At 41.1% G+C, this 288,358-nt stretch overlaps 3 protein-coding genes across 5 annotated transcripts; 2 read left to right on the top strand and 1 right to left on the bottom strand.

The window, feature by feature from the left end:
- The first annotated feature begins 80,120 nt into the window (after positions 1–80,120).
- PLEKHG7 (pleckstrin homology and RhoGEF domain containing G7) lies at positions 80,121–117,138 on the top strand. The gene is made up of 17 exons (XM_072883357.1): positions 80,121–80,250; positions 82,028–82,771; positions 83,955–83,974; positions 89,392–89,519; positions 90,903–90,943; positions 92,883–92,978; positions 94,145–94,294; positions 96,273–96,368; positions 98,626–98,721; positions 100,022–100,135; positions 101,858–102,032; positions 104,010–104,125; positions 105,186–105,279; positions 108,670–108,749; positions 110,117–110,276; positions 114,207–114,304; positions 117,031–117,138. The coding sequence occupies exons 2-17, from the start codon at positions 82,067–82,069 to the stop codon at positions 117,136–117,138; spliced, it is 2,277 nt and encodes a 758-aa protein (XP_072739458.1). The 5' UTR covers positions 80,121–80,250; positions 82,028–82,066.
- Positions 117,139–118,429: 1,291 nt separating this feature from the next.
- On the bottom strand, positions 118,430–196,960 carry EEA1 (early endosome antigen 1). Of its 3 annotated transcripts, XM_072865190.1 has the most exons (30): positions 196,631–196,960; positions 187,770–187,862; positions 184,730–184,852; positions 173,443–173,570; positions 169,474–169,528; positions 169,277–169,342; positions 168,398–168,437; positions 167,446–167,553; positions 167,238–167,359; positions 165,436–165,591; positions 160,353–160,469; positions 155,168–155,506; positions 150,682–150,831; positions 149,556–149,675; positions 149,128–149,331; positions 148,326–148,526; positions 146,756–146,869; positions 145,325–145,480; positions 143,256–143,395; positions 142,315–142,645; positions 140,718–140,819; positions 139,078–139,272; positions 138,031–138,213; positions 131,608–131,793; positions 131,026–131,157; positions 128,990–129,175; positions 128,444–128,682; positions 126,858–126,978; positions 126,420–126,518; positions 118,430–125,345 (listed from the first exon to the last, which is right to left on the bottom strand). In XM_072865190.1, the coding sequence occupies exons 1-30, from the start codon at positions 196,652–196,654 to the stop codon at positions 125,223–125,225; spliced, it is 4,353 nt and encodes a 1,450-aa protein (XP_072721291.1). In that variant the 5' UTR covers positions 196,655–196,960; the 3' UTR covers positions 118,430–125,222. The 3 variants fall into 3 exon arrangements, with proteins under 3 accessions (XP_072721291.1, XP_072721308.1, XP_072721300.1); XM_072865199.1 differs by lacking the exon at positions 184,730–184,852 and having other exon boundaries at positions 118,431–125,345; positions 196,631–196,956; XM_072865207.1 differs by lacking the exons at positions 169,474–169,528; positions 173,443–173,570; positions 184,730–184,852; positions 187,770–187,862; positions 196,631–196,960 and having other exon boundaries at positions 169,204–169,294.
- On the top strand, positions 190,582–218,254 carry LOC140650461 (uncharacterized). Its single transcript, XM_072859144.1, has 6 exons — positions 190,582–190,663; positions 196,068–196,910; positions 198,449–198,516; positions 202,467–202,517; positions 210,485–210,580; positions 217,454–218,254. Exons 1-5 carry the CDS (start codon positions 190,582–190,584, stop codon positions 210,491–210,493), a joined length of 1,053 nt encoding a protein of 350 aa, XP_072715245.1. The 3' UTR covers positions 210,494–210,580; positions 217,454–218,254.
- The last annotated feature ends 70,104 nt before the right edge of the window (positions 218,255–288,358 follow it).

A 288,358-nucleotide genomic window follows, 5' to 3' on the forward strand; every position in this document is an offset into this window, starting at 1 on the left:
AGTGAAGCCAGCAAAAGTCTTACAACTAGTTTATTTGCTCTGGGCATTGTATATACAATGACATAGGTTATGTCGCTCCTACGCTGAAGTAATAGGGATGTGAATGACAGCAGCTAGACAACCAATGATGACGACCAGTACTGGCAATACTTCCCAGCTCTGTGTCGAGACCTCAGGGAAAGTAGTGCTGATCTCCCTGTTGACTGTCCTGGGATGTGAGAACGAGGAAGCAAAGGATGTTCATTGTAGCCTTTTACTGTTGACCTGGAATCAGTTTGCCAGCTGTTAATTATAAGCCAGTCAGCTTGCACAAACAGAGTAATATCTAGGCAGATGCCTCTCATTGCCCACCTGCTGGAAGACCTGTCTCATTGTTGGCAGATGTGACACAACACTAGGAGGTGACATGGCCAAGCCAAGCAACAGGGGTGCCCCTCAGCCAGGGCAGCACGCACACCACTCCAGGGAAGTCTGAAAAGTTGCTCCAGAGCTTGCAAATAACACTTCAGAAAAGCACTGTTGCTTGAACATACATGTCTTTAGTTTAAAAATAATAGACTGAATTAAATAAATAGACTCTACAGTGAATGCAGCAGAAGGGGTAGGTATGTATGCATTTGCCCTTCAGACAAACTTTGTCTGAAGTTTTGGACACAAGTGTTATTTCTTTTAAGCTCAGGCGTAACAGGACCGTTATTTGCATCATCACCGTGAAATAGCAAGGAGACCCAGGAAGGACACAGCCAAGAGCAGAAAGGGAAAGGGAAGTGACATATAATGAGACAATGATTCAAAATCTGTGCAGAGGCTAGCAACCAGAGCTTGAAATTAATCATAAAACAAAAATAAGACTTTGAAGTGGTGAATGTGATCTGAAAAAGTAATGGATTGTTAAGACACAGAAGTATGATGCGGATACAGTGAATGTCAAAGGACAGCTTGGTACCATGTATAGCATGGAACATAGCTCATTTTTCTGTTTTGTTGGTCTGCTTCCTCACAAATAAACTCTAGAAATTTATGCTAAGGCAAATAGCTCCAGCTCCAGGAGAATAATTTCCTGACTTCTGCACAAGAGTTCATTACTCAACAGGTGACAAAAATGGAAAAAAAAACCAACCATAAAGCCCTTTCAGCAATAGAATGCTACTTATAAGAAGAGCTATACCGTTTTCAGAAATTAGGAAGAAGTAGGACAAAACAAATCTTTCTGCATATTTTGTAAGGGAGTTTTGAAAATGTATCTTGGAGCACTCTAACAAAAACTCTTAGAAACGTGCCAACATGATGGCTTTTAATAATGAAACGAAAAGCTAATTCAACTGATTTCTTACAGTGCAAAATAGAAAACTTGCTAACAATTTATTATCAGGAGCTTTACTTCTATTGCTTCTTTTAATGTAAATTGCTGAGTTGTTTAAACAATCTACCTCACAATCTTTAAGGAGTTTAGTTCACAAACTCACATACAATTGTCCTACTGATTTAACACCTAACTGACTTCAGAACATGATCTAAAATCGTTGACACTTGATTTCCTCTTTTTATTCTGTCTTTTTCTAAAGCAATACATACATACAGGCAGTTCTGTGTGTCACTGAACAACCATATTTAACATCTTTCATCCTGGTGTTCATCTTAGCATATTATCATTACTTTGGAAGTATGCATGGTTTTACAACAGAAGATACCGTATTGTAAAGTATTCCTAATACACATACATATAAAAACAATTTCTTTAGCCAGGAGAGTTTTTTTTTAAATGTAAATTCTTTCTCAGTACATGATGAAAAGGAATAAGCAGACAGAGTTTGGATCAGGGAATCTAGATTTACCCTCCACTATTTTCCTATATATAGCAATAGATTCTAGTGGACAAATAAGACTGTCAAGTAATATCTCCTTTTACAGGCTACTGTAAAGCATAAATCTGTGTGCTTTAAAACACACATGATCTTACAGTGTATTTAAAAGATGATTTAAGAAATTCTCTTTCTTGTCCCTTAAATTTTTGGTGCCGAAATACATACACACAATTCTGCTTTCAGATACTGCTGAGAAATGCCAAACAAAGAAATTTTACAAGCTTAAATAGAATAAACTAAAGCCAAGGTACTGTACCTAAGTTTGTTTTAAGGAGGGTAGATAAACTGTGTCTTTGGCATTCACTTAGGTTGAAGGATGGCAAACCTCTTGTTTATGATGCAAAGTACTAGGCTGATTTGTCCAGCACAAATAAAAACTGAAAATTCAGCAAAGTCCTTCCTCAGCAAAGAGGAAGGAACATGATAAATGAAGAAAGCACCCCAGTCATACATAAGGGAGTCTGTGCTTAACCCCCTGCCATTCTCTTGTGCACAGGCAGTATTTGCAGTTTCAGCCATATTCAATAGTAAACTCTACCTATTCTGTATATCAATGACACAAGGCAGCTGAGAACTTGGCTTAACTAATGAATCTGGTCTCCATCAAAATGTATTATTTCAAATGTAATCAGATAGGGCTCCGAAAGTACAGTCTGATATTTAGACCCCGATATTTAAGTCTGCAGATGTCTGCTAATCCTCTAAGCAATGGAGCATCATAATAGTCAAGGCAGGTGCTCATTTCTGTTGCTCACACATGTCCTAGGACATCTAAGACATCCACACAGGTTGGCAGATGTGGCACAGAGCCTGTAGGAGATCCATCTCTTTCTGAAGCCCCAGCAGGTTATCCCAGGGCACCTCCACTGTACCAAATGCTTGTGTGTGTAGGCAACTGGATCATGCCTGTAGACAAAAGAGCCAGTAAAGCTAAAGAGCTACTCAGGTCACAAGCCAGGGGAGCTCAGTTCAGCTGTGAGACCCACGTCTTTCTAGGTCAGCCGCTGAAGGCTGGGTTGGATTCCCTACTACATCTCCAAAAACTCCAAAACTATGATTAGGCATCCAAATTGAGCCTTAGGTCTATCTTAGGCTGGGAAGAATCACTTTCTAGGCTCTTCTGGCTGCATTGAGCCAATTTCTATTGACTGTAGAGGGAGCCTATACACCTGTCATGCACGCAGACACTTTCCTGTAGACAGCAAATTTGGGTTTGATCCTGAGTTGGATCCCATCCTTTAAAACCGGTGAGGAACAGACACAGCAATCAAACTCTTCCCTTGTAGCAACTCACTATTGTTAATACCTGAGAAAACAGAGGCAATGAATAGATCATCCAGAGATTTAATTTGAAAGAGAGAGCAAATTTTAGTGTAAGGTATGAAGGTGGAACCAATGCATCCCAGGGTGTTGGATTAGATATAAGTCTGGGGCAGTGTTACATAGTTGAGGAGTAGAACATTTCCCAATACCCAGGCAAAATGCTTATATTCCATTCTCGCATCTGCTGGAGAGGATTTGAACCTATATTTTTTACTTCCGGGATACTGTCCTAAGAATCAAGCCATCACGTGTGCTGTTCTTCCTCTTTCCTCCCAGAGTCACTGCTTTTTGTATGGATGCATTAAATGTTTACTGATCCTAAGAGTAAGAGAAGAATTACATTTAACAGTGCTTGGGGCACTCAGTTAGCAAATGAAAGACCTCTGCTCCAGTTCCTGTGCTGTATCAAGTGGAAAACAGCTTTGAACTTAACTTAGTAGACAGAGAGCAGAAACTTTTGGTTTGGTTTGATTTTTTTTTTAATGGGTATCAGATTTATAGATAACACAAATCGGTTTGATTGAAACTGCAGACAGCACATTATGAGTGTGACCTATTCATCCTCATTTTGACCTGCTGTTTTTTCAAATGCATTTGGCTTAGCTCAGTTACCATGAAAAAGCAGTGGAAGTAGAATTAGGAGAAAAGTCAAATAAAATTCTCTACTGGCTGCTGACAGCTGTGTAGTCAACAGGGAGTACTATATGTTAGTGAGATCTCCCATATAAAGGCTCAATTCACACATGGAGTGAAGTATAAAACATATTTTTAAAAGTTCCTTTTAAGCCAGCAAGAAGGTAGTCTCATCAGACCAGTATCTTAATTTAAGACATCACACACGAAATGATGTGCTGCCCACAAACATGAGTTATTCTCATACAAGTGAGAGCCTTCCACCAGAAAACTGTCCTTATACTTCCTATATTCAGTGGATGCCAAGAGTAGTACATTTGTCCTTCAGGAGGAACTATTGAAAACTATTGAGAAGCTTTTGAAAAGCTTCAGAAGGAGATATTGGAAAGCACTGCAAAAGGGATGTTTTCAGTGTCACCGAAAACTGACTTAGTTCTTGTTTCCTTGTTCTCCTGGTTGAACAATGAATATTCGGCAATGTGTAGGGAAAGAGAGTAAAGATGCAGATCAAGTGCTGGGTGGAAATCCCAGGAACAGATCTCAAATGAATAGCTCCTGAAGTTATAGTACTATTGACAAAGATGCACTCTACTATATTTGTAATAAACATTTCCATCAGTCACTTTGTCAGATACTGAAAGGAAATGAAAAAGCAAATACTGTGCAGCTTGCAGACTACTTGACGGCAGATAGGAATTTTGTATTTTTGGTTTGATGATGGGTGGATCTTTTGAAAAAGTATGACTGGTCATGTTTCCCAAAAATGAACAAGAAACATTTGCTAAAATACAGGGCTATATGCTACAAAACTCCTGGGCTCTGTCACCAAGTCCATTAGGAGTTAGGAGTAATTTTCCTGGACACTGTTGGATTGTTCTTGGAATTTATTAGTTCCCGATGAACATTTACATATTGATGTATGATGCATTGAAGATGTCAAGTGTCATTGCATAGCATTCTTGCAAACGAGATTGCCCATTACCCTGGCTTGTTGATGAAGGCTTGCAGCACAGTTTGTAAGGGCTTTGCCCCCAGTTTTATCCTATTACAGTATGAGTGAGTTCTCTAATTAGAATCCTCTTTCTTTAATTGAACTTAATTGTGACAGCAGTTGCTGCGATGATCTATAGAGCTGTGCAAAGTTGAGGATACTGATTACACTTTTGGCTTTTTAGCAAAGAGTCCAGATGAAGTTGTTTTTACTGCAGAAAAGGAAGAAAAATAAAGAAATCCAGCCTTTGAAATAAGAAAGAAACATTCAACATTTCAAGGTCAAGTGCATATGTGGGAAGCCAGTGAAGGTTCTGCTTTTCATGCCTGTTGGCCCCTTTTATGAAATTACTGCTTTGCATTTGCCCTCTCCTTTTGATGTCTTCCCCTCGATGTTTTGGCTGAAAGCAGGAAGTAGAGCAGTGGGTGAAAGCTCACACACACAGGGAAAAAAATGTTAAAACATTTTCCATGGTCAGAGGGGGTTGGGGTTTGCACAGAGAACAGAGACATGTTTAATTTAAAATGTGGTGAATCTAAAAGCAGTTGTGCCCACCTCTAGGCGTAACCAAAACAGAGCAGGCACATTAAGTTCAGTTCCACTGAAAACACAGACCAAGCACAAAATGGAAAAGGGCAACAGAGGATGGTGAGGGCTTCAAGTGATTTGGAGAGAAAATTCCACAGGAAAGTATTAGTGTGAACATAAGCCAGCTGTGTTACTGAATGATGGGAGGCAGGTCGTCTGTGTGCTCAACTTTTTATATGTTTTCTTGTAACAGCCAAGCATTCTGTTCAGGCAATATTCACAGTTTTCAGAGCCACTTGTAAGGCTGCAGATTTTCAGTGAAACACCATTAAAGCAATGCGGTTCTCGCTTTGCAGTAAGCACGGCTGTTCTTTGTTTCTTGTTTGCTTGCACTGTATGTCTCTGTTGCAGTTTCATATTATTTTAATTTTTATAGATTCTGATTGACCACAAGACTTATGAAATGTGGCTGGAACTGAGGTTCAACTTGTTTTGATACCTCAAATCCCCTTGATGCTCAACAGGCCTGCAGAAACTCCTACAAGAGTCATCTTTTGAGTAAAAATACTGCCCAGCGGCCCACAGATACTGTCCAGACTCCATCCTCCTCTCTCTTCCATTTACAACACTTAGCATGTACAAAGACCAGAAACCAGACACATTCCCCCCAGCTAGAATCGCCTTTTCCAAAGAGAAATCGCTGGCTTTGATGGCATTGCCTTCAGTTTCCCTATCACCTTCCCTCTGCTGCCTGATAAAGAGAAAGGTTCAGCCGTAGGCTGATAAACACCTGAGAACATAGAGAAATCTCATAATTTGGGAATGTCAGGCCTTCAGCTGTGGTAAATTAGTGCACACACTTGCTTCAGTCATGATCTGTCCTGCTCAACAGCCGTGAGCCTGGGGTGCTATGGCTCACTTTGTGGTATTTACACAGACAGAAAAGGTATGACCTGTCCTAGTTTAAGCTCACCTATGAACATGGCACTGTATGTTTCCACACTAGGTGGATACTGTGGTAATCAGAGCCTGAGTAGAAAAAAAAAAAACAAAACCAAACCACTGTGCGGCTGCAAACCTGCTTTCTGTTACAACCTCTTGTTTTCAGGTGCTTGTATCCATGACAAACAGCTGCCCATGGGGCTGAGTTTTTCCAGACAAAGTCACTGTTCAAAAGGTAAGCAGTTATTTTCAAAACTAGGCACAAAAACATTGCAGAATTATTATCTGGGAGGTGAGAGGAGTTGTAAATACCCCTTTCTCACAATAAAAAATTATCATCTGGTCTCCCTTTGACTAATTCTATAGCTGAGCTGGCTGATGTTTGGCACTCGGTATGTTTAGCTTATACATACTTAAGCCCCTCAACTGTACCTCAGGAAGGCTAAGGTACACTTTGAAAAGAAATATTTATCGACTGTATACTGGCAACAGCAAGAACATAGATACCAAGAGAAGACCTCTGAAAAAGCGGCAGGCATGGTACTCTGATAAGTATGCTCCTGGTGTAGCTACCCAGTCCATACTGGGACACAAACCAGTGACCACCAGTGACCACCAGTGAGCATTTGGCAGTGCCTGACAACACCAAAGTCCAAGCCTGTGCATGTATTGGATTGGGACTGGAGCAAAACTGGTAGAAATGAATATGCATATGGAACTACGATGCTGACCAAAGCCTGCAGAACGCTTTTAGTTTCTCATATATGTGATGCTACATGGCACTACATGTGCCATGATTCTTATATGAGTCCTCAGGCACCAGCGGACATGCTGTAAGGCTCACACGGCTGGTTTAAGTTAGAAGGTCAGTCTGTGAACTGCAGAGGTTAAGGGAGAGGCACCCCTCGGCTGGGGCACCCTCTGCCACAGAGATGGTAACCCCCAGCAAAATAGTGGGCAGGCACTCCCAAGGGTCAAGACATGCTCAGGCACTCCAGCAGGGTTTGCACTGGTTGTTTTAAGGTACACCCACAGGTACGGTACACAATATTTCACCGATTATTGTTAAATGAAATGTCAAAACACCTTTGACGACACAGTGGCGGGGATAAAAAAAGCAACAGAAAATGAATATGGGCCCAGAAGAGCTCTCAGTAGCTGGGAGGTACATGCAAGGCAGCTCATTCAGCTCCCAAGTTTGAGAGGAATAGTTCAACCAGCATCCAGGAACAATTGTGTGTGTTTGTGCGTATGTGTGTGTGCATGTAGCGTTATAAGCTGACACATGAAACCCACATTTTTCTCTTTAATATCATGTAATCAACTTCCCACTCTAAAAGTTACAGGATGTTGCGTGTGCATGCCAGTGAAGAAGCATATCTATTCATGCATGTAGGCTGGAGCGCATGCATGCTGGAAATGCTAAAGAATTGCTAAGGATCTGACAAGTTTAGGAAACTTTAACTGACCTAATTAGGTACGATACCACCCCCCCTTCCCTGCTCCTTTTTTATTTCTTTCCCAAGGAGACATCACCTCAGGGAAACTTCTCTGATTAATAAGTTCTCCCAACTTCAGAGATACAGAGATTGTATTTCCAGCTGAAAGCCTGAGTTACTAGGGAGGCTGGAACTGAAACTTGTTTCAGCCTGTGTGTGCCATGGGCCAAGCTCTGTTTTGATTTGGTACAGGGTAAAGAGATTCCTATCAGAGTGCCCCATATAAACATCCAAAAAAGATCACATTTCTAACCCCACAGCAAGGAGAAGATGTAATTTTCCATGATTCTCTTATGGGTTAAAAAAGTCAATAAAAGTGTTACAAAATGTTCAGTTCAGTTCAAAAATAACTACTAGCTATACATTAAGCAATCCTCCAAATACATGATAACTTCTGGGAATGTCAACCAAAGAGTGTACAGACTGGTTAGTAAATTGCCTCTGTGTCAAAAATACCGTGTGTTTGTTGAGCAAGGTCATTACAGTAGTTCAAAACTTGTGGTTGGCAGCAGCATGCTGGATGTTGCTGAGTCTGCAATTTTGTGGCAATACAAATATCAACAGACTGGCCAAGTAGCGCAGAGTCAGTTTTTGTAACTGAGCACTGCAGGATATGTTAAAGACTCTGATTTATTAGAAAATTCATCAACAGTTGAGTTAGGATTTCCCCATATAGCCTTTTGAAGTGCAAATGTGAATAAAATTACACTACATTGCAAAACCAATGTTTTATCCAAGGCTTTGCATGTGATTTTGATTTAAAAATGCACAAGTCTGAACACATTCTTTGGAATGTTTGTTTGTTTTTTCCAGATGGAGATACACTCAGATCCAAGTACATCAAAAGATAAAGTAGCTTCGCTGAAGTTTCTCCAGGGAAAAGACCTAGTAATTCCAACTATTGAGAGAAACTGGTAATTAACATGAGATGAGGTGTATTTGGCAGCAGCAAAGTACATTTCTGGCCCTCTGTCATATCTGTATATCTCACAGTCGTTGGTGAACTTTATTACTACAACAGTCTTATGAAGAACGGCCTTATTTTTCTAGCACAGTGTGTATTTTATGTGTATAGGAACTGATAAAAAGATCTCAAAAATTAGTTTTGGGGGTGGTGAAGGAAATCAACATCTTCTAATGGTTAATTCTGTGTGCAGAAAAGAATAGAATCTGCTCAATTACTTATTGTGAACTATTCACCCAGCTGTAGCTAAACAGCAGTAAAAATATCAGAAATCTTACATCTAGCCAGGAAGCATGACAGGAGTATTTTCTAACATCTCCACCCTTTGCTTCCTTGATCCTCTGGAAAAATCCTGAAGACTTTTTTAAGAGGATGTAGAATTAAACAGTGTTTTCTCTATAATCTAGCTATAACTGTCTATAAAATTATTTAAAATGAAAAAATATACTTTAGGTAAATGTCATTTCTATTGTAATCTTCTGAAGTTTCTGTAGAATCCTATTAGCTTCCATTCTATTTTGATTTTTCCACAGAAGTGTGCCCAGCCCCAAATAAAAAACACCCCTATTTCCATAAAATGTATGTTCCTGAAATTCATAACCGCAACATCCCTGTCTCGCCCAAGCAGCAGTCAAATGACTAATATCCTTTCCTTTCAGTTCCTTACTCCACTGGCTGCCTGTTCCAGATTTCTTAACCACCCAAGCTTATTTTACGAGGTTCTCAAATGAACAGGTACCCTGAGAAACGTTTTGTGCAAGAGAAAGTCTAAGTGCAGTATGCCTTGCCATGTGCTCTTCAACGTGAGCTTTTGAAGGCTTGAGGAGTGTCAGGGAAGGGATGAAGGGCAGGCGAGAGGCAGGAGGGAGTCTCTGCATGCTGCTGACAGAGCTGGTAAGGATGTCAGTCCCGCGCACGGGACCCACACTTACAGCAACAATGTACCATTGTCTATTCAGCTTGGATCATTTAGCTTACTAAGTAAAACTGCCAGACAAGATTTGTTGGGTTTTTTTCCGCCAGCATGTAGAGGATAGCTCTGTCCTCGCAGAACCACAAATAGTACCACCCAAGGACGATGCTGAGGAAATATGATATATAGGAAGAAAAAACAGAATGCTTCAAGGATTTTAATTTGGGGCTGAGACATGTTTCAGGAGTATGAATTACCGCTTAGTTAAGAGGGAGCAGGAAACAGAGAGCAATAGTTGAAACAAAAATGTCATTCTAACTTCGCTATTAGTTTACGGGTTTGAGGGGGTTGGGTTTTTTTTTTCCTTTTTAAAAGCTAAACATGAAAGTTGTTCTTCAAACAGTCAGCCATCTGGCCCTTACTGGATTTTAATGCAGCTCCTGAAATCTGATCTGAATTCATACAGCCAATAGTGTCCTTTGAAGTTAGCAAGCACATAAACACAAAAGCTTTATCAGTAGGGCCATTCATACGGCAGTAAGTGATTGTAGAGTAAATTCATCCAGCCACAGCTTGTCCCAGCACAAAAACCATTCCCAACAAAGCATCTAATTTTGAAGATGGGATCCCACTCCCTGAGCACACACAGTCTCCAGTTGCTCATGTGATGTGTCAGGCACTAAATAGGAACAAGAGTGGGATTGAACCCATGACCTCTAGGACAAGCTGCGGGGCTGTTACACAGGCGTCTGTGGCCTGAGTCACTCACTGATTCTATAGCCACAACAGTGCGCTGAAGCTTTAAAAAGATCTAAAAACAAGGTTCCTGTTGTGTCATTCCATAGCTACGCAGTGCCAAAGAGCCTGGCAGGGTCTGCTTCACAGAATGGCGCAGGTCAAACTGATCTGTGGTCTGTAATTTTAGCCCTCTGCCCAGCACAACATAGCAACAGCCTCTTCTAGATGGCTTTTCTTGAGACCTCCTACCCACAACTTCCTTCCTACAGCCCAAATTAACAACAGTTTCTATCAACATCAACATAGTTCAGAATGTCTACATAATAATATAGAGTAATACAGAGCACTATAGAACAATATAGAATGTCAAGAAGTGTCCAATTAATCCCTAGGGTGTCCTACACCACCAGGAAAACCTGCAGGTTTTCCCTAAGTCATCAGGACGTTGTTAGGCCGCGGGATGTCCCTCCGCTCTGCTTGCCTCATCTCCCAGCTCCCATTTAGCCTGTCAGGATTATCGCCTGCCAGAGACATTATCAGATGAAGCAATTAGCTCAACATCCTTATTTCCATCCCCATCTCCATTTTTTCAGCTATACCTCCACCTCTGGAGATGTCACCGTGTAAAGAATAGAGTCACAACTTCATTAAACCGCAAAGTCAATTAGATACCTGCTGTCTGAGAACAATATTTCCTATCATGGCCAGGCATGGCACAATTTATATGAAATTGTGGCAGCTTCAGGACCACATCATGTTGGGTTTTCATACAACTCTGTTTGTCTTTCTGTATAATTGCAATTCCCCAGCAATTGCAATACAAGTTTCTAACGTGGCAGGCATTCTTATCTTTAGGTTTCTCCTGAAAAATTGTCAGCAGGTGATAACTCATGATTCATTAGTGCTGTTCTGCAGTTTTGCTGTTCCCATCTCAAATCACAGTCTGATTCAGCAATCTTCTTCTATGAGGCACTTTATTATTTTGATAATATTTTCCAACTGCTTGATGGGAAATAACAGAAACTAGTGGTTACTCATCTAAAACTGGATTTCCTTCCAAATTACCTAAACTCAATCTCATGTCAGACATGGACTTTTCCTGAAAACTCTGTCTAGCTACCTAAAATTGGCATGGCAATACTTCTTCTTAATAGTATCTCAGAAAATTGGGAACAGTTTAGGACAACTACAACATTCATTTTATCTCTAGCTAACAAACAAATTGGTAATTATTTTTTTCAATAGATCAATAGTTCCTTTGCCAACAAAAAGGCCCCTTTGCTTTATTTGGACTATATTTCTGTCATAGACAGCATATAAATAGTTTCCAGGCTCTCACTGTAATTTTGAAACCAATATAAAATATATCCAGCCCTGCACATGGCTTTTTCCTATTATTAAATTATTTTCATATGGCACGTTAACGTATTTTTCTGTCGCACATTGGGAATTACAAGACGCACAAAAGAGGAAGTCATGTCTAGGATTAACATGCAAGCAATCAAAAGATCTGGGAATACACTGACCTGGGTAGTTTTTTCAGGAAGAACTTTGTCTCAATGGCATCTCATATAATCATTTGTCTGAGACTTGAAGGGCAATTTATAAACTTGACATGGTCAAAATATAACTCAGGATTTTCCCCAAGGCACTTTGATACATTTATCTGCTGAAACCAAGTCTCTCTCATGTTCGTATTTAGTCCATAGTTGAAAAACACCTAACCTCTGTATCCATGGAAGAGGCTTACCAGACCCTTTTGGCAAAGACAAAAGGGGCTTGTAGACATTTTTAGCTAAAGTAGACCTCTTACCAAAACAAATAAACAAAAAGTGACATTTTCACATCTGTGGCTTTAGGCCCAAGCAAAAAACTTGCCTTTTTTTGTTGGGGGGTTGGGGGGCAGGCGGTTGGCAACAGCTCTTTCAGAGCAATGCACCGGTAGTCTCCTTTGAGTTGTCCAGGGACAAGTTCTTCTTTTTATTATCATTCCTTATTGTCCCCTTTCTGTAAAGTCTTGAACGCACTCCTTCAGTTTCTCAAAACCTACCCACTGAAGAACTATGCCCCACATTGATTAGATACCTTTGCACAATAGTGCTTTCAGGTCACTGATTTGGGCAACTGGATTAGGCATAAATATTCCCATATTCTGCTCAAAAGAACTGTTATGTCCCTTCCTGTCTGCTGGGGCAAGTATGAGGTGCTAGCTTCAGCTTCACAGTGATATGGTTGTACTCTGTGGTATGTTAATTTTTCTTCTAGGTACCTTATTTTTGCTACAGAGAATGTACATTTTTGTTTGTCTAGGTTTAGTCCAGCCAATCTGGTTCTTTCCAGAGCTGCTCAGAGCTTCTGGTCATGCTCTTCCACTATTTTTTCATCGATCAAAATCTCTCTTTAGACCATCAAGACTAGTTGCATTTTCTACTGAAACAACCCAAGTGCCTAAGCCAACCCAAACAGGAGCTTGAGGAACCTGTGCCTCCCCAAAGGGGTGCTGAATGTGAAAACCCTCTGCTCTGTTTCCCTCATGGCACCTGCCGGCACGCTCCTGGTGCATCAAGCATATGAAAATATTTAGTATCAGCCATTTCAGAAAAAATCTTTTCCTTTGTAGGCAGAGGTAAAATGTTCTCTTTCTTATGTATTTGTTTAAGTATTTGATCCTATAAATAAGCAGCTGTTTCCATCTTCCCGTCCCGCAGTTATCTCTTCATTGAAGATACACCCAGAAATTTCAGACACTGGTGAAGTACAGACCATGTGGATAAATGTTTCTCCTTCTACTCTCTATTCCATCACAAATACTTAACTGTACAAAGAACTGCCTTTAAGGACTGGAACTTATGGAGCCTAGTCACCCTGCTCTTACCTCCCAGGTGTTTTTCATTAGCCAATACTCTTACAATATTGGAGTCTCCCTACACTACTTTGCAAATTTTCTTCCTTGCAAAAGCCAACCCTCACACATACTCCTCACAACATCTTGACCTTGCCATTGATCATCATTAAATAAAGTCTGTTCTGTTTGGAAGGAGTAATGTCAAGTATTACAGCTATCTTCTCCTCCCACCAAGGACCTGTTGGAGTAAGAGAAAGAGGTGAAGTCCAAACATAGGGACCCACAGATGCTTCTGAGCTGTTGGCTGCAGCCAAGTATCGACTTCATTTTAGGTGAAGTCCAAATGTGCACCCAGCTGTCCCCTGTCTCCCGCATTGCCAGCACTCTGGTTTCTCAGGAAGGCAACCTGGACACATGTGCTGAGCGTATCTGTACGTGTACCACACGTGTCTGTGTGGTATTGCCTTAAGGGAGACAGGTGCTCTTGAATTAGGGCTGCAAGAGCATTGAGATATCGACCGTACGGCTCTCCTCCCAAAGGACATGTCTTCCCCCAGCAACATGACTCCACAGCCACTCATGTGAGGTCCTACGTCTGCGGGCCAGAGCAGCCTTGAGGTGCACTGAGTGAGGCAAGGAGGGAGAGTTGTCTGCCAGCCCCACAGCTCGCAGGCTGGTGGCAGCAGCCTTTTGCCTGCATTTTCCACAATAAAACTGGGACATAAGATACTTCTGCTCAGGTCCTCTTGGCTCTTTTTTTACATTCACTGACATTACAGGGAGCCAGAGCCCAAGCTGTGGATTTGCACCAAGTGAGCCAGAGACTTCTATGTGGGGATGCAAGATAGTTTATGGTATTTCTGGATTTTGACAGAAGGCTCAGCTGTTATACAAGCGCAGCCAATATTTCTCAGATGTTGGCCCTCCAGGCCATGCAATATATCCTGACCTGTGCTTGTGGGGAGTTCAGCATGAGAAGGGTCTCTGTGTGAGCCAAGGCTTCAGGACAGTACCATAACAAACACAGAAACAGAAAGCGATCATGGTGCGTTAAGGCATTTTCCTCACCTCTGCAAGAAATGTGTGCTTTGTGATGGTAAAAATCAATTGTTACAAGATTAGAAACAGGATAGTTGCCCATGGAGCTGGGTGAGCCGTTATTGTGCAAGGGGTGGGGAGAAAGGAGCAGTCGCCGCTCCTTTTTCCAGTTAGGCAGAGGACTTTGCATTCAGCATGCCTCCCTGGTCATTTATAAAAGCTTTGTGTAAACAGAACCAACAGATTTTCTGATAACCTCCCCCAAAAATTATTTCTTCCTTTTCTGCATTTGTTATAAGGATGTATGCTCTCCCCTGAGCAATTCATATTACCAAGAAATAAAATAAGTTTATTGGGTATGTAAAACTTTCTAAAGAAGAAATACCCATCAAGCCCAGCCACAGTTCTGGCCACTGGTACATGACAAATTCTTCTCTTCTGCCTTGAAAGCCCTTTATATTTGTGTGAATTTCCAAAGGCAGGCTGTGAATAATGTCAGACAGTGAAGCCAGGTACAGAGTTTTCTTCTCTGAGATAATTCAGAGTGGGTCTTATCATTGCAAGTGTATTTTTGCCGATTACTGTGTTTCAGTCTCTAGGCAAGGGCATGGCCAAAGCTCAGTCACTCCAGCAGCTCCCCAGAGAACGCCATAAACAAAACACTTGCTGGAGATGGCCCATAGTGTTGGCAGAACAAGCAGAAATGAAAGCAGACAACTACCACTATTTCATCTGCTTTGTCTTTCCCTCTGTTAAGTGTTCGTGGGGTGTGTGCATACATGCACGCTAGCGTGTGTGGGCATTTAGAGGCCCCTTGTGAGCAGGGGGACACAGCCAGCTGCTTTCACATGGGCCACTGGGGTGTCCACGCCATGACCAGCTCCCCCGAGCAGGAAGGCAGGAGAAGTCAGCGAGCCCACAACTTGGGCACTCCCGCCCTGGGGCCGCAGCTTGCCTACAAATGGGGCCAGACTCACTGGTAGGTTTCCTATTTCATAAACTCTGGGTTTTGTTTCCTGTTGTTCATCGGCCAGCAGTGCCCAGGACCAGGACAGCCTCACAGAAGGCAAGCCCATGTGTAAACATTCACCAGCAATTAGTTCAGAGGTGGGTTGACATCAACTACAAACACCTTGATTCCTTACCATGTATTATTATGGACTTAACACCATCAGTCCTTATTGATGCATGTGACCAAAGTAGGACTCAACAGTGCAGTCTGAAACTGCCTACCAAGGAGACCGTCTCAGTATTGCGCTTGGGAGATGCTTATTTGCGGATTCCTGGGAACGCAGGAACGTCCTTGATCTGGCACAGGACCCACTCGCACAGACCACCCAGGCCATGCAGGAGGGTTTGAGGGTAGCAGTGTAACACAGCAGAAGGTAGCACTTGTTTCTTCCCTAGCAAAGTTCAACATTAGACCCACGCTAAAAAGGCTGGTTTTCTAGCTGGGTCATTGCAGTCATGTTCCTCTTATAAGCACTCTTTTCTCTAGAAGGGGCATACTAGCTCACTCGTACAATAACACCTAATTGCAGAGTCCTGTCATCATCTTTTCCTGAATAACTAATTGGAAGGTATTTGTCACAATTCCTTTCACCAGGATTCAGAGGTGAGGGGTAAGAAAGAGCAAAGTCAGTCGTGCCATAAACCAATGCAAATATATTAGGTGGTAGAGAAGACTGTGAGGAAAATTTGACAAGAGCGACCAGACCTTCCAAACTGAACAGTCAAAACACAAACATATACACTGGTGTTAAAATGCAAGTGCCTCACAATCTTGTGTAACGGCTATTATAGCTGCTACAGATATAAGGACATAAGACTTTGATGAAGACTTGTAAATGACCTGCAATAGTGCCTTAAAATTCAGACTCAAGTCTGCAGGCCCATGAAGCTGTTTACAGATTTTAAATGGCCTTCTGAAAAATCAGTTCTGATGAATGCTGTGATACTTGTGACTGAAACACAAACAAGGTATTTCAAAGATTTTTGGAACACCCTAATGTTGCCAGTATGCCATGTAACTTCATTTTTGAGATAATATTGATCTTTCAGTCTATACTTATGGCATTAGAAATGGAATTTATATGTGATGGAAAGGCTTTGCTGTTGACTTCTTCTCTGACTAAAAATCTAGTCAACACATATTTCAGGAAAATCCTGAACAAATGACAGATAGAGTCTGCTGTGCTTGATACCTATTGCCACTATTAATCAAGACTGTGTATTCTTCTAGACAAGCAGTACAAATGATATAAGAAGCATACATGGCAATGAAGAGGTAGCTGTAAAAAGCCATGTCTGATTGCAAAAGCAGAATAACTCCAAGTATTCTGTGTTCCTGTAGGAGACTAACACCTCCCAGATTTTGGACAGCTTTGGATTCCAGTACCCGGGTATAACACATTCATTTTGATCCTCTAATTGCACATTTTCCCCAGTGGCTGTGTTAGCCTACGATAGCTTTCTTTTCCTGTTTATAAGGATATGTTTTCAGACTCCATTGTGAATTTATCAGTAGGAGTTACTAATTTTCAATACTGCTTAACGTGAAAGGCTTTCCCTTCTCATGTCCTTTCAACACAGTTGTACTTTTTGCCAAATGAAGCACAGCTATGACCCAACTTATAGCTCTAGGTAGTTTTTGTGTTATTACGGCACTCTTCCAAGAACACACAGGCTCATAAGTTTATATGGAATGTGTTTCCTCACGTTAGCATGCAACTGTGTTGTTAGAATAATGTCATTTCTGCACTTTTTTTTTGTGCTCTCACATTTACATTGGAGATGTTTCAAACTTCTCCTGCAAGGAGGTGTTCTTCAGTGTTCCTTTCCAATCCTTCACCAAATATACAGAACTGTGAATGGTGTATTTCCAGTTGTGTAGTCTATTGTTGGGTTTTGTAAAGTAGTTGCATTGTTAGAAGAAAGCTTCTGTCTGTGATTTCAGTCTAACAACAGCTGAGATGTATCTGGGTTGTGGATGCCTTGTGTCTGAGTGTGTTTAACAGGTCATCACTTTTTTCGATGTCTGGTAAGTTGGACATGTACAATAAGCAGATACAGGTGGTTACATTAGCTACTCTAAGGCATTTAGAAAGGGTCATCATCTTTGATTCAGCCTGGTGCCCAGTTCCTTGCATGTGCTGATCTTTCTCACTCTCTCTATCCCAAGTAAACTGTATTACAAGTAATACCTACTCCACCTTACATAAAGCTATTTAGTGAACATGCAGTTCTAGAATGAGAAAGACATGGTTTGGGTTTGTTGTGGGTTTTTTACAAAATTTTTGTGATTGATCTTTTATTTAATAATGGCGGAGGCCAGAGAGTACTGATCACCTCTGAGCAACTGAAATGCGAGCCGAACATATTGTAGGCCACAGAACCAACAAGTTAAAAACATATTCCCTCAAATGGCTATGTAAATTTTCATTAAACTCTATCTTTTTCCATTCCTCTACCAAAAAAAGGAAATAGAATAATAATCAGTTATTGCCACACTGCACTAATTGTATTAGCTGAAAGAAACCACAGTATGTTAGATGCCTTCAGAGACCTGGTCTGAAAGAAGCCTAACAGATGAATTGATGCTTCCTATTAAGCATATAGAAAATTTAATTGTTGCCTTGCCAAGTGCTTATACTGACTAATCACTAAACTGTAATTTACCTGTTTTGTTATTATCTTGAATTTGCCAGATTAGAGTTCAATTTTGTCAAACAGTCTAAACCTAATGTTCCAGTCTAAACCTAATGTTTTCTAACCCAAGGACCTATGTTAAGATGAAAAGATGCAGAGCAGGCGTCATTACAACTTCTCTTCACATTCTTCATCTCCAGTTCATCACAAGCTGTCAAAAAGATGAACCTTGTTTTTATTTCAGGAAACTGGCAAACTAATTGCCAGATATTTATGATCTATATGGATACAAATCTTTATGAAATATAGTTGCAGCTTGGAAGGTTCTCTGTTTATGGTTGATTTAGAGTGCATAGTTAATGTCTAATTATTTCATTGTGCCTTTTGCCAGGGTATGAATAATTCATGATCCTTCTTTAACAAAACCAAGAACAGGTTGATTCATGATCTTGATCCGCAGCCAGAATTATGAAAAGCACATGAATATTGGAACAGTTCAGGATTTGGAAAGAAGGGAGGAAGACCAGGCTTCACATTCTATCTAGATTATCCACATCAGCATCCACAGGTTATATAGTAAGAGCTATGCTGAGTAAGAGGTGGAAAAAATATGCAACTTATTACTTGCAAAACACTGCTGAAACTTGACCATTTAGGCATTCCATCAGCCTCGTGACCTGGCCACCGTCTATCTTCATGGTACCATTGCTCAGGTGTTGACTGTGGACTCATTTTAGTTGGTGAGTCAGAAAGGTGACCATGATCGAGGAGACAATGTCTAGAAGATAAATTTATTGCTCACATTGCACCCTCTACTGTCTAACTCCTGTAACAGCTCTGGGCAAAGTCTCTTAACTCCTTGTTGGTCTGCATTACAGTGAACAGAGAAGTAATCCAAGGAAAAAATGCTAAAGTAAAGGAAAAGACCACGTAGGTAACAAGCAAATCTGCATGAGAAATGAGGGACTACATCAAATGGCTGAATGCTGAATTGTTAAGCCCAAACCTTTAATCCTGACTGCATTACAACTCTGAGTTGAATGGGAGATCCTCTTTAATGAAGTCAGCAGGACACTGCTTGTAGAACGTTGGCCACAGGATTAGGAAGGCCATCTGCCTGCCTTGACCATTAGATATATTTGAGGTTCATATACTAAAAGTCCATCAAAGTGTCAAAGCAGCTCTGTGGAGTACAAGGGTCCTTAATTAGACATGGCATCTCACTGACTATCACAGGCAAAAAACATCAAGTTGCCAGGTTAGGAAGATGGGTATAACCACTGGAATGGGCTGGAGAGTAGCCAGTTTGCTACCTTACGTTACAGCCCAGCCAGGAGCACCCTGTGATAGAGTATATCATTGCCCCACAATGTCCTGTTAAACACCCTGTCAACGTGTCGACCAGCCGCTGTCAGGCTTTCCTATGTTCCACCACTGCGTGTTACTGAATACAGCCCCCATCCTAAAAAAGCTCAGCCTGCTTCTAAATTCCTATGCAAAAAGAGTTACTGATGACCCAAGAGACAGAGGACTTCCCACTTACCCAAAGCTAGCTTACTGGGTAGACCCCAAAGGGGAATCTAGAGAGTTATACTAAAATTTGGACCCTGATCTCAAGCATCTGAAGATATGCTACACAATCCAGAGAAAAATCCATCTCTAGAGAGGTGAGTCTGCCCACCCTCACTGATATGTGTAAGACAGGTGTAAGACCTTGCTGGTATCTGCTGTTCTTTACTGACTAGAGGGAACCTAGATAATAAGTTTAGACTAGATGCTTAACTTCTAGGCAGTCCACCTGGGTAAGAATTAATCCTACCCATAAGGCCCTACCCTGCAAGGCTTACAATCCAAAGGGACATGCTAGCACAAGCATGTCATAAGGAGAAAAGGCACCAGAAAAAGAATGGAAGAAAGATGGATCTGTATACAATTATGTTACTTACAGATGTAGCTGATAAAAACAGATAAAATAGCTAATAAAAACAGATAAAATATGAGAGTCCATGGTGATAATGGTAATTACTCAGTATCACGAGAGAAAGAGGCATTTCAATCTTTACTTCAATTAAAAGAAGAAAAAGAAAAAAAACAACCATTACCAAAGATTCTTCTGATCCCGCTTGAATTAGTGTAAATATGGCACTATTCTATACATGCCAATGGAGAAAAGCAGATATTTACTGGAGTGGGAGAACATAGCTTTTAATTTCAATCTCTGGACAACATTACAGAGGACTCGGCACTCCCAGCACTTCCAGAGCAGTGCTGAGGAGGTTATCAGAAGACAGTGGGTGGCAGCCTACATAATCCTGTTTGCTACTGTGCCCTGTCAGCTTTCCACAAGAAAGGGCTTAAAATAGGAGCTGATTCAGGTTTTCTTTTATTGCAGACAGACATAGTAAATAAAACCAAAAGTTTGGCCCTCTTGGAAACCGAGCAAATGGCAGATCTGTCGCAGTTATTTCAGAAGTGTATCTCAGGAGAGCTGTTAGTTTTGCATCCTGCTCTGCTGTTGCTCAGGGATACTGTGGTCATAGGGACCAGTGAAGGAACAATTTCCTTCAGCTGCACTCTGAGGGAGAAGACATGAAATTCCATTAAATACCAGCTCTTCATTAAAACTTGAGACACCAGTGTCCATTACACTGTAAGGAGCAGTTTATCCCACTTTCTTTTTTAAACCCTCAGTATGATCTTCTTTCCTTTTAAGCATTTAGGGGCAGGTGGGGGGCGGGTGGAAGTATTGTAACACCTAAGCAAGGTGTCATTGTTTAGGATGGTTGTCAGCTGAGATTTTTTAAAGCAAAGACCTGTCTCTCAAGAGACTTAGCAAGAGTGAGAGGCTTTAAAAAGCAGTCTGCACAAAGCACCAGACAGCATGGAGCGGAGACAATTCTGCTGTGCTTGGACTTGACAAGCAACCTTTTTGCTCTTTGACTTTTGTTATTTTAGGACGGTAATCTGCTACTCTCAGACCGCTGTCCTTGGCAGACTGAAACACAGCCAACACATGGATATCCTTGCTTATAACTGAAACACAGGGTAGGAATGAAAACTCAGAGCCTAGATTAGGTGGAGCCCACTGCAAAAAATATCCCCTTCTCTCATATTATCCCCTCTGCTTCACAGCATTTGGCATCAGCCTCAGCCTTTCTTGATTGTTTGTGAATGCTGAATGTGTTAAAGATAAGGGAGAGCTCACAGTCAGTTAATGGTATCTGAAATGTTTTTCTTTCCTGTTGGAAAAAGGTTAAACTTTGACTTAGAAACAGCTACATAGAGTTCTTGTCTCGGTAAGAGCTTCTAAGGTGGCTACAAATGGCTCTTCTTTAGCATGGTTCATGCCAGTCAAAAGGTAGTGCAAATAGACATTTGACAGGAAAGTCATGGATTGCAAATGTCAGGTGAATAAAATACAAGTGTGCCGGTAATCTGTTCACTTAGGTACCACAATATCTAATGCAAACTGACATTAAAAAAACCCAGCAATCTAAAAGAGAATGCAGTTTACATGTATGGATAGGACGTCTTCTAACAAAGCAGGTAGTTCATGCCTTCCCCAGGAAAGCATTCACCCCACATGTGTGGTATCTTTTACAATGAGCTTCAAGATAGGCACGAAATCCAATTTGCCAGCTGTCCTGACAGGAATGGACTTGAGACAAGGCATTGGTTGCCTGCATGTATTGCAATGGCATCTCCTGTCTGAGCTTGTGCAGATTATATTGTCCAGGAGCCCCACTAATACCCACTAAAGGATCAGAAGGGATTTGTACATAGTCAGAATCTGTGAAGAAACGGGGGTGTTTGGGGCTGCTCTCAGGAATACGCCTGCCAGCCGAGGCACAGCAGCCCTGGGTGCCACAGGCAAATCCAGAGAAGGCCACAGCAAAATTCAGAGCTTAAACCCTGGCTGACTTACTGCATGAAAAGGACACATATCTACACTGGTTTCACCAAGGCTGGGTTTATATGTTAGGAAGGGCTCTATATCATGGAATCAAATGGCTTTTTTTTGTAGTGAAAATTCAACAAGTTCAGTAAGTACCATCATCACAAAGCATAAAAATAAATTATTCTCCTCAAACTGCATCGCTTAGTAAATCAGCACAGCAGAGCCCAGAAACAAAACGAGTGTTGTTTCAGTAGAGCGAAGTGACAGGGCCAACAGCAGATGCATTTCTTGGCACTGAGCGCTGCAAATTTTGTAAGCAGCAGGGATGAACCTGTTTCACCAAAGATTAAGTCTACACAAAAGCATTGCATTCAGCATTGGGAAAGAGGCTCATCTATTGTCCTGGCAAGCAGCACCAAAGATACAGTACCCTGGAGACAAAATGTGAGGCTAGTTGGAAACACACTTGCCAACCTGAAAAGAAAGAGAGGCAGCACAATGGTAACTAGTGAAGAAACAGCTGGGCATGGTGGCACCAGGCTGTGTCTTTCAACCCATGTTATCAACACTTGTTCATATAGCCAGCATGTTGTGAAGAAGCGCTTGTCACCTTCCATTTGGTCACAGAGAGACGAATAGGGCCCAGTGTCAAAGGAGGCAGGTTAGGGGCTTTGATTTGTTTTCTTTTAATACTCAACAATATCGGAAAGGGTATAGTTAAATGGTAAGGCTGGCCATGTGCAAATTTATATCACAGTAGTGACTTATTGCTGACATTTGAAATGACAAGAAGACTCAAGGAGATTTTGGAAAAACGCAGGCCATCATCAGCACACTTTGTAAGAAACATACTTCTAACACTTCACACTCATGCCAAATTCAAGGGCAAGAAAGTGTGGCTGTTGGCCAGTTCCAATGTACAACATCCATAATATGGATAGTGGTCAATCCCATCCAGTTCAAAATTTCACCCTATGGAAAATCTGGTGCCTAGCATCAATTCCTTCACCCTTTTTAATCTCCTTTTCAGCATTTATGGCAGAAGCTCACTTCTGCAGCTGTATTGAGAAAAACAAATCAGCTATAAAATGTTCCATTGTATGAGTTACGTGCAAGTTTCAAGCTAATGGAAAAATGTGAATACTTTTGTGAAAAATTTGGATGCCTCTGCTCCAAGTTATCGGAGAAAAAAAATGCTCATAATCTTTCTTTCCCCTGTTTGGATTCCCCTCAAAAAGAATCTAAGAAAGTCCTCTTAATGGCAGTGGATGAAAAGCCATTGCAATGGCCAATGGCTTTTTTTAAAAGCTTTAATTTTTTTCTTTAAAAAGTGCTCCTAAGGCACACACTATTTTAATGATCACAGCAAATTGTAACCTTTTAAATACGCTTCCTCGAACTTTTTCCTAGGAGGAAATCAGGACTGTAAATGATCCAAGGATAATAACTCATTACAACAGAGGCTGGCTGCTGGGCAAGTGAGTAGCTGGACTGTCAAGAGTTTGCTTGTTTTCCAGAAGACCTGTGTTGAAATGAAGCTGTGTCCATGGACCATATCAGCGCTGTGGGACCAGTATTCTCAAATAGCAAACACATGAGGTGGAATTTCTGACCCATTCTGATTTTGACTCATCGTTTCAGATGCAGTGTATTCAAGAGCCACCCAAACTTTCATCCCCTAGAACAGTACCTTCTACATCCTGCACCCCAGGGAAGCTGCTTCCCTGTGCTGCTGCCCAATTCTTGAGCCACATGGCACAGCAAATATAACTAGAGTAAACCAGGATCTGTGCCAGCAGCTTGTGAGCATGCAAGGAGTTGGTCTACTCATACAAAGAGCTGACATAGCCAGACTTCAGTGCAAGGGCCTCTTCTCCACCCCAGAGGTTAATAGAGACTATGAAGGCAGAGAAAGCTGTCTTACACATAGATGACTGGTTGCTTTTTGTTAGGACTCAGTAGTTTTAGGGTTTCCTTACTACTCTGAATAAAAATAGCTGATTACAGGGCATGCTGCAAGGTTCAGTCCTTCTCCTATACTCTCAAAAAATTTTAAATAAACAAAAATTATTACAGAAATGAGGTAGCTCTAGCATTTAGTTTGCCAGTCTTGAAGCCACTGGAGAATACTACCGCACATTCTCTGTTTTCTTATTTTGGAATGTATCCATTTCATCATGACCCACAAAAACTATTGCAAGGCACACATCTCCTGTCACACCCCTTTGATGTGGAAATATGCATTACTGAAATGTTCCAAGGTTAGAAGTAAATTACTCTAGTTCACAAGGCTGAAGTAGCTCCATCCAAATTTACGTCTTACAAAAACAAAGCAAGCCCACTTCCAAAAAAAAATTCCTGGTCATCCTGAAGATGTATCTATACATAAATTTCAGATAATTCCCCTCCAATGCCCTAAGAAGACTAGCTGAGTCCTTTCTTTCATTTAAGCTTTAAACGGTGATACAATTAGTTTTTTTCCAGTGTCCAGTGGGTATTTTTGCCTGGTCTAAGAGGGAATTTTTTTCAGTGCCTTTTCAGGGAAGTAGCAGCAACTAGTCCTGTTAAACTGAAGGTCAGATAATGTGTTCAATATGGTCATTTTCCAGTGGTTTCAAGTCAACCCTCATATATATAGATAAACACCTATAAAACTGCTTCTTTGTACAGTAGGCCTGTGAGGTCACTGCTAGAAAGAGAGAACAAAGTTTTTTCTAACATACCATAAAAATAAAAAGGAAAATAAAACCGAGAGAAGCTCTTAATGATGAGCTTTTTAATGAAAACTTTCAGTAAAAGAAAAGTATCTTATAACATTTCTTCTGAATATAATGAAACCTAGTCAATAGTTTTGGAAAGAAGATGCTACATATATACTTTTTTTTTTAACATCAAAAATCTCTGTGACAGGTAGAGAGGGATACCCTATGACCCATGTATTGCAGCAAACTGGATACTGGGTAAGTTTCCTAACTGTCCAAACTGACTACAAGAAAATGGAGTGGTATAAGAGCTACAGCCCCTTCCACCCTGCTTTCTCCTGAGTCAGGATCCAGCCTAGACACTGATTCCTGAGTGTCAATCCCTGATCCATGCCTTCAGCTAGGGCCCATTCCTGGTTGATATTGTGAGAAAGGTGCTGGGAGCTGTGCCGAGGGCAAGGCATGTGCAGGACTACTGTGAGCTGCTGGCTTCTACAAGAGCGAGTGGTTCATGCATCTGGTCCCACCTGAGGGAGCCAACCCTGGATCTCATGCCTGCTCACTTTATTTCTTCTATACGGTGCAGACAGAGCTGAGCTGTTATCCACATGACCAACAACTATGCTAAATTCTCTGTGGTGGGGAGACAAAGTCTGGATCTGGTAAGTGATCTGCACCTCAACTCATGGTGACTTGCCTGTGCTCCATGAGATGTCAGCACCAAGGCTTCAGCACTCTGGAGCCTAATGGGCACACTGCAGCCAGGCACAGTCCCAGACCTACTGCCCCACTACAGGATCAGCTTTTCCTGCCCACTCCTTGTTCCAAGTTTTTTCGGAAAGTTTAATTAGTCTAAATAGTTAATCAATAGATGGCCACTTCACACAGTTGCCAAACAGGTCACTCAGTACTGCACCCATAGCTTCATGTTACCTGTGTGTTATCAATATGTATTTGCCACCGAAGGTCTAAAAATTACCCCATCAGCCAACCCAGTGCTTGTTAGAGAAACCCAGCTCATGGACAATGCAATCCAAATGCTCACTCATTTAGGGTATGTCCACTGTGCTAAATACAGCAGGGTCTGGTAAAGAGCTGTACTTCCTTCGGCATCTCTGTGTCCGCATCACAGACCAGAGATCAGGCCAAGCACAAGTGAAGGAGCCAATCCATTCCCAAATGCGTTGAAGTACAAGCCTCATCACAAAGAAACTCTCAAAGTCCTGGGGATGGGTTATCTATAGACTTTAAAAGTATGAAAGCACCTCAAGAGATTTATCCTAGCTGGCATTGTATGGAAAAATGCAAGGATTATTGTCTTGCTAGTTTATAATATCTCATCCTTTTACATTAGGCTTAATTTCTAAGGGCACGTGGTGCTGTTGTAAGACTAGGAGTGGGCATTAGACACATAAGAATAACTTCTCCCACTCCCACTCTCAGATGTTTTTAATTAGTTTCAGGGAGCCCTTCAATCCAGTACCCACATCCACCCCCTCCCAGGGTGTCATAGGTCACACCTTTACCTTTCACTTCACTGACAGATATTAATCAAACAGACTTAGAGCAGACATTTGAGTAAAGAGAGTGGATTTTTAGCTGGCAATAAAGATTTTAACTTGGGTACTTCAATGTATTGAGACAGAAATCTTTCAGCCTTACTCACCAGCCAAAATCTTCCTGTATTAAAGACCCTGTAAGATGATCTTGCTATAGGTGAAATATGCCTGTGTATCAGGAAACGCACAGAGGCTGAAGAGGGAATAGGAATAGAGATTTTCTTTTAATGTTTCTTTACAAAAGTTGGTTTCATTCTTTTCTCTCTAATGTTTTTTCCAAGAACACTTTTTTCAGTGACATATTCATTTGAGATGGCTAATAGGTACATCTAATTGGAAATTTTTCTCACAGTCATTACTGGGAAGTTTCTATTTCCTCTTGAAATATTGCTTATTTCTTTCATTTTCTAAGATTATTTCATACTGAGAAACAGCAGGAAAAACAATCAGGAAATGGTAGAGATATCTTACTAATATCTTAAGACAAATTAGATGAATTGCAAGGTTTTACTTAGTGTTAAAAATATTTCAGCCACACTTAAGAAAACAGTATATAAAGTTTCATCAAATAAAAAGAGTATCATACATGTACTTAATATTTTGTTTTTCTTGTTGAGGTTAGCAAATATGCATAAATACAAACACTTGCTGCTAATCAGCCCTTTTTCCCCTCACTGATCCACATCTGATATTAACAATGCTATGCATTTTTCAGCCAAAGTGCTCAAAGCATTTCATAAAAGCATTAACAATCATTATCCTTATTTTACAGACAGTGTCACAGAGGCAGTGCAACGTTTGCAAAATTACTCTATAAATCTGTTGCAGAGTCAAGAGCAGAACCCACACCTCTTTGATCCCATCTCCCTGTCCCAGTCATTTTTTTCACCATGAAAGAGGAAGACAGTGATGATATACGAAGCTTCACCAAAGAAATCAAAGATCACCTCACCCACACTCTGTGCGTAACAGATCTTCTCCTACACACCCCAAGAACAGCAAAACAAAGGTGAGTTAACTTTGTTAAAGGGGAAAAAAAATGCCTCTGAACATCATGGTGCTGAGGTTTGTGTACAGTTGCATATGCAAAGGCTGATCTCAGAGGTGGCCGCCCAAGGCTAATTAGAATTGGAGGCATTTATAATTATAGCATTTTCTAATTATAGAAAGGATAGCACTTCCACTTACGCACAAATGCATGGCTAATTGTTCAGTGATGATGGGAAGGAAAAGAAATAAAAGTACTATGACTATTTAATGAGGTTTCTGAAAATGTATTACATTATTTAAAGTGTATTTCAGTGCAACTAAATCTTGTTAAATTGCCGCTCTTCCCTGCACTGTTCATATTGGGGAAGCATGTGGCCTTGGGCTGAGCGCTGGCCATGCTGGAGGCTGGATGGTGGCCTAAGCTCTTGCCCACATGGAAGCAGGTGATGAGAAGCTGTGGACTGATGTCTTTATGAAAGGCTCAATGCTTATGATAGGCATCATGCTATCTAAGGCAGACAGGAATGAAGAAAAGGGGTGCCTGCACATGTAGGTGTGAGTCCCAGCAGAATTTTGTTTCTCCTGATGGAGAAGTTGCTCTCCTTTGAGGAGATGAACAGCAAGAAGCACCCAGTGCCTTGGAGACGTGCAGCAGCCACCCTGGAAGAGCTGCTGTGCCTTCCAGCAAATGCAGGAGCACTGCAGTTCAGGAGCCTTGGTCTTGCCAGCAGGGAAACTCCGTTCATCAGAGATACACAACCTCACACACTGCCTCCGTGCTCTTGCACCAGCCGGCGTGTCAGTGGGATTGTTACTTGTTTCATAACCAGGTGTTAACTAAGGGCTCAGCTGTCTACCTGGACACATAGGCTGGCATCAAAGCCATTGATGGCCGTAAGTCTGTTGCCATTCAGAGCAGCTGAGCATTAGTCCCCAAGTATTTTTATCTAGAAAAATCAATTGCTTGTGCCTGTACCCACTGCCAAAAGCACACTTTGAAACCACCATCAACCCTGACAGGGACAGAGACTGGGAGTGGGGACAGAGACATCAAGATCTGAGAGCAACAGACAGGGAGAAGTAGAAAGGAGCCAGCTACCAAGAGCTTAAGCAGCACAGCTCCCAAGGGGCAATCGCATCAGAAAGGAGCAGAGCTCTGCCGAACCAGTTTTAGCTGCGGAGCTGGGACCCAGCTGTGCTGTTAACAGCTAGCTCTGCTAAAGCAGACCTCAGCAGCCTCAGCACAGCCCTCTCCATCACTCCTTTGCACTTCAGAAATGCAGAATGTGCTGAAAGCTTCTTTCCCTGAGACTTTTCCTCTGGCACGATATCAGTGAACTGGCGTCTCATCTAGACATTAACACCCCGAGTGGGCAGTGATGAGGGAAGAGAGAGCCAAGATGTTGCTGTTAAGGAATAACTTTTCCATGTAATACATGTAGAGCAGGAAGTTTCCATGACACTGAATATTATCAGAAATGATGCTTGATCATCCTTAGCTGGAAAATTCTTTCTAGCTATATCTGAGTGGTCTTGTGTTAACAGAGATATAAGACACCAGGCCCAACCTTCATTTGTTAAAAAATGCACAGGCAAGCAGCGGAATGGCTAGCAATACCTTACAATGGAAAATACAGAAATATAACACAAATTGGTTTACATTTTTCCAGGCTGGGTTAATGGAAAAAGTTATCGCTTGACTGTTTACATTCATCAAGATAAATTTACACAGGTTTTATTTAGGCTATAAGATCCAGCTGGGACATATTTGCTCATTTCAGAAACAGTCATTCCGTTTGCAAGACAAAGGAAAAGGCTGAGGTTTGAACTGACCCCCCTCTCCACAAGGAAAGCAGTACAAAAAAAATCCCACAACCATGTTAAGCTCCTGTGTAGAAAAGATTCATATGTTAGCATTAGGCTTAGCGCTCTTGAGGGGTTTTTCAAAGTAGCCTGGAACATATGATTCCATATGCTTTGTTTAAAAGAATTTTCTTTTAAAAATCCTGCAAGATACTAATTCCTTTTGGCATCTGAAATACAGCTCATGAGGACTGCTTGGTTGCTTGTGAAAAAAACACTTGTTTAGAGGCAAATCAGAGGTCTGACTCTTTTGAAAGGAGGGTATTAAGACACCTTGCACAGGATATGCTACAAGGCATTTTTAAAAGAAGTGGCTGGTTTCTTCCAACCTGGGCAGGCGGCAGACAGAATTTCCTTTGTTTTTAATAGATTTTAAACTAACCCTATTGTTTAGGGAAGGACTGTGAGCTACCAAATGCCTGAGCAATATTATGTCTTGTCTGTGCTACACCATCTGCCTTTGCAAAGCTGCTGCAATATTAGAAGTTTTCCTGTATGGCATTTCATGTTTTATGTATGCTGTGATATCTTTTCATAGTATTAACTTAAATATTTCAATACTGTCTCCAGGCTTAGAGAAAAATTCTCCCCCTCCCCCCACTTCCCATCAACAGACATTATTATGTTCACTGGAATTCAGTAATTCTAGCAGGGAGTAGGGGCTTCCTATAGTCCACTTGTAGGGCTTTTTCCTGAGAGTGTATATAGAATATAGCTTTACATTTCAGACAGACCAATGGACATAACTAAATTTCCAGTGCCTTGCTGGCTGACAGATGGCAGGACAGACACTCTCTCTCATCAGGCGTCTCCCATGTGTCTCATGGGGTGAGGGAAAAATGGGCAGAAATAAAAGATTTGTCATGGAAATGCAAATAATAGTTGTAAATCAACAGAAAGAGCAGAGATATGAAGTCACATAAAACTCTAAGAGTGACAAAGTCAGATTAACTAGGCAAACTCCAGAAAATCTTCCAGTTCACTGAATTTTACTGAATAAGGAATATAGGGACTGGAATGCTAAATGTATCCATAGTTAACTTAAAATCAGAAGTGATCATGAAATATGGTACTAGGTACAGCCTGCCTCTACCAAACCCCAGACTACACATCTAGGACAACAGAAATATGCTCTAAGGCGGAAAAAATGACTTTCTTTCCCCATTCTGACAGGGATAAGTCAGAAACTCAACAGTTTTAAACTTTAGTTGAACAAATGGAGACTTAAATGATGCTTAGCTATGGCTCAAGAAAAATTACGAATTTTTCACAGATAGCTGTAACTTGCATGAGTGCTTGAGAACACATACAGTGAGTCTGAGGTTGATCTCCATACATATTTGAACACCTAAGAGCCACCAGAAGGTGCCTCAGGACAAGCTAGCAGTTTGATTTCCAAATTAAACTGTCCTTCTTGAACAGTTTCCTCTATTTGGCCATCAAGAGAGTCCTAAAAAGTCCTATTAGAGTGAAGAGGAACCTTGACTAGGAGACTGCCCACATCAACGTACATCGTCCAAATAACTTGGAATCAGACCACAGTTTCTCCTTCAGAGTGTTCCTCTAGATATGCAGAGGCCTTGGAAAGGTCAGGGTTAGCACTAAACTCTTCCTTATTCTTACTACCAAGGACTGCATAGGCCAAGCTTCTGAAACACCTTCCTCAGGAAAACAAAAACAAACCCTTCTCTTTGTCTTAACTTTCCACCCTATGTATTACAGGTGGCAGACAGGCTTGGCAAGAGGAATGCTTTTAGGGGCTGGTGGACACAGAATGACAAACCTAAGAGACCACAAAAAAGATAAACAAGCCAATGTAATTTCAATATGCCATCAAATATCATCTCTAACATACAGTAAAAATTAAACTCCACAGAAATTTGTGGGACTATCTAGAGCTATGCATTAACTAACTTTCTGACACATATCATATTTTTCATTTTTTATTACTTGGCATAATCATTTCTAATGAATTAAGTTGCCTGGCTTGGTGAAGGTAGAATGTAAGTCATTGACTTCAGTAATTGTTATAGTACTTACCCCAGTACTGAGATCAATAGAAAAATTATTTTGAGCAAATGATAATAAAAATGTATATTTTTAGAGCTCTGCAGTTCAACATGTTAATACTTTCTGTATTGCTCTTAATATTAGGCTGGCATTTCAGAGGCAACTATGGGGTTTTTTTTCATTTCTCAAGGCAGTAATCCAATTCCACAGGAGATGTAATTATCTACACCAAAGGGATGTAGATTATTACACATGAGAAATCAGTGTGAAGGGATGGCTAGTCCAGCAGGATTTTTTTTTAATTGAGAAGTTATAAAGGTCATAGGCACTGCAATCTGATGGAGACCAGCTTTCTTTTGTAGGTTTGCCTTCACATTCGCCTTTTGAACTTGAAATAGAATATTTTTTCCATGGAGAGGAAAGGTAGCTATTCTGCACGCTTTTCCATTAATGAGGAGCTGCTCTGTATGAACAATTAAACCAAAAATAAATAAAGCCTATTTCTATCTGGGAGCACAATCAAGTCAAACACCAAACACATAGTCAAAACAATGGTCTTTGAAGGCTGGCATAACTCCAGAAAAAATTAAAAAGCAAAGGATGTTCAGTTTTGAAATGTGTTGAACAAAGTAGAAAATAAAAAACTCTTGAATTCACATAACAGATTTGTTTGTTGTGATCTGAACTTTTTCAACCTCAACTCAAAAGTAAAGATTTGTTGGAAATAGAGTGATGGCACAAGGGAGTTACAAAGAAGCAACTGAGAGGTGTCACTGACATTGTTCAGAAAAATGTTTCCAGTTATCAGGAATTAACAGAGTGGAAAAAATAAATATGATCATCTGAAATCACTCAAGCTTCCATGTTTACTATTCATGGTAAAGCTTAGAGAGCATATTATGTATACAGAGGAACTGATTTCTCTGTTACTGCACAATAACCAAAACAAAACCTAGCGACTGAGAAAGGAAGAGGAAAAGAGGAAAAAAATGTCCTTTTTTTAACAAAGGAATATTTTAAAACCATTAATCATTCCTTTAGATCCAAGAATCCCAAAGTTAAGGAAGAATGGGCTCCTGTATATCTAAAAAGCAGTTTCAGAATTTGTTGTACTCCTCTTATTAAATTCCTCTCCCGGTAGATCTTCCAAGAGTTCATGTGAATTCCAGCTGCAAAACAGCTGCCCATGAACAGCTAAATGGCCAGGCATGGCTGGTTGTATATGCCCTGTTTGGTTCTTTCTCCACTAGGGTGGAAACAGAAAGGAAGTTTAGCAAAGGACACAGCTAAGTCTGTGGATACTATACAGCTTAACATGTCAAGTTCAAGTTTACTAATGTTCCCCCAACACACAGCTTGAGTTTTCATTTTCAGTTACGTAAGGATAATGACAGGTTTCTGTTTGAAGAAGAGTTTGACCTGTGAGATGCTCAAGGAAATTCCTAGCCTGAAGAACTTACCAAGTGACAACATCTTTCAGATCGCCAGCACTTCAATGCTAATGTTATGAAGGTCTCTGTTGAGATATCATACATGAGATAGTGTTACAGATAACATGCAACCATTGGCTGACATATGACTAATCTGCAAAGTTGTAACAGTTTTTAGTCACATTAGAGGCACCACCAAATTTTACTCAAATTCTGATTAAGTTTGCAAAACACTGTCACTCTGGAATATTATTACCTGCTAAGGGAGGATGTACACTGCAATATATTGAAAGAAATAAGCTCTCGGTTGTCAATTTTAGTAGTTGCCCTAGCAGACACTGGAAAGGTGACAACTGAAATTTACTACACACCAATAATTACATATGTAAATTCCTGGGATATTTGAAAATACTTTTTACCTCTTTTTGAGCTCCTGTGTGACTGAAAACCTAAAACCCGACACTTGGATCATATAGGAGACAGAGTAGCAAACCCAGATACCAGGGCAAGAGACTGAAAAGCTGTAATAATTTTGCAAATAGAATTGTATATTAGATTTAGATTTCTGAACATCCATCTATTCACTGCCTTATCTAAGTTTCCCTTAACCAACTTATCTTTCCTCTGTTCTCTCCACTTTACCAATATCACCATATTTTCCCAGTGCGGACTTCCTTGGGAACTTCTTAAGCAGCATGGCATGCACACATAAATAGGAATAAAATGGACTCTGAATATTTAATGAATGTGTCTCTGGGTATGGTGGGATACAAATTTAAATCGAGAGAGCTACCCTGCAGAGCTTGCACTGTGCTTGGCCACTGCCCACCTCTCACTGCACAGTAACCCACACTGTTGCCCACAAGCTCAGTTGCTTCTTCTGGAAGTTTTACGAGTTTTCTGAGGATTAAATCTTTTATCAGCTAAAGATTAACTTTTAAGGAAAAGTATCATGAGAAAATTCCTCTAGTAAGAGCTTCAGGATTTCTCAGGAACTTCATGACTAAACTCTGTAAAAAGTCAGAAGTCTTTGTAGTGCAATAGTTTAGTGGTCTGTTATGACATTATTTTGTTAATTAAAAATACACCCATTGCTGTTGGCCACCATAAATGAAACCTTGTGTTGTAATCTACCTGCTGATAAAATGACTTACACTGTCTGCTTCCATCCTTCAGTGTGGTGGCCAGATGCCTTTGCAATGCAGCTAGCAGAAGTACTGTGTACTACCTGTATACTACCTCCTCTTGTAGCTCCACACAACGGGGCTTTGAGACTGAGCAAGCATAGGATGTGGGAAATGGCTTGCCTGTGAAGAGGTGTTTCAACTGTGTTGCAACAGGAGATCAACAATGGAAGTACTGTTCTGAGCCATGTCAGGATTTGTGGAAATCTGTATTCCCTCAACCTCAAATCATACATTGCTTTATAGAACTGCAAAGGTAGATCATTCTGTCCTGGTGGTGTGAGCAAGGGGAAAAGCTGACACTCCAGCTAGAGAACATGTTAAACAGCACTGGGTGATAAACAACAGTGGGCTTATATTTACATTGAGGAGCAGAAGATGCATACTAGAGATGGCCTTGATTTTTCATTTCCTTGAGGCCAAGTGCAAAACTCAAGGCAAACTTCTAGATTGGGTCCCAAGAAACTATACTTTGTCCTTGAACTCAGTGGTGTTACTGAGTTCAGTAACAGGAGTGAACAGACACATTTCTTTGCTTAGTGTAGATCTATATAACTTGCCACTCCTGTCCTGCAGCAAATGCCCAGAGGAAGATGAGGTTCTTTCATTATTTTAGAGAAGAGAGACTGTGGTCTGCATAAAATAATATTGCTGATTGATCCAAGCTTATATTAAGATTTTAAGCATCTGGGAGTACTACATGTGCATGTAAACAGAAGATGCTCTGCACATGTGCAGTGCTTCAGGCTCTCTCCTCTGCATGTGATATCAAATCTCTGGTATACACACAAGTGCGCAGTTGTGAGACACATCTGCAGTAGATCTGATACTTCTGGCATCCAGCTCTTGAGGCTCTCTTTATACAAGGAACTTAGGGAAAGGGTCTGTGGACCCTCTCCTCCAGCAGTGTTTGGACATTTCATCACTGCTCCCAGCACAGCTCTTTTATGCTACCAGAGACCCCTCCGCTGCCTGAAATGGACTATAAAATAAGGGCAGCACTGCTGGGAAAGCACTCTGCCTGACTGCTTAGGGCTTTAATTTTAGGTCCTAATTTTCAAATTGTACAGCTTGTAGTTCTTTAGGCAAAACACACCTGAAGAGCCTGTTGACTTGGACAACTCCTTGCCTACACTGCAGTTTCCCAGCCTAGCTAGCCTGCTCAGAGCACAGCAAATTCATGCTGCTCCTGGGTGCTTCCAGCCCAGGGAAACCTGGGCATGGGGCAATGATGTCAGCAGGAGAGAGTCTGTGCCTGCTCAGTTTACGTCATTCGGGAAGGTAAGACAAGCAAAGATCTCTCCATCAGCATGCAGTCACCTGCACCGGGAAACTACCAACTGCCTCAAGTGTCCAAGACTTAGTGTTGACTGGGGGTCATTTTACCTGCCTTAGCTTCTGCATAATCTGCCATTCTCTGCTTGTTTAGACTGTAAACTACTCTGAGCAGGGAATTTCTCCTACTGAAAATGTAATAGGGTATAAGATGAGGACTTTGGTTTCACCCAAAAGGTATCAGCTTTAAAGTTATAAGGGCTACGTAAGTTACAGAGTACAGGCTATATGAACACACACATGTGTATAAGTGTGTGCATATATAGATATTTATACATGCATAAACACAGATTTGTACATACACATATAATATATTTACACATATATTTTGACACGACATACGTACACAATAAGAAATTTTACTTAGATTGAGACATCTAAATCTAGACTTATCACACCTGACTCCCTTCATGAGAAAAGAGGAGAAATAAGAAATGTTCCAGCACTAAATGCCATCCAGCAGCATTACACTGTGGACTGTTTTATGCTAATACCATATTTCAAAAACTGAAGCAGTCTGGAGAGAGGAAAGGTAGACTGCAATGAATTATATTCCATTTGTAACAAAAACTGAAACAGCCTCAAGACTTTTCACTCACGACGTTGCATCTTCACTGTATCTGCTCAATTTCAAAATTCATCACAACAGACTGTCACTAACACTATATAGGGCTATTGGTTCAATATTCCCATAAGAGGTAATAATTTCGCACATGCTGGAGATATTAATGTAAAAATACTTTCTACATAAAAAAGAGCTGTGTGCATTTGACTTCAAAGAGTAAAAACAGTCAGAAAATGAGGTTTTGTCTTAGTTTCTTTATCAGTGTGTATGTATCAGTAAAGGAGACTTGCTTAGCTGCATTACCAACAAAGGATGTTTCTAAGAAGCCTTGAACTAGAGGTTTCCGCTGGGAGGAGTTCAGGGCTTGGAGAATTGCTCTCAGATGCAAAGAAGCTCTGAGGAAATCTGATTTGCAAATGTTCATGGGGGAGAGCATGGGAGGGAGGAAAGAGAGAAAAATAACTTTGGCGATCAGGGAAAAGATTCTTTTAGCTAATATTTCTGCCAAAAGGGACTCCTGTTCTACTTGCTAACACTCCCTTTAGTGAAAAGGACCCTGTCACATTTTCTTAAAATCTAAAGTAAGCAAGGTTCACGCCAGAAAGATCTGTATGCACAGGAAAGGTAAATTTCTTTCCCTGATACAAGTCACAGTGTGAACTCTTTTTCCGGTTTTATAGGGCTTTCTTTGGTTATTAATTCCTTCCTGCCCTGAAGAACATAAGATGCTCTTATTCTGGACTAGTGGCCCTGAGGAAGCTAAATGCAGTGGTTTACCATGTTGGTAGTCCCCAGCTCTCTGCTCTGCCTCTCTGCTTGAGGTAAATGCACAGTAGGAAAGACAAAAAGCAAGGTCTGGTTTGCACTAGTTCACAGTACAGCACAGGAGCTTTCGTGGTCAAATATTAAGATATCAGCTCATGAAAGGGAAGAGGGGGCCAAGGCTGGAAAGGGGATGGCAGCATCCTAAAGCACTGCGCTGGCTACTTGGTGAACACAGGCAAGAGCCTTAGCAACTTGCGCATGCTGGCACCGTACGAGCTTGTCTATGTGGTTCTGCTTCACACCTTAGAGAACAGAACCATAGAATCATAGAATCGTTTAGGTTGGAAAAGACCTTTAAGATCATCAGTCCAACTGGTAACCTAGCGCTGCCAAGTCCACCACTACACCATGTCCCTAAGCACCACATCTACACGTCTTTTAAACACCTCCAGGGATGGTGACTCAAACCACTTCCCTGGGCAGCCTGTTCCAGTGCTTGACAACCCTTTCAGTGAAGAAATTTTTCCTAATATCCAATCTAAACTTCCCCTGGTGCAACTTGAGGCCATTTCCTCTTGTCCTATTGCGTGTTACTTTATCATACATCCTGGATGTGTTGCTGGGCTGGCAGGCTCTCAGATATCCCCCCCTCCTCGTAACTGAGTCTGAGTTCACCCAGGGAAGTGTCTCCTATGGCCACCTAGGCAAGAGGTCTGCTAGTACCTATAAGAGGAGGAACAGCCCTAAATCGGAGGAAAACCTCTGTGTACTGGCAGGTTAGCTTCATAGTGCAGCTCTCCTAACTCCTCCCTGAAAGCGGAGATTATGGCACAAAGGTGCAAGAAACGGCAGGGAGTGGTAATTGGGATAATCAGAAGAAATGCTGTAAAGTGAGATGATCTGCACAGAAATGTTTGCAAATATGTTGCAAACTGTGGAGTGCCTTTTGGGTCCTCGGAGCTATTAGTGAAGTAATGTGTCCATGACCTTGCTATAGCAAATGATCCAAAGTAGATCAGACTTGCCAGACACAGCAACTTTGAAACTCACTACAATCTGAATTCCAGACTGTTCATTCCACTTGGAAAGCCTTACCATCTAAGACTAAAGATTCGGGTGAAAAAGGGTGGTTTAGCAACTTCCGTCTATCTGGCAATGACCACCTGGAGCCCAGACCCCAAAGGGCAGGTTGCAGTGTTGCTGGGAGCAGGCGGTGAGTGCTGCAGAGGGCTGAGGTGGGGCGAGATACATAGCCTACTCACTGCTGAGAACAACTGTGGCAATGTTACAGACCAGCTGGGGTCTTTGGGCAGGACAAAGTCTTAATTCAGAAGGTTACTAGGAGGGCATAAATTAAGCAAATACTTATACATACTCACAAATAAGACCAAAGGCAAAGGGAGCAAAGCGAAAGGCAGAGAGAGTCACCGACATCCAGGAACCTAGCTCTGAGGAGACTGTTCAGCCCTGGGAATCATGTTTCATCACCAACCAAAATGTCAAGTATTTTAGTCAGAAAAACATGCTCATGCCAAGTTATCTAATATTTCCTTTGGGAAAGCAATTCTAAATGAGTTTTGAATTATCTCATGACAACCAGAACTTTTTTTGGAAAACTAACAGAGAAATTTAGCACTCTAATCCCTTCTAGAGTCTTTTACCATGCATCCCTACTTTAAATGAAATTTAGCATTGATACAGCTGATTACTGCTTTACAAGTATCTCATTACAGCTTTGGCAGATGGATCTGCAACAGCTAATACAGAGGTCGGTTCATTTCTTGCCTTTCCCTTTCCTCTTCTCCCCCTACCTCCCCAAATCAGTAAACAGGATTTTCCAAGCTGGTTTATAAAATACACCCTGCAAACACTGAGATATTTTCTATCCAGCTGTTCCACGTCAGTGAAGATTTGTTTCTTAGCGTTGGGCAATGCTATTATAAAATAACACCTAACCCAATGATTAATGCTGAAGAAACTGCTGTCAAGAATGTGGGTGTTTCCTGAATCAATAAAACCTTCCACAGAGCCTGGTAAATCTTAGTTAACAGTTTTCTAGTACAAGTGAGAAAACAAAGTAACTTCCCATTTGCTTTTATTGTGAGTGAAGCTGGAGGTAGCAGTGGGTGGGTGGGCAGGCTGGTTTCTGAGAGCTGAATTCCCACTCAAATTCAGGGCTCACTTTCTGGTTCACACGCTGGGAAGGTAAGGAAAGCAGCAAGGGAAATTAAAGTCCTCCCTCTTCCTTTGTCCCTGTGAGCCAGCTTCTTCAGGTCAGGTAAGCATTAAGGCAGAGTAAAGGAGACTTAGGGGTGTTCCTTGTAGCTGAGGCTGTGCAAAGGTCCTGGCAATGCACTTTGCTAGGCTGCTGTATAGGGCTCCTCTTGGATGCTCTTGTAACGTGAGTGAGCCTGGTGAGCCCAGGCTCACCAGTGAGCCCAGTGAGCCTGGGCTGAGCCCCAGAGCAGGAGGGTAGGGATTATTCAGGCAGCCCTGATGTCCAGCCAGCCCCTATGAAGGGCTGCTGTATTTAGACTTCTACAGCTGCCCTCACACACACAGAAACCTGTCTGAGAGGGCATCATGGTGGTTTGACTCCCTCTATACAACTCTCCCACACATACGCAGTTTTCCCCTGTGTTTCTTATTCTATGCTACACCTTTAAGAGAGGCAATACGGAACCTCATCTCAAAACGATGGGGAGGAAAGGAAAATGCAGCTGAAATGTAAGTCCAATACATATGTGACATCTACCAGACACTCAGTTTTGCTGGTCTCAGTTACAGTATATAATGACATAGGTTCCACATTTGTCAAAAGAGAGGGAGAGAGAAAAGTAGCCTGTTTTTCTAGATAGAATTAGCCTTGAGCTTAAATTACATAATAGAAGAGTTTGAAACTTAGGCTGTGGTTGTGAAGCAAAAAATAGATCTGCTGGAGAGGTTTGCAAAACCTCACACCACCAGGTTCACCCATGTCTAATTGAAACCTTTCCCCTGGCTCCAAGGGGGAAAAATTATGTGTCCTAGAAGTGCCTTCCCTCCCACTGCTTGGTAAGTGGATTGCCTTCCTGCCTCAGGCAGCTTTTGGATTATATCCACTGTCAAACAAAGAAGCTCGTCTGGCACTAGAGCTTGACCATTCGTGTTCTTCAAGTGGTCTAAAGCTTTTCTCATCTGGAGTTTTTCCGTTCTGTTCTGCAACATCTGAAGATATTTATTCCTTCCCTCTGTACCATATGTCACACTGGAATCAAGATGCCAATGTAACAAAGACATTTTGACCAATGTTACATAAATGCCAATATGGGGAATTTCTAGTCTAGCAGCACCAGTCAGGACATGATTCACACATGGAGGGATTGATTTCACTGGAACTTAATGGACTAAGCCAGGAAAAAAATCTTCTCCCTTCATGGTAAGGATAGGAACTTCCTTCTTTTTAAAAAATTAATTGCAACTCCTTAAACAATTCCAGGCTTAGACAAAAACTTAATTAAATTAACCAAAATTATTCCTGCACTGGAAATATAAAGCATTAGCTTTGAAAAATAAACTGAAACGTTCTCTCAGGGAAAGAAGACATCCTAATTTGTCTATTGTTAAAAGACGAGCTATATTTATTTAAACTGTTTAACTAAAGACACTCATTGAATACATTCAATATGGTTTAATTTTTCTGTTCCTATCTATTCAGCGTTTGGTACAACTTATACACTCTCGTAACTCTTTCTGTAAGCATTACCACAAGATAATTAATGCCACAAATAAAACTACAAATTTAGGGTTTAGTTTGTAGCCTCCCATTCAGGTGAAACAGACTTTGTACCTGAAAATGAATCAAGATAGGAAGTAAGCATGAAATTATGGGGAAGGTAAATGGAAAAGATTCAGCATGCTCCATACAGTAGGATCCTGCAGCTGTGGCAATAGGCAGGGATGGAGGAATTGAAGTTTGAAGGAGGGAAGATGTGTAAAAAGCCTCAAAGCAGCATGTTTGGGTGTTCATGTGAGATCTATTTCCCAACTTTGGGAGCATTTCTGTAAATAGGTGCCTAAGAGAAAGCCAGCTTATAGTTTGTTATGAACAACATCCTTCCTTGTTATTGCCTGGCAGATAGTCCATAAAACAGCAGTTTGGTCATTTTATGTTATTTTCTTCTTTTTTGTTGTTGTTTCTAAGACTTCATCCATCACTGCTTTTAGCTTTACTGAGCCTAATTCTGCTACCTCTACCTTGCCATACATGCTTTCACTCCCATCAGCTTTAAATGGACTACATGCCACTATGTGCAATGCACAGACAGAAATCGAGCCCACCCCACCACGTGAGACACAAGGAGATGCTGGCCCAGCCCTATATCAGCCAGAGACCCTGCAAGAGCTCGGTCTGCTCCTGCTCTACAGCTGCCACTTGCCAGCATGGATAGCAACAGGTAAATGCTAATGATTTACACCTGCCTCAGCCTCCTGACCTGCAATGAAGACGTAGGTCTTCATCTTTGCAGCGCCTGCCCAAGAGGGCCCAGGTCCCCATGCGGGACCTCTGGGTGTTACTGCACACACGTAGCTGGGCATGCATCCTGCCTCCTTCCCCTGGCCACAACCCTAAAGGGAGGAATCTGGCTTCAGGGTGAAGCTAGGCTCCTGGGAGAGCACTGGAGGCAGATTTCCCAGAGCAACAAGGTGCTCCAGACATTTTTCCTTCAGCCAGCCAGGCAGAGCAGCAAGAACTGTCTTGCCTTGCCCATGGCATAAGACAAACAAGAACACCATTCTGGCACGGTGTCCCCATGGGGAGAGAGCCGGACACCAACGTGCACCACCACAATACCTGCTTTCTGTTCAGCAGGCAGCAGAAAAACGCCGCAAAGGCTTGCCGGTGAGAAAGATGTAATAGCTGGACATAAGTGAGGTAAATGCAGTTTTGCTGCTAATGGATCAGCAGGGGAGCTGCAGTGAGATGTTTTCATCTCTGTTTTGCCTTTGATGAAATCACAGCTGGGAAAGCAATGTTCTCACTGATTCATAAGCTGCCGATACTGTGGAAATACAGATTTATTCCCATCACTCAAGTATTTATTAAGTTAATAAGTTTCTGAAGAAGGCAATATAATAACAATGAGAGTTTATCTTCCTAAGCTAGCTCTCTTCCTTTTAACTTCTAACAAAGGAGTAGCATTTCTGTTTATCTCCATTCCAGCTTCATGCACTCACTCTATTGAAAAAGAAATATTTCCTCACTAAACTTGCAGGTTTAGAAGAAGGTGTACAAAATATTTGTAATGAACCGTATTATTTTGGATATGGGTAAGTTGGGTACCAACAGTATAAGCTAACATTCAGCCCAAACTCAAACGATGCCAGAATAGTCTGGACAGCTGAAAAGGACATGAGGAAGAAACAAAGCCATCGCTTATTTTCTGTTCCTTTCTGGAAAAGGTGATCTTCAAGTTTCTCTTTTGTTTATCGAGAGCCAGGGCTTTACGTACAGTTAAAACATAAATTCAGTTACATTAGATTTACAATGGATACTGAGCTAGTGTTATAAGATTTTCTTGATTTTTTGGCAAGTTTGCTTTGTTTCATTTGGTCCTTAATTTGGACAATGAGAATTTGTCTCAGTGCTGAACTGAGGATCTGCTTTTTAGGAGGTATGAGCTCCCAACAGTTGAATGGAGACCAACATTTCCTCCACACTTCTGAAAATCAGGCTTTCAGGTTTAGAGGAATCATTTATTCCTTAAATATTAGCCCCGATTCCAATTCATGGTTCATATGATTTTTCTCTTTTTTTCAATGTTTCCTGTTATGGTGTTGCACGACCCATAATCCAATTTAATGTTTTCATTTCCCATTATTATGGTGTATTTGAAACTGCCGTTTCAATACATCACTTGATCACTATAATGCATTTCTATCTTTGCCCCATTTTTATCTTTTTATTTCACCAGTAGAATAATTATTAATTTATAATGAGCCCATGTTCAAATTCCATTATTAATAATAATCAAGTGTTATCTGGCTGGTACATATGTATTTGTCACAGCTCAGGGAAGAGTAAAAATAGGTTCTCCAAATATACCAGGGAGGGGGGAGGGCAAGGGAAGCCAAAGTACCATCATGATCAAAAAGACGGTGTGGACGTCATTTATAACTGCAGTTGCCTGTGTAAATATTTACCCACATGCTACCTGTAAGCCAAACTACGTGTTGTGCAGTTCTCAGAAATAAGGATTCAGCATGAGTTTCCTATCAAGTCCTTGTGATGGAAATCAGTTTAATCCTTTGTCTTTTCTGGCTTTCTTACACTTACCTCAATGCCGTTTACACTGAGATTTAAGGCAGTGAGACAGCTTATCACAGAACCGGGTAGAGAAAGCCAGGGACGTCTGTGCAGCACAGACCAGAGGAGAGGATAATATTGTAGTGCCCCTGGCAGGCCGGCTGTCAGCAGCAGCACCAGGGCTCAGTGCTTGGGCTCAGCCTCTCCTCGCCAAGCCTGCATGGGCTTGCCAGCCCTCTCACGCAGCCACTGGCACCAGCCAAGGACAGACGTCCACCCTGAGGTGCTGTAGGGCACAGGAATGGACGACAGGCACACCTACACAAACAAACAGCCCCATCTGAACTCTGCTGGAGCTCTACCCCAGCAGCTCACAGACCAACTCCCCTTCAGCAGCTACTTAGCCACATGAGCAACAGAATCTATCCTGACAAGTGGCTCACCCCAAGATAAGGGAGGAAAAAGGAGGTGATATGATCTTGCCATAGTTAAACACCCTGAAACTAATCAAAAGACATCAGAGCTGAGAAGTATAAATGTGAGCTGGGTGGATAAACTTGAAAAGAAAATAGGATATGATATGGTTTGGTGCTATTCAAGGTTCAAGGTCTATGTTGGGATCCTTGTTTCTGTAATGTAGCTGGATGGCTTACACTATTATTGTTAATAATGGTAATAATAGAGAGGTCCAAGTGAATGAAAGAAGTGCATTTAAAGATAAAACAATGAAATAGTACAGTTAACAGGAAGATTATTAGTATTTTAGGACTTTTCTTGCCTTGAAAGCTGATCCTTAACAAGGCTGAATAAAGCTCTGGAAATCCTGCTGTAAGCAGCAGCAGGGGTGGTGGACTTGACTCTGCTCTGCATTACTTCTGTGAGAGTACTGTATGGATTCATGCAAGGAGTGGGAGATAGGCACTGCCCCATCACTATATTTATAGACCTCCCCAAATGGTCAGGGATTTGTGAGTGACCACTGGTGAACATGGCAAGTCTGTTCTGCTTTCAAATCATAAGGTCATAAATCTATAGTTCAAGAGCACTGAGATGACTTCTACTTTATTGATCCATTTTTTAGATCTGTTTTATTAGTGCTATTTATTAGATTTATGAGTGCTATTTGATTACAGCCTCTGGACCCTGCCATGCAGAGCTTTATTTTATCAAGCAGAGAGACTATAATGTACACCAAGGAAATCAGGTGATAGATAGAAAACAATTTCTCATTAATATTGTTGTTTCCCATTTGCGAGAGTTTTCCTTGTTTTGGAAGGGATAAGCAGAGAGGGAATTTTCAGTAGTTTGGGGTACATGAAAGCATTAGAAACTTTGAGTTGTTTTTTCTCAAATTTTCTGAAAGTGTGACACACCCTCCCCCACTTCCCTTTTTGGTTCTTCTTTTTCTGTCTCATATGCCTTCCTGTGAACCTCCTTTTGTCCCTGTGCTCCCCCTGAGTTGGCAGAAGCTCAGTTCCTTCAGGTTGGGAAAGGAAGAACAGGCTGTCATTACTGGATGCAAGCATAAGCATTCATTTCCTCGCCCAGCGAAGTACCAAGCTGCTGCCAACTAACTCTACGTCTTCCAGTATTCTGCGGTCTCCTCTGAATCTTTTCATGACCTCCTCTGAAACTTTTCATGACTCCCTACCGATTGTGACAACAGTTGGAGAAAGGTTGATGCAGATTAAAAGTGAGAAGCAAAGGTGCACAGATATAAGGGTGAAGGATGCTTACGACTTGGCAGAAGAGAGCAAGTTCAAAGGCACAGGTGGCAGCACAAGTGAAAGGGTTCACAGGTGCCAATGGCTCCCCACGAAGAGTATCCGGGCACACAGGGCATCACCAGGCAATGCCACAGCCTGATTCGCAGAAGAACTCCAAGAAATAGTGTGACTAATTGCAGAGGAAAGGTTATACTTTTACAGAGCAATAAGGAGGTCTAGAGCACATTTATAAAGAGGTCAGATTCGTCAAGAGACTAACACCTGGACAAGTACATTAAACAGCTCCTCAGTACACTGGAAAGCTGGACATATCATTTACTCATCAGCCTTATTCTGAGCAGTTTCATTCTTTGGTCTTCTGCCTCTAACACAATACTGACCTAGGGATCTCATTAACAACAACTGAAAATAAAATATTAAACTTATATTGCCTTTTTCATGTGGTAAGACTTCTACAAGGTCATAATAACTTATTATTGGCAGGTAGTTGTCACAAGACCTATTAAAACAGGTCAGTCTGTGAGCTGAAAACAAGCTATTTATTTAAGGTTTTCTGTTTGCAATGAGTGCCTTTTCACCTCATTATGTGGTGGTGTTTCTGACCCTGGTTTAGAGTTTTATAGAGAACAGCATGGGCTCAATGGCAAATAAAACAATGATTGCTTTGGTACACTCCCATTTAAATAGTTCTTTTGTTAGGAGGCAGCTACTAAAACTTGACAATGTTTATCATATAAAAGTAGGCATATGGAAACAAAGAAAAATATATAGGCCAAGGAAAGGTAACCTCTTGCACCCAATGTTTTTCCTAACTAACTCACGCATTTTAACTAGAGAAAAAGTAGGAAGGCGCAGTCTCAAACAACTTGAACTGGCTTTTGAACAGATGTGTTTCATAAACTGAAAGAAATGGTGCAACGTTTTTCCTAGTGTTGGGCTAAGGGTGCTGATCCAACAAGCAGATGGCTCTTTCCATTCAGCAGGTAGGGAGGGAGTACTTGTTATACACAGCATCTTTTTACCATGAAAAAATATGTATTCTGAATTATTAGGTAAGAGGGAACTTTTAGAGGATCTTTGAAGAGGCATACCCAAAGTTTCAGAATAATTGCCAAGGCACTTTCTAATGTATAGCCCTGAAACTGAAGGCATAGCACAGAAATTCTCCTAAATTGGTATGCTTTCTGCTTGTTTTCCCTGCTTCATAACTGATGTACTGTTCTCTTACTGGTGGCACTGTGCCATCACCTCCTCTGCTTCTCTCATGTTCTTGCATCTTGAACCTAGCCTGAGTATTTGGTCCTGGTTTGTTTTTTTTTTAATGCTGTGGAGACTATTAAAGGAAAAACAAACTCTCTAATTAGGACATTTTCCAGCTGGAGAAAACAAAGTTCAAAAACTCTATATTAAAAGAAGGGAGAATTTCCCCAAATGTCAGTGACTGCAATAATAGGTCATACATTGTACAAGTGTTGTACTTTAAGCTTTTAAATGGAGCTATTAGAAATTGAAGCTTTTAGTGCTGACTGTACTGTAATGTGCGGAATGCTTTGTAATCCTTGAGAGTAAAAGCAATACAATGTAATTTTATATATATTTCATCCTTAATTCATCAACCTATTTACACTGGGGCTAAGGGTTATTATCTCCATTTATTATGTGATGAACTGTGATGAAGACAGGCTAGGTGCCTCACTGAAGGGTGCAGAGCAGTCACTGAGAAAGTCAGGACTACTGACAACTGGGTACCTATGCTACACTTCTTACAATGTATATTTGTTGCCACTGACCAGCTCTTGTTTCACCAGAGATTCTGTATTTGAGTATGCATTCTGCAGAGAAAAAGATTGGGCAGCACGAAACATTGCTTGCTTTTCTGTGTATGCTGAATAAAAATACAGGTGTATATGATATGAACAAGTAGAGATACATCAATACCTAGATTAAAATGAATAGTGTAATTGCAAATTTAGTTTCTATTTGCTTGCTGAAGTATTGGCTGATCCTCTTTTCCAAAATCAATGTAGAGTACCATAGTTGAAGTCATTATTTACTTCTTATTTATTTTGAATTCTTACCAATGGCCTAGAATGGGAATCTTCAGCCTTGAAGTTTAGCCGCTGTAAGTTGGTTGCCAGATCATTGCAACCTTTGCGTCAAAACAGCTGAGCCAGCAGCATGCCAGCAGAAGTCAAAGTGGTGACACTGTTAACGGCAAAGCATTCCTCTGGGGAGGAGACAGGGCACACCTGTGATTATTCTGTGGCCGTGACAAAGGACACTGTACAAACACGAGGAATCTGGGTGCTGAGTTCCTCGTAAACACAAATACTCAAACCCACATCCATCAGGAGCAACAGATCTTTAGCAGTTAGGAGATCTACAGTGGTGCAGCACAGCTAAAGTGAGGAAAGATTATTTAGGCAACTGTAGGTCACAGCAGAGAAATATCTTTGAGTTATTGGAAGAACAATGTCCCTGCCAAAACCATCTGCCATTTTTCATAATTTCCTCTGCAGCTGAAGCTCGACCGCCCTCAGCTGAAGGTACCAGGTTTCTGGGTTGGCATGTATGGGCCACAGGAACTGGCAGGGAGGAGAAGGTAAGGGAACATGGCTGGAGACAGGGCAGGGGGCAAAAGGCAAATCGAGATGTGAGAGAATGTGGTACGACGCAGGAGGAAGTGACCTGGTAGGAGATGAAGCAGAGAGTCAAAAATGGAAGAAGAAATGTGCCAGTCTAACAGCTTGCTTCTGCCGAGGGAGTGGTTCTGCTTCCCTGACCTCCACTTCGGGTAGCACTTCTTCCTCCTTTCCACCCGCTCTGGCACTTGGCACTGTCTCAGTGAGGCAGTTCAGCTCACTAAACCATAGGAAAAACAACCTTTCTTCTTTCTCAGTTTTTTTTCTTACTCTCTTTCTCTCCCCTTCTTCCCCCAGCTACGTCTGCTGGACCACCAGCCCCAGACGGGGCAAGATGACTTTACAGGAGCTGGGATTCAGGGCAGCGGATGCAGGACTGCCATCTTCCTGAGCTCAGCCCTGTCAGATTGATTCAGTCCCCTCCTGAAGCTTCATCCTCCGCACAGTCGTCCCATCCTCAGGCAGTCACAGGCATGTTTGCCTGCACATTGAATCTGTACTGAATTCCAATCCAAACTGAGGGAGGAAGGGTAGATGATTGCTGGCCTGAAGTCTAGGAGAAGCTCTTAGGGAGGCAATATTGCATTTAATAGATCTTTCTTTATTAAATCTCATGATTCAGAGGGTCTGAATCAATCTGTTTGTTTGATGCTGCCACTCCTGTGACTTAGGGTGCCTAAAGAAAATTCAATCACAGACTTTGTGATTTTATTTAATGCTTTCAATCAGATCCTTCTTGAGCACAAAGTTATTTAACAAAAGAAAGCTGTTTAGTAAAAAGTGCTATTGTTATATGTGGATACATCCCTCGTGCTGTTATTACAAGATTCTCTTCAGGTTCTGACCTCACAAGCATTTTAATCTCATCCTTTGAGTATTAACCAGCTTTTGCAAATACACGCCAATGCTTCTATGCCAGAGTGGACACATACAGGCATATTCCAGCTGCTATTGGGTTACAACTTCTAGTGTTGCGAGGATTCACACATCCAAATCACAAACAGAAAATCTGAATTAAATGTGTCCTTAACTGCTCTATCCTTCAGATACTGCTAAGATGTTGAATTCAGAAGAGGGCTACAAAAACAGCTTGATCTCAAGAAAAATCTGTCTTACAGAGAGACTGGTAGGCAAAATAGGTTGAAATTCTGTAAAGAAAAAGTCAGAGAAGATCTTGCCATGATACATGTGTGACTGTATGGGGAAGAGATTTCCAACAGACTGTCCTTTGGGCCTGCAGTGGCAGAGCAAGATTTGGTGGCTGGAAGCTCAAGCTAGAGAATGGCCATCATTCCCTCCCCCTGCCACAGCATCCCACAGGCTGTGAGGGGTGCGTTTGCAGGAGTCCCCACTGTACCATACCCAGAGTAACACAGGGTGGCTGAAGATGGGAAAGGGGAACCTCAGGAGCATCTGATTCATACAGGGCTACCAATGGCCCCTAAAGCCTGGATGGTCCCAGCCTTGGAGTGCCACTTCTAAGGCACTCAAGGCCCCCACGCGCATCCCCAAAGAACCATGGCATGGATGTCCTCACACATTTTCATGCCATGTTTGACAAAAATTAGGTAGTCCTGTACTTCATAATACGTGATTGTTCCTGTCACCCTGATCCCTTGGTCTCCTAACTCTGTTACTCTCATCCCTCCCCTTGTCTTTCCCCTTCACTCGCCTATAGTATTACCGTCCCCTGATCCATGCTTCTGGGAGAGAGGTCTCTGTGCATACTTGTTTATGAGGCTGGTAGCATTTCACAGGAGGTGGAAGAGGAATTGCAGCAGTAAAACACAAGTCTTCCCTCCACTGGTGAGAGTAAGCCAGGATAAAAGAAGATTTAGGGTTGTTTGCTTGTTTTCATGTAAAGGGCTCCTTACAGCATGGTAAGTCAAGGACATCTGTCATAGGCTGACTCTCTGCTAGTGACTGCAATGCCAAGAAAGGGAAGACACTCTGCCTCAAGAGAGGAAGATGAGGATTTAAGGGGGAGAGAAGTTATCTGAAAGGCAGGGAAGTTAGAAAGGGGAGGGATGAGATAAAAGCTGAGGATTTCAAGGAGAGGCAGAGGCATGGTTGCTAAAAGGTATAACACCCGCTGGAGGCACTCTCATATGGCTTGGTAGATGAGGGCAGAGTTGTGGATATTGTCTACCTTGTAGTTTGGTAAGGCTTTCAACACTGTCTCCCATAAGATCCTCATAGAGAAGCTCATGAAGCATGGGCTGAATGAGCAGACAGTGAGGTGGATTGAAAACTGGCTGAATGGCCAGGCCAGGGGGGTGGTGATCAGTGGCACAAAGTCTAGTTGGAGACCAGCAACTAGCAGTGTACTCCATGAGTCAATGCTGGGTCCAATCATCTCTTCATTTAAAAGGCACTTTTTACCTCAGGGACGTGAATCCTAATTCACTACAATACACACAACACCCAGCTTTACCTTGTTAATCACCTTGTTAATATGTAATATGAACAGATTACAAAAATATTTTGTAAATACTGCTAAAAGTCTCCCACAGTTTTCCAAGGAAGGTAAGAAATTTGACAAGTTTTCATAAAAACATGCATCAGTCTAGCTGATCTACCTGTACTATATTCCATTAATAAAATCCATCATCAAGTGCTTTTCCTACACAGCTCAACAGTGTTATCATTGTGGTTTAATGCATTTATACAGCAGCAAGAGAGACATTTGCATTTTATTTCCATTTTAACATGAAAGCTTGAATCAAGGACTGTACCGCTTCCACTGTTTCTTCAGTATTGCATATTGCTCACTAGTCTTATCAGAAAACAAGAGACACTTGAGCTGATATTGTGAAGTGCCTCATGTAAGAGAGAGCGTTTTTAAAAATTCTCTTTCATGTAGTTCTCAGCAGCACTTCGTATGCAAAGAGCTTGAGCTGACCCTCAACACTATTGTTGCAGGAAGGAAAAGATGTTCTCACTCTCAGAGGCTTTAAGATCTCCCTGCAGATGGGATCATCTTTGCCTGGTACATTTGTACATCATCTAGCATAACAGAAGCACATTTTGAGACAAACAACTTCATTAGTGGAATAACATAATCATATTTTGGAGTGAGAGAGGTAGCCCTGGCAGAGTAACATTCATTTGCGCATTAGTTTTTACCCCTGTGAGTCTACAGGGAATTGGAGCTGTAAGGGTTTCTGCTGATTGCAAGCGTATTTTAGTTTCTCCTCAACAGAAAAAAAAAAATGCAGCACCCTACCAGTGGAACCTCCATTTTGTAAATCCAGCCATGAGAGATTCAGGTTGCCACATTCAGAGAAGTAACCTGATTAACGCAAAGTATAAGACTGCACATTTCTTCCAAGGTCTCTTTTTGAGTTAGAGTTTAATACAGAAAATATTTATGTAACTGGCATTTCTCAGCTAAGGCATTTGTATTTTTCTTCTTTCCTCTTTCAAGGGTCGGTACCAGCTCAGTGCTGTGGAGACACAGTGGCCATTACCCCAGGACCTGCAGATGGCCAGCACCCAGCCTCACCAGCAGCTGGACCAGAAGGGTTGACCAGAAGGCTGACAACCAGAAGGTTGACATCCTTGGAACTAAACAAAAAGCCCTTTACCTATTATTTCAATTCAGATGTACAAGCAAGATACTACAATAGCTACTTTTTAGGCAGTGGGTCCCCACCGTGGATCTGGAACCCACAGTTTACTGTTCATATCCCCAATATAAGGTTCGGGAAGCATTATAGATTAGAGATCCAGAAGGCCCCCTTTCTGTGTAGTGAAAGATGTAGAGCTAGGCAACTGGAAATGGTAGGTACTGGTGTCCCTCTGAAATCACATCCCTTATTACTTTGAAACTTGCGCTTTATATCTGGCATATATTTTCTCTGTTTTTAATGAATCAAATGTGATAAATCAGTATTTTCAACTCATTGCCTAGTAGTATCATTTCCCCAGGGAAGGCTTTTAACATTCCTTCCAGCCAAGAAAAAAGTGAACTTTTGAACCAGGGCTTCAAACTGTTCAGAGTACTGACAACAAAACTATACATTCATAGAGCTCGGTGAAGCCTACTACAGGCAAGTTTTGTTGCAGTGACCCATCTAATCACACGGATTCACATGGTGTTTCTGTGGTCTCTCTAGCACCAATAATAACTGCAAAATTCTGTGTGCTACCACTACTGAAATCTCAATAGTATAAAAAATCTTTGAAGCTTTAGAAAACTTAAAGCTTCTGCTTTGGCCAGCTTTTTAATGTTTTTTTTTTTTAATCACTGTAAACAAGCCAGAATTAAAGGTAGAGTTCTGGGGCACCACTGCCAGGGGAGACAAGAACTCCATGCTGCTTTTTTCTCTACCCTTGACATAACATCCATGTGTACCTGGAAAATTAACAGGTTGAGTGGCTGGGGTTTTATAGGAAGCCTTAGTTCTTTCTCTCTGTTTTTTTGCTTTATTTAAAACTACGACTTTCAACTTGTGAGCATGGCCTTTATGTAAAGCCAACAAAAACTCTTTAACAATAGTGTGATGCAAAAGAGCAAACCTCATGACCTCTGCCCACTAAAAAAATACAACCAAAAAAATGTATGGAGTCACATGGACAGAAAACAAATTAATGGCAGTCATCAATTTCTGGTGAAAGAACCAAATATGGAAAAAGCTTACCTGAACATGTAATGAGCTGCTTAATTAACTAGATCACAGATTGATTTGTTTTGCAGAACAGAAATTTTAGTCCCAGATTTGGGTATCTCATATAAAATATCAGGCTCCATATAAAATATCAATGGCAACCTCAGTCAAATCTAGTATTAATTTTCCTCCCCTGCCACAAATAAACTTTTCTTCTCATATACCTGATTCTCTATGAAAGAGTCAAAGGTAGGAAAAGCTGAGAAAATATCATCTCTTTAGCCTGGTCCCAAACCAAATCCCAAATTTCTTCTGCCATCTGTGTCAAGCTACTTTTCAATCTTGATCATTACATGAAATCAAATGCAAGGTTTTGCTTTCTTGGTCTCAGACAAACAAACATGTCAAACCTTTTTCCTCAGAACTCAGTAACACTTTCTTGCTTTCAAAAACAGAGACACTGAAGGATGAAGCATGCCTATGATCTAGACCAAAACGAGAAATTGCCTTGGCATCTGGGAAAACGCCCCAGTCATCTGTGTGGAGTCATTCACAGTTTCTCTTCTCTCCCCTTTTCTGCTGTAAGAAATCTCTCTCTTAGGAACCCGATAACAGAGAAGCGACAGGATTAGGTGTCCGCGGCCCCAGAGCAGCTTTAGAGTCTGGTTCTTCCCTCAGAGAGGCATCGATCTGGCCTTGCAGGTAGGCATCTAAATCTGTTACCATGACAAGGCATACCAGCACTTCTAACTTCAGCATTTCCTATGGTTACTTTAAGCATTTTATTTTGCTCTCCTTCGCTTCCTATGCTCATTCCAAACCCCAATTGGAAATACCTGTATCTCCACTTTGGCATATAGCAATTACTGGCTTCTAAGCTAGAGGTGTCAGTGCCAGTCCAGGGGCCAAGCAAGGGACAGAGATGGTGGAATTGTCACCATTGCACAAGCCACACTTATGAATCTCTGAGAACCTGTCTGTGGTTCTGAACTGGGTATTTGCTAGGTGGTGCTACCAACACACTTGTACAAGAACGTTTATGTAGTTAGGAATAAAAACAAACATTTCATAGGATAAGATACATGATCTAACCTTAAAATAGTTTATTCTTAAAAACAAAGAAACAGGAATCTAATTCTCTTACTTTGTGGCCAGAGTCAAGATGACTATCAATGACAAGATAGAAATGGCACTCAGTGCCAATCTAAGATTCTTCTGCTATGAAATCAGAAATAATATATTTCATGTACTTGGCTGCTCTCAAAATGCATGGGATAAACACCGCAGAAAAAAATGAGGAGTCCGGCCTTCAAGGATGAGAAATGAGTTTACGAACAACTGATGATGTAAGAGGAGCATGCATTTCATAGTATGCTAAATTTTTACAATTCACTTGCAAAATCCCTTTTGTTATCCTGGGATGACAAATCCCAGGATCTGCATTGCTCCAAAGTCTGTGTCTTTCTCTGCTTGTTTGGGGTTTATCTGGCTTCATGACCTACCATAAGAAGAAAAACTCATCACAATCTCTCCAACTTCCATTTAAGATATACTTAAAATGTTAATGCTTTCCTATGCATGAAGGCATGGAGAACTTGTGAGTAAAGCTTGAATTTGTAACACCTGGGTCCTTTTTGTTTTCCAGAATTATTAAACAGAGTAGTGACTATTTGCCAAAAAGTGCAGCCATCCCTCTATTGAGCTTCTTGTTGTCCACAGTCCTGATTTCTGAAAGAGAAGTCTTGCCTCTGTGTACAAGAGGTGAATGTCACAGTAAATGTAACAGGCATACTCTAGTCCAGACTTTGTGCCACACAGTGAGTTACTTAATTGGATACTCGAAAAAGAAGGAGGTATACTTTTTATATGGTCCCATAAACTGCTAGTATTTAAGACAGAAATCCTTTCAGACTGGTTTGCCTTAAACTGCACAGCAACTCTTAACAACAGATGCTGGAGTCTGAACTCAGCTGTAACTAGTGGTTGCTGTACCAGCTTTAATAGGGGTGGGAAAAGAGTTGGAAATCATGTGTTTGTATGAAAAAGACGTGACTGAGTATATTAATTAAAAGCAGAAAACAAGAAATGCTTCAGAATGGACAAAATGGCTTTGTTTACCTAGACAACTTAACTTGCTTTCAAATTCCTCAAAGTATCTTTAACCCTGCTTCTCAGCGGAGATCACATGGTTTCTCACGTGCATACAAAACATAGTTCATGCCAGAGAGCTGTTCACTGTGTGGAGAAGCTTAAAGAATGAGAACCTGTCTGCTGTGTATGTGAACATGGCAAGCAAGCCTACGAGCAGCATGGCAAGTCCATTCAGATAGAGCCTGTCCTGGCATCTCATCTATGCTTGCTTGTACAAAAAGCCTTCAAGAAAAGGAACACTTCTGAGTGCTGTCCACACCCACAAACAGATGTAGAAGTGGAAAGCTATTACAGCAATTGGCCATGATAAACTCTCAAGAGAGATTTTGTAACCCATAATTGGCCAGGATAATCCCAGCCACGTAGTTTGTCTCCCATGAAAACTGTTTGACCTCAGATTTCTTTCTTGGAGTGTGCGGCTGTTTTTTTTTCCATGTCCCTCCCTTGGGCATTCGATGGAATAGCTCTGTTTACTAGTGTTTCAGCCATTCCAAGTATAATATGAGGGTGTCAAAAATGTAATGTTATTTCAGGTTTACAAACTTAAATTAATGGCATGGTCAGTGGCATGTGATTAAAATAAAGATAATGTAAAAACTTCAAAGGAATGCTACCAGACACTAAAACTCTCTTAGAAAGGGAGACCTCACAATTTGTTGGAGTTTTGCAGAGAAGGTTTCATTATAGAAGAGTCTCCATTTTACATTTAAGAGAGTCACATTTTGAACAGTCTCAGGTTTGTTGGAGTTCCATCCAAGGCAACTGTAGGCATATATCAAAGCAGAAGCCCTGATTCTCTGTGAATAAATATCACATAGTAGCAAAGTACTATAGCATTTGTTATCTTTAGTCCTATAAAAAGAAGACATCCAACTTGTTAGTTCAGCACCTGATGCTCTAATAATAACAATACTTCAACACTTTTCTGATTTTACGATGCACTCACAATCAGGAAACTGACACAAAACGTTTAGCAAAGAGTTCTTGGACAATAGCTGGATCCTGAGAAGATTCCCAGAAGAATCCTTCTGACCCTCAATTGTATTATTATCTCAAGGAATCATACCTAGTCAGCCAAGCTGATGAGTTTTACAGTATGTCATTTTCTTACTCCAAACCTTATGTTCATGCATGAATCACACATTGAGAATAGTGCAAATAGCAGTTTAAAGGTGCCCTGTAGGGGCTATTCTTCATGATGAAAGCCATTAGCATAAAATCAAGACCATAGAGCTGGGAATTTTCTTTCTGAAAACTGTATTATTTTGCCTAGTCCCAAAGCCTATAATTCATCTCCAGGTGGCAAGTATTCAAGGGCAAAACTACAAGGGGTAAGCAAGGGAAGAAGTAGGTCTACATTGTTGTCTAACAGTAATTTGACATCAGAAAACTACTATATTTTTGACAGATACTAAGGGATGCTTATTCCAAGTTGTATGTATGATTCACAGGCACAGGAGTTCACAGTATCAACAGTGATATTGGATTTTAGAAGCTATAAGTAAATCATTCTGATGGAAAACAAAATAACATGTTCTCTGCCAACCAGTTCTTGGAAAATAAACCACATGTGTATAACTTGTGAAACAAGGAGGCAGAGTTTCTGTTAAATCAGCTTGTCTGAAACATCCATAATTTTTGTTTGGTACTCAACAAGTATGTTAGTGTGTAGAGAGGCTACAGACAAACCAAGTGACCACTGTGAGGTTAGGGTCACCCTGCTGACACTCAGTTTCAGGAGAACAGCTAGCCAAAAACATGATGCATAAATGCTTCACGGTATTCTTGGATGCTGGGATTAAGATGGACCTAAACTACCATAAATTGTCCACAAGGATGAGTTTTAATCATATTAGCATGTTCAGTAGCCCAGCCATGCTTTGAATCTGCTTTGGGCCTGCTGGAATATGAATATGAATAATAAATGCAACAGCAGCTACATTTGCAACTTGCTGGTCTGCACTCAGGATTGTTACCTTATGATCTATATCTCCCCAGAACAAGAAAAAACCCTCTCTTAACATTGCCAGTGGAATACTCTGGCACATCTCTCTTCATGCCTCCCTTCCGCTGTGTTTGAAAAGGAGTTTATCACTGTAGCTACTATTTAATGCAGTGACACTGAAGTGTTTTCTAGACAACAAAGAACTGAGGTAGAGAGCTTTGTCCTTTCCAAAATGCAGAATCTCAACAAATACTGGGAATATTGCTAAATTAAAACTTGAAAACCTGGTAAATTTTCACCTTTGCACTGAGAAGCCTTTATTTAATGTGCAAATCCTAAGGAAATAATAAGAACACAAGGAAAAACGAGAGAGAAATACAACATTTTGTGATACTGTCCACAGTATTATACAACATGGCTTACTATGATGTAACAAATCATTCAGAATCTTATCTGGAGTATATTCTTCATCTGTGCATCTTTCTAAACTATTCTTATTACAAGCTCCTTTTCTTTCAGTGCTCATTCATCAGGAGGGCTTTTGTTGTTTGAAGGCTTAGTAAACAGGAGGGGAAACAAGCAGCCCAAGCTATTGTATGTCACCGGGCAATGTCTTACTGCCACCTTGTGTTGAGCAAAAAATATGAATAGCTCATATTTCACAGACATTTAAACAAACAAAAAAAAGCTGTTCAGAAAATAAACAAGAAGGAAAACTTTCAGAAAGGTATGTGTGAATATGTGAATACATATATAACATTATAAAAATGGTTTATGAGTTCATAAAAAGAAGAAAATGTTTAATTTTCATTTCAAATTTGTCTTCACAAGCAAGTGGCAAATGTCTGCTAATGGTTAACAGCCTTTTGGCTGTTAAAAGCTGAAAAAAGGGCAATTTTTTTTCCTGGGGGAAATTAATGGACATTTATGATTTTATTCCCCGTGTAGATTTTTTTTTACAGTTACATCATGAATAATGGGATTTCTTGTGAAGCTAGAGAGATTTTTATCCTACTCTTGGGCTATTTTTCAAACATTGCAAACAACACTTTTCATACATCGGTACATCCAAGTAATGAAAAATTCCTACAGTGCTGTAGCTTCTTACAGTTTGGAATAAATCCGCATGCTGCAGACAACCTACCACCCACCAGATAAATCATATACAATGACAGGATTGGTCCTTGCATTTTAACAACTTACAAAATCATTGCTTAAAGAAAATCTGTCCTCTGGTAGCTCCACAGAGATTAGTTTTCCTTGTGAAGCAATCACTGCACAGCAACATGTACACACACACATGCGTGCAGAAGCACACACAGACAAAGCCAAGAGATTGCAAACTCTTCTGCAGCAAACATTTGACCTTGCAGAATGATAAAAGAACATAGTTAATCAAGTATGTATTAAAGGTGCTACCATTACTACGGGTTTGCTCTCTATCCATCATTACGAAATAATGCTGTCCCTACCATGATGGCTCACTGAACACCATCCTTTATGTTTTAAATCAGTTGTTTTCAGCTTGTAGTTTGCAGACCCCTCAAAGTCCTGTGGACTATTTCTAAGGTGCCTGCAAAAGCAGATTTTTAAAAAGCACATTTTTAAAAGAGCACATACCTTTTGTAATTAAATATAAATGCAAAGTTTTCAAAAGGCCATTCTCCACTGGCCAAAATTTAAAGAGCCACAAACTGAAAGAAGTAGGGAAGCACCGAATTAAAGCTCAGACTTGATCTCAAAACTTTGGAGGCCACTCACATTCACAACATTTTCTTTAGGACACCACATACTTTTATCTTCAAAGCTGTTGAAAGCAGTAAAATGTTACTATTAGCTTTACTGCTTAGTACAATGCCAAGCGCCAGTTCCAAACTGCTTGAGGCTTTTCAAGGTTGTCGTGCTACCATGGCCATGGATTTCTTTAGTACAGTAGATAACATGATTATTAGACAAGTCTTCAGTAAATCAGAAAGTATGTTGGGGTGGTAATATTGATTAGTGAGAAGTGGTTCAACTAATTCCATCATCATCAAACGGTTCATATGAGCATTACAAAATGGTAATGGGCTAAAGCTATGCAAGTTTCACCTCCCAAAAAGTCAGTGCCCATGATGCCATTAGTCCCAGCACAAAAGAACAGAAGTTCTCTGGCTTCATGCAGCACGATAAATGGATGAACTAGTTACTTCATTTTGTATGGATGATAAAGACTCTTTTCAGACATATATGACCGTTGCTAACCCCAAGTCATAAAAATGAGCTTGTTTAATGTACTTGATGGAGGCACAATGCTATCTCTCAAGGGTTCACTGACTTTAGTCACTGCAGTCTGTCCCCAAGGCATTATTTGCAGGGTTGGTGAAAGTGCATCTACAGCAATAAAAAAATTAATATAAAACAATAATAAATACATAAAATATTAATTACCATTTAGGTTTTGATGTCTGTAACTAGAATAAGTCTTCCCACTCCCATATTAACTCCTTGCTCATTATAAGAAACTTTAACCTGCTACTATTATTTCTAACTAGGAAAATCTGTGCTTTAGGTAGTCATATTAACAAGGTCTAGATGTAGTGAGTTGCAGAAGATGTTATGGCACAGCTCGAGAGGCCCAGAACAGGGGATTGCTTCATATCCAAGTGAACAACCCAAGTCACACTGCCTGTGACTGCTGAACAGACAAGATTAAAAAAAAAAAAAAAAAAGCTCAAAGAAAAAAGCTCAAAGACAGGAATAGAGATGACAGAATCAGAAAAGGGGCAGAAACCACATTATTTGTGCCCCAAATCCTCCTTCCTGTTAAGAACTTTTCTAAGAGAGGAATTTTCAAGCCCTAGGACTCATAGGCTTGAGTGATCTGTAATAGTACTTACGTTGAGCTCCCACTAGGTTCCACAGCAATGCTTCTACTGCCCCAAACCTTCCTTTCTTCCTAGCTATCTCTGTTTCCTCAGGAGTCCTTCCAGCTTTGGCAACAGAGTCATATCATCCTGTCTTGGTTCTGCTGATCAAGGAGAGGTTAGAAGGTAGCTCACCGCTTACGACTGCTGTATTTGTTGCTGGCCTTGCCTCATTTCATTTCATTTCATTTCATTTTGTTTCGTTTCATTTCATTTCATTTCATTTCCTCATCTTTCTCCTCTGCTCTTTACTTTCCCCTTTCATTACGAAAAGAAGCAAAACATACCCCTTTTTCAGTCCCAAAAGTGCTCAAGGTCATCTAAGTCAGAGACCCCTCCTGGCTATAAGCAAGAAAGCTGACAGCAACAGGGAGTTTCTCAGACTTTGTTACCCAAGACAGCTTCCATTCTGTCATGCTTTCTCAGTCGACTGTAGGGCTCCTAAATAGGTAATATGGTAACATGTTTCTATGAGTCTCTCCCAATCTGCATAACTACTCCATGTATATAGTCACAGAAGTGCCTCATGGTCTCATTCTAGATCCCGCAAAAAACACGGTTGTGGTTAGTGTGCCTGCCTGTAAACACAAAGATCTGTGAGGCCAAATACCAGTAAGTAATGAGACATTTGTGCATTTAAATCTCTTTAAGAGTAAAGGAGAAGTAATGGAGCCCATCTCTTCTGTTGCAGCATTGTCAAATTACCAGTGCTCATCCAGATGCCATCCTTTCCTCTGGCACGATGTGGGTGTAAGTAAAACCTACTAAAAAATGGTTGCTTAAGACTGAAGAAGTCCCTTTCTGCCACACTGCAGGGAGAAAACACCCATATCCACAGGTGAAATACCCATCAATATCAGGGCTGCACAGTATGGATTGGGATTATAAATCCACAGGAAACCTAACTGCTGGCATCTGATCCTAGCAAACCCTTGACTGTGTCACAGCCTTGAAGACCTTCAGTTGGAAAAGCCTGTCTGGAAGCCCCAGCATGTGAACTATGCCTTTGGTGGTCTTTGAATCAGACTTGTTTGATGGCAGCCATTGGTGACTTTTAGCCGACTAGTATTTCCTCCTACTTCTGTCTGTAAAACTAGAAGGTTAGAAGTAATTCATTTCATTATGAGAACAAGGTTCAGCTGCTTTTTCTTACAAGACTTTGAAGGATTTATTTGTTAAATTCTTAATTCCTTGTTCAGGGTTTGTGACTGAAATAGCTCTATATTGTTTTAACTTGCCCGTGCTAAAGAAAACACAAGAGAAAACGTATGCTCACACAGCAGCCCATTGTGCTGTGTAGATTTACCCACACCATCATGGACAATGGCTGCTCAGCTGCCAGTATTTAACAATAAAAAACCATCAACAAATAAAAATGTTTGACAATAAATTTAATTACTGGGGGAGGGGACGGGGGGGTGTCTGTCTTACATAACACCAAGGAAGAACTTGCTCAGGAAGGACAGTTGGTATTTCAAGCAGAGGAGCTATGCAAGTAAATCATCGATGGAAAGAGAGCCCTGCATCTGGGACAGAGGATAAAAGGGAGTTAAGCAGCCAGCAGGATGCAAAATGACAGCTGTTTAAACCACATTTCTGACTGCTGTGGCCAATGGTTTGATATCTCTGAGGCACAAGCAGGCAGCCATGGGGAGGTGGGACACAGAAAAACAGAAAAGATCAGCATATTATTATTTCTATTGTGATCAGACTGTCTGTTCCTGTCCAACTTCTATAATAGCTAATTAGCAACTGCCAGAGTTTACCCCATCCAAACATCTGGTTATCCAGGCCCTGCTTTCTCTCTAAAGCCTTAATGAATTTTAACATGTTTGAAAGAGCATTTCCCTCTGGCTTAGTGAGATAAAACAAGATATAAACAGTCCCCTTGGGCCTGGTACATCCTCTGCTCAGTAGTGTTCCCAAAATGGCTTATTCCCCTATCCTCCCGGGCAATTTATTTGCCCCCAGATCTCCTAGCTCCTGACTTGCTGAAAAAAGCATTTGGCGAAGTACACAAAAGCCTTATGCCTTATGAGAAGGACCATTCCCCGACTCTGTCCAGGAGCAAGAATAAAGCTTCTGAAGAGAGTACTTCTTACCACCGAGTACTGTGATGAGGCTTTGAGGCAATGGAGGACGGTATCTCCTGGCTCTGATACTTCCTCGGTGTGCTGCCTCCATCCATGATGGAGCACACCTCTCATCTGTGAATGCTTCCAGTCTGTGAATGCTTCCAGCCCTTGACTATATTTTTATACTGCTTGCATCAACCAGACCTCCACAATTGTCTCTAGTGAGATTCTTACTAAGCATGACCCACCCTCTCTAAAACACATGGCTTTCATGTTAAATCTGTCTGTCTGACAGGAAATAGAGCTGGCAGTCCAAGTAACTGCGATCAAAACCAACCTTCTAGGGAAATATAGAGTCCTACAGGGCAGTGTGAAAGGATGAAAGGAAGGGAGGTGGGGGAAACTGAGAGTAATTCCTGGAATTACTCCAAACATGCTTCACAAGTTTCCCATTGAACCAAACGCCTGTGTGCCTTCACATGACACATCACTTATTTGCTCATCCAACTTCTTGTTCTGAGCACTCAGAATACCTTACAGGCAGGCAAACGGTGTTTAATCACGTAACTTTGTACTGTCAGCCGCTGGAAGAGAGAAAGAATTGTGACAGTGAAAGTTTCCATCTGAATTTCAGTAAGGTACTTCTACACTGCTTTGGGAAGTCTTATGCAGCTGTTCATTCACATTAGCTTACACTGAAACCAGTTACATGAATGAAAAATCTGGCTGTGGTACCATATACAGAGAATGATGGTAAACAATATATTAAGTTTGACAAGGTGCCTGGTGAGAAGTCACAGGTACTGGATGAAGCTATGCAGGTTTTTTACTGCTTGCACAGAACTACCACATCAGAAGAAGAGAAAGGTGATAGTATTTCTTTACATAGCCCTGTAAGCCTGCTGCTATATCTATTGAATCTTCTCTCTATCAAAGACACTCTGACAATAAGGAAATTTGGAAAAGAAGGGAAAATGAGTACATGGCTGAAGGATGGATTTATCTGCAGCCACTTGCTTCAGAGCATGGATGATTACCACAGCTAGTGCTCCTACCAGCTCCTGTTTCTCCTAGTTCCCAGTCTATTGCTATTATCTCCTCTGCCTTCTCACTACAAGTGCCCTACAAAATGTCTCAGCTACCTCCCTCTACCACCTACCAGGTGCTGTTGCATAGGCATCTCAGCTGTCCCTGCTCCCCAAGCACACTTCACTGCAGACACAGCTATGAGAAACAAGGCTGAGGAGAGCAGAAAGCCTGTGACTTACACCACTACACGTCAGAGGAGCTCCTTCCCCGTTGCAGGGCTCACAACACCCTGTGAACCACCTGCAAATCCCTGACCTGACCAGAATGAGAAGAGATGAAAAGAGCACAACAGGGATGGTGCTATGGACAATTTCTAACATCCAAAAAGAATTCAGACTGTATAGATAGAAAGCATAGCTAGAATTTACATCGCATACTGGGACACTATAACTGTCGATCAAAACATAGCAGCCATTTTGCTTTGTTCTTTAGTCAGGCAACAGTACAAGCCAACAAGTAAAGCAGAATTTTGTGTCTAGCTCCAAAACTCATTTTAGAAATGAGAGCATATCTGTCACTTTACCTGTAAAGTCATGGGAAGAAGAGATTTGTCCCTTTTGATTTGGAAAGTTAACCAATTTCATTTTCCTTTCCCCCTTCCACATCCCTGAGATAATCTCTTGTCTTCTAGGAGGGCTGTCCTTTCCTGGAATTTTCTCTTTTTCTTTTGGATTTTTTCCATACATATGCACATACACACTCAAAATGTTTCTGCTATAGTTTGTTATCGGAGTCTTGTAGCTCAGGTTTTTGGGAGGGCTTATCAGAGAAAGAGAAAGATGAGAGATTTGGCCCAGTGATCTTCTGGAGCCTGCCAAAATCATATGTGACAGCAACAGACCAGCATAGCAGGAGGTTGCGATGATGGCTGCAAGACTAGAGACGCAGACCTGTGTCACAGGTGAACATTACCTGTAAACCTCACACATGGTCTCAGCTGGAGGCCACCTCTGAAACCTCAACTACTGGTCTCTGTTTGAGGCAGGATCTCATAGTTGCATGTCATGTTCATTTCTGACTTCAATTTTCTAGGACAAGCAATGCATTAACTTGCAGTCTCCAGAGATATTTTTTATACTCCTTCGCAGGAATATTCAGGTTATATTCCAGATTTCACCTGGGGATCCTCTTACAGAGGTCTTTGTGGCACTTGAGATGATGGAGCTTTGACTTTTATTTTACTGGAGTTTGAGTCCTCTATGCACCTCATATCCACAAATTTGTCACTGGCTACTGACACATCTTTGAGGAATACTGAACACATGCATAGGCTTATATCTGTGTGGGGCCATTATATCTGATAGATTCTGTCTGAGGGACTTCAGACATCTGTGTAATCAGCCTGTGAGATCATACACACAGAACAGCAGCAGTACAATTACACAGCCAGACTGAACTGTGGCATTTCCTGATGTTTAGTGGTTAACTGTGTAAATGTACTCTTGAGTTAATGTCAACTTTTGTATTTGATTCCCCTTGGATTTGTTGTTTGTTTGCAATTTTCCTTTGAGAATAACATTTCGAAAGGCTAATCCCTACTGCTTAAAGCTATGCTGCTTAGACAATAATTACACAGCAACCATGCGAAAGTTGTTGGGGTTTGACTCAACACTAATCCAATCCTATCATTTTGTTCTATTTCCCTGTAACCAAGCTGCCTTTAAAGTAATATATAAGTGAATTGCAAAGACCACCTTTCATTACTCCCTGGACTCGCCTTTTTTTTTTTTTTTAAATTATGTACTATCTAGTTTGTAATTGTTTTGGAGCTCAGGGAGCTTGGCTTATACTATGGCAAGCATAGACTACTTATTTCAAAATAGCAACTAATTTTTTTTCTAGTGACATGCTTTCCAAATGCTCATATTTTAATCAATTAAAACCTGATTTCCTTTGCAAAAATACAGTGCCTTGCAGTCCAGGGAGGGCTATTTCCATATCAGTTCCAATACTTAATTTTTAGCTTTTGTTATGCTTTAAAATAATGTACCTTTTCAGTTGTAAATATGTGGGGGTTTTTTACTCCATCCAGTACCACTAGCTGAACTAATGTTTCTAAAACCTTCCAAAGGCAATTGCCTTTTCATAGAAAACTCCAGGGAGGGGGGTTAGACAGTAAAATTATTATTGCTACGCTGGGGTCCCTCAAAGCAAGGAGCAAGAGGAGTCTTGATAAAAAACCAATAGAAGCCTATAAATGTGTAACTTTGTGTTGGTTTGTACTACTTTTTGTATTGCCGACTGGCAGATTAATACTGGGTTTTATCTTGCACGTACCTAAATGCCTCAGGGATAAATGCACCAGTGATCCAAGGTAAAATCATGACACTAGCTTTCTTTGCATGTGGATGATTTACGACATACTGAACATTGCTTCTGTCTAATATCTCAGAATTTAAGGCTCAAGACAAATTGCCCTCCTTTTCCTATGTGTTGGTTTCCTGCTCTGTAAACTGTGCAATAACTAAGTAAGTATGATGGTCAGATAAATGGGACTTGGGAACGTCTCCCAGATGCATGTGAGATGCATAGGAATGGGGGAAAAAAAAGACTGATTTCACTATCCCAAGAACACCAGTGATATGATATAGTCATTGAAGCACTGGAACAGTTTATCCAGAGTCTGTGCAGTCTTCGTCCTTGGAGGTTTCCAACAGTATGAAGCCCTGAGCAACCTGATCTGATCCCAGAGCCAGCCTGGCTTTGAGCAGGGTTTGGCCTACAGACCTTCTGAGGTCACCTGCAGCCTGAATTACTCTATGACTCTATGTCTCCCCTCATCCTTACAGCCACAATGACATTTCTAAAGCAAAAACCCATCTCAGAGGTTGCTGGATTTGAACAGGTTCAGAAACTGATAAAGCAATTACTTCTACCCACCTTCTGGTGCTGAATTATGGCAGAGGTGTAACTTCTGTATTACAGGTATGAGGTGCTGGGACTACTGCAAGAAGCAATGCCTTGCATTAGTGGTAGTTGACTAGTGATGAGGGATCTCACAAGGTTGAGGCTTCAGTGGTGTACTGCAATATATCTACTGACAGTGTTTGACAGAAAAATGAAATGAATAGTAGGCACTAACCCAAAGGTTTTAGCAGCAGATCTTTCAAGTGAAACCATTTCACACCTGAGCAGACTGATGAGTGCGAACCAAAGTGTCTGAATGGGATGATTTATGAAATTAATTAAAACCAGAACATTTTGAGAGGTTGAGAGAACAGCCTGTAAGAAGTGGAGGGCACACACCAAATAAACAGTAGTCTGGAATAAATCTTCATCCTATGAAAGTGCCTGACCACTAGGCTATTTACTATGTTGGAGCTTGGGTTTTGGAGTAGTTTTTTTTCTTTTTGATTATTATGATACTTTGGGAGCTAAATACACTTTGGACTCCTTCCTGGCCAGTGAATGATCTCTAGCCATCAGTTTTCTCAGGCAAGAATTCATGTCCCTCTCCATTCAGGCTAGAAATGAAGACCCTAAAATTCACTGTGATTATCCTAAGAAGCCTCAGTTTAAGCTAAGGCATGACATCTTTCTGTTTCCTGGCAATACAAACTGAGTTAGTCAGTAACCAACAAGTTAACTCAAAGCACAATATTATTTCTTTAGGAGAAATGCATCAAAGAGAAAAGATATAAAACAGGAAACTCTGTATGAATGCCAAGTTAACAAAATAAAAGTATTGTCCACAGTCTGAACAGCTACATGACTCAGAAAAGTCTTTTTGTTGTGGGGCAGGTTTTTAGGGATGATTCACCAAACAAATTTTCATCTCTATAATCAATGCAGAAAGTGACATTTCCAAGGCACGTTGCTATGACATAAAGAGTTAATATGTGCAACAGACTGAGGAAAAAACCCAACATTTATTTAAATAAAAACTTCAACTCTTCTTTAACTATGGTGCTACAACCAGCCCCTTCATTAATTATATTCCATAATACTCAGTTTTATAAGACATTGCTGATGAATCTTAACCATAAAGTCATTGGAAACAGTGACCCATAACTTGGAAAAGATACCCAGTGACAAAGCTAATTAGGACCACTGAATACATTTTGATTACTGGAAATTACTTTATTATTATAATGATAACAACATATTTCTGGCCATAAAATGCCCCTAGTCTTTACAGTACTTATCCATAGATACACACAACTACACACACAGAGGAAACTGTGGATGTGTACACGGATATTGCTAACCTGGGTTTTGCGTCCAGAGCACTCACAGAATTTCCACTGTCATGCATATATGAAATAGTTACATCCTGCAGACTGGAACCTCTTGTGACCATTTCGCTTTTGGGTTATGTCCTGGTTTCAGCTGGGATGGAGTTAATTTTCTTCCTAGTAGCTAATATAGTGCTGTGTTTTGGATTTAGTATGAGATGTATCACTTGGGTTTTTTCTGGGTTTTGTTCCTCTCTTGCTCTCTTGTTGTTTTCCTTTTCATTACCATTTTTTTTTCCAATTATTAAACTGTTCTTATCTCAACCCACGAGTTTTCTTACTTTTGCTCTTCCGATTCTCTCCCCCATCCCACCGGCGAGGGGAGGATGAGTGAGCGGCTGTGTGGTGCTTAATTGCCGACTGAAGCTAAACCATGACACGTTAATTCACCTGCTTGCTTTATAAGCCCACTGCTATAATTACCTATATAGCCAAATGATAGGAAATGGAGAAAAGGCTTGAGGGCCAATAAATACAAGAGAATAAAAGGGAGCAAGGAATTTAACGAAAAAGGTAAAATCTCCATCCGCTGTTTCAATAGCCTGGATTTCACTATAACTTTTTAAAAAGAAGGTTTCAAACAGCATATATACATATTACTCCATACTTCTTTTATTTTAAAGTGCAGTTATTGTGATTGAGTGTTTTAGCCACTCCTTCCTCACAAAAGGAGTTGTGTCCCTCTGTTTTCTCCATTAGAAAATAAGGAATTGTTCTTACTTTTGCTCTCTCTCCACCCAGCCCATCTCCTCCCTTTCTACCCTTGTGTGGCTATTCAATGAAGTTTTTTTCATTAACGTATATATTTCTCCTATACTCACCAATGCATGCATAGTTTCTGCACAGACACTTTGAGGGGCTCATGAAATTTACCAAGTATAATGGGAGGAGTTGAATTGTCCATATTACAAGGCACAGTGAGCATGGGATGTGTAATACTCCCTGATGTAAGTCAATATTGGTTTAGTTTAACATTTAGCAAGTGTTTGGACCAGATGATCAAATGTGTATTTAACCGAAATTATTCTTCAATTCTAAAAGTTTAAAAAGTTCCAGGACAAATTCTTCCATCATTCTTCACGCAGAATAGCAGCTTGTTGTACACAAAAATCCATCCTTTTATACAAGAAGATACTCTGTTAGTAATAGCTTCTTGCAAACTCCTCAAAGGTGGATTAATGGGATATTTTCTTTAAATGGAAAAAGTACAATACAGCACAAAGGAAGAGAGGATTGATGTCTGTTTTATAGAGATGTACAGATCAAGTGGCCCATCCAGATCACAAAGAAAGTTCAGCGCAGACTCAAGCAAACTCTGACCAAGCAAGTTCCAATCCAAACCTTTGACTACACCACATCTTGCAAGTGCTACTACTGCTCTGAGAAATGCCCTGAACCAGAAGGGAGGAGGACTGACCTGTGAGATGTTCCAGTGCTGTTTCCACATTGAGGCTATGTCCCACAACAACCGTAACCTAAATATCCAGGTGTGATAAGCAAGCAAATCAGTAAAAGCATGTGAGGTTGACACTGACAGTTCATCCTCAGACCCGACTATACTTCAGGTGCCACTATGGACCAGTGGGATCCCTGGAAATGTGATGTTTTCTCCCATTTGTGAGCTACTTTCCCAAATATAAGCCCCTCTCTGCTGTTTGCGGTATAAGATAAGTGTCTTCTGGCTTGATACACCTACAAACATCCAGAAGGCTGGTTGTGTTCCTTTGGATTTAATACGAAATAAATGGAACTTAATATTATGCCCCTGTTTAGGTTAAAAGCAGCTTTTCCTTGAATTCAGTGGATTTCAAGGATTCTGTCCAATTTTCAAGCACAATGCCATTTCACCAGTTTTAAGTAAATGCAATGGTTTTAATGCAGTGGATTGTCTAAACAGGATAGTGTAATATGTACTTACACAAGTAGATAGGCATTTTAATAATATGCCATATTATTTATTATCCTTTCCATTATGATATTAACTGATTATTTTGGCAGTTTAAATAGATTTGTTTTTCTTTTACAAGGATGAAAATGGTGCTGGCATGCTGCAGATGGCATCATCTGCCGACTGGAAAATTTATTCATGAGATGAGCTAGAACTGAACAGTGTTTCAAACAACTTTCAGACAGTTAGATAATTATTGAGTCTATTTTATGGAGATAATTTCAAGTACCATTTAGGCAATATTTAAAGAAAGCAAAATGGCAACTTCAAAAAATTTTTCTGTTAAAGATAGAAATATGACATGGGTTAAGTTATTCAAGGCTGTTGTCTTGCCCCCTTCTTCAACTGAAGCACTTTTAGTTTCTGCAGAAGAAAGGTTTTCTTTGGAAGGAAAACTTCACAAGAACTTCTTTAGGTTATTGTAACTTTTTAGAGATGGATTTCTTCAGAAATGACCCACTCATGAGATTTTTCCATCTGTTTTCTCTATTGAAAGATTCCTCATAATATAGAAATAAAGAGCTATATAGGAAGAATTGTTTAACAAGATAGACTGTTAAGCAATGCAGAAATATTCTGTGAAAATAATACTCACATATTGCATGATTTTTTAATAACTGGCTCTGGCCTCTGAAAACTGAATGCACTTAAAGACATTTTTCAGAATTCTAAATTTCAGTCCTAAACATGAAAAATAATTTCCTCTGGCAAAAATTTTTATTGGTTTACATTATGTGTTAAAAGTTAACATGTTGAAAGAGCAAAATATTAAATAAATATAATATAACTGAAAGATAAAGGATGCAATGATCTGCAGATACTGCCATAAGAAATTCTAGCAACTGATACATTAGCAATAAGCCTCCAGCCTGGCTGGCAGCTCTGCAGAGCCGGGATGATTCTGCTGCAGAAATGAAGCACAAGGTCTAAAGTCTTTCAGAACGTACAAACCCCACCAATGTGCAGTGCTACATCTCAGGAAAAGCAGAAAATCACAGAAATGAGTAGTCAGTAATCTCTCATTAGCCCCAAATTCAGTGTTCCATCCTTGGCACAAAGCAAGGTGCGTTTTGGAGGCAATGACTGACAGGCTCCCAAAAGAGGTCTTATCTAGCAGATGGTGGGAGTGAACACTATCCAGAACATACGTTATGTTACACTGGCAAGTTTCACTCTATGGCCTTATTGTGAGTCCAAAATCTCAGAGCTCACTGATTTTAATGGCAGAGCCACTGTCACTAAGATGGGGATTTTACCCCTTTTTTATAGCAGAAGTCAATCACTTTTTTCATACAGGGGATGTGAAAATAGCCCATGAGACAATTGTTAGCTAATAAATATTCAAAAGGAAGAACTCAGTAACTATCCTATTAATTTATCACAATATTTCAGATTTAAAAACAAATGGAAAATTCTTACCATTTTTTTTAAGAAAGATCTACATACAGCAAGCCTGTCACTTCTCACTTTATTGTGAGTTCTGTTTTTTTCTCTGTTTGAGCAGATGTACAAAACTCCAACTGGTAATAAAGGTAACGTTTCTTTCTTAGTACTATAACTGTCCTTTTGAGATACTATTCTTTTGAAAAAGAACAATTTGTATCTTAAAGACAAACACTTTGTAAGTATGGATATCTTATCAACTGAGTTCTAGTTGCCATTTCGATAACTGATTGTAAGAGTGCTTATTGAAAGTACTTATTTTTCATACAAACTGTTGTCTTCAGTACTGCCCAATGCCTTCCATCAGGGAACATACCCATCTGTATCTGTATTGGTTTTCTGCTGATCTCTTTGGACATTTTCACCAAGTAGTTTTTTCTCAGCATGAGTCTAGCTGGCAAACTCCAACCTTTACTAAAGGGTTGTGAAATACCTTTTGTAACTGCCACAATTTTTGAAGAAAAAAAAAATCCAGAGTAAAAGCAAACCCACTCAATGCACTTACGCTGTTGTTTTCGCATTTATGAAATTACATTCTGAGCTCTGATGTCATTCTTTCTGCAAGTGAAGAGAATAGAGTTGTCACTATACTAAGCTTTAGATTGTAACTCTATTAATCCTTCTTTTAGATTTACATGTGTCTGAGGTGGTGCGTGCAATTCTGGTCAAGCAACACAGCTCAAATTCTAAGCCTTATTCCTAAGAGGGATGTATAAATCACTTAGATGTGTTGATTACCAAAATAGCTGACACCAAGTCCATGGAGACTGCTATTTATAGTAGTTTGTAGCTGTAACTGTATGTTACCATAGTGTGCTATCAAAGGATCTAAAATACAGAAATGTATATGAATATCCTGTTGAGGTGATGAATCTGTGGATTTTTCCACTGTAGTGGAAAAATATTAACTATTTCTTGAATATCAAAGGCACAGCACTGAATAAAACCAAGAAAGCTACTTGCAGCTCTAGGGAGATTACTGCCTGTTTTTGTGATGCACTTAGCTAGTCAGAAGCACCTCTGGATTTGTTCTCCAGGACACATGGATGCAGACTGGAGATTTTCAGAGTTGTTCACACAATAAACTGCTCATGTTGTAAATGAAGTAGCTCTTTTAATGGCTCAGTCAAAGGGTGCTCTGCTTTATGTTGAGGATGAATGCAACAAAAAGCTGCCTTCTTTTGGTTGTCTTTGTATTATGTTGCGATCACTAGGGAACTAATAGTCTAATCACTGCCTACTGACCGTCAACACCAAAATGAACTCTGAAGTCAGCTGTATTGTAGTAAATTCCCAGGTGTTTTTCAGTGGCTACAAAGAGGATGGTAAGAAAATTACCATGTGGTAAAAAGACCACAACTATTTTATGTTTACCTCTATTTTCATTATAAGAAATACCATCCCTATTTTCTACCATTATCTTTTCTTCTTAAGCTAACACTAAAAGAAATAGACCATAGAGTGGGTGTAGTCATGGTAATTCATAGTGGATTAATTCTCTCATCAATTCATAGTGGAGATGCATTTTCTCTCATCCCCATGAACATCCATCAGAAAAAGCAATGTATGCTTCCTTCATTGAAAAGTGTTGTCGATAAAAATTTAAATTCATTTAAAATCCAAAGCAATATTTCTCAGTTTGGGGGATGGTCAGTCACATCGTACTTAGATAATACTATATGTGATTGACTCAGACAAATAAACAGGACAAATTCTCAGCCAAGATAGCCCAGAGTAATTCAAGTTATTTTGCTGAACTGAACTGACTACATCACTTGAACACCCAGTCTTACAGGGATACAAGAAGCAGTGCTAGCTTTGTGGTGGGCTTCATACCTTCTATTTCCATCATAAGATAGCATTTCACATGCATTTGTTTGCTAACATCCAAACATCATCTCTTAATGTTTCAAATGCCACCACTAAAATATCTGCATATCAGTGATCTGATATGTGCTACCAAAATCAAAAAGCTGTGAGGAAGAAGAGTTAAAACTCTTTGCCCAGCTAATATTAACAGCAACATCTGGCAACCAGCTAAGGAAGTGCAGCAAAGATTCCCTTTAACTTGCCCTTCTATTGTCCCGATACGTTCTTTAGTTGGAAAATAGGTGTAGTTTATTGAATTTAGACAATAAGTTTGAATGAACTTGATGAGAATAGATATCAGTTTAAAGCTTTCCAAAATATTGGGGGTTTTTGTTCTAAAGTAATCTCCTCTCACAGCACATTAGGTCCTAAAAAGCATACACAGAATGGAAAAATGTTTGTACATATTTGATGGGAATCCTGTCATTTTCATTACTGTGACTATCACGTGGGAAGCCACTGATGAGCAAACAGAAACAGATGTCATTCTTTACAACATATCTTGTCTTGGCAGGACTACTGTATCCACTGAATCCAGCTGTCTGGATAAACCAATGCCAAAGTATAACAGCACTGGGGGGAATTAAAAACTTTTTCTTCCCAGTGTTACATGTTTCCTCGTGGTATGCCATACAGACCTGGCCAGGAAAAAATAAAAATCCTTAAGGCTAGAATAAAAACTAGTTAATGTAAAACTATGATTTTCACCTACAACTTTGTCTTGTGATTTATCCCATAGCTAGCCAATCAATATCTGTCACCATAACAGCCTTATATAGTGCTTATGGTGATGAGGATGCTGGGTTCTTCTGGTTTAGTGTTACTCTTCTGCCTACAGCTTTTACACTGAGCTGTGAAAAAGATGCTTATGAGGGTCATTGGGAGAAAACATCTGCAACTTTCAATTTAATGACAGCTGTGCTGGGAACCACATTAAAGTAAAAGAATCGATCTCATTTATCAACACTCAAGCACACAGATTTCAGCTCTGTACTCCTGATTGATGATTTGCCAGCTGATTCCTTTCTCGGTTTCAAAGTCGCTTTGCCTTCAGCCAGAAAACTACAGTTCTTCTCTTCATTACACCTCTATTCCTGCAATAATTAACTTGCAGAAAGGAGAATATCACTGTCTGAAACCAAGTGCAGCTGCACAGAAGACACTGGTCTGGAGGTCTGGAATTCAGGGATGAAGGTATCTGACAGTCTCATTGAATTCTTGCTAGTTTATTTACTTTCTTTTTCTCTCAGTTTGTCACTTGTGAAACGAGGTAAGATATTTCACAAAACCCTTAAAATGCATCCTGTGTGTGAAACAAAGGATGTTCACACATCACCCAGATTATGTCAGGGCTCCCAAGCACACCAACAAGCTCTGTGACCTCCCGTCCCCTCCTTGGGCATGTTACTGGTTGCACAAGCCATGTTGCAGCTAGCCTCCATAGCTCAGCATATAATCGTCTTGGCTGGTGCCACTTTCAGCCAGGGGAAGTTCTTGTAGGTCTTCTCCTTGCAAACAAGAGCCCTCATATACTGCAGTTTTCTGCCAGCAGAGCAGTGGTAGAGGGACCAGGCTCCATCAGTCATGCCTGTGGATCGGAACACAAAATCAAGATAAGGCACAAGTTTATTGCTCCTTACTGGGCAGACAAGGTTAGGCAACCTCTATGCCAACTTCATGCATCTGACAGCATCATGCTTAACACTCAGGCCAGTCAACGTGCTCAGTAGCAGCTGGGGGCCAGGCAGCTTGAAGACCACAGGAAGGATTCATGTAAGATGGGTAGAGAAATCTGGAATAGTCACACTTAAAGCCACCAAGGAGAAATAATAGTATCAACTGGGGATCCTAAAATGGGTGCCTAATATAGGTCAGATGAATTATCCCCTGAAGTGCACTGCATGCCTAATAGGCATTACCACTGACTACAGAGGGACTGGAGAATAGCTGCTTTAGATATATGCCTGTCTAAACATGGATGAGACAAATCCCTCTCCCAAATACCTTGAAGTGAAATTGGAGAAGGCAGGCCAGCAGCTCTATGATCTGCCAGGTGAGATTCAGACCTGATCCTTTGGCTGTTGTCTCCTAACTGTCCTTCAGCATTCTGATTTGCATGACACCATGTGTTTTTAGATTAGGAGCTGAGAGATGAAAACCAGGCACAGCATCTGACAGGAAAGGCAATCACCTAGATTGCTAAGAGCTATCAACATTGTGACCAAGACGCTAAAGTTCAAGCTGACGGCCAAGGAATTCATAAAGAAACTCTCAGAAGAGAGGATGAACCATAAAAGGGAATATAAATAGAGCTGACTGAAGTCTTCTTAAAAAGAGTAGATTTGTTGAATCATGTATTTTGGAAGTAACTAATATTATGTGTAATAATACTCAACAAATGCCTTCTTCTAAATATATTTTTTTGAAGTAACTCTTTAACTGGAAAGGTTTCAACTCTTGAGGTGACCTAATTTTTAAGGTAAAAAGCATCACCTACCCAAAACAATGCTTCACTAGACCCAGAGCAAAGTTAGATAGACGGAAGTTTTGCCAAGACACTCAAGTCATTTCTGTTCTACTTCAGCCCAAAACAAAGCTGCTCCTTCATTATTTCTTTACATATCATTACCCTAATACAAATACCTACAGATGATTGCAAACCAAATAGATGGTTTCATACAGAAATTGGTAAGTGTTTGAGAAATAGCAACTCTGTTCCTCCTCTGCCTTTTATCCTCTTTGGCTCTTAGTTACATTGTGGATGTCACTGCTTTCTGAATGGGAAGAGGCTTTCCTCCATACAGTTTGGGATATGCAGGAAAGTGAACAGTGAAGTACCATAGAAGTTGGTTCTGAAGAATAGAAAAGGTCTCTGCTTTTCATAGCATTTTAGAAATTTTTTCTATTAATAGCGGGTTGGGGTTTTTTATTTATTTTTGGCTTTGTTTTGTTTTTCTTCTATAAGTCATATTTTCATTTGCTCCAGAGGAAGTTCAAAAATAAATGCTTTATACAGAAATCATTGTGTACAAGTGGGAATGCACACTGTATCACTTGCTAACTTCTGTAAAAGTATTACTGTCTACCGATTTAAAAAAACCACTATTATTATTAAAGGCAGAACTGGCAGTGCATGTTAAAGTCATCCAATACTTGTTTTCATTATGACTAAATTCCCATTTGCTTTGCCAGATTTTAACCATCTGGCAGAGATTTCATACAATAGGTGTCTGTCATTAACTGAAGTTTTTTAAACTTCTCAGGCAAAATGTTCTCTATTTTTGAAGGCAAATCTAGAGGATAAAAATGTACTGTTTCTGCTATAATAACAAAACGGGAATTTCTTCTTTTTTAAGCCTAGCTTTGGATTAGTCATTTAAAAACCATTCTTCTATTTGCCAGCAAAATTTCTTGTAATTTATATTGGTCCCATGAAATATGCCAAAATTTGTCTAAGGTAAAGCCTTGGAAACATGGCAAACAGCATCTCCCTGACCAAATTTCAAAAGTTTTCTGTCCACGCTTACTGAAAGGATCAGCTGAACTTTCATGATCTGTGGCTGCAGCACAAGCCAAGACTTTCCCCTCTAACTGAAAACAGGAAGCTTCCTTTCTTTTTTCTTTAATTAGGGATGGGAAAAGGAGGCTGTAGGTTTTTAGGAGACCAATCTTTTGGTTGCAAAGCTAAACACTCAGAAATTAGAAAGTACCAGAGCATAAATCCCCTTTGGTACCTTTTTTGATCATCTCTTTGGGGAACGAATGGGAGGTGATTCCATTTCAGATGATGGAGCAATGGTTGCACAACCTGCAAAGCCCCCTGCCCCATTTCATCCTGTTCTGGCATTATGATGGGTCTTAATCACACATTCACACTGTGTGTTGGATGAGACCCTTCCTCAGGGTACAGGATGTCCTAGCTCTGGGGATGAATCAGCACTAAGGCATGTAGGAGACTGCTGTCTTTGGACGACCACTTTATTTGTTCAGAAGCTGAGAAGCATGAGGCAACTGAGGCTGGCATTCACAGGGAGAGAAACAGGAGTTCTCAAGTGAATGTTTCCCCAGAAAAATAGATTTTGTGTCTCCATCTATGGCATAGTTTCTTTGTGGTGCTGCCCAAGCAATTTAAACTGAACTTTTCACAGGGGTCACTAAGTGTACGCTCTTTATTCTCTGGGTACTTGACTTGAGACCTGAGGTCTGATTACCAAGGGACCTGAACACTTACAGCTGCAGCTGATGTCAATAGCATCTGTGCTCTGAGCCTGTTAAGAGTTATTCAGAGCTAAGTATGTGGAAAGCAGGATCTCAGATGTTTTGATTTGGACAGCAAGAATGAGTTATTCTCGCCCAGTTACTTTTAATTGGTGTGGCTACCTCTACCCTGTCTTGTGAAAGCATCCATGCTGAGACCACATCTGCCAACTTTCTCACCAGAGAACTGCTCCTAGAGGAATCTCACTGGTAGACAAAGGGATAAGACTCCAAGCATGTTGGGAAGTTTTAAGACCTCATTAGGATGCCCACACACACAGAGTGTAGACTATCTGACCTTAGGACCAACTCTACCTGGCTTGCCCTGCAGCTCTCAGCACTGACTTGCATTCTAGCTGGAAACCCATAACCTCACACCATGCCCCAGTACTGGTAACCCACTGCGCTTGGTCTGTTCCTACAAGAGTGCAGCAGATGAAGTGGGATACACAGCCTGGTTTTTAAGGCCAGGCTGCAAAGCTGCCACAGACCCCACAGGGCTATTATCAGGACTGCAAAGACATGCCATTTGCTTCTCTTGTTTTGGAAGGGCTGTCAAGCAGCCATAAACACGTCATATGAACTCAGAAGCAAGCATGCATTTGAGGGACTAACCTGGGAGCAGTGCTAGTGACTGTGTAATAGCTGGATGAGTATGTTCAGGATACAGCAAATTCTGGAGGTTATTTGCAATGGGACATGGTAAAGCTCATTTCCAAACAGCTCCATCAATGGAGGGATTGGAGGAAGAAGTGAGGAGCAGAGAAAGCTTTTTTACCTCAATGCAGAGAACAAGCAAGATTTTGAGGGCAAACAGCCAAAAAGTTGGGGGCATTGTAATAGAAGGCCCCTTTGGCTGATGCACAGAGACCTTTCAAGAGGTAAGAGGTAATCAGCAACCTGACATTTTCTGGTATGTGGAAAATACAGCACAGATACGTCTATGAGCCTATCCTATGACCTGGATGCAACCCAGGCCCCTAGCTGGCTAGGTATAGCTGAGATGCTGTTTGTCCTTGCCAACGTGAGAGACCTTCTACACTTATCAGCAGTAGGAGACAAGTTGCATCTGACACATGATCTGATACAGAACAAGAGAGAGACCTCAGGGAAACACAAGAAAGAACAAATGCAACAAATGATGCTTGAAAACCCAGGAAGAAAGTTGAGGACTTTTCCAGCCAACTCCGATAGCCTACAGATCTCTGAAGGACCTTCAGGGACATTGCTGGAGATGCATAATCCTGGACCACGTTATTTTATTTCTGGACCTTCTACCCTAAAGAGGTTGTCAGTAGCCAAAAGGCCAGCTAGGTGTGTTACAGCTAGAGGGAGGTCCATGACAGAGCTGTGAGGCACTTCTAGACAATGCTGCACTCAATTATTTCTCCACCCTGACACTAAGCTTCACCTGTGCTCCAGGAACCTATTTAGAAAGATGAGTCTGAAGGCTACAGCTCAGCCTGAATTTTGGGTTAGATAAGGTAGAAAACTATAAACTGTAAGAATTGCTTAGCTCTTAAGAGGCAAGGCAGAAAAGCTGAGAACAGGTTTGGTCCACCTGGCTATAGCTGGCAAACAAATTAGGCTTGCCCTTATGCTAACGCGAAACCAAATGAGAGGATAAGGAGTTGTACAGACAGAATCTGGGGATCTCCTACATCAAGAAGTGACTTGCCAGGTGAAAAGGAGAGAAGGGCTGGCTGGAGCAGCTGTTGGTCTACATTAATGAGGTAACGTGAAGCATAAGGTTTCAGCATACAGCAGATTAGTAGCATGAGTAATATGCGAGCTCAGAAAGTGACTGCAGAGGCCAGTGAGGATATCTGGCTATGCGTATTTCTGGAACAACCAGGGCAGTAGGGATGGAGAAAATACTTAGGATAGATGTGGTTACGTTCAAAGTTGGCAGAGATCATTGACCTGAAGTATCATCTTGATCCGTAAGGGGGCATAGGTCTAACTTGGAGATGAACCCTGGGAGGAGTCACCTGGCAAACCCTGCAACTATTTAAAAGACCATGGCTAAGGCTGATGGCAGCATTACAGTCCTGGTCAGCAAAGGCCAACGAACTGGCTGTGCTCAAAGGAGACTACCAGGAAAAGATGCACAAGAGACAATCAATTAACTTTAGCTTCAGATTGGAGGTGTATTTTAGAGTAAAGTTAGCTGACAGAAAGCTGAGATTTGAGCATGAACATTGGGATTTAGGCCAGAAGAGGCCATTCATCTAACGTAATTATTTATTTTAGAAAGCACATGCAAGGTTACTGGAGCTTAGTCAGTTAAATGACTTGGCTACATTTGCTTCTGAGGATGAAAATTATAGTTCACAGAATTAATGCTGTGGCAAAGGTTTGTCTAGGATTGAGTTTACAGTTGGTAGCAGCTTAGGTAACTTGACTTGGTGATAGGAGCCAGTTAAGTACATATATATATAGTCCAAACTGAGAGGGGTACCTGCTTTATTACAATTAGGACTAAGAGGCAAGTTAGGCAGTGCAAGTGAACTCTGGGCAAAATGAGGGCAATTATTATTTCACCTACATCCCAAAATAGCCCCCTGAGTTAAGCCAGAGAAGTGCTTAAACCCTTAAGAATATTTTTAATTCTGGATAAAGGAAGTTAGAGATAGTTTTCAATTTATAGCACCAGCAAATGAGAAGGAACTAGAATAACTTTTTATATAATTGCTACTAGGTTAATATAAGTATACTGATCACATTAAGGATAAGTCTCAGCTAGAATTAAAAAAAAAAAACAACCAACCACCAAACTCAAAACACCCACACCTGCAGGTCTCAGTCAGAATTAATTGATCAAAAGTGGCCTTAAAACAAAGTTTCTGCCTAGCTATGCCCAAAGCCACCTAAACCAGTCCCAGAACTACATGTCAGACAGTAGTTCACACCAGCCCTGATCTCAGGCTAGCACTCTAACTCCTTTCTTTTACCAATATTTACCCAACTGTCTCTTTCAAAAGTGATCCCACATGGCAGCTATCAAGGCCCAGGTATCCAAGAAATGTACAACAGCCTTCTTTCTAGCCCAGCCATCTCTGTCATCTTCTAAACTGTATGTAGGCAAACAGAATAGTAGTATTTGAATGTTTAGACATTCAGAAGTTGGGGTTAGATTTAGATGTAGGATGAGGCTTCCATGAGCTGAAGAGCAGAAGTAAGGTCTGGTCTGGTAGACCCTGTACTAACCTGGGGACTGGTGCTTGCAAAGGGCCACCTAGGTACTTTCGTATAAGAAGTTGTGGAAGTAAAATCATAGCAGCAGCTTTAAAGCGCATTCAGAAGATTTCAATTAGGCAGCAGAAGAGCCTGTCTATGCATTACACAAAAATGTAAAGAGTGCCAGGAGCAGAGGGCATAGCTTTCAGCTCTCCCCACCACAGAGGTGGTTTCCCCCCCACCCCAGGAAGGGCATGGCTTCACTTGCTGACTGCCTGTCCCCTTCCCACAGAAGCCTGCACTTCTTCCTGGAGAGCCTCACCACCCCAACCTGCCCAACTGCCGTGCACCCAGACCTGTTCTGTGGGGTTCGAAAGGACAGCTTTGAACATTGTAAAGTCTCCAGACATTTGCATATTTCATCAGGCAACAAGGTCTGTTCCACTTCATCTGATCCTAATATCACCTTGAAAGCAGCATAAGGAGTCAAAAACAAACAAAAATTACGGTTCTAAAACCCCTACTTAAAGCAAATACACACTTGTACTATCAACTATCAGACAGGGTGATCACTGTTTTTTTTTTTTTAAAACTTACCCTTTTTCTTAGAAGTCAAACTCGATGAATACTGAAATAGTTAGTCACAGTCTTGCAAATAAAGTCTTCGAGTTTTCTTCTGTCATCCTCTTGAAAGAAACCTCCCTCAATCCACAGCCACATCCAATGCTTAAGCAAAACCAAAGGCACTTACTCATACCAGTTTTTAGGTATCATGTTTTGGTTTGTAGATGAGTTTTGAAAAAAAAATCTTTACAGAAAATGAAAACATCATAGTGCAAAAGTTGTCTGCATTTCAAAGTATTCACTCAGCCCTCTGAAAATGTGTGTTAATGATATATTTGAACGTTTGTGGAGGTTAGTGTTTCCTCACAAGTTATCTACCAAATAAACCATCTTTTCCCAAGTTTCACTTTCAATTCACCCAACCAAAGAATGCCTAAACCATTTCTGATGGTTTCCAATCAGTTCTGCAACACAACAAAATAGTGAATTATCAATGTTTGGGTGAATTCTCAAATACTCCGATACTAAAATCTGTCCCTCTTCAGAATTACTCAGATAGTTAGCACACTTGTTAAAATTAAAATCCGATCATAAATAACATAACCAAGGGGTATATCACTAGTATTCTTCCATGAAGGATGAACAATGAATAGTTAGATCCAGTTGAATGAATCAAGACAAGCAAAAAAAAAAAAGATTATTGGAGGGGTGGAGACATTTCATCTGCTCTTGCAGCTCATGATATACTTGACTGAGATCTCTCTTGCCAAACTTTATCAATGTGATAACTACAAAAGAAGAATTATGAAAGGGAATGAAGTTTAATGAAACATATGGCTCATGTTACCTTTTGTAAGCAGGCATTGATCCTGAAGCCACTTCCATCTGACCTGATAAACAAATCCCCTAGAAACAAATCTACAAGAAGAAAAACTAGTTCCTTATACCAGCATTCAGTAAGGAGGCTTTAAAAGAGAAACCACTACTGCTAAGCCTAGTATCAGTTAATCAAGCACTTGTTGAAAATTTGACTTAATTGTACGTGAAAAGAATGTGACATCCTGCAAGTTGGTAAATCTTCACCTGGCTACCTTGGTAAGTTTAATCATATACATTTATTTTTTTGCATGTGTGTGGCATATTTCTGCACTTTTTTTAACAATGTATTTTCTTTACAAGTATTTTGCTGCTTAGAAATTCTACTCCTAAAAGTAACTCATAAGTACTCAAAGAAACTCATAAGTTTCAACTTATTTTAAAAAAGAAAAAAGTTTGGTAAACTGAAAAGCAAAAAAAAAAAAAAAAAAAAAGAAAAACCAACCGAAAAAAACCACAAAACACACAACATATTTTTAATATAAGACTTCCATCATGACAAAAAATGTCTTTAATCTTTTCTAGTTCTGCAACAGAACTCTATTCACATGAATATCTGGAAGGTCCATGCTGAGTTGCAAAATTCTGCATGGGGAAGAGGCGATTATTAAAAAACAAAAAAGAAAAAAAGCAAAGAGAATGCCTCACCAAACAATGATCAGTCTTTTTATTTCACTATGTAGCTTAGATGTGATTGCACTTCACAAAATAAAAGCCTCGAAAGATTAAAAAGCAATAACAGCAAATCTCACAGCAATGGTATGCAATCATATCTTTGCTCAGAAGTGGAAAATAGTAATAATTTCTCATTATTGTCATTCATGATATATCTTGAATGTGATTTTTAGTGCTTGTCCATTTTAATAAGCATATGTGTTAATTAGCCTTTATCTATTAAAGAGGAATTAATAGATGCTAATATATTTGTGGCTACTCACTACATTTGTGAAAGACGCCATTTCCATCATAAAGATGTGCTTTTTCTTCCTGTAAACAGCTGAATGATTGTCTTCTAACGGCTGAAGAGTTTGTAAAAAGCAATACTTTCAACTAGCAAACTTCATGAAATAATTTGTTTCTAATCACTTTATAAATCAATCTGATGGGACTATATAATTAGACAAAAATCATATTCAATGTGTGATATTCAATAGCTCAAGAAAAAAGTCAACATATGTTTGAATAAACTCATTCTAATAAATAAGTGCCCAAAGAAGCAAGCAATCATGAACAGTTTTAAGATTCCTCTTAGCAAACAAAGAAGCTGAATTAAAGAAGAGGTTGAATTAATAACCTTCCATCATAACTTGAAATGTCAGTCCCGTTTTAGAGAGACTAGTCGTCAAAATACCTTAAAATAGAGCTTCATGAATCACAGAACATAAGATTATTTACTGATCAATCAACAGACAAGTTACTTTGATAAATTGTTGTCTTCATTATTTGATTACAACATATACATAATGTTTACTGCAAAATACTTTTCCTGCTGAAAAGAAGAACAAGAGTGATTAGACTCACCTTACATAAATGTTAAATTGTATTTGCTTAAGCATTCAGCAAGTAATTAGTATTTGTACATAAATGATTTTGCAACAAGGAGTCCTGAGAGCTAGTGACTTCATTTTTATCCCACATACAGCAGTATCACAATCTCACTGATGGGGGAGCGGCAACAGGAAATTAGGCGGCTGCAGTACCAGATGAGCAGAGTTCCTAATTACACAGTTAGTCTTTACCATCTAATTAGTTCTGCTGGCTGATGCTGACACTGCTTGCACACTCAAATTTAGTGGCTGTTTAAACAGCTTGCTGAAATAGGGTCCTGAAGCTGTTGAAACCTGCATTTTAGCAGGATTCAAAGTGCAGGCAATTGTTTCTGTGCTAGTGCACATATCTACATTATTTTGTTTAGATTTTTCTCCATTTGCATATCCTCCCATATAAAGATGCATACGGCAACTTTCTAAGAACCTTTTCTGATCATGTGTCCTAGGTACACAAAGCTATAAATTTTCAATGCTGCAAATAAAGAATGCAACAACCAAGCTCTGATCATTCTCCAGACCTGGTCAAAGAAACCTGCATCAGCGTGGAACTTCTAAACAGGGAAGCTGAGCTTCATAAAGAAAATGTTACTTTGCCTGGAAGCAGCACCCCAGAAGATGTCTTCAGTCCCTGTGAAATGCAGGCAGTATCAGTTTGTATGGACACTACCATGCCTCCAGGTGACTACGTTCGAAGACGAGGTTATACAGAGTCTTCACTTCTGAAGCTTCCCACAGAGAAGTGCATTGGGAGCCATCATGCACCTTTCCAGTTTGACCGGCATGCTTTGGCCAGAATTTCCACTTCTCCAACTTTAAGGCGTGTAAGGATGGCCTCTGCCTCACAAGCACTGTCATTTCAGGACTGCTCTGACACAGCTCAGCTGAGAAATCAAAAGGAATACACTGGCTCTCTCCACCACATTTGTAAGAGTCCACCTCGGTGCACTACAGCTTCCTCATTGTCGTTGCCTTCTTGTGTCCATGCAAAATTACTGTCTTCCAAAGCCAAGTCTGAGACAACTGTAGCAGATCCAGAGTCTGCCAGCCCCAGATCAAAGCTGCCAAGCCAAAAAGATCCTCTCAGCAATGGCAGTCCCAATGAAACACTCCAAAACTCTCGGAGAGCCAACTCTGCTATGCTGCCTAGGAGACTCCCCTGCCCCAGCCCTACACCACAGGAGGGTGTCCAGGTAAGAGGAATAGGATGATGCAGCCTCCTTTTCAGTCTTGCATATTCAGCATTGGCCCACCACAGCCCAGTGCATAAACAAAACCACAGTTCTTAATCTGAACTGCAACCTGGCCCTAGTTCCTAGCTCCTAGTTCCTGATACAACAGACCAACTTCTATGCTCATCAGGAAAGGAGATTTTTCCTTCCAAATCAGCAAGAGACAATGGTTCCAGCCTTGTCTCTTGGTGACCAGATTGGTCCAGTCCACTCCTGCACATGGCCACTCTTTCCCACCTCTGTCCATTCACCCTGGTGGGCCAGTATAACTGTTTGTGGGGCTATGAAAGAACAAGACTAAGTAATTTATCCAGTTCAGGTTTGGGTTTTAGCAGATTATTTTATTTCCAGGGTCCTTCAGCCGGGTTCTTCCTAAGCCAGGGCAGTTCTCTATTCTGTTTTAACTGAATAGCATTACTAACACCAACAAAACCAAGAATGAAGTCATTCAAGATGGTTGAGCCAGATTTAACGTTTGCTACTGCCAAAGGAAGAGGTCCCATTCCCTTTCTTTATTTCCATTTACCTAGCTCTGCCACTCACTAGCCCCCTCCATTTTTACTTTCAGCTCCATAAATGAGCAGGTAATAGTGCAATCTTTTCTGAAAAAAAGAAACACTGGTCCAGTGAGTGCCAGTGTCAGTAAAGATAAATAAGCAAGGGAGAAGCTAGCCCTCTGTCTTTCCCTGATGGCAAACTACCATTCAGCTATCCCTCATAACTTCACCCCAAGGAGAAGAGGAGAAGCACCGCATAAGCCAGGTTTGCTACTAGATCTACTCTCAAAGACCTTGCATTACTTGCATAAGCAGTTAAATTCGGACACATGCTGGACTCCATCCTTATGCAAAGCACCTAGACACACATTTCACTGAACGTGAACTATGTCAAATAGGTGTATAGCTCTTTACTAACCAGTTAGTTTTGTGCCACAGACCAAAAGTGATTTTTGCCCCCCTTCAAATATAGAAAACATTCTGGATATCAAATGAGTTCTCCTCCTTTCTCCACAACAGTGAAAATAATTAGCCAATGTCTAAGTCTATGTAGCACATTTCTGTTAACAAATGAGTGCTTTTTTCATAAAATCAGATTGCTTGCTTGCTTTCTAACCAAGTAACAAGAATATCTCACTTTCTTTCAGAGTGGATTGCCTGTACAAAGGTATGCATATATTTGTTTTATCTTATTCTAAGCTTCACTCCTGTACTTTTTTAATGAATCTGCTTCACTCTAAGACAAAACTGAACTGTAAGGCATGTATGTGTAACTCAACTTTAATTTGTAGATTTGCTTTGCAAAGTGCCTGTCACCAGCTTGTTAAAGTAAAACTTTTTAATGAGATTTTCTTTCAAAGGTGGCCCTCTCCCTGACACGTTTAGCTATATTTCACGCAATATTTCAGCTGGACCATCGGAGAGCTCTGCACTAGGAACTAACTGCCGAAAGGTCTGGCTGTTTGGATTAACAGTGTCAAATTTCAGCTTGAAGAATGTGAAACATCTCATAATCTTGAGCGACATTCTTCAAAACCTTGTGGGAGGGAAAAGGGAGCAAAGAAGCTAGCAGAACAGCTCGATATTGTTCTCGTACACAAGCAAAGCAGATCTAGGACTGCTACTGGATGGGGGGATTGTTAATCCTACAAACTAAGAATACTTTAATTTTCTAAGTTAATGCAGGCAAGATCAGATGTTGTGTACTGTAGATCTGTGTGGTGAATTGCATCAAGCTCTTAAAAGCAATCATCAGAAAGTAAAAGCTTGATTAGAAATGAGTTTGATTCAGCCATGTTTGTTTCCCTAGATGTTCAAATGTTTACAGAAGGGAAACGAAGTTTATTTTCTCCCCAAACAACAGGAAAGTAGGAGCTAGTACCTCCTTTAATAGCCATACCTCTCTCACTGATGGTGCAGTGCTCACTTTACTGTGTGATCCCCTTGAAGATTTGAGGCAGGGGATGCAGGTGAGTGAGGGCTACTAAAAGCACTAGCACTGGTGAGCAACGCTTGGGGAAGACAGAAATAGCCTCACAACAAACAGCAATACACTGCTTTTGTGACTCTACCATAATGTGTTTCACCTCTTAAGGCAGTAGATATCATTAGTTGAGCTGTATCTCCTCTTCTTCCCAATGTTTACTCATTTTTCAGGTAAAAGCTCTGTTATAACCAGCAGTTTGCAAACAGGTCTGTGTTTGGGACTGGGTGTGTTGGGGCAGGCTTATCAGCAGCCTATGAGCCATTGCACAATGCAGTTCCCTAGACAAGGCTTAATAGCTGTGCGCATGTGTTTACATCTTCACTGTAGAAGAGGCTTCCTAGATTTTCTGAATTGTTGCAGTTTCCAGCCCACTCTTTAGCATTTTGAATTTACAGCAGAAAAGGGGAGAGGGAGATGGAGAGAGGAGAGAAGGGATGGAGATGGAGAGAGGAGAGAAATCTTTGCATCTTGGTGTGAAAACAGGTGATCTGCACCTATTATGGGAAGAGTCTGTACTGATCCAATTCAAAACTATAACACATAAGCATATCTCACTGACAGGGTGAAGATTTGTGTGATCTGTAGCAAACTTCAGGGGAGAATTTGAAGAATACTGAATGCAAATGGCTAAACAGGAAACTATTCAACATTTAATGTACGCACCTTCTCTTGGTGCCACTTGCCTGGCAGCTTCAGAGGGAAGCTACTATATGCCACCTAGGATATTGGCTCTGGACTTCTATCCAGACACATTTTAAAATCAAGAAATCACACAGGGATCAACATAAGCTTTGTTCCACAGTCGCCAGGGGGAAAGATTGAGAAAAGGATGCTAGGATGATGTATTACGGTTTTATTTCTTGTCCTGACCAATATCAGAATGTGCAGAAATGTAAGACAAAAATCACCAGTTTCTGCTTTAAACTTTTTGTCAGGTTGAATTTGGTCCAAGGTCTGGGCAAGGGCTGTACTCAGCTCCTCCTTTATCCAAATCATTAGTCTAAGTCCTTAACAGCTAATCCCTTCTTATCACAGCCAGAGAAAACTGCTGAAGTGTCAGATTATTCTCTCCTTTTAGAAGCGCATTGGGGCAGTTGGCAACCCTCCTCCAAGACTGACTTGATATATCATCCAAGGTAAAAGCATGCCTCCATCTTTCAGTTTTAATGAACATCTCCCTCCTCCCAGGCTGTACTTTCAAAAGCCTTTCTTAAAGCAACAATGCTCTTTTTAAACAGCCTTCCCACACACAGCCCTCAGTCAGAAATGCCAGTACCCCTCTGTCAGCATGGCAACATGCTGAACTGATGCTCATTAAAAATAATCAGCCAAAATAAATTTAAAAAAAGGACCAGAGGGGCAGCACAGAGAGAGGTGTGTGTAGTGGAGACAGGGTGAGATGCTAAAGCAAACTCTGCCATGGAAGGAAACATTGATAAAACAAAACCTTTAGTTTACTCTGGGCTCATTTTCTCCTTGCCCCGTTCAACATATCAGAGACTGGGTGAAAAACAAGATTGCACTATTTCCTAAAGACAACCAGCTAATGAGAACTCTTCTCAGTAACTGCCAAGGAAGCTCATGTTCAATGAGTTGAGGGAGCTGGGCTCATCTATCTTGAAGTGCTCCTCTTCCTCTTTTAATGTCTCATATGCCTGTAAAGTGTCATGCTAACCCTTTGAGTCAGGGAGTCCAAATACCCTCCCTGAGTGGCTTGGGTAACAGTGTCATCCCCTGGCAGCTATCTCAGTACTGTGACCACCCTATAACGTTGGCCCTTGTAACCTCTTCAGTTGCTTTTATTCTCATCTAGTAGGCATTCCTTTAAATAACATATCTGTTATTTAAGTAAGGTGATTTATATAGATGTCTATTCCCTGGGACATCTAAAGGTCTAGTTAGGCTAAGATTATGAACATATCAAGATACAGACATCTAAAAAGCAGTTGGCTGAAACTCGTCATGCCCTAGAAACAACTGTATACCCAGGATATTTGTTTTTCCAGACCATGAGCTGCTTCAGTGTCTTTAATAATTTTCCATAACTTTGTAATGCAAACCTGTGACATTATCTTGTTTACAAAACAAGTAGATTTAAAGGAGGAAATATTGCAGATTATATCTCCTCAGGTGCTCAAATTCATCCCTAAAGTACAAACGTTTCTTGCACTCAAGCACTTTCAGCCCCCTGCCTCTAATAAGAAAACAAAAAACTAAAGAAAAAGACAAAGCTACACAGTCTGCAGGCATGATAAGGTGGTAAAATATTGCATACAGACTCGAAAACTAATAAGTTGCATCACACGGCACTTCAGTAGTTTCATTTCTCCAGTAAAATCAACAAGAGCATCTAATGTATCAGATACATCTAGAGGCATTGGGTCAGGGGATCACAGATACCTGTACCTTCATCTGTGAAGCATGAGTACATAATTTAGGCATGTAAGTCATTAATCAGACCAGGTATGTCAGATTGCAAAGGTATATTGTAGATACACATCCAAGTGACCTTGGCATGCTCCCACACTTCACAGGCTTACGTACCTATGCGAAGAGCTTGTTTAGACATATGCGTCTGAAGTTCAAGGCCTTTTTGATCTAGGAAAATAATACCATTTAGCTCAGTTACAATGAAACTGTGTTTCCCATTACTAATCTTCACAAGTGACTAGGCTCCAACGTCAAAATATACTCTGCAATTGAAGTAGGCTAGATACTTCAAGAATCAATAATACATTGGCAAAATTTTATTGTGAATCCAACCTGAAATAAATCTCCTGAATTTCCCAGTACAGGAGTACACAACTTTTAGAATTATCCTTGTACTATATTGCAACATCTGGTTTATATAATAATCCAGCTGCCCAAGAGATTGCATGGTGGAATCACTAGAGGTTTCAGAAGCATCTTAATACAATTGTTACCAACACTTCAAATTTGCATTGGGTAGCACTCAGCGCTCCTCATCAGGAAGCGGTCTCCCTTGCACTGGTATGGGCTTGCAGACAACCAAGAAGCAGACCCCATCCATAAAAGCTCTCAAACCATGTCTTAAATTCAATTTCATGAGAAACCTCAGAGTTTCATTGTAAATCCCTAAAGTTAAACAAACAGATCCTATACTCCCCATTCAGTGGAGCTACCAGAAAAGGAAAAGCTTTTAGAGAACTCATATGTTGCACATTGTAAACTCCCCAACACTTAGTTTTCAAGCCCTAATATGTCCATGTTTCAAGTGTTAAAGTCCCAGGCCTGGCCCTCCTGATAGCCTACAGCCCTCTCTGTTGTTAGGAGCAGTCTTTCCTTTCATCTATACAATTCAATTGGTTTAGCCAAGGCAGTTGCAAGCAATGTCACCATCAGATCAAAACAAAAAGCATAATCTTAATGTCTTGCTATACATATCAAATCCCAGTTCTCTACCTCAGAGCTCACCTGTGAGCTGATAAGTTGTCAAGTGACTATTCATGCACTTAAGGGGAAAAATATACCTGCCAGGTTTCACATCAGGTGTTGGTAAATGGCTAAATATTCACAGTAAAGTATCTGCCTAGGCAAAAAAAAGTAACAAGTATTATACTTAACTGCCCAGAAATACAATACACAATAAATGGTGACTAAAAAGGAGAATTTTTATATATGCACAAACACTTTGTGCCTCCTCCCCCGGCTGCTTAATTACTGACCCTCTGAAATCTGATGCAGTCTTCATGCATCAATCAGTTGAAGACAGCAGAACAGAAGCTACAGACACCCATCATTTTGTAACAGTACCCTAACACAATTAATTAGGTATCGGTGGGAGTTATTAGCAAAATCCAAAAAGGTTTTTGATGTGCACCAATAATTTCTGTATTTGAATGCAAGCAGCCTCTGGCACAAACACACTGTTGGATACAGAATGCCTGTGTCACTTCACTTGATGGATCTACATCCTGGACAATATCCTCCGTTAGTAACAACAATAGTTGGAAAGAGCCATTTGTTTTCGATCAGCAGGGCATCTAAGTCATATTATATTCAAAATACAAAATATTTGAATTAGCAGAAAAAATGCCATAAAGATTTAGAAAGAAAATAGCACAAACTATCCCAAAGGTTAAATATTTAAAAAAAAAAACCAACACAACCCACAACATTTTAACTGTTTCATTAGTATGCTGTCTTTTCTTGAAATCACTTGAGTTATATGAAGGTTAAAAGTGATGACAACCCACATATCCGCTAGGGACATGGTATTTAACTGCTCCTTTGGACTCCAGTGTCAAAAGATAGATTCCGAAATCTCCACTCACTTTTTGCCTAATCTCAGAAGAACCCAGGAATTTCCAATGTTTAAATTCTCTAAGTACCTATTATCTGAGGCAAGCCATGGCCATAAGCACCTTGATCTCAGCAACAATGAGGACTTGAGGAAATAATTAGATATTTTCTGTCAATCACTGAAATTTTCTACTCATTGTTCCTATAACACATTATGTCATAGCCGCTGTGATTTGGTTTTTTTAGCCCATTTCCTCCACCAAGGAGCACTTCAGAAGTTTCCTCTGCAGCCACAAGCAGAGAGAGATGACGTGTGTTGTTGTTGCATCTCACAGATCAGCTGAGCGCAGGCGTAGCTCCGTGGTAGTGAGTCTGCCGGGACTTGAGGTGTTCCCTGGAGACCTCCTGGTGTCGGACAGTGCCATGGACTACCTGCCCCATGCAGCCCTGCTGCTAAGCACAGGTCAGACATAGGGTGGGGTTTGCTTGTCTGAGCCCAGCAAAAGCCACGACTACAAAGTGTGTGCATATGGGATGGGGAGGGAGTATCAGTGCAACAACACGCAAGGTAGCACAGCCTGCATGGGGGACTCTGTTACCCTACACCAAAGTGACCGCATTGCTAATTTTAAAATTCCCCTCAATTTATTGTTTTTGCTTCCATTTTATTGTTGAATGCAAAATGTAAGCAGACGAGGGGGGCAGGACGCAGATCACCTCCCTCCTCCACAGGCTGGGAGCAACCAGAGCCCAGGCCAGGATGTCCATCTGCAAGCACCTGAGTTACAAATTCCTACCTGCACAGCTTCAAGCAGAGGGAAGAGAGTGGCCCATGCCACTCTTTCCAGTAGTGCTCTAATCACGAGGGTAGCAGACCCAACTCATGGCTAGAGGTTGCTTGCAAGACCTTCCAACACTGAAATGTAGACCTGCAAACAATTTCCACAAATATCTATTGTGGAGTATAGTATAGTGTGCAGCGTGATTGCCAGAGACCAGAAGATGCTGGTGACCAGAGATCAAAATTTTCTCAAAAAAATAAATAAGTTACCATCACAACCAGCAGTTTCATGAAAGTAAACAAGCCAGCCATCCCCAGAAAGAATGACCAAGGCCTTCAAAATCCAAAAGGAGAAAGTTTCTACTGTGATTCCTAGTTACACATAGGCCTGAAGGTAGCTGCCACATTTAGAAAACTCTTTCAAATTTTTTGCTGAAGAAACACAGGCATTACTCACCTCTCACCAGTACATTCCTACATCTAGACCCCAAGCTTTCCCTATGCCTCACTAAGGACCATGAATTACAGCCCGCACCACTGTCCCAGCCCCATGACAGATCTGAGGTTTAGGGTTTGTAGGATTGTTTATTCACAGGAGTTTTAAATACCTGCATAGCTCCAAGGTATCACTAAAGAGCAGACAAAGCCTAATTCTTGCTTCAAAACAATGGATATCTTAAAAAACTGACCTGAGGCGTGATGTGGTTTCCCATGTAAAGAATTGGCAATCACATACTGATCATCTGCAACGAGTGGGAGTGTTTAGTATCATCCAAGATCCCATCACAGACATAGTTCTTGCTGGGAGGAACCCAACAGGCTTAATAGGTTTTAAGTCTGGTGCACAAACTGCCCAAACACAAGTATTAAATCTGAGCCAAGCAGAGTATAGTATAATCAGGCTACATCTAAAAAAAAAAAACCAAAAAAACACCACAAAACAAACAAAAAAAAAAACACCAAAAAACCCCCACACCCAGAAAAACCCAACCCCCCCTATAAATAACAGGTTTTATTTTTAGCTATTTGTTTCTTTACTGATAACACATTTGTTTTACCCATTAGAGTCCAAAAAGCCAAGGTGGCCACTTGCCAAAAGAGGAGTTGTGAGTATTTCACCACATTTTTTTCCTTGCACTGACCTTGCCTTCTCCCACAACTAACCTGGGTAAAAAGAGTTTCTTTACTTTACTGCCTTTGGAGAAAGGCAGCCAGCAGGTGAGCTGAACGCAGAGGTTTCAGCCCACCCTGGGACTGCTTGGACATTAGTCTGCAATGAAGGTAGGGTGGCTCCAGTGCAGCCACCAGTGCTGCTGCACATGAAAACACAGCCAGCGCCACTGCTCCCCATCCCCGTGGGTGGTGGGAGGAGAGGTGCCCTTGGCAGCAGGAGGGCAGAGCAGGGTGGGCAATGTGGGAGCTCTCATTCAAAATGTTCAGTGCAGCAGGTCCAGTGCAGCTCCCTGGTGTAAGAGAGCACAGGGTGGGTAAGTCAGTCGCATCGTTGCTTTGACCACACTGTATCCTGTATTTTCTGCGTGCCAAGCTAGATCTTAGTGCCTTGGGGCTCTGGAGTATCTGCCTAACCCCCACTCACATGGAAGGGATCTAGGCTTTACCTATCGAAGTAGCTTTTTAGATGCTTTCTTAGGCCTTTCCTGTCCTCGTGGGCACCCTCATACTCTCCAATAAAAGCATACACACCGAAACACTTCAGTTAATTTCCTTGCCTGACACATTTCCTTGTCTTTTCCAGTTACGAAAATTTTCACTTACTATGGCATCTGAATTTCCTTTTTGAGTGTTGTTGATCATTCAAAAAAATCATTTGCAAGTGTCTTGATAACTTTGCACCCCTAAACATGTAATTGTGAACAGTCCCTTCCTAATATTTTTTGCATTTTATCTTCTAAATCTCAACTATCAAAGAAGAGTTTGTGCAAGTGAAACCAATGCAAGTACTCGATTAGCATGTACAAGAGTTCCCACTTCATTTGATAGCATTTCTATAGCATTTGAAGGAGCATAGCCTAAACCTGAGAATTTTAAAATTCAGCAAAGTGTTTGAAAATTGTGATAAAATGCATTTGATATTTAGCCAAAAGTTATTTCCAAGACTATTAAATGCCATAAAATTTAATTTATGAATTAATTTGCTGATGCATTGGTTAACTGTGTGTATATATAATTGCATTACTGCTTCTGCTCCGTTTCAAGTTATCTTTCAAAACTGAGAGTTGAGCTTAAACTCTGAATTTCAAATATTATAATCAAACACGTATTTCAAAATTGGCTCGAGTTCAGTGCCTAAAATTCAGACAATAGAAATCCATGAAGTATGAGTATACAGTTCCAGAGATCAAAGTTAGGCAAATGCCTTATCAGTCTATGCTCACAGCACTAAATTAGAATTCATCAATATTGGTTAAACTTTTCACATGGCACTGTCAGCCTGAAAAACAAAGCCAAACCAAAAGCAATTGTTTTTATTTCATGATCCCTCACACAGACAAACTCCTCCTGCTCTTTAAGCTGTCTAAAAGCTCATTTTACAGACTCGACTCTACAGCTGACCAAAGGAGTTTTTTCAATACGCAGCTAAATTAAGAAAAAAAACCAAAAACACAACCATCAAAAAAAAAAACCCCCCACACACAAGCTTTTTATACCTATGGCAGGAGGATGATATCAACTATGAGTCCCCTAGTTCTGACAGTGCTGAAGGAAGCAACATATTTCATTTGTTCTGTCTGGTGAGGGTAGCCCATTCTCTGTTGCCATACCAATGATTTGCCCTGCCAAAGACTTCTGGGTTACATAAATAATTACACACCCACATCTAAGCCACCTACGCACCCCACCCATAGCTACAAATAAACCTGCCATCACTGCCTCATCTCTGTGTAGGAGAGCCCGGAAATATGAGGAAATCACTCAGTTAAGGGCAAGTCTTTACAGATCAGAGCAAGGTTACTGAGCTGGGTAAACTTCTTATTGGTCTTTAAAACATTGTATGAATTGGGGGGGGATTTTGTCATTCGACAGGGTAAAGACAAACAGAAGCAAGCATCTGATCTGGAAAACTGTCTGTCGACTGTTAAGATCATAGACTGCAGCACATACGATTTTTTCTGCTTTAAGGTATCAAAATACTCAGTATGCTGTACCAGGGATACTTAAAGATGGGGATAAAAATGTTGTGTTCTTTTCAAGTTACCATTTTTCACTACATTAATCTGGATATGAGACCTTTCTGCAAAATTAGTGCATAAGCATAAGGTAAATTTTTGTTGTTTGAAATGGAGGGGCGAGGGGGAAACTGTGAGTGTTGTAGGTGGTTAGCAAGGGCCCTCGCAACCACCTGGATTTTGCCAGGCTTCCAGACTGCCCTAGGTCAAGGCAGTACCACCTTCAGAAAAAGGCATCAAGACAACCCTCTCAGCAGCGCTTGCCGATCTGGGGAAAGAAATTGCAGCATCACAGAGATGCCAAATGGGGCACGGTCGCCCCCACTGCTGCCTTAGGGGTGCGTTCAGAGATGGCCACGTAGACATCAGTGCCAACACCATGGTTCAACGCAGAAATCCCACCAAAGCCTGTCTGCCAGATAAACAAGGCTCCTGGCCTCCAGGGCACCCTAGCCACAGAAACACAAAGCTTGGGCTACCAGGGTGATATTCAGATAACCCACACCTAACGCCATCCGGCCTCCAAAGCAAACCTTGTGCTTCTCACAGCAGGCTGTTATATGCAGTTCCCCATAGACTTGGTTGTTGATGACTCCTGTCAGCACCTAACTTATATGTGAATGTCTGACTTTGGAGCAGGTCAGGAAGGCAATAGTGGCCAGCTTAGGTCTAAACAAAACAGTATCCATGTACCTATGAAGACCTAGTCCTTTGGTACCTTGATTTTACCACCTGGAAAATAGGAAGCTATCATCCATCCCTGCTTTCCAGTAGCAGCAGCAGCACAACAGATTGATTCCTTAGCATCTGCAAGCTGCCCACTATTTTTTGATGTAGCATCCTACAAACATAGACTATCATACTGTGTTACTTTCAATTCAATGTGTTTATATTATAGATATTTTGGAGGAAGATGTCAGGTTTTTTAATGTTTTTAAAGGAATCTTTAAGCTTTCAGAAGAATCACTAATATGATTATTAGTGATTCTTCAGAAGAAGAATCAGAAGAGCCCAGGCAGCTGGGCTCTTTACATGGGCAAATAGATCATAGATTCTTTCCATAAGGTCTGAAGCAGTTGACACAACAGTCCGTGGTTTTCTTTCTTCTTCAATCAATAGAGTAAATCTTGGCATGAATTTATAAAGGCACAACAGACTGAGCAGAAAGATGTCGACAGCCGGTTAGAAGTGAAAAAAGAAGCAGCAGTGTGGGAACTTGTCACAAGTGAATGCACTTACTTTCTGGATCATTTGCTGGTTCTCAAGATGGTAACTTCAGATTTCATTTCTCAGAAATAATGAAACTTTATTTGCCCTGCTGTCAGCATGGCAGACATAAAGCCACCTGTAGCCTCTCTACAGGGGAATGACTTAAGTGCTTGGTTTTTCTCCCATCTTGCCTGCTCATCCTGTTTCCACAATTCCCTTTGTTTTTTATCTTCTTGATGGCATCTCTTCTTCTGGACATCCCTTTCTAGTGCTTTGTGAACACCACCTGATTGCAGATCCTTCCAGTAATTTCAGCTGATATTCCACTATTCCTCTCACTAACTCTGAACTGAAGCCACTCTACAATTGACTATACTGGATATTTCTCTACCACTAGTCCGTAACATTATACTCTTCATTTAACTTCCTATAGAGCTGTGGTTAGATTATCCTGACTAGAGCATGAAAACCTCAGAATTCAGCAGACCTGTAGTTCTAATAGTACAAGAAAACAAGCAAACTAAAAAACAACTCCTCTCCCAAAAACTCCAAATTGCCTCCATCCTGGTGAATTTTAAGAGCTTTGAAATACGGACAAGAATACTACACACTGTTACAAAAATAGCTGCACTATTTACATTCATCACACATCAAAAGTTAGTGTACCCATTTAAAAGGACGGAACCTCCCCTAAATATCTTCCTATCATTTTTCTCTTATACTGCACAGACAATTCCTGTTTTCTTATTAGTCAAAAGAAAAAGATTAATGAAGCATTTTCCATGTTGCTGAAAAGTTAGCCTAGGCAATACAAGAAGTACTGCAAAGTAAAGGGAATAAATAGAGGAGTAGGTTGAATTCCTCCTTGGTGAGGCAGCACAGGAAGGGAGAGGAAAAGGGGACAACAGGACCAGATATAGGTCCAAGGCAGGATGGAAGTGTCCTTCCTTCTAGACTCTTTCTTCTGAGAAGATTAAAAAAAAAAGGGTAAATCCTGGGAAGGGTGAGGACATGCAGGTCCCTTGGTGACCCTGATGTAGGAACCCACATACAAGCCTTAGCCTGCCCTGCGTGACCCATGAATGATAAACTATTCAGTCCATGCCAGCTTCCCAAACTCTCCTGCCAAAGAAAGAACCCATTGAATTCAGGTAGCCAGTTTTACAGATACCTGCTACTCTAAGTACTTTGCGGTATAGAAATATTCCGCTGATTTTAATGAATCTCCACAGGGAACTTAAAGACCACCGTAAATCCCCTTTAAGCTCTCAGGTCAACTGTTCATGGCAACTGAAGAATTACACAAGGCTAAGCAAACACTCTCAGTAGCTCTTCAGTCTTGGCACCTGGGTGATAGGTTTTTTTCATTAATGCTTTTCACACATATACAAAAAATTCTACTCAGTAGTCTACATTTTTTAAGCCTTTTTCAGATTTAGGTCAGATTCAGCACAGCTCCAAGATCACCATCAGAGCTTAAATAATATAAAATCTTAAACAGCCAATAAATACACACACAGTTTTCACTCAGTACAGGTTAATAAAACAATCCAGAGAGATGAAAAACCTTCATGAGCCCTCTACTTATGCTATTCCAACAATTTTTTTTTTCCCCATAGTAACTCTAACCGACTTATATAGCAGCAGATGCATGGGGTAGGAAGGAAAGCATTTAGAAAGGTCATAGAAATCTGTAACTATGATTCTAATGTTATTAATTCCTTCATGCAGATCTGCAGGGGGCTCAGTTGCCCTTCTTCTGCCAGAGAGCACAGCAGGGGCATAGCTGCCTCCGTGGCAGCCGCAGAGACACCCTAGAGACACCACTCATACCCTCCTCCTCGCACAAAGCCCAATATTTAGCCTTCAGGCAGCTCAGGAAAAGTTTCCCAGAGTGTCATCTTCTGCCCTCCCCAAATCAAATGATCATTTCATAAGAATTACAGTACAAACATGTTCTTTTCAGGAAAAAAGAAAAAAAAAGATATATTGAATAGGCACAAATAGTAAATAACATGGATTTGTTTTGTTTTTAAAGATATTTATGAACACTCTAAAATACCTCCAGAGTAATGAATTTCTCTTGGATGTGGATTTGTGGAGACTTTTTGCAAACTTAGAGGAGCTAAACAAGGTGAGTAAAAAAATAAGTCTTACTGAGATCAGAAATCAACCAGCCCAATAAAAGGAGATGAGAAACCATCCATAAAGCTTCTATTCAGATTCAATGCTCACCTTTGGAACTTAGTTCAAACAATTAGTCCTTCCTTCATTTCTATTTGGTATGTCAGTGGGGGTCAAATTTCACCAGTGCAAATTATTCTCACGTGCCTCCGGCAAAAGATAAACAGGCATTTGAATGCAGAGGAGAGTTCGTTTGGCAGTTTTCTGAAGTAAACACGAGTTTGAGACTAATTCTCATAAGCAGCATCCTTTTAAAAGGATTTGTGAAGATAAACTCTGACTGCACAATCCTTGCAGCAAAACACTAAGAATGGCAAAATAACTACAATAACAAGTTTCCTTTCGCAAACAAACAGGCACAAAGACTTTGCCATCTATTATGCCACTCCATTACAGCAAGTTAAAACAAAATTATGACCACCCCTCCCCAGCTGGGGTTTCCCCTTGGTGTGGGTGGAAGGATATCTCCCACACAGACTGGATGCTCTGCCTTCATGTACTACTTACCCTCCAGCTTCCAGGAGGAGGGAGACCACGAGGCTTGGCTGTGATGTGCTCCAGCTCTTTGCTGCTTGTGGCCAGTTGCTGGGAGACCATTTGCAGCTCCTGAAAGTTAAAGGAACCCATAAGTCCAAAATAGATTTTACATAACTTTAGAAGCAAAACAGAAGTTTTTCTTAGCTTGAGAGCTCTTTTACAGGACACCTCACCCTGTAAGTGAATTTTGGAAGAGGCTCTTCAGCTGCATAAGTTGAATGACTGCTCACAAGCCCTAAACCAGTTGCTTACTTCAAGCTCTTTCCCTTATTGTAATTTCCTTGCCTTAACAGTTAACATCTCCCCTTTTAGCCGAAATAAGAAAAGCAGGGACAATTAGCTAGAGCTCAAACACATGAGCAAGTCACCTCTGCTCAGTGACTGACCACACACCAGGTGAGCTGCTGTGAGTGACCACCTGAGCAGGTTTGGAGATACGAGGAAAGAGATTTTTAGCTGATGTGTTTCACCTTGCACTTGTTGTGGGCTAAGACCATACATGCAGCCAACTACTAGAGTTCAGTTGATGTGCGGTTGCTGATTCCTTCCTCCTTGTTCAAAGAAGGGAGTGGGGTATATTGCTGTGTGCCATTTAGCTATCACAAAAGCCTTGAGCTTGGCTAGAGCTTGGTCATGTCTTGAGAGAATTATCTTTAATACATTTTCTATTTTGTTTTCTAATTTTGTTGTCCTTATTAATGAGGATGATAAATGATCATCTATTATGCATACTTGTATATAGAATAGTGATCAAATGTAGGAGAAAGTAGCTGCTCTCAATGCCTTTTATGCCTTTTTTTCATGCATTTTACAGCATGCATTTCTTCTTGACAGCAGGCTGAATCCATGAAAAAATGCATGCTGTAAAAGGTGTAAAATGTACCCTTGTCAAAACGAAAGAATAAGCATCATCCTATAAGCAACCCTGCCCCCATAAATACACCAAACAAAGCAGTGTGTGCAGATACAACAGCAGTTCATAGCAGTATCACAGAGGATGGTGTTCCCTTCTGGACTAAAGTTTGGCCTAAAGCAGAGCCTGGTCATGAATTTGTGTGCAAATAGTGTGTTCGGGAGGCAAGTGTGGGCTTAGGAGCAGGCTTTCACCCATATCTGACTGGCAGTGTAGGCACCCTTGAATCCAGTGCAAACATATAAAATTAACTTATGGAGAATATGTGACTTTTCATGGCATTTTATAGAAATTTCCCTCACCTCCAATAGCATGAAACAAACTGAAACCATGAAAAGTAGTATCTTCTTCAAATGACCATGAAGACGTCCTTAGTCTTCAGCACAGCTCTGTCATACACAGTGTTTTCCTGTAGATACCATTCATGCATTGTAATTTTTCATGTCAATTCTTGTTAAATACAGCTGCTACCCTAAAATAAGTTTAAATGGAATATCTAATCTTGTTTCAAAGCTTTTGTCATATGGCATTATCACAACGTAAGTGGGTATTTGTATAGATTTGTTTTAGCTTCTGACTAATTAAAGCATTCCAGGCGTAATTCTGAAGCTAATTCTGGCAATGCTGGGGAGATAAGTATAGTCACCCCATTAGGCTTGGAGCCTTTGAAGAGACCAGGGGTGGGAAACAAAGTTGTTTTAAACTTAACTTCAGAAGATCGCTGATGCTAATTTCTCTTTTATTTTCCCTTACTTAGCTAAGTCTCAGTTTTCTGAACACTTTTTTTGAAAGTGTGAAGGAGCATGTCAGCAAGTCAGACTCTCCTATGGATTTCAGCTCCATACTCAGAAAGGTAACATAATTAGAAGTATTCTTGCTTAATATCAGCAGGTCCTTGCAGCAGACCATTTATCATAGCATGCAGGTGCTTTAGAGCAATCAAGTCAGTCAAGGACATGCCATCTGTCACAGGCAGTTTGGTCTCAACCTCAAGCACCTCCTGTCAGTAGGATGTTTTTATTCATTGGCATGTTTGAGGTGGTCGTGGAAAGGTACTCTGTATGTGGAACAAAGCATGGAAAGATTTTCTCTTCCTGGGGAACAGTAGCCCAGACCTTGAGGAGACTTTGCCACTGGCAGAGGCGAGCTTCTCACTCTAGGGAAGATGTTTCCCTGAGACCAGACCCCAGCCCCATCGCCAGATGTACCCTGCCTCCTTCCACTCCATCGCATAGATCCTTCCTTTACTCCGTGGACCAGACACACAAGTGTATTTAAATGCTTAATTAAGAGCCCAATGGGCTGAAATACCTCTTGCACTTTGGCCTGTGTCTGCTGAACAAGAGAGAGGCACAGACAGAGCTGTCCTGCCGCTGCCAAGCACTGCCCTGCAACCGTTCCGGGCAGTCTGCTTGGTAAACAAGGCAGTTGTCCAAACAGCAGTCTCCAGGGGCTCTGTTTCCTGCACAACTTCCAAATGACTGAAAAGTTGAAAATATTAATACAGACAGAAAATCAATTCATGGACCTGAACTTTCCCTAGCAGTAGAGGCCATTACAAAACTCCTGGGAAAGTACTAAAACAGACCCTACCTCAGGGTTAGGATTTTAAAAAGGGAAAGGGAGGCTAGAGCTTGGCTTCCCACCACCATTACCTCTGACTTCAGGCGTTCTTGTCGATAATGTTAGTGTGAGACAGACAAAATCCCAGATAAAACTGAGTTTTATCACAGATGATGTTCAACATCTCTAAGAGCTACCTAACACACTCAGATATAAAGTGACATGCTATATGAGGCCATGCAAAGCTGTTGCATAGATAGTGGCTTTTATCTTCAGTGTCTACATTAATTTCACATCATTTTTTTCTAAGGAGAACAAAGTCTAAGAATGCTTCATACCTCTGCAGAGCTGTTAGAACTGTGCTCTCATGCATTGCTTGAGCACTGTTGTGGGTTTTTTACTACTTTACCACTTTTACCGCTTTTTAACTTGCCCTTTACTTTTTTAACTCCCCCTTTCCCTCTTCCCCTCCCTATTTTCCTAGGTATGGGAAATCTCAAGTAAAATGCATAGTACAAAACCAAAACTGTTGTTCCTCCCTTTGTCATGACATTTTTCTTTCTTGATAAGTTTCCAAGTATTTTCTGCAGTTTTTCCAGGGTGACCTCTGCCAGACACACCAGATTTATTGCCTTAATTATACCTCCGCTGTCTTCTACTTGGAAAACCTGAGACAGAGAGAAGATTTTGGCATCTACCTGAAAGTAAAGTGATGGTGGTGGTGGTGGTGGTGGTGTCGTTGTTGTCGTTGTTGTCGTCTTCGTCTTCAGCCTTCCTGCCTTATGACAGGATTTTAATAGCAGACTAGGAAAGTTCATTGGAAGCAAAACTGTATAGACAGCATTTTACACAAATTTTTTTGAACTGCAGAGGGTATCACAGATATGAAGTCACCCTTCTGAGTGTATGTTCCCCTGCACATGTGAAAGTCCATACTTGTAATTTAGAACAGGCAAGAGGGGGAAGCCAAAAGGGAACAACAACTGGCTGCATTTTTGCAGGCAGAAAATACGTACTGCCAGCCTCTATCACTCAGATGTTTCACACATAATTCCTTGACTTGGTGACTTCCGCCTTAACAAAGTGAAATGGTTACAGAAAAAAAGAAACAAAAAATCAAGCCACATTGTAAAATCTCTCTCATGTGTTTTACTTTGATACAAGTCCTGCATATCAGCTTGGTTTAGATGTTGGGTGGGAACACAGTATGTAGGGTATTATGTGCTTTAGCAGATGACAGGGCTCACATTCCCTGAGGACAAAACAGCCCCCAGCCCCTGTGCTGTGCCACATCAGCAGTGACATACACAAACCTCAAAACTGGAGAAGCAAATTATGGCTTCCTTCTGCTTAAGGAAAGGGGTATATGATAGAAGCCAAAATAAGGGGAACAGAAATCCAGGAGCATGTCAGTGCTTTCACGTGTCTTGGGAGCTTGCGATGAGAAAGCGGGGTGGGTTTTGGCTGAGCCCTGGCAAGAAAGCCGAGCTGCTTTCCTTGCTCACGGGTATTCGCTGACCCATGTGCCCGCAGGGAAGAAGCAACACCCTGGCCAGAACAGCAAGCAACCCCTCTGCAATGGCAGTGTTTTAGCTCCTCTGACAGGTTTTGCTTAACCATAGACAAAGCAAATGTAGACTTTGGTATCAAAACACTACCAGTAAGTGAGCATTTACCTCCCTCTAAGGGTGGAAAGAGCTATCAGTGATGTCTTTGTAAAGTTACGGCACTCGGGCAGGTTCTGTCTTTGCCAACACCGCACCTGGCTGAAGCGAGAACTCCAGCCAGCGCAGCGGTGGGGCTCCCGGGGAGAGGGCTCTGCTCTTTCTGACTTATCATTAGCAGACCAGTGTGTCCTGTAAATACTTAAGATTGATCTTCAACATTACAGGCTTAGAAAGAGAAACCTGAAGAAGTGGTCTTTCTCACAGGCAGCCCAAAGCTGGGAGGACACCTCTTGTAGCAGCCAAACTCTGCAGCTTTTAGGGCCTGGGAGTTTCACATAGCTTGGATCTCACAAGGATTTCATACAATCACAATCTCACAAGGATTTCATACACTCATGCCTAGGAAAACAGTCCCCAGTGGGAAGTAGCAGCTGACCCTAAAACATAAGGTGGCCCTCAAACGTAACTGAGGTTTTCCTGATGAAATTAAAATGGCAGATGAATAAGAGCACTGCTTGATCTGCTAGCATGGCCACAGCATCTGAAAGGGAAGCAGCAATGCAGAAAGGGAATCTGGAGGAGCGACGCGATTCCCCCTGTAGAGAGCCTTTACGCTGCCCTTGCTCTTACTGTGTGAGAAGTTCATCTTTAATTAGTCCCTGTCTCATTACAGTCAGCTGATGATGCAGAAAACTGTTTGCTACCTCCCTGCCAGGGAGCAAGCTGAGGCCTAAGGCAGGTTTTCCTTGTCTTCAGCAGTGGTGTGAACAAAACGAACAGTGCAAGAGGCTGCATCTGCCGGAGCTGCTGGTCGCTCCTTTGCATCGACTGACGCGCTATCCCCTCCTCCTTAACAACATCTGGAAGAGGAGCACTGACCAAACAGAGAAAGGCTTTATCTGGGCACTTAAAGAGAAGGTGGAGAAGTCCATACGTAAGTAGCTAAGGTTAAAAGTCAAGTGTGCAATTAACAATTAGCAAGTTATGTGGCCTTTTTGTGCATGTCCTTTGAGTGTGAATGGGTCTGGTCTCCCTGCAGAGATGCAATGAGGATGTGCATGCCTTTCTACAATCCTGAGCCCTTCCTCATTCTGTAGGAAATGATTGGTGCCACCCTTGTGCTGTCAAAGCCTCTCTGAGCAAGGTCACAGGACTCCCAAATCAGTGAGTCACTTGTATTTGGTCAGAATCATCTGCAATGACGTGCAAACAATTAAGAGCAGATCACAAATTGGAACAAATCAAGACAGATCTCAAACAAAGAAGTCTTTGAGTTGGATTTATGTCTAGGGAGGATTTGTTGGGGCTAATCCTTAATAGGATAAAATTGCACTCACAAGGGGAATATTATGTCAGTGACCTTTCACTAAATGACAGGGTCCTACCATGTAAAGTAGCTGAAGAGCTATCTCAGCTACAGATTTTCTCTAGCTATTGTGGAAAAAGAAGGGGTTGGTCCAGGAATGTTTTTTTTTCCCTGCATTTTGTTTTAAGCAAAAAATTTTTTAATTCTAAATAATTGATTAATTCAGTCTTGTTCAGGAAGCTATAAATGCATCTCTAAGTGTCTTATGGTCATATAGTACATCAGCAGATAGGTTTATTCCCCAAAGGCCTCAAGCAGCCCCCACTGAACTCAAAGACAAGACAGTGCATCAGCAAAACACTTATCCTGCCAATCTTGGCAGGGAGAGGTGCCAGGCAGCGCTGCATCCTCACCAGCAGCACACCAGGGCCTTGAGCCACCCGGCATGGTGGCTCGCTCTCTGCCACCATCCTTCTCCCCATCCTGGAGGCTGAAGGCTCGAACATCTCCTTGGGAGATCAGGCAGAGAGAGAGCTCATGTCTTCTAGAGAGAGATAAATCTGGGGCTCCTTCTTCTTGGATAAATACTCCGATGACAGAATTACCACCTAAAAGAGAGACTCGGGTTCTTTCTCTTCTTGCCAAGTCTTATGAGGCGTCTAGCCTAATGGCCACACAAGGAGCACACTTCTCAGCACAGAACAGGTCCCATCATAGGAAAATAAGATGGTTTTGTGGCTAGTCTGGGGACTTCTGCTGGGAGGACAGCAGTTTTAGGTATGGCCCCAAAAGACCACGGGATATGTGGGGAATATTACTGGCAAAGAAATAGGTCTTTCCAGAGTTTAGATACCTCTGGGCCAAGGAAACCAAAGATAGAGGGGTGACCCCTCTTTATTCACGGACACCTGACAAAGATCTGCCTTCATTTTTTGATCAGTGAATCAGTGACATAAGGAACAGTTGCAGTCCCAGCATTGCCCTTCTGGTGTATATGCGTGTGTGTGTGTGTCTGAAACCATTATTTGCAATATCACTCAACACAAAAACTTGGAATTTGAGTTGCAGGTCCATTAAAGTTTTCCCCATAATGGCCCTGAATCAGCAAAGACTTAGTCCCCATTTTTCACATTCTGAGGCACCCTCATCCCAGTTAAATAATTCAGTCACTTCTGGCACCACTTCCCCTGAAATTAATTCTCATTAATTTCAACAGTGTTTTGATTGGGTTATATATAATGAAAATCATTTTTCTCTCACTACCCCAGACAGTTTGGAAAGGCAGGATTTATTTTTTTTTTAAAGAACTTTTTAAGATTACAATTTGATTGAGTTTTATATGATTCCCCCTGTTCCCCAGTCAGATTAGTAAACACAGCCTTTTCATTTAGCAGTGAATTTAAGCATGTTTGAATGCATGGTTTGAAATTCTGGCTCTGCTGACATAAGAGTTTAGACATTTTTTACAACAAGGCCAAGAGTTCATCTGGGGCTTCACATGTGAGGTGCTTTGGCTTCCACTGGAGAAAATCAGTATTCAGCATCTTCTAGAAACAGGACTGGTTTTGCCAGCCTTGGCAGTAACCGATGTTTCACACATTTCAGGGGATCTGGAAGGTAAAGTCAAGTGGTTGGACAACTTTCAGAAGTTCAGGCAGCTGCAAGAGGTCATAATTTGGCCTCAGGTCTGGGATCGTGACAAGAGATTCTTTGTCCCAGAGGTAAGCAGTTTTTTAAAGGGCATTTTTCCTTGAGGAAGGTTTTGTTTCCTATCTGTCTTTACAGCGTGGTCTAAAGTTGGCTGGTTGTCTATATTCTAGTTACTGGGGACGGCTCTGCTCTAACAAGAGCAGCTGCAGCCTGAGCACTGCAAACACTGTAGCTGAACACGCAGGCTGTGCACAGTGCCTTGGATGGCAGCAAGGGCTGCTCTCAGCTAGCGTCCAAGACAGTACGATCGTATGATCCAGGAGAACTCTCCAGTGTTTGCTTTTAGGGGGCAGAATGAAACAGGATAGGTGTACTACTACCTTTTTATAAGGATACGAAGTAGAAATTATCTACTCAGCTCTTTCACTCCTCAAGCTGAGCCAAAGAAATTTCTATTTACATTTAAATACCATTACAAAAAATTACACAGCATACCTGGGAACATGTGCACCCTTCTGCTGTGGTTACCCCCTTACCCATACAGACAGACTTAAGCAGCATTATGGTAACATCATCAAGTGGGTCTCACCTCAAGGATTATGTCTGTTCACATGCAGGGCTGCAAAAACCATTAAACTCACTCCGGAAAAGAAAAACCCAGCTTAACATTTCAAAAGCGTAAACACATTTAAGCAATAGCACTGCTGAAGAAACCCAGCCATGCTCAGTTATTAGCTGTGTGATGTATTTGGAGCAATGGTTTTAAACTAAGGGAGGGCAGATTTAGACTGGATTTAAGAAAGAAATTTTTTACGATGAGGGTGGTGAGGCACTGGAACAGGTTGCCCAGAGAGGCAGTGGAGGCCCCATCCCTGGAAACATTCAAGGTCAGGTTGGACGGGGCTCTGAGCAACCTGATCTAGTTAAAGATGTCCCTGCTCTTGCAGGGGGTTGGACTAGATGGCCTGTAAAGGTCCCTTTCAACCCAAAGCATTCTATGATTCTATGATTCTATTTAGCCTGAGATAAGAGCACACATGTGCTCAGTTTGTTTAGCTGCTGGTTGCCTCCCAGTTCATCGTCACTTATGCGAGATTCTCCATTCTCTCTCTCTCTCTTTTTTGTGTCAAGTGTTTGAAGCAAAGCTTAAGAGAAAACAGCAGTGAAAACATTTTGTCTTCAGCAAACAGACTTCTTCTTCATGAAGGGAGGCTAACACTAGCAGGTAATGTCCCTAAATGTCCTGGTATCAGGAGTTAGCTTAACAGAATCATCTTTTGTTATGGCAGATCTAGAATGAACCTCTGCAACAGTATTTGGGCAAGTGCAGGAAAGAAAAAGCAAATGTACAGCTTGTCAGAGAGAGAGACTGAGAAACAGCCAAACCGCCAAAAGGATGAGTAATCTGCATGATTGTTTATTGTCACATACGGATATTCAGTCTGCCAGGTGCTGAAGAACTCAGCTTGACTGGCCAATGCCTGCCACTCAAAGGGAGAGTTTTACTCTCACGTTCAAGAACGTGGCAGTAGGAAAACAGGAGGTTTAGACTGTCCTTTACAAGGTCCCCCACGTGCCTGGGGACCAATGTCAACATACCTCACCTCTCTGGCACCATATCCACTACGTGTGTCATTGAAAATTACTGAAAAGTCCAGAGGTTTTTCCTATTTTTATTTCATACTTCATCTCTGCTAAGACTGCTGTTTTGGTGGGTAACTTGGAACACGAAGGTGTTATCCTGCCGGCTGGCTTCCCTTTTATGAACAGAGCACTCATACCACACGCCATTAATTCCACAGGTAGCACAGTGGTCCCACGCAAGAATGTTGATTTCTACAACACTGCTCGCAGCTGTCTGTCACCCTGGCAGAGCAGAAACTTGCGTCTCCAGACACACAGGCACCATTTTGTAGCAGGGCACACAAGTTGCTTGCTGGGGAGCTGCTGCAGAACCTCTGCCTGCGCAGGAGAGGAGGATTTCCTCCTTGCATGAGCAGGAAGCAGAGCCTGGGCAGTTTGGAGAAGACCATCATCTGAAAGGATGCTGGGAGCTGTGTGCCATGGTGGCTGCAGGGCTGTAGCAATGGTTTGACAGAACTGACCACAGCCCATGTCTTACAATTCCTTCACCACCTCCTCAGGAGCAGAGGTGAAGAGAATAAGCACCCAACACTTTCTGTCTCCCACCATCATTATTACTGTTATAAAGGGAGCAGCAAAAGGGACACAGTTCATTTTTCAGTGGTTTTTGGTTTCCTCCCCATGTGAGGAGAATTATAGTAGCAGAGAGGAAGGCACAACATCAGGGACATGGAGAGCAGAAGAAAAGGTTGCTGCTGATGTTTAGGGGGGCAAAGGAGAAAGAAAGCCACTGAGTCCTCTCCTGCCAATGCTTTCCCCTGCACTTGTTGCTCTCTTGATGAGACATGAGGTCCCAATGCAGGAGGTAAGGGTGGCCATCCAGTGTCCACATTTCTTTCTGCAAGACATAATTAGAAAATGGAGAAGGAGGTATGAGCATAACTCTTACCCACCAAGACAGCCAGCTGCCTGCAATCTGCAATATAAAAATGCCTGGCATTTAGCCACTTGTCTGAATGAAATATCTTTCAAGACAAAAATGAAATCACAAGGCAAATATAATGCCGCACAACTGAAAGAAGCATGTCCTAAAGTCACGACTCCGAATAGACTCACACAAATTTGGTGTTAAGGTAAGCTGTGCTTGTTTGAATGCAACTGAGATCACTGAGATCACAACAAAAGTTGCATGGCTTTTTTTGTAATCCTGTAATTAGGAACAGGAGCAGCCGAGAGAAGTGGGTTTGTTCCGATGTAGGAAGAGAAGGCTCAGGGAAGACATGACTGTTGTCTTCAACTGCCTAATGGCTGGTTTAAGGCAGATGGAGCTAAAGGCATCTTGGAGTTGCACAGAGACAGGATGAGACATAACGATGCAAGTTGCAGCATGGGGCATTCCCCCATTAGATAACTGGAAAAACTTGTTAACAGTTAGGGTGGTCAAATACTGGTACAGGGGACCAGAGAGGTTGCAGACTCTCCTTTCTTGGACATATTCAAAACTTGACTGAACAACCTGCTCTAGCTTGGGCTGCTTGGAGCAGTGGATTGGACCAGAGACCTCCAGAGGTTCCTTCCAACCAATGCCATTCAATGACTCTGTGAACACAGTATGAATCAAAGAAACAGAAAAGTTTGTCAAAGAAACAGCAGTAGACAGAGTTTACAACAAATAATTCTTTCCTGTGTAACACCCACAAAAGCCTACTGCTGTACAAGAGATGCTGTGGAGAACCCTCTATGAAGTTTTTGACTTCATAGAAACTTAGAGAAGGGTAGTTTTTATAAGATGTCTAATACACATTAACTTGCTTGTTTGTAGTCTTCTGAATCTCCAGTGCCACGTAAGAAGGTCCTCATGGTAGTTTCTTTATTCTCCATGCAGCTGGCTGATCCATGACCTAGTTAGAATTTTAATTTTCAGTAGTTACTGATGTTGACTTGTGCGACATTAATGATACAAGATGTTTTCAAGCCAAACCTTTCAGAACCAAACACCCAAGAAAGTATTTTAGGATCCTGCAAGATTGCCTGGGAGCAATAGCTCTGACCAACCCCATTTGCTGTGAAGAGTAGCTGGGCATTTCATGCCTACTTTTCACGCCCAGAGATGCCCTATTGGTACAGAGTAACCAGAGGACAGATTATAAAGGATAAAGTCTGCAGCAGAGAAAGGAGGTAATTCTGTAAGTGAAATAGGACAGCAAGTTGGGACCAAAAAGGGAAATGAAAGAAAGATTTATGGAAAGGGATAGAAGGAGCCATAAACAAGGAAGAGGTCAAAGGACAAAACTCTGCAAATCCAGTAGAGTCCACGTTTCCTGCAGGAAGTTGCTTAAAAAAAATCACTCTTGCTTTTGTTAAATTGCTCCCTGTTATTTATTATAATAATACCTGAGTTTTCAACATGGCTTGGAGATCAGCCTGAAAGACTTTGAAGAATTCTCACAGACATTTGTTGTTATATTCCTCACATTCTCATGACCTCTAAGCTAGGAAGAAAAGATAAGCCAACACTATTTTGTGGAGTTTTTGAAAGGCTTTGGTGATTCTATCAATTAACATTTCATCACTGCAAAAGCCTGTGAGGAGGGCAGTATACCAGTATTTAAAGGTAACCAAAAAAGGTAGCACTTCCCTATTTCTTTATCTCTGCCATTTTCAGAAGGTTCACTGTTTACCAGGTAGGAGTTGCTGATTTATAGCATGCTGGTTGTTGTATTTGTGGGTACTCCAGGTGATCCAGGTCACTTTTCCTGGCAGGCAAGTAGTTGTTTTTTTCATAACGAGGTAGCTGCTACAAGGTACAAGTATTAGTAGCCAAAATCATCAAGAGACATATGATTTTTTAAGCGCTGCATTTGAGAGTGCAAACTAGGAGATGAGTAGTTGTGTACTATGTCGGAAACCATGCTTCTCTGTTAAAAGCATTTTGTAAGATGCAGTGATTCATAGATGTGCCTCATCTTAGAAGTAGCAATTCCTTAAAATAATCACACCATCAAGTTGATTTTTTTGTTTTCCTCCTCAGAAAGCACAAGACTTCTTGACGTCTACCTCTTCCTATTCGATGATTTCCTATTAATTACCAAAATTAAACGTAACAAAAAGGTAATAATGGATAGAGATATACCTGGTTCCAGTTGTTACGTTTTTTTAGCTTGGTAAATATTTTGAATGTATTTTGGAAGATTGATCTAACAATAAAAATACAAGATAACTAATTGGCATGAAGGACAGGTGATAGTTCCTTATGCTAATAGCAAACCATAACACTGATTTAAAACCCTGCTTCTAGGCTTAGTATGTTACAGGAATACTATGACAGGCAGAATTTACATTACAAGATAATATTTTCCTGGTGGTGTTCTGATGTGCTGGATTCCTAAGGCTCAGAAAATTTTCAAGAATGTAAGAAGTTTTCTAATGTTCCCCTTATGACTCAGTCCAGCAACCTGAGAAATTTTTATCCAAGAGATATCAGAACTGTTGGAAAGAAGTAAAAAAAAAAAAGGGGGGGGGGAGAAAACATGGAAATGCTAAAATAGATGGAAGGTTGGCTTTATTCTCAGTTCCAACACAGCCTGTTGTATGTATCCTCTCTTTACCTTGATTTCCCCTAGTTTAAACTGGAGATATAATGACTCTTCTTAAGAAAATTTTTATTGATGAAAGATGCTATACAGAGAGTTCTATAGATGATAAATATCTGTATTTAGCCACCAAAAAAAGACACTGGATGACCTGAAATTCCTAAAGCTTCAGGGTAGGAGTATATCTAGCTAATAAAGTTTATGAAGATTATGTAAATTAAGGCTATGAAGATAATGTAAATTAAGCAGACCTGTGCTAAATCTCAAGAAGTTTGTGTCTGATTTAAAGACTTGTGGGTTTTTTTTAAAGAAGCACCTGTTCTGCCTTTGTAGGAGAGAGAAGGCAGCAGTGAGAGATGGCAGAATAGCAGTACCATCCCATAGCACAGGGGCGAATGAAGGGAGCAGGGATTCAAGGGGCCTGGTGCCCACAGGCAAGTCTCTTTGAGGGTTGTCCCACGTACATGTGTTGATGAACCTTCTGTGAGGGGCTGTGACCCATCTGGAGCCCCAGCAATTGTGTGTTCTGCAAGTATGCAAGGGGAGATGGGGAAATGCACCTCCAAGGAACAAAGAAAAAGTCTTGCTATTAAAAGAAGGGGGGAGAGGCAGGGGGAAGGGGGAAAAAAAAGACCTCTGAACACCTTAGAGTGACTGTTTTCTGCCTGTGGGCTTGTGTTGTGTTTCTATTGTGTTTTTTTAGTACAAGATGTGACCTTGCAGAACTCCAGGTACCAATGAGTTTTTGTGAGGTTCCTTAGGCAAATAAGCTGTCTGAGTACCTTTGATAAGAGAAAACACATAATTTAGGACTGTTTAGTGCCTATACTTCATCATGAGCAGATGGCAGACAACCAGCTAACCAACTTCATTTTCTATTCCCAGAAATACGGGGGCTCAGACACCGGCTTAATCCCTGTCTGTCCTTCCCTCACTCCTGAGCTGCAGTCCTTCATAAGAGAGGGTGGGTTTTGCACAGTCCTGGACCAACCCATCCCACTAGACAGACTGGTACTGAAAAACACTGACCCCATCCATGTTACAGGTACGTGCCCACGTGCATTTGAACGTCTTCATACATACCATCTCAATGCATTGCATATGCAGCAGTGTAAGGATAAGATGCTGTTTGCCCACAAACCACCCCCAGATGCCTGGAGTGCAAACGCCGGTGCCCCAGCACTGTTTGGTTTCACAGCTCTGCTCAGATGCACAGCTCTGCTCTTACTGCGAGGCATGACCTGCTAACACAGACATTCCACTCCATGTCCCCCTGCCTCTAACAGTGACTTTCACGTACACACCAGCGACTGTCAGATATTACCCATTCACCCCAAAGGAGGTATCAAGACTCCAATGACTTATTTCTCACGAACCAAGTGTTTCCTTGCCTTAACTGTCCTAACACACTCTGTCAAACCACGGGCCTCTTTCCCAAGTACATTTTCAATCCTGTAGTAGTTATGCAGCATTTCTTCAGTTGGCTCACTGCCCAACACCCCAGCACACTGCTCTCCTGGGTGTCCCCATACGTGCACAGCAGCAGTTCTTGAGGAGGCTGGAGAGGAGATTTACCTCCTACTTACCTCCCCACCAGCTATTGAGACGATGGAAATCACCCACCATACATCAATGCTTCCTTGCTCACAGACATCCAAACGCATCACCAGGGGAAATTGCCCCAATAACATCTGCTGCTGTGTCCTTGGGTGAGGACAGGAGGAGGACTCACCTCCACAGAGAGTGACCAGCCTTACCCTGCCAAAATAACGTCCCTGGAGTCATCAAATCAGAGGTTTGGTCAGGGAGCAGGCATGAAAAATCAGGCCTTCCCTTGGTCGGAGCCACCCACGCAGGCTCTCACACACCTCTGTCTAACACTGCCCAGATCCCAGGAGACTCCTATATCAAAGAGAAATAAGAGAAAAGCAAATCTCCGGGCTCCAGGACCTGTCAGTCATCCTAATCCTAAAGACTGGGAGGAAAAGCTCAAGGAGCTAGAATGCTCTATAGGAAACCAGTAGATATGGAAAATAAATCTAGAGCCCGTAAAATTTATTATAACTTTGAAATATATTCACCCAGAGTAATTAGCATTCAGCATCAATGCTGATAGGAAATAAAGGTAGGCAATAAAAGGCAAATGACTAAAGATAAGGGGATGAACACAGGGAATAATTTATTTTTTTTTAAACGTGCTCCAGGCACCATCTGTCTGCCTAATGAGTCTCCCTACCAACCCAGTGGAGATGAAGCAAATGCAGCAGCCGCCTTGCGCCTGCAGGGTGGCGGGGAGGGCAGCCCCACGTTCCCACCTAAGCCCAGGCTAGATGCAAGGTCGGCAGCTTCTGGGTGCTGGAGAGGGCGGTGCAGCCAGCCTCCAGTTTGCACATACAAGATTGGGCGTAAAAGCCATAATGGAGATGGGAATAAGATTTTTGCATTTTTTCCAAGCCAGCATTTCCTACATTCAGAGATTTCTAACCAGGGTCCTTCTATCCCCATGATCCAGCTGCAACCAGCAGAACAGACAAAATTACCTGCTGCATCCCAGCCCAGGCTCTGGCCACTCGCTATGGCCCTTCCCTGCACTCTGGACCTCATTGCCTGACTTCTCTCCCATATATTCCTACCAGCTTTATTACAGCTGAAGCTATGGCAGTCTCCGTTACTTATCTGTAGTCTTGTAACACCTTGCAAGCCCCATCCTAATACAGGATCCCTTGGAGTGCGGTACAATAAAAATAGTGAGGAAAATTACTATAGGGAGCTTGCAGTTCAGATTTCCACCATTTTGTGTAAAACAACAAGCAAAACTTCTAGTGTCAATGGAAAATGTCCCTTTGCAGGAAAAAAAAAAAAAAAGAGAAGATTAAATATTGTCAGGAATGTGAGACGTTGGGGAATGCTGCCAATTTATTTGCAGTCTCAAGGAGACTTTTACTACTGGTGGCAGTAAAAAATTAGTTAGCATGTTCTCAGAAAGGGCAGCATGTGACTTGTAGTGATCCATCAGTTAATCAAAAATGAAACCCTGATTTTTGATCTAACAAGTACTTTTGCATCCATTACTTTGATGACGGTTGATCTCACTTTGGAAAAAAACGTACCTCAATACAAGGACTAGAAAAAAAAGTATATATTGCAATATCATAGAAATACCCTTTTGATAGCAGGCAGGAGGCTGATAATTATGCAGGGTAATTGTAGCCCAAAGCCTGCTATGCATCAGTGAAGAGATAAGCGATATAATGGTGTGCTTGTAACACTGGGAAGCTACCCTAAAAGCAGAACTATTTGCAAATGCCAGGACCTTGTAAAAGACATGTAACTTTACATATAAGTGTAATAGCAGGAACCCATCTCTGAAGATTGTAAGCAACAACATAGTTTCTGATTAGGAAACCACTTTCCTTTTAACAGCCCTTCCTTTTAAGCTCTGGATTTACTCTGCAATTACTTACTATTGCTCCACTAATAATGCTTTACACCAAGTTTGAAGGGGCCAGACCCACTGGTACATCACTATATCAAAGCCTGGTAATCTTTACAGCCACAGAATTTCTTTTAGAAAACATTACTGAGAGCCTGATGTCGAGCATTGCCCAGAAAATTCATATTTTGAACTCTAAAGTTGTATTTCCCATTGACCACAGACAGACAGAAGGCATGAGTTCTGAAACATACCCCCTCTGCTGCTACAAATTTCTGCTGCTAACTGATTTGCTGCAGTAATTTAACCAGTCTGTGTTCCACTTTCTTTTTCTATAAAACTAGGATTATAGGGCACTTTATCTTCCAGAAACATTTTGAGATCTGACTGTAGAGCACTTGGAAATGCTTGGACAAGAAGTATTACACAGCAGCAAGATATTCTACTTAGTACAAGGCTTCAGAGCAAACTATACGAGCTAGACAAGTTTATCAAAAAGATATGTCAACTGTAGTAGACTCAGAAAAACGCTGCCTTGTCTTGGCAGCTCGAGCTCCGCGCTCTCCTCGGGCTGCGTGGGTTCAGGAGCAGGGCTCCGCTTAGGGCCACCGCTTGCAGGGAGGCAATCCCCCACCTCGCTCAGCATCGCTTCGTTTACAGCAACATCAACTCCAGCTAAAAAAAGCAACACCACGTGAATGCAGTGCATTATAACAGGTTGCTGTGCTCTCCTCCCTGCCACAACCAGCCCACCTAAGCACGCCTGCCATCTGCCGTGGGATTTTGGCTACCTGAAGATGCTTTCCCCTCCTCTTCCCCCAAGTTTGCTTCGTAGCAGACTTAAGCCACCCCTTCACTCCGGACATGCGACATTGGTGTTGATTTGTCCCCTTGCAGGGAAACCTGTCTCATAACGCGCAAAAAGTCATCTGCAGGACCCAGGAGATGCTGCTGTCACACCCAGAGTCACCGATAAACTTCTGCAGAAGTTTGGCAGGAACACAAGGGCTGTGGGCAATACACCCGGCCCTGCGAGACGTTGCTGCCTGCAGCTGACCGGGGACACCGCGGGCAGCAGCACCCGCTCATGCACGTGCCCCAGGGAGAGCTCGAACCCACATCAGCCCGAGTGCAGCCACCTCCCTCCATAACAGCCGTCGTATGGACCTGTTTGAAATAAAATAAAAATGGAGCCTTTCTCTTTCATTTTTGATATTTGTTTTTCTCTAACTTCAGTTCTGATTTAGTCCACTCTGAATGGAAACTTCTCTTAATGATCCTCAGCTAGACTCAAAAGCACCTTAGCTGCACAATGATAAAGTAATTAAAAATAAAACAAATGCAAGCAGAATTAACTTTTTGAAATAACAAAGCTTCCTGCACAACAAAAAACTAACCCTATCAGGGTGCATTGCCCTATTAAGAATCAGAAAAGATGACTACATATATCATTTCTTCAATCATAATCAGACAATGTGATATAAAATTGGACTGACAGCTGCACGAGGGAATTTATATCATTTCTGCATATTTTTTCCACAGTCTTCAGCCTGCGAAATGCTTTCCTAATACAGCATGAAAATAGGTATCGTCAGTGCATAGCAGTCTTCTTGCTACAAGCTCCGACAGAGACTGCCAAGGTAAGTGCACACCTTTTTTTTTTTTCTTTTCTAATTACACAACTACGCTTTTCCTAAAGGAGGATCTCAGCCTAAAAGTGGCCGTGCTGTGCTAAGAATCTATTCCAGTTGTGACATTTGACCAAAACCAAAACAAAACAAAGTAACACCCCAGTGCTCTGGCTCACACGTTTGTTACAGAATTTTTGCTGTTGAACATGTACCAATTTTATATCAGGGTTGATAGCAGGTCGTACTCTTGTTGAAAAACATTATCATCCCTGATTGCTAAAAAAAAAATGCCATTTCTTGTGTCACAGAAATGAAGATGGTCAGCTCCTCCAGAGAAGTCAACACCAAAACAGCCCCCCACACCCAACTCACATGCAGTAGTACTCAGATCAGAAAACTGTATCATGCTCATCTATGCACGACACACATCTTGCAATTTCAGATTGAACAGATGGTATGATTAATTCCACTGTTATATAAATTTACCCCTCATTTTCACACCACATCACATTTCTAGTAACAGCGCTGTATATAACATCTGAAAGTGTGGTAGGCACTTCACAGAAGTATTTTTTTCTCCTGTAAGTTGAATTTCATTCTCTAGTATCTAATGCCCAGAAATTTGACTACCACTAATACTAATTCTTAAAAGTAAATCGCAGTAGATAGATAGACTTTTTCAGGGAAAAGCAATGAGTGAATTCTTTCCATTTCCAAGTCTCTGGTTGGTATCCACTCAAGAAGTCATCCCTTCTCCTGTTACTGAAATATTACCTTTCCCTTCCAATGCTGCCTTCACACCAGGTGGCTACCATCTTCTCATTGTCTCCCAAGTCCAGCTTATCAAAGGAGAAAACGCCGCAGTGAAAGGTTCTTTTCACTTGGATGTGGTGGCATTACCACATTTTGTTGACTTTGGGTGCTCTGAGCCCTAGGAAAGGTAGACTCCAGCACCAGTTGAATGAAGTGAACTACCTTATTTCAGCTCCCAAGAAGCCAAATCTCACCATGATCAATATATTTTTTAAAGAAACTTTGCTAGCCAAGATGAGCTCATGGGTTTAGCTGATGTGATTCTGCAAGGCAGAAAGGAAGACGATCTGGATAAGATTGACACTGGTGAAGACCATCAGACCAGGACCTTGAGATAGCTAAGTTTACCAAAAGGGAGACAGCAAACTGAATGAACGTACGTGCCCATTGACTCGTCCCAAGCAGAGGGCTGTTACATTGCGAGCTTAGATCTCCTGATCTTAGATCTCCTGATTTTTGTGAAGTGCCTGCCTTGGCTCCCAGCTCTCTTGCGGGGCCCAGGCTCACCCTGCCCTCCTGCCTCTCGCTGCCACAGTGCTCTACCGACTGCACGGGGAGCGCACGCAATGCATTGAATGTAGATGCACTGAATCCCTTGCCCCGCTCCCACCTCGGTCTCAGAGACCCAATACTCAGCAGACACATGAAAACACAGACCTGAAATACGCTGCTGTTGCTCATCCCACCCAAACCACTGTCCTGCCCTTCGTTCTCTTTCCCCCTGTCCCCCGCTCTCCTCCCCAAGCCGTGAAAAGCTCAACAGTTTAAATCCGGCCTCCTGTGGGTCCCCTACTGCCTGGCAAACCCCTGTGTAACCACCACCACCGCCACCACCACCACCACCCCGCCCCTGCACATCGGACCTTCCTCCACCAGCAGCTCCAGAGGGGCCGCAGCAACCGCCCCATGCCAAAGCCGGGCTCTGTGCTCTGCCAGGCACGTAGGCTTGCACACACAGACTCTTCTCACATTCTCTGCTGGGACTCCTTAGACCTGTAGGTCATCCAGTTTCTCTCTCCAGCTTTCTGCTTTTCAAAGCAATGTTTTTAGCTTGTTCAGGGTGCAAACACACACAAGAAACAACCAGATGGGTCAATAACAAAATTTATGAATCCTAGCGTAGCATGAAGTAGAACAGGCTGCCCCATCTCATATGTTTTTACTCTTTGCATCAAAGCTCAGTGTCTCCACATGCATTACAGCAGGGAGAGCAGCTCCTGACTAGGCAAAATAAAAACCCTGGGGTGGGAGAAGCACAGCTAGACCTTAAGCTCGTGTTGCTGCCAACTAATTTGTAATGTCTAATCATAGCAATTCAGAGACAACTCAGCTTCTGCGACCCAGACCATCTGGACTAGCACAGAGAGAAGGAAGTTACATATTTTCAATCCACCTCTCCAGCCATCACCCCCTGCCCTCATACCTGGATGACAGCAGATATAGAGCTGAATGCTGTCAGCATGATGCTAGAAACTGAAATTCATGTGGCAGCAGATGACAGATCTCGGAGGGGGACAGAACTTGTGATGCTGATAGCACTGGGGCTGTCTCAATCAGAGGAACAGGGAGCCCAAACTGCAGGGACAGCATTAAACTAATAAATATTACACAAAAACGGGTGAAATAGCCTGCAGCAAACTTCACCATTACAAGCAAACAGAGCATTAAAAATCTACCTTCCAACCAAAAAGGAAAGCTTCACTGGAAATCCCTGGCCCCAGACACAGACTCCAGCGACGTGTAGTGGCCTGAGCAACGGGGAGAGTCTCGGTTCTGGGATAATTCATGTCCACTTGCAGGAATTATGAGCGTGGGCCTGAAGAAAGGCTAAATAAAACTAAAGGCTCTGGGTGTTTATGTATCTGAATTACTGGAACTTTTTTAGATTGTCTTGGTTTACAAATTATTTTTTCTTGTTACAGAAAACATGGATGTCACAGATAGAAACAGCGATCTCCAATTACACCACGCAACATGAAACCAAGAAAAGCACTGCCTTCTGCTTCCCAGCTGAATCCTCTGAAATCTAATAACGTCAGCACAGCACTGATAGAGCCAGTGGAAGACTACTGTGGTGATAACACAGTTATTTCTTCCAGCATGCCTTAAGTTTCTGAACAGATTTCTGACTTGACTAGACAGAAGCGAGGAGTTTTGACCACGGGATGTAGGAATAAACTGGAGGGGGAAAATGAGCCATGCAATAAATGTATTGCTCTTAGATGCTCCTTTGCTTCAGCTAGGGGAAGGCTCTTGCCATCCAGGGAAGCTTTAATACAGCTGGTCATTTCCTAGAAAGTGGGACAGGGAAAAAAACCTATGTTGGTGAGGAGAACTCATTCACCAGAAAAGTTTAGAAGGGTTATTCCAAGATCATTCAAACTGTATTAATACATTTCACAAAATTACAATTGTAGCTCCCGATAGTTATGCCTCCCTACCTACTAAACTGTAATATCACAAGATTTTTTTTGCATTAACATTGGGCTTGTGGAGGTAGATCAGTAAAAGCATATATTGTGTTGACTCCCCGTTAATTTTTAAAATTAGATTATTTAAGTTTCTTTGAAAAAGGTCATAATCACATAGTACATTCAGTTAAACTAGAGATGCTACAGAACATATAAAAAGAAAGAAAAGTGCAACGATGCCCTGCTTTACTGGGATTTTTTTTTACCTGAGGTTCTTCACCACTTTATTAACAGGAGATCTGTCATTATGCATTGTTTACACCCACTGCAGCCTTTAGAGTTCGTTTGCTTCACAAACCTGAGTGCTCCTTTTGCATTAAACCATTCAATACTTCACTGCTATCCCAGATCTGTGGTCCACATAGCAGAAGTGTTCTCCAGTTAATCACTTTATTTTTCCCTCTTTCTGAGGAAGAGACCCACAGAACAGCCTCAAACTGCTTGCCACAACACTCATGCAGGTTACTACCACAGAGGGAGGGTGCTCTCACCAGGTTAGCCTTGGCTAATCCCCTGACATTAGCCATAGTCAAGAGAGAAAGCAGCCATGTGCAGTTATTGGGAATGGAAAAACTACTCCGAATTTAACCTGTGAAAAAACAGATTTGAAAACCACTCATTATCACTGCCTCCTCAGGAACGTGAAAGATTTTGTTGCAGCTCCCCAAGTCTAAGAAACTGGAGCATTTAGCTTGTTCTTAGATGTGTGGCTTCCCAACAGTTCATTTGTAAAATGATATATCCCCCATTTCAAAGTAGCTTTGCTGTCTGAAATAGGGCAAGGTAGTTTTGAATGACAGAACTGGTCTAATAGAAAGGTCTAATTTATTTTTTTTTATTGTCATTAATCATTCCTTTAACAGGTTAGAAAACAAAAATGACATTTCAATAACATTTCATCATAGTTTATACAGAACTGGTTGATGCATGGTGTCATCTTCTCATCCAAATCCACAGCCGCCTTCCAAACCGCAGAGTTTAGGAATTACAGTGCACGCTGGACTAAATTCTTTCACAATGTAAGGCACAACTACATGGTCACACATAGTAAACACAAACACTGAAAACAGAACTTAAGAGAATCGAACTTCAATTAAAAAGAAACAAAACCAAAACACACTCATGCAAAAAATCTATCTACACCTACCAACATGGTATGATCCAGTTTAAAAGAAGTGCAGTACTCTGTAGGTAAAACTGGAACGTAAGGCTATTATAATACATTACCTCTAAATACTGGGTAAGAACTTAACTTTTTCCATTTATATTTTATACAATTATACAGAAATTAAGCTGTATGAGCAATTCACATCTGCAATAATAAGCAGATCATTAAAATTCAGAAAAGAGGCAAACAAGACAATGTAATTTGTGGCACGCTTCCGTTACAGAATACCATTCATCAAGTTCATATCTCAAGTACTGAAGGAAAAAAAAAGACTAAATTAATGGTACATTTGGTGAATGAGGCTAGCTATAGCCAAATGACAAAGCTGCATACAAAATTGTTTTTACCTAGCAGACCGTGATTATGAAAGCTTGTGGTTATGATTTATTTCCTGTCCAGCAGCTAGAGTTTGCAAGGTTGAAACTACAGAATTTAAAAGAATACAACAGAGTTTACAGTGACTTGAAACTATTGGATACTTTCAAACACATTAAAAAAAAAAAGACGACTTAACTTTTTCCTTTTTGGTGATAAACTTTTGCAATTTTGGCATTCACTATAACTTTTACATAACATGACAGTGAGCAAACCTTATTAAACTTACCTAATATTTGAATTTCACGCTGAGAGGTAGTTTAAATTAAATCTTATGTAATGGCATCAAATGGTGGGGTTTTATGATTTTTTTTTTGCGATTTTTTTTTTCTTTTCTTACAAAAGTGACAAATCCTATACAAGCAGCATTTTGGACACATTACTATAAAAAGTTCTGGTATTTGCTAACCCAGCGAGACATTCTTTCAAACATCCCTTTTGTGCCAGGAATCAAGCTTTAGCGTGATACAATGGAGTACTTTGCCATAAAGCCAACAGCAGGAGCCTGGACCTGCCAGCACTGGCCTGTTGACATATAATGAAGAACACTCTTTCCAAGCCCTCTTTACCCAAAAAAGGCAGGAAATACAGATGAATTTGTTTCAGTTTAGGAATAGGGGAAGGAAAAATTGGAAAACACGCCTACCAGGCTTCTGCTTTCATAGCAACGTTGATCCAAAAGGGTTAGCAGGGCTTCAGTAATCTTCAAATGAGCAGACACTCCTGTATCTGCTGCACAGTGAGTGCATAGTATGTGGTGAGCTACAGATAAAAGGCAGAGTTTATTACATTAACTAGTACCTATCCTCGTCATTATTGTGATCTTAAGTGGCACCTAATGTTCTCTCTAAAGATGCAAACCTCTTTATTCAGTGCCCCTTAAAAAAAAAAAAAAAAAAAAAAACAAAACACCAACCAAAATACCCCCAAAACTGAGTTCTGTGGAGGGACTTTACTATGCAATTATTGCTGGTTTTGAAAAGTACACCACTTAGGGCTTTTGGAGAGGCTGTCGTTGGACAATAATTTTAAACTTATTCTAGAAGGGGTGCTGAGGTCAAGACTTCAAAAATTAAGAACAGGACAACTAGCAAGACCCTTGAAAATACATAAAATTCACATTTTCTCATTTTATAGTCTTAAAATGAAGCTCTACAAAGACAACGTGTGCGTGACTACATGGGTTTTGTTGTTACATGTGCTCTCAGATGATGATTGCATTTTTGGTACGAAGGAATTATGAGTGCAATTCTCCTTACATAGCAAGGGGCCAAATGTAATACAGTGAAAAGTCCAGCTGAAGATAAACTTTATGTCCATTGATTACAGTTAACAAATGCAATGCAAATTATGCCATTCCACTTACTGTAGACTATATTCAGTTAGACAGCAAAAAGTGCGTAGTGCAAATGACAGTGTTGTTTCCTAGTCCTCCAAGAATATGAGAGTGGGACGGGTGGTACTTGAGGAGTAATTTATCAGTTTCAGCATACTCAAACCATGATATCATTCTTCTTGGCATAGTTTATATTCTGTTTGAACTTAAGCTCCAGCAGTTTCCTGTCTGCCACTGAGTACTGGTCATAATTTTTTTAAGTTTTGCAACAAGCATTTGTTCCCACTTTGCGTTTAACTGGCATTTAACAATCCAGAAAAGTACTTGAGCTTTCCAGGTCCCTTCTTTAGGAATGTCACTTCTTTTTCATCTAGCATGAGAGGCTCAATTGTTCTTGCTAATGTAACACAAACACAGCAAGGTTACTTCATGCTTCTGCTCCCAAATGCCTTCTTGCTTCACTAAGAAAGCTTTTCCAGTGAGGATTCACAAATAATCCTAATCGTCCCAAAACCAACAAAAATAGTTATTCATTGTTCTTGTGTACCTAGCGCTCCACACTCCGTGGCAACTTGGTTACTTGACACCTTCCAAAAACAGAGGAAAAAGCCCACACTGTATCCTAGAGCCTCGCACTCTTGTGCCAGAGAGTGAAGCCCGCTGAAAAATGAGATCCCTCTAAACCTCTTGCCTCTGTTGGAAGCTGCAGCAGAAAATTCCTTTTGTCTCTTCATCTGCAGACAGCAACTTTTCCTACTGTGACTCATTAATTTTATCCTCTTTGTTCAACCTTTGCAGAAAGGGGAGGATTACTGGAGGGAAGGAATACATGGGGAAAAGAAATAAATAACAGTGAAGCACAGCCAGCTAAGATCAAAAGCCTGCCGCTGACCTCTGCAATGCCACCTGCCTCCAGAGGGCTTGCAGGATGGAAGTATGAAGTATGTATTGCTGACATGAGGCCCGACTAGAACAGTAGGATTTGGCATTTTGCAGGCAACAACACAAGGGATTGTGGCTCTTTGACTGGGAAGAGAGGTGAAGTCTCCAGGAAGTTAAAGAACCTCTTTCCCACCCTTAACAAGCCTATCCTTTACACTTTTCCGATTGCCTCCGTAGCTTGTTTCAGCCCACGTAGCAGCTGATCTCTTATATTCTGCTCCCCCAGCAATTCTCAATGTGGACGGAGTGTCCTGCAGAGGGGACAGTTTCAGGAACAAACCCCAGACTTCACTGTCCCATTCCTGATGCCATGGTAATAGTAATTAAAGGCAACTTGAGGATCCCACACATGTACCGGTTCGAGCACTGGTTTTACCATTAATTCCACCTCTTGCTCTATAGTGGCCTCTCCTCAGGGAACCCGAGCAATCTGGTTCTTGCTAGAGGCTGTTAAAGCACATCATTGTGCGTCCTCCGGTTCCAAGGCTCTAGTCTCTTCTGCCATTTTATTAAGTTTTTCCCTCCATTCCTGCACACACTCTGTTCCTGAAAAATCAGTGCATTAAACTATTTTATCTGGAATCCTTTAATTCAGTGTGGTGAAAGTTACCAGGCTTTTTACTAGGTTTTCCTATTATTTATATTTTAAAGCAGTGCAACAAAAACCCCACATTCCTACTGAAACATGCCCATCAAAACAGTCAGACTCTGCAAGCAGATTTATAAATACAAAGCTTTTCACCCTTCCAGTTTCCCTTATTATGTATCTCATAGGTCATTTTACTGAGCTTCAGCACAATTTCCAACCTGGCAGTGAGACCAAGAGCATTATAGGGTCTATTATACCATCAACTTGTCAACAAATACAGACCAGCACTAAGAATCATAAGCACAACAGAAGGAGCATAAGAGTTAGCAACAGAGTCATAAATTTACTCCAGTGAAAAGCTGTAGAAATCCTGACCTATTGCTGCAGACTCAAAGCTCAAGCATGAAAGCTTCTACCCCACCACTGTTCCTCCAGATTTTAACAACCCGTCTTTCTACAAATGTGTATTTGAAAAGCATTTCCATCCCCTCAAAAAGTTAGTCATATAAACCGGTCAGCAAAGAGCAACCTTCAGAAATCAAAGTTTTGCCCCTGAAGCTGAGGAGCTCCAGACCAAGGTCTGATCTGTGGCCAACCAACCGCACTGCTTCAGCAGCCAGCTGAATGAGGTGACTCTGCTTGTCTTTACACAGAGGCATCCCAAAAGGCTGAATTAAGAACAACCCTACAAGAGCTTCTATCACTTCCTCTTTACTGCAGAGCTCTCTCCTCAGCTTTCACACGTTCCCATTCAAAAGCAAAATGCCTGAACACAAGTGAGTCTTTTAACCATTTTCCTAGCTCCCCCTGAGAGATTTCCATCTTCCTCTGCCTCATGCGTTTTGTCCTTGTGCAGTTGCGGGAAGCTTCTCTCTTCCCTCTCAAAATCCCTTCTGGTCCACATGGTCGTCCTTCACCCTGAGAGCAGCACGAGGCTCCGTGTGTTGCACAACAGGGCAGAGCACATCTAGCCTGGAGCACGACTGTCACATCTTTACTTTTCTCACATTTCTGAAGTCACGTGTCGGACAAAGAAAGGCTCGAAAGAAAACTCTTCAGATTCTCTCAATAAATAAATAAGTAGAAAAAAAATTTCCCAGAGGCAGAGATTCTGTTCATATTTTCTATTCAAAAGATTCTTATGCCAAACACTTACACTGGCGAGGAGAAACAGCAAGTCCAGAGGCTCTGTTCAAATGGAATTGTTGCAGCAAATGTTTCTTTTGAGCAAGCAACTTTCAAGTTCGAACCAGAAAAGCAAGTCAGTATTTCACATAAACCACAGTTGTATCCCAAACACTTTTACAGCGAGGAGAACCAGTTACATAATTCAGCTGGCTTCTGGGAATAAGAATTTAATTAAAAAAAAAACTCCTTGAGGAAGACTTCTTGAGGCTGCAAATGTAGAACTAGACAGGTAAGCTAAGAAGGGATATGAAACATATAGATCACTACTTCTCCAGAAGAGGGATTAAGAAGTTTTTTCACTTGAGAGTTAATCAGGACTAGACATTTTTCATAAAAGAGACTCTTCTTCATTCACATAGAGAGCTGTCAAATAGACAGAAGCAAACAAACCTGCCTAACGATGACTAAGTTTCCACCATTGTGACAGAATCTGATTCCTTACCTCGGGCAAGAAGTAGAGGAATTCAGTCAGGACACAGTCCTTTTCGCTCAACAGCTGGCAAAATTTTGTAAGACACAGAAGGGCTTGGGGTGTGGGGAATTTATCAGAGTATTTAAGACAAAGCAAAGTATCCCTAAATATCAGAAGGCATAACCCCCGCTCAGAAGAAATAACCCTAATTGTTTTGAAATACCAGATACAAAAGGAAGAAAAGTTAGAGACAGGCAGGCAAGAACAAACAGGTGTAAATAAAATCACAACAAAAAAGAAGTTTGGAGCCTACATGAACTCTACAAGAAACCTCTGCTGCAAGTACAGAAAAGAAAATATGAATACATATCTAAAGACATATATATTGGCCTCTTATTTAGAGCTGTTTGGCTTGTTACTAAGCCAGTAGCAGGAGATTCACACCTCCATTCGGAGCAGACTAAATCATATAACTAACTTAATATTTAAGACCCCCTGGTAATGGGGGTCAGATGGAGCAATGGAAAACTGAGGTTTGTTAGGTGTAGCAGGATTCCAGCTTCTTCCACCAAAAGCTGAGGGAAGGGACAGAAGAAAAGGTCAGATAAACTGCAGCAGTCTCAAAAAAGACTTTTTCTTAGTAGGATACCTAGCGTGGAAGGTCTGGATGTCCCTTAGAGCCACAGGGACCTCTCAGGGCTTCCAGGGTACAGGAAGGGGGAGAGATGAGCTACAGGCTACTACCAGTATTGTTTGTTTGCTTTTTAAAACCCACATATAAGGGTTTCTGGAATATTAAAATCCATCAACCGAATATGTAAAAGTAAAATCAATCAATACGGGATGGAATATTGTAATGCATCATGTAATAGTTGTACAATGCCAGCTAAACTTTGTCTCATCATTTGTTCACACATAGTCTCTCTCAGACACACATACACACACACACACACAAACTATGCAATACAGTATGTGTAAAGATGTTCCAGTATCCAAGTGCTGTAGTTGGATAAGGACTCGGGTGCTGATACTACAACAAATTCTAAGTGGGCAAATAAAACTGAGTTGGAGTCGAGTCCAGCTGTTACCCTCACTGTGGAGTTTGAACTTTAAAGAGAAAAGTCCAAGAACGAGAGATAGAAAGAAAACAAAATCACAAGGGGTTATAAAGAACATCAGATATGCAAATGCAACAATTAGTTATGCTTTTACAGCAACATTTGATACATAAAATCCTCACAAGTTTTTGCATCTTCCTTTTTCTTTGAAGGAAACAAGAATAAACTGCAATATCACATAAACGCTGTTTCTCTTGAACAAAAAAATAAAAGATAAAAAAATACATTGTTACTCCTCTGTTTAAACTTTATTTACAAATAACTGGGTATTTCTAATCTAGACATAGAAGCTCTTTCCAGGATAAATGGCAATAAGCTATGGATGATCTAAGCCCATGTCTCACAAAAAATACAATAGTTTTACTTGGTATTAATAAACATTTTAAAATATACTAAATTTTGCCAAGTGTTACAATCATTGTCCAAACTGAATAGTAGTCTGAGTGCTGAACAAAGTGCATCAACAGAAATTATAAATTTTAGTGTAACATTTCTTTGTCACTCACAATAGCCAGTTACCCTTGCAAGTCATTAAAGCAAGTATCACAGACTCGGACAGGCTTCTTAGAAGAAGGAGTTAAGGCATTCTTTGCTGAGCACTCGGCACAAAAGATATTTCCACACTGTCTACAGTGATGCTGTGAAAGAGAAGAAACATACATGCTGAACATAAGGACAGGGCATCGATAGCTAATAGCGATCACTATCATGTCAAGTCAACTCTCATGTTTCAGAAGTTAGGTTGAATTTTTAAATAGTAGTTACATAGCACACAGACAGGCATAGGAGTAAATCCTTTCTAAAGGGTATAGGAGTAAAATATTCAGAAGTGCTTCACTGAGTCAGGAGACTATACCAGTTTCAGAAATGAACTGGTTGAAGTTCACCCTCCTCTTGAATTTCTCCTCTTGCACTTTTTCTGGTCACATAAAACATGTTCTTCTTACATGTAACTATCTGCTTTCACATTGAGAAGTATCCTTGAATCAAAGGATCCAGCAGCCTTTGTTCAAAGACTACCTACCCAAAGAGCATCACTGAAATAATGCAGGACAGGAAGAGCCACCTAAGACCAAGTCAGAAAGCACTGCAAAATGAACCTCATGAATATCCCTCATCTACTTCATTGCCAAGTCAGTTCTTGGAGGGATGATAATCTCTGGATGAAGGGCAGACCCTGCCAGCTGAGGGATGGTAACATCTTAGCTGACTACAGCTGTTTTTACAAAGAAGGTCTGACTACAGACCTAAAACACATCCAGTTGTTTCTTCTGTTCCGTGTCTAGTTAGTGTTTAGAAATATAAAGTCACAAAGCACTAGATCATGTTGATACCTCATATTTTCACATATGTCTAATTTCAACAAATTTACATTCCTTTTATACCTGTAAACCCAGTTCAGACTGGTTATAGATAAGTTTACTGTAAACACCCTTACAACAGTGTAATTTTGCTTGCTCGCTTAGGGGATTGAACTATTTTAACACTGTTTATAAACTGATACTGTTAAAATGGCAAAAGAATCATGAATTAAGTAAGCTCCACAAACTTTATTTTTAATATTTAGGGCACTGCAAGCAGTAACTGTATTCTGAGATGTCCTGAGTATCACAGCACTATTAAGGCTGTTTTCTGAAGTTTGTATCCCATCTAAGAGTTTGAAAACAATAGAAAAAGAAAATCCCCACAGACACGCAGTAAAACACACCTACCCTTCTCACTGTCACCGAAAAGCCTTTTCCACAGGCCATACAATTCTGTACCTCATTGTCTTCTGCCCACTTCCTGTTGAGAGCTTGGGTGTGTTTGATCTATATAGAAGATATAAAACAGGGTTTTTTTAAATGCATGTCTAATTTCAACTAATTTCCTCTATTTTCACTGCACACACTACCCAGTGTGGTATAAAAGCATCAATTCTGCCATGATACTGAGAGCTTATATTTGTTCAGAGAGAAAATCTTCCAAGTTTCAAAACTATGAGCAGATTTAAGAACCCACAGACAGCAATATGGCCCTCGTACACTGCAAGCAAAACATCTTAATCACTCTGGAAAGGCAACTCACGACCAATCTGACACAAACTTGAAATTCTCATAAGTTCCCACACAGAGACTCAACAGGTTTAATTGCCTCAAATCAAATTATACCTGTAATGACTGGTTTTCTCGGCCAAGTTCCTGCATTGCAGCAGTAGTGTTGTCCAGCTTTTTCTTCATTTCTACAAGTTTGGCTTGAAGCTTTTCAATTTCTCCCTCACTTTTTATACACCTGAGGAAAAATAGTAAATAGTCAGCTCAAAGCATATAAGGCAATGTATACTGCCTCCTTTGGGCAGGTTGTCATGTCTAAGTTACTCTCATAAAATCCAGCCAAAAATATCCTTGCTGTGAAAAGTTCTTGGACGCCTTGACTGGAAAAACGTCCTGTTGTAACAATCCGTTTAAGATTATCTGGCATTGCTCCCAAATATCTGCGGCTTTTTAATACCTGGAATTACTCCCCAAACCAGGGACAGTACCGAATGCAGTCCATCAACAGCAAGCCTCGATAAGTACACCTGTGCAACAGGACACTCTCACAAACCAGCTGCAGCAGATCAGGTCAGACAACAGAGCAGAAAAGAAACCTTCTTCTTTTAGCCAGGTCACCTCCCATCAGCTGAAATTCAGTTAACTGTTGAAAGCCAAATTTCAAAGGGTGTTTTTCTGCCAAGCTGTAAATGGCTACTGGATGAGTTCAGCACAGTATGGCAAGGGATTGCCAAAGAAAGAGGATCTCACTTGAATTGATCCCATCCTTTCCCAAGGTCTACTGCTCAAAAACCAAATCAGGAAGCTTGACAGTATTGAAAAAAGTTTTCCACTCTGCCTTCACCAAACATGTCCGGAAAGAAGGATGACGAAAGTTTCCTGTCTCGCAGGTGTTTCTTCTACCCTTGTAATCGTTGCTTTCAGGTAACTCCTGCTGCCTTGCGTGCCTCCTGCTGCCTGAAGGAAAGGCACTCTGCTTACCTAAGATTTAAATATATTGTAGAGACAATAGCAGAACTGGAGGAAAGAAGACTGTAGGTTTTCAGGAGGAAGAAAATGACTCGTGTGAACCTTAGCCTATCTAATCCAATTACACGTTCAATCTCCTAACATTGAGCAGTGGGTATACCTAGAAGTTCCTAAGCAAATTCTATGTTACTGGAGGCACTAAGGAGTCTCTTCCAGGCTTCTGGATGACTAGTGCATCTACTCTGACTGAATCAAGGCCTCAGAGTGATGGAGAAGGATAGCTAACTCAGGTAAGAGAAGCTCTCTCTGCCAGGCCTTGCAAGGTTCACACAACTGATGAGATGAGAAGCCACAACCTACACACCTCAAAGTTCAGAGGAGCCCAATGGATTTAGAAGGTTCTTATGGCTGGGCATAAATCTTCGAGCACAAGCACAGAGCTGTGGCTTTGGTGATAAGTAAGGTCCTGATAAGCCTGCCTGATTTTCTACAAAACGATCACCCTGTCAAAGCCCACAAAGAGCACAGTTTGTTCCCAACACCCCTTGCTGTGCTTTGGCAGGGACGACAGAAGGATGCACTCTGGAAACTGCACCCACAGCCCAGGCATTATGAACAAACACAGATTTAAATAAAGCACGCATAGAGAATCCTGAATCAATTGAAACAAGTTTTCAGCATGAGGCTATCCATTTCCCAAACTATGCTTCCACATCGTCATGACCACAGCTTACCTCTCCAGCAACGCTCTTCTCTCATCCTGATTATTCTGCACTGTTGCTTCCAAGACAGCAATATCCCCACGTAAATCGTCTGTCTGTTTCTCTAGCTCGCTCACTCGCCTCTGACTGCTTTGCCACTCTTTCTTCATGGTAGCCAGGTTTTCATTCAGAGCCGTGACCTGCATGGTGAGCTTGGTCTCCTTTTCCTCATGTTTCCGGTTTTCTTCTTCTTTCTCTTTTTTCTCTGTGTGCTAAGAAAACAATGGAACAATGAAAAACAACCTTCCAAGTATTCTTTTCCTATTCCCCACATTTAATTGAGGCAAAGAATCTTACTGTGTTAGAATCACAACTTTTAATCAACAAACTCTGTTCTACAAGGCTGTCATCCCACTGAATTTTCCTACACCATTAAATGCCTCAAAGATTTCTGACCTCCTCATATAAAAAATTAATGTAATGTGAAACTAAAGTCAACTCTCTGCTTCCTCTCTGTCCCTGAAAGAATCCAAAGGCGTGTTCACAAAACAACAGTCTTATACTCTTTAACATACTAACCAGTTTAGCTTCAATTTCAGCACATTCTTTCTTCAGTTCCTGTTCTCTCTCTTTCAGCTGATCTTTGACAGCTTGGTGGGATTTTTTCTCCTGTTCCAGAGCTGAATTCATATTATCTATTTTGCCCTGCAGCTCTAATTTCTGTTGAATCAATAGCTGTTTTGCATCCTTGAGATTTGCCACCTCCTGTTAGGATACAGAGCTCAAAGTTAAAGTAGTAACATTGAAAGTGTAAATGATTTAAATTCAAAAATACTGTAATTCTTTCCAAGGAGAGGACAGCAATATTTTTTAGTTTTATCACTGGAAGAAAGGATGATTTTATAGCACAAAGCATCAGTGATTTTCATGATCAAAGACTGTAAACTTATACCTATATTATGAACAACATTCCATTTTTAAAATAAATTTAATGTATGTTTCTACTGAAGTAGTTGAAGGTCTGTTGGATTATTTTCTACAGTTCCTTGAAAAGATACGTCCATTGTAATTTTCTAGATCTGTTCTAAAATTTAGTTCTCATTGTTCTCTGGTTGCAGTAATGAGGTTAAAAGTGCTGTAAGGACAATGTAAAAAACAAACACTGATCGAAGAAGGCTAGTTTCTATTAGTCTTAAATGTATAAATAATTACCCTATGTTTTAAGCAAGTAGGATGATACATTTGGTTTTAAATATTAGTTTTACTTGTTCTTCTGTAATAAAACATAAAAAATCCTGAAGTAGAAGAGTTAGTTAAATTTATAGGAATAATTTTCCTTAAAATTACACAGCCAAGCATGCAGGTACTACCAGACTAATAGGGGTTGCCAGTTTCCATAAATCAAAATTCACGTCACAAATTAAAACCAAACCAAAGACAGTGGGAGAACATATCCTCTCTATAGGGGGATGCCCTATAGATGCGTATCTATCCATTCCTTGCTAGGAGATGGGAAACAGAGTATAAGCCTTTAGGACACAATTTCTGTTTTAGTCTGATTGGTTGTAGGGAGACCAGGAGATGAATATTAAGCTGTCATCGGTGTGCACACATTTTATATAAGTCTTTAGAAATTTTCTTCTTTAGAATAGAGATTTTAGGAATGACAAGAATTATAATAACCTTTCCCCAAAATCCAACAAAGTACTGGGCATAGATTGCTTGACAGAAACAAAGTACAGACTTCTATCTAAAAATAAGAGACCAATTTCTTAACACTGCAGAACAAAAGAACATCTGAAACTCGTAAGGTATCACGTTACTTTCTTTTCATTAGCATATAGGGACTGCACCTTCATTTATACTTGTGCAGCAACTTAAACGCTGTGTGCTTAACAGATGCAAATGTAACTACTAATAGTGTAATACGGAAAACACAAACTACAGCCTTTTAGGAATGTTTGTTTCTACAGAGACTAAAAGATGAAATACGTAGAACATGGCGAGAAATAGTTTGTTTTACCGAAGACTAAAAATTATTAAATTAAAGCCTCCAAACTTTTACCCCTTAGAGAGCTCATTTGATTGTTATGATTTTGGAAGAGAGTTAGTCTTTTACGAGGCTCCTGACATTGTTTCTTCCCCGACCGTGACTTTTTAAGACATTTTAAGAAACCACAATACATCAAGGGAGTTTTAACTCTACCACGCATCCTTGAGAAGTACCAGATGTGCCTAGAGTATCTGGGAAACTTCACATTCATGACACTTTTGGACATCTTTTCTGCACTTCAAAATAGGCAAGCAAGGGTATGCATAGTGAATCTACAGTGGAACAGAAGAAAAGCCAGGACATACAACCCATCCTGAAGCTAAGACAAGTTATATGGTCCACTGGCCAAGAACACTCCGCACCAGTGCTCCAGGATTATCACTAATCAAGTCAGCATTGCTCAGGAACCTCAGTGAGATCTGTGCTTTGGTTCCCTTACCTGTAAATACCAATATTTACAGCAACCATCTTTGCAAAGCCATTCCAGATAACATCTACTGAGTAGGCACATATTTCTTATCAGATAACCAACGACATGAAGACTCAGTTTGTCTCAATATACCTTCTCAAATTCTTGCTTGCAGGCTCTAAGCTCTTCACCCAGCTTGGCGTTTTCTTTTTCAAGTCTACTCCTTATTTCCTGGAGCTCTGTTGTTTTACATTTTTCATTAGCCAAGTCTTTTTCTTTCAAAATCTTGAAGAGAAATAAAAAGTGGTAGAAAAGTTACTTCTTCCAAGTTCACAAAATAAAAAAAAAAACAAGCTAACAAAAAACATCCAGGGCCCAAAACCTACTTGGAGGCTTTGTAATTAAGGGGAAACAACTGCCACATATTTCTATCCACAGTTCGTAGTGCAAACAATTAGCAGCATGTTTACAGTTTTAGATTTAAAACTAGTTAACGTTTTTTCCACCGTCTAGCCATTTAGAACAAATTAACAGCCTATTTCGAACCAAATTCACTTCAACTGTCTTTTAAAAGTCTTTGCACCAGAGGTTCAGTAAAACTGCCATTGCTATCCACTACCACAGCGCTATGCCCCCAAAATACCCCTTGTTTAGAGATATAACAGAAATTAATAAAGGGTGCCTGCGTGGGGTGGATATGTCTGTGTGAAGATTTCGAAAGACAGAGGCATTCACCCTGTCATTCTGAAGATCCTGTAACATTTTGGTCTTCTCGCCCAGCTGCTGCTCCTTCTTTGATGCATCCTGCTCCAGTGTAGACTTTGCTTTCTTCAGTTCCTGAATCTGCTGATTACTGCTAGCAATTCGATTTCTGCTGGAAACTAATTCTTCTTGAGCTAGAGCAAGTTTTTCTTCTGTGGACTAATTACAAAGAGAGTTCTGCAAATTATCTGTCAGTGTAAGAGCTTCAGATACTCAACAGTCACTTAAACATTTTCCACATGGAAAAATCATTATGTAGCATGCAACATTCAGCTTCAAATTTTGACAAAGCATAGTTACAGAAACTTCTAGGTTACGAGGTTACCCTAAGTAAAAAGAAACTACCCCAGTACCATTTCCAGCAACAATACCTTACTGTACATATTCCAGCTTGCATCCTTCCATAGAGAAAAGGCGAAAACATACAAAAGGACAGAGAATGAAAGGTGACTGAAGAAAAGAGAATGAACTTGAATTTGCTCACAAATTTATTTTATTCTCTGGGCAAACCAACTGTTCTATAACTCTAGACAGCTGTTACTGAAGAGGCAGTGAAGCTATACTGTGAAGATTTTAAAATTCATTCAATGCTATTTTTTACCAATGACTTAAGGAATCTAGTGCTAGGACAACTGTAAAATTTTTGAAAATCCTAAAGTGAAATGTACAACCTAAAATGCTAATATCAGGACAAAACGTTTCACAGCCTCAGTTGCATCAGCATTTTAAACACAAAATTTAAACTTCCATTCAAAATCTACAAATTTGCCTCCAACTCTCCCCATTACCTAGAAAAAGAACTTGGATTTCTCTCTCTACAACAGGTCGCAAAAACTCAAGAAACAACCTAAAACTTGCACCCAAGGCTCATTCTATTTGCTCACAGAAAGTCAAACTTCAGGGTTCTTCTTGAGTTAGTATTCTGGAGGTTATTTTTTTTTAAAGCCTTCAGCTTAGGCAAGGACTGGCTCCACTTAGAAGCATGTTCTTTCAGAAGGAACAAATGAGAAAGAAAAGTACCAAACTCATCTTCCACTCCTCCAAAATATTGGTATTTTATGGAAATTTTTGATGCTAAGATACAGAATGTGAGGTGAGGAGATTTATTATTAGTAACAAGTTTATTACCTTCAGTGCACAAGTAAGGATTTAAATTCTTTCAAGATAAACTAAATTCTTTTTGAAGCTCTTACTTAAATCCTAATCAAACCTCTTGTTGAAGGTGAGTGATTTTAAAAGGAACAATAAGCGCAACTTTGACTTCACTTAATTATGCATATGCTTTAGCCGCTCCCGTGTTGACTTAAAAAGGAATTGATTTCTGATGCCTCCTAACCCTCCCTTGTAATGTCTCAAGTATTTTGCCTGTAGAGTCAGACTTAGTTTGAAACACCAATGATGGAACACTGCTGATTCAACAGCATTTTCAACAACCCCAGTGGCTCTTAAAAAGCTCACACTGGCTTTTAAAATTGATTTGCAGACAAAGTATTTTATTTGCTTTCTGAGCTATTAGAGTTTACTACTTAACACTTCACAAGGTGTTATCCCAGAATTTTTTTTAAGCAAAATGGGAGGTGCTTTTGCAATTTCAAGCTCTCAGCAGGGTGGGTCTTTCAGAAAGCAAAATTATTCCTCTCTGCTCCACTGTGGGCAGTGGAGTATCATATTTTCCTAACAATGAGAACGGATGAGAAATGTAGCATCATAGAACATCTTCACAGGAAAACCCAATAGTCTCTGCAGTTTTAGAAAGAAACATAATGAAGTCACAGCTTTCATTCAAATTTGTTTCCAGTAGAAGAAACGTGGTTACATCCAATTCGTTAGCACAGGATGATGAAATTGATGAAGTGGATAGTGACACCCAAATTAAAAGCCTCACATAGGGGATACTCCTCTCTCAACACCCTCTCTCAACACCCCCCCCCATCCAACACTGGACGGGTTATCTCATTGTGCCTATACCTAGGCTAAGACAATTTAAATGTTCTTATAAGGAGAGCCAGTATTCAGCCTACTCTGCACTGTATTATGCATAAACATTCCTATAATTCAGTAGTTTGTAATATAAGAAACTTGGAATTTTGCATAACAATTTAGCATACTATAGCTTACATATATAAGTGCCTCTTAATTGTGCTGTGATTAATACTGATGCTACCTACCTTAACTGGGAAACCATTTAATATAATTTTAACAGTAAATCAACCTTCTATCTATTTATGCTTCTCTTTCTGCTTTGCTCAAAAGTCCCTCACAGCATCCTTTGGAAATGAGCAGAAATCTTCTGGCACATGGTTAAACATTCCAGTTATTATCCTTGCTCCTGGCCCAGTCTCCACTGAGACCGTAATTCAGCCTGATTCTTTTGGACTGCTGAGGAGCTCACATCTTTAACATAAAATCACCTCTCAAAACATCTGATGCCATTTACCTTATTTAATTACCATTCAGTTTTGCCATTGCTCCCAGAACATGATAGGTGTTCTCCCAACAAGACACCCTCAGTCATGAGATCACTCTTTAGGATGACAGACAAAACCAAATGCAAGGAAAAGGTATAGAACAAAAGATGCCAATCTGTATTTATTTTTGTAAATAAAAACAGATGCTAGGATGACTGGTATAGAGTTTAAATAAAGAAAGAAAAAGATAAGAAGATTGATTCACTGTCTGATTCACTACAACTTGGCTGTTGCAGTGCAAATCATAGGATCAGCAGAACTGATCCTAGCTGGGTGGTAGGACCTGGATTCATTCCACCTAAGTGAGGTGCACAAATGAGCATTTTAGTCTGTGTGCTCCCTGATCCCAGTCCACAAGGAGAGACGTGAAATTATTCACAGATGCTAACCTCATCTCTCTTCACTTCCTAAGAAGGGTTAGAGTGACTGTAGACAACTTAGGCTCCTGACTTACAGACCTGAGGTCTGGCAGCATGAATATTGTCCCAGAACGTCCACTGAAGATACACTGACAGCGATGCCAATATTGGAGGCAAAGAAACATTCTTTTGAGAACGCAGGGGAAACCAGGACTGACTACAAAAAGCACAAATGCCAAGACTGAAGGATACTTGGCAGAGCTCAGGAGAGCAGGATTCACACAAAGTATGCTTGCACTAACTCAAAATCAAGGCAAAAATAACAGTTCTGCATTTTTATTAACTCTTCTGTATAAAAAATGTCTCTTCGACAAAAAAAGCCCATTAAATACTTTGTGTGCCTGTGTGTATACAAAAATATTTATATATTATATATACACATATATATGCACATATATATTTGTATATGTGCGTCTATATACACAAAAATATCTAGTGGTATTCTTTTTTTATAATATATATTCTTTTGTATCAAAAACGACAGCTTTTACAAGCACTCAAATCCTACCCAATTTCTTTTTCCAGTCACAAAAACGTATGAGTGTCGTTACCGCTATAGACGGTGCATTTTTAAACCAAAGTAAATTCGCAGCAAATAGCATCCACAGAAATCATAACGACGTTCCCGCCTTCGATTCTCTCCCAACACTTCTCACTTTTCCTTGCAGGTTCCCAGGTTGCACCCGGCTACAGCTGCGCAGCCCAGCCAGGCTCCTCTGGTCCCGCACCAGAGCCGGGGGCCGAGCCGCGCTGGTGGCCGAGCCGCGCTGGTGGCCGAGCCGCGCTGGTGGCCCTCCGGCCAGCCGCTGCCCGCTCTGCCGCTCTCCCTCATGCAACGCCGGGCCTCCAACTGCAAAACTTCGCTGAAGCATTTGCTCGCCCCCCAGTCACCCCTCAGCCTGCCAGCCGGAGAAGAGCCAGCGATCCCAGGCGTGATATTCCGAAGAGAAGCCAGCAGATGGTGCTCTGTGTACGGCCCAACTCCCGCCATGCCCTCCCAGGGGCTAGCCCCACCGCCCCGCCCGTGTCACCTATATGCTGTACAGCCTTTTATGATCTATCCCCACGCCTAGAACCTTGGCCTCACCAACAGCATGGTGCTACACCACGGGAGAATATTTACTTTTTCCCTTGGAGTATTTTTAACTAAAGAAAACCTAGCACTGCTAGGATCTCGCAATACGGCCTGGCCATGGACAATGCGGGGCTTCAAACCGTGCTGACTCAACGCAGCTGTGCATCTCTCTCCTAAAAATCTCACACTGAAAGACGCCCAAGTTCACCTGACATACAAGTTTTAAAAACTCCTACTACTGCCTACTAATAAGATGAAGACCAATCTGAACCCCAGCCCACCCATCAGCTTCGGTTCCAAACTTCAATCAAAACCCATAGCTCTGGTTCAAATTATCTACTTTTATTAAGTAACTCGCCCAAGGCAAAACATAATCCAGACAACTGACTTTGAACTGGACTGTGAAACTCTACCATAAAGTTCTTCTGACTTGAGTGGCATTTTGATATTCAGACTAACATTATCATCCTGAGGCTTTCTGAATGTGCTTTTTCCTGTGTGGTCTTCTCAGACAAGTTATCACTGCTTCTTTAGGTTAACATTGCACTGAGGCAGCACATCCACAATTAAAGATTGGCTCCCCACCTTTTCCCCCTTCTACATATTACAGAAAACAGTGGTGGCAAGCAGACCTCACTAATCCTAATGAATATATGTTTTTTAATTTTTTTTTTTTTTAATCGAGAAAACAGCCTCCAAGTTGGTATATCACTTCAGTACTTGGGACCCCCATCTTCCTCAGGCTCTTACATAATAAATCAAGTTACCTGACTGCTCATCTTGAAAATCTTGTTTTCCCATTGCTGTCACCTTATTTTACCTTTTTGCATGGATGTTCTCTCTCTCTCTCTCACTACCATCCCCATTCAGGTTTAAAAGCACGTGGGACGCCTACTGTCCTATTTTATACTTGCCAGAACTAGAGGTCATCAAGCTGGTATAATAATACTTATTCAGAGCTATTTTTGCAACAAGTGATACTTAAATAAAAACTATACCAAAAAACCCAGTTACTGAGCACATCCAATGCTTTTACAGGTCATTGCATTACCAAATGTTGATCTAAATGCATTGCAGGAAATTAACTCACAGATGTACGTGTGCTATAGTAACTAACCGTAAGAAAGAGTATGTTTAAACCACCGTTGCTTGTTAATCATGCTAAAGTTCTTCATAATTTAACATAGCGATTCAACTAAGCTGCACTGAAAGTAAAGCTTCTGTAACCTGCAGGGAAATGTAGCAGGTAATCTAATGCTACAGAGAAGGAGTAAGATTAATAAAACTCTAATGACCTATATGTAAAGGAGCTATTTCTCTTTTTCTTAAAATAACCCCGAACGTGGAGTTTGGCTAGGGCTCCACAGCTCACATGGGTCTATCTGAAACAGCCACAAGACCTTTAACCATTTCAGTGATGGGACTGAAAGGCCTCCACTGGGACAGGTGAAAGGGAGCAATGAAATCTAAGCAGTCACCAAAGGCTCCCTTTATATGTAACGAAGCAAACAGAAGCTGACATCTAAAACAGATCAGATGGTCTGTCCTCCCGAAGTGCCCATTTCTCTCCATAAACTTCAGAAGAGCCTAGAACAACAGAGTCAGACAGTCACAGACAAAGCTGCAGTGGGATTCATCTGAAGGGAAAAGTGCCAAAGCTTCACATCTTGCCAGTAGACAGCCAGTCTCTGCAGCACAGTACGCCCTGGGACTAACTGGAGCATTGGCTTAGCACTGACATGAAGGAGGGGGACAGAAACAAAGGACAAAGAACACCTTTGCTGACTGACTCAACTCCCAGCAATCCCTCTTTGAAGGCACTACACCCTAATACCAAAGCAGATAAATTCAGGCTAGGAATAGCAAAAACTTCAAGGACTAAGTTTGGACACTTGTATTCCAGGCAGGTCCCTAAACCTACTGTTTCTATTAGTTTGACATCTCTGAATGTCTACAGTCAGCCAGGAAGAAGCGGAAGGGGCAAGGACATGGGAAAAGACTGACAACTAAAATTCTAGTTAAATCCTCTAGAAGATAGTGGTTACTCACATGCTGGCAGAGACTTTGCCCTAATTATCTATGCTGTTTAAATTAGTTGAAAGCTATGGTATTTAAATTAGTTGAAAGGTACAGTATGTAACAAGAAAAAGCAATATGAAAAATTAACTCTTAGAAGAATACAAAAATATATACTCTTTCACTTTGCTGCTGCACAAATGCAAGGGTATTTTAGGTAAACTGGCAAATACCCTTAGTTCTAAATTAGTTTCACGATGTCTCTTGTCCCAGGGGAAGGGATTGAACAGCACTAAATTCTATATATAGCAGAAGAGCTTTTTTCCACCTATACAGTTCTTGCACTGTTTCTTGGTCTTCAAAATGGATATAAACAGATCTACTAAGTCACATATGACATTAAAATGACTGTAAGTACCTTAAGGTCTTGCCTGGTTGCCAGCAGCTCAGACTCTTTCCCATAAAGGTCCAGCTGCAGCTTCTCCATGTTTTCCTTATGTTTTTCATGGGTCTTCTGTAAGTCTGCTAGCTTGACTTTCTCTGCTTTAAGCTCCTGTGCTGACAAAATAGACTGCTGTTGCAGTTTATTCTCCAGTTCTGCCTGAAACATAAGCATAGGAAGTTTCAATTAACATTACAGACAGTAAACTAAGCTTAATCATTTCAATAAACTGCACCTCTAGTGCAAGATGAGATTTTTTTCCATTTACGAAATAGCAGTTCAGTCATCTGATGTTTGTGATTTTACAGTAATATTTTGTAACTAATTTAACAACAAAATTTAATTAATGTCAAAAGACTAAGTGAAACACATTAAGACCAAATATTAAAAATCTAAACAATGTTTCCAAGTCCTAAAGTTTCCACAGACTGACTAAAGCACAAATATGATCATGAAGCTTAGGGCAGCCAAAGCTGGAGCAACATTTAACAGTGCATGGCACACAACACAACATTCCCTAATGTTGTAAGACATTTGAACTCTTTCCATTATGGTTTATGAGTTTCATACTGTCACTCAGATAAATTCTTTTGGTATAATAAGAGAAGACTTGGTCTAAAACTGCCATGGACATTCCAAAACACTGTGGAGTTTGTCTAAACTACTCTCACAAAATTCTACTGCTTTACAAGAAAATGGCAGCTCTTGTCTCCTGAAGCAAAATAAACACATTCAATCTAGCCATTTTTATCACTTTATTGAAACTCAGTTCCTACAGAATTCATATTTCAGCACTGGTTCTTTTTACTTTATTATTGTTGTTGTAGATTATGTTGTTTCTATCTATCTCCAACAGCATCTGAAGACCTTGTTTCCACATCCTGACCTTATCATTTCCAACAAGACTACAGCAAACAGCTGTTTATCACAAAGTGATAGTGACATAGTTAGTGACATAAAAGCTGCATTTATCAGAGAAATTTACATTAATTTTCTTAAAGGAGTAAGAGAGGCCAGTCTTACCTTTTCTAAAAGGGCAGTTTTTAATTCAGCTTGCAGTGTCTCACTATGTTTTTTCTTCTGCTCAAAAGATTCCTTTAACTCTCTCAGCTTTCCCTGGAGATGTTGCTCGCTTTTTTCTTTCTCCTTCAGAAGGCCCTGCATTTCCAGTACTTGCGCTCGTGCTGAATCAAGTTCTATCGACAACTGCTTAGAAATCTATATTCAAAAATATTAAATAACTGTATATAATTTTAATTTAAATCACTATTTGTACATGCTGTAGTATGTGAAACTGCCTATTGAACTGTGTGGATGACAAATGACATAGTTCAAAAAACAGACAATTTCACAGATGAAAAACTGGTCAAAGCTGTAAAAGCTGAAGATACAGCTTCAGGAAATCAGCTCCCAAAAGACTGCTAGAAGTTGGGGAGAATCCCCTGACTGTAGGAATCTGAAAGGCTTGCCCTACTCTGCTTTTCTCTAGACATCTGCTCCTTTCCTCTGCCAGAGACCAAATACCAAGCTATATCTTTCTTGTGATCCAGTATGCCCACTCTTATGTTTTTACAAAGAGCTGCAGATTATTTGCAGGAAACAGTTTCCAAGGATGCTACTGTTACTTCTTGTACACAGAACCAGACCATCCCACAGTGCTGCTGCTGCTATCTTCTGCTTCAGAGCTAGGTGGTCGAACACTGGCAAGTAGATTTTGAGAGCTACCATAACACATTAAAATAATCTGTTATTCCCAGTTTCCTACCCTTAGAGCAACTGCAGTCTTTTTTCACCATTCCAAATTAAGTGCAGGCAACTTTTCTCAAGCCAGCAGTGGTCTGGGCTCTCCTGCTGTCGACTGCAGCAGATACCAAACTCATCCTCCTGCACTCGCCACAGAGCACTGTAGTGCTTCTGCTGAACAAGAAAGGAGCCAGGGGAGTAGCAGCAGTAGTCACAGAGCAATTACCATCACACCTGCACATCCACAAACCCTCTTTCAGGCAGTAAGAGTCCATCACAGTCCATCAAACTGTGTCCACTGATCATATCTTTTCTGATTCCTTTAGGGAACAGGTGACAGCTTGGGTAAAGAAATCCATGAAAGCGGATTTGGCCTTCAGGCTGCCAGCTGGACTACATGATTTTCCAGTCTGAATGCTCATCTTTAAAAAATAAGTACATTTGGTCCTTATGCAGTCACAGGGAAATGACCTACACAAGTTTGCGAAAGCAACTAAATCCTTCAAGGATACCTGAAAATGTCCTGTCAACCACACAGAGAACATACTGATTAGGCCTGAGACTAAAACAGATCTAAGGATACGAGATAACAACTTTTATTGTACGAAAGTATGACAAAAATTGAGGACATGGTAATACCAAGTAACTGTTTCACTAATGAAAAAACCTGAAGGGCTAAAATCCCCCACTAAGGTACGTGGGGCACAGAAAGGTAGGAGTAAAACCTGTATTTTAAAGCTTCACATTAACATCTAGGAAATTTTTAGTATCACCTTATTTCAGTGCCCCAGGTAGGTTACAATTAGAGAACTGCAACCTTGTTATCTCTCATTGGTCCCAGCATGTGAGGCTGAAAATGAATCTTTCAAATATTTATTATTATTGGTTTCTGTATTTTTGAAACTAAGCGGACAGCTTACCCCCTCCTTTTTTTCCAGTGAGTTTTTCAGTTCATTCCTCTCTTTAGCTACAGACTCTGTTTGTACCTGGAGCTGGTGTTTTACTTCTTGGCAAGATTTTTCCTAAGAAACATAAGACAAGGAAATATTCTGGTGAGCTTCTAAGACCGGGTACCAGGTATTTTTGCAGGATCTACAAAGCCTTGAAAAATAATGCTTTCCTTTTCAGTGACAAAGCTTTCCTTCTCAGCTGCAGACATATTTTCTGCTCAAAACTTCTCAAAACTTTAACAGTGGTAAATCTAAGCTGAACACAGCCGATACCCTGTACCAACAAACGCAGCCATGTGCCAAAGAGTTCTTCTGATTAGGGATAGTCTCCCTGTTTGAAGCTGCTGTTGGCAGCCCTTCTCCTTCTTGTGGGAAGCAGTAGGCTCACCGCTTTCCTCAGGATCCAAAATTTCTTGATGTTCTAAAAATCATGAGCAAGTACATTTGTAGGACTTGTATGCAAATACAACTACATTTTAACTCCAAATACTATCACTTAAGACTGTGGTGAGCCTCCAAATGACTACAGAATTAGAAGCAGAATCTAGACTCCTATCTTTAAGTCTAAATTGGGGAGAAAATCCTTCAAGTTTTTAGGAGAAACAAATATTTAAACAGCAGTAACTAAGTAAAGCAAACAAAAAGGCTTATCTTAAAAAGGGGAAAGAGTAAAGGAAAAAATGGGGTTTTTAACTAGGAGCAGAATTTTTTTTAGATCAGAATAAAAGCAGCTCTGAACGGGTTCTGGGAAATGGTAACATGTAAGATGAGAAGGGAATGAGAAAGACACCTCTACCATGTCTGAGGCAGGGGTGTTAGAATAACTGTATAAGAAAATCTATAAAACATGTATTCATATAGTTCCCATTCAGATTACCAATGAAGCAAAAGAGGGAAGAAAAAGGTGTATTTTAAGGCTAGTGAGAGTTCACTTTCTTTACCACAATAGGTTGCTCTGGTGGTCAAGCACTTGTTGTTATAATGCCACTTGTGAGACCTTTCTGAAACTCAAATAGTTGTAGTACTCTGATAATACCTTAAGCTAGGCATCTCCCCAAACAACAGACGGTGTTACTCTGCCTGCAGTACGCAGCCTTCCGGCGTGTCCAGACAAGTGCACAGGAAAGTTCTATATACAAAGACTCCAGAAAGGAAATTAAAATGGCCTCAGAAAAAAAATGTCATCTTCAAGATGGTGGCACTTTAGCAAAGGGTTTATAACTTTGTGTTGTTACAATACTGCTGATGTATTTTTAAAAAGGGGGACATTTCCCATCAAATTGTTTCACCACTTGTTTCCATTTAGTTTCTTCAGCATATTAAAGGCATGCAGCAAGAAAAACACATCCTGTTGTGGTATGACTGATGTTTACTACTGTAAATATCCAGACAAAAATTTAAGGTAGGGCACATGTATGAACTACTAAAAATCACAATTTGTTTTTTCCTTAATGCAATTAGTTTCCATGCATTGTCATTGTATGTACACTGTTTTCAGACAGAAAGCAAAGTCATTTTATCAGACTGTAAATACACCAAACGATGTCTAATGAAAGAAACTACTAACCATTTCTGCCACAGCTGCTTTTCCTTTTTGTATTTCTTTTTCTAATTCCTCCTTTCTTTTTTTGAAGGATTCAGAACTTTTTGAGAGCTTGTCTTTGGTAGCTGCAAGGTCCTTTAATAGAGCATCCCTCTCTAATTTCACTTGTTGCAGCTCTGATGTTGCTGCTTGCATTTTACAGTCTAATTCCTTGAGTTGTTTACTTGTATCTTGATTTGATTTCTCAAGGTTTTGTTTGAGGCTGGCCTTCTCCTCCTCCTGCTTTGAAATTTGCTGTTTTGCTTGTTCAAGGGCCTCAGATTTCTTCTGCAAATCCAATTTAGCATTAGACATCCTGCAAACACAGAGAAAAATAATTTATTTTTTTTTCAATTCTCCTTCACGGGTTGTTTTGTGTCATTAAATGTCTCTATTATTTAATATATTAACTGTAGAACTACTTCAAAGCATACCTTTTTCATCCAGAGCATGGGCATTTTGTCTCTCCAATGAAGACATACCAGCAACTCTAAAAACTATTTTGAGATGGATTTTTCTTCCTCAGCTATAACGAACAGAAACTACCCCTTTGCTGCCTATGCATAAATTGCAAATTAGTCTTTGAAAAAAGTTACAGAGCTATGGATATTTAAAGATGGACCTCACTACATCAGAGTGTTCAGATATTTAGCTGACAACAAGCACAGTAAATAAACTGAAGAAGTGTATTGAATCACAGCAGTCAGTGATTCACATGAGACAACATAGTGGATGGAGTCTGCATGGCACATAGAGTGAAAGAAAACAGGTGGGATAAAACTCAAGTTCTCGTAGCAGAGGGAACACATCACTTATCTATGATTTTAAGAAATCACCGGAGAGAAGAACAAAATTTCAACTCTAGTCCAAACCACTCTAGTTTTATGTCTGACTTTGAAAAGTACTGTAACACAGGAAATGCATACGCTTCTCTTGCTGCTTCAAGTTGTTTACTCAGTTCTGCTGTTCGGAGGTCTAATTCTGTAGATTGCTGTCGCTGCTGCTGTAACTCCTGAAGAGCTTGTTCTTTGCTTGCTTTAGCATCAAGAATGTCAGCTTCGAGTTTCTGAGACAGAAAAATAAAAAGTTAGAGCCATCAGAACACAACCAACAACATAAAAATAGCAATAAAAAGCAAAAGTCATCTAGTCTGCGAGTAGCATTTATTGTAGAAAGTCGTCACTGTAGAAAGCAGCCACAATTCTTGCACATGGTCTACCTACTTCATTAGTTTGCTGTTTATCTTTCATTATTTAGTTCCTGCAAATCTCTTGCTCATCCAGAACTGAACTATTTTGGTAAAACATTCTGAAATCATCTTTAAATTAAAGGCCAAGCAGTCACTTTACTGCAAAGTGATAGATAAAAAGCAGAAACCCTTAAAGTGCCTATCCAAAACACCTATACAAAAGAAGGCCATACACAGTGCTCAGCTTTGGGGCCGGGTTCTCAGCCACCACTGAGTAGTTTCAGCAGTTTCAGATGAAACATATGCCAAGAGCTCCGCCATTCTTTATAACAAAACCAAAGACATGAACTACAGCTGTGAAGAAATGCTATGCTCGCCTGGAAGAGGTTTTTCTGGGTTTTTTTTTCAAATGTACTTGTTCATTTACATGGAGTATAAAGGGCACTGCTTAGACTCTTCAACACACTGGCTGTTTTACAGGCACTTCTGCTTTCATGTAGTGGCCATAAAACAAAATGGTCAAGTTTCTCTGAGAAAATTCCTAAGGGCTTTTTGTTTTCTTTTTTAAAAAAATTTTGTTTTTTTAAAATACCATGCATTCAACTGGAATAATCCCAAAGAATGGTGATGACACCAAGATTTTACACAGAATTGCATTCCTGTTGACAGCATCAACAACCCTGCTCAGTTTCACACTTCAGCTACCAGGAACCTCGTAAAATCTTGTGCAAGCAAGCACTGTATTCCTCCCAAGCATTTGTGTCTGTTGGTTACTTGTGAAACTTTAGCAAAAGGATGAAAAATAAAAACACAAATGAAAGTGGGGAGAAAAAAAAACGGTGTGCAAAAGAAGAGAGAGATGGAAGCACAAAATAATTACACTAATAATGCAAATGTATGACTGCTTTATTTTTTAATAGCATTTGATTTAAAATTTCACACAGGGAAAACAACCTTCCTTCTCTTCCATAGAGCACATAAGCTAGGAAAAACACCCCACTCAGTCTTGAGCATAAAGACTGCTAATCTCCCTCAAAACAGACAACACTGCAAAACCAATTCTGCATTGCTTCTAAGATCCCAGCATCCTATGGTTTTATGTATCATGAATTTTGACCACCAAGAATGCTTAACAAATATTGAACAAAGGTTAAAGCCCAAATTTAAAAGGTCTCAAGCATTAGGACTAATTCATATCCTTAAATGAAAATATTAGTATCTCAAAACACCAAAAGGTTCTGCAAACCTTCTGCCACAATTATGTGTACTTTAAGCAAAAAACTGGTTCCAGAAATGGAATGCAAAACTCAAGATCAACTTAGAGGAAAAACATTGATAAAAAAAATCTTGATAAAAAGCCTCTGTAGAAGCCTACTGAAAGGCTTTAGAAATAAATTAAACCAGACAGGTAGTGTTAACTTGGGCTAACCAATGTAACACATATTCCCTGCTATCACTTGTAAAGTGTATAAGGTTGAACTTGAAGACTCTAATTTCGGGAAATATTCATGTTCCCTCTCATAACACTTTCCAGGTAGCACAGAGGTTGGTAGAAGCATACGTACAGGAAAATGACAGTATAGTGGCAATGTCCTAAGCCTATCTTCTTAGTGTGATATGCTAGCATGGAAGAAGAGGAGAATAGGATTAAAGGGTGGATCAGGAAACACTAGTGAAAAAGAAAACCTACAAAAGTGGTATTGATATAATCCTTCCCCCATAATTTGAGCACAGCTTTTATTACATACTACCAAACAGCGGAGAACATCAGTTTCTGTAAGCTCAGATACTGTGTTCAATACAAACCTTAAGCTGTCCCTCTAGCTCTTCGGTTTTCTGTTCTAAATAAAGACATTTCTCTTTGTACTCTTTAAGATTGGCTTCCAGCTGAGCACAGTATTCCTGCTTGTCATTCAGCTTAGCTGTAACCTGATCCAACTGAACGCTGACCTTATTTAACTCCTGAGGTAAAATAAAAATATGAGGGTTGTTAGTTTTTAAATAAATTCCAAAAGTGACTAATGTCACATATGCTTTAAATGATCTAATGTGTTCAAATTAAAAAGCAAAATAATGTTTCTTTTTTATTCTGAGCGGCAGGAAATTGAGAGGGCAAACACAAACACGTGCACAAATTCTCTCTGTTGAACTGATGAAATTTCTTTTAAAGCCTCAATATTCCTCTCAAACTTTACAGGCTATGGGCTAAATCTTAACAAAGGTGTTTTAAGTTATAAATGGAAGAGGAATTGAAGTAATAAACACACTAGATCCTGCAGTTAGTACAACAGTAACTAGAAAGTAACACTACAAAACCTTAGAGAAAATTTTTGCTGTCTTCATGAAATCAAGCACCACAGAAGAAGAAAGCCAATACCATGGAAACAGTCAGTTCCCCACATACCAGAGATGATTTCAAACATTTGGTTCAACACAAACCAACATAATTTCCACAAAAGATATGAACACATTCACCTAGTAACCACTAGGATGACAGCTACATCAAAGCTTGTTGCTCTGCAACCAAGCTGATTTATTTAATTATTAATTAATTATTTACTAGTTGCAAAAAGAAATCATCTGCTTATAGCAATTAATTACATTCCCACCCTAAAAAATGGTGCTATGTTAGCATCTGCTGGATATTTCCATGAAGACCACAGCAGCACTGATTCTAACAATGCAAATATTAGAATCAGCAGCTGGTGGAATGCTTCACTAGGATTAACACACATTAAAACATGCAATTTTAACAACAATCTTTTGGGTTTTTTGTGTCAGTTGCCACACAGATAATTATTTCTGAATACAGGCATCTGATTCTGAATTTATCTGAATCTGCAATAAGAGTTAAGAGTTTTCACTTGTACCCAGTGCATCCTACAGTCTTTTCGTCATAACATACAGGTGAGAATTGAATTATACCCCAATAGGACAGCTTAGATTCTGAACCATAATCCTACAGCAAGGAGTGGATTCCTAAGTAAATCCTTTACACTGCAAAATATATCTGGTCCAGATTACAGCAAAAAGAACTGAATACATATTACGTGGTTAAAATATCCTAAATGATGATTTCCAAATGCATATTCACATGTTTATTTAGTTTGTATTCACATGTATTCATATTTAGTTTGTATTCACATATTCACGTGTTTATTTAGTTAGACTATTCTTAGGTTTTTAAGTAGTTTTTTAGGTTACATAGAAACTTTATGTTTATATGTTGCTTATAACCTGTTGCTTATCTTGCAGTGCATGCTGGGCAGTGTCCAGATGATTCTGAAGATCTGCTCTTTGAGCAGCTTTCGATGCTTCTGCGGAAAGTAGCAATTCAGTCTTTGCTTTTACCTGAAAGACAAGTTGTATTTCACTAAAACATCTATTTTACCGTAGCTCATTTAATTTTTTTTTATACTCATCAGTAAGTTTAATAGTAAAATCAGTAGTTTTCATGTGCTAGTGTAAAAAAAAAAAAAGGAAGAAAGATTTTCAAGGTTTAGAAAAATATCAGGATTTTAAGCCACAGTTAGTTCTTACTTTGAGCTAAAAAAAACAGACAAACAAAGAAAACCCCACCAGTCCCACTCATCTTCTATTCTAGGAAAATATTTTTACCTACTAACAAGGAACAATGGGAGAGACTTACTGCATTCACACCCATGCACACCTTGATAACCTCAGACTACCTGCACATTTAAGGGCTTCCAAAATTTTTAAAAGCAGAAAGAGTAAGAAACAACAAAAATGTGCTTCCACATGCATACAATCTTTCTCTGCTCCTAGCTGTCTTTTAGGGAGCAACCTCCCTTCCTTCCAAAACACCCAGCAAACAAAATTTAGAAGGGGGGTATGAATGGTGTTGGTGCAGAGACAATATTCAGGGTCACCTGCTATTGTGGTTTACTGTTTTTCTCCCTAATAGAAATGCCACTTCTCTGAAGACTGTAAGGAAGCTCACATTGCCTTAAAAAGCCATTGCAACAGTCCATAGATTACTCAGTTCTAGCTCTAATGTCTTGGTGAAAAAACAACTCAGAGAGTGTAGCAAAGACCAGTAAAAACATCACAAAGCTACACTGGAAGAAGTTCCTAGACCTGTTTGGAAACTGAGTAACACTAATGCAAAAGACACCACAGTGTATTAATCCAACAACAACAGTACTAGCTGCTCCAAGTGTACCTATGCAAGAACTTCTGATCAAATGTTATTTATTCTTTGGGATAGCTGAACATAATTAGCAGCTTTTAGCTTAATCAGCACTTAATAGTAGGAGAGTCCACATTGAGTCCACACTGGGGAATTTCTTTGTTTAGTAAATTAAATTGACAACAAGGTGGCCCGCAACTTTTTTGTTTTGTTTTTAACAAAAGTCACCAGCACAGGAAATTTCTAGGCAACAGCAAGAGTTTAGTGACTTGACAGACTTTCACTCTAGGGCAGACAATCCAGGACTGGTAAGAGCAGGGTTTTGGATGGCTAATCATTACAAATACAAAAAGAGATGCTTGAGGACAGATTTTCTCAACTCAATTATGAACTCTGGGTTTTCTTAAATTAAAAAAAAAAAAAACAACACACAACAAAAACAACATAGACAAAAACAACAACAAAAAACCCAACACTTGCCATCTATTGCTATTCTGAATCCACTTACATTTTCCTCAATTTTATCTGCCTTATTCTACTTCATTCGTCTGTTAGAAACATGCAATTTTTTCCCAAATTGCTTTGTACATTCTCTGGAGAGAATACAGAAATCACAAGCAGGCTTTATCATCACCAGACAGTATAGAGTTCCATTACCTGTACATCAAGTTGTGAAACTTTCTCTTTACTTTCATTTAGCTGGCTGGTTAGTTCAGCGATGTTTGCTTCCAGGGAGAGCACACGGTCTTGAGCAGCTCTTAGATGTGCCTTTTGCTCCTGCACCTGCTCATGCAAATTCTCTTGAGCTTGTTTATGACTTTCTGATTGATTCTTCAGCTTCTCTGTCAGCTGAGTTACCTGCAGTTAAAAAAAAGAAGGTAATTAGAAAAGAAGGCTGGAACAGCATGTCCAAGGAAGTCATAAATCTTTTGAATTTTAGCATGTCTTGTCATGGCTTTGGGACTCAACACTATCACATTTCTTCTTCTGAACTATTACAGTAAAGCTATATTGTACACAATACCAGAGTTTAAACAGGTTACCACTTAAAAATGGAAGCAAAAGGGATTTGTCAATTTGGCCTTAGTGTAACAAACCCAAAATACTAAGGAGACAACAGATGCAGGCTAAACTGAATTTTGCTGTTGAAAGCAGGAATTAAACCTCTTTTTAAAATAAGAGAAACAAACATGTATATGTATCAAAAAATTATTTGTAAGCACATAATACTAGCATATGTACATAGGAAACACCTAGGAATTCCTTCCCCTATGCTGATAGCAAGGAGGTCACCAAAACACAAGTCCTGTGAAATTTACACTAAGATCCTTAAAGTAAGTGTCAAAGAAACAGCAAAGTACAGAAAAGATTAATGCCATATCTGATGAGACAGAAAAAAAAAAGAAGCACAATTCAATAATGAGAATGAGAGAAAAGAACCAAGTCTCTGAGTTCTTACCTGTATTTGCAATGCATGGTTTTTCTCTTGTAGCTGGTTAAGAACTGCAGTTTCTCCTTCACCAGCTTGAATTTTTGCATATAAGTCCTCTCTTTCCTTTTCGAGCAGAGAGATGTTTTCTTTGCTTTTTTGAAGCAAAGCCTCAAGATTTTGAATTTTTTGGTCCTTATCTCCAATTTGTCGTAGTACTTGCTCCAAATCATTCTAGAAAATCGCATAACAGCTTCCTTAATTATAGGGACCTTAGGAGTTATTAATGCATAAAATGTTGGATAAATTTGTTAAACACTCTCTGTATATTCTGTTCTAGATTTACAAGTTAATTTATTGAAACTAGTATAAGTCATGCAAGTCATTTTTACCGAGAAAACATTAAACTAATGAAATCCTGAAATACACTTTCACATGAGGATAGATAACTATGTTACCTGGGCTTCTCGTAGTTTTGCTGTAGTGTTTTGCTGAAGTGTCTGCTGTTCCTGGTGCTGCTGTTTTGCCTTATCTAATTGATGTTGCAATTCTGTGGAATTTGATGCTTTTTCCTTTAGCTGAAAAAAACAACCAACCAAACAACCAAACCAAACCAAACAGCCTAATGAGTGAACAAGCACCATTCAGTATGCTAATAGTGCTAAATGTTCATTCTAATGCTAAAAGATTTTACTCTAAACACGAATATTTGAAAACTGGTATAAAAATGAAAGTGTGTGATGCTAGTTAAAGAATCAAAATCTAACCAAAGCATTCATTACTATTAATAGGTGAGATTCTATATCACAAGTGAGAACTATAAAACAACTATCAGACATATACGTATTTTAGCTCTCAAAAGTCTAAAACATAAGAGATTTTTAGTATGTTTTTTCCAACAGTTAAGATGTAACATGACAATATAGATACCTGTAAAACAACATTATTATTACTATTATTAGCAGTTTTAGTAGCAACTTCAGTTTAGCAATCTCTCCACTTCTATATTGGTCAAGGCTTTGCAAATTAGCTACAGAAAAGCTTTAAAGCTTTGACAACGTACCACTCAGATATTTGGCCAATCCCCATACAGGCAGCAGAAAATCAGCAACATATACAAGATGCTCATTAAAACAAATACAAATTAATAAAACGAGTGATTTCTGCCCATCCACCCCACGCAGGTTATTAACTATCAATGACCTGCTATGCTACGTTCATTTTTTCTTCATGTCGGGCTTTATCTCACAAAAATATCTACACACAAAAGTTTACCCATACAAGCTTAGGTGAACCCAAGTCTTTTTCTCACAAGATCCTTAGACAAAGCTCCTAAGTGAAAAAAGCACGTATTTTGTTTATCTGTAAAGCACCATGAACATCCATGCATCTGATAAGCATTTAGCCTTATGAAACCTGTAATGCAAGTGGCATTTTGGCAGATTTTAACAATTTTACTGTAAGACTTTACCGATGTTAGTCAAATGAAATTCCCATAAGGACAAACTTTAGAAACCGCAACATCACAAGGATGCCCAGGCTATCAGAACCAGAGCAAACTAGAGTGTCCATAAAAGCCCCTACCTGCTCTTCAGCACGAGAAAGTTTTAATTGCAGATCAGCCACCTGCTGCTCTTTGTCCATCAGTTTCTCACTAGAGAGCTGCCTCTGTTCCTTGAGCCGCCCGTGCGCTTCCCCTAGCTGCCGCTCCGTTTCTAGAAGTTTACTGTGCAACTACAAAAAAAAAAAAAAAAAAGACATCCATTTTTTTTAGTCATTGTTCAGCCAACACCGCTGTATTTTACACTCACTTTGTGCAATGTTTACCCTAAGTTTTCATAACCCAGAGTAAAACAACTACATGAGCTCCTGAAGTCATGTATGGACATCATACACCTCAAACACAAATCATGTTAAAGAACAGCATCAACTGCACAAACATGAACAAATATTCAAAAAAAGTAGGTTGGAGGGACTCAGAAACATCCTCGTTTATCTACAGAAGCCCTTCAATATGAGTTACAGAGACCTAACAGAAACACAAAGAGGGCAATCCTTCAAAGGCATAAGGACTATCATGTAAAATAGATTGCTTAGAGCAATCTCATCTTACACAGCGTACACCCTGCAGATCCAGTGGCTGAAGCACCATGCCTTTACCTGCTCCGCTGGCTCCCACAATATACTGTTCTGCATTGCTGGACTAGCAAGAGCGTAATTTTTAGCTTGACCTGGCTACATCAATGGCATTCATTCTCTGTAGAGAAGAGATACATGCATCTTCAATATAGGGTACACAGTAACTTTGGTGACTTATAGTCCAGCACCTCCCAGCAGCAGAGAGCAAGTAGGGGGATGCACTCTTCCAGCTGGACTTAAGCCTGCCTCATAATTCTTTCAGTCATCAAAAGCAGTACTGCACCACCTTCAAAGTGCAAGGACAGCCTTTTACTATTCACTGTTATAAAAAGCCCTCTCCATAAAATCAGCTGTTCTTCTATTTGAAACTGTCACTATAGGTCCTGGGTTACCTCCTGCCTACTTCTACATGAACACATTCACGGATAGACAAATGAACTTTCAACTCAATGCAAAAAACAGAGAATGGATCAGGCCTCGCAGCACAGCAAGAATTTTGTACAGGTATCAGGATGAATGAAGCTTGCTTCCCTATGAATTTTTGTCCAAGACCCTTGAACCATTCACCTTTTAACTCCAGGTCCTCCTTCAATATCCCTAAACCTTTCACATGCTTTCCTCAAATCCCTGCTAATATCTAGGCAAAAGGCAGCACAATCTTGTTGCTCACTGCAAGCTACCACTTGTTGACCAGCTGGCTGCCTAGCGGGACAGAAAAAGGAACAGTGGTTTTGATGATATTAAATCTTCCCCCGAGGCACGGAGGGGTGAGGCATGAACATAAGTCTCTCTCCTTTACCAAGCTGCCTGTTTCCACAAGAATTTAACACTGAAGAACCTAACGCTGAAGACCTTTGGGCCATTTGTCAAAAGCTGGCTGAAGTTATCAAACAATGCAAAAGTTACAGGGGATGGAGACAGAGAAACAAATGTGTCTATGCCTTATTTTCTTAGGAAACCAAGCTAAATTATTTGTTTGTGTGTCCACAACCACAAAAACTGTGAATGAAAAGCTGTTCAGCATGTGGCTGAGATGCTGACTGCTAAGTGTGACTGCACAGTTAAGAGACAGGTAGGAGAAGAGGGAGGACAGGGTGAGGAAAGAGACCATAATCTCTCCTCCAGTGATCAAGAACATTTGTCTTTTTCCACAGGAATCATTAAATTATTAATACTTCCTCCTCACTAAAAATATGAACAAGAGCTGGAGGTAAAAGATCTAATGAAGAAAGGGTGCAACAAGATAACTATTATAACTATTCATGGCTATGTTAATATTGGGAGAGAATATCTGGAAAGGGGGAAATCAGCAAACAACATTTCACAAAAGTCACTTTTATTACAAGCACAGTTAAGTATTTTTGAAGGACTTTAGGAATGAGTTTGAGTAAACAGAACCATAAAATCCAAGATTAACCTATGTTAAAGAATACAAAAATCATAAAAAAAAAGTATTTAGACTTTCAAAGATACAATCAAGTAGATTCAAATTTTCTCAACAACAACAGTATTTATTAGCAATTAACATTTCTTCAAGACTGAAGGAGTCCATATGTTCTTGTGTTACCCTCTTCCTATTGCTGTGCTGGAACCCACGTTACCATTGAAGTTTCCTTCCATTGTGAAGATCACTTCCTTCACATCACCCGAATTCTAAAATATACAAACTTAACCAGACATGCATCTGTTCAAATGAGTTTTGAGAAGATGGCAAGTTTTGAGTTTTGAAAATGTGGTTTGACTAAACGACTATGCATATACCTTCATAAGCAGCATTCACTGTGTTAATATAAGCTATTGGACTACATGCATAAAAAGATAATTCTATTAAAGTATTAAGTGAACAAATACGAGAAATTTAGTCTTTTCATGACAATAGTAACTGAACTCTTGTTTGGAGGGAGAGAGAGGAAGAGAAGTTTTTGCTTGGCTTTAATTTTATTTTATACCACGTACTAAGGGCTTTTTTCCTCCACTATTCCTTTACAATACATGTCTAAAACACATCCTGAGATCCATCAGTTTGTTCAGGTTTACTTGCTTAGACTGTCTTCCTTCCCCGTGGTATCACCAGAAAATGTGCAATGCCTCCATTTCCTTTCATAGGAATTCATTCAGCAATGCATTACTCACCTTCCTCCTCCTTCATTTTCCCCACCCCAAAAACCCTGCCTGAAAATGCCCTCTCAGACTGAAGCCAGATTTCAGCTCAACCTCTTGGCTGTGCTTCTGAAGCTTGCATACATGTTTCCTAGGCAGACTGAGGCAGTTTTACAAAGTGAGGATTCCTGAGCAGATAACTAATATAATTACCTCCCCTCCCCCTGACAGAAGACTGATGGGAGAAGGAAAGTCATTCTGGGGATGCAATACACACATAAGTGAAGTTATGCCAAGCCACAGCTCTTCCAAGATAAACTATACATGCACAGCTTTCAACTTAATCTATTTCTGACTTGACAAAGGGTTGAAAATTGAGAAACACTCACTTTATAATGATAAAGCTTTAGCAACAGATTAAAATGAAGTATGTCATACTAACAAAAAAACAGATTATTTTTTCCATTTTAGGACTGGACATTATTCCTTATGCACAAATATTGCTCCAGTCTAACACACGACTCCCCAAGACACTAGATAAAACAGAGTTCAACCAGCCTCAAATGTCAGTATGCTCAATGTAATACAAAAGTCCTGCTTCCATAACTCATTGGACTCAGCAGAACAATATGTAAATGGTGGGGGGACCTATGCTCTGGGTGTTCTCATAGCTATCAGCAACATAAAGAGAAGGTGTTTGTGGAGAGACACAAAGGAAGCAATATTAAGACTTCATATTACCCCTGTTTTTCACACTAAGTGTTCCCTACCGTATTCACTATTCAATTTTAAAGCAAATCAAGCATTGTTCAGTTCTAATGTAAAATGAACTCACTTTTCTCAAACTTCCTATAGAGTAGTAAAATTACTACTAGAAGTGAAACTACTTCTGATACTCTACCTGAATTTGTTTTTCTCATAACCTGAATTCATTATAGCTTCACCTACCTTACTGAACCAGAATAAACAAACTTGCTGACTTCTTAGGATTTGTCTATTATCATATTTGTCATGGAAACTCAATATTCTGGGTTGCCCTCTCATTTGACAATACTTCCCTTATTTCAGGGAATGCATCAACAAAAAAAGGGGAGGGGAAAAATTGTAGGATGAAAGAAGAGTTCATTTAACACTGTAAGAGAAAAAGAGCAGACAAAAAACCTGTCTCAGATCAGCTAAAGGCTTTTTTATTCACTTACAAAAAAAGTCAAATCAGAACATGAGAAATAAGCTACAAAGTTTATGCTCATTCAATCTTAATCTTCAAAACTGAAATTATAACGATACTTTTAAGAAGAGTTCCAGATAGAACTGAATTAGTAAGATTTTCCCTTTTAGAAAAAGGGGAATTATACTACAGGTAGACAGATATGACATTAGCCTTCCCAGAAATAAAAATGTGGAAAGGTGGTTATAACTGTAGATCTTGCTGAGTTTGATTGTGACACAGGGGCTACAACTATCCTCATTTGCCCTGACAAGAGTTTGGACCTACTAAAAAGATTCAGACATAACGACAAACAAATACCAAAGAATTTCTGCACTCTTATCACAGCCTCTTCTTTTTGCCTGTTCTTTTCTTTACTACTCTAAGGGAAAGAGGTGATTGTATTTCATTCTCTGCAGTGCTAGGAAGAATGCTTTACATTTATTCAAATACCAGCTAGCTTTATATTTATTCGAATACAAGTTCTGGTTAGTTACTCGCCTTCAATAAGGAAATGCAAATGCATGTGCATGAAAAACATGCATGTTCAGTTTAAAAAACCCTAATGGGATGGTTTAAGGAACCATCCCAATAGGATGGTCTAGGAGGCTTAAGGAATCTTACCTGACTGAGTTCACTTTGGAGTTGCAGACCATGCTGCTCTTTTTCCTCCCTCTGCTGCTGGAGCTGTTTACATTCCGCCTTGAGATGCTGGTACTTTGTCTCTACTTCAGACAACTCTTCTTTAAGTTTCTGGCTTGCTTCCCCCTTCTCACCTAGCTCTGTCTGTAATCTCTGTATGGAGGCTTCAGATGCAGACAGCTTTGCCTGAAGCTGTTGGCAGTCCAGGTCCTTCTGGTGAAAGCTTGCCTGCACATTCTTCTTACTCATAGATACTTCATTGTGTTTTTCTTCTAGCTGGGTGTAGTCCTGTTCTTTCTTCAGCAGCTTCTCAGTCAGACTCTATGAAGAGAGTTACACAGCAGTTCAATTGCAATTCTGCTTACAGCTGTTCAATGTATTATTCAAATTTCTTCTCAAGTGTTGATGCTGAACAGTGAAGAACTTGCTCAAAAACATTATTAAAGGAAATACTGACCTCTATTTCATATTACACAAGTTAATTCTGGAGCCCATACAGCACATAGTTTCAACTGTTTTTCATATTCTCACATAAATTGACTTCCTCTTACTGAGAACATCACACAAACTCTATTTCTGTATCCTGAAGACTAATGTGCTTTCCCTGAACGTTCAAATTCTAGGTTATTACAACTGCATTTGCTTGGGGAAAAGTTGAAACAGTAATCTGAGTTATTAGCATACGGAAAATTTTTCAAGTATCACTGTCCTTCACACAATTCCCTAAGCAACAACATTTGTGGTTTAATTCCTGTCTAATCCCGTGCAGTTAACATGCTGGTCATTTTTAGAAGTATCCTAATTTTGCCCTGTCACTATACTTACAGCATGATCTGCTATCCAAATTATGGAAGAGAACCTGTGAAAACTAATAAAATCTGTGTTGTTGATAAATCACAGAATGAAACACTAATGATTTAACCTTCATTTTAGAAGACGATGTTTTTACATTGTAATTCATATCATCTAATTTCCTTGCATACAAATCAGCTCAAAGAGGATGGTTGCTTGAGTTTGAAAATACTAAAAACTGGGATTCCCTAAAGGAAAGGCAAGAACATGGCTGAGTGTCAGATTTTTTTATCTCATTAACAACACTAAATATTGCAGGGTCTAAGGTCATACTATCAAATTTACATGCTGAGACAAATACGGGGGGGAAAAATTATTTACAGATAATTTTCAGCTGTTAAATAATGCTTTTTATCAAATTTCATGAACTAATCAAAACTATATTCAGATAGAAATTGAATATCTTAATGGACAAGATATAATTCCAGAAAGTTTAGGTTTTCCCCCAAGCTTAGCTGAGGCACTAACTAGAATTTCAGAGATCTCCATGCAGGACAAAGAAGCCAAGAGAACCACTTCAATTTTCCAGTGGCACTTTTTGAAGCACAGAAATACAGTTGCAGGGAGGCCCTGGTCATCATCATCATCCAACCCAGGTAATTCATTCCATCTTCTTGAAAGGTACCAGCAGGTTCCATTTATTGCAGCATCTACCGATATCTATCTCCGTGGAGCATTACTATGCACACCTTTTAAATGCTTCTGTTCTTCCTGCAGTTTCAGTGACTACTGTAGTATCTAGTGATCCTTTCAATTAAAATACAGAAAAATAAAGAACACTTCTAGCACTCCAGCCTGAAAAAATGCCAACACTGAGGTCAGTCTTATGTATCAAAACTTCAGACAGTTCTGCAACTTTGGAATAACACTGTTCCAAAGATAAGACAGTGCTGCAATTCTAGCTATGCTGGGCATCTTAAAAGTGCGCTCCTGCACAGTATCCAGGGATGAAACCTGTTTTGCCAGAAGAAAAAGCTGTAAAATTATTCAAATAAGTTGAACAGTTAAACAGTTTTGTTCTTTACAGATTTTAACAAATGATTACTATATTGGTCGTTATAAACCATATACAGACACTTCTATTTTACAATTGTGATAAAATAAACAGAAGAATCTATTAAAAAAAAAAGGTGAGAAAACAAGCAATCTTCCAAATGACAAATCTAGCAGTCCAGCAACCCATGTGAGAACAAATATAATTAATGTCCTACATGTCCATTTAAAAAAATATATACTTTCTAAAGCATACAAGTTAGCCAAAAATTCTAGCTCAAGACTAAGTTTGGCTATTGAATTCTAGCCCTGAAGTAGTATATTTTGAAATGTTTCTTGAAAAATAAAACAACTTGTTGCTGTTACAGGTATGCAGAAGATTTTATATATGCATATATAACATGCAGGAATAAAGCACATAAAGAACATACTGAGGCCAGGTGCCATCTTCACCCTCCTGAAGTCAGTGGCAAGGCTCCCACTGCTTTTAGAATATATTTCACCCTCAAAATATAAAATAAAGTTGCAATTCACTTTTCATTAAAGAGAAATGACCAGCCAGGATCATTAACATTTGTACTGAACAGTGTTCCTGAAATACCAACACACCACAGAACCTTTTTCGTCATAGCTGGGCAAGTTGGAGCTAAGGTATTAATCTTACTACTATTTCATAACTAGATCCACACGTCACATGTAGAACTGCTATGAGATACTTTATGAAGAGTCAGTGCAGGGCACTAACTTAAATTTTCAAGGCGGGGGGGAGGAAAAAAGAAAGACAAACAGTTACTGTTGTCTTGAAGCAGACTGAGACTCTGGGAAGTTTTCAGGAACGCTATGTAAAACAAAAAGCAGCAAAGCCTCTTCACCATCACCTTACAAGCTATCCAAAGGACAGCCAAGAGCAGCAGCTACACACGGTTGGAGATGCTGCTCTACATCCTGCGCTACTTTTCTCTCTTCTTCCCTGGTCTAATGATCAATACAGCTATGAATACCAGTGTTTAAAGCCACTGCCCCTGACAGCTGAACACCCTCTGCAGTCACAAACGGCCAGACAGAGTCGCAGACAGCTACTGCTGCTTTCACGAGAGAAGAGCTGGGTTTGCCCGACAGCCTGCTGCCTCCGTGCATGACTGAAGCCCACGAGCAGACTCGAGGCCACAGAGCTGCCATGCTATGCTCACTCAGGTTACATCAGCGGACTCAGCAGTGTTTCCTACCTGGATGCATGCCCCAGCTGCATCCCAGATATATAAAGGGATACATGGGCACACACGAGCCACCTCTCTTCCCCAAGCCTTGATCTCCACAGAAAAGAAAGAAGGAATGACAGTGTGTTCCAGCACTCAACAAATGGCCCTGAGCCTTCAAAGCTCACAAGATACCAAGGGGAACACCACACTGATCCCTTCTTTTATAACAGCTCCATGGAAAAAACCGTGTAATACATGTTAGTAGTGACAGTGGCCAGACATTAAAGAAAGAACTCTGAGACCACTGACCAAATTTCAGAATAGTTACATCAGTAGAAGGTTGGAACCTAAGCATTATTCCCTGTAGATAATGCATCACAATTTTCCTAAAAGTAAATAAACAAAAAGTCCCACATGCAATGGTTTTGTAATTACAAGTCTTATACTTCAGGGAATACGCAGGTTTTTCACACATTAGGTCTCTTCTGGGCTACAGGCCATTACTGGCCTCTGCAAGGCAAGCCAAGCCCCATAATTACAGTGCTTTACAAATGAAGGAAAGGGAATTCCTGCTGATCTCAGAGAACTGATCTTATCTACTCGTCATCTGCTCTTCTCGGTATAGCTCTTGAATATATAAGCAGCAGCCTGCTTACTTGAGGTTGTACATGAGCTTGAAAAACTCTGCGTTGATGCCCAGAAATATCTTCCTGCATTGCAATGGAATTATAAACGGATGTACATAGCAAAATGCAATATATTATGTCCTGCATTAATGGCTCCTCCCCGCTCCATGACAGCTTCTTCAAGGAGTGCAAACTGTTCGAAGGGGGAGCAATTTCTGTTATTTGGGAAGCTAGTCTTACCTTTTCCAATTCTAGGTCCAAGTCCACCAGGGCCAAGATTCCTTGGCTAGCATACCATTCTTATGGATATCGCCTTTCAAAAAGCTGTATAAAGAGGTGGCTGTAAACTGCTTAAAGTCACTGAAAATGAAAGAGGGAAAGTAGCTCACTGCCACTTCTCTTCTTCCTATTCCTCAAGTGGTGTTTGGCATTAACCTGACATAGCAGAGGACGCTCTCTTAAAGTATGGTTATCTTATATATCAACCTGTTTCACTCCACGTTGTTAATGGAATAGCAATATATTCAGGCAAGAGCTCTATACTGTATACCAATAATTTTGCCAAAAGCTTGATTCAGTGTTGCTGGTCTGTGGAAAAGTACAGCATGACAATTCTCACCATCTCAGTTCTGCACCTGATTTAATGAGCCAAACCAAGAGTTAGCCTACTAAAGGCAAGTTTAATTTACCAAATTTTACTTGCACCTTCTTATATTCTTTGCAAATGCTGCTTTAATATTAGATTACATTAAATACACACTGTTTGGTCTCTGTCCTTTCTTATTTTCCAAGATTGACAAGGTTGCTGGTAAATACACATATGTAATGTCTACAGTTCATACGCAGTGTTATATATACAGGCAACAAAAAGCAGCATGCATCTTTGTCCTTGACTCTTTTCCTCCCTTACCTCCATTTATTACCCCACAACACATGCTTTCTTAATGCAAATACAGAATGTAGCAAGCTCAAAGGGCTTTGATAAAAGCTCTCAAGGAATACTTATAAGGTGAGAAGCTTCTGGAGTGTTTTTTCAATTCGCTACCATTCATGACTCTGATAAAAGGTCAGAAAGTATGACAGGAGTGCAATCTAAAAGCTAAGAAACTGGAAGACCAAGGAAGAGAGCTCAAAATGTCTTCTGAATTATGATTTTTAGGCAAAAATTGTAATATTTCAAAGGGTACTGCTTTTTTATTTTAATGTGTGACATGGCAATATTGCTTAATGATAGATAAGCATAAACTGCAGCAATTAGAAATCTGCAGTCATAACAACACTGAGGATTTCAGTTGTAACATACTGATGATTGTTAAAATATAGTGTTTGCTTGTACATTACGATATCCCCTATGTTAAGCAAAATGGCAAAGGAATTCTCAACTTCTGCAATACCAAGAAGTGTTTTGTTACAGTCTTCAGCATTTCCCAAGACAACGTGTGATATGTTTCCGTTTTAATGTGAACTGACAAGCATAGGAAATAACAGCATTCTCACCTGGTTTTTCTGTTCTAGCTCTTTGACTGAACTTTGAAGTTTTTGCAGCTCCTGAACATACACAGCTACCTCCTGAGGTCCTTTGGCCAGTTCAGCTCTTAACTGGTTAATGGTAGCCTGAACAGACAAACAGAAAATTCCACATTTAAAACAAAGCTTTGCATGCATAACCCAAACAGAAGCAAGATGTCTGGTGTCAAAATAAAAAGCATCTTGTATACAAATAAACAGCTTAAGAAAAAAATCACCTGCAAACTCATCTACAGAGCACCATCAGCTACAGAAGTACCACTGAGCATAATTTCCCAGTGGAGATTCATTCATGTCCTATTTCAGAAGACAAAATTTGCCCCGCCCCAAAAGAAAATGCCAGGTTGAGCCCACCACCAATGAAAATCACAACAGATTATCCATTAATCATTATCACAGTTATAGCTCAAGGTGAAACCCTCCCAAGTCATTGCAGTTACACGGCCAAAAGCTTTGCCTCCCTGGTAAGGGAAATGTACTAGAAAAGGCACTAGAAGTCAGTCTGGCCTCTGATGCAAACTTGGTGTGTGACTTTTGGACACATCAACCCTGCAGGTCAGCATAATTAGAGTAACAATACCACCCCATTAAACAGGATTGGTACAAAACAGAATATATAAATGACTGTACGGTATTTGAATACAGTAATGAAAGCAAACAAGCACTTTAGATGGGTAACAATGGCTGCCCTAAAGTATGCTGTGTATGAATGCACTCACTTTGAATACACTACATAATAGTGACCTTTTAAAGAAGTTTTCTTTCCTATTGTTCTCATAATCACAGATTTCAGCACAAATGTATAAATGCTGAATTCAAGAATGAACTAAAGCAGTAGAACTGAAGTAGCAGACAATAAACATTTTTATTTACAACCTTCCTACAGAAAAAGGAAGACCAAAGAGAACATATCAACACAGTACATGTCTACAAAGTGTTATCAATTCTGACCTTCTGTAATGCTGTGCTTTACAAGGCTGTTTCATTACAGAGCTGTTAGCTAAAACATATCCTGGGATCTGTCTGTGGCAGACAAACATTCCAGGATGTTCTCAGAAAACAGAGTATGGATATTTCACTACTGAGAGAATATAATGCAGAAAACATGCAGAAGGACACCACTGCAGCCTTTCAAACTAGAATTGCAATTTATATGCATAAAGATACATTCCTCTCACTCACAATTCAATAAGCCCGTCCCACATTTCATTCTTAACATGGAAATATATCATGGATGAATATTGTCTGGCTGATGTGTCCATATGATTAATGAACCAATAAGCAAACAGGAATGCATCTGTTTAACAACCTCTTGAAATTATCTTGATACAACAGAAATCTACTGTAAGAATAAAAAGCTTTCAAAAAATTTACCTCAAATTTAAGTGTCTCCGTTAGAAAGCAGAAAAAATAAAATGGATGGATGAAAGATGGAAACAAGCAGTCACAAAAGCTGTTAGTAGACACACTTCCTCAAATTTATTTTCAAATATTCCAGTGTTTTTAATGCCTTTTTTAGTGGAAAAAAAACCAAACAGTCCTGGCTTTATTAAATGTACCCATAATTTAATCTACTAATCTTGTTTAATTCTGTGGGCACTTAACTTAACAATCAAGTCTAGGCCCTCTATTTTATGAGGATTTATCAGATACTGAAACAAATCCCAGTCTGCAGAGATTCATAGAAATGCTGAGCTCCACAGCAGCGCAGCTGTTTCCATAAGGTGTTTACTATGCAGGAGTCACTATAGTGAAAAACTGAACATGGAAGGAGTAGCTCAGAATGAACATTCATCTGAGAGGTCTAGATACCAGAGTTTCAGGTGCAACTCTGAAATAAGGCATAACACCCCACAAAAAAAGAAAATAAAACAATTAATACATTGAGGTGACAAATGTAGAGCTCTACAGAACACGTTTTCCCTCTCCAAGTGATCATCTTAAACCCTATATGAGCATCTTCAAAATGCTCATTTGAAGATGCTCATATAGGGTTTAAGATGATCTTTGTTATTCTCTTCACCCAGGCCATAAACCTAACTTATTTTAAAGAAGTCTCACTTTGGAAACCAATATTAATATATGTATCCGCAGTCAGCTCAGCAAAATAGCCAAGGATGGTGTAAGAACCACTTTACTGTTTCAGCCCTTGAGGTGGTCTTGAAGAGCAAAGCTGAGATGAAACATTGCCAAACTTTTATGGCCAGAATGGAGGACTTCCAGTGAAGGACTTCCATTTCTTGTTTTCTTATGGCTAACACTTCTCACAGTTGTGGTTTTTTAAAGAAAAGTAGAAAAGTTTTCACCACTATGCCTTTGAGTAATTTTTATTTTTTTAAAAAAGTCTGATCTGTCACTCTACATCGACAGAAAAGATTTTATTTTGAACACATCTTGGGCTATTGTTGCCATATGTTGGAATTAAGCAGAGAAGACAGCAACACTTCTGAGAAGAACCAGACTGCCACTGCTTGCCATGTTCTGCCACGCAGCAAGTCGGTCTTCTCTGGTTCAGCCTACATACTGATGATACTACACAGACATCTGATATTATTATAATTGCTGCAATGTATTTTATAATCCTTCCATACATCTAAGAATTCTTATATGAACAAAGAGTAATAGCTAGGGGCATCATGCAGCCTTCTCCCCATCTGCCGTTACTTCCAGGAGGACTGAAAAAACCTTTTTCATTTGTCTTTTTTCCTGCTAAAGGCTGAACTTTAAAGCTACATTTTAAAATGGCTAGTTGTGTCATAACTTAAACATACCTAATTTGGGGGAAGAGGAGCAATTCATGCTTCTATGAGACTGTTTTAAGATGAAAGATTTTTGTTACGCCCATGTCACTGTGTCATTTTATCTTCACATGAAAACTAAATATCCAAAACCACAGAAGACTACACAGACAGTACTTTGAAATGAAATTTAAATTCTGCACCATAGTTGTGGGATCTCACAGTTAAAACCAAATTACAATTATGCAGCAACTTACATGGCCACATAACCACATTATATTCATAACTCCAACTGTGATACTCCTTTTTTCACATCCAATGAAGCTCTTGGCATACATAATCTTGACTTGAAAACAATGTTAGATTCATGTTTAGTACAATACTGTACCCTTGCACAATTTCTGGAGCTCAACATATCTGTTGTGGGGGGAGGCGGGAGGGAAAGCCTTAAGGAGTTTAGAGTAATGCCAGGCAGCACTTTTCTAAAGCTCTGCAGTGCAAATGAAGAAATAGAAAGTTAAAACTGCAGTTCTGAAATCTAGGGCACATGAAACCCCAGAATAAAAAGATGTCAGGAATCCTTCACATCCACAAATCTCAACAGGACAGAGGATACTAGGAGTCCTACAGAAACTCTAGCTGTTCCCTCATGTAAGCTGGGGAATTCTGCAAGGACCCCACTTCACTAGGGACAACAGCTCTGCGTTGACATGTTTGCTGGCGTTGCTGCATTGGTGGGGGACAACAGAAAAGGGGGAGGGCAAAATTAAAAGGTCTCAAACACAGCTGACAGCCTTCAGTGAAGATCATTACACTGTCAAGTCATCCATTAGTAAAACTATACCAACCAACCCACTAGTGAGATGCAAAAACACCCAGCAAGATAATTCTTCTGCAGGCATGGATTCACCAACTCCTCAGTAGAATAAATTATATGTTAGACAGAAGTCTTTTCGGTGATACTGTATTTTTATTAGGATTCCTTGCCATTATCTCTGTCAGAGATTTCCCTCGTTGTCATGGTAAACAACATCAAACAGGCTTTAGCCAGCAGGGATCTGAGACAGTTTGAGGAGCAAGGTTCCCTCTTAAAGATTCAAGTCAGAGCTGTTGTATCCCTTTTTCTCCACCTTGCATGGAAGTGGAAGTGCTCACTGGCAGGAAAGCAGAAGAACCAAAACGAAGAAAACCGAATATTTGCTGTGGGAAAGGCAGTTAGTTGTGCTTCCTTAAACACAGAGTTATCATCAGTTCTGTATGTTTTCAAACCTCCCATCAGCAATTTAAAGCTTCTTCCACTGACTCAGCCAAAGCAGAGGCAAGACTTCACAAAGTACAGCATATTCTGCAACTCAAGTAGACAGTGAGGTCTCTTTTAAATGGGATGAATTTAAAAGGTTCAATTGCAGGAAAAAAAGTAAAAGAAAAAGTAAAAAAAAAGCAACTAACACAAGAACAATAGATTTTATTTTCTACTTTAGACTGCAACAATAAAGAGGGGAAAACTAAGGTGCTGTTGCCTGGAAAGAGGTTATAGGTGACAACCTGACATCTCGACCTTAAGACATGGTGAGGCCTGGCAGTCACTCACTTTCTGCTCTAGTGGGTAACAAGCAGCACTTGGAGGCCATGATGCAGTGGACTGGGGAGAGGTATGTCTGCAGAACAGATTTGTACCTTACACACAAAATATTCCTACAATAAACACTAAGTGTAAAAAGGCTTCCCATTTGACAGTAAAAACTAGGAGAAACAAAAATGAAAACCTGTTTACAATATCCACTGAGATTTTTAAATCTTGTGTAAGTTCAAGAATCAAATGTTCTATAAGAATATTCAAATTATTATCTACTTTGTATTAATAATTACTTTTTATATATTTTAGTACTCTAGCATCCATTTTCAAACACATCAACTCAAATATTAACCAGAACTATCATTTTCAGTAACAACTGTTTTTACCCGCATGTAGCTCAATAAGGGAAACAAGTCTTTGAATCACACAGATATTGCTCTATTTCTCCCTCCCAACAGAAAGAGCACAGCTCTGCCAGGTGGCTTTTTCCTCTGCTATTGGGCTCTTGTAATAACTTTTTATGCCAAGGAAAGGTTTTGCAACGAAAAGCATAGGGGCCTTTGGAGGATAGATATTGACAGAATTATGAAATTTACTGTAACAAAGAAACATGTCTATTAGATAAGTTAGAAGATTTGGTTAGGAAAGAGACTTTTTCATTATGATTAATTAATATTTTCCATTTTCATATGAAAATCATGGCAAAGCTAACACACACATCTCTAGGTATGACTATTACCTCCGAGTTAGCCTGCTCTGCCTGCAAGTGCTTGCACTCGTCTTTCAGCTTTTCAGATTCTCTCTCACGTTCCAGCGTCATTTTGTCCATCAGTGTCTGAACTTGGACCAGCTCCTTTTTCAGGACGGCCACATCTTCCACACCAGGCCTTTGTAGCTGAAAAGTAAAAGAGTAGCAATGAGCAACATGCTGTTGGCAGACATGCTTCCAGTGTCAATGTCATCTCTAAAAATCTTTCAAATCATCAATTTATAGACAAAGTGACACATACAGTATTACAGCTGGGAGGGGGGGAAAAAACAACAACAAAAAAAATCCACCCCAAAAACCAAACCCACAGAAAAGTACATATCATTCCCAAAGGAAACAGGATTTAATGGCTGGTTGTCAGTTCCTGCCTACTAAACTGTGAACGTGTTGATTGATTTCAACCACATCTGACAAATGGGATAAGGTCTTAAAGATTAAATTTCTGTAATTTTCATGTAGGTATATGGCTAGGTACAGGAAGCAGACCTTGCCTGGGAGAAAACACTGAATTGATAGGGAATCCATGCAAGAAATTTATCTGAAGGCACAATTACCTGAGAAGTAGGCTGTAGTGACTCCACTACTCTACAGAAGGGATTACTGTATATACTTGTAATACTCACAAGCCCCTCTCAGGACTGAGACACATAACAATCCAGTACTACACAGACTTTAATAATGATACTGCCTCTGTCTTCAAGAACTATTTCAGAAAACCACAAGAACAGACACAAAAAGGGCAGCTGAAGAAAACTTCTGAAGGAACTGTCAGGCATGCCTCATACCAGACCCATAGGTAAAATCCGTTGGTAATTACATCTAAAGTACCATAACATCTCTCAAAGCTAAAAACTATGGAAGGAGAAGGGAGGGGAAAGGCAATACTGAGCACTGAAGAAAGTAGAGAAAAGGAAGTGCTGGCATCTAGAAGAGAAAAGATACAGGAAAATGGTAAGAAGGAGAAAGGAAGACAAGAAACAACTAAACAGATAGAGAGGAATGGATAGGTCCAGTGGCTAGGCAGGACCAAGGGGGACTCATGAACCCTTCAGGGCAGCTGACTCCAGGGAAGAAGGGAGATAAACAAGTCCTACTTTCCTCCAGAGTCTAAGCAGTGGTTGAGTGGGAGAAACTAGGAAGTCCCCTTCACTACTGCTTTAGAAGCGGCACGACTGCTGAGTCACTGGAATTGCTCCCTGGAGCCATATATAAAAGTCACCAGGAGCCAAAATCCTGGAATACACACACATTGGTATTATCAGCCAAGCGCAAGAGGGACAACATTAGCATAGGCATGGTGATGACAGCTGCCAGCCTTTCAGCCGCCATGTCACAAAACACCTCTCTGAGCACTTCTTATGAATGCAGCTGCCCAGGGACAGTCAGAGCATAATACCTCATGGAAAAAGGGTGATCTAAAGACAGCTGTGGAAGTCAGCAATCACATGCTCCAAGTACAGACCTGCACAGCACATCTATACGTGTAACACCCTGCAAAATTGCTGAAGGGTAGAGCATCAAACAAGCAGACTATAATATAATGTAGGGTAAATTTTAATAGTCAGAAACAACACGTTTCCTCACTGGAAAAACACTGAAAATGTAGGTCAGTGAAACAGATCAGAAACAATGGTGTTCTGAACTTTTTCAGTCCACAAGCAGAGATCTCCCGAGTTCAACAGTTTGACTGCTTTAAAACTGCATTTGCAAGCATTTAAGTATACCCCTCCCTTGACTTGCAAATAACAAAAACATTAGTGTGATGTGCATACCAGCTCTGTCTTTAAGTCTTCTACTGTACTTCTCTCCTTCTGCAGTTCTTGTGTCAGGTTTGTCACTTTCTGTTCTGCACCTTCCCGAAGGCTGGTTTCTTCATCATATTTTGATTTAAGATCTAATAAGAAGGAAGTTGAATAAATGATCACTTGCACAGGCTGCACAAGTAGAGAACAGAATCAAACCTCATGTTAATACACTTACCCACAATTTCAGTGGCCAGTTGTGCTGCTTTTTGCTCAAATAAGTCTTTCATTTGCTTAATGTTAAAATTTTCTACTTGGATCTCTTCTAGTTGCCGTTCTAATGATTCTATTTCCATAAAAAGAATAGTATTATTTTCTGGAAGAGCTAAGACAATACAGTTACTCACATCCACAATGAACCACAGCAGGTAAATAAGCAATCCAAACTCACTTAACATCAAATTAGCTTAGCAAAGTGAACAACTTTACTGAAGTTAAACATCTACAAGCATGATGCTGGAACCTGTCACTAGTTGAGTGCTCTGCAGGATTAAGTACATACTGGTTTTCACTGGTCACAAATAGCCCTTCAGATCATTGCAACATGCTGCTGAACTGCGATTAAAAGCTCTTTAATCATGATCAGTCAGATATTTTATGCACACATAAGGAAAATTTTATTCCATGAGTGCCTCACAGAGAAAAACACAGAGCAAAAATTATTGGTCTGCAAAACAAAACAAACAAAAAAAATTTCATTGTTTTCTTTGCTAGCAATGAGTACAGAAAAACACTAAATAAAACCACCACTGACAAATGCTATAGTGTAAATATCAACAATCACTGTCTTTCTCAGCAAAAGACTTGTACTGAATGCTTGAATATATGAAATTATTAAAAACATGTTCAAAACTACTCATGAGAACTGCTTTCAGAGTCAGGAGAACTCCTGTCTCACTTCTAGAAATTACAAACCCTGAGCCTCTGGAACATTTCCCCAGACTATAGCTATCAAGAGCTATCTATCTTAAGCACTTACAATGAACTTTTTTTCCAGTAATTGTACCATTCCAGCTTTCTAGCTCTTTAATTTACCAAAAGTGCTTTTTCATAAACCTAAAAGCTACACCAAAAAAAAATTCTGAAAATCCAGAACAGTGTAGAAATTAATATAATGAAATGTTAGCCACCTGTAGATGCAGCCGTTGTCAATCCATCAGACTTAGAATCCTTAAGAAAACAGAATAAATGCATCATTAGACAGTAAGAATAAAAACTACTACTTCCAAAATTCATCCCATTTTTGGAAAAGACAGGGAAATAAAGACTTCTGTGCTCAAACACTGCATAGCAGTATAAAAATACCTGATTTCAAACAGTTATGTCTGGAAGACTGGAAAAGGCCAAGATGATTTTCCATTTCATGTATCACTACACCATCAGGCTTCCAGACTTGCAAGACTCCAGTAACAATCCCCTCCCCCTCCCTTTCCTCAATATTGAAATCTGCCCTAAAAACAGAGGTTACAGACATCATTAAATAAATTCTGAGAAGGCATTCTGTCAGGAAGCAATTTCTGAGGTTTGTAACAATCCAGTATCGAAGTAGCTTATAGTAATAAAAGAAGTGAGAGCTTCCTTAGGGCACAACACACCACAATTTGCCTTGCCTTGTTTGTTTAGTTCATCTGGACATCTGTGAAATCACACTACTGTTCTCCAAAGGTTCTTACAAGAAAGACCCCATCACCCTTTCTCATAATAGATGAAACACCACATTCAATTTATTTTCTTTAATAAACTGAGTTCTGAATAAGCCCACCAGAAGGAAAAGTCTGAACTGAACTTGTAGTGAGTAGTATGGAAAAATCATTATCTACTCTGACTTTGTTCTTCAGATTTATATATACAGTTACATTGTGGAGAGATAACTAGCTTTGTTTTCAAGAACATGTCAATATTCAAATTATGGAACTAACTAAATCAGGCCACGTGCCTTACAAAAAAGGTATTAATCTTCAATGTCAATGCTGATGATAAACCTGCTTCAAGTATTTTAAAGCAATTACTTGCTGCCGCTGCCCCTGCAATTTCTCTAGTTCTTTCTTCAGCTCTTCTGAATACCACCTCTCCTCCTAGGGGGGGAAAAAAAAAAAAAAAAAAAGGGAGATGGGGGAGAGAGAATTGTAAATTTCGTTGCTTAAGACAGTGGAACACTTTGCAATTTGAAGCAAAGAACCAAGTGCAAGTAAAATACGTTTCCAACCTTCAGCGAAGCTTGCAAGTCTTGAACTTCTTGTCGGAGCAGTGATACTTCATCTCTGAATAAATATATCCACGAAGTGGAGAAAATGAATACGCAGTGGTTATATTTTGTCAGTTACATACAGGTTATAGCGTGTATTAAATAACTGGAGTGATAGCCATGTACTACATACATATAACTTACATAATTATAAATAGTTATTTTTAGATTTTTTGAAACTTGGAACAAACCAGATTAATAGATACTTATTATTTCACTTTGCACATCACTTGAAAAAAGCTAAACATATTAATTGGATAAGCAAAGAAATAGATATGCAAAAAGTCTCATGAAAACAGAATGTAAATCTAAACTGGTGCATCAGCTCAACCATGAGTTCAGAATGGCAAAGCTGTGCATTGGGACATTTAACTGTTTTGCATGCCTTTTTATGAAAAGAACAGGTCTATTCTCCTTCACTTTCCATATCATGTAAAGGAACACTGCTAAGAGACAGCATGCTATCTTACTCCTTTTGAAATATGCAGTTACATAATTTTTCATCCACACAGCAATTCGGTATGCTTCACAGATATACTCACTTAATGATCTGAATGTTTAAAGCCTTGGGATTTTAAGTTCTCAAATTTCATGCTCAAGCCTCCAGCCACGCATGAACACAAGATCCAAGGCTAAAATCGTCACTAATTGATATAGACAGCACCCTTCTAAAATCGCAGGTCTCCTTACAGAATTGCACAACTATACATACAAGGATAATGTTGCATTACTAAGATACAGCCACTCCAAATGTAGAATACACAGGTCATTAAAATAATGTAAGCATACCCTTTCTTATTGTTTGTACAATGGCAACACTGAGGAGTACACACAATATATGAGTGTGGGTGCCAATGCCAACAAATTCTCTCAGTTTTATACCACACAATTTTATTGCTGCTGTGTTGCATTATCCCCTCCTCCACAGATGTTCTTTTAAATTATCTCATACTTAGGAGAAAAAAAAACACCAAAGCAAGCTATTCTTTAGCTAAACTGGGAAGCAATAGATTCAACCTACATTAGCATATTAACATCAGGTCAGGATCGTCACGAAGCAAGTGAAACACATGCACTTGAACCAGTGAAGCAAGAATTCCAAGGTGGACCAATTTTAATGGCAGAACAAACATGGGATATTGGGAGGCTAATTTTTTTCAGAGGAAGATTTTCTGCTGTTTACACATTATTCTGCCTGCGTGAGACATTCACTGGAGATTTGCAAATACAGCTTTACTGAGACAGGTGTAGCTGTAATCCAAAATCCATACATTGGTTGTGGGTGGAGAAGAGAGAGCAGCTTTCTCATCAGTATGAGTAAGTAAATCAGCTAATATTCACACCTGATTATAAATGAAATCTCAGGCAGGTGAAACAGTTAACTAGATTGAAGCTGGGCCTGAACATATACCAGATCTGCAATACTAAACCATTTGAGATGTTCTGGCCTTTGTAGCAGATAAAAGGTTTTGAGCTGTATAAAAATAGTTTGTAGTAGAGGGGAAGGAGGAGGAGAGGAAAAGGGGAAGAGAGAGAGTTTGTAACATAAGGACCCTTCTACAGTAGTTGCCTCGATATTCCCATTACAGTTTTGCTTGACACTTTTAAGATGAAACCTAAATTCAGTTTAACTGACCAGTGGAAAATTAATGGGGGGGAAGAAGTATAAGGGATCACTCTAGACACTGTAACTTTGTTTTTCTTACTGCTATCCAAATCCTCACCAAATCTCCCTTTCTGCTAGGGCTGTTACAATCCCTTCTTCCTCTCAGCACATCTCCTCAGCCTCACTATCTGCCAAATCCTTACTACCTTTTCCTTACGCTCCACTCCATTCTCCACCTGTAATGCTGGTGCCTCCATCCTAGCACCGAGTACCAATGGCCTTGATAAATCATGCTGGGCAGAGTTACACAATTTACTCTTGGCACTTAATTATGGTAGTTTATGGGGTGGGTGGGGGGAAGAGGACACTATGTAATTCATAGTACCTAGCTTTCTCTATTGACTAAATAAGGAACTTCACCTCCTATGAATTACATGTAAGCTTCACTCCCAGACTGGTAACAGAGTGGCTCCCTGCTGCAGGCTGCAATGTTTCTTTAATGCGGTATTCCAAGTCTTGGAAAAACATGTTTATGTTGAATGAGAGTTTTCTCAAGCAAGCATGCAACTGAGAAACATTAAAGAATGCCACACTAATGGGAAGAAATAGCTCATGTGTTACACAACAGCTCTCACCAGACTCTCTTCACTCCATCCAAACTCCCTGACCTCGTCCACTTTTTCAATTATATGAGAGAAAACAAAACCACTTGTCCTTAAACTGTCAAGAGCCAGGAAAAAAATAAATAAATTTCACCAGCCGACATCTGGTTGACATTGGAAACTTGCAGGCATAAAAATAAATCTTTCATAAACTATATAAACAATACAGTTATGACCAATAATTCCCCCATGTGAATGCTATTATTCTACTAAGAGTATCATTTCAGGTCTAAGTTATATCACTCCGAAAAGACTTAACTCAGAGAAGAAATACTCTTTCTTGAATAAATGTGCACATAGCAAACCCAATATAACTCCACTAGTACCCTACCACTTTCTCCTATATAAAGCCCTAATTTTTACTTCTTTTGTTGCAGCAGCTGGGAGAGAAGGCAGCTATCCACAAGGAAGGGCCCATCCATGCATGAAGACACGACCTCTGCTAATGCTGGCTCTTACTAGCTTGCCAGCTCTGCACAATACTGGGGAGATATGGATCTTCATTCGGATAACAACTGAAATATTCCACACTCTTTTCTCATCAAAGGACCACCTTCTCTTGAGTTAGTTACATGAATACATGTATTTCTTTCAATGTAATTATTTATCATTTTGGGTCACAGTTCTACTAGTGACAAAACATTTGAACCATTTACTTCCCAGCATCAGCAGAAGCCAGCTCTGTTAGCAGGTGACGACCCGCAGGGCTGTGCAGTGTGTATCTCTGTTTGCTGAATGAGGCCACAGGCAGCTGCTCACTCTGACACTACTGTGTACAAACGAAGAGAGTTTGGGGGAGCGTGACAAAACAGCAGCATGGATTGTCATTTTTAACAGTCCAGAATAAACACTGAACAGAAAAAGAACTAGCAGGAAGCAAAAGGAAACCTATGTAAATTTTACCCCTAAGAAAAAACTCCCCAAACCAACACAAGGGATTACTCCAACACAGGCAGACTACTCGGTCAAACTTTTCAAGAGAAAGTTTCACATTATCAGTTCCTCCTACATACTGCTGCTCTCAAAAATAAAACAACCTGATACGTTTCCTAGGAATATATTTAACAATACAGATTTGACCAAACAGTTAAATAAAATAAATTAGAGAAGATTTCTGAAGATCAGCATGGAGTTTCTGGAACACAGAAGGAGAATTAGTGACACAGACAGAAGCTTTCCAGATTTGCAAATAACTAGGTAATATGGGAACCTATTTATGCAAATACTGATGTCATAATTACCCCGTAAGTACCCTAACTACCCAGGGACAAAATCAGGTTTCTTCTCTATCTTCAGGGCTGTCCTCCCCCACCCTCAAAAGACAAAATTTCAGCTCTATGCCGGAAACTTTAGGATGAACCTGTATTTTCTCTGCCACACTGCTAAAAATCATTCCAATGTGTAATATTGCATTGTCAGCTGCATGAGAAACAGGTGATTTAATTAACAATATAAACATGTGTATCTGATTTTAATTTATTGTCAGACCAGCATCAGCCAACTTAAGTTTCAAGCTGCTCTTTAATTGTAGTTGGAAATGGGGCATGAACATTTAAATACTTGAGTACATAATTAAGTGTTCAAATTAATGCAGCCTTCAGTGTAATTAGAAACAGCTCAACATTGACACAAAAGCACATGCACAAATGAGTACTGTTGCACCTTTCCGGTGACAGATGACCTTCCCCTCCATGGGTTGAATCAATGCCAGAATTATGAACTGCTTCATAGTGCTTGAACAGCTCCTCAGCTGATCCATGAGACTTCATACAGAGAGGACAAATAAAGCCCTATTATGAAAAGGAAAAGAAAAAAAAAAAAGAAGAGATGAGAAGTAAAATTTTATTTTTCCATCTTATTTTTACACAGAATTCTAAATTTTGTTTTCGCATCTAAAAGGTAGCAAATACAATTGTTAAGATTCATATTAATTATTTCATGCTCTGATAACAGTTTTGGCAATTAAAAAGTTAGAAAATGCCTACAAAAGTCATATTTCATTATTCAGTGGGGTTTTTCTCAACAGCATTACATACCAGCAACGAAACCTTTATTTAGAAAAATAAGAAGTCATTTCAGAAGGAAGGCTCTGCAATTTCTTCCCCCCCCCAAGAAAAGAATTTTCCATACAACTTTTCATAAAATCAGATTCTTCTTCCAAAGAGGAGGTAGGGTTTGGAGTTTGGCCTTAAAAAAGGAGATACAAAAACCCACTCTAAAGCACAGCTATATATACACCTATTACCACCATATTTAGGCTACTGATTTTAATATGGGCCAGAAGATTAAGAACCACTTTTTACCTTGCATATAATTAATTAGTAAATCAATTCAGAGAAATACGAACTCAAGAAAATCAGATCTCTACAGCCTAAAGAATCAGAAATCATCCATTTTCATTCCAACATATTTACTGCAAGCTTACCAGAGCAAAAATTTAGCAGAGCAATGCCCTCATTCTACCCATTAGCCCACAGACAAATGAAAACAGTAAATACTATGTACCTCTAAACATTTGTGGAGTGTCCAAACTGCCATTTATCAGAAGTACCATCCATCTCATTTTATCTAGCAACCTATTACATCTGCTTTTAAGTGCTGGACTTTATATTGGTTCCTCACTCATTTGGTTATCATGCCAACTCCGAGCCCAAATCCCATTTACGCTACAGCCCATACGCACCACAGTGGCAAAACAGAGACATTTCACAGTGAGAGGAAACAATTTAGTCTCACGTTAAAGGCTCCCTGTAATTCCAAGCTGTGCAGAGAGAACCTCATGTAAGTGAGACGAAGGCCCCCTGTTTCTTAAATTCATTTCAAATATGCTTTTGCATATTTATATGTTACCCTTAAGTCCCTTATGCCAGTACAAATTGTAGCGCACTCCAACACTAAACCAAGGTTCTCCAGTATCCAAGATGAGAGTAGTCCTGTGGGACTACTATCATGCTTCACATAACATATGCTCCCATACAACTTCTGAAGGACATACGAAGAGTTTTGACACTCTTTTTCTTCTCTTAACGTTGGATTTTACAAGACAAGCCACAAAACTTTAAATATTAGCACAAAATGAAGATACTGAGTGTGTATGTTGATAACCACAATAGCACTCATTTTCTAACTTGACATTCATAGTATTCTGTTTCACTAGTCACTAGGAATTCAACAACCAAACACTTACATGGATTTAACCCAGGAGAACCATCACGTTCAGCTACTCAAACACGGCCGGAGCTCCAGAGCACTGAACAGGGACTTCGTAACTGCTATTACTTCTTTAGTGTTTCAGAAATAAATAACTAAATACAGTTCCTTGTCAAACCCACCACATATCATATTGAAGACTAATTTTGGCACAACTAGATCAAACAAAACAGTATAATCCTTCCTAAGCAAACAACAGGCATTTACCCTTAACAACCATTTATTTATTTCCAGAATTGATCAGCACAGTTTCACTCCAGATTAAACCAAGTTAACTCATATGTATGTATACATGTGAAAATGGGTACAGAAAATTGGTTAAACTACTAGGTTCCCAGTAATGTTTATCTGATACAATTAGCATAGAATTATATGATGGCAGTGACAGTCACTCTGAGCAAAAGAACCAGAGGGAGAGTCCTGGCAAATAGCAATGGCAATGAACTATAGGAGGGGTCAAAAAGCAAGGGATTTATTTTTCCTAATAGGTGAAAGCAGTCAGTCTCATACAGTAATGCTGCAACAGCACCCTTTTGGGATGAAATGCTACTGAGCAGTTCTCAATGTTTAGTTTCGTTTCCCAGTGATGGGAAGGTCTGCTGTTCACAGAGAAAAGGAAATGTTCCTCATAGCACCAGTAAGTGCATCCGGAAAGAAGGAGTGTAGAAAATCCTCTGCCCTCTCCTTCTTTTTGCCCTTTATTTCTTCCCATTTAAACAGCAAAGTCTGTTTCTTTGCTTGGTTTTTGTGGGTTTTTTGTGGCTGGGTTTTATTCTGTGGAAAGAGGAGCCCTGGAGAAGAGGAAAGAATAGATTACATGTGCAATTAGCCCGAGGGGACAGCAATCAATCATTTGTCTCAATTATTAGGCAAAGCCAGCCCAAGATTTCCCAGGCAGGCAGGCAGATCTGAAGGCAGCGGCTGCAAGGACGAAGGGCCAGAGGCAGAGGAGAGCTGCCGAGCCAAGGGAACATGCTGCGGCTGAGAGCCCACGGGGTAGACGGGAGAGCCCTGGGGAGGCAGGCACGCTGTCACCGGCAGAGGGGGAAAGCATGGACAAAACCTCCTCTTTATGGTAGAAAACACCTTCTTCTCACAAGGGCAGGGGTAAAAAGTGCATCGCCCACCAGCACCAGCCTCTCCACTGGCACTGCTGTGACCATGGCTGGCCTCGCTTTTGAGGGACCTAGTGCTGTTGGAGTCAGCACTGGGTTACAGCTCTCACACACACCCTTACTCTAATGCAACATTTGCTAGAGGTCTGATGCACAAGCTCTAACAGAGTAACATGTCACCCTTCTGCAAGGGGGCATCCTTGCCAGGGAAAATGTCATCCTTGCTGTGCAGAGCTGGGGGGGCAGGAACACCAGCTCCTGCAGCTGCAGGCACCACCGCTCGCACATCGGAGCCTGAAACCACACAAACCCAGGACCCAGCTGCATCTCGCAGGCTGAGAATATTCCGATGTCAGCTCTGATGTCAGCAACATTAATTCAGTTTTCTTTAGAGTAAGAAAATCAGAATCATCAGGATCTTCCTGGGCACCAGACAGTAACAGACAGAGCAGTAACAGACAGCACCAGACAGTAACAGGGCCGGCAACTATTAGCCCCAGGTGACAATCTTGTTCGGAGATGGGTTGGTGGGTCTTTCACTTTATCTTTTTTTTTTTTTAAATTAAATACAGTCATAAAAATATATCTCTCTCAGCATCACCTTGAGATTAATTTTGAAAATATATGCGAAAAGTGTATTTCACTAATCTAAAGACAAATGTGTGAGAAGGAGGAAGAGGGGAAGAAACCTGATGGTCTGAGATGCTTAAATCTTGTAAGCGTTTTTGTTAGTTTGCAGGAATTTATATCAAGTGCAAGATATTCCTGTATCGGGACCATGCCTGCCCTGGACAAAGAGGAGGTTGTGCAGTTACAACCATGAGATGTAACACTGGTCACCACAACCTGGGGGAGCTGAGGTGTCCTTTCCAGTAAGTCTGCACTTGGCTCCCTTAACGAACAGACTCCTTTACAGAAGCAGCAAGTATGAGAGCAATGTTCTTGTATTTGCAGAAGGAAGCCACCATATAAAACATGCACAGTTATACTTTTCGAAAGGCTGTATTTGCCAAGAGACACTTGGTACGTTTCATTTTAAAATGTATTTAGGAGTTACTCTGCATAAAGCACAGCCACAGAGAAGTGAAAGGCAATTCATATTCTTCATTTATTAAAAGCAAAGACATCACTGACAGCCCCTGCAGTGCTGCACCATAAGTCATAACTCCCTAATTGATGTTTCTAATTGGGCTTTATCTTTCACTTTACACAGGGAGAAAAGAGCCCAAAAGAAGTTAAAGGATAATTAGTTGGGTTTTGTTTTTATAAATACAGCATCTTTCCACCAGGAAATGACAATTTATTGAATCCAAAGCTTTTTGCAGATGCCTGTCAGTTAACGGAAAATAAAAATAAAACCACAACCACCACATGCACAAGTTTTTATCAGGAAAGAGTTCTTAAGATCACCACAGAATTGCTGAAGCAAGGCAGAGCAAGAACAGTAAAAAAGAAAGGGAGTCCAAACCAAAACCCCATATGCATGCACAAACAAGCCACTAGCAGCCTGCACACAATTTACACCTCAAAATAGCCCCTGGCCCAGCAGTCAAGGCATTCCAATGAGAACGAGAGAGGTGCTAAACTTCAAATCCCAATTTTCTGATCCCAAGGGAAATGTTCCTCTTCTGGGTGGACGCCTGTGAGCCATGCCTAGCACCCAGCACCTCCACAGCACCATGCTGTTCACGGTGGGACAGGCCTTCCTCTGTGCAAAGACTCTAAAACATACCGGTTTCACTCGGAGCAGAACAGAAATTGCTACACAGAAGTCTTGTAGGAAAGTGTCTTGCCTCAGCTTGAGTTATAATGCCAATTTTCACCAAAGATCTCGGACTCCGTGGAAGCACCAGAGGCTTCTTTACTTGCCTTTCTCAAGACAGACTTATGAATAAGCCTGTAGAAGAATGTTTGTAGCTATTTTTCCCCTCTAATAGCTAAGATTTACTTTCAGGCCTGATAAAGTTAAGCTTCTCCGTGCTCTCTCTCCTAAAAGGCATACAAGGTAAATTATTCCTTCCAGGTAACATTAATATTTGTATGAATCATTAATACAGTATTCTTTGGGAAGTATGCCAGGATGCTAAAAGCAACACTGGAAGGAAACCCTCACCACAAGAACTACCATATTTATTTTTACTCTACCAATATAATTTACAGGGCTATTAACTGTTGGAAGAACTTTGGCCTCCCACACTGAAACACACTGCCCAGCGAGAGAGAGCAGGGGCACAGACCCACGGGATACAACCAGGCTGACTGCAGGCTACCGTAGAGCCCTCCTAATCCTCAGACTATTTTAAAACTGATTCAGAAATAGTTTACGTAACAGAAAAATTAATGTTTAGGACTGAATGGATTCTGTTTCTCTGGCTTTTCCTTGTATTACTCTGTAGCACTGGGATGGGAGTAGGGTAGTGGTATAAAAACATATTTCTGAAAATTTCAGCCTTCTCAGAATATTGTCTTACTTGTAATGGTTCTTTTCTCACCATTCTGCACAAACCTGATCTAACGAAGTTGTGTAGTGTGACAAGACATTTTGAAAAGCAGTATTTTCCTTACTCACTAGCACAGAAAATTGAAGATTTTCAAAGATATTCCCTCAATAGGCTGAAGGCTCCCGCTTGAGGTTTAAAAAATAACCAGACATTTACATGTAGGTGTGTACTCCCCAATCACTACCACTGGAGAGCTACTCAACACAGTTAACGGAGGAAGAATCTAGCCAGCTGACCTAACAAATGTGTATACCATATGTAGGGTCAGCAAAACATCTCCCTAGGCTCCATCATCAATAACTGGAGCTTGACACCTACGTATACATGCATTAAATCTGTCTTCATCTGCCAACTGCTCTTTTTTCCCAGAGCTTTAATGAAATGGTCTTTGTAGAGCTAATATGAAATCTTGTCTTAAGTAATTAATGAGTGAAAGCACAGCTTACTTTAGTCGAAGCTCCTTTTTCAGAAATTAAAACTGGAGTTATCTGGCAGAAAGAAGATTACACTTCTTGAAGGACAGTCCCATGGGCAAAACAGTTTTTTACAGGATGGAATTCAGATTTGCTTGTATGGTTGGAGTCCAAGAAAAAAAGTACCCTACTTAAGTTTAAAAGTCACAGCCATAGTTACCCAGCTTCCTTAGCATTTTCTTGAAATATCTAATGACTGTCTAGTCTATTCTCCAATCTCCATTCTCCATTTTAATACTGTATAGAACTGAACAAGTGGTCCCATTTAGGCTGCTATGATTGCTGCTGATCTACAGCTGTATGTGGTAGAGAGCCATGTAGCACAGAGAGCGCGCACAGAGCTCTATTTGCTAATACAAACAAAGCTTCTGCAACATCTTGAATTTTTATTCCAGCAATTATGTCATGAGTCAAGCTTAAAGAACCAAGGAACTTTGCTGTTTTCCACTGAGAAGTCAATTTTATTCCACAAACACTCTTCTTGGAAAATATTTAAGTACTGTGGTGAACAAACAAAAAAACCCAAACAAAAAAAACCAAACAAAACAAAAAAAAAAGCCCACAACCACAAAAAAACAAACCCCACAGAATTTCAGTATAATTGATACTTTTACCATACGGAAAAGATGAGTGACTCTTCTACCGTATACATGCCATAGAACAGCTTAACCCAATCCAGTATGCACTTCGACATGGTTGGTATTCACATGACCAAGCTTTACGCTTAAATAAATTTGAGTTTCTGGGCTTCATCTTTGACCTTCCAGAAACACTGGGCCAGCACTCAAGCCTACAGTCTGTTTCCAGTGAGCCACATGAACAAAAAGCAATAGCTGTGATTCAAGCCCAGCGCTGTAACACCTTCCAGCCACGACCTATGTTTGCCCATGTCTCAGAATCCAGACTTACATTAACAACGCTTTCACAGCTGTACTGGTACAATAAGCTGTATGCTGTGAATAAAGTCCAGTGTGTTTAAAAACTGAAAGTAAGTTCAAGAGCTGTATGGCATGTTCACGTGCTCAGAGGCATAAACACTTTTCTGGAGTTGATTTTAGTTTGTGTGTGCCATGAGTATTTGGAAAAATTCTAAAGTCACCATTCACGTTTTTCCACTACAGGTGAACCTCCACAACCTTCCCTGATACAAGATACACATCTTCACCAGCATTTAAATAGTAAGTCTAAGCTAAAACTCAGATATTCTCCAGTTACAGTGATTTAAAGGCTGAAACATTTTACAGGACAGAAGATTAGGAACTGTATATACTTAGGGCCAGAGGACAGAAACATCCTGATGTTTCAGAGCCGAAAGATGTATCAAGTAGTTTCTAGGCTTTATTTCCCAAATATATATCGAAGCCATTAACTGAATCCTCAGGAATTTCTAAGAGGCAGATTAAACTGTCTGCCTAGACAGCAAAGGCAAGACCACATTTCATAATCTATTTCAGAGGTCTTACATACTGATTAAAAAAAAAAAAAGATATATTTTCAGTTAAAGAATAAATAAATTAGGCCACTCCCTTTATATATTGTTAAAAGGAAAATACAGTTGACTTTTTCCCATGCCTTCCATCAGAAAAATCCCTTTCCTCTGTGTCTACATAAACAGTAAGATGACAGTGGCTTCCTCAGATAACAACTCTATTTAATCATTAGAAAAGTAGGTAAAAAGGTCATGTTTTATTTAATTAAGACCTGCAGTCCATTTCAATTTTACAAGTACGTATTTAACTTTCCGGACAAAAAGAAAAAAAGATGTCTCGCTATAGTTTATGTTATACCAGACTGCAGACTTGATGTCTTCCCAGAAAAGAAGCTGGATTCTTCCTGAAAAGAATAGAACCAACATAATTTCTAGTTCAGTTCTCTTCTGTTTTTATTACTATTGATGAGTAAGACTACAATTCTGTCACAACCTACAAGACTACAATTTTGTCACGAATTAGAAATTCTAATCCAGTGGATTCTCTAGTTCTTAAAGAAAAGTCGCATCACATGGCCAAGTCAAATCAAACCAGTATTTCTAATTCTTCATTCTCTTAGTATTGTTCAGATGTTGCAACAAATTAATGTACTAATGTAGCTCAACCAATGATTTTTTGTTCCTGTGCAAAGCAGGCAAGTACCTCTGAGGTGAAAACAGCCGCCACAACCTAATTTGAGAAGCAACTGAAAGAGCAGCCAAAGAGAATAAAATACCAGCATTAAAGCATTGACATGATGTTCTGCGCAAAACCAGTCCGCAACATTCCAAGGACATCCATAAAAACAGAAGATTTAATCAATTGCATCTACAATAAGAGACAAGTAGGAAAAAAACCACCATAAAGAATGAGGTATTTTCAAAGAAAGACCAAAAAAACCCCACATTTTTGCACACTAGTATGCCCATTTACACTCTAGGCAATCCTGCTTGGAAAAGCCTATTCAGAAAACATCAGGGTCATATCTTGCTTGTATTAGCTAATAAATAGATATTTACTAAACATCTAGAAAGTTATGAAGAATACCCAAAAGAACTGTTTAAAAATTGCCTTAGATTTAGCCTAGTTGTAGATAAGACAATAGATATTAACAGCCACTATATTCTAAACATTGCAGGAGTACCATACAGTAGGTTTTTTTGATGCCGCAGGAGAAACTGGGAAGGGAAGCCTGAAACTAAGCCTCTCTGACCAACTCACTGTTTAGATGCCCTGAACGTCCAACAGTCAGGAGACAGTCAGGAAACGCTGGACATGGTTTTGAAATGTATCATTCCTTTAGGAAAAAGAAAACAAAATAGAAGAAGCCACACAGCTTTTGTTAGTGACACCACTGTATACATGAAAGTTGGGGAACAATGTCCCTGTTTGGGAATGTGGTGATGCGTGTGACTTCCATATGGCATTTGTTTGGCTGAGTTGGCCATATATGGACAGAGACACTTGCCAACATTTTGGTGGTTGTTCCTGCAGCTGAATAAGCCTTTGTCTTTTAAAGTAAGGCTTCATCAGTGCTTGGGGGGCAGGGGAAAGTATTTCACTGCCATTTTCACCAGTTATCATATGGCGCAATCCCTAGTTTGAAAAATGAGGGCTGCACAGAAGGCTGTTTAAGAGGAAGACCATAAATAAGGCTGTAGGCGAGTGGCAAGGAACTTTTCCCACAACAGGGCATCAGACACCTTCAGGAACTGCACGAGTGGATGCCTGTGACTGAAGAACAAGACCAACTCTCACTGCACGGAGGACGGAGAGAAGGGAAGGGCAAGGAGAACAGAGGGGCAAATGACCTGACTTACTAAAATTTTCATCACCAGGGAGGGTGTATCAGTGGAAGACAGGTTAGTGAAGAAAGCTATAGGCAAAATTAAAAGCAAGGTACTAATGCTTTTGTCAACCAAGTAACAATTTTTCAGGTCTCACAAAGTATGACCAAACACTGCCCTTGCAACATGCCCTATCTCCACGTTCGAGGAGAATGCACTGGCAAAAAACCTGAACTTGGGAGCTTCTTCAGCGTAGTTTCCAACAAAATGTATTTGAACTTTTCGCAGTAGTATGTGCAAGCAACAGAAAGCCAAACACCAGTCTAAGTAAGCCAAACTCAGCAATGTTTCATATGCCTGCTACATAAGATGACATTGGTAACAGATTATATTCTTCTTATAATGCTGACTCAAGAATGGCAAAGATGGAATGAAGGGTGACAACCTGGTTGTGTTGCTGCTTCAGGATCATAATGTGCTTGTTGTAAATGCAAACTATCATTTTCCATCAACAAATGCAAACCATCAGCTTCTCAGTAGTCAAGTATTTTAAACTTCACATATTAGTATTGGTGATAATGATTAACAGATTTTCCCACTTTTTCAATGCTTCTATGCACACTGATATAATAAAAGATCAAACCGGGGGAAAAAAAAATATATATATATTAGCATTCTTTGTTTCTCACCTGTTCCAGATAACTACTGAATCACTGTACTGAGAAACACAGCTTTATCAACAGGAAACAGCAACAGCTAGAAACAACTGAATTTGCTTTCATGTGCTACACTCAATACACAAGTTTTATCAAGTTAAAAAGTTGTAATCAGCTATTGACAAGTAAAAAGTACTGACAAGTAACTGATGGTGGAAAAACAAAAACTCAAAGTGGGCAAGAACCTGCAGTGAACTCCATGAAACTATGTTAAACACAACCCAGCTTAAATAAAAGAGTAACTTCAGGTAACCAAACCACCTCTGATGGCTCATATCCCACAATCTACTGATATCATCACATCAGAAATGCCACAATCTGTCACTAGTAAGTCACAGCTTATTCAAGTAAGGCACTTGCATTGTGACCAGATAATAAAGAAAATAAAAAGCTGAGTTGACCACGAACAGAGCACTACAGATGGTCCCTCCTTCAACAGGAGGCAGTGAGGAGTCAATCAAAAGCCAGTCCCCGGTTGTCCTGGCTCTGGGGAGGTCCCCCAGCACTCCAGGAGAACAGCACAGGCCAGTTTTACCACAGATCCTGCTCACTTTAACAGGTGACACTTCACCCTTGAAAAGAGATCTCAAGTAACTCTAGGACAATCAGTGTATCGATGGCTTTCATCATCTTCGGGAATAACATCCCACAATTTGAAGTTTTCCCTTCAAAAATAAAGTGTAAATACACACCGGGTGCAGGGAAGGAAAAAAGCACTACTTAGCAAATGCATACAGCAACAAACACAATAAAATCACATCATTCACACAGCCTGTAATACACACTTCGATTCCAAAACTCAACAAAAGTAACGTCAGCAGAAAGAATGCAAAACTTCACCTCCATACAAACCCATTTAGCGCATGGCAAGCTGCCTGCCCCCAGAAGTCAAATCTACTCTCTGAAGGTTCACAGCAGAAAAAATTCAGGCAGCCTTGTGCAGCTGGAGGCTGCTACCTTAGAGAATCTAGATTCTTCCAATTGAGGAGTGTAAAACTGCACACTTCCACAATTGGAAGAATTTAGAAATGCACTACTATTTATAATGTCTATTAACTCAAACAGCCTTTGCACTTTGGTGGGGGCATAAAAAAATTCCAATAAAATTCTATATTAAAAAATTGTTTTTATAATTATTTGTATAATGTTGCTGCAATACATAAGGCTCTTAAACACATTCAAGAACAGAAACTTCTAAATTTTTTATATTCCTGTCCTCTGTTCCATCTTTTACCCAATGTACCTATCTCCCACTAGAAATCCGTTTTAAAAATAGTTAGCTAATAAGAGCTCGAAATATTTCTTTTCACAAAGGATGTACCAGATCCGATACTGCATTTATCACTACACTGAAGTGAAGTAAATCAAATAATGTAATAGTCTTATTTACAAGAAAATCAAGCAAAAGCTGTTCAAAAAAGAATACATTAGTGAGTGCAAGTCTCCCAATACCACAAACGTTTCATGTGAGAGGCAACTGCAAACCAGAAAGCTAGACACACATTAATTCTTCTGCTGAATGTATACTTTGGAATCATGCATAAGAGATCAAATTATGTTTCAGCAAAGAATCAAAAGAAACAATTTCAAAAGCTGACACCCAAGCCATGAGAAAAGATGTATGTCATTTAAAGCAGCCCATTACCAAAGCTATTAAAACAAAATAAACAAGACCCACAGTAACAGCTGGGAGGTCACGAAGCTCCTGTCTTCCTTCTGTCCCAGCGTGCTCATTCTGGTAATGTTCAGACAGATCAGTGGGAGTTACACACACTTTCATACATAGCGGACAGATGAAGCCCTGTGGAATGTATATTTGTTTTTAAGAAACTAATAAAGACAAAAAAGCAGATTTGGAATCAAACGCTGTTCAAATTCTTACGCTGAAAGTTCTCTACAATCACCAAAAGCAAAGTCTGTTTTCCTTTTGGAAAGATAGTTTTTGCAAATCACATATCAATACCATGGGGAAGGCAAGAAGGAACAGTTATTAAGAACATGAAAATAAACAAATCTAAGACACACTTTAAAAGCTAGCACCATGCTGCATACTACTATGTGTTTTCCAGACACTTTTGGTATCCCCTTCACGTGACAGAGGAATAAGCTGCATAACAAATTGTGAATGGACCATTATAAGGCATCACGTCTGATCCATCATGCAGTTTCCCATAAGGGTGTTTAGATGTTTCACAGAGAGAGACAAGGGTGGTGCAGTGAGATTGCAGAAATACCTCTGTAAATTAATAAGCAAGTTTGCAGCAGCAGAGGAGACCTAGGTGCCAGCACAGCCACATGCCTGGCTGGTATGCTCACTTAGGGAAAAATATGCACCTTCCTCGGTAGAATTTAAAAAAAAAAAAACAACACTCAGCATGCTCACCAGAGATTTACCAAAGCCAAAAGTTAAATTGGTTTCTGAAGAACAACAGCTTTACATCTTGAAGACACACGCTACATGCTTAAACCAGGAAAAAGCAGGGTGGAGAGTAAAGTGCTCTGGGCCTCTGTCCACGCTGCTGGCTGGAGGATGCCTGCACCTCCGCAGCACAGCACTACAGAGGCAGGCAGAGCAGACTGAACACAACCCTCCATGCATGCATGGAAAGGTTAAGGCCCCTTCCAGAAAGGATGCCTGTGGCAAACCTGTCTAGCTAATGCAGCCACATTACACTAATGAAAGCGTAAGCATGCTGGTGGACTCACTGCAAGCATGGAGTATATTTAGCAACCCTGTACTGCAAAGTTGCACTGGGACCTAAGCTATAAAGGTACGATAGGCTCAAATGTTTCCTCCTTGGGCAGATTGCACAGTGAATAAAAGACCTGTATCTAGACTTGATTACAGGTCCATGTGTGATCTGAAGTGCTGACATGGCCATAGATGGGACTAAAACAGTTTGAATTCAGACTTCCCCACTCCTTTTGTTTCATACTACAATTCTCAAAAATCAGGATTGATTTCAACCAGGCTTGCGGAGGTAGGAAACATGAGAATCTGCACAGATTTAATAATTATTCTCCATTTAAATCCTGCAGCAATACAAATTAGAAGACCTAGCCAAGAAACTGGAGTGAAAACAAGTCAACTGGATTTCTGACTTTACATAATACGGGAGAACCAGGTGGGAACATAACAATAAAATGGAGAGCAAACATTCTGCAAAGTCTGGCTATGGCGCTCCTGAAGAGAAGTTCTCAGAGACACCACCTCAGGCCAGCTGCACAGGAAAAGGAAGACCAAGAGAAAGGCTCAGGTTTGCATGCTGTAATGTGTGAATCTCAGGAGAGTAAAAACCCATCACCAGCTTCGGAGCTCAGTTTCAAACAGATTTTGAAATTATATGCTAAGGAGAACACCCCACTTGTAACTAATGCAACAGATGGTGAAATTATTGACAAGTAAAAGATACTTTTTCATGTTATACAGTATCAACCAAAAGTGACACAGCAGCCTTTGGTCCCAGTTTCGACTCAGTAGCAAGATAAGCCAATGGTGCAATAGTGCAGGCACACCACCACTTTAAAAGCTCGTCCTATGTCAAGAAAATACTACTACATTAGTATTGAGGTACCTTGTGACATCCAGTACAGTCAGTGATATTGCACTCATGTTAACAGAATTGTGCAATTTTAGCCAAACTTTGGAAAGAAGCAATTATCTCACTGCGTATTTTTATGCCTTAATTAACTACAAAAGTAATGAGATTTTAGAATATTTATTTGCTTCAGGGACAGTGTAAATATACATAATAAACAGATTTGGACTCACAAATGCGTGACGTATAACATGCAGCAAAATATTAAGGAATGTCTGATTATACTGACTGTAATAAGGCTTCAAGAAATAAGAAATAAGCAGATGCACAGATGGAAGGCAATTAGGATTTTAAACAGCACAGTGAAAAGTTCTCTTATCTCTTATCATAGCAAGCATAGGAGTATTTGACTCATCATACACTTTATTCAGTGTAAGAAAGGGCACTTTGCTCCCTTTAATGCTGTAATAGAAGTAATTAACCTTGCACTGCATTTGTATGCTAAGCTTGAAACATTTTCAAGCTAGGTAATCAGGCTACATTAGCACAAACTAGCGTCAACAGCCAGTGAAGTTAGTTTGCTTTTTTCAGTTAATATTTGACAATGCTGTAAATCCAAAGACATTGTAATATGGGATTGAAGCAAGAATAACAACTTATTCTGCTGGTTAAGTATGGCATACAGCACATAAAAAATGGATAGGATTTTGAAGTGGTAGATTTACACACCAACACCAAGCGAAAACCAATACATTTGATATTTCACGAGGAGGAGGTGGTTTCCAGTATACATTATAGTTTAGCAGAAGAAAGGTGAAAAGGGAGTACAAGTGTGATAAAATGTTAAGCCCCAGTTTTCGGAACTCTCATAAAAGATTTATTAATGAGGAGTCTTAACCTTGTGTCTCATTGCTTTTAATTTTAATAATTCATCTGTAGGATTACAGGAAGGATTGCTTGTGACCATTTAGATGGATAAGCCTAAATAACAGCTACATATTTATATGGCTTAGATGCACTTATTTTTATTTAAGTAACAACCAATTCTTAGAAGAGAAAATTCTGCGTTAATACAGCTGTTACTTAGGTAGGGCATCAAAAGTTACTCCCAACAGCTTCATGGATCAGAGAAACAGCACCCAAGGTTTAAGACTCCAGTCCATGTATGGTGCACAGTACCTCGGAGGAGCCTTCGTTGTTCACGTCCACGGCATTTCCTGGTGTAGCAGATGAATCCGAATCCGAGCTCTGAGACCCACCTCTACCTGGAGTCTGAAAGAGAGGGGTGAGAGAAAAATGAGTGTCTACAGACTGCATTTAATAAAGCATGGTACGCATCCTATGCAAATGCCTCTCTTGTACTTGCTGGAATCCAGAAGTATTTTCCCTCCACAAGAGTAATGAAGTGAACAAGCTGACAAGCAATTATATAATTTCCACTGCAACACTTCAACAAAAGCTTTTATCCAAGACTCTCCATGCATCAAAGAACAAGCAGACACCAGAAGCAAAGGCCAGAATTTTAAACCACTTCCTCTCATGAATGCTCAACATAAAACAAAGAATTAGGCTAAACTCTGTCCTTATATCACTCACTCTGATGTTAAATTAGGTCTCTATATCAAATCAGAAAACACTAGAAATTACAATCTAAACAGTTCCAGAAGCAGTAAACTAGTATCATACTCCTTTCTTGATAACTTGTCTACAATCTGAACAAGCCTTTAAATATTTGAAAGATGGAAAACTAAAGAGCGAGAACCCCGTTGATACAATAAGCACACAAGCAGGTACCCTGCCTTGATTTGGAAAAAAATAAAAATAAAAATCAAGTGTCAAGCCTGTGGTAAAGTTAAACCATGTTAATCAGTAAGACAACCTATAAACATAAAATCCTATGAATATGTTGGAAATCAAAACAACAGTGTTGATTTGAAAGTGCAGATTTAGAGAAAATAAGCAAATAAATCTGAAACACTACTTGATTCAAAATCTGGATGGATGGGTCACAACTTATAATCCTTATTTAACTCTAACTTTGATTTAGATTTGATTTAACTTCTCTTACTCATCTCCAAAACGCCAGTACTTGGCTGATGGCAGAAGAGTTAGCATTCTCAAAGCAAACATCAGTAAAGAAGTTATCTTAATACTGATATGCAATCCTAGTTTCAACAAAGAATAGAAGTTCATTATCCAATTCCATGACGACAATTGCAAGTGGGATGAAGTAATGCTACTGCAGTATTTTAGCCCATCTGGAAATACTTGTAACATTATAAAGGATATTCTTGTTTAATACAGGGGAATTAAAGATACAGAATTTTAAGCATATAGATTAAAATCTACAGAGAGAGGGACAGAAGTAGATAAATAGTTTTAGTTTCTAGACCTTGGTGTCTCCAAAATCTTATTTGTTTTAGAATTTTTTTTGCTCAAATATATCCTCCTCTTCTTTTTTTTTTTCAGACAAATCAGCTACATAACCTTTTATAAGATACCTGCAGCACACAGGATTTTCCATACTTTGAAAATTAAGTATCTTTTCCTGCTTTGTTTTGTAAAGAATGTTCTATTTCCAACTTTCATAAAGATTACAGCCTTTTATCACTAATCAAATTTTAAAAGATGTAATAAAAAGGTCAAGTTTACTGATTAAAGACTTAATTCCCAGTGACATAGAGTTCAATTTTAGAAAGGCTCTGAAGACTGGCCAAAGGAAAGTGAGGTGGGCTGAGGCAGCGAGCTATCAGGGCTGGCAACAGTAAGTGTAGTAAAGGACCCTCTCTCCTCATTCCAGCCTTCTCTGGGGTCACCAGTTAAGTGATCAACATACGCTGGTTTTCCTACTCCCATGTCTTTTTTATTTTAGCTGTTTAAGTTTTACTTTTTTATGTTTCTAAAGAAAATTAAAACACAATATAATTTCCTTCTAGTACAGCACACAGAAGCAATAGGCAAGGTGATGCAAGTTCTCCAAGTTAATAATAGGAAAGGCAAAAAAGGGTGTAAGCAAAGAATACAACCCACATGCAAAGCACATCAAAGTGAAGGCGTTAGTACTTCTCCTCCAGGTCACTGATACAGACAGTAAACGAGGCACATCCCAGCATGGATCACGAGTGCACGCTCATCAAGTTTTCATATGACATCAAACCGGGAGGACCGGCTGATACACTCAAGGGCAGGGCTGCCATTCAGAGGGACCTAGATGGGCTGGAGGAACGGGCCAACGGGAACCTCATACAATTCAACAGGAACAAATGCAGAGTCCTGCGCCTGGGAAGGAAAACCCCTGGCAGCAACACAGGCCGCTCTACTGAAAAGGACCTGGGCTTGTGTCAGACGGCAAGCCGAACAGGAGCCAGCAGCATGCCCTGGCAGCAGAGAGGGCCACCAGCACCCTGGGTTGTATTAGCAGGAGCCCAGCCAAGTGACCAAGGGAAGTGATCATCCCCCACTGGCCAGCACCCGTTGGACCACATTGAGATACCACATCCAGTTTTGGCTCTCCCGGTCCAGGGAGGACACTGATAAACCCGAGTGAGTTCAGCAAAAGGCCACCAAGACAGCTGGGGCTGGAGCACCTGCCCTGTGGGGAGAAGCTGAGGGAACAGGGCTGGCTCAGCCTGGACCAGAGACAGCTTTGGGAGGGCCTAACAGCAGCCCCACCACCACCTATGAGGAGGTCATCAAAAAGAGGAAGCCAGGCTGCTCCCGGCAGCGCACAGCGGGAGGACAAGACACAAAAACAGAAACAAGAGAGATTCCCACTCGACATACGGAAAAGCTTCTCCAGCATGAGGCCATGCCTGAGCAGCCTGCTCCTGACCTCCGAGCTGGTCCTGCTCGCAGCAGGAGCTCAGACTAGAGAGCCCCTGAGCTCCCTTCCTGCCCAAATTGTTCTGTGGTCTCTGAAGCGCTGCCCTGCAGAAACACACGTCCTGCGGGAGAGCTCTGAAACACAGATTTAGTAACTCCATTAATGAAGATGTGGATTGTGTGCATTGACAGTCAGAGGAATAATAGCCAAAACAACTGCTGTGGTGTAGCCAAGTTTCTCAGTAAGGCAGGTAAGTTAGAATATTGCATCTGATGTTATGAACAGTTTTCTTTGGTTTATATAGTTCACAAGTTCCTTTCCATGCAATCCATAAACCACAATCATGCAACCCAGAGGTAAGGCTCACTTGTGAATCCATTTTGTGCGAAAACAAACAATCCAAAGAAGATGTATATGCACATATGTCTACATAAGGGAACATGAAGAGGTCAGGTGTCAAAGCTTTCTTCCATAAAGGAGCTGAACTTTCACGATATAAGAATCAGTTTCTTATTGAGAGGAATTTTTTAAAAGGCTTTAGAAATCTGAACATGATAAAAAGGCTTTTGTATGGCAGTTAGCTATGGCAGCTGTTCTGTTCTGAAAAGCCTGAGAACTTGGACCCCTATCTGTCCCAGCATCTACATCCACAAGTAGAAATGGAGAAAATGTCAGCATTAATGGATATGCACTTCTTTCCTGATCCTTTACAAGAAATGGAAACCTTTTGTTCCACTCTTGAGCTCCAAAAACTGAGGAATGTGCCTTCACGTAGCCTTGGTCAGAAAGACACAAGAGCAGAGGGAGAACCTAAACAAAACTTGATAGCCTGGGCAATGGCAATAAGAGATGGTCCAACCATCTCTTTAGACAGGCAGCATATACCTTCACTTTTGTGATACCTGAGTGTATGCTTTCAACATACCTAAGGAATCATTTCGTCCCAAAACCAAGAATCTTCTGTGAAAATTAACACAATATTTTCTTCACCTTATATCGTAACTTCTTATACAACACTACTGTGCATTGTTAATCGTCCATCACATTTCACCCCAGAGTTGGCTGCATTTCACAATGAGATTTGCATTTTAAGTTCTGCTAGTTCTAGCACTACAAATTGGAGATTATTACAACCTCCAGGATGAAAGCTCTTATATTAAAAGTACAGTGTTGTTAGTACGTAGTTGATTAAAGTATTTGCTTTATGAAACACTTCAGACATGCTATAATCACACTAAAACGCACTGCATAGCATGTCTTATTACGTGCAATATACGAGACAGAAATTATTAAACAGTACCTGGTAAAATCCTTTTAACCTTTCAAAAAACAATGTGCTCTCTTTAAAAGAGAAAGCATAATTCCAAGCTAGATTTAGAAAGCTTAGTACAAATAGGTGGCATTTTCTGGTGAGTGGCATGCACAGGGAAGAAGGGTGGGCAGGAAAGAGGTCATTAAGTAACTTTCAAGATCAGGAGAAACACCTCATAGCATCAATTTGCAAAGTAATACAGACTAGCAAGAAAAATTTAATACAAATTTGGAAGGATGTTATGGAAACCAAGACCATAAATGCAATTAACTTATCTTTCAAGGCTGCAATAGAATTTAAACATCCTTCACCAGCCAAATAAAGAATGGGGGATTGGGAATATTTTTTTAATTGATCATTGCATGATCAAGTAGGTTCACACACATGTTTAAGGTAGGCTCCCAGACCACTGTTACATCACATTCCATAAAAAAAAAAATCATAAGACATTGACATCTCACACTTTGTGAACTAAGGAGAGATTCAGAATGATGCTCTTTGTTTTCAGTTGGACAATACACAGGAGCAAAAGAATGACTTATGAATCCCATAGGAAAAGTAATTTTTCACACAGGCTTCTGTATATGTATTTTCACATAATTAACACTTGACCCTTAAAGGCATACCTGGAGTTGAAAGACTGATGCAAAATTAGTCTCTCATCCAGCGTATTTTTTTCCTAGCTGTCAGAGTTGTATTTGTTTACTCTGCAGAGAAGCATACATTTCTACTACTAGCACTAGAGTTGTAGAAGTAATATGCTAAACATCATAATGTTGTTCTCTGTGTTTTCTCAAAACTGCAGGCTAATATAAAGAAACATCATTAACAACAAAAAGGACGACAATGATTGCAGCTTGTTTTCTGAAAAGAAATAGAAAATTATATAATGAATGAGTTGAGCTAATGCATTAAAATGACAGAGTATAAATATGGATCGCTACCGTGTCATTTTTGCATAGTCATTTATCTGTCTATAGCTACACTCCATTCAGTTATGATGCTCTTTTCAGCAGTTTTAAATTCAGAATAAATTAAACCTTTGAAAAAATATGTTAAGCCTTGAGAAAGTCTGAATAAATATGGATTTAAACAGTTTTCCCAGCACAGATTTAAATGCTACAGAAGCGTACTATTGTCCAAACATATTAAGGTCCTGAAGCAACAAACAAGAAGCAAGAATGAGAAGATAAGAAGGCCAAAACAACTTTGTTGTTATCAAACAACTCTCAGTGCTAGAAACAGAGTACAGTGCAATACAAAACAGTAATATTGTGAAGAAGTGTGACAGCTATTTTATGAGTCCGTAAAATGAAACGACTCCTGACTTCATAGGGCATAAAACCTTTCTCTCCCATCGTGCCATCGGTTCCACGCAAGCAGACCTTGTGCGCAGGAAGAGGCACATGTGCTCCCTTCGGCACCACAGGGCAGGCACAAGCACAGCTGCAGTTCAGCATCCATCCAAGTAAATATACTACCTAGCGAGCCCTGCAATTATAAACGTAAAAAAGAAAATTATAGGTAAGGCATGAGATGCAATGCATCCCAGACAAGTAAATATCGCTGCTCCTGAGCTTAGAGTAAGAGGAAAGGTGACGGTACCACCCAAGCTACAGAAATGCCTGCAAAGCCTTGTTCTCCACCTAGACGCCAAGATCTCAACACCAAGAACTCAAGCATTGTTAGAGCAATAGGATCTTACCACCCAAATATAGTACAACTGCTAACAGTTGTAGACAACCAGTTAAACACAAAGAATGAAGACAAAAACTAATGTAAACAGTAGTCGCACTGCCCCACCAGATGAGCCCTTCACTACAAAACATGAGCGATGGGCAGGCGGCTCAGAAGAAGGTCAAAGTAATCAGTTTTCCACCAGCTGAAAATAAATGCCTCCTCCTTACAAAAAGTGTTTTTTTTCTTTTTTTTCAAGTTTTGGTATCTTGGAAATATAAGAAGTGAGCTCTGCGTTAACAGACCAGAGGCAACAGCCACTGTCCCACTAGTAGATGAACAACGGAGAGGGGACACAATGGCCACAAAGGGCCTTCAGAGTTGAACACAATAAAGAAAAGACAGCTCTCTAAAGAATACGCTGACAAAAATCAAAATATTTGGGCAAGAAAGTTGTGTCTCGGACATTCCACACAGATGTCTTTTGGGAAAGACTACCTTTTTCTAGCTCAGCACAATGACAATGCATGAAACTGAAAAGTGGCAAGAATGAGTAAAAGGGGGTTTTATGGTGCAAATGTACAGAACAGATGGATCCCCGAGATGTCACGTTGAAAACATACATAGAATTTAGAAACAGCCATAGAATTTAGAATCAGCTTGCAGAGAAAGGACCTAAAACAAAGACCTACTTGAAGACAGCATGGAGATACTAACTTCAAAATTAAGAGAGCAATGTTCAGTAGTAATGAGTACATAATACCTTTTATTTTGAAAATATGCCATTCAAAGTGACCATGAAGATGCTTTTAAAAACAGAAATTACAGCTGTGGAAGAAATAAAAAAGTGATAATGGAACAGAAGAAGTATAAAAAAGAAACATCTGATGTTTTAAAACTTCAGGAATCAGAATTTCAAGTAAGTGACTAAAACTACAAACAGTATCTTTGCAGCTTTTGTCTTCCTCCTTTGCAGCTTGATGGTCAGCTGAGTTACAAAAAAAAGGAATGTAATAAAGAATTCCTGGGGGTTTTTTTAAACATACTTTTGTAACTCAAGTTATATCACCAGTAATGACTAGACATCTGGCTAGAAAGGATGGCATCACCTATAATCAAATAATAAACCCAATACATATACAAGAAACTATGTTTCAGTGACTGGAAGGTGGGGGGTTTTTGCCAGCAGCATTAATGATGCACAAGAAGAGGCCCAAGAGGAGGTACCTTGGCCTTCAAATCACTACCCCAGAGATGCGAAAGATTTTAATACTTATGCTTTTTACGAACAAATTTGGCAGCAAGCTAAGGTTCACTATTAACACCAAAGGACATTAGAAGACTTTTTCATACTTTGCCAACCGCAGACTGTGAGTCAAAAAGGTACGTACAAGGTTGTGCATACAATCACTACTTTATTAAAAGGGCTTTAGGCCTTTTATAAAGAGGTGGATTTTTAAAAGCATAGTTGTTTGCACCAATTAAAAGATTAATGCCTTTAAAAATCTCGGCATTTCTCTATTTATTTTTTGGGCAGGAAGAAATGTTTCACCTTTGTTGGCAATTAGCTCTGCTGTAATTCTGTAATTTTCAGGAGCCACTGCGGAATAGTTATTTGTTTAAACTTTTCAGAGAAGATGGCTGTTTCTAACACACAAAAAACTTTTGCACTGACTTCAGATTTTTATAGGAAGTGTTTAGCTGAACTTATACTTGGGGCAAATTTCCTTTGGCACTGTATCAAGCTTTTTCCTACATCATAGAAGCTTTCCTTGATGGCCCGTTATTTCGCAGAATCAATAAACACCCAGTTAAACGCTGCCAATATTTAATTAGATCCATACTAAGTTCCCCTGCTTGTTAGCAGGGCTTCCCATCAAACTTCAGGAAGGAAGTTCTTCCCTGTAAACACAGAGCTCCAAATAGACCAAGAGCGATCTTCACCTGCTCAGGGTCTATAACTGAAAAACAATCTGAGGCACACTTTACACTGAAAAAGTTGGCAGTATGCATACCGATATACTTTCTTCCCCTCTGTTGACTCTCATTCTTGCAGCAATGCTTCCTTGCATGGCAGATAAGAAAAGCATGCCAGCATTTCCAGTAAAACACCCTTTCACAGGTGTTACACAGACAGCACACTTCGAAAGAAACACCAGACAAAACAGCGAGGGCAGCTGGTTTCCCCTCTATCCGTGAGCGCCTTCTGCACGACACCGACACCGTTCTCCTGCGGTGCGGGATCTGGAGCGCTGCCTTCGCACCGCCAGCGTGACTCAACCCTTTTCGGTGCATCCTCCAGCCGAGGGCCAGCGATGGACTCCCGGAGCCCTGAGCCACGCCGACACCTGCCCTTCGCCAGCACCTCCCTGACAGCTTCCACCCGAGCCACAGGCGAACTGCAAGGCGGCCAGCACCGCCACGGAGACACACGAGGATTTTGGAAGGCGAGAAGGGTTTCATAAACGAGTGTCACAACTTGGCTTTTCAAACCAGCCTGAGCTGCCGGAAAAGCCGGTTCCTAACATAAGGGAGACAGCTGGCCGGCGGCCGCCGGGCTGGCTTCCGGTGTTAGGAGCCTGTTTGCCAGCTGGTCCCCAGGGAAATAACCCCCGGCCCCGCGGCGGCTCTCCCCAGGCTGGGCTTCCCTTGAACCTGCCCTAAGCGCGGGCGGCCCGCAGCCGCGGCGGCGAGCGAAGGCGGCGGGCGGAGACGCCGCCGCGCTGCGGGAAGGAGGCACGCCGGGGCAGGGCCGCCCCTCGCCCCACCGACAGGCCCCTGGCCCGGCCGCGGGGACCCCCCCACCGCCGGCACCCCCGCCGCCGGCACCCCCGCCGCCGGCACCCCCGCCCAGCCCGGGGGACGCCGCCGCCCCCAGCCAGGACGCAGCGCGGGAGCGCGGGCCGGGCCTGGCCCGGCCTGGCCCGCCCCGTCGGGGCTCGGGCCGTCCCCCGCGGCGGGCGAGGGTGCGGCGGCGGACAAGCTCACGCCGGCGGACAAGCTCAGGGCCTCCGCGGCCGCCACGGGCCTACCCCCTCCCCTGCGCCGCAGGGCGGGCCGGGCCGGGCCGGTGGCTCCGGCCCCGCCGCGGGGAGCCCGGCCCCGAGCCCGGCTGGCACCAGGAAGCGGCACCTCCCCGCCACGCCACGGCACGGCGAGGCGAGGCAAGGCAAGGCAAGGCAAGGCACGCCGCCCTCGCCGCCGCCGGGGCGGGTCTCGCTGCCTTACCCGCTGGAGAATCCGCCTGAGCATGGTGGCGGAGCCCGGATGCCGCCGGGCGGCCGCGGCCAGGCCGAGGGGGAAGCCGCGGGGTCCCGCGCAGCGCCGCCCCCGCCCCGCAGGAGCCCGGCGCGGTCCGCTCGCCCCGTGACAGCCGCCGCGGCCGGGGAGGCGGGGCAGCCGCCGCGCCGGGGCGGGACCGCACCGCACCGCACCGCACCGCCCCGGGGAGGGACCGGCCCGGCGGAGACGGGGCTGCCGCCGCCCGGCCGCGGGGAGCCGGGGGCAGGTGAAATCGGGGAGAGAGGACGCGGGTGCCCGGGCGGAGGACGCCAGGCCGGCGGGGGCTGCCCCTGGGGACGGGGTGGCTGTGGTGCCGCTGGAGCTGCGCCCCGATCCCCTCCGCGGGGGCCCGCGCCGGGCTCCTTCCCGCCGCGCCGGGCCCAGCACCGCAGCTCTCGGTGCGCCGCCTGCTCTCCGCCTTCTGCCTCTGCTGCCCGGGAGACGTCCCGGCTGCTGAGGGCAGGGGCGGGGGAGAAGGGAGGACGGCCATATCTCCCCCCGGCCCTCGCCCTCTGCCCCCCCCGGCCTGCAGTGTCCGCGCAGCCCGCTGGCCGGGAGGAGGCCGGGCGGGTTTACAGTGCCCCGGCAGCACGGCCTTCTCCCCTCAGGGGCAGCCCCAGGCGCCTGGCAGCTGCAGGGCCCCCTCGCTACTGTCATTTCTCTGGAATCGGGTCCTGGCCAGGGGAAGGAAACAAACTGTAGTTTGAACTTGCAGCTGAGGGCTCGCTGTATGAGGCAAAGGGCAAGCGCAGCTCCGTGTTTATTTTGTTAGTCGTGCGGTGTTGAAAGTACTGAGGAATGCACGGTAAACGACTATTGTTAAGGCATTCTGGTTTGGATAATTAACTGGAAATTTAATTCTGAAGGAGCGGTTGCTTCCTTCAAGCCCTGAACTGAAAAGGCGACCTTGTGGCATGATCCATTAGGTGTTTCTTAAATATCAGAAACCAACATTTTGCTCACAGAAGCATACATCTACCTTCATAAAAAGTACAGCCCAAAAGCATCAGCTCAGCCGAGAAAGAATCTGTATCTGTAGGTGCTGAGGCAAAACCCCTGGCAGGAGAGTTGCTGGAATACTGATAGCCTCTATAATATGTAATTCAACACGCCACAGTTCCCTGTTCTATTCTAAAGCCACAACTTTTACATATTGGATGCAAGACAAAGGGTCATGAGTAAATAATAAACCTGTTCAATGACTAATTGTGCAGAGTAGAGCAAATATCATAGCAGAGCACCAGTTGTGCTGCAAAGATTGCAAACATTTTTCCACTCAAAGGCTGACATTTCTAAGCACTCTAAAATCCTCAGGCTTAGCATGAGTTACGAGCACATGACCAGAAGGATTCGGCTGCAGCAGCTTAGGGCTTGAGGCACAGCAGCGTTACGTGTTTGAACTCGGTTTACTCCAGCTACAGGCTTCAGTGTGTTTCATGCTAATGTCACTTAGTCCACAACTGGGGCGGGTTAAGAGTGCACACGCAGTTGGTAATGGCTTCAGCTGATGAGCAGTGACATCTTTGGTCACATCCATTGGATCATTTTCATTTATGTGTCCATAGCATGAAATGGCTTTGAAATTTGGCGTACTGTATGGCAGTAATGAGGTTTGTTTCCGAATTTTGTACATGGGATTAACAATGCAAAAAGGATTGTTCCTGTACAGCTGTACAGTTCCTTAAATATCTAGGCAGGCTGTAGACATTTACTTTAAATCTAATCAAAATGACTGCAAATTTTAATACCTCACTCCCTTTACAGATATTTCAACAAGAGCATTTGACAGCCTAGATGATGAACTGCTGGAGTGCTCAATTTGCCATACCCAGGTAAGTTAAGCAGCCCATCTTTGCAACACATTTTTTACTCTCCCAGGTTAGCAATTCCTGAGTGCTCAGAGGAAGATGATAGAGATTTGAGGACAAAGTCTTACAAAGTCTTACATCAGAGGAGGATTTTCTTAGACGAGTCTTGCAAGGAAATGCATGATCCTTTATTTGTGTGGATGTTTGTGTGAACATATGCATCTGTCTCCCTGTCCACCCGTCACTCCCTCAGTAACTTAATGAATCCATCAGCCAATTTCAATCAAATACAACAGAACCAGATAAGGCTCAAAGATATTAAGTTCCTACAGATACAAACAGGCGGCCAGGGAGAGGAGAGAGACCCTATTGATTCCCACCTGTAAAGGAAAGACTGCAGTGTGACTGCCTTTACTAAATACCAGAGAATGCACATAAAAATTCACCCTTGGGGCAGAAAAAAACCCCATGAAATTGGTCCCATTTCCAGTGGAAGACCTTGGTTTTAGTTATTGTGTGTATGGTAATGCCTATGAATTCATATCATGTGCTGCCCTAATATTGAAATCTCAGGCTGTTAGAATATAGTTGATGGGCATGGGAGTTGTAAATTTTCATTTCATGCAACCTCATAAACTCTGTGAGGGGTTTGGTGACAGGAGGGTTAAAAGGTGCCTTTCTATGGAGTCCATTGGTGGCAGAAAGTCTCAGAGCACAATCACGGCAAAGACTTTCCCAGATCCAGCTGGAAGCAGGTATTTCATCCTCTGAACAGAAGCCAAACGCTGAAAGTCTGAACTACATCAACCTCTTGCATACCTGCAGAAGCTAGCATGCCTTTATTTCAGTAGAGAACTGAAAATAATCTTTTGACTGTACAAGCAGTATTCAGGATGGCCCAGCATGCCCCAACACCTCTCAGACCTTCCAACAGATAACTGCCTTTTTTTTTTTTTTTTTTAAATGGCTATGCATATAGCCAAATAAAAGCAATGATTCCTGGACCATGGCTCACAGGAATCAGTGCCTATGCAATCTTCCGCCATGACTGAGGGCCACAAGGAACCACCATCACTTGGTACAAAATGTCAGGGAAAATAATGTGGGGTATGTCCACAGCACATATGCTCGCTTAGACTTGTGGCCTATGAATTTACAAAGATTCTGGGATACTGTCCTACATGCTTTCAGTGTTTATACGGATGATTATTTTCAGTCATGAAAAGTTCCTGACCTCAAAATCTCTTGGTCACAAGCTCCTTGGGTTCATGACATGCTGCAATGGAATTGTCCCATTTTTTCAAGATGTTGCTTTTAAGTATCCTATTTATAAAAAGGCATCAGCCTCTGGGTTTTTTTTCCTCGCTCTTTAACTGTACATTTTTGTCTGTCACTATATGCTGCTTATATACTTTTAGCAAGTAGCTTTCAAATTTACCCACATCTTTTTCTGAGACTCTCTCCTTTCAAGTTAAACTCTATGAAACTCAGTTGAACACAGTTTGTTCAAAGGATTTGTATGTTAAAAACCATAACAACTAGCAGGTAAAAGTAATATAATGTTAAAAATTCACATCACAAACCATGGAACAGACAAAGAGAAATAATAAAATTAAAGAGTACTAAAAAGTTGCCAAACATCTGTCCTCAAAGATTAAAACTTTCCATAAACGCCTCTTTATCTCCTCAGCCAAGCTCCTCCAACAAACCCCTGTTCGAGGTATTGGAGAAAACTGGCTTCTACATACAATTTAAATATGAACCCGCTCCCCCCAAACCCCAAGAAATGATACAACTTACCATATGGAAATTATTGATCAAAAGAAGTATTTTGTCTTAAAATACTTCATACAAGCACAGCAAATTTGTTAGCTCTTGAAAATTGTTTATAATATTCGTACAACAACTACTGTACATATTTATGAAATGGCAGACAAGGAGTCAATATAGAGATAGAGATTATGGCCATCATCTCCTGTTCAGTCCTCAATGATTTAGAAATCCTCCCAAAATTCTAGAGTGATGGTAAAGTACATAACTTCTCATAATCAGATTAAGTTAGTAAATTTGTGACTAGAAAAAGAAGCAAGAAGCTCTTGTAAGTGCAAAACTGTAACTCATAAGTAAGTAGTACAGCGTAAGTTACAATATTGCTGAAATGAAGAGAAAACATACATCTGGGATTTTCAAATTCCTCCAAGTGGCTTATGAGCATGTATTTCATATAAAATTAGGGATTTAGGTGGTCCTAAATCAAAGCAGCATTTCATCAAAATGCTTACTAGGAACTGCCATTTAAGAAGAACATGGCTGGACAAATGAAAATTTGTGAAGGAAAAACTACCTGGAAGAAGAAGGTTTCAGCTATTGATACTCTTGTCCCTCAAAAATATTTGCAAACAAAATATGCAGAGTGCGGTTCGAATTCATGATTTCTTCATTTTGCTGAGAAACTACAACTGAAACTTGTCATTCTTGCAGGCAGCACCAATAAGCTTGAAGAGGCCAATGGCAGAAAACATTTGATAAAAGAGAAGTTCTTGGTGAAACTAGTGATATGGAGAAACAAGTGTTAGACGGTTGGGATGAGACATCAGTGAGACTCACAGTACCTCAAGAAAAAATAATTTTAAAAGTGACACATAAAGGCAAAAAGTCAAAAAGGTGGAAAAGATTGGAAACTACAGAAATTCCACATTTTGTTTCAATCTTTGTAGACTTACGAAGACAAAGTCATAAAAGCATATGACAACATTTGGAAGCTTTATGAAGTACAGATTTGGGCATTTTCAACTGAAGACAGGGCTGCTTAGCAGCACAGATGGGCCACTGCCATATAATGGGGGTACATGGACCTTGCCAGACAGTGCTAAGGAAGGCAGCTGCCAGTCTCTCCCTGCCTGCCACCTGTATATATAGGGCACATCTGCTCCACAATAGCCATAGGATAACTAAGTTATCCAATTAAGAACAGCTAAAAGGCTTATCAGAGTTCTCAAAATACAAAAATCTGTATTGTTACTGATCTTGCTATTTATGTAGGAAGATACTTTAAACTGGACAATGGCTAAGTATTAAAATGACAGCATCTATCTTGCCTTCAAAAGAGTTGACAGTTTGGACTGAACTCTCAGTATTTCATTATTTACCATTTGGCTCCCCCTCAGCTTTATTAGGGGAAACAAATGTGTTTAGCCTGGAAAAATATTTAGGGTGGTTTTAAACTGGTGTTAGCAAATTAAGATTATCCAGTGGCTTGGGCACTAGTCTAAGACTTGGGAGACTGTGTATAATTTTGTACTCAGCCCAAAACTAGTCCTCTGAATAACACTCCCCACCTATAAAAAAGAAAATACTGGTACCTCTCTATTGTGAAAAGAAATTGGAATCTTGTGATGAAAAGCATTATAGAAGAGTCAATTACTAGTAATGTAAATTTATTGGCAATCAATTAGGTGGTGATAACCAAATGATTTATAAGCAGTGAAAGAAATGAAGTCTAGTTTCACATGAAGAACATATCCCACAGCTTCACTTTTACAGAAACTCCATCTTCTGTCTCTCCAGGGCCACTCAGGCCCCACCGCGCAGGAGACAGGATGTGCTGTGGTCAGTCCAGAGCTGCACAGGAGCTCCTGTACATCAGCTTGGCTTGCTGATCTTTCCAGTAGCATAAATGTGGATCTTTTACCTCTACCCAGTCATCAATTTTGTCAGAAACCCAAGAAATGTATTACCTTTGAGACACCTATGCCTCTTTCCATTTAAACTGCCCTATGGGTTCAAAAAGTATGTGGTGGGGAGCAGAGGGGAAGGATGTTGAAAGACACAAGAGGTCACCTCTGCTTCCCTAAGGAGCTAGGCAAAACCACCCAGGTGGTTTTAGTCTGTGTTTGAACTAGTCACCAATCTTTCCTGACCCATGCCCTTCTCAATACAAAGAAAAATAACAGCTCTTCAATTCTTCACTCGAGGTACTGAAGAGGTTGGCCAGAGCATCAGTACTTCACCCTGCATGTGTTGGGGTGAGTGTGTTTTCTCAGCTACTTTAGAACCAGGCTGACGCTGTGATGATGTCTGTAACAAAGAGCTTACAACTGGAGGCCAGCTCCTGTGCTACAGAAAGCCTCTTTCAAGTCAGTGCAATTACTTGCATGAGTAACAAGCATGTGTACTACTAAAGGTTGCATGGCTAGCATTAATACCAAATCCAAGAGCTCAAAGTCATGACTTCTATCTAGCGTTACAGAACCTGAACGTTGTAGGATTTGCACAGCTCCCCGCAGGTAACTCCAATTAAAGACAGAAATAATAGAATTATCTCTATTAACAACAAAAAATTGCCCAGTGACTGATTTTTTTTTCCACCCACCCCAAGACTGAATCACCGTGTGGAGTATGCCATGTAGCTTTGCTGGAGTAGCTGGAGAGACACGCAGTGGAACTAGAGAAAGCCCAGCAGCATGCAAGAGAGCTTAAGTCATAAATATGTATGAGTTCATGTAAGAAATAAACCTGATATTAATATAACCAAAATCTGAGATGGAGAAGATCTGCTGCTGAGTCATGCAGAAGCACTCTTTGCCAAATGCCTCAGCTAAGAAATTATTCTGCATAAAGTTGAAAGCCTGCCACAAAACAAACACTTTCAAATTCCACCCTAAAAAGCTGTGGTGATACCATGGCCATTCCGATCCCGTTACTTCAGAGACATTAGCTCTTGCTGGCAAGTTGCCTAGGCATTTTCCAGTAAATGGCACAGAAAATGGGTAAATAGGAAGAAGACAGGATTGGTGGAATTCCACTGCAGAGTAAAATTCAAATATTTTAAAGAACACATTCTTGGGGTTACTTATCTGCTCACTTTGGTATGTGCTAATATACATATGTAGCTTCTCTTTCTTTGGGTCTTAGACACAAACTTATGCACCTCTATCAGTCTAGGCACGTTTGAGGCTATTTCAAAGATTTTTCAGCAAAACACTTAAAATGCCAAACGAAATAAGCAGGGGAGCCCTTAGTTATGCAGGTTGTAGGGGATGCCAGTAGTACTGATCATTTACATTAATCTTATTAGGACTGTCTTAGTTACAGTGGAAACATGAGATGGATTTTCAATGTCATGTATGAAGATTTAGTGATAAGAGAGTTATGGGCATTGTTTTAATCACCCTTCTGAATAATTGCAAAAAAGCTGAAGGTCTGTGAGGTTTTTTTCAAACACAAATCTAACCAAATGTAGTAACAAGCTTTTTTTTTTTTTTTTTTAATTATACGAAGGTCCATACAGCACTGTCCTCTCTCTCTGAAAATTAACGCGCTATTTGTTCATGGCTTTGTATGTAAGCAGATGCAATAAATGTTGGCTTTGTTGGGAGTCATTGTGTACGTGCGTTGCATCAGCAATTCAGTTAAATATTTTTAAATGGTCAGAATAGAAGCTGCTAAATAAAGAGGACAGATTTTAACTCTAAAAGGAGGTTGACAGGCTTTCTTAAAACAGTAAACAAACACTCCTGTAGCTTTAGAGTAATCACACAATGCTTAATGGCATCTGTTACTATAAACTTAACCTCTCAAAGTCTTCCAGATTTGTATTTTAATGTTAGAAATTTACTGAATCTAAGATCCAAAATGCTATTTTTAAGCTGTACAGTATTACACTGCTAAACGCCCTGCTGGCCAGCCCTTGATTTTCTTGCAGTACTAGCCAAACCTGTCTATGTAGCAACTGTAGTAATGATTTAAACACGAGGAAGAATCTTGGGAATAAGCAAAGGAGGATTACAAATCTCTCTCAGTTAAGCTTTTTTTTTGAAAGTTAAAGTGTTCACACTAAAAGAATAATGAGTGGGACCTTTCATTCATCATCTTCCTTTCCTCATATAGAGCTGGTAAGATTTGTAATTTCATAAAACATCATTAGATAAAGTTTGCGAACAAAAAAAAAAATGCTAATTTATACATAGAAAATAAAATTTGTATACCAAAGCCTAGGGCAAACAGGCACTGGGAAACAATGAAGGAAAAAGTAGCAAATGCATTTCCTGTGGGATGATTAAATGCTACATGGTTACATGGTTCTCCAGAATCAACCCTTCAACAGCTGAGGCTTCCCTTTCGTTAATGCCAGCTACATGCATTACTGGGTCAACTGACAATACAATTTTAATCTGGATCAAATGCATGTGCACCACTATTTCTGTTTCTTCTGAACTAACAACAGTGTGGGATATGGTGTTAAGGCAGTTTTTGTACGTTCTGTTGACTACAAGTTGATTGCAGGCAATCCCCCCCCCCCCATCAAATCCATTATAAAGCTGGCCAGAAGAAAGTCACTGCTTTAAAACAATGCTAATGCATTTTATTAGGTAGGATAAGTTTGCACCAGACCTGCAATTTTACTATGTGTACTGGTACCTTTTCTGATCCACCGTTAAGTACTCTGAAGTCAGATTTACCAAGCTATGTAACGACAGCCTGGCCTCTATACCTGTCTTTTCTTAGACGGTTGTTAGTTGTAATGGTAAGAGTGCATTATGCTCAGAATGCATATGCCCAGTGATGCATATACTCAGAAAATAAGTGTTCACTCCTTATTTCCTGCTTGGCATTATAATGATACTGAAATGGCTCCTCTAAAACTGGATATTATATATTGTGGAAGTCTATAGTATGGGCCATGTCTGTCTCAAAAAGTTTTTGAACCAAATAAGCAAGAAAAAGCATCTTCTAAAGATAAGATCTTTTTAAGATTAAAGATTACAAAACCAATTAAAACCATCCAACCTGCAAAATGTCTCAGTGGTGGTTTAACTACTTGGCTAGAATATGTGTTTAGTGCACCAAAATCTCTTGATGAGTTTGCCAGGTGATTTGGATGAGCAAGAAATGGAAAATCAGGTGTACTGTTTGAAGTTGGCATATTTTATTCATATTAGACATTTCTGGTCAAACATAGAGATTTCCCATAATGAATAATAAAGCCTTTTTTGGTAGGCAATTGGACAATTCTGATTTGTATAAAATCCTTCCTTTTTAAGCCTGTGTAGCATAATCACAGACCCTGACAGTGTAATTGCAAAAATATAAGGTTAAAAATGTCATTTGTCTTTAGGAAGGAGGCAAGGGTACATCATTTCTCAGCTGTCCAGCAACATGATGTCCACAGCCAATTTGTACAGGACATTCATTTTATAGCCTGGCCCAAGGCAGAAAAATAAATGATCAGGCATTCAGCATTTCATTTCAAGACGTTCAAAGAAATCTCCCAATAGGTGTCAGATATTGAAGGCTGGGCTCTTGCCTCCCTTGCAGACAGTGGGAGTTTTCCTGCTGACCTCAGTGAGGCGTTGAAATCAATATTGCAGTCTACACTAAGGAAAGAGAAGAACCATTACAGACGGTTCATGACTGGGCACGGCTTTTCTGGTCATCCTGGCTTTTGATTCCCATTAAGGACTGGTGTCCCTGCCAGGTAGAAACACAGCCTGGGACTCTGTTGACATGGAAAGGCGGATAACCTGTACATCTACCTGTCAGAGAGGTGTGTGAGGCCACAGCAGTGGACCTGGTTGAGCACGGGAACCAGAGTGAATCCCTCGGCTGCACAACACAAGGGCCCTGCTCTGAGGTCTCTCAAGGAGACCTGTGCCTGCCTATAGACATACATGGGATCTAGGAGAGAAAAAAAGTGTATTGAGAGTCACAATCTTATACTTTAAATATTGGGATACTAGATATAGAGCTATCTCAATCTCACTGGGGGTTTGCAAGGAAGGGCCCTGAAACAGAAAGGGGTTTTGTGAAGTGGTGGGCAATTAGTTGTAATAAGTAATTTACTGAAGTGATAGAAGAGTCTTATGTTTATAAAGGACCCACTGATGTTTAGGTACTTTTATGAATGTAACAAGCAGCAAATACTAAACGTACTCTCGGATCTGAGCAGAAATTGATGCTGAATGAGGTTCCTAACCTGAAATATATTTTAACAGTATTAAAGAGATTTTAAACTGAAGTTGCAGTCAGGAATTCAAATTGCAGCTTGTTATTAAAGATGTTGGGTTTCTGATGTCTGCTACCCTACTTAGGAAGAACAAGCGCTGGCTACTCTCTCTCTGCATCATGAAAACATTGACAGATTATTATAACAGGTCTGTCCATTTTCAGTTGCCAAGGGCCAGGTTATTTCCTACCAAGTCAAAACTATGTAAAGGCTAGAACTTTGTACAGTTACTGTTTGGTATTTCTCACTGACCCTTTAGTGCAGAGGATGGCTGGAATTTGCTGCTCTACAAGTTACACTCCTCTGCATCCATAGGGTCATCACACAAAACCTGAACAGCCTGTGGTGGCTGGGGAGGCTTCTGGGGCTTCTCTGCTTTGCTCCAGAGCTATCCCCCAGCAAGGCTCCCTCTTCATCTCCACTCTCATCGAATCCTCCCTTGAACCCACCAAATGCAGATTTGCTAGGATCTTTAGCATGCCCTTCTTCCCAAATGTGTTCCTGTCTGTTCTTTCTTTGTGATACCACTGGGAACATCACCTTCCTCCACAGCGGTTTAGGTCTTTCTCTGAGAGCTGAGCTGACACAGTGGCAGACCCCAGGGGCTGTCCCCCCATGGCAGCATGCCTCCAAGTGACCACGTCCATCAGGCAACCTGCCAGGGGAGTGAGACTCCATCACAAAATAAACCCCATTTCCTTTCCATATACCAAAGGATGTTTCTAAGACCTACAGCTGACGGCAATACTTTTTGCAGCAATGGCAGCCCAAGAAACAAAAAGCCAGTCACCCAATGCCAGGCAAAGATGCTGAAAGAAAACTATTATCGTCTGATGGAGCAAATGTGTCCCAGCAGTCCCTGCTAAAGCAGAGGATCTCTGGGCCATCCAACCCTTCCACCTCTACCAGCACAGCCCGAGGGGCAGATCACATGAAGATTACTAGTGCCTTTTTAAAGCATGTTTTAGTATACCATTTATCTGGAGATTATTTTGTTGTTGTTTATCATCTCCATTGTCCTTAGCAATTTGCATTTAATGAGTAGACTACATGAATTTTTATGACTGATGTTTCACAGCAGCAAATAAAAAATACTTAACTGCATCTGGGCAGAGTGCAAGTGGATCCTGATCCTACACTGAACCAGTCCTGGAAGGAGTGTTTTCTGTCCTTTCCCCCTGAGAATGGAGCTTGAGCTGCCAGATAGGCCTGCTGAGGAAAGAAAAGATCATTACCCACTGTGGATGAACTCAGTCTCTTTGAAGAGCCCTGTTTGCGGTGGACTTCAGGAGACTGAGGATATTATGCCTTCTGTTACAAAAAGCTGTGATGGTTGAACAGCACCCAACAAATCACTGAGATGTCACGTCACCAACCTCAGCTTAACAGATAGCGCAGGCGAGGACGCATCACGTTCAGCATTCAGGCATCTCCTGGCAGACAGTTTTCCTCTCTCCACCCTAAGCACTCAGCATGTCGGCGTTGTTTTACATCACCTTTGCTCCCAGCTACATTCAAACGTGATGAAGTCTTGTAATGCATGTGGTTTTAGCATCATTACACAATCATTATACAAGCAATTCCTAGTTCGTTGGGTGCCTTTTTTCCCCCTCCTCCCCCTGCCTTCTACGTGTCTGCTCGCAGCAGAAGCTAACTCCATTTCCCAGCAGCTAAGGAAGGCTGTGGTGGGACAGCAGAGGACCTGCTGACCACCAATGTGTCATGTAGTGTCAGAACTGGAGGAGCTTGTGGGGAAGGTCTCCACACAGAGTGAACGAGAAGGGCTATTTAGGGGAAATAACAGAAAGCACTGATAACAACAAACATGCTTCAATCACTCACTAACAAAACTGTCCTTACACGTCCTCCTCCATGGAAGCCCCGTAGCTTCTTTTGCATTTGTGGAGAAATGAACAAGTTGAGAGACTGATCCAATTAAATAAGTTGGATGTAATAACAAAATTCAGCCATATTATAGTCTTATACTATACATACACATAGTATGTATAGTATACATAGGACTGATACATAGTATACAGAAGGACTGATTTAAGGGGGTGTAGGCTGTCTTAACTTCGGCATTCTCCACCAGTTGAAAACTTGACCATTCAGCGTTGGTAACAATCTTTCAGTCTATTATTTTTCATGCAGTTAATACACAAGTATGTCTATCAGTATATCTGTCTACATTTGAAACAACTACAGATACATTTTTTCCCATGTCACGTTGAAAGCTTTTTGTCTATTCAATTTGCTCTGCCTTTGGCAATTGCTAGTCAACAACAGAATTTATTTCTCACCTCAGACCCATTCACCCTCTTTCCAGGAAGCTGTCAAAAACCTTCACATTTACTCTTATTACTTCTTTTTCCTTATTCCACTGCCCTGTTGACACACAGTCCTATGCTCGTAAACCAGGGTGAACTACTGTATGTGCAGCTTGTCCAAGACCGCTACAGAGCTAAAGGCAAAATGGAGGGTGGGTTTCCTCCAGCCCAGGAGCTGTTTTGCCCTATCCCTTGCTAGAAGTCAGTTGCCTACCAAAAATGCTTCTCTTCTTTGAACTTTGGTGTAAAGTTCAGGCCAAATCCATCTGCAGAACAGTGATTCCTAGAAAGGTACGAAACCAAGAAATCTATCATTTTTCCAAATTATAGCCATACTAGGAAGATGCAAGGAATAAGATGCAGGGAGATCCTATATCTAGCTAAAAATCTACTGAAGTCTTTCTGGGCTTGCCGCAGCACACAGACTGTGAGTCACAACTCCCAAGGCTTCCGGTTAACAACTAAAAGGGAGAAATGATCGATATAATTTTTCTCAGTGAGTGATTAAGACTGCTTTTAACAATGCAGTCATGCATGCTATGTACTTAAAGGCGTGATTCATTAGCTACTTGAAAGAGGAGCATCTTCTTTTCGCAGTTCAGAAGCCAGAGGGATTAGCCAGCGCCCCACGAGCGTGGCTGATTAGCATGTAGGAAGAGAGGAGAGGAAATACTGGCTACTTTTGTCCCTGTCCCCACATCTGCTGTGCTCTTCTCATTAAAGCAAGAAAGAAATGGGGGAATTTTGTATTCAGCAGTGACATTGTTTTAGTCATACTTTCCATAAGTCTGACACCAGAGCTGGCTGCTGGCAGCTACCGGCAGCTCCCTCCTCTGCCCTGCAGTCACAGGTGCCTGCATCCAGCCCAGAGCATAACCTTCATGGCCATGCTGAGCAGCCCAAATAGCAATACCAGCTGCTCTGCACACCACTTTCTGATGTTCCCCTGGCGCATACGTGGGAAATTTGTTCAGCCTGATTTTTGTGGTGATCGCCTCTTCTGAAATAAAAAGAATAGTTATCATAGAATCATAGAATGCTTTGGGTTGGAAGGGATCTTTACAGGTCATCTAGTCCAACCCCCTGCAAGAGCAGGGACATCTTCAACTAGATCAGGTTGCTCAGAGCCCCGTCCAACCTGACCTTGAATGTTTCCAGGGATGGGGCCTCCAGTACCTCTCTGGGCAACCTGTTCCAGTGCCTCACCACCCTCATTGTAAAAAATTTCTTTCCTAAATCCAGTCTAAATCTGCCCTCCCTTAGTTTAAAACCATTACTCCTTGTCCTGTCACAACAGGCCTTGCTAAAAAGTCTGTCCCCGTCTTTCCTATAGGCCCCCTTTAAGTTATAGGTAGAACTGGCAAAGAGGACGATGACAATAAGGTATTTTTTCTTATTTGAACCATACTGTTGCCGAAATGATATTTATAACAACTCCTCCTAACTTTCCATCATCTTAAGTTTGCTAACGATAACCTTCCTTTTTAAGATGAGGTCATGCCTACAGTGAAGAATATGCTGCTCCCAAGCCTTTTTAGATTTGGGTAGCTCCACATTTTAAGGCATTCTTTGCAATGTCCTGGTGGTGTAATACAGTAGTGTGATGGCATAACCATCTGAAAGGTAATGTTGGAATTTATTACAGTCTTCTTTCTGTCAGGAGGAATGACGTTGCCAAAGCCTGCATGCAAAACATTTCCAACAAGTGGAAACTGATGTTGCTGTCTTTTCATCACGACGCAAGTTTAATTTATGGGCAAGTACAAAGCAATTTCTTTTCTGAAGAGACTGATCAAAATTGTCACATGCAAGACTTACGTCTCTTTCCCCTTTTCTTAGAGTCCAAGTATCAGCTACAAGTATAACTTACATGCAACTCATTTTGCATGCTTCTAACTGCAGTCTCATGTAATAATCATTTGGACACGCTGTACTCAGAAAACTGGCAGCAATTCCAAGATTGACGTATGCGACAGACCTGTGGCACCAGCTTGAAGATGTTCAATATCTGCAATGCTAGAATACATCCAGTGCCCTTGCGTCCCAACATAACCGCCACACTGTTCCTAAGCACACTTATAGCCTGGATTCTACCAATTTCATAGAAACTCTGCATCACTCATCCCTGGGCTAAGCCTTTGTCTCAGTGTTTCTCTCTCTGCTTTTGCTTAGTCTTTCTTTTGACCTAATCCTGGCTACCCCTTTTTGCCTTTCACCTCTCTTCTCCTCTGCCACAGGTTGCCTCCTTGGCTGCCACAGCACCAGCTATTTAAGCAAAACGATTCATTTCCCTTACTCTTTTTTTGCCTCTCTTCTGAAGAGGTCTGGGTGGGATGAAAGGAGATGCAGCCTCCACATCCCAGGACAACCCTGACCCACATGAAGCGGTAGCAGCTCTAAGGGATGGATAAGCAACCCCCATCAGTTCTTCCTTCCCCAAACACATTTGAGCAATATCCTGCCCTGAACGTGGCCTACCCTGAAATCTCCTGTGCTGGTTGGTATTTATTACCAGCCTTTTGTTACCTGAATCCCCTCTTATTTCACCTTGTCGAGTGCAGAGTATGCTTCCCATAATGATGGAGTGGAAAAGAGTCTGTGTAGGTGCCTGCCTAGCTGAGTTCCTTATAGAAAGACCACAGGATTTTGGTTTATATTATTAATTAATGTAAGGGTGTTTAAGCCTTGGCTCCATAAATTCCATACATAAAATTGCAAACATACAATTTGAAGCAAATATATTACTACTGAAGTAAGAAGTTATTTGAAAAAAAAATTAAGATTTTCTTTTTTGCAATTCAAAAAGATGATTTTGGTCTAAAACAAGGATAATTTTTGTGGTTTTGAAGGTCAAAAAAATGTCTCTTGAAAACCAAACAATTGAATTGAAACATGGCCAGGGTTTCTTTTCATTAAATAGTGGAAAATGTTGACCAAAAGAAAGATCTTCTGTGAAAATCTCATATTCACTCAGACAGTTTAAATCTCCCAAATCTCCTGAATATATGCACAGCACACATTGGACACCAGAGGAAATTATCCTCACTATATCTATGTATATAACCATTGAAGAGCAGTTTATTCCATATAAAAACAGAGCATTATCAATTCCATATGTGAGGTGTTATGTAATGTATTCTTTTTTCTTTCACCATTATGCTTCAGCTCTCACCAGAAGCTTCAAAGACAAATAAATCATTAGTCATTTAACTGGTGATATATAGTACTTATATTTGTTATCTCTGGCAGGGTTTTGCTTTTAAGCTTAAGTTAAAGCAATTCCTTTGTGTCCTAAGTGACATAAGTACATAAACTTCATTGCAGCAGATCTCTGATAATGCGGAACCCAGAGCAAGGTCACACCTTGAGAAGGAAAAGTGAGCACGGTGCTGAATGACTGCTAAGATTATTTTTTTTCTGTAACTCAAGCAAACCTGCATGTTGCTCTTCTGACACTTCCTTGGAAATGGCTGCATCATTTTAGCTAAAATATTTCCTACCTTCTCCCCTCAGCTCCCCACAAGAAACAGCCAGAGGCATTTATTTAGCATTGAAAACATCTGAACAATTTATTCACATTTAAGAAAGTATGGAAGAACTGAAAACGGTGTAATTTAGTGGAAAGAGCTGGGCAGTCTTTTCCTAGGAGTTAATCCCCATGCTCTGCATAATGGAAAAATTGCCATTTTTCTTTATCAGTAATTCAGTGAGATTGGTACTCTGCCACTCTCCGAAAGGTCATCTATAACGGTTAATATGTAACTCACCGATGTGTCACTTCTTCCCCAAAGTGTTATTTCAGCCACTGCAGGGGAATTCCCTCCGATACCCATGCCAGAGCAAAGGTAGGCTGGCAGCTGCAGTTTCCCGAAGGGGGACTTCAGCTGCAAGGCCAGCTTGGGAACGTCTGTCTCCCATCCCTGCCTTGCCGCCGGCTGCTTCTTCACACTTGGGCTGCTCTGCAACCGTTGTTGGGGCTGTGCTGTAAGCAGGTCACTGAGCTGATCCGAGTTACAAATAATCTTTTTTATTTACAGGGTCGTTCTTAATACAGGTTGCTTTTCTTACCAGAACAATGCCAGAAACTGCAGCGCTGGTGCAAGTGAGGAGGCAGGGCCCTGGGACAGAGAGGAGAGAAAAGCAGTCGGGATAGCGGGCACCGGGGAGGGAGCGTGCCTGGGTTCATGGAACTGCCAGCTCAGAGGGTGCCTCTGCCACTAATAAGGGGAGAATGCAGTCAGAAGGGTGTTAGCATAAACCATTAACAATCAGAAAGTTCACCCACAAAAGGATCATGCATTGGTTTAAAAAAGATTAAGACCAAACAGTAAAAATTGCTTGATATGTGACTTCTGCAGAAAAAGTAGCTATAAACTTATAGGTGTTAGAGAATGTGTATATAAACACACACACTTGCATACACACACATATACATATTCACACACATACACACACAAAAATTACCTCTAAATTTAAAAGAAATGCAAAATATGTCTCACTTCAGCGTTTTTGCCAGCCTTCAAAGCCTGCATGCAGCCCTGATCCCCTGGGTGGCCGGTTCATGACAGCAACAACCAGGAAAGCCTATAGAGGGAGCAGGTCGCCTTCTTTTCCTGAGTGACAGGAGTTTTCAACCTTAAGTGATGACCCAAGAGAAAGAAGAGCCAAAGGTAGAGGATGAAAGTGTCTTAGGGAGCAGTCCCCAGGGGCAGAGTGAGTTACCCTGCAAACAGGGGGAGCAGCAGCAGCACCTGCCTCTCAGGGCATGGGCAACAGGGCTACAGATCCACATCTACCCCCTATCCCTCCTTCCCTCTTCTTAAGGTTCACACTTGGGCCCCACAAGGGGTCAAGAATCTCTCAGTGTTTTCCCCCTTTGGCAGTCGCTGGGGTGTCCCGGCACTTAAGGACATTGCAGGATGGAGATTTGCTTGTTTAGAAATTGAGCAGAATTTCATCTTTCAACACCTACAGCCGAAGTAATAGAGCACTGCCTGGAAGTAAGGGAAGAATGCACTAAGAAAATCCTGGGATTTCCTGTTGAACAAAAACAATAACTTCAAAATGTATAACTGCATGTCACAGACAACATAAGAGAAGCAGTATTAAGTAGAACCAATATTAAAACTGCATTCAGAAGACAGAATATACAGAAATATCAAAGAGTTAGTTATTGTCAGTAGAGGCTATGTGCCTGAATTGAACATTATGTTTATTCTAATTTACATGTGCATACACAAAAATTTCTAAAAATCTTTAACCCATGTGTACCTGTATTGTAGGTCCAGAAAGCTGGTAGTTATTTGTACAACTGTAAAGCCCAGAAGGCCCAGACTAGTCAGAATTGGATTTGCTGAGCATGACACAAATCTGTACCAAGAGCCTTTGCCTTACCATGTTTATTACAGTCCAACAAAAGAGAGGATAAGGGTTTTTTTCCTTATTCTTATTCTTTCTCTTTTTGAAACAGCGAGGGAGCTGTGACCAAAGAAGTTTAACAGAAACAGGATCTTACCAGACAAACCCAGATTCAGCCTTTGAGATCAAAAGACTAGCAACTAAAAAATACCTGTTTGGGAGCAAAGACTTTCGTAAGATGCTTGACTGAGTAGTATATGTGTTCTCAACTTAAAAATAACAATTACAAATGAAAAAAATGGTGCACGAGACATGGCAAATACACATGCGTTATTTACCATGTTGTACCTGTGAGTTCTCTTTGTAGAAAGACTGGCCACCAGAGTGTGCACCAGCTAACTTACATTTCTGTAAAAAAATCTAAGAACTGGCATAAAGCATACAATATTTATACATTCAAATTATCCTAAGAGCTCTTCCCCCCACGCACTAAAGTCTAATAATAGTTTAGCGTTTGTCTCCTAACAACTCCTCCTTTGGGGAGTGAGAGCAGGTCTTCGGATTGCAACATAAATAGTTAAGCACAGCAGTAAAAAAGAAAAGGAACACTCTCTGCCCTTCAACTCCCAGGCACTGCAGCATGAGGCATTAAAAAAAGATAATAGTACTTTTCCTCAGCTAACCTATATAACGTGTTTCATCTTTTGATACAAGTTTGCCTTTTTTTTTTCTTTCTTGCATCATTAGAGGACGTTTGAGGAATATATTTGGCAGAGTGATGTGATTCAGCAACTTTCTGGAAAACATAAATGCAGCCCTTTTTTTGGTGCACTAATGAAACACAACTGGCAATAATTTTCTTTGAATTGAGCCTAACTGGAAGCAGGTGATGTACCATGTAAGCTGAAGCTCAGTGGTCTTGGATCACAATGTCATTTTTCATGGTTTTTTATATGATTGAATATGAGCTGAACATACCCTGCTGCTCAAACCAGGCCAATGACAACAAAAACATTACTGTACGAGCTGTTGCATTACCAAGAATGGCTCAGCAAATACATTTGCCTTTTTATCCAAATTCTAGGTAGCTTTTGTCCATACCAACATGTGAGGCCGCTGTTTCTGAGTATGTCCCAAGGGCATACCCGCAGAAAGGTTATCCTGCAGTTCCACGAGGGCAAAGTCCCCTGTCATGAGCTTGCCCCATCATAAGTTTTTTTGCACAAGGGCACTGAATGGTACTTAGTAACACCACTGTAGAAACACTATGTAATTTTGCATACTTGATATTCTTTACCCAGAAGTGCTCCAAGTCTGGGAAACGAGATCAGGATCAAAACGCGTTTGCCTTAAGAGGATCAAAATCCCCCCCAGTGACACACAGGGTAGTGAAAAGAGTTTAGGAAGCCATATTTCCCAGCAAAAATATCCTAATAAAGACATCCTTGTTTATTTAGCCTGATAGAGGAGTCCTGTCTCCAGGCAGGCACGATGTGGTAGCCCTGGCAAGCAATGAGTGCCTGAGCTGGGATGTGCTGCGTGTCCTGTCTTAGGGCACACGCTGCTTTTTCTCCAAGCAACATGCGGGAGCGATGGGCAGCATGTGTCCCACGTACCACCGCGACCTTTCCTGCCCCGAGCCACAGGAGAGCCGCCATGGCCGCTCTGCAGCTGGCAGCAACCACGGCTTGTGAGGAGCGGGTGCTACCCCCTCTGCGAGCCAGCCTGAAGATGAAAAGTGCTGCCTAAGCACCAGCCATTATTGCTACTGGCAGAGCTGCGCCGGGACGTTTGCACGCAGAGCCTGTGGGCTTGGCTAACCACTAACCAGCGTGGAGCCTTTACTCTTAGAAGCACCAAGCAATATTCCCCAAACATATTCTCATTTGCAAAAGAAAGAGTCATTTTGACAACAAAGTCTTCCAGTGACTAAGTGGCCAGTGTGTTGCTGGCATGAAATAGCTGGCAGGATTTCTATCATAAACATTGCTATCAGGCCATTGTATCTCAGCCCTAAAAACTTGTTCCAGGCTGATATTTGGCAAACAAGACCCAGCAAGATAATCCTTTTTTAAACACATTATCCTATTTGAGTGATCCACAGACATGTAAATCAAGAAGTCTGCAAGTGCAGGCCCCACTGGTGCCTTGGCTGATGCTTCTCTGCTGGTGCTACGGGCATCAGGGGAAGTGAGCACCCGGCCGTCCCAAAGCACATGCTCCAGGGCTTTCCTTTTACCTCCAGATGCCCTGAATGGTTCAGATAAAAATGCTGGGGAGGCACAGGGCAGAGCAGACAAGCTGCAGTCAGTGATGAGACACAGATAAGAGTTTCCCCAGGAGAACAGCCCATCTCCTGGGAACGCACACACAGCAAGACACCGATCACCTTTTTACACAGGTGAAGAAGAGCAGCTGCTGGAAACCCTCCAAGTCCTACCTAGCCATATACGTGCCTCCTTCCAGATCTGGAGTAGCCAACTTTTCCATATAAGTGAAAGAAAAATTGTACCTATTTCTATCTCAGAGGAAATGTCTGCTGTTGCTTCAAAGCTAAAACAGCTTCTTGGTCATAATGCCGTAACGCTGCCCTGGCTACACAGTGCTCTTGTGTTTTGAAAGGTTTCCTATGGACTCTAGCACATCTGACAAATGCTTTGGTGGAAAACATGTCATCCACTGGTTCTTCTGAATGGAGATTTCCAGATTTGCACAGAGTAACCCCGGGACAAATAAGCAGTTAAATGCAACAGGGCTGGAAAACTCAGCACTGAACAAATGGTAGCAACTCTTTATGTATCCGTGTTAAAAGTATTCTGGATTTATAGTCAGAAATACTCTTTTCATTGATTTCATTATTAAAAGTCTGTTACAGCTAAGGGTTTTTTTAAATGCTGAATCTCATTTCCAAATGCCCTGAGGGAACAACAGCCACAACAATAAAATTAGGAACCCATTACTGAAGATAAAATTAGAATAACTAAGCTTAACACTATACAGGGAAAATGCAGTGTTAAAATGTATGAGGTAAAATGTTTTCTGACTATCCCAATGTTAAACTTCATTTTGTCCTTGGAATGAGAAAGGGCAGAAATTTGTGACAAGCTACCATGTTATTAAACACAACTGCGTTTTGTGCAAGTTACATGCTAAATCAATATATTTTCTGAGTATAGTTAAGGCCAAAGAGGCTTAATAAGATATTTTAATTAATTTTTAATTAACAAGACTTTTTTTAAAATGCTTTTCTTCCTTCCTTCCCTTCCTTCAGGATTGTGATGCAGGGAAATACTGAGAAAATAGATGGTTTACTTTTCAGTCCTGCTCACACAGGAAACCTGGAGGGATATCTCAAGTGAAAGAGATTCTTCAGCAAGCATGGAGAAGCCACTGCTATCGCAGCTACCACCTCCATGGCAAAAGCAGCAGAAGGTGACAGGTATCCACCTATCTATACTAGGGCAACCACTCAGATACTTCATAGTGAAATTTCCTACCGTAGGTAGGACTCGCGTTTCAGAGCATACATACTACCGTGCCCTGGATTAGAATTAGGCTTCCCTTATCACTCCTGAACAAGTATCTTCATGAGACGGACATTCGCACACCACCTGCAGGCAGTGCACACACAGGTTGCACAGGCTGGAGAATGACAGTTCCTCCTCACAATCACACTGAAAAATGCATTCCCTTTTTTTTCAGGAGCAAAAACAGAAATCACATATTTCTAAAACCAGAACTGTATTGTAATATCCAAAACGGGATAAGTGGGCAGGGGTTTGTTGTTGTCTGCTCTTTCTTCTCACATAAGGTAACTCCCTCCTTCCTCCTCCTCTTCCAGCCTCAAACACATAGCTGTCATAAACTCTTTAAGGGAATATTGTCAAATGCATTTACCAAACATTCTGACACTGATGAAAAAGAATCATTCAAATGAAAAAAACACAGTAATGAAAATACTCTGTTTTAAGCATTGCTTCACATTAGTGAACAGCTCATTTGCTATTCCTGGGTATTAGAGTCGAGCTCAGTGCTTTTGCAATAGATATTTTTAAATAAAGGTTAAAGAACATGTTTGTCTTATGTTATGTACTCGAAATGTCTGTGGAAACAACAAGCACCCTCTTCTTACGGTAGTGTCTATAGGTCTTGAAACGAGCAGACAGACCAAATACACGTGGGTTTCACAAACTGTTCTCCAGCAAAAATCTACATATATGAGCTGACTCCTTATCTCCACTTCAATCAAATGAGCTTATTGTTAAAGTTTTACAAAGCAACCCAGCAGCAAGGTGAAAGATGAAGAGATTATTGAATTATAGATAAGAATATTTTTAGTCAGCTCAGACGTATTCATGTATCTGAGAAAGCACCAGGAAAAAGCCCTCAGAAAGGCGCTGGCCAAATTCAGCAAAAGCAACCCAACCATCAGCGCCCCACGAGCGACGGGGGCTCCCCAGGGCCAGGGTGCTGGGGGGGCCCCATGGGACATGGCAGGGCAGAGCCCAGAACAGGGCTGCCGGGGGGACACCGGGGCACCCGAGGCCGCCCCAGCCCCGGGCACTGGGCAGCTCCCTGGGGATGGGGACATGGACCCGTGGGTGCGTCCAGCTCGGGGGGCCCATGGCCGGGCAGGGCTATGGGGAGCTGGAGACCGTCCCTGCTGCAGCATCACTGGGGCAGGGACCAACAGCCCCAGGGGGCTGAAATGGGGTCCTGGGCTGTGGGCCGGGTGGGGGGAGCCTGGGGGGCTGGGCAGGGGCAGTCAGGGCTGGGGGTGCCCACCTGACACCGACACTGACATGCAGAGGAGCAGAATTACTAAGAAAAAGTTCCTGGTCTTTCTGCTCCTGGAACTGATGAAGATAATATTTTTGCTTCCTTTTCACTCATAGCTTTTTAAGCCCAGCAACTCTGTCAAATTTGCAGCAGCTGGAACTGTAAACCCATTCCCAAGGTTACTCCTTCCCATCACATTTCCTACAATGCTGTTAAATGCAGGGGCAACAAAGAGTTTGTAATGCTCTGGAAAGGACCTTCCCCATGCGCAAAAGAAGGAAACTACCAAATTGTCCGATTCCAGCGCTGTCCTGCTTCTTACCCTACATCCTTTAACCGAGCGAGGATCATTGCTCCCTTACTACTGTCTGAAGAGACAAAGATTTTTAAAAGATCTTTTCCCTGCCTGAGCCAGCCCCCTCCCTGTTGTCTTCCCCTTTTAATGAAGATCACAGAGCGGTTGACATCTTTGATCTCACCACAGATCCTAAGAGCCTCTGAAGAAGTGGAGGTATAATAACATCATTCACTTAAAAGCTAGCGATATACTGGCTGAAACTGCAACTACTGAAATAAAGCACCAGTGAATAATGAAGAGTCACTTGGATATTCAGAATTTAATTCATTAAAAAACATTTCTGAAAGGAACTGGTTCATGTGTCCCCAGGAATGGTAATACAAGAACCGCCATGCTAAATCAGAGTTGGCATTTAGTCTAGAATCGAAGTGCTTGCACATAGTCCATCCTCCGCCACACTGACTGCAGAGCACAAATGCCCTTATTTTGCCTCATGTATAACTATGAGACTGCATGCAATAGTGGGGTAGAAAATCTTCTATAGACAGATGTAAACAGGGAAAACTTCTCTCAGTAGTATGTAAGAAGCACAGCCCATTACAACATAATGGTATGACTCCCCCAAAAATACTGTACGGTGGGAAAAGACTCAAACTTTGGTCCTTTGGGGCAGACAGTCATCAACCTGCAGCACCATGGAGCTCAGCGCTGCCTCATTTACCTTGATTTTCTGACAGGAAATTTTTGGTGAACTCCTTGCCCCCCTAGCTAGCCTGCTGTAGGCAGCCAAGCTAACAAGTTCAAAATTAGCTTGCTAAGTTACATCTTGAGTCCTGGAGAAAAAGAGCAGATCTGAGCTGGTGCTTGAGGCTGCAGCAGAGACGTAGCCCAGCATTTTTGGACCCCTGTCCAGCAAAGCGTTTCAGCACACGTGTAGCTGTAAGACTCTGAATAGACTTGGCAACTGCATTAACTTAATAACGGTGAAGCATGTTGTGAGCTCCCTTCTGGACCGGGAATTAGCCCTGAAGGGTTTTATAGAGTACAGTAGAGCCTCACGAAGCAGAGAACAACAATTATTCCGTTTCTCTCCTCTCCACCTGGATGCATTGGAACTAGGATGTTTTGGCATAAAAACCAGACATATTAAAGCAAATGCCAGAGCCCAGCAAAGGCCCAGAAAAGTCAGTTTTGGGGGGTGTGGGCAGGAACAGACAGGACACTTGTCCCAAGGCCAGACAAGCCCCAGTGCCAGGTGACAGAAGTCAGGGTGAACACTGGCAACAGGGGACAGGGAGCACCACATCATCTTTCTGTGAGGACTTGGCCAGGCTATGGTACCATGGCAGCATGCAGGGCCCAGAAGGCTGCTGCAAATAGCACAGCTTAGTAAGAAAATAGTGGTAAATAAATCTGTGGGTTGTATTCTCCTTCTGGTGACAACCCTTTTCAAAAGAAACCCACAACAAGCAGCTTCAAGAGAAGAAAACCACATGAGAACCCCTCACAGAATCCCAGCCTATACCCATGCACACACACAGACACCAGCGTATTTATCCAAAGCAATCTCACATAGGATCTCCCTTCAGATCTTGCAGATCACATGGGAGTGGAGGGTCATCTGCATGCAGATCCACTGCTTTTGCAGCTGTTTTGATCTACCATCTGTATCTTCTGCTTCTCAGCTCCCTCAAAGTGAAGTTTCAGAGGGACTGAAATACTGAAAATCTCCCTGCGTGCAGATGGCATCACTTGGACATGGCTGTGTTAGCTGATCTTCACCCCCTGTAATTGCACCATTTGACATTTGAAGCTGTGTTTTCATTTCTGGGGAATAATGCACATGCCTCAACTCCCTTCTCAGATGTGCCATCCCACTGCTATTCCTTTCTTCTTAAGCTACAGTTTGGTATTCTTTTAAGTGAACGCAATTGCCAATAAAGCAGTCCCTGCTTTCTCCCACTCCCACATCTTCTCCCAGACCATCTGTTGTACTGTGCCATCATAAATATTTGTGTGGCTACATGGTGAACCAGATCGGGGAACTGATCCAGCTGAAAAACAGCCCCTGGGAAAAAAAATATGCAATTTTTCCAATATAGTTCCCCACAAGGTCATACAAATGCTTGTGCTGCAATTGTAAGGAGGTTTCTGTAAGGACAGGAATGACTGACTGAGAGAAGGAAAGGGGAACAGTCTGCTTTTTTAAGCAGCTCTGGTGGCCTTAATGTGGTGCCATGGTTTGGCATTTGCTTTCACCTAATGTGGTGCCATGGTTTGGCATTTGCTTTCACCAGCATTTGTCCCCAGAAAGCACATAGAAACCCCTGTTTTGGGGAGTAAACAGCCACAGAGCTACTGAAGGTTCCTCCTGAATGCCCAGGGAAGAGTTCTTTGCCCAGCGATACCTAATTCTTGCTTGCATTTGAGGCCAAGTCCATAATCTCCAAGACAGTGTCCTTACACCTGAAGAAGAGCTTTCTCCTATCAATGACAAGCGCAGGGATCCTTTGGAGTCAACTGCTAGCACTTCAGAGGCAAACAGCCTATTTCTCCTTCTCTCACTTTCTCTGGATCTGAGGACTGATGAGACAGAATACTGCCTGGTTACCTATTCCACAGCCCTATATTGTAAATGGGAGGAAAAAGTCTGGAAGCATTGCCGTTTGATTGCATTTTATCAAAAAGCCTTTTGAAAACAGCTCACCTCCCCATTTAACAACTTCTACTAAACTAAGCCTAAAACTAGAGCCAGAAAGTCCTGACACTAATTCCCTCAATTTCACTTCTTTCTGTCTCATTTTCTTTCTTCACAATAAAGTGACAGTTCCACTGCCGATATTTCTCAGGATACGTGTGATACTCTTTTGTGAGACACTTGAAAATTGCAGTTAAATGCAAGCTTGCTGCTGAATAAAGCATACAGAATACAAAAATGTCCTTCCCTTGCCTTCTCCACTTCAATAAAAGAGAGTCAAGAATTACTGTTTTCTCCCCGCTGGTTTGTGGTGTGAGATAGCGAGGATACGAAACTAGCTGATCCCACGAGTGGGAGGACTGACTACAAAGAGAACTCTTTTCTTCTTTTATTGTTTCCAGCAACGGTACAATTAACTTAAATTGTGGCTATCTTTTCGCCCAGTGGGCTTAATGTATTCAGACTAAGGATAGTGTCTAAGGGTATATTACAATTTCCTGAAGAGATTGCAAATCAGCAGTCTTCCCTGAAATTGTATACCATCGCTTACCCTTCACTAAACTAGAAACATGAAGGCAGTCTGTTATCATATGCTAGGGGACTTCCTTCACGCAAGCTTGCGGATAGAGCTCTGACACATACATTGATGGACATATTGAGCTTGAGGCAGTTTATCCAGTAAAGGTTGGGGGAAACTGTGCACAAAGATAACAGGAAGGGACTGATCCTGGTCATCTCTACTATTTGGGCAGCTCTGCTAATTTTGGAGAAAGCTGAGCAGGATTTGGCTATGTAACAAACAGGCAAGCATTTTTAGACATTCAACTGTTTTGAACTGCAGGAACCCTAGAGAATGTAAAATCTACTGCTGGGCAGAGACTGCATAAGGAAGTCAGAGGCCTGTTTTTAACATATCCTTGAGAAAGCCAGCAAGAAGAGCTACCCTTGAATTTTTCCTCCAACTGCCGGTTCCCCACATTTCATTCTGTCTCTAGCTGTAATAGTGTGGCTGTTGGAGTTGTGATGGTCTCAGGACATAACCAAGGCAATATTTGTAAGGACAGGTCCTAGTTTTTATTAAATTCTGTATTTGGGGATGAAAAAACAGATTTTCAGGCACACAAGCCCATCTCCATGTCACTGAAAAGTCAGTGTGCCTAGAAGTGTGTTTGGGCTTTTTCTAGCTATATCTGTCTAGTAAAAGATATGACACCTCCCTTCAACACCCCCCTCCTTGATTTGATGCTCAGCTCTCTCCCCAGTAAAGCCTCCTCTTACCCCATCTCCATTCTGACAGCACTCCCAGTCTTGTCTGCACCCACCGCTTTTTCATACATTCATTTCCACCTTTCTTCTCGTTCTTCTCACCCCGCCCCACCACCTCCTTAAGGCCTCACTGAGCAGATCCCCCGGATCCCCCACCCTTCTTACACCGAAGCCCCTTTGACAGACCCCTGACAGGCAGGAGCAGTTCCACAAAACTTTGTCTTCTGCAAGGCAAAGCCACCAGAGAGACTCCTGTCCAGCCAGAGAAGCTTCCTCTGCTGGTCACTGCCTGCTAACTGCATGACGGGGCTGTGCTGCTGACTATATCGCTGCAGCGATCAGGAGTAAAAATAACCCTCAGAAATAAAGTTACTTTCAGCTTTGATCATTTCAGTGATAGGGTTCAATCTGTTGCCTGGCATGCAGTCGCAGAGGCAGAGCCAGGGGGATGAAGCAGGGATGGGAATGAAAGGCTGAGCATAGGGTGAAGGAGGAAAGTGGTGGGTTGAGGCCAAGAACCGCTTAAGGTATCTGCGCCCTGTGGAGAACACCAGTGGGTCAGGAAGGAGTTTTCTCAGCAGTAAGGAAGCCGTCAGCATACAACAGGCAGTATTTTTCCCCGCAGTACATAATAACATGGCATTTTGTGAGCTTTGTCCGCAGCTGCTGTATAGAAAATGCGGAAACATTTTGCAATATTTTTAATGTTGTTGTGTCATCGCGTTCTCCAGTTCTGCAGTTAAAAGGGACAGGAACAGGTTAGGACCCTGTTGTCGAGGGGAAAAGAAAAGCAAGGGAAGGAAAATTCTCAAGCGTTTGCCTCAATGTGCCATCAAGAACTGAAGGAGCAGCACCCTGCAGCCATGCACGGGTTGGCAGCACAGCGAGGGAGGACACATCGGAGAGTATGTTTCTGCAATTGAAGACCGAAGAAAGACCCTGAAAGAAGGGTGCTGGGGGGCACAAGGAAGGATTTCTAGCAATGCTCTGCAGAACAGCGAATCTCCTCATATTCAAACTTGGCTAAGAGCTGCGGTGAAGAGTAGGAATGCCTTAGATAGATAGGACAAAAGGAGAAAAATAATGCCCCGGCCCTCTGCCTACCGCAGACTGTATGGACATTTGAGCTGCCGATGAATCAACATGAATCAGCCCTGTTATACCACAGACCGTAACCATGATGTAAACCGAGGTGATGCAGCAGCTGACTCAGAGGCACCTTGCACGGCCAGGGTGAGGCACAGAGCTGAGGACAGCAAGCTGTCAGCCATCCCCAAATAAACTCATGAAGCCTGGGCAACAAGCCCAAGGGATTTTGCCCTCTCTAGTTCAAATAACCAATACGTGTCATGCCAACCTGTAACGTGCAAAGGCTCGCTGACTGCCTTTAAAAGAGCAAGTCCTCCTTCAGGGTTGATTTGTCTTGCCGTTGAGGTCACTGACAGCAAGCAAAGGTGCTGTGACTACAGCCTGGCTCACCACACTCAAAGGAGACGGGGGCTGGTTGTTACATAGGATCTTCTCCGAGGACCAGCCGAAGGGTAGCCAGGGACATGTGTGAAGACTCCTGTCACTAGCAAGAGCTGCTTGAGAGGACATAAACAGAAATGTAAGAGACTATGCAATAGACTATGCTGAACCTTTAAAAAGCAGCTCTAAGCAAGGGTTGCTGTGTGAACCTCACCACGGACATCTGGCAGCAGAGCCACATAAGGCAGCAAACCGCACTGCAAAATAATAAAGAACACATTATATTTCAGTGCCATCAGTTTCCCAGTCCAGTCTCTCACATGGTGATATGAACGGCTGTGTCGGCATGGAGAAAAGGGCCATCCGGCTTGAGATCTCAGCTAGGATCAGGTCTGCCACCAGGGAATTCCCCTTGAGACTACGTCCCTGAGCTGCTCAAGAAGCCTTGACCCTCCACTATACTTCTCCGAAGTACAGTTTCTCTAAAAACTCTCTCAGATGCTGCAGATAATGATTTGCTGTCGGCTTGTAAGGAATGCAGCTTACCTGCCTCTCCCTGTGTCACACGCAATGCTTGCTGGCATGCAAGAAACACAGGCAGAGCTGTCACAAGAAGATTTGGGAGCATCCCGCTCCCAGACCATCCTACTGTGGTGCTTCTTCCTGCCTTTCACGCTCCTACTAGTTGCCACCAGGGACCTGCTGGCCCTGTGTCTGGGCAGCAACAGCTACTGGCATGCCCTTAGACATCACCCTGGCTGCATGTTCCCCACGTTGTGACACCCTCCATGGAGCCCCTGCACGGCTGATGTCCCTCTTGCCCTGGCTCTGGCTGTGGCTCTGCATGTCAGTAGGCTCCTGTCCTTCCTCACCACAAGCCCCTCTCTTCAGTACAGATCAGATCCAGACAGAGCTAAACATGTTCGCCTTAGTAATAGGATGAGGCTCTCAGACCCCCATGTCAAACCTGGACACAAGTGAGGCCTGTAGTAAACCAGGGATGAGATTCACCTCACTAAAACTTTTGATGCCTTTAATGTAAACATGCAAAACTGAGCTAGTTGTCTAGACAACCTTTTTGCTGTAGTGGAGAAGCACTTCTGGGGTACAACTCATCTGAATTCATTTATATATCTACCTTAGAATGGGATGGCTCATGTATTGCAAAGTATTTATTCCTCACCATTGGATCCATCAATGAATCCCATTCTAGATGTCAAACAAGAGGAGCTGTATTTGCTTGCACCATTTCTTACAAATGCCCACTTGGATACATTTATATCAGCTTGGAACTGATTTATTCTAGTTTCATTTGCATCGTTGGAATTGATTCTCACTTAAACATAGCACAACTTTAGAATTAGGTCTCCCACCTATACTTTCATGCATACTAAAAATAATTTATTTTTTAACTGAAATTGTGCAGGCTGCTGAAAAAGAGAGCTACGCCACTCTAAGCGCTGGACACAGCGCTCCTCTTCGGCCTTGGATCTCTTTGTGCAGTATGCTATGGAGTTTTTGAATATTATCTCACTGGAAAGTAGCAGGGGCTGACAGAGCTGGAATACGAGGGGGGACACCTCAGATGGGTGGGAACCACAGACTTCAGCACTTCTTCAATATCTGCATTACTGCAGCTAGAGTGGGGGGTACCTTGTCTGTCGCTCCCTCTGCATTTTGAGCATGAGGCCGGGCACCTGGAAAGGAACATCATTCTCAGCACCAGCATCACGGCAGGGAAGAAGGAAACAGAGGTATATATTCAACGTAGCTATGCAATCTACTACCAACACACAGTGGCCCTGATCCTGAGAGATGACAGATGGCTTTCAGGGATAGTCCTGCACCACAGAAGGCACTGTCTGCTTTGTCACTGGCTACAGAAGAACAGTCTCAGTAGCACAGGTATCACAGAGAGTTTGACAGTGGTGCAGGTATGGGGTTATCTAGTGTTTCTACCTAGACATCATCGTTTCAGCTTCCACATCATTTACAATTAAGCTGTAACAAGTCAAAATACAACAGTCTTTACGCAGTGCCACGTTTGCAATTCTTATTTAGGACAAAGCAGAAAAGAATAGTTGCAATAGTGTTCTTCTCACTAAATAAAAATTGGGTGGATGTGATCTGGCTTTTACTAGGCTGAGCATACCAGGTGGTCAGAGACCTTCTGTCTCTGTTGGACAGTATTGATCTTGGCTTTGTATTTGTGATCTTGAAGAAATGCGTGCAACAGCGTGACAGAGTCAAAGGATGCTTGAAACAGGTTTTAAGTTTGAATCATAGAACCACAGAATAACTGAGGTTGGAAGGGACCTCTGGAGCTCACCTAGTCCAATCCCCTGCTGAAAGCAGGTCCATCGCCAACCCTGTATCAGGTCACTTGATCAGGTTTGCCCTTGCTCTCAGAGCACTTTCCTGGGACTGAGGCTTTGGCAGCCATGATGCTTTTGCCAGCTGAAGCTATTCCTGCTTCACCTCCAATCCTGGTTCTCGCAGTGCCCTCCCAGCACAAACATTCCTTCTGCTAAGGAAGTGATTCAGCTGAAATATAATCTGTACCTCCAATATAATAGTAATTTTTTTAGCTGGAACGGTTCCCCAGTCCAACTTATTCTGCAGTCCTACTCACAACTGTGCTAGCGTGGTGGAGGGAGAGCTAGACAAGGACAAGCAGCCAAGAGGAGGAAGGGAAAGGAGGGGGAAAGAGCAAGGAAAATGCCTGCCTGAGCCAGAGCTGCAGATTAATGAATTCTGTGCCAAACCCAACCCCTAGAGAAGCAAGATTCAGTTCCTGTTCAAGCCCCTTGACAACTACAATTTCTTCTTCTGTACAAGCAGGAGGTGGCTGACTTCAGAGAGTTTGCAGATGAAAGATGAAAGGCATGAGAGCTATTGCTTATTGACTATTTTCACTCCCACTGAACTTATTGGGAAAACTCTACCAAATGTATAGGAACCAGGTGAATCTGTACATCTGTTAGAAAGGAGAAGCAAGCATAAAGTTGGCCTCAACTATAAAAGAAATACAATTTTCCAACTGAAATAGCCAGACTGGCTGAGCTACAGAACCTGGGGTGTCTCCACCCAACACCTTGTGGAAAGGCACTTTCTTCAGTATTAGATCAAGCCTGAACAAAGCTGGAATGAACTCACCTACCTTGGCTCCAGCTTTCCCATTTTCACAGTATTTCCGTGTTTGTCAAAAGGATTCAAAATGTTATTCAAAACAACTGACAAGGAGAGCAACCACTCATCAAAATAATCTGAGTAAATTCCAGAGTAGTACTAGATTGCTACTGATGTGCTGAAAATTCAGGCAATTGATCCTCATTAGTGCTACTGCCAACATGCAAAAAAGACCTGATTCATCCCATCTAGCAGTAGGTATTTAATGCAGACATCCGAGTTGGAAGCCAGATCACATTAGTCTCTCTGTGTAATACATGAAGAGTAACAAGCACCCCCTGAAGATAATTCATCCCAACATCTAACCTACCAGTTCTGTATAAGCCCATCAGAGGTCAAGACTGCCCTGCAAGCACTACTCAAACCCTCATGCTCATCACCGACCAGTGAGAGGCTAGATGCTCTGCCCTGTCACTTTTGAGTCCAATCTCATTTCTACTGGCCAGAGTTCAAAATGCAATTTGAAAGCCAAATACAGATGGAACTAAAACATGAGTTGCCACAGACTACGCTTACTAAAATCAACCCAATACTGAAACCTGAGCTTATTTTTAAAACTACAGGATTGACACTGATCTGCCCAGATTTAAGGATAACACTCCTAACCAGAGTATAATATTCCCATATAGATTCAGCAGAAGCTGAGGTTTCCAACTAGTCCTGACTCTCATTGTTACCCTGACTTTAACATTAAATGTATCCCTATAAAGACTTCCAGTCCTACCAAATGTGGAAATAGGAATAAGCTCCTAGTTCCTAACTGTCAAAATTCCTAATTTGTTTCAGCACACGTACCACAGAAGTAGTACAGAAAAGCTCCCTTAACAGCAAGGAGTGGCTTTAACTAGAACACTGTACCAAACCTTTAGCCTCTGCCTACAGCAATATCACTGATCACAGGTTCAAACTGAAGGGTGAGTAGAAGAGCCACAGCCCACAGATCAAAGATATCTAAGTACATAATAGACACAATACACATGTTGTACACAGACTGACATAAACCAAACTCTGCACTGACAGTATTTCTCACAGTTAATATCAAGAGCACAGTTGTGCTCCTCTTTACATAGAATACAGTATGTAAAATTAATATGTTCCCTTCCTAAAGTATTAAGAGTACCTTAATTTTCTAGGATTGATTCTATGGACAAGACCTGTATAATTAAGAAAAGGAAAAATGTCCTAATTCTACTTCCCTGCTAAATCCCATCCCACAAATCACTGCCTTATTCAGAAAGCCAAACTCACCCTGCTAATTATAAATTCTGCTCCCCCAGTTAGGTAATGGAAATAATAACAAATTACTTAAGTAACTAATCACAGCTAAATGGCGCAGCTTGTATTGTGGATACCAAGTATTCCATACTGCAAACATACTCACAGAATACGAACAAGGAAAGCACAGTCTATCTGCACGAACTCCACAAGCAGAAGAGGTTCCGTTCACTGAGCAAAGAACAGCCAATAAAAAAAAAACATTTGGGACTAATATGAAATGCAATTAATATATCATCATTCAGAAGCGTTCAGCTCCAGTGTGTTACCTTATTTTCAAGATGCTATATGAGCTGTTTTCTGCCTTTGTACCATGCTACTAAAAGATTTTACAAGTGGGTAGTTAAAGAGATCTCAGCAAGACCTGTGAGTAGAATATATTTGTCTGACATACTCTAAATGCATGCAAAGAGAAAGACCAGACTGAAAGCTGATTACACTGCTTTTAAACATGTCCCTGAGTGTCATGTACAGTCTGCACAGCGACTTTTAAGTGTCACATGATTATTATGTAGAAACAAGATATTCTTTGGTGCATGTTAGCTTGAGGCTTTTGAAAGGCATAATATATTTTCATGTTACCAAACCTGACTACGAAGAAAAATTTAATAAAAATTCCAATTAGCAGCACTCCTGGATATGAATATGCTGAACATGGTTTTACACTTTGAAATCCAAGTGCTGGCACATTTAGCTTAGAAATTAGAAGATCCTGGCAGCTAACTAGTCAGACTACAGCAGGGCAGCAACAAATGGGAGGCAACTTCCATTTTACTCCCTAGCTAGCAGATTGTTTGCAATAGTTCATGGATAAAAGGACAGAAGAAGGATACCAAACCTCTGCCTTTGCAGTGCAGTATTAAAATACCCCTGCATGCTCATAAGCAGAAGTACAGTTACCATATAAGAGCCGGAATAAAGCAGGAGGAAGAAAGATTAGTTGCACCTTCTGGTAAGGAGGAAGAGCCAGCAGTTCAGACACTCATCTCTGGTTTGTGACACCTGACTCCAATTCCTTGCCATGCCTCAGCTAATCTGCGTAGCACCGGGAAACCCACTGATTGTTTCTGTGCCTTCTCCTGTAAAATGGCAATAGCAGACCACTGTTACTCCACAGGCATGGCATAAGGAAGCCTGGCAAGGAAAGAGAGGTGCTGAGATGCTGTGAGTACAGCCAGATGTGTAGCGGAGGAGATTTAACAGCTGGTTGCCTTAGGATGCAAGGGTCCTGCTCCTCCACTTTCCTTCTCCCTCTTCCTTGCCTGTATCCCCATTCCCAGCCACACAGCCTCAGCTCCTCTCTCATGTTACTTCTGATGCTCTATCTGTACAATAAAGCCAATTCAACCAGCTAAGCAGCAAAGAGCTATACTTTGTGTTGAGATTATTTTAGTGCTGCCAAGTTGAGTCAGGTCACTGTACAGTTAGAGGAGTTCTAGAGACGGTGCAGAGGACAGCCAGACCTATGCAGCCTGAAGAGGGAGGAACAGAGCAGGGGAGAGCAGCAGGATCTCCCCTCTTCAGCATCAGTAATTTGCCAGATGGGAGCTACAGCATGTAACTGCCCTTGACTAACGGGCACCTTAAGTAGCAGTGCACAGGTACAGAGAAAAGCAGCAGCTGTTTATCACAAGGAGTGGCGATCAAGGCCTGATCCAGCACAGACACCAGAGCTCCAGGAGACTCCAAAAGATTGACAAAGAGGTCACAGTGCAATGGAGCTGGAGCTTGATATTGCTTTTTTAAAAAAGAGATTGAAACTGTAGCAGCCCAAAAATATAGGCAGGGAAGTTTACTGCCAGCTAAGAAGAATACACTCTCTCTCTCCCTTAACACAGAAGTTATTAAGTCTTGGTCTCAACTGACTGCACAGTGCTACCCCACCAGATTTGACACTGTTATTCAGTTTGCTTGCAAATAATACCATTTTCCTAATCTATTTTGCTTTCATAACATGCTTCAAGGACAGCCTGTGCATTTGAATAAGGGGTGACCAGGTGGCCATCTTCAGCGAGACAAAGCTTTGGGTCTCTGCAGCAGAACATAGTAAAGACATTATTTGTTGACTGGATGCCCTTGCATCCAGTGGGGCCCAACAGAAGATCCTCAGGCATATTAAGAATTGTTGTTAGCTTTGGACTAGTGTTCTGCCAAATTATAACCAATGTGTTATAATAAATGTGTAGCAATTGTGTGATTTGGTGTCCTTGTCCCCCTTCCAGAATGGCAGAGCAACAGCACATATTGGTCTTACATCTTACTGCTGTGAAAGCTAAGGCTGCCACCATTTGATGCACAGAGGCTTTCTAAATCTGAAGCATACCATGCACCTTGCTGTGGGGGACTGAGAATATATTCCCGATCACCGCCGACTCCATCTGTAAGAGGGCAGCGATATGCATCTACAACACATCCACCATCCCCCTGAGTCTTGGGATGAGACCTGGCTAAGTACAATTAAAAGCATGCCCACTTCTGCAGAAAACAGCAAGGATGGGCATGAGCTTGTTGGCATCACCCCTGCCCACCTTCCACTTGCCAGCCTGAGTGGCTAAGCCTTCATTTAAAGCAGGATCCCTTGGGAACCACTGTCAGCACACACATGGAGCACAGCCCGTGCTCGTGACTCTGGCTCTGCGGCCAGGTGTCCTAATTGCTCTGCTACCAGGCCCCTATGGGATGACATAAATTACGTTATTAATGGCTGGCTATAGCTGTTGGAAGCTGTGAACCAGGTTTATTAAACAGATAAATGCACCACCTTGAAGAAGAATGTATCCTTTACCTTTCATGGTACCTTCCCTGCAGTATTTATCTCCAACTATGGTGGTGAATTACATTGCATGAAGAAGGCAATCAGATCATAAAACCTGTAAATATTCCTACCCAGTGAGATTAAGAGAGGAAGGGAATTGCAACTGCTTATGTCTGCTATACACATTTTTCCAGGTGCTCAGAAAGAATGGTGATTACATTTTGTTTTCTCATTTTAAAAAGATAAATAAGAATATTGTCTGTCAAGCTTCAAGAGTAGATCAACCAGCCTTTCATTCTCAGGCGAATTCCAAAATATCAGTATTCAAAGGGCAGACAGCACACCTAGCAATATGTGCTGCAAAGCTCCCAGTACACTAGAAGTGCAATAAATAAATGATCATAACAATAAAGCTGTCTTGCATGTAAATAGCAGTTCGCCTTGATGTGTAAATTTAGTAAGCACTATTTCCCACTGTACATCAGTTTTGATTCGCCTGTGATAAGGCCAAATCATGAAGTGTTGTTCTGATGATCAGAACATAATGGTGCAAGGAATGGGATGTGAAAACTAGGTAAGGACAATTTAGGAGAATGAAAGAGATAAAAATATACTCCTGGGAAATGAAACCAACAGAAAATAAGTGTCTCTATGATATTTCATAGAAGACTTGAGGCAATTTATTAGCTGTTTAAAAATTTATACAGAAAGGATAATCGGCATCACCTCATTTTAGGCACCTCCCAAGCAAGCGATGCTCACGATATCCAGCAGAGAGGGAGAGGTTCCTTCGCTGGCTGATCAGGACTCCCTTAACTCACGTCTTTTCAGTTGCCTTGTCCAGGTGTCTCGCTCTCTGCTACCTGCAGAGGAAGCCTAAGCAGCCTGGCTGGCTGATGTGGTGACTGAGGCCGCAGGATTCAACAGCTGGGCTGGCTAAGACATCACGAATGCCTATCTTAGGTATCTAATGCTGGGGAAATGTGCCTTCCCTCCCCTATCCCATACTGCATTAATCTGACAGTCTTTGTATTATTCACACACTATTTCTCAAATAAAAGGTTTTGAAATTAATTCAGCTGTTTTTCTTTGGGGTTTTTGGTTTTTTTTTGTTTTCTGAGGATCAATGTAACTTACAAATACCCAGTGCAGAAAACAGCCTAGTAATATGAGAGGCAGGATGAAATACGTCTTTAAAGAGTAGTTACATTTTTCCCTGACAGAGCAGCCTACAGGATCTTAGGCTTTCACTGCCTCCCGTCAGGCAGCTTAAGAAACTTCAGACACTTTCCAGAGAAAGGAAGACAAAATGTGATGTCATTTTCTTTAAGAGCTAAATAATTTCCAGCAATGTGTTTAACTCATTTTTCAGAAAGTTTTGGTTTGGTTATAGAACTTCTTACACAAATTCCATTTTCCGCCCCCTTCCAAAGCTTTGCTTTGGTTGTTTTATCTAGCACATTGAAAAACCCTGGTGGAGATAGGACAGGCCAGTTTTATTCTATTGAAGCTGGCTGGTCTGGAGCTTCCTAGGCTTCCTGCTGCACTGGGGCTGAACACACAGCTCTAACTCATGTCTCTCAGCCCATCACAAATGTCACTATCTGTGCTGGTTTTGGCTGGGATAGAATTTATTTTCTTCATAGTAGCTAGTATGGGGCTATGTTTTGGATTTGTGCTGAAAACAGTGTTGATAACACAGGGATGTTTTCGTTACTGCTGAGCCGTGCTTACACAGAGTCAAGGCCTTGTCTGCCTCTCACCCCACCCCACCAGCGAGCAGGCTGGGGGGGCACAAGAAGCTGGGAGGGGACACGGCTGGGACAGCTGACCCCAACTGACCAAAGGGCTATTCCATACCATATGGCGTCATGCTCAGTGTATACAGCTGGGGAAGAAGGAGGAAGGGGGGGACGTTCAGAGTGATGGCGTTTGTCTTCCCAAGTAACCATTACACGTGATAGAGTCCTGCTTTCCTGGAGATGGCTGAACACCTGCCTGCCAACGGGAAGGAGTGAATGAATTCCTTGGTTTGCTTTGCTTGCGTGCGCAGCTTTTGCTTTACATATTAAACTGTCTTTATCTCAACCCTTTATCTCAACCTTCTGATTCTCTCCCCCATCCCACCAGGGTAGGGGAGCAAGCGAGCGGCTGTGTGGTACTTAGTTGCCGGTTGTGTTGTACTTAGTTGGGGCTCAAAGGGTTCAAGATAACAACAGCTTTGATTGGAATATGCTAGATCGAATTTATAGCTGTTATTGCTGTTTATCTATTAATCGGCAGGCTTCTGTGCTTGCCCTGGGATTTGCTTTCCTTACTGTATATTAGAGTCTAGTGCTCCTTAGTGGCTGGTTTTTGCTTTTGCTGCTTGCCGTGCTGCTGTACTGCTGATCATCTTACTCTGCTGTGCCTGGGAACATTTTGATAACAGCAATGGCGATGCGCCTGGGCTGGCAGATGGCCAGGGCATCGCTGCTGTTTCTGAGCTGCTGTACTGGACAGGCTGGAACTCCAGTGTGAACTCGAGTCGAAGTGACTGTGACCTGTGGATGAGTCCACACGGGAGCAGGACACCCCAAAGCATCTGTGGCCACGGGTAAGGCCATGCCAGAGCAGGTACATCTCGAAGTGTCTGTGGCTGTGGCTATGTCTGTGCTGTGGCAGGTATACCCCTGGAGAGACTGTGGCCTGAGGATAAGTCCACACTGGAACAGGTGCACCTCAAAGCGACTGTGGCTGTGGATAAGTCTATGCCACAGCAGGTATACCCCTGGAGAGACTGTGGCTCACAGATAAGGCTCCACTTGGAGCATGTACACTCCTAAGGGACTGCAGTCTGTGGATAAATCCAAGCCAGAGCAGGGACAAGGGAAGGAGTTCATTGCAATGTTAAACCCTATGGTCTGGTCCAGAGGGACCAGGGGTGGAGATTGTAATGGAAATACCTTTAAATTGTTGTAACCAACCTGGGATTTGTGTTGCATGTTATAGGAATTGCTATAGCAGGAACCACATGAACCAATGGTGGACAAGACGCAGTGCAAGTGCAGCAGTGACCCGACCTGAGCTGGCTTTGGTGCCCAGTAACTCCACACAACACACCGCCTCTCCTGTCCTGAGTGACCACCATAACAGACAGAGCCCAAAGGCATGGACTAAACAAAATCAGTGGACATTTATGGACATTTATGGACATTTTACAGACATTTCACAGGGGTGGGTCCACAGACTAAGGGAATGATATCTGTGTATTGTATTAAAGGATGGGAAAGGGGGTCGTGGTTAATGAAGATGTATTAGTGTGAGACCTGAGCATGATGTAAATAGTATGGAATAAGGGGTGGAGAATGTGCTGGTTTTGGCTGGGATAGACTTAATTTTCTTTGCAATAGCTAGTATGGGGCTATGTTTTGGATTTGTGCTGAAAACAGTGTTGATAATACAGGGATGTTTTCCTTATTGCTGAGCAGTGCTTACACAGAGTCAAAGCCTTGTCTGCTTCTCACCCCACCCCACCAGCGAGTAGGCTGGGGGTGCACAAGAAGCTGGGAGGGGACACAGCTGGGACAGCTGACCCCAACTGACCAAGGGACATTCCATACCTTATGGCGTCATGCTCAGTGTATACAGCTGGGGGAAGAAGAAGGAAGGGGGGGGCGTTCAGAGTGATGGCGTTTTGTCTTCCCAAGTAACCATTGCTCATGATGGAGCCCTGCTTTCCTGGAGATGGCTGAACACCCGCCTGAAATAGTGAATGAATTCCTTGGTTTGCTTTGCTTGTGTGCGCAGCTTTTGCTTTACCTATTAAACCGTCTTTATCTCAACCCATGAGTTTTCTCACTTTTACCCTTCTGATTCTCTCCCCCATCCCACCAGGGTAGGGGAGTGAGCAAGCAGCTGTGTGGTGCTTAGTTGCCGGCTGGGGTTAAACCATGACATTATCTAAAACCCAGAAGCACTTTCGTCTAATCTTTGGAAGTATACGGAACCAATTGTATAAAATAATGTCCAGTTTTGTAGCTTGAACTATCACAGACAGACAGCTAAAGAAACAAAATGTGCTGCCACGAGATAAATGCAGCCAAAGGGGAAAGAGAAGAAAACTGGAGAGGTCAAGAGGACCAGGGTGGACAGCACATTGCACAGGAGCAATAACAGTGCAGCATCCCTCCTTCCCCTCCTGCTTTACAGCTGGCTTAGATTACTCTTTTAATTTATACAGATTCAGTTTCTAGAGTTCTGTACTCCCCCTCATTGGTGGGAATACCAAAATCCAGCGAAACAAAACAGATGCTCGGGTAATGGCCTAAGCAGGCAACCATGTAGAGGCACTAAGGGTTGCTATGCTCTTTAGAGCAGGGACAGATGGCAACACAGGACTGATGAGAAACACAAGCATTTATATTCTCTTCTGAGCACTACTCAGTTTGGCTGGTTTGTAGTTCATTCCTGTCCAAATCAGCTACATTTTCTGGATGTCACCTTTTGCCAGATGTCACCTAAAGCTGGATAGCATTACTCCTGTCCCTTTTACTCTTTATTTCCATTCCTTTACTGTTCACACAGTTTTCACTGATTATCCATAACAATGTGGTCTGAAAAAACATTTATTTTGATTTGGTTTTTCCAACTCTGTGCCATTCTTATTCTGCTAATAATTGCTCCCAGGAACAATATTCAGCAGAACGGATTTTATGTAGTATGTAGCCAGCAGAAGCTGCTGTGTAATGTTGTTAACGAGACAGCGTATGTTCCACTGCAGCTAAGATCGTTATGCCTGATCTCAGGTAACTAAAATAAGGGTATTCATCACCAGCTTACCATTTAGCTATTGTTATTGCAAGAACGACTAATTTCTTTTTTAGGTTTTCAACCAATACCAGTTTGATAAATACATTATCTGTTATTGCATATAAATGCATCCAATGTAGATGTTCTGGGGTTTTAAGCTATTTTCTAGGACATTCTTCTTTCTCCCTCTTCCATGACTTCCTATTTTTTAATGTCTTTTCAGAATGGGTAACAAATGTGTTCCAATATTAGGAATGCTTTGTCTTATTCTGTATTTTCTATATTGTGTCTAGATTAAAAAAAACAAAGGTCATGTAAGCCTGAAAACCCATGCTGGCACCAAACTGAAACTGAAGTAGAAAACTTTTTAAAATGCTTCTCAAATGTTGTTTTAAGCTGGAAGCATGACTACAATGTTATTCTTGGCATACCTTGTTGCCTTTGAAATACACAGACCACTATTCTTGATACGTTCTTGTTTTCCTTGTATTTTATTTTAATAAGATGTGTCCCTTGGGAATGCATGGTGAGTCCCTTTTCATAGGGTGGCTCTGTCATCTAACTGCAGCATTTCTCCACTGCCAAGTAGCAATGTATATTTTTGTTAAGTTTTTATTTAAGTGAGGTTCAGAGATTTTCACAGACCTAAGCAGCGTCACAGGCTTTGACACCAGATGCAATATCTAGTGGTAACCCCAGCAAGTATTAAAAACCAAGTGTTTTCTTGCAGGGGAGCCAGGTATGCAAGTCTTGGAGCTGTTCAGATAATGTGAAAACCTTCTTGAAGCAGCCTTACTGAATTCAATACTTAATCTCTCCATTAGGAGTTGTTCAGAAATATTTCAAGACCCAACACTCTGTTCTAACAGGATTCTGCAAAAAGCAGTTTCACAAACTTGGCTGACAAGAGATATAGGAACATGGAGAGAAGGATGGAAGGGGAAAAACTGGTTTCTAAAGATGGGCGTATTTGATCAGAAGACAGTAACAGTATGACTTATAAAATACAACTTAAAAATGCTGTCCCCGAAATTTCCCAGTCTCATGATTTTTAAGTCAGTATCAGGATTCTTTGGAGGGTCAAACTGTTAACCTTACAGTGATTGGGCTGCCTGTACTGAAAAGATCTCATCACTTACAGATGGTGAGCATTCCATGCAATCCATTGGTCAAATACAGCTGTAATGATTACTTCAAGGCTTTCTAAAACTTAAATGTGTTCATGGATACTTGCCAAAAGGAGAAAAAAAGAGCTATGTAGGTTGTTTGGAACAAATAGTTACATTAGTCCTCACAGATCCTTTTGGTTGCTGATACAGCTTAGAGGCTAAAAATTTCCTCATGTCTCAAAAAAATCAAAATAAAATCAGTCTGCACTGGCAGAAAATTAAAAACTTGTCAGGAAAGCTCCAGAACATTCAGTGGATATGACAGTCACACCATTCATCCAGCTTGCTGGCAGCTCATGTTCAAATCCACTATTGACACTCTCCCATTATTCCATGGTACCCAAGGATCTCCTGAACAAAAAAAGAAAAAAAAGAATTATTTCAGGAATTATTATGATGTTGGGTGTACTTTCCCACTTGTTCCACTTGTACTTTCAAGTAATTCAGTTTCTCTTTCATTCCCTCTTTGCTTGATCCAAATATAGCACAGACCACTATAATGCAAAACTGTATTCTCAGTTTCACTTTGATTCAGACTTCTTAGACATCCACGCCATATGTAAATCTTGTGTGTTTTCTTGTGTATCAGTCCCAAGTTCAGACTCTCTTGGAATTTTAAAATATTTATTAGGGAATTGTATCTTCCTATTGCATACTCCCAAGCTTAGTTTTCACTTCCCTTTTTTCTTCTTCTTCATCTCCAAATAAACTTAAATTAATAGTTAATGTTTGTTATAGTTAACAATATACTTATAATTAGTAGCCTATTCATGAAGAGAACAGATTCCAGGGTGATGTGATATGGCAGGAAAACAGAAAAACTGTCCTTATTCTTGCATAAGCCATACATATATTATGTTAAATTTGGTATAGAGAAAGCAAACCTTCTAGGTTCTTGGCAACCTAATTCCATCACTGCTTGCAGATGAAATGAGATGAGTGGTGGTAGTAGGAGGGAGGAGAAGAAGAGTGGGTTTTAAATTACATACACTTGGTAATTCATTGCAGAAATTAAGCCTAATAGGTACAGCTGCTTCATGGACATGGAGACGTTTCAAATGGCCAGCATTGCCCTTGACAGCAGGTGGTGTTTTGGATAAACAGCCTCAGGAAGTAGCTAGCAAAAGGCAAAAGAAACACACTTGAAAAACTGTGTTGGAATTTGATCAAAATGTTTTCCAGACAGCTCAGCTCCTAAGAGACATGCAGATCATGTCAGTTCAAAAGCAATACCCAGCAAGGGAAAAATCCCAAAGACAAAAAACTACACAGCAGTAACACTTGGTCAAAAGGGCCTGCACTACTCTAATAATCACTTGTGTGTTACGTATCAGCCACTGCTTCAGCCTTAACACCCAAATTTGAAGAGCCAGTGTTAGACTTCAGCCTGAAAAAGCTGGAAAGAATGAAAGAAAGGAGAGGACGAATGTCCCACAGCAACACTCTTTCCAATGTGGGGTCCTCCTGGGAGCACTATAACCTGGGTCCTGCCATCCCCCTCACCACTATATATTACAGAGAATCAGCACTGCAAATGTGCAAGGACAAGATACAACTGCTGTGAGAACCACTCCTGACTGGGTGCAGGTCTAAGACCTGTATTTAATCTGTGGGGTTACTTTCAGTGTTGCATCCTTATTCCTAAGGGATTCAGATGTTTGGGACCCTTGACACTTACGTGAAAGGTCACCTACAGAGAGAGACAGAAAGAGGAAAAATAAGCAGCTTCATCGTGCAGGTGCAGTGGGATTATCCATCTCCAAAGAAAAGCTCTGCAGAAAACAGAGCTTTCTCAGGCCAGTCTCAGACTTTTGGATGAGTTCCCACTGGAATTATCCCCAGCACAAAGCTCACTATCTTCTACTCTGAATGTGAGTCACATAAATACATACAGAACTGTGTACAGATAATGTAATAAATATTTTAAAAGATATCAAAACCAAAAAGAGCACAAAAGTCACCTTTGGAAAGAATGGGAGAGAGAAAACCATATGTAGCAGATGACAATCCCATCACTTAATGCACTTCTGGAAGACATTCAACCCTGTGACCTAAACAAAGAACCTAAACATACATAACAAACATAAGAACCTAAACAAAACTTACATAATGTTGCATTACATTGACATAGTTTTCTAGGTAGAGCCACTAGCTGCAATTCATATAAACATATCTATGGAAAAATAATATCTCATGCACATGTACGAGATTTACCAAATAAGAAGAAGTATCACAGCACTTGACAATTATCACAACATGTGCTTCATAAAGTTTGGCTAAGAAAAACAATATCCAGTGTTTCCTAACAGGAAATAGCTAATGTGGGCTGATGTGGGTTTTATTCAATTGTCTTCTGCCTTGCAAGGTAACAATATTACTCCATGGATACTACACAACATGCTTCTGTGATGCCCCACACAAGTCTAGGTTTGGTAGCACTCCATATTTTCATTTTGATGCAACACCAGGACATATTTCACATTGTCCTAATTCTTACTTTGCTCCCTGTAAAGCTATATCAGCAGCATTTAAATCTCAACCTCCCCAACAGAAACTCCAATTAACATTTAAGCTACGAAGACTATTTTAAAAAGAGTTATGGTGCGGCTCTCAGCCTGCTAAGCAAAAATTCAAAACCTTGAAACTGCGTGTTAAACATTACAAAATGGAAAGTGGAGGTCACCAGCAGCCTGATCTGTAAACATATTTAAGTCTTTTTGTTCTTGACAAGTAAGAACTAAGCATTCATTAAAAACCTAACCATGATAATTGTCAGTAAACCTGTATATTTGCACAACACCTTGGAAAAAGGCATAAATAAGCACAGCCTTTTGCTGACAATTTAGAAGCATAGCTTCCACTATATTGCAGGGTCTGTACAGTTTAAAAAAAAAAGTTCTGCATCAGATCCTAGTGAGTTCAACACAAACCCACTGAGCAAGAGTTGAGCACAGCATTCTTCTCTTCTTTTCATCTTTTTCCTCATGTGATGCAACAAAAAGACATGAAATGCTTCCAGACAGCTTGATCTAAGTGGATAAAAGGAAGGAACTGAAGGACTTCCTGCTATTACAATACACTCACCATAAAATTATTTTTATTTCCCCAGCCCTTGATTGCTCCTATTCAGTCCAGATACCTATGCTACTTCTAGCCCTTGTGCTACCTCAGCAATCTGCTCAGAGAATTCCCTCATGCTGTGTCTATACTGTGGGAACCAGCAGTGTTTTGCAAATCTCAGGTGTCTGCATATCTGGCATGTCTTGTCTTGACCTGGGGCGCATCAAGACTCAGGGCCACTTGTTGGCATCCAGCTTGCAAGGGAAGAAAAGTGTACAGATTGCTTTCTCATCCTTTTTCCTCCATAAACTCTATTTTCTATAAGAAGAAAATGTAGGCAGGCAGAGTGGGAAGGCATCACAATGTGGTCCAGTACGTGCTCCCATTTAGACCTTTCAAGAAAACTTAAAAGAAATTAAATAATAAGATTCATCCTTCCTAATGGTGCTTATCCACGATTTTGCACATCTTTAAAGGAATAATCACTCCACAAAGTTACTGGCAACAACATAATTAATTTTTTTGTCCACATGCCAATTTTCTGCCACCTCAGCCATAGCCAGGACTCCCTCCTGCCTACCTGTTTTGTACCAGTGCTCCCTGGGAAACTCTCCACGTTGTCCAGGCTAAGAGCAGAGCTTCCTTAGGACGCAGTCGCATGGATGTGCACAGGGCAGTGTGTGCTGTGATGACCACGTACACACACACAGAAATAAAGAGGACCAGAAAAACTGCACATGCACATGGGAAGGGATCTTCTCTGCCATTTCAAGCAAGAGTATGCTGACCCTATCTCAAAGGCTACTGGGTGTCAGCCTAGGCCTATGTCAGGCCAAACATTTTGGTCTCAGTCATATGGTCAAATTATGGCACCTTAACAAGTTACAGCCTGTCAGATTAACCATGCCAGCTATCCATGGGCATGCTCTTGGACTACCCCAAATATGAGGTAACATGGCTCACTTAAATATCTTCATGAAGTCTCAAGCTAAGTCACATCACCTTACAACTGTGGTGGTCTAACTTCGCACACCTGGACAAGTACCAACAGGGGCATCTTTTCAGGGGCATCTTTTCAAGCCCCTGTAACCCAGCCATGTGCTAAGGCCTTAGTAACTGCTTGCAGATACAAACAATGTTCATATTGAGCCATGCAAGCAACCATTTATAAACTGGACTAAGAGTAGGAGGATGTAAAGGGTTGATACACAGGCACGAGGATGTTAATACTGCTAATTTTGGGATAGTCATTCACTTCAGGGTTAAAACTGCACTTCAGTTTTCACCAAGCTGTAGAGCTCATTTTAAAATTTTAGATTACTGATAAAGAAATAATACTGAGAACATATTTAGATATGCAACTCAAACAGTATTCCTATTTATTACCATCAAAGGTGAAGGGCCCATTCACTTAGATCATCTTTTATAAAGTACAGGCACTCTGGGGTCTCTGCCCAGAGCACCAGCTCAGAACGGTACAGTACGTTCTCCGCGCAGTGTGAAAGACTCTTCCTTCCAGCAAGCACCTTGCGCTATAGGTGAAGGCTGCTGTGTATACCTGCCTCAACACACAGCTCTCCAATGCCCTCTGCACTGCCTGCACCGTGGACAAAAGCCATGAGATCCACACTGCTCTTCTTCCTCCAAGTGAAGGCCACCTCCAAAGTCTGAGTGCACTACAGCCAGCTTTCTATAAGAAAGCCCCTCCCAAACACAAAGAACGGACATACCTCCCCAAAATCAAGCCTAGGCGTTTCCCAAAGCCACAGAAAGTTAATCCATTATGTTCTTGTAAACCACCTCTTCACTATTTGGGGTGCCAGAGGTAGAGAGAGGTTCTCTTGGAAAGCCCATGTTTTTTTTCTAAATTCACTATTCTGCATTCCATAAAAATCAGAACTATTTTCACTCAAGTCAAGAATCCATTGTACTTACACTGGGACAAAACACACTGCTGCTTTTATAGAGGAACGTGTTTGGCAAGCTTAACTATCATCAGCATCATCTCGGCAGCTTCTAATTCTATACCACTAGCTTAAAACATGTTATCAGCTGTTGTATTTTGGATGTGCACTAAAAAGCGACCAGATACTTATCACAGTAATATTTCTACCATACAGTTAGCAAACCCACCTACATAAGTATTCAGCCTGCTGTTCCTACAGTGCAGCAAAGTCCCTGCCTACAGCGTATGAAAGCTCTGTCATGTGCCTTAAGTGTAAGCTTTGGTTTACATTAGGGAGGAAAAAGTCATACCCATACAACTCTGCTGGTTGAATTCATGATTTTGCACCAGTGTGGCTGCAGTGATTCAAGTTCCAGTGCAGACACGTATGGTCAGATTTATCTCATTCCGATTTAGACATTTGAAAGTTGTATGTCTACATCTGATTTGTGTTAAGCACTCTGTACAGTCAATGGAGAGGGACTGACACGTCCAGGGTGATTCCTCTGATTTCTCTTAGATATTTTACACACTTATACTGACGGTACTATTTCTCCCATTGACTAAAAGGAAGCCCAGGACACTTGACTAATTTATATGTGCCTAAATTTGGGAAGATGGACCCCACGTATAGCATCAAAGAGATTTATACAGGAAGAGTTTATTTTTCTTCTCAGACCAGAATAAGGGATGTCAGTATTAGCATTCCCATTTAAGTATAACTGCATCCCACTGGGATTTGGTCTGGTTAGAAGTACACTGCTCTGAAAAAAATGTCCAGTGCAAAAAAATTCTGTGGTATTTTAAAGTGCCTCTAGCCAGCCTCTGCCACTGGAGAAAGAGGCAAATACCATATCCAGGACTTTCCAAATCCCAATCTTGAATAATTTATTATTTGAAAGAAAGAATGTACATGACCTACAGTAACTCAGTCAACAGACGTAGCTTGCACATATTAAATTTTCTCCTGCATGTAACAAAAAATGAAGAAAGAAAAAAAACCCCCCACAATCTTTCACTGTGACAACTCCCTAGATCCAGCTCCTTTTTCCTCACTTTCTCCACATTACTACATTTTTTGTTGGGATCCTTCAGTCTTTTCTACAAGCACTTCACCTTATCACAATGCCTTTTACCTATTTACCAAAGTCTGTAAAGACAGGAGGTGTAGATAGCTTTCCTTACTAGCTCAGAGGAGAAGGTGATGTAGTTAAAAAATAGTAAGCTAATAGCTAGAGTCCACTGCTTACCTATTATAGCTGGGCTGGTCATTATATCTGGGCTGGTTCCCTAGGAATTTACTTGTGCCTCCACTGCAGTAATAGGATGTGGTCAGAGTCATCCCTCCTGCGATAGTGAGAGTCTCATGGCAGAGGCTCCCTAAGGTATCGCTACAGCCCAGCTCATGTTCATGGTGTAGGCCGGCCCTCCCAGCCTGCAGTGAAGCCCCTACCATTGCTGCATTGCTGCGGTTTTACACAAGGCAGCTGGAGTTCAGTTCTCCCAGGTATGGCTACCTGACTCATCATCACGCCTCTGGCCACAGTCTATACATACCCACTTTTTCAGTGTAAGAGGCATACATTTCTGTAATGCTGCCAACAGTTTCAAGTCCTTCTATTTCCCCATGAAGAACGATCAAGTAATGTTAACTACCTCTAAGCTGAGGAATTCCTCTGCAGGAAGGTCTAGCTCCTTTCTTCCCTGGCTGTGAAGGGGCTCCTTATTTTATGAAGAGATACCTACCCTGTGTTGCTATGTGAAGTCCTCTTGTTGTTCTACTGTTTTTTTTCCACCAGGAGTCCTTTGTGCTTCCTCCTTCACAGAGGCTTCTCATTCCCATTCCTGTCCTAGGATGACCCTGCCACGTGGGGCAGATCCTGAACCCTGCCACGTGGGGCAGATCCAGATCCCACCTCTCCTCTTGGGCAGATTCCCTGCTAGCATTTCTCTTTTTTCATTATCCCAGCCCAGTGAGTGATCTCTGCAAAAGCACAAACTGACCAGAGCATCAACAGCCCTTTTGCACCTCCAGCTTTCTCAAGGCCAGTGGGCCTCCAGCTACCCCTTGATTTTTATTTAACTTGTCAGGAACCTGGAGAAAAGAGGAAATGATGGTCTTTGGTAACTGAACAGAAAAGCAGATTGTTTACAGTGTGATAAGGAGTCTGGTATGGGCTGTTCTCTCTTCGCTCTGCCAACTCCGGACTGCTCCCCAAAGGCTGCAACGACCAGCGTGTGAGCTAGATGTTTGCCTCAGAGACCTACAGGTGTTTCAGCTCTCTAATCCTATGCCATTCAAAGTTAAGCACAGCTCAAAACACAATCAGAAGTTGCATTTTTAAAGTGTTAAAATCAATTAACAAACAGCTGACTAAAGAAGAAAAATCCTACATTCCCAGTAGCAAATAGATCAATTTCTGGTTTTTGTTATACTGTACTCTCTGTTCCATTGCCTGCTCCAGAAACCAAATACCCCGTTTTATTCACATTTCTGAGATACTTTATCCACCATAACTTAATATTTTCTTAGCACATAACTTTGTGAAATACGATCTCTCTTTCTTTTCATCCTAGTTGAATGAATTTTCATGTTTTGATTAGTCTGAAGAGAATGATGGAGCACTCTAGTTATACAGATACACAGTTTCCATATATGTATTGAATTTAACCAAGACTTGGAACTTCCAAGCAATTTATATTTTTTCTCACTGAAAAATAACAAATACAAGAAGCATCAAGATATTTGCATCATGAAAAAACCCAAAACCATATTTGTGACAGGAAGGATAGAATTCATATTTTCTAATCCCGGAGTTTAAAACTCAGATGCTGAAGTGTAGGGTGGTCATTCCTGACTCTATGTACAGTCAGTGAATATACTGAGTACCTCCTTAAGACAAGTCATCTTGCCCGAGCTTGTGACTACCATCAGATTCATTGCTCCCTGGAGGTCAAACTCCCTCTCTTTTGACTTCAAAGAAAGCCTAGGAAGGCCAGTTTAGATTTGGATGTTTAATTTTTAAGTATCTAAAACAGAGTGAGTTTTTAGTTGATTTGCAAGCAATTAAATAATTCTAAAGTTTCAAAATGACTAAAAAAAAAAAAAGAGACCAAAAGTTACCTGAAATGAGATGACAGAAATCACAACTTCTACACTTGCAACGTATGCCTGAGCAACTATCAGAAACAATGGCATGATGGTGGCTCTGAGACAACACTGTTAGTGTCTGAAGCAGCAACAAGATTGCACCAGGAGGAACCATGAGGAACACAGACCCATCGATTTTGGAAACTACCTATACTTATCAGAGCAACATATTACTCAGAACTGCATGATCCTAAATGAAGTTTTCATAAGCATTTAGGAAATGCCGTTCTAGCTAATTCATAAAATTGGTTAGATCACAACCAAAGATACTGTCCTTATTTCAAGACATGAAAGATGAGTGGTAAGTGTGCCACCAAGCACCTTTGTTCTTTGTTAAATCAGGAGCATGCTCCACAGAAAAGGCATTGACTTTGCTTTCAGAGAAATGCCTTACATGATGCATCTTAAGCTGTGAGGGAAGCAATGCAAGCTCTTATATAAGAGTCTGTAGTGGGAAAAAAGGTCAGAACTCCCTAAACATAGTAGACAATCTGTCCAAAGCTCTGCAAAACCCATATATTTTAGGAACAGAAGGCCCATCTCTTCAAAATGGCACTTAATTCATTTCAGTGAATCCACTGAGATGAAAGCTACAACATACTGTGGGAGCAAAATCATCAGTAAAGCTTACAGCTGGAGATGCCTGAGATGCCTGACATGAAAAGTTCCCAAGAAAATCCAGAAAGGACTGGCAAAGCCAGCTCTCCAAATTTGCTAATGTAATGCTAGCAGCACTTCTACTATTACATGACGGATTTTACAGGTATTCAGCCATTATTTTTTCAGGAAGACTCAGAACTATTTACTGTCTTATGATAGTTCCAATGTGGGAGAATGTTAATTAAGCAACAGGTTTCAGCTATATAGTTCTGATTTCAGTCATGACTGACTAATTACGCAGCTTTATCTGTTGGAAGCCAACTGTTATCTTACAGAAAGTTATTGAAGCCAGTTCAAAAATATCTCCATTTGCTCAGCCAATCTAAATATCAGATTTTTTTCCAGAATCATAAAAGTTAACTTAAATTATTTTCCTGGGACTGAAAAACAATGCCACGAGCAAGCACGGTATTAAACACGGTTTAACTTTACAGCAGGAGAGTTACACCCCAACCAGCATAAGGCTCATGTAACACTGCAGCCAAGCCAATCGTGTATTGTTCCTCTCCAAGATTTCCATCGTTCAGAACTTTTTCAGATTTGCAAGACATTCCTTTTTGACATATTTCAAAAACAGTGTTATAATGCATAGTTCTGCACTACGATTAAATTTATCCTTTTCTAATGAAGTGAGAGATACAAACTTCTGTTCTAAACCATGTGTTTTCTCTAGTTATACGCATAACCCCATCATTTTTGAGGCAGCTAAAGACTGCCAAAGGCCACCAGTGCCTGTGACCCCAGGCGGGTTCCCACACAGTCCTGCCTAACTTATTTTCTGGTTCTGCTGTGAATATGAATATTTTTAAAGGAATTTTTATGTTTTTTATATTCAAGAGAGACTTGGTGATTTTCTGCCACACCAAACATTATCTACAAAATTCAGTGTAGCTTCTGGAGGGAATGTAACTATCATTACAATATATCCTTTTCTTTTCCTTTTCCCTTCCCCTCCCTTTCCTCTTCCTCTCTCCTCTGCTCTCCTCTCCTCAAACCACTCCAAATCATGCTGTTGCTTTACCTTATTATTGTGATGAACTATGATAGTGTTTTGAGAGTGACTGTCACACAACACATCCACACAATTTTTTGTCGTGCTATTTACTCCATCCAGATGTAATGCAACCTATTTTTACAGTATCTGGAAGTGGGTTGACATTAAAGTGAATGAACAACTGTTAATGATAGTTGACACAAAACTATGCATGTCTTTATTGTTCATGCTGGTCAGTCTGATAATACTGCTCTGATTACAGGACTATACTAAAACCAATGAAGTTATATTAAATTACTACCTGTTGCCACATCCAAAAACTTGCATAGTTAGGCATTTATGAGGTGCTACACAAAGCATCTTTGAGCTCTGAAGACTCTTCTCACCAAAATCCCTGCAGAACCTCCTCACAGATTTCATATACAGGAAGTAGAGGCAGGTAAGATGGGCTGAGTAAAAGCACTGGGCAGAATTCATGTACTAATGGACCAAAAAAAACCTACAAAAATGCAAATTACTTTTCTTCTTTTTATATGAAAAGCAGAGATTTCAGTCCAATACTTTGTGGATAGACTTCCTCCACCTGCCCTTTATTCAGAGAAAATACTTATTATAATTCAAAAGTAGCAGCTGATCTTCCTTGTCATAATTTCAGGGATAGGTAGTAGCTTCTCTGAACAGGACTGGACCACCATGCATGTTTGTTGGTGGTTTTTATTAGTCTCAAATCATAGTTCTTATTTATTCTCTCTTACCCATTCTTGTCATTTTTGCTTCTTCAGAGTAATCTTTTGCATTCTCCTCCCTTCCTAGTGCTCCTTACACTCCCTGATACTGTTTTTATCCACACACTGACTCTGCTTCTTGCTCACTGTAAATCTTTGATCCTACTTTTGTCTGTGCACCTACTGACTCTGCTAGCTCTGACGCTCTGGCACTCTGTCCTTCTCCCCCTGCGTTTCCTTCCTCTCCTCCCTCTAATGATTGCTTTCCCTAAATTCCAGCCATTAGAGAGGTCAGGAACAGACAGTGTCACAACCACATGGAAAAGTGTTTCCTCTACTTCCCATTTTAAGATAATCTCTCTTCCAGATGGTTACAAGCATTACCTGGTTGTGAATTGCTAGTGTGCCTTTGCTCTAAAATTAGGCAACAGAGTGTAAGAGCATTATATTGCAAAACAGAGAGGGAGAGACAACAGAAATTACCAGGTTGGTTGTTACAGCTGCTTGCCACACCTATAATTAGCATTGTCTGACAATTCCCATTCCATGGTGGTTTTTTTAGTTCTGAATACTTTGCCAGATCTCCAACCCCATAGCTTAAATTTTCCAGCTGGACGTCTGCTTTAAGAAAGTATCAGTCAAAATGGTGCAACAATGTGCAAAACTTAATCCAAAGAAAAGCCAGCTTTGCCCACATTTTACTCATGTTAAAAATGCAGGTAAACTTTTTCTTTAGAAACCTTTATATCCCCTATATTTGGGGACAGAAGTTTGAAGCTTAGCAGGGAATAGCCTACTGTAAGAGAAGACCTTTTTCTCATGTACACAGGAGGAGAGAAGATGGGGAGGAGGGTAGCCTGGGACAGGAATCTTAAGGACTGAATTTCAGAACTGAGAAAAAAAGGTTAGGGTGAACAGGAAAAAGCTGTCTACACAAGGCACAAGAAACCCACTAGGACGTGGTCCCCTTCAGAGAAGGCATCTCACCATTCTCCTGCTGTAGCAAACATGACATGGGCAAACTAACCCCATCCACTCTGCTGAGGGCACACAGGAAGGATGGGAGTATGTCAAATGAATCTAAAGGCTTCAAATGGCTTACTCAGGGCATCAATATCATTGACACATTGGTGAAGTCACTTCCTAGTGTTTAAATGTCTAATAAAGTAGGCCTCATACTGCGAAGCATTTTCTATGTGCCTTTTAAGCCCTATGAAGTGGTACACAACAAATCTGTCACAGAAAAAAAAAATCTGAGGCTGCAGAAAAGAATTAGGAAATGGCACAGTTGCTTGCATTACCTTGTCTTCATCTCCCCTACACTACAATATATTTGCTCTACAATATAATCTTTCACTGCAGGAATAAATACCATTGGTTTGCAAAGACCCTATACCTCATTCAGTGCACACAAGATCGTACTCAAGAGATGCCTTCCAGAGAAGACTATTGGCTCTTCAGCCTTGCTTCTTTTGCTGCAGAAGTTGTAAAGTGTGTGGTAAAGTAGGTTTGTATCTTCCAGAACAGAAAGGATCATTCCACAGCTGAACGCTTCAAAGAAGAAATGGATTCTATATTTGTCTCTGCCACAGACTTCCACAAAAGGTACTTTATGGACCTGCGTTGTTTCAGGGATATGTATAGCTCCCTAGTACATGTTAAGAGCAAAGTGCCTGTGGTTAATACATCCCTTGACTATGCTTGTTTTTCAGCCTGCCTGCCACCTTGTCCCCAAACACCTCAACTGGAAGCCTGAAACCCCACTATCCAGAACACGCACCAACCAGAAGACTGGGAATCGGAGATGGCTGGACTGCCATGTCCTGGCGCCAAAAAATGTGGGAAGGAGTCAGAGCCTGCAAAATCCTTCAGCCCCAGAGCTATAAACAGTACACTGAGATCCAGATAATTCTGCTGAATAAAGGGTTTAATGACAGTGGAATAAGGAATGCATTGCTTACTTTTATCTATCTAACTGCAAAGTCCTAAGTAGAGACAAAGTACTCTTTGCATTTCCTGCAGCTGAAACCACCTCTATTTCCTCCTTCTAGTAAAACTGGACAGCCACTGCACGTGAGTCATCCTGTAGCAAAAGCACACCTTTTTCTGTAAGTGTCAGGGTCCTAAGTGCACCGAGAGGCCTTACTGGTGTTGATGAACCTCACCTGGGGCCTCTCCCACCACCCTGCCCATGGCCCAGGACCCCATTACAGCTCAGTCTAGAGCCATCAGTCCCTGCGCTAGGAGTGCCAGCCTCTCGTCCCGCCTCCTGCATGGATTTCAGATCCACACTGCAGCCTTGTCTCCAACCCTGTCTCTGGCCCAGTCTCCTTTTTGTTCCCAGATGGACACCCTGGATGGATCCTGGACCTGGGTCATCACTCCCCTGGCCTGGGGCTGTCGATGGAGCCTGTTACCAGCACTCAGCTCTGCCCACCATGTTTGGCCCCCATGGGAAAGCGCCCCATTGTTTAGGGCACAGTCTGCACTGAGGTGACCGTCAGCCCCAAGCTCCCCGTCCCACAAAGGAGAAAGGTGCTATGAAGCACCAGATAGCCTACATTTGGGTTCACTTATAACACACTCAGTCTCCAGGTAAGAACTGGGTCAAGCTGACAAGAAATCATTCTCCAGAATACCAGGTTAGATAGGCACTGCCCAAATCCTGCCTCCCCTGGACACAGGGTATGTCCTTTAAATTCCTGTTTTCTCATTCTTCCGTTTCATAAATGCTGTTCACCTTCTACCAGAATCATCTGGTGACTCAACATCCATGAGAGTCGATGTTCCTCATTCATCTCCCACATACCTCCCCTTTTTGAAGAGTATGAAGTACCACTAAAGCACCTTTTACAAAATGCTTTGGCAGTGTGTCAGATCCCTCCACCCCCAAACACCTTTTGCTTTCAGAAACTGTATCTGAGTTGGACACTGGCACCTATAAAAAGCACTCTCTTGAGTGCCATCTGTCAATGAGTCTTCAGCGAGGCTATAAAACCAGGGCACTGACAAACACATGCCAAAACACAATGCACGTCGGTTTGAGCATTTACAAAAAAATATTCCAGGTTATATAACCAGAGCAGCAGTCGTATATGGTTCCTCAGCCTCTTTTGCGTCAACCTCCTATCAGAGCTGGCATTTGCTGTTGGCTTTGTGCCTTTTTCCATCAGTCAGCCTTGACAAAGAGGATATCATCTGCCCTTTTGCCAGTTTTAACACCAGAGTCAAGATGCTGAGCGGCCACAGCAAGTGCAAACCCTGTGGTGTGATGTAGTTTGAGGTAAGTAGAGACGATGTTTTCCAGGAAAAATGTATCCAAAGCACACGTAAGCCTGCTGAACCTAAAGCATGAGTCTATGGAGTAGGTGATAAGAAAATGGCCTGATAATTAGGATACTGGATGCTCACCCCAGTTCTGCTACTAACATGCTGTATGACCTTGACCTATTTCTCTCTCTGCTCACCTCCATCCTTTTGTTCCATCTTAGCTATTCCAGTTAGAAATCTAATGCTTTCTCCAGATACCTTATTTGACAAATCATGTTACCATTCCCAGCATTTTTTACATGGTATGATCACCTCCAGTGACTTGGCAGATTCCTGCAGGGCAAATTTACATAAGATGAGTCCACACCATGCAAACGTGCATAGCTTGCTGGTGGTGGCTGGCTCCTGGAAAGGGAGTTGTGTTCTTCCTTGGCAGCAGCAGCAGCGGTTCCTGACTCTCTGCTGGCCAACGGGCAGGTGCAGGAGGCGGTTTATGGGTGTCTGACAGCTGCCAAAATATCTGCTTCCCATCCTCTCCAGGATAAAGACAGCAGGCTGGATTTTGCTGTGTGTACCGCTTTGGCGTAGCTGCAGTACTGCTAGCACCTTTCAGTTTGGGGACGCCCGCTACAGCTGACTGCACTGGTACATGTTTGTAAAACAGTCCACTGCTGTGGAGGAAGACCTGCCTTGTTTCCAACAGCAGTCTGCCCCTGTACCACCTCATCGGACTTGTGAGCTCAGAGCAAGCTCATCCGGCACTAGCCCAGGAGTGCAAGCATCACCTGGCCCTGCATGGTACAGCTATAGCCCTGTGTTCACCTGTGAAACCCTGAAGAAGACAATCCTCAAAGAGATCTGGCAAGTGTGGGGGAAAGAAGGGAAGGCTACTGTAATCTTAGCAGCAGAGCAATGTGAGGATATGATATGCAATGACATGTCTCTGGCTGTCACTAGAGCCAGCAGTTCAGGTCTAGGAGTAGAGACAAGGGATGAAAACTCATGAAGAGCAAAGAAGACAAAACACTTGAGTTTTAATCTGAAATTTTAGGCCATATGGTATTAAATCAACTATACAAAACAGAACGGGCAAGTAATTCTAGTACACTCTTCCACTGTATTATTTGGCTTTTATTTCAGAATTTCTCTTTCCTAAAACAGAACTTCAAAAAAACCAATACTTTAGATATTTGAGGATTTACAGCTTCTCTCATCTCCTGTTTTGTTTAGAGCCTTTTCATAAAAGCATCAACAATAAAAAGAAACAAAAGAGGACATGAACTGGGAATTCAACCACTAGTCCCAAAATAGAAAAGGAAGAGATAGTAGTCTTGTTTCCTGATATGAAAGGTCCCAGGAGGTAAAGCAGCAGGCTTAAAAAAGAAAAAACCTCTTTCTTCCAAGACATTTTTCAGATTTTCCCCAATTTTTTTCAGACCAAAATATCACCAACATCAAATCATTCTCCCCAATGCTTTTGCATTAAACCAGAATTTTCTAGTGGAAAACTTCTTGTCAAAATGTCATGACCAACTCTATTCAGCAACTTCTGTTGCCGTGGAGATCTTCTCAAGGTTAAAACACAGTACTAGAAATAATATTTTCTCAGCCAAGCTGCTCCTTGCTTACCCAGCAAAGGAGCTGGTCAAATCACTGCTCCCAAGAGCATTCACCTGTGAGAAGGGATGGGCAGGCCAGCCTGAAGTGGAGATTGCAACATTTTCCAGGCAAGTTGAGTCATTTTGTGAGATACTTAGCCTACTTACAAACGGTTATTCCTGACTTTATTTTTTAATTTATCTTCCTTTTCTAGATAAACATATCTGGAAATCTCTAGGCCCTGAGTACATGTTTAATAATATTTTCCTCTAAAGGTAACATGCCGAACTCTCCACTCCTATGTCTGCATTTTAAGCTACGCCTTTGCCTTTTTCTCCTGAAAAAAATTAATCCTGCCTTTTTATGCCTTCAGTTTATATGGCCTCTATCTCCATCTATTTTTAGAGAGCAGGGAATGGTAAACAACAGATAGCTGCTGATACCAGGCAGTGCTGGGTGAGAACAAGGCTCCAAGGGTAGTAATTAAACTTTTTTTGTTAGTAGTGCTTCCACTTTGAACGTTCAAAGTATAGATCATGCCTGTCTAGACTTAGATATTAAGCTTCTCAGACAATGACATGGTCTTGCCTGTGTTTGTACACACGGATGCACACACCTCTTTACTCAAATAACAGTAATGGGCTATATTGCCCCTGACCTGATAAAACCAATGAAGTAGGGTGTTTTAAGCAGCATCACTTAGAGCAGTCACGCTGGGACATAGCTGTCCAACAGCAGGGAAGAGCTCTCTTCACTCTGTAATACAAGACAGACCCACCTTCAGTTTTCATTCATTAATAAGAGGGCTTCCCTCAGCTGCCTTTTTGAATCCAGAGATCCCTTGCTCTATATCTTTCCTGACAGCATAGCTTTCCATGAAGCTTCTTGATTATCAGCTCTAAAACTGGCTCCTCTCCACCTATCAGGGAAATGTCCTCAGTACTCCTTGCCCTGAATGTACCCAATCCCACTTCTTCTGGTCTACAAATCTTCAACAGTATGGTAAACTCTCCTCCAAGGCAACAGGAAATGGACCCAGAAGTGCCATGGCCATGGGACATTAGGCACTCATGCAGTATAAATTCACTCTGCTGGTTCAAATGCAATAAAGCATTTTTGATAGATTAATTTTGCACTGGCAAATTTTATGCCAGATCAAGCACTGCCCATCTTTGCATGGCCACTGTAGAGCCTGAATAAAGACACGAAGCCAATATCCACATCAGAATGCGTTTAACAGAAATGTGATCGTGTGCCCATCCATCACCCGGCTCAGGTTTGTACCGCTGGGATACCCAGCAGGGGGTATGTCGGGTAGGAGCAGTCATGGTACCAAGGCCTGGGGGAATTCACAGTCCACACAGAAGTGAGGGATTCTCTCCTGGATCATGGGATTATGACTGGGTCTGTGGAAACTGCCATTTGGTGGGGCAAGTTCTGCTTTTCTAGCCAGCACCACCTTTGGTCTGCTCTCCTCCCAAGGGTGTGGGGAAGGGCCCACACCCCAGCAATGCAGGCTAACTGGTTGTACCTTGAAGGTTTGGCCTCAGCCCTCTGAAGTAGGGCAGTTTCATCACCCTAATGAGGGGTGGACTGGACCACTCCTTGGTGACAATACCTGAACTCTTCAGAGCAGACTGTTCACAATGATTAACAGAGTCTGTCATTCCACTTGCAAAGCTATTGATGATAGGTTATCACTCCTCAAACATGTCTTTAGGTTGGAGAATTTTTAGCCACCTGTGGTTTTATAGCTTCCCCAACCTTTGGCCATGCTATGCTTAAGCAATTCAATAAAAATGACTGCTTCAGCAACAACTGAATATAGGAAGTAGGCAATAATCAGTGTGCTTTCAAGACCTAAGTGGTCAACAGTGGAATAAAATACTTTAATCTGCTCACAGAGTGAATCTAGAATGCTCTCACAGTGGCTTTATTGAAAAAAAAATATGGTTAAATAGCAGTTGTGCAGGTCTCAGGTCCCTTTTAAGTAAGGCCAAGGACACAGTAAGGAGGCAAGAAAAAGGCTTTGCTCTTTCTAGGGAAGATGGGAAATCTGAGACCGCAGTTCCACGGTAACAAATTTTTGGCAGAAACATCCCATCCTGGAGCTCCACCTTCACCTCCCATTGGCCAAGCAGGTCCTTCACAGCTGCACTGTGAAACACCACCCCTGCACCACCACTTCTGAGATCCTGCCATGAACTCCACGAAGGAACCAGACCGAGTTAAAAACAAAACAAAGGTTATTTTTTAACATGGATTAGTTCCTTGATCTGGTTCATGACTTCTGTGTTGGCTGATTGAGGGGCTAGTTCTCTGTAGTGCAGGGGAAGGAAAGCGTATGTGAACGTACTAGGAGAAGGAAGCAGGACCCCCTTCATCTGGCACTGCCATCAGATGCCTCATATTGTGGAACCACAGCCTGAGGTCCTAACCGCTAAGAGGTCTAACCTCTTTAAAAAAAGTCTAACCAACCTCTAAGAAAAAAATCAGGCCATCTTGTGATGTCTTGATAGGTTTGAATGTGGCACCTTGCTGAACTACTAAACACCGCTGTGTACGTGTTGCCTGGTAAAGAATCCTTCAATTTATAATGATTTTGGCAGCTGTCTCTTGATTAAGACTCTTCCTTGGTTAAAAAAAAAAAAAAGAGCACTCTCTCCTCTATATTACAAACACTTATGATGATGTGAGAAATGCCAAGGAAATTGTGAGGAGAAATCAACAGATACTTAGGAGGAGCTTGGACACACTGGAAAAGGGGACCATAAAAATACCTAAGTAAGTTTGTTTCAATAAGTAACAATAACAAGAAGTCATAAAGCAACTAGTTGTTTTTCTAGGAAACCAGCATGGTGACCAACATGCCCTTCAACCATAATATGATCTAGGAAAAACAAACGGGTAAACTGCATGTATAGTCCTTTCTTAAGTCACCAAACCACTGGGAAGTAGTTTATCATCATGCAACATAGTTGCCTAAAGCTTTCAATTCAGCTGTATGATCATTATAAAAAAAGCACTGTGCACTGTAAGTACTGTACTCAGCAGATGATAACCTCTGCTGTGGGATTTTCTAACCCCAATTTAGGTCATGTGACTAAGGTCAAGGAAAAGAGAATATTTTTACCAGCCTATCTCTGCCACATCTTTATTGAAGAAATAAATCTGCCTTTAGTTGTGTGCACCTGTACTCTAAAAGGGAGTCAATAAAATCAGAAAATCAATCTTCACTGTTTCCCAATAAAGAGTATCTGCTTTTTCAGATCTGTCAGGTTTTGTAGGCCATTAAAAAATAATCAGTGAGATGAAAGTGTAAAAGAGAGAGCTTGGTCCTTAACATGTCCGGCACATTAAACTCTTTTTGAACGTTCCTGCTTGAACTCCATTCTGGAATAGCCTCATTAGTACGGTTTATGAGTCATTAATTCACCTTGTCAATATTATCAGAAATTCTCTTCTATAGCTTGCCAACTATTCCCTGTTCAGAGAAAGGAGAAACATGGCACAGTTACAATAAACCAATTCAGGGATGTGAGTTGCATTCATACCTATGCTGACAATTGGTCTGTAGTTTGCCCTGCAAGCTCTCCTATCAGTTGCCCTTACTCTGTTTCTGAGATTTAGAAATTCTTGTGTCCACATAGGACTCTCTAGATGGAGGACTGAGTCTTGTGGGCAGGCTAGTGTAAAATGTATGAACTGTCCTCAAATCAAGGATGACAAAGAGCCTCCCCAGCAGGGAGTTGTCCCCAGCCATCCACAGCCTATCCATGCTCTAACTTCCACACACCTGTGGTCATCTACCCCATTTTTAAAGGGTGCACTTAGGTACCTAAAAAGAGGATATGGATTCTCATTTAGCCTAGGCACACTCCTACAGCCTAGGATGAGCCAGGAGAAAGAAGTGGGGTTCAAACCTGCTGTGCAATCCAGCACTTCAGTTTGATATTTTACGTAGCTGCAGACTGCTTTGCATCTTACTCCGAGATACCTGCCTTTCCACGGATTGCCTTGGAGCCATGGGGTCTAACAGCAGGCTGTGAATTCCATCTGGGGAACCGGGACCCTGCAAGGTAAGTGCCACTTTGACAATGCTGAAGTCCCCTTGTAGATTTAGCCATTGGTGTCTAACCAGTGCCAGAAATAAATAACTATTACTTTCAGCTGGCAGAGCTGCAGTAATAAATCCACAACTTATTTTTCTGTTAATTGTGTCAGGTAGTTTGCTGCTTACAACTACTCCCTGTGCTCCCTCCAGGCCAGATTTGTTATTTGTTCCCTCTTGATACCAAGGCATTTGCAAGTCATATTCTTCAGGGTCATAAACTTACCTAATGATTAAATTAACAGCATGAAATTCCAACTTGTAGGACTGATAAAACTGGACTTTGGAAAACTACTGTCTTTTTTTTTGTCCATGGCGAAAAAAAAAAGTGTTATAGACATCATCCCATGTGGAGTTGTTTTCTGTTTCAGTTTGTGGATCTTTTTGTCCAGCTTTGTGATTATTGGATGAAAAAAATAATTGTAAAAGCAAAAACTGCCATTCAGAGCAAACTCTGAAGTATTTTGGTTAAGGATATGAATTTTCCTACTGTGTTACCTTCCACACTACTGCTAGACAAAAATAAAAGCCAATCTATGCAGTCCAAAAATTAAATAAACTTGCAGAAATAAAATATTATGTTACTGTGCATTTGACAAATAAAGAAAATATTTTAAGATCTACCTCTGAAGATGCATGTGAGGAAAAATATTTAGTGTGTTTATCAATGTGCAGTAAGCAAACCATTTCCTTCCATTCCAGAAGAACACCCAGCAGTAAGATAAGGAGATCAACCACGCTTACAATACAAGCCTGTGTCAAGCTCTACACCTGCATATGATAAAGACAGCCACATGAAAGGATAAGGGCATCAACTGGCTGATGATAGAGACTTAAGCCTCCTAAATCACATGGCAAAGATAAATTAGAACTATCTGCCACCTACATCAGATGGTGAAGGAGGCAGGAACACAATGCTCTGGATACCAATTAGTGGCATAATGGAGCCAGTATCTCATGTTCTAGTGTGTCAAATTCTAGCAGTGCCAGTGAGATCAGAACAGAAGTCACAGCAAGGTCACTGCGATCTGTCAGCAGGATGGCTTCAGCCACGTACCGCATCCTAATCCCTGTCTGCTGAGAATCTAGCGGAGGAGAAATGCCTGTAGTTAAAATGCGCCTAAAGCAATATCCTCCAAGGGCATCAGGCTGGAAGTAGAATAGTGCTACACAAGATAATAAAATGCAGCTGATTTTAACTGTTAAATGAGCGCTTTTTGATTTGATACAGGAATGTGCTGAAGTCTATTCACAGAAACAGCAAGGACATCAGCAGTGCGGCAGGGACACATTACAATACAAACACCTTCAAACTGCATGCTGGAACCCCCACTTCCAGCTTGGAAAAGCCACCTCTGTATGGAAAGGTGACTATGCCCATACTCACCCCTTTGGTAGCTCGCCCTGACGAGTTAGTCAGTTCAAGATACAGTAACTGTAGCAACAAAGTGCTACACAAATGGTTTATCCTCCCAGCATCACTCGTCAGGCAGAGAAATAACGTACCTGCTGCGCAATGCATGAGGCACAAAGCAAAAAAGCTTGCCTTAACTTTTGCCAATCCCAGGGGTAATTAATCAGAGCTTATCCACATGCGCTAGCCTACCCTTCTACAGTATGGTCATACTCGCAACGTTAGCATACTTCTGTCCTGTTTCACGCCTGCCCTGAGGCTGTACGTAGCCACAGCACACCATACATCTGCCAGAGCAAAGATGGCGAGGAATACAATTTCTTTAACACACGCAGAGTGCCTGGAAAGTAGGACGAAGTCATATGTTTGGGCTGTGGTGTGGTACACTGGGGTTGTTGCTTTGTATGTAGATACAATCCTTATGCGGATGCTACAAAAATAAACATTCTTTTTTTTTCCATGTGCATTGAAAATCCTTGATGCTAAAAAAGTAGCTGCCCTAATTTGGTGAAAGTATGTGCAAATATAATAGAGAGAAGGACCCACTCCTAGGGATTAGAAGACACATTAGTCCCATCTTTGTTCTTTTTGAGGTCCACTGGCTCCTGTTGTTTGCTCATTCTGCCAGTAATCTTCTGTCTGTTGAGAATTATTCTTAGAGGGACCTTTCCCCAGGGAAGAAATTTGGAGTTAAATTTAACTTCTAATTAGTCAAAACAGTTGTTGAAGTAAAGGAAGTGGGTAGGCCAGTTAGTAGAAGACACAATAGCAGTGGTGGTTATGCTGTGCCCTTTTCAGACTTCTGCAAGCTTCCATGCAGGTAAGGTTTCACATTGCAGCTGGCCAGATCTTGCTGCTACAAGGGGTGGGCTGCCTCCTCCGCCATTCCTTTCCGTGCATTCCTGCTCCATCCCTTGCGTGGCTTGGCAGCTCAGCTGAGCTGATCTGGATCACTAAATCCTCAGAAGAATATTCACTTGCTCATGTTGAGTTAGTTTTTTGTGGGTTCCATGAGCTGAACTGGACGACCAAGGGCAAGAGGAGTGCCAGGAAAGAAGAAGTGGAGAATTGTGCAGCTGGTGACAGGAGGAAGAGTAGGAAGAGGGACAGAGAGGGAGAAATGAGAGGAACTAGCTTTTTCACATGATAGTGGCCTTTAGATCTGCTGTGCCATACTATGAGACCTCACCCTTACATACTACAATGGCAGAAAAAAAACAGTATTTACAATGTATGAGGTGACACCTTCCATTTGTACCACAGAAATCCTTCTCTATCTTGCACTGACGGAGCTCAAGTAATCAGTGACGGTACAGGGACTGCAAACTACAGAGGCAGACGAGATGTTTTTCTTACAAAAGAATTACTGACTGGAATTCTTAGCAAGTGAAAAAATCTGTCTTATTCCTCTCCAGAAAGAAATTAAATCAGCCAGGCAATAGTCTGGTATGTGATAACCTACAGGCTGTCTAAATAGGCAAGTGGTTTGAACAGGCAGGGAAGCATGTGAACACCTGGCAATTTAGATTTGACCAAGAGGTGGACACAACATTTAAGTCTGTATATAAATGCTTCTCATTTTGAAAAAGCCAACTAATTCACCTCCTGTGAAGTGCTAGACTTCCTCTTTTTTCTCCATTTGCCAGCTATTTTGAAGTGCATGAATGAAAAAGGGATTCCAGAAATTAGTAGTAGAGGGAAGTAGCATTTACAACCCTAGCAGAGCCACTCTACCAATTTAGAGCTACAACTGTGGTCGCATGGAAAACCTACCCAGCAATAAAGTCCCACTTGCCTTTTCTGCCCCCTCATACCTGAACCAGCAGTATGAACAATGTGATCAGGATGAAGGAAGAAGAAAGTGGGAAATCCATTGGCAAATGAGCGATGGTGCTATCTCCAAACAGAAAGCTGAAGGTGACCTTTCAAGATGAAGCACACTCCTTATGTTTCAAACTGTCCTTTGAAACAGGAATAAAGACAACTGCCTCCATCTTCCTGTCCTGAGATGCTGAGTCCTAATCTGTGCTGCTTATACTCTTTGTGTGATATACATCTTGTAAATCAAAGCTGACCTTTTTTCCAGGGCAGGGTAAGGCCACTTACTTCCCCCTTTCTTTCCCCCTGTCCTTTTGCTGGCTGCCTAGGTGGACTGGTCTTTGCAGATGCCATGTCCGACATGGATACCTTTGCCCTTGCCCCATGCTCCCAGGGGTGCCAGTGTACAGCCCATTTCATCACTGGAATTTTTACCATTGGGTTTCCAGCCACTAACCCTCAGCCCCTTTATCTCTTCTTTACACTGATCTTCAGATTCCCCAACCTTCTGGTCAAACAGCAGCAGCTTGATGTTCAGTGTTCCTCCTTCCTCATTAAAGTAGCCGGTCTTGCTCTCTTCAGCTCAGACTGACACCAGGCATCTGATGTGTTCCTGCAGTCAAGCAACTGGTATAAAGACTTCTGGGTTTCTGAGGGCCCACTGCTCTGCTGCTTAAAATGTAGAGATGAATGAAAATGAAGAGATTGTAGGTAGGTTGGGATAATAGATGCTAAGAAAAGGATTTATGTCTCCCATTTCAGGTCAATGATGCAAAGAGCAAGCCAGCACAGGGAAGTAGTATATGGGAATGAGTGCCCAGAAGGCTTGTGGGTAGGTGCTAAAAGACTGATTACTTCTTTGTATGAGTACATGCATTCAGTGAATCCACCTGGCACTAACAGCTGATAAAAAGCCACCAAGGTAGCTTATGACAGTGCTTTCATGTGTGGCTCAGACAGTTGATTTAGATTCAACAATGCATCCCATGTTGAAGGGGAAAACCCAGGTTAAATACAGAATTAGCACGTAATGAAGATAGGACCTGATGCTAGAATCTCTCCCAGTAGCTGAGTCTTTCCTCATTAGCAAGGCAGAGAAGCAGAGCAGTAATATTCCTGTCACAGTGCAAAGACTAATTGAAAAGCGAGGCAATCAATTGTTAATTTCATAGCTTCTCTAGTTGCAATAAAAGTACAACTTTGTCATAATCCATTCATAAGAGATTTCTCATTGCACCAGCACCGACAACTTCTTATGCCATTGTACTTCCATATGGAATTAAAATCAGCAGCACAGGAAGTCTGAGTAAGTGAGCATGAAAAAACATCAATAGCAGGGATAACGCCATAGCGTAACAAACACTTATCCACCATGAATAGCTCCCACCAGAGGAAAGATGTAATTTATAACTCTGCTTCAGTCTCAATTATAAAGACTGACAAATGAAGAAAGACTTCCTTCATTTCTGCTAGAATGTCGTTCTTGATGAAGCTATTGAATTCAAATACCGATCACTTGACAGGCTCTTCTTTAGATCTACTCAGCAACTCATTTACCACTTAAAAGCTAGCTGATACTGACAAAAGTAAATAAGATTTTGGTGAATAATTTAAGACTAAGAATCTCTCCTCTAAATTTAGTGAGCACTGTGTTCTATTGCTTATCATGGTGGACATTTATTGGATGGACAAAAATCCCAATACAGTAGGATCATATTTCAACATAAAATGCCTACCATAAAGTTATTAATATAAACCTATTTTGGAGAGGCTAGGCAGATAGGACAAGCAAAGCCTTCTGAAAATAATGGATGACTTCAGAGTGTGACACCAGCTCTGTGCAGCTCACAGCGGTATATGGTTACACCAGATATCTATTTTGCACAGATAGGTCTCATGATAGGTAAGAGTGTGTTACATGATGGATCCACATTGAATGGTGTCAGTTTTGGCTTCTTCACCATTACAGGAAACTGCTCAGCTGACCAGAATTATGTAGTATGTGTAAATCAATCCTTCACACAGGATATCGAAAGAAAAATTACTTTGCTGGTAGCAAGTGTAAGTGCACTGATTAGGGTACTAACTTGTATCCCACTGAACTGTAAACATCCCCCATGCTTCCAGCATTCACATTCTGTCATTTTAACCAGCTGCATCTATAGGTAAGCAAGATAACTCCAAGACAGAGCCTAGAAATATGCTTAAAGATGGAGAAGTTTAAATCAAGGGCTGGGGACCAGGAATGCTCAGCCCGGTTTCCTCTTCTACCACTGCAAGGCGAGAGGTCATATGGCAAGTCTTTACCATGCCATTACCATTACCACCATGCCTCATGAAAAGCAAAGATAGTTCATCCTCCTGAAAAAGAAAACAGTTGGTTTACCTATTACAGAGAAGTACTGAGAACAGTAATTAGGGAACTATTCTTTTATCTGATCTTGATTTCAGTCTACTTCTTCCATTATATGATCATGGGTCCATTACTAGCAAAGAGAATTTCACACATGTAAAGAGCCAAATATTAGAGCATAAACCTCACTTTCCAAATCATAGCCTTTTTCTTGTTCCTTTTCTTTTATTACTCTGTAAGATTAACAGAATCCAATCATTCTAATGCAAGGATGAAACAGAACAGATCATGTGCTCCAGTGAATGAAACAAAGTAGAAAAAAATAGAAGTAGAAAAAAATAGACTCATATATGACTGCGTACAGAGAGTCAGAAGAAACACAGCAGCTACAGAAGAAAATTAAAAATAGAAAAGACAAGCCCAGTGACTGAAAATGTGAGTTATGAAACAGACTCTCAGCACATATGAATGAATGCTTTGGCTTTCACATTGGAAAAAGAGAAAGCTTTTCATTTCAAGATACAGAATTGTAAGCCAATTGTTAAAAAAAAAAAAACAAACCGAAGTGTTTATAACAACAATAACTGCCCTTCTCATATGAACAAATGCATGTCTCCTTCAGTTTGCTGATCCCTTTCTTTAGTGGCAATGCCAGCTTAAACAACTCCCACCTTCTTCCCACCAGCAGCAGTTTGATCCTGTTCTCTTCTTCATGAGGGCAGATGTTTGGGAGGTCCCAGGGTGAACAGGTTTCAAACTGACTGTACCCCCAATCCCCACCTAAACCCTGCTTTTTTTCAGCTCGGTCAGTTCCCAAACTGCACAAACAGCAGCCTGGGAGACATAGGAATTACAATAAGCTGCCTGAAAGATGGGCTGGTGCCCAGAAGGTGCTTAGGACAGCTTAAACAGACTTGCCATCACTTGCCTTAATTCATTGTTCAACAAACACTTTGTTTTAGCATCAGCTGGCTCTGCCTCCCAGAGTAGTCCCTTACCTCATGGGTCCACCCACTCTCTCCCACCCCATGTCTCTATTTCCTTTTGGCAGACACAGATGTTTTTTGCAGCTTTACAATAAACAGGACTGGGGATCTTACCCAGCTGAAAAATAGTTTTCGCCTTTGTTTTGCTCAAGTCAGTTCTCACGGGAAGCATCTTCCACCTATTTCACCCCATGTGTACAAAATTGAGGGTGCTAGCCAGTGCCTGGGGACAGGGAACCACAGGACTCACTCTGTCTGAGACTGGCTTAGCTAGTATACCTGTCCATGGAATTACAGTCCTGTGGCCCTAAAGCTGTCCTCAGCTATAGACATGCAGCCACTTGTTTGTTGTAACTGTATACACAGCGAGAATGTAATGGATTGAAGTAGCAACCCACAAATAAATAAATCGCCTCTTATGTTCGCTCCAGTCACTTCCAGTTAATTTGGTGATTTCTTAATGTGATTGCCCAGTCTGACAATGGATACCTGTGGAACCTTATCACTCAGAGTCACTTGTAATTAACATGATTCCTGTCAGCAGAGACAATCAGATAATCCAGTCAAGTCAGCTCTAGAAATGTCCATGAGGAGACACAATTTGCATGAAGCCAGAGAAGATGACCCACCACTCTTGCCTTTTTTTAATGCTCTGATCTCTCTCTCTCTAAAAACCAGAAAGAGCAAAGGCAAGGAAAAAAATTCCTAGTATGCTGATAGAGAAGACCATTCAGGAGAGCTCTTCAATCAACCTGGCATGTCACAGTACTGAGAATTAGCAAGGGCAAAGTGAATGCACTGCTGGAAAACAACATAATTCTTCAAGGCTGACAGAAGAGTCAATCCAAAAGCAAAGAGAAGAGAGACAGTAAAGCCATTCACTCATCTAGCCTAGGTAATGGGAATTTGAAAATATAAGGGGGACAAGTTCCTATGATTTTATGAAAGAAACAGTTCACAACGTGTTGGGCAAATGGGACAAACAGCACTGCCAGTGCAAGGCAGGAACTGGACAAAGCACACAGTGCTGGCGCAGATCCTACTGCCTGACCTAAGCCTGGTCCTGAGCCTGAAGCTTCATACTCAGCCAACGTGACAAGCTGTGCACTGTGTCCTCCATGGGTGCCATCGGCCCTTCCCTCCCTGTCTGCTCCTGCCCTTACGTCAGCTGTAGCACTCATCCAGCCAGGGGCTAACTCAGAACAACTGGATGATCCACATGAAAAGTCATCAATATATTTGCAGGGCAGGACCACTATTTTCAACAGCAACATGGTCTTAAGCTCGCTGTGAAACCATACCTGAATCTATGGCAGACGTCTGAACACCAAAAATAAACTAAAAGATTTACAGTAGGATTGCAACTGACTCTTCTACTGCAAGAAAACTATTTGGGATTTTAAGAAAGGCTGACTGCTTCTTTCTGTAAATATATCTAATAATGGCAGGCTTTCCTTGTCCTAAACCCTGTTGATCTGAAACTCTGGCATACTGCCGGACATCTTCCGAATGACTAATCGGTCAGAAGCCTCACTGGGTTAAATACATGGGCAACCTGATGGTGACTGCAGATTTCAGAGTGGTGATACTTTGGAAAAGGATACTGGAAGGAAAAACAATAATTCCTCAAGCTCTCTCAGAACATTCAAAATAGCTTTTTCAAAATACTGGATTTAAAAAAAAAAAAAAATTAGCCCTGCTAACTTTGGACACATTATTGCAGCTATTCAGCTGCTGAGCTCAGAACCCCTAAGGGTTAGCAAGGAGAAATAACAGTAAACAGGGAGCCAGGGTGTAAGTCCTACAGGACTCTACAATTTACCTGCTGTCTCAGAATTTTCCACCACAAAAAAAACCTGCCAGGTCACTGAAAGAGGGCCAGGAGGCTTAAGTAGAGGCATACGCCTCTACCTCCTAGAATCCAAGGAAAAATAAATATTAGAAGGTGCCTCCCAACTGGAAGATTTTCCTCACCTGTGCACAAGAGCAGAGGTTACCAGTCCCCCTCTGCTGTGTCATTCTTTATTTTAGCAATAAAGAAAATATTACTACTGATCAGCTGTGCAAAACTTAGGCAGTTTTGCAACCTCTCCAGGCAGCAAGTCATCAAATGAGTTCTAGCACAAGCTGGTAACTGTCAACTGCACCTGAACCTATACCTTATAGGCACAGCTGCAGTACTTTCCTACACTATTTTCTCCTCTCATTTTTTACTAAAAGTTAACTAGCCTTTGTGACCAAACAACCCAAATTCTAGTGGGCAACTGACCATGAAATAAAAAACCTCAACTGCAGCTAACACTAGCTGGTTCCCAAAACACAATGAGAGAAGAGAGAGGTGAAAGGAAAAGATTAATTGAGTGTGATAGCAGAACCTGCCTTCAGCCACCAAGGCAAGCAGCAGGCTGAGGTTCCTGCATTTACTCACTTAGAAGGCAACAGCCTGTAGGTGGTATTTCAGCTTTAGCCAGCAAAAAAAATAATTGCTCCACTGGCTCAGGGACTGACAACAGTACCAATAACTTACAGCAGCACTAATAATAATATAATTCTTGGATCTAGTGACCTTGCTGGACTAGGTTCAAAAGCCAAGAAGTATGATGCAAGCAAAGGCTCATCCCCTTCCTCTTTGCAGTGACCTTTCACGTATTTGAAGACTGTTTTCATACTTCCCTTCAGTCTTCTCCAAGCTAAACAAACCTGCTCCTCTCAGTCTTTCATGACCAATTGCGCTTTTGAGACTTTTGATCATTTTTATTGCATTCAAGTTGGCCATAGTTCTAAAAATTAATCTTAGTCTAAGAAAATGTTGCAACTAATATATCACTGTGCTGCACCAATACTGCAACAGCCTCTAATTTTACTGCCAAACAAGCTTTGCAGAAATCAAAACTATCCTGTGAAACAGACCTTCCCAGGTTTTGTAAAAGCAGCTTCATGATCCTGCACTGCTGTAGCACCAAATCAAGGTATTCTGGCAAAGGACTTTCAGCGGAAGAGAAAGAGATACAAGGATCTAATGCTTTAAATGTACTGCAAATGAAAATGTTCAAAATGTCTTTTAACCCATGAAAATGTAAAGTCAGGAAGAGCTAAATGTGAATCTATCACCGTAAGAGACTGGAGAGGTGTTAAAAAAGAAAATAAACAAAAGGAAATAAGGTGGCAAAGTCAGTGTATTTGTGCTGAAGTAGGAACCACTCAGGGACTTTGCTTGTTTACAATGGACAGTTTCTCATCATGTTGTTTGTTGGTGCCAGTAGATCAACCTACTCACCCTAGGAGAGAAGCAGCAGACACATCTCATATTACTGAGAAAAAGGCATTGCTACTGATATTTCATGGCTTAATCTGTATTGCAGAATATACTGAGTTCAATTAATAAGAATATACATTTGGGTTTGAAGTTGCATATACACAGAACTCCTCTCATAGCTACGTGACAGTCAGCCACACTGACTATCCATTTCTTCTACTAACTGAAATTCAAACAAACAAAAAAACCAAAAAAAACCCAAAACAACAGGAGAAATACAATTCTGGCAGCTGCTGCAAACTACATCTTTATTCAGAGCTCTTCCAAGATGCCTTTGAAGCAGGGAATTTATAATTACTTAGACTTTTCTTGTTACATCCTGTAATCCAGACACACTCATTAAAGCTGTAACTTCCTTTCAGTTTGGTAGGAAACAACCAGTATTCTCTTCTCAGAAACCTCAAAGTATTTAATTGTGGGAGAGATCTATATTTTACAGCACCACCAGCTTTGAGGGCATGGCTAGGTTGTTCAGAAGAATTTTATTTACCCAACTATTTGACTGGTTCCTAATGTTTTTTAAGTGAATAAAAATATGCCTTTGATGGAATTCTTATATTTTGTTCATTCTAGAAAAACCTGCTTATGTCAATACAAGTATTTTCAATAAATAGCCCACTGAACTGAACAACAAGCACATAGCAAACAGCCCTTTCTTAGGGTGGTTAGAAGGATAAATACCCTGTGGCTGTAGGAGATACCATAGAGATGATACAGCTATTGCTTTAATAAGGCTTTTGATACTGTCTCACACAACATTCCCATAATCAAACATGGGAATATTGTCAAGTTACAGATTTTGTATGCTGACTGCAAAACAAGTTGGAAAACTGTATTCAAGAGTAATTTTCACTATAAGATTAGTATAAGTAATTTCACACTCTAAGAGTACCTTACATAGAGTTTCATGTTAGGTGTATGGGTCTTATTCTGTGTTTTCATTACTGCCTTGGCTGATAAGGTAGCAAAGACACCTTTCAAATGATAACAAGCTGCACAGTGTTGCAAGCAACACAGTGGAAACAAACAGACCTCAAAATGGCCTTGAAAAAACGCAGGACAGGGAGGATGCAATTCAGAAATGGTAAGTTCAAAGTACTACACTCAGGGAGAATTAATTGCACAAACATATAGTGGGCAGAAATTCTGAAGAACAAAACCTGAGAGTATAGGAAACGACAAACAGAACATGAAGCAATCCATATAAAGAAGCCCAGAACTGTTTCAAGCTCGTCCTCAACAGTGTGGATAATCTTAGGCAGCCACCATTTTTCTTAAAACTGCATGCTGACACAGGCTTCTAGATAGACCTGCAATAGTTCAGGTAATTTAAAAGGGAACGAGAAACTGAAGACCACTTATTTCTTAAAAAAATCAATTACAAACATAAGGTGTCATTTCAGGGTTAATAGGAGCAAAATTACAGCTGCCAGCTTGTGCATGAACCACTTTTCTCCCTTTTCAGCTCATCAGCTTATTTCTGAGAAGCCAATGCATTGTATTGAGAACTTAAGAGCACAGGGCCCTCATAGTGCAAATGCCAAACTCTTCCAAGAATACGAGACCCACATTCGTGCAATAACAGTATAAACAGATGTAGTGGATGCAACTGCAAAGGTATCTAGTGTTAATACGTGTCCTTGTGAAGTCACTTAAGAGCAGCTGTTTAAAAATTACATATGAATGCCTCATTTAATTGACCACCAATAGGCAGAGGGCAGTGTTACCTGCATAGATATTTTTCCTTAGTCAATCAAACATAAAAGTGTCTAAAAATATTCAAGTAAAAAAAAAAATCCCAGGTTTTTGTATGTCAAGTACAATATATGAAAAATAATGCTTTTCTGGTATTGGCATAGTCTCTTACCCCTGGAAGCAATTGCACTTCAAGGATGATTGTTTTACTTGTCATATCTGAAGTCTAAATTTCCAGAGATCAGGATGACAAGGGAAAAAGAAGATCTTCACATGAAATCTGTGCAGCTGGATATATTAGTTTCAGAAGTGTTCACTTAAGACAAAAATGAGAAAATATTATTTAAATTCATTCAAATACTTGTACCTTATTTGATGAGCAATGAAGGGAGTCAAATTTGAGACAATCTTCCATCTTTCCTATTCCATTTATTGTAAGCTACTAACATGCATCTTTTATTCTTTCCCCTTAGCATAACTCAATTTCTGTATTTTCTAACCCTAATCACATCTTTAAACTCCTTACCACAGTCCTGAATGATTAAACATATTTCTGATGTTAGAAGATACCCTCTATGTACCACTTTCTTCAATTCCAATAACGATTATGGGTCAGAGGGAAAGCAAGCCTACAGCTTTAAATATCCTCCAGTGTCAAAAGGCCAATTGGAGTGCCTTCAGTTTTGCCTGCTGTGAAAAAAAAATAGCAGGACAAGGGAAACCAAGGAATAACAGAGGATATGGCCATTCAGCATGTTATCACTCGCCACAAAATTCAGAAACTGCATCCAAGCAGATTCATCAATATCACCCAGTAGCTCCTCTGCCAATAATGCTGCTTCATCAATTGTGGCTGGATTCCACTGCTAACAGATAGTGTGGGAAGCTGGCTTGAATCTCTTGTACATCACTTCACCTTTCATTTAAGGGGACTTGAAAAAGCCCTCAAGGTTCTTCGGGGGAGTAGATGAAATAATGGGGTTCTTAAAAACATAAACCAAGATTTTTTTCCTCAGTCTATCTTATGCAAGACTGAATGATCTAGGCAAAAGGACAGCAAGATATGTCTTTCGTCCATCGGATGCACAGGGTATAAAACAAGCAGTTCACAGCAGAGCAATGAGAGATGGCTCTCATGTCTGCCAACAGCACTATTTCAGCTGGTTTGAACAACTTCTCCATCTTAGCTCCCACTCTGCTCTGCCAGCCAAGCTGTTTGAGCAACCAAGCAATGAACTTGATCAGAGAGCTGATCTATCTGTAAAACAACTCAGCAAAATAAATGGTTATTTTCAGATGGATCCATTCCCAGTCCTGTTAAGTGTGCAAGTGCCCAAACAGATCTGACAGCGTGATGGAAGAAGCACTGCATGGACATGAATGGGAAGCCGAGAGCAGTTGATTAAGCTGACAGCGGCACTTAAGAAATACACAGAACAACACTTAAAATACCACAAGGATAAGAAAGCCTGACACAGCCACACAAATACAAGTACTGCGACCTTATCCCACTCTTACAACACATCAGATCCAGCAGTGAAGCCCACTTAGGAAGTCTCTGTCCCTCCAGAGGCTGTTTGCCTGTCCCTCAAGTGTGCTGATCAAACTGTTTCTATGTTGAACTGAAAATTAGTTCAGCAAAAGCAACCGGAGTAAAAACTATGTTTGAAAGAAAAGGAAGCCAAAAAGGTATGCAAGACCTCAAGGTAAACTCAGTGTGAGAATATTTCCTATAGAACCTTACATCAAAACAGCTAAACTAGTTGTAATGCACAGTTTCTACTGTATGGTGCATATCTGCGAATGGGAGATGTTTTAAATGAAAAGTTCCCAAATATGATCTGGCTCTAGTTCTTTTTTATTATTTTTCATCCACATAAGAGAAACTAAGGAGCACAGCCAAGCAAAATAAGGTGGCTACGATGTACCGTTTCATCATGCCCAGGGAAAGAAAAACAAGCACTGGTACATACATCTCCCAACACCCACCCATCAAAACAAGTATTTTTCTTTTTAAATTCTGTTTATTTGGACAGGCTCAGGAGGCTGCCCATTTCATAAAATAGAGGCGATAACAGGAAACCAACTTCAGAGCACTTATCCCTGGTTACCTCTGGAATACTCTACATGGTTTAAAGCAGATGACACCGTTCGATTAACAACTCACCACCTTGCAGGACCAGCCTATGTGAGAACAATAGTTCTGATTAACACCAGAAAGAGATCATATGAGCAAGGGGGAAAGAAAGCAAAACTACATGAACTCCACACTTAGGTTTGTAAAAAAGCACAAAGGGAAGTTATGTTCACAACTTTTTTCTGAATGTCAATGAGATTTTGACATCTGGCTTCCCCACTCTGTAAAATGTATACAAAAAGAATTTTTACAATCTAAATTACAACACGAATTGACACCCAAGCTGGCTTAACTACACTTAAAACATGCTTTCTGAAGGACACTACAGTGGTCCCATAGCTCTGACATCACACTACCATTGTATACTTAGGAGAAATGAAAACTGATCTAGTCCCCGTGAGACAGCTCTGAGATCCCTGAGTACATTACAATCATGTAGTTACTTAAAATAATGAGAAAACTGTGAATTTTGAAAATAAATTAATCCACAATAAGCTTCTGCTAAATACATTGTATTACCAACCACTTGAATTCTGTCCTGAAGCACTAGAAAATGCATCATAGGACAAACCTCTTTTGTCAAAAATAACTAACTGTTCTTTCTTATCTCATCTCTAATTTCTGTGAACTAGAAGACAGCTTCTTTAATACCTATCAGATGCTATTCTCATTGTATTAAGGAAGACAAAGTTCTTTTCTTAGATGCTGCCTCTTACTAGACACACAGGGTGTATGCATCGTACAGAATGCCTGATAAAGAAACCAACATTCCAAAGATGTATATACATAACACCATATGGACTGTGATGTCCAAATAGTACTTCAAAGTGTTTATGCATGTGCCTAAGTACTGTCCTGAAGCCTCACTGAGATCAAGTACAGGACACTTACATACAAACTTAATAACTCTCAGGTAACGTAATCTGAGATTGATAGATATTATCACGATTGTTATCACAATTGCAGGACTGGATTGCAAACAGTAGCACAAGCACTATATGAAAGTTCCATTCCAGAAATACAAATTTTGATTAAAACTATTTGAAATTAAGGACGCATACTGCACAAGAAACTTCATCACGATGATTAGTTTTGTCAAGATTTTGGCTGACTGAAATACATTTTCTATCTAGGGATCCAACCTGCCTATGCATATCAGGGAGGTTTGATTTATATGAGAAATTCTTCTAAATAGGATTCTCTCAGTCTTATTCCTCCTAGCTTCTGATATAAGTATTTTGTATAACATCTCTATTCTGTTAAGAACACTGATGCCTTCTGATGCGCTTAGCTGCAGAAGACCTTTTGATTTAAGAGGTTTACCATATATTGAAAAAAAGGCTGTAGCCTGCAAATGACTAAAAATCATCCCATAAAATTCTGTGTATAAGGACACAAACTCCCTATAAGATTAGCAACCATACTAATCTTACATCAGCCTGTGCAGGAGGTGCGAGTAGTCCAAGCAACTCAACTTGATAAGTATATCAGGTTGAAGTAATCACAGAAAATGCATATACCTCAGCTCTAAACAGCCAAAGACATCACACTGGTGTTATCAACATTGCAAAACAGCAGTATGAGCAAGCAGAAAACCTGAAATCAGAAATTCATGTTTAATTTTAGTTCTTCTACATGATTCAATGTGTAACTTTTAGCACTGAGCCTTTCTCTGCCTCATCTTCCCTACACAGAAAAACAGTGATTTGCACAACTTTTCATGGTGTATCAAATTTGCTCTGCTTCCAAGGTTCTGTTAATAATAGTTCTGTGCAAGATGGAAAGAAGCTAGCTTTACTTTAAGAGCTGAGTGCAAGTAAAGAGCATCTGCCAGCTACACAAAAAAATCCAAAACATCTGAGGCAAGGAAAGCATGACCTAGTACTCTGTTCAACAGCAATTCTCTGCCTGTCTGTATATAAAGCTGCAATTTTTGGACATAATTTCTGATCAATCCTCACATTTTAGAGGAACATTTCATTTTTATTACCTGAAAATTTGAGAAGAAAGCAAGAAAACAGAGGCTACATCCGCTGACCTGAGCTTGTTTTTTTTCAACCACTTCCATGTTACCATAAACTTCCAGGATTCTTCAAGGGAGCCATTAACACCCCCTATCCTTAATGCCATCTCCATCTCACCCTGTCTTGCAGCTTTGCAAGTCTTGCCCATCCTTGAAGAGACAACTTGTACTGCAGGTTGGGAGAAAAGAAAGGAGAGAATGCTTAGGGAGAAGACGGCAGGAAAGATGCACAGCACATCACTGCTGGAGGAGCCAAGGAGGCTGGAGGAGCTCACTGAACCACTGGCTGGGGGAGAAGGAATGCAAAGCACTGAAAGCAGTGAGGGGAAAAGGTGGACAGTGGCATGGGAGACTGGCATACAGGATGGGGGTGCACAGAAAACAAGGAGCACACACAATCCCTGGCTTGGAGATGCATATCCCATGGGCTTTTCCCTCTGCAACTCCCAGATGGCAAAGACAGCCTGCAAGGAAATAATGCTCAAACTGGCAACCTGCACAGCATCATGGAGCAGGAGAACCCTGGCAGTGTTGGGTGAAAAGGAGATACCAGCTGCAACAGCAAAGGGGTGGGAGGAGAGAGGGGACTGAGGGAGTCCCTGTCAGCAGGTGAGCTTGCTGGGCTCTACACAGCCTGTCCTGCTTATCTGCCTTGCTCCAGGGCCTGTCCTCTTCTAGTTTCTTACATAGTTTCTTATGTAATGTTACTCTCCATTTAGCAAAACTTCCCTAATGCTGATCTGCCCTTGGCAGCCTCCTGTCTCCACTCCTTCAGCTTCTGTCAGCACTTAATAAGGAACATCTGATGATCTGTGTCCAACTGCCACCTCACCTGTGACTGCCAGACACACTGTTCCCAGGGCCACCACTGTGCCCACCTGAGAGGTGCCTCCAAACGCCCACCACTCTTGGTGGGTTGCACAACTGTTGTGCTACACCCACCTCATGCATATTAGTCGTATAAGTGGATTGTAATTTAGGGCATGCAAATTTGTTTTGCTCAGACTTCAGGATGCTCCAGTGTCACTACTCTTCATGCGCTTTTCACATGGTGTGTGGCAGGTCTGCTTTTCATTTTCTTACTGATAGTCACAGCTGAAAGGTCTTATTTGGAATTATAAAGCTGAGGGTTTTTTCTGTTAATTTTTAAACTTCCCTCTACTCCCCCTTGCACTCCCCTCATATCAATAAACATCTGCCTTCCTTCCTGAAGGCCACACATGCTAGTGTATTCCAGCAAGATCCTGTTACAGGTCACAGCACAGAGCCCAAGCTATGCACCTGCTTTACCTCCACCCAAAGGGATTTAAAGAAATTTAACCTCCACACAATCTGGAAAATCTAAGTTGATCATTTACTGCTATTAACCCCACAAAAGATTACACTGAGTTGATATGCACAGGTAGTTACAGCATTTGCAAGCACAGACCTCATCAAATGCATATGCCACCTGAGCAGGATGTTTCCAACAATTTGAAGTCAGCACACACTGCTTAAATCATTGTTTTGTCCCCTTCCCCTTCATTATCCCTCTCCCCTCAAACATATATTCCTCTGCTTTGTCTTTTTCCCAAGAGAGATAAACAACAGGTTTGATTCCTCTCTCACTGCTATCAGTGAGCCTCAGCTCACTGTATTCAGGGTGCCCAGACTGTGCAAGGACAGATCTGCAGGCACTTTCCGCAATTAATTTGAAAACCAATAAAATTTTTAAAAAGGCTAGAAACAGGAATCAAGCCCAATCCAATCATTACTGCAGAAAGCCCAGTTCAGTGACATCAGACAGCAATATGCTGAGGAGGGCTGGCACACCACAGAAGGATCATCACCTTTTATTAGTAAAAATCTAGTGTAGATGAAGGAAGATCTTGGCTGTTAAGCACTCTGCTAGACAGTGCATGCAAACCCTATCAATACAGAGGAGATACTGAGATTACCAGAAGTTAAAAAGAGGTCATAGTATTAATACCTTATTCCCCACTGACACTCAGCTAGTATTACACTGTGGAAGATATGGCCCAGAAAAAAATTTGGACATCAGGACTCACTTTGGCAGCCACTGCCTTGGATCAGCGCTCCTCACATTTTTTCTGCCGTTCCTGTCTTTCTCCTCCAGTTCATCTGTGGTGGGTGGATACCTCCACCACCAGCTTAACTGACGTTTGCTGCTCCACTCTTCTGAGATTATTTTGGTGCACTACTCATTGCTGTTTCAGTTCAGGTCCCCACCTGATCTCTCCCTGAGCCCACAGACTCAGCAGCAGTGTCCTACATGCTTTGTTACTTGCATTCAAGAACTATGCAAAGACAGAGGATGAACAAGGGCCTGGTTCATATGCATGATGGCAAGAAAGGTTTTGCCCCCCAAAAGCAATTGAACTGACTATTCTGAACATGACATGGAGCATTTTGGAGAATGGCACAGCCCCTCCATTGCTCTCCTAGACGCCTTCAATAAAGGCAGGAAGCTGTGCAGACTTCTGCGTGCACAACAGTCAGGCCAAAAGAGATAAGTGAGGTGCAGACAGGGAAGTGGCCACATTTTCCTTGCCTGCTTGCCTGTTTGCTGACACCTTTTTCTTCCTGATGCTACCAAAGTGCAGAAGCTGTTTCCACTGTTAGCAATTCCACTGCGATGAGCAGTGCCTCCTATGTCAGATGGCCCTGCTTCTCTTTCCCTTCAAGCTCTCAGACTTACAGCCCTTTTTCCACTTCCTGCTGGACAGCTTTTCTAAGCCTCACCTGCACGTCCTGTCCCTGCTGTTAGGTTCTTGGTGCTCCACTCTTCTGATTTTATTGACAGATGATAGTGCTTGTGCTATAATACAGTAGCTTCGTAGTCATTGCAAGATCATAGTATTTCAGAGTAAAGTTAGAGGTAGAAAGGAGCTGTTTAAGGGAGCCATTTCTTGCTACTTTTAAAGACAGGAAAAATGGGATGAATGAAGATAAAAGCTGGTGAGAGAAAAGGTGCAATAACAGCCCAGTCTGTTCATCCAGTACCAACCAGTCCCATCTGGTAACTGAAACAAACTATGCAGTGCATCATGCTGCTTTACTCCCCTGTCAACACAATCAAGCAAACTTAGCCACCTGGCGAGGCAAAGCTGTTGTGTTTTCAAACTATCTGCTCCTAAAAATGCTTGACATTCTTGCTAAAGTTGTATCCTCTTTCAGTTACTGGAGAGCTGTTGTTAATGTCTATAGTATTTGGGAAAGGCTTATGTGCATCAGCTGTACGTAGCACTGCAACCTTGCATGTGCAATGAACTTGAAAAATGTTTGATTCCTCTTCCTAAAACTCTGAAAAAACAGGATTTCCAACTCCTAACGTAACAGTGGTTCCATCTGTTTCTAATCTCATTGTTCTGGGTACTTTTTCCTGGCCCAAAGACACAGAGGGGAAGTCAGTGATTCTTTCCAGAGGGTGGAAATTAATTTGTCAGTCCTACAGCCAGCTCCTTTACTTTCCTCTAAACACTCCAGAGCTCAGGGTTATCATCTCAGCCCTGATTGCACTCATCAGCCCTACTTCCCACTTCTACAGAAAAAGCTGAAGAAGTATCTGTGCCAGAGGAGGGTTTATTATTGATAAAGTTCAAATTCTTAGCTCTTTGCCATACTTACATGCTACTTTAAATGGGAGGAAATACAAATAAATCACTTAACTTACTATCCCCCGTCTTGTGTGAAAGTTCAGATGAATATCAGGTTTCTCTGCCACTCAATGTCCAGCATCAGCCACTGATGGCCGTCATCCTGTAGAGTTAGGGAGCAGCATCCTTACAAGACACAATCTGCCTGCCAGGGAACACTGCCACACTCTGCTTCTGTAGCACTTCTTGTGCCTGTTTCTCAGCAAGGAGAGAGGACTGAGCACCTAGCCTGTTGCGCCAGCCCTCCGTCCCCAGGTTCAGCTGATATAAGGATTCCTTGCCTTTTACAATGGCGGTCCCTTGCAGCCGTCATATAGCAATACATATCAAGCTCTTAAAATGGGCCTTTTAGGAAAGGAGACCATGGTTTTTTAATCTCTAATGCTAGTGCTTACTTCTACTGAACAGCTATCCAGAGGCAATCTCCTACATCACTTCTGTGACATTATGGAAGCCAACTGATTTTCTGGAGTGCCAGAAATAAGCTTTGTATTTATGGCTTTTAAATAAAAGAAGTTATAAAATCCAAATCCTCCCCCCAATGTTTTCAAAATATATTTCACCTGAAGTCATTTTCTCTGTGAGTCAACCTCAGAAGAGTGTTTAAGGTGAAGTAATTTCCAGCTCCTGGGAATATTACATCACCTTTGTCTACAGAAGTTTGGGCTCTGATCAAAGCTAATGCTCTGGTTGAAAGGTTCCTGCCCTCACCTCTCTATCACCCAGCTGAGGTTCCCATTCCTCCTGCCTGCTTAGGTGTACATGCTCTGCACTCAGGTCTGTCAAAATAATCCTATCCAACCCACATCCCCTTCTCCACGCACACATATGGTATTATAAGGAATCGTGCTAACCCGAGTAGTCCTCACAACCGAAGGACTGAGGGAAAAGCTGCATGTGCAGTTAGGCACATGGCAGTTTTCAGGAGACTCAATAAGAACCACTCAATAAGAACATACAAGGTATTTATAATCACACAGATCATACTTACAGGGCAATTCCCAAGACAAGGCAAGCTGAATATATCTAACATCTTACAGCAACCAGAGGAGGGGAGGTCCCAGCTTTTTCTCATACCATTCTCAGTCATCTGGTCTTCCTTCTTGCCTTGTGCTGCCTTTCAATGAACCAATTCATCTTACTAAAGAGGCAGAAAACTAATCTAAAAAATAAAATAGAAAAGCAGATTTTTTTCCTGCTGCTTCAGTGAGTTGAATCAGCATAGAGGCAGCTAAGCACTAGAGTCCACATAAGGAAAGAAGCAGCACCATGGAGCCAGGAGCAGAAGAGAGAAAATCAGCAGACCCTTTTGGAAGCAGTCTGCCAGCAGATCCCCACCCCAAGGCATCCCATTCCAGTAACACTGGACAGCCTAAAAAACACCTGGCCTTTCGGCCTTCCCTCCCAAGCAGAACTGGAAGTCCAGAGATGTACACTTTGTAATAAAATAAAAAAGGGAACTGACTCGTTTAGGAAGTTTCTTGCTATTTTTATTTCATGCAAACCCATCCAACCATTCCTAGAGCTAATCACATTTAAGCAGGCAGTTCCATGATTTCAAGCACTTTATCCTTATTATAGTTACTGTCGCAGGTCCTAGAGCTGAGCCATCCTCAGCTACTGAATGGACCCATAGTCTGGGGGAAGGGATAACAGCCTGAAGCTTTTCCAGCACTACAGAGCAGGCACTGTGCTAGTTCCTAGCCAATACCCAACTCTAGGTGATGCTCAGTTTCCCAGTTGAACCTGTCTGCTGGTGAGGTTTCATGCTGAAGTGTACTGAATAAGTATGTCTTCCCCAATTTCTGATACATTATTTTCCAATATGATTCAGATAAAATCAGGAGAGCCCAGCACCTACACATCAGTACAAACCCTGTATGCTTTTTAGGTTTTGATATACTTGTAGCCTTTTTGCATAACAACAAAGTGAAATTTGAGATTTAGATCAGTAAAAAGCAGGCTGCTTATGTATCCAAGCAGAAGCCTGGGGAAAAGTATAGAGGAAAAGGAAACTAGGAAAGTAACACATATACTTTGGTTTTCCTACTCACAGCCGGTCCCCATTTCAGGAAGATCTGAACATTGTTCCCTTTGCTGACCTGCCTTCCTTCCTCAGAAGACAAGGCAAAAACAGACAGGCATTCCCTCTCCAGTCTCCTGCTTACAAAACAACTTGAATGTATTAGTCCTTCAAAACATCTGTTTGCACTCCTAACATGAGAAAAAATGTTGAGACTTTATATGTTTGATAACAAGTCGTGACCTCTGCTTTGGAATTTGGAATTTGGTTAAAGCCAGCTTGTTACACTTCCAAAACCTAGTCACTTTTGAAACTTCAATGAATTAAAGTCTAATTATTCTAAAATTAAATTATTCCTATGTTTCTGTTTTAGAGATATCCACTGACATTATTAAAGAAGGCTCATTAGCTTTGCTTCGTTTCTTTTTACTTTTTAATCACACTAATGGATTAAATTCTAGCTAGTGAGTCAGTGTTTTTAGTGCAGGGGTGGTGAGCTCATGAGTTGAATACAGCACGCCAAGCAGTTCATCCAGGCCCCAGCCCAGTCTTAACACCATCTTCCAGAGCGTCCCTGAAATGTGGACAGGCAGCAAGCCACAAACCAGGTAATTACTTGGGCAGCCTGCACCAACCATTTCTTCTAAGGGCCTCACAGTCCTTCCACCGCTTGCCTTCATCTCATCTGTAGCCTAAAGGCAGGTCCCACCACCATAAGAAGGACGCAAGGCGGGACTGTGTACGCGTGTCTGCCAGGATAGATGTGCAGCCTCTGGCCATATGACACACTGTGCGGTGATCACAGGACAGAGTAAACCTGCATTAGCCACGTAACAGGACACAACACAGCCTCCAGTGAGATGACTCATTTCACACGTACCTGGACGTGTGGCAGCTAGACAACAGGGCAGGTAGGTTTTGAGAACGACATATACACAGCCGCTTATCTGACAGAGGAAGGCCCACACCTTTCCTTATCACATAGCTATCAGAAGCTATGTGACTGCCCAGGCTGAAAGCACAGGCACCGCTGCCTTGGAGCAATTCTGATTATGGCAAATACACTGCTGCTCCTACAAGCACACCATTTTTCTCTTTCTCCGTTTTGTAGATGTTCTCTATTACAGGGTAGAGCAGTCTGTATCTCCAAGATAACAAGCTAGTCCATCTTATTACACATTAATGAGGTTCAGTACAAGGTTTCCTTTTATTTTCAACCACTTGACTGATAGTGAACATTCTTCACATAGTCAGGCAGAATGCCTGAGGGACATACTAAATCTCTGTTCATTCCTACAAGCTGCTTATAAAATGACAATGGAGTAAAATTGCCAATGAAGAAGAAAATACTAAAATAATAGCTAAAGAAAGAAATATCATTGTCCTCCACCGAGTACTTCTTTATTGGTTTACCTGCTTTTCTAAAGTGTGGTCTTTGTTCATGGTCTTTCTTAAAGGAGAGAGCTTTCTAAAACATTAGTGTGCTGGTTTTTGGCTGCGATAGACTTAATTTTTTCCATAGTAGCTGTTATGGGGCTATGTTTTGGATTCGTGCTGAAAACAGTGTTGGTAACACAGGGATGTTTTAGTTGTTGCTGAACAGTGCTCACACAGAGTCAAGGCCTTGTCTGCTTCTCACCCCACCCCATCAGCGAGCAGGCTGGGGGTGCACAAGAAATTGGGAGGGGACACAGCTGGGACAGCTGACCCCAACTGACCAAAGGGATATCCCACACCATATAACGTCATGCTCAGCGTATAAAGCTGGGGGAAGAAGAAGGAAGGGGGGGGGCGTTCAGAGTGATGGCGTTTTGTCTTCCCATGTAACCATTATGCGTGATGGAGCCCTGCTTTCCTGGAGATGGCTGAACACCTGCCTGCCGATGGGAAGGAGTGAATGAATTCCTTGTTTTGCTTTGCTTGTGTGTGCAGCTTTTGCTTTACCTATTAAACTGTCTTTATCTCAACCCATGAGTTTTCTTACTTTCACTCTTCTGATTCTCTCCCCCATCCCACGGGGGGGGAATGAGCGAGCGGCTGTGTGGTGCTTAGTTGCTGGCTGGGGTTAAGCCACGACACATGGAAAGACACAGGAACAGCAAGGATCACACATCAGTGACAGGAAGGGCAATGAAGCAGCAACCAGCCCTGTTAAGGATACAGGTGTTTGTCTTTTACAAATGTAATGTGGCATCTGGCATAAAAACACATTGATAGGGTAAATTCCCACCCAAAAGTTCAATGGTTAAGGAAACAATTACAGAGGAAGCACCTTCTAGGCAAATGATCAAATCCCTCCCAGTGCAGGGACTTCAGTGGAAGATAACAGAGGTAATTCTGTATTTGGTATTGCTTTATTGAAGCAGCTCTGTCTCTAAGTTTTCTCATTGTAATGATGAAAAGCTATGCCTTGGGAATATGTTTTAACCTACATGTTTCATGCATCCCAAAGTTGTATCCAAACACTGGCCTGAAATGCAGTAGCTGCAGGCAGGGAAGGTAAAAGTGAAGGCCAGTTTCTTTCCTTCAGGACAGAATGTTGTTTTGATACCTGGCTTAGGCTCCTCCACCCACAGAATATGGTGTGGGGAAGCCTAAGGTGCTTCTGTTAACATTAAACACTTACCCTCTTTATGCAAACCAGTAACTTTCAACAAGAGGGCTACAGATCCCAGGAGTTTTATGGACCATTGCTAGAGAGTCTGAAAAATGTAGCTGTAAAGACAAGCTATTGTTAATAGTCTCAGAAACACCAACCAGGGGTCCACACCTCCAGGAAAGAAAAAGGCAGAGTGTCCGTAAATCAGAAAAGAGTAAAATCCCCAAGTTCTCCCCTTGTTCACTCTCCTGAGATTTTTATACTCCATACTCACTCCTCTTCCTCTCTTGGGACTTCTTACTCCTGTGGCTCAGTCCTCTGCCTCTGATCTACATCTTAAAAATAATTCCTTTCTACATTCAAATCCCTCCCCTCTCCTTTAAAAATACAAAACTTTTACCAATTAACTACTGAAAAAATTCTCTGTACCTTCCTGCCCTGAGCGTTAGAATGTTGGCCATTCTAATATAGCAATTTAGCAGATCTTTGGTATGTGTTGCACTTTTACATTTAAAAATGAAGCATGACATTTATCTACATAACTGTAATTTCTTAATGACTTTCCCTCAGGTGTTTCTCTTCTAAAGCACAATTATAGGCACTGAAGTGACTCTATAAAATGACATGCATACCTGATCACTCTGCTTGTGTCTGCTTCCAGGGTGTTCAGGGGTTATTTTCTAACTTAATTAACATTAGCAAAGTGTTGCTTTTGGTGGAATGGCAGAGATGAATCAGCTGGAGGGAAGAAAACTTATTTCTAGTCTTCTGCCTACACTAACAGGCCAACTGCCACAGTTCTGACCGCAGGACTTACAGTTCCTGACAGTGGCCAGGCTGGACCTAACCTCCACAAGAACAGGCTGGGAGAGGTGGCTGATCCTCCCACTGCATCAAGTTAGAGGACAAAGCCAACAGCCGCTATCTTGCCACAGGCAGGAGTATATTGCCCACTGGAGTGAGACTTGGGAATGTGCTGAGGAAAAACATGCTTTCTTCGGGTGCTGAGCAGAACTACCATTTCTATTCATGCATCAACCCAGCCACATGTGGCACATCAGGTCAAAAGAGTCACAGATAACAATAGCATGTGTACAATCCAGATCCCCAGAGGAACATGGGAGCAAATATGCAAGCTAACACTCCTCCTCTACTAGCACTGGCCCACCCTTATACGGCCCAGCTTGGAATGGTCCTATAAGAATATTGCTTAATTTTGTATGGCCCAGGTTGAATTTGCTGGATTAGAAGCAGATACAGTAGTCATTAGGCTGGGTAAATTGAACACATTTGACATGAGAGTAGCAGCTATAAATATAGAAAACTCTGATGTCAGATGCAGTCATTTTTCTGAATATATTTATATTTTAAAATGCACTTGCAAAATAAAAGCAGAGACTCGTCATTATTTTTTATTCCTCCTGCAGCGGTAGCATCACAGCACACATTATAGGGCATGGCCTGCTTATCACAAATCTCCAAAGCCAAAACATTAAGCCTGTTTTTCTAAGTATTTGCCAAGCTCCAAAAGCACATGAGTTTGTGACATGATGCTGTGCTTAGGATTATCTACGTACACTGAGTTAAGATCTTAAAATATATTATTACAGACCAGTTTTTTGGGGCCCTTGCCTTACTCTGTTTACTACACAGATTTCCTCTGGGATGAAATCCAGACAATGTAGTGATGGAGGCTACCCTTTCTGGACACTCTTTTTTTCCCTCTATATCATTTGTTGCAAAAATTGGCAAGTGATTAAAGGTAAACTTGAAGAAAACAGAAGGTATCACAACTAAAGCAAATGAATGTGGCTTTTTGCCATGGAGTTCTTCTGCAGTGCCAGCCAAGCCATTTAAATCACACTTTTCACTGTTTTTTAGCAATTGCATATTCCTCATCTTCCCATATGTGGCTTGAGATTGTGGGTTTTAATTTGTAGCAGAGCTGAAGAGTCAGCTTGCATTTGATTTATGTGCATGCTTTACTTTGAGTATCTGCAGTACTAAGCACTGAGTACTCTGAAATATCAGCTCCTGGGCATGTCAGTCATAAATTAGTGCAGATAACAAAGAGACGGTACAAAAGCCCCATCATGTCACAGGGGTATTATGGAATAAATTCAGTAGGGCTGCACAAGAGAAAAAGGTGCATTAGGAAATTAATCACTCTGATTTCAGAGCAGACTCTTGTAGCTACTTACTAACTTTGAGGCATTTGGTTATGCAGTCTTAAAAGTACCATTTTGTGTATAATTTCCTAGACTCTTCTCAAATCACAACCTGAAAAGAACAGTAATGCCACACTAAATCACTACACCAACTCCTGCATGCCTGTCACAGGTGCCTACCACGCATCCACAAGCCAAGACTTCTGGACCCAAAGCAGAGGTCTCTGTCCCTGAGCCAGACAAGCTGCCTTCCTACCAGTGAACCAGCAGAAGAGGTTGCAAGGCATTTACTTTGTCAGGTAACATTTACTACCATTATTGGCTGATGGGAAAGGTAATTCAGGGATAGCAGGTTCCATCATGGAAGAACAATGTGTTCTGACAGGTGAAACTCCCACCCACTCTTGGATTTTATTCACAATGCCCAGCCCTTCCTATCTGTCCCTATCCATGCATAAGGGTTTCTGTAATAGCAGCTCCCGGTCAGAGGCCCATGCCTTTTGCCTATCCATCTGTATCCTCCTCTTTCTCCAGCAAGCCTCTTGTATCAGTCCCGCTGTCCTGGCTACGCCAGTCTCAGCTCTATCCCTTTGCCTTCCCTCCAAGGCCTCTGCTTGAATATCAGTCTCCCAACAACTTCCAGGTTGACATATCCTCCCAGTTTCTTGCTCAGATGTGTATCAGTTACCTCATTCCTGCCTTGTCTTCAATGACCCTGCCCAATCTGTCTCTCTTTCAGCGTTTCTCCCAAGCAGTCTCCATCCTTGACCTTGACATGTGAACTCTTCTCTACATCCCTATGGCTACCTGTCCTCCTTTTTGCCCAGCTAAGTCCCAGTTTATAACCTTCTCAGTTGTTGTCTTTCTCTCCAGCCCCAGCTTCCCTCCTCACTCGCTCCCTCTTCTTGCACCACCTCCATGCCTCCGTCCTGTTCATCATCCAGCTGCCTCCCATTCCTTTCCCCATTCCGCCCAGCTCCCAGGCCAAACTACAAAACTGCAGAGATAAGCTTTCAAGAATATTTTTAAAGGAATAAAGCAACATATTCTTCTCTTAACCTTCCTTTCAGAAATGGTTCAATCACTTGACTGCTATTTGTCAAATTTTTCTACCTCAAGCAGACATCAGCTATGGAAAAGTGCAGCCAAAACTGTTAAAACTTCTTAAAGTTATGAGCAACTGAATACAAGGAGTCACACCGGGACATGCTGTGCAGCCTTAACAACACACAGTGCTATCTGCCTCTCCTGGAATCTTACTTATATACAGGTGTAGTGCTTTCATTTAGATTATTGGCTTGAGTAAATATCCATTAGCTCCATTACTTTTAACTTTGCTTCAGTGAAAAATATTGGCCCTGGTTAAATAAAAAGGGTGGTCAGCTTCAGCTTTTAACGCACAGACTTTGCTAAAAATGCTTGTGAAAAATTCCACCCTTATGCATGTGGTAGCTATGAGCCGCCTGCAAACAAGCAGCAGAGCTTGCTTGCCAATGTTGTACTGCCACTCTGCTATCAAATCCTTGTAAAAAACACGTTAAAAAGTACAGATTTAAAGACAGACATTTGACCCTAGTACGTCTAAAAGTTATATGATCTGACATATCCAATATGACATTTGTTTGTTTCTTGGTTTTGCATTTTGTCTGTATGTAATTCCTTTGTATCTTACCAGGAACCTTCAATTAATTGTTGGTTGCTTTAGGAACCCTGAGCCATGAAGGAAAAGAAAGGTATGCATACAGAGATGTATGTGAAATTCACAGGCTTTCATTAAACAAAGAATGTACATGAAATGCAAAGATCCTTACAGACTGCATAGCCATAATGTTTTAAGCTTTTCCTTCCAAAAACTTTGTTGAAAAGTAAACAGACACGTAAACCCCCACATAATGTCCTTGAAAACATGAAAATTGAGTTAATTCTGCTTGTATTCTACTTTCTGTTAAAAAAGTACATTACAGATAATTTAAAAGAGTTTTCTTATATCTCTCTGTAGTTTTGGTAGGCAAAAACTTTAAAAAAAAATCCTAAGATGCAACATAGACAAAACCAACAACTTGGAATAATTATTTTGGTTTACTCCTCAAGTAACAGAAAAGTAAACTAAACTTTATGTGCCTTCACTAAATCAGCTAGGAGGGAAAAACCTCTCATCTTTCACTTAATTTTTACTTCTGCTAGTTCATCATGAAAGTTTAGAAGATACTGGTGCTGCTTTCTTTCATTTCAGATTTCAACAGACAAGATAAAAACAGTGCAAGTAAAATGCCAGGGACGGTGAACTCATTTTATAAATAAAAGTGTGAGCATGTACAATATATAAAATACATGAGTTCATATTTGGTCAGAAAATATTCTTACACCTGTTCATTCAGGCTTTGGACCAAAGCACTTGCAGAGCTAGTGAATGATATTTGAACAGAGCTAGGTAAAAATAGATCTGTTCTTGTAACATTATCAAAAGGATCTGACCTAACAGGTGACGACATCTTATGGGGTAAATCATCTAAATTGGATGTTTCCTCATGTTCTAGGATTGGTTAGTATTACTCAGTATGAATAAAATAGCTGACCTCTACAACAGGACATATTGTATTTCTGGACCCTCACCTACTTCTTCAGTCCTATGTCAAGTTTATACTATAGTCCTATACTCCCAGTTTTTATTATAAACCAAAACTTTCATTGCAGTTGTTTTATTTGCAAACTAATCCAAAAGTACAATCAACATAAGTTAAGTTAAAATATTAAGGCAGATCTTTGGTAGACAGCAGTCTTTAAGCTGTCTTCTCTTTTTTTGAATGTCTTCTATGTCTTATGCAGGTAGCTATATAGGTAGTTAAGGATAGTAATCTTTTCTTTATAGTATTTTTTCTTCCTTTGATAAAAGGACGATTTGATAAAAAAGAATTGATACAATATCCACTGCATTTTAGCTCTACATGTGTGCTCTGTTACTAAGGTTGCTGTCTGTGAGCCCATTTAGCTTTACCTGCATGATTTAGGACTGTGCCCCCTCCCCAGAAACATTCACCAGTAAGCGGTTCTGCCCAGCGCCCTTGCTGAAGTGGTAATTCAGTGCAACAGAGAAGATTAAACCTACTCTCCACAGTCAGAGTCATCAACGAAGACAGCTTTGGAAACAATTTAAAACCATGCCACTGGGGATAAAAGCTGTACATGTTTTTATCAAGCAGGGAGGCAAGGTGAGGAGCCTGCAAGAGTATACATATTTCCAATTAGCAGAGAGTGAAAGCACCGGCTGACCTGCTGAGCCACTCTTAATTCATTTTTGATCAGCTTTTGTAGACGCTGGTGAAGTTTAGACAGACACGCATTATAAGGCAATTCTGGCAATGTACCCCATTTGCTCAAAACCCATAATGTTCCCTGTTGACTCAGAGTTTACATTTTCTTTCAGCTCTCTGCATGTGACACTTAGCAACCTTGGCTTGAACCTCAGGATTTGTCCATACACAGAACACAGCATCAGTTTAATTTGAACAGTTTGTCAAGCCAGTAAAAAATCTGGTGGGGCATGGATGACTCAAGAATGACTTCTTTGGATTTGAATGATTCTAGATTTCAATCAGCATAAGCTTTAGCAAGCCCAGGGCTTTGGTTCTGGGACGTTCACTGAGCCACGGCGTATTGCAGAAGGAAGGGTTTATAATTAAAAATCAGCATTTGGGAAGCTCTTCTCCAGCTTCATGACACACTTTCTATGTCACCATTTTTGTAGTCTGTACTGTCAGTATTTTCCATTTCTTTCTGTGGGAAAGATGGCTTTCTGCTATATTTTAAAATTTTGGCTATTTATAAGTAGGGCAGTGAAACAAAGCATTGTTACAAACCTATATGTTAATGTGTCTCCTGCTCCTTTTCCTGCAGTTGGGACTAAAATAAAACTGTTAATGATTGTACAAGTAGCTTAGAAACTCCTGTAGAGAAATATATCCTTCCTATTGTACCCCTACCAGAACACCATAATTAACTCGCTAATTAGCTAACATAGTAGCCAACATACCAGCTGACTGTGAGATTGCCAGCACAGTATGGAATTTCTAGTAGTCAAAAGAAGTAGAAAAATATTTATGCCTCTGCAGAGCAAGCGTTCAGAAAGGGTTTCCCAGAAAAACCCAAGGAGGAAAAAGTTAAACAAGGAAGAAAAAAAAAAAATCAGGCTTGCCAGAGCCATGTAATTAAAACATGACATACCTTCCAACATGAGAGGGATCATTCCTGTCAATTTCTTATTAAAAGTATTGATGTCAAAAGAAATTTTACTCTTTTTTGTGTACTTTCAGGCAGGAACACTGCAAGAATATACCTAGAAGAATACACCTGATAGCAGTAACTGAGTGCCGATCCAGCACAGATACCCCTTTAGGCCTCTGGCAACATCCTTGTCCATTTTCACATCTGTAGAATGAAGACAGATCTCACTCTTCTTTGCCTTACATGGCTACAGAGACTGAGCAGATACCAGACTACTTTACTTTCTACCAGTGTAACACAGCAAACAGGCTCTTTTCCTGGGGGTAGAAAAACTCCTAGAAGGGCCTGGGGCAGAACAAGGTGGAGCACCTACAAAAACCTTTCACCCTGCACGTACCACTGCAGGCTCCCCCAGCCAGGGAAGGAGGGCAGTTAAACATCCCCGGTTGCCTCCACTGTGGAGATAAACTAAGTGCCAATTGCTGTCCTTCCCTTGCGATAAGAACTAGGGGTGAAACCCATTTTCCTTCTTAAAATTAATATTCCACACCAGAGAGATCCC

The sequence above is a fragment of the Ciconia boyciana genome, chromosome 1 (assembly GCF_034638445.1).
Source record: "Ciconia boyciana chromosome 1, ASM3463844v1, whole genome shotgun sequence".
Classification (NCBI taxonomy): domain Eukaryota; kingdom Metazoa; phylum Chordata; class Aves; order Ciconiiformes; family Ciconiidae; genus Ciconia; species Ciconia boyciana.

Coding starts and splice junctions, on each gene's coding strand:
- PLEKHG7 (XM_072883357.1), top strand. CDS start 82,067: ATGCAACAACCAAGCTCTGATCATTCTCCAGACCTGGTCAAAGAAACC. Junction 92,979..94,144: donor ACGATTTTTTCTGCTTTAAG/GTATCAAAATAC, acceptor TTCAATCAATAG/AGTAAATCTTGGCATGAATT. Junction 114,305..117,030: donor CTCCGACAGAGACTGCCAAG/GTAAGTGCACAC, acceptor TTCTTGTTACAG/AAAACATGGATGTCACAGAT.
- LOC140650461 (XM_072859144.1), top strand. CDS start 190,582: ATGTGGATTGTGTGCATTGACAGTCAGAGGAATAATAGCCAAAACAAC. Junction 190,664..196,067: donor CAAGTTTCTCAGTAAGGCAG/GTAAGTTAGAAT, acceptor ACCTGCCCTAAG/CGCGGGCGGCCCGCAGCCGC. Junction 196,911..198,448: donor CCGCGGGGAGCCGGGGGCAG/GTGAAATCGGGG, acceptor CTCCCTTTACAG/ATATTTCAACAAGAGCATTT.
- EEA1 (XM_072865190.1), bottom strand. CDS start 196,654: ATGCTCAGGCGGATTCTCCAGCGG. Junction 168,438..169,276: donor TGCAGGGGCAGCGGCAGCAA/GTAATTGCTTTA, acceptor TGTTTTCTTAAG/GATTCTAAGTCTGATGGATT. Junction 128,683..128,989: donor CTGAAATTGAAGCTAAACTG/GTTAGTATGTTA, acceptor TTGTTTTCTTAG/CACACAGAGAAAAAAGAGAA.